The 288,358-nt window shown below is 43.4% G+C and overlaps 7 protein-coding genes across 16 annotated transcripts; 5 read left to right on the forward strand and 2 right to left on the reverse strand.

Annotated features, from left to right (window-relative positions):
- Positions 1-21,223: 21,223 nt before the first annotated feature.
- ptch1 (patched 1) lies at positions 21,224-69,276 on the forward strand. Its single transcript, XM_062384844.1, has 24 exons — positions 21,224-21,796; positions 23,254-23,446; positions 37,730-37,919; positions 38,327-38,396; positions 38,496-38,587; positions 39,961-40,159; positions 40,293-40,414; positions 42,570-42,717; positions 44,196-44,327; positions 44,479-44,634; positions 44,978-45,076; positions 46,032-46,157; positions 48,948-49,066; positions 49,639-50,302; positions 51,003-51,312; positions 52,802-52,944; positions 56,713-56,896; positions 58,515-58,795; positions 61,167-61,304; positions 61,426-61,568; positions 65,045-65,144; positions 65,388-65,738; positions 65,844-66,393; positions 66,503-69,276. Exons 1-23 carry the CDS (start codon positions 21,626-21,628, stop codon positions 66,390-66,392), a joined length of 4,680 nt encoding a protein of 1,559 aa, XP_062240828.1. The 5' UTR covers positions 21,224-21,625; the 3' UTR covers position 66,393; positions 66,503-69,276.
- Positions 69,277-83,560: 14,284 nt separating this feature from the next.
- Positions 83,561-109,395, forward strand: fancc (FA complementation group C). Of its 2 annotated transcripts, none has more exons than XM_062384866.1 (15): positions 83,561-83,708; positions 86,458-86,703; positions 90,665-90,752; positions 90,917-91,011; positions 95,582-95,689; positions 96,436-96,500; positions 96,906-97,070; positions 97,586-97,742; positions 101,022-101,077; positions 101,196-101,295; positions 102,386-102,461; positions 104,135-104,237; positions 105,881-106,055; positions 107,374-107,586; positions 108,299-109,395. In XM_062384866.1, exons 2-15 carry the CDS (start codon positions 86,503-86,505, stop codon positions 108,494-108,496), a joined length of 1,800 nt encoding a protein of 599 aa, XP_062240850.1. In that variant the 5' UTR covers positions 83,561-83,708; positions 86,458-86,502; the 3' UTR covers positions 108,497-109,395. The 2 variants fall into 2 exon arrangements, with proteins under 2 accessions (XP_062240850.1, XP_062240851.1); XM_062384867.1 differs by having other exon boundaries at positions 102,389-102,461.
- A 455-nt stretch (positions 109,396-109,850) lies between these two features.
- Positions 109,851-179,448, reverse strand: aopep (aminopeptidase O (putative)). Of its 6 annotated transcripts, XM_062381749.1 has the most exons (18): positions 179,418-179,448; positions 177,261-178,144; positions 176,746-176,915; positions 175,191-175,443; positions 174,166-174,379; positions 173,584-173,708; positions 158,188-158,401; positions 156,913-157,019; positions 152,085-152,187; positions 151,739-151,846; positions 150,622-150,665; positions 147,889-147,949; positions 143,968-144,030; positions 142,812-142,898; positions 123,864-123,980; positions 118,256-118,342; positions 118,021-118,171; positions 109,851-110,567 (listed from the first exon to the last, which is right to left on the reverse strand). In XM_062381749.1, exons 2-17 carry the CDS (start codon positions 178,100-178,102, stop codon positions 118,031-118,033), a joined length of 2,736 nt encoding a protein of 911 aa, XP_062237733.1. In that variant the 5' UTR covers positions 178,103-178,144; positions 179,418-179,448; the 3' UTR covers positions 109,851-110,567; positions 118,021-118,030. The 6 variants fall into 6 exon arrangements, 1 of the variants encoding a protein (XP_062237733.1); XR_009915779.1 differs by lacking the exons at positions 109,851-110,567; positions 118,021-118,171; positions 118,256-118,342; positions 123,864-123,980; positions 142,812-142,898 and adding an exon at positions 146,129-146,219 and having other exon boundaries at positions 143,982-144,030; XR_009915778.1 differs by lacking the exons at positions 109,851-110,567; positions 118,021-118,171; positions 118,256-118,342; ... (1 more) ...; positions 142,812-142,898; positions 143,968-144,030 and adding exons at positions 145,279-145,929; positions 146,129-146,219.
- A 410-nt stretch (positions 179,449-179,858) lies between these two features.
- Positions 179,859-234,919, reverse strand: dock8 (dedicator of cytokinesis 8). 3 transcript variants are annotated; one of them, XM_062381753.1, is made up of 48 exons: positions 234,704-234,919; positions 225,964-226,060; positions 220,846-221,021; positions 220,434-220,505; positions 219,820-219,928; positions 215,722-215,931; positions 214,846-214,931; positions 214,037-214,103; positions 209,928-210,077; positions 209,279-209,359; positions 208,859-209,018; positions 208,562-208,698; positions 208,110-208,203; positions 207,626-207,788; positions 206,350-206,467; positions 205,984-206,054; positions 205,690-205,834; positions 205,343-205,444; positions 204,647-204,742; positions 204,217-204,451; positions 203,494-203,658; positions 203,225-203,403; positions 202,696-202,788; positions 202,149-202,241; positions 201,478-201,627; positions 201,153-201,266; positions 200,797-200,952; positions 200,320-200,459; positions 200,048-200,211; positions 199,296-199,447; positions 197,914-198,096; positions 197,684-197,810; positions 197,145-197,232; positions 196,922-197,018; positions 196,219-196,353; positions 195,599-195,751; positions 192,246-192,404; positions 191,826-191,926; positions 189,983-190,175; positions 189,222-189,365; positions 188,715-188,846; positions 188,233-188,367; positions 187,944-188,033; positions 186,897-187,133; positions 186,657-186,800; positions 185,433-185,539; positions 182,264-182,434; positions 179,859-181,621 (listed from the first exon to the last, which is right to left on the reverse strand). In XM_062381753.1, the coding sequence occupies exons 1-48, from the start codon at positions 234,754-234,756 to the stop codon at positions 181,570-181,572; spliced, it is 6,276 nt and encodes a 2,091-aa protein (XP_062237737.1). In that variant the 5' UTR covers positions 234,757-234,919; the 3' UTR covers positions 179,859-181,569. The 3 variants fall into 3 exon arrangements, with proteins under 3 accessions (XP_062237737.1, XP_062237736.1, XP_062237738.1); XM_062381752.1 differs by having other exon boundaries at positions 202,149-202,244; XM_062381754.1 differs by lacking the exons at positions 225,964-226,060; positions 234,704-234,919 and adding an exon at positions 223,205-223,490 and having other exon boundaries at positions 202,149-202,244.
- An 8,943-nt stretch (positions 234,920-243,862) lies between these two features.
- On the forward strand, positions 243,863-258,260 carry cbwd (COBW domain containing). 2 transcript variants are annotated; one of them, XM_062381815.1, is made up of 16 exons: positions 243,863-243,975; positions 245,072-245,191; positions 245,383-245,469; positions 245,948-246,044; positions 246,296-246,387; positions 248,043-248,102; positions 248,984-249,021; positions 250,440-250,486; positions 251,023-251,109; positions 251,577-251,621; positions 252,366-252,422; positions 254,988-255,039; positions 256,779-256,847; positions 256,928-256,993; positions 257,134-257,260; positions 257,684-258,260. In XM_062381815.1, the coding sequence occupies exons 2-16, from the start codon at positions 245,092-245,094 to the stop codon at positions 257,746-257,748; spliced, it is 1,089 nt and encodes a 362-aa protein (XP_062237799.1). In that variant the 5' UTR covers positions 243,863-243,975; positions 245,072-245,091; the 3' UTR covers positions 257,749-258,260. The 2 variants fall into 2 exon arrangements, with proteins under 2 accessions (XP_062237799.1, XP_062237800.1); XM_062381816.1 differs by having other exon boundaries at positions 243,870-243,975; positions 245,042-245,191.
- A 1,719-nt stretch (positions 258,261-259,979) lies between these two features.
- foxd5 (forkhead box D5) lies at positions 259,980-261,141 on the forward strand. Its single transcript, XM_062384774.1, has one exon. It carries the CDS (start codon positions 259,980-259,982, stop codon positions 261,030-261,032), a length of 1,053 nt encoding a protein of 350 aa, XP_062240758.1. The 3' UTR covers positions 261,033-261,141.
- Positions 261,142-262,225: 1,084 nt separating this feature from the next.
- On the forward strand, positions 262,226-285,884 carry pgm5 (phosphoglucomutase 5). Its single transcript, XM_062384901.1, has 11 exons — positions 262,226-262,788; positions 264,788-264,950; positions 265,038-265,184; positions 265,260-265,385; positions 265,468-265,658; positions 266,589-266,743; positions 274,488-274,603; positions 278,064-278,199; positions 278,725-278,908; positions 282,925-283,062; positions 284,949-285,884. Exons 1-11 carry the CDS (start codon positions 262,531-262,533, stop codon positions 285,036-285,038), a joined length of 1,704 nt encoding a protein of 567 aa, XP_062240885.1. The 5' UTR covers positions 262,226-262,530; the 3' UTR covers positions 285,039-285,884.
- The last annotated feature ends 2,474 nt before the right edge of the window (positions 285,885-288,358 follow it).

Here is a 288,358-nt window from a genome sequence, read left to right on the forward strand (position 1 = left end):
GGCTTGTGATATTGTGACAGCTTTTTGCTCTGTTAGTTTCCCACCTAACTTGAATGGAGTAGATGGGAAATCATTATCAGAAGTGGCAAAATGACACACATTCTTTACTCAAGTATAGGTACAGATACTTGTGTTGAAAGCAACTCAAGTGAAGGTATAAGTACTGATACAGCCTCCTTACTCAAGTAATAGTATAAAAGGTACATGCTTTCAAATGTACTCAAAGTATAACAGGCCATTTCTACCTGTTGTATCTGTGCAGAGCAAGCTGAGACTCATCTCATATCAACATAGTTTAAAGTCAGCTTATACCACTTATACACACTCTACTTCAAATAAAATGAAACAAATAAATTAATGCTAAAAACGGATTAAAGCTAGAGGATGAAAAATTGTCCTGGAGGAAGTTGGCTGATCCTTCACTTTGTTCCATGTTTTCAATCCTTGTCATGGCTCCAACATCTTTTTAAATCTGTTTTGCGTGATATGCACTGAGGGATAAACAGCAAGGAATCAGCTATTCTGTGTTATTGTCTCGTCAATTTAGGTGGAAAGCTGTCCCCTCAAATGCATTGTGAAGATATTTGTGATAAAATGTAGCAAGCAAAAGTCTTCAGGAAAATGTGTATAATTTAAGCAAGTAAAGTACAGATACATGAAAACTTAATTACAAAGTATTTCTGCTACTTCCCAGCTCTGATCGTTATACTAAATACTGATGGCTAAGATTATATCATAAAATCTGAACTAAGTTGCTGATTCTACGTTATTGTACAAACAAATAATAAGGAGGTCCTTAATATAAGAAACCACCCGTTTGTTTGCCTCCCTCTTCATCTCTGTCATGCCATGCCACCAGCGACCACCTGCGATCGGGGAATCCTGCTGCCGCTGAAGAACACTTTTAGGCCACAGACGACCGCAATGACATAACCGATTCTGCTCAGTGAGCTGATTTACAACGTAGAGGCATCTGATGACCCGTATTTGATGGCTCGCTCCTTTTGTCCTGCAGTGAGATGGAAAAAAACTCTGCAGAGCAACATATTTACGATCAAACTCGCCTCTCATTACACTGCAGCCCCATAGAGGAGCCTTTTGTTTGTCCACATGGGTCACACTAAGCACATCAACCAGAGAGTATAACCGACTGTGGCGTCCATATGTGTGTGCATGTGTGTAGGATGTGTGCCTGTGTGGTTTGAGTCTTACCCTCACAGGAACTTTACAACATTAAATGGCCGACAACAACAGTGTTAGGTCATGGAGCAGACAGAGAGGAGAGCTTCTGATTTCTTTCACTGATTTTACTCAATTCTGGTCACAGCCTCCCTCCTCCTGCCAGGCACGGTGAACAGGCACAAAGTGCTTGGTCTTGGAATGAAATATCTGGCCACTAAACAACATTTCCCCCTCTTCCGCTGGTCTGAACCACCCCTAACCCAACATGAGCACCGACAGGGACTCAAAGAGCTGCATGACTGCACGTCCCAACAATGAGGCCACACAAAAAGCACCAGCTCAGCAGAACTGGACGTCCGTTTCTCATCCGTTTAAGCATGCAATTATGTTCCCCTCCACTCCCCGCTTCACAATCAGGATCGGGGGAGTACAACGTGGTGTCTGTAGTATCGCAGCTCCTGCAAGGGGAGATGGAGACAAGGGTGCTTGATTGGAAGGAGTTTTTTGTTTTGCAGGAGTTGTTGTGTGTGAAGGGAGATAGTGGTTGAATGGGGCACTTGTGTGCACGGGTGAAGTATATGTGTGGAAGAAAGCAAGACGTTTCTGTGGTTGGGAGATTTTACTTGAATGAGACTTTACAATTTCATTTATAGGTGTCTTGTTTATTTGCATGAGAACAGCATAAGCCAGAAAGGCACCCACAAATGATACTGAAATGTATTTGAACTTTTTGAACACTGGGATCCACAAAGCCCTCATATGTGTGTGTCTGTGTGTGTTTGCGTATGTGTGTCAGTGTTTTATGGGATGTTATCCGGTGGGGAGCAGTCATGCTGAGGGCCAGGCCATGCATCCATGCATGTAGCACACACACACATTCACCATATGGGGTCCAGAGGGGCTTGCAGGGCCGGGCCAAGCCACGCTTATGGACCATTTAGCACACATTGCTTTCTCCTTCACGGCTACACTGCACTCCCCCTAACACACAAGTCAGAGATGGAAAACTATACAGTGAATCACAGACAGAGGCCTCACAAGCATCAGACAAATCTGTGTTCATTGGCATATTTGTCTATATATTTTTCCATGTTCCCTAATGTTGTTACTCTGATACTGATGTGTGGCCCGTTATAGCAGGCTATTGTGAAATTAGACCAAAATCACCAAATTTAGAGAAATCTGGTGATAGTGATGCAGCAGAACCCTTTTACTCCACACTGGAAACATGTAGACTATTCTCTTATTGCTCATGTGCTCATACAAGTTAAGTAGTTCACGTGTTTTATGTCAACATGATGTGTTGAGATAAAAGGAAATGTAAGGCTGTAACTTTTTATTTGAAATTGGTATTACTGACACGGTATTATCCTTCTCTCAATGTGTGATGGGGCAATGGGAGGGTGCTGATTAGCCACTTTGTCACCATGTCGTAAACATGGACTGAATCCGTGGGATCATCTGATCGCCAGATTCTCTTGAGAAACTCCACAACATGTTGATAGAATGCTTCGTCTCCAAACGGTAAAGAAAAGTGTAAAAGTTAAGGCTCTTTTTTTACTTTTTCATGGAAAAACAACAATCGTATAAACTGTTGATCTTAGCATAAATGTTGTCTTTTCTCTAGAAAGTCTGTATAATAGATAGATAAAGCTGACATGCCTTTGGTTACAAACACCCATACTGTAAATACAGTGTATGTAGTGACATTAGTCCTAATCTTAAAAACATGTTTTCACCTCAAGATGATATATATTATGGAGACTTTTTGGGTGTTGTCCCCATAAGTTTGACAAATGACCACAACGTCAGTAACACCTCCACCACACACACACGCACACACACACACACACGCAAGATCATCTAAGGGACTGAGTACAGTCACCATGCTTCGTGCCCACAGTGAGTCAATATCAGCACTTACCCGTAACTCACCCATCTTTCTCTCCTGCCACGTATCTCCTCCTTTGCTTCTTCTCCACATCCTCCCTCTCCCTCCATCCATCCCTCCCTCTCCCGATCTGTCTCCTTTGTCTGTGTGTGGTCTGGAGACACTGTAAATCCCCAGCTCACACATGGTGCCACCCAACGCGACGCTCAGGCCTCCTTGTCCACGGTATCAGCTGGCACGTAAGAGCAACTGGGTCAAGGCCATGTATGTCTCTGTGCCTCCTCCTAGAGGCCTTAATGAACTCTCCTCACTTACGTAAAGTAAGATCTCACCACTTTGATATGCAATAACTGCTGTGTGTAAATCTGGTTGTCTATTTTCAAGTGGTTTGTGGCTCCACTTGTGTGAGAGTAATTGACTGTGAACTGCAGGAGTCTCGGGGATTGAAAACATGGAATCCCTCACAGCAGCTGGTATCGTCTAACCCTCCCAGTGATGTCACATGAGCTCGTAACGCTCCATCAAAACACAAGTCTGATTCATGGAATGGACTTTGGATTTTATTCAATACTAATAGTGAAGGTGAGAAGCCCCCCCCACCCCCCCTTGAGTACATAGACCCCTCTTTGAGAGTCACCACCCTCCACTGCTGAAATTCTTGAGCAGCTTAGGTTTCTTTACCTTGACTTTTCATCCACAGCCACTAGAGGGAATCGCTCGAACAAATCCTGTGTCATGTGACTCCCACTTCTCTTTCTTCCTCGCGGCTTAATCGATAAAGTCGCCCCCCTGTTTGCACATCCTGTCTCTCACCTGGACACCACCACAGCTGACTACAATCCAAGTTGTGTCACAGGCTCACAAACTGGTGACAGAGAGGGATTAAACTCATTCAACTCCCGGGCCCGGCATGGGAACGGCGGAGGCGTTGAAAAATAAAGCCCAAAACTCCACCGTGTCTTCACCCCGGCCAGCTGGGTGGTCCTCGCAGGCACGAATATCATACTAAGTGACCGTCCGCGCTACAGTTCCCAGCAGCATTTGCAAACACACAGAAACACAGGGGGAAGAGCACGCTGCTGCATGGGGTGGAGACATAGACATGCAACAGCGGGCACACAACCAGTACTTAGGCCCGGTCAGGCTGGGCCGAGAGGTGGTGAGATGTGGAAAAAAAGAAGGAGAGATCTCAGACGACGTGAGAGTGATAGAGAAAGAGTGACCACATGAAACGGTGTGATAGGAGGTGGGGTGGGATGAAAGGAAGGAAGGAGAGAAAGAAAAGAGAGAAAGTCAGGGCGAGATCCTTTCGCCGCTCCGTGTGTGTGGTCCGGAGACCTCCAGGCTTGTTCCGGGGTGAGTGTGTGAGTGCACGCTTCCTGGGCTCGGAGAGGAAAACGGGGGTAAAATGAAAGAGGGAGAAAAAGGGACGTCTGCACAATAAAGGGAATGTTTGCCTTTGCTTGTGTATGGGAGTGAATGAGCGAGCTGTTCTTCTTTGTTGAGTAAGCAAGCAAACACTGCTTGTTTGGCCCGTCATGGGAGATCACCGGTGTTATTTGCAAATATATGAGCTGGGCCAGAAAAGAGGGTGAGCCAGGCCATCGCCCAGGGGAAATAAAAGCTCTTCTCTTTGACCCGTGGGATTTTGAATAACCCTATGATGTATATATAAAATGTCATGTATATATACAGTATGTATATAGATATTGTTTTCAATAGTAACATATAAACATATTGTTTACAATGGTAAACTTTGTTGTTCTTACCACTTTCCAAATTTATGGACCGCAGAGTATGACTGTAAATAAAGATGGACGATGCATCTTTACTTCCAGCGACGATCAACGAATAAAGCAAAAATATCTGAGATATGAACGTTTGTCATTTTCTGCATTTAAAGCCAGTCTGCGTAATAGGGATCGGAGGACGGAGCCTTGCTAGCGAGTTACCGCAGATACACGCGCTTAACCAATCACGAGTCAGTCTCAGCTGTCAATCATGACGTTTCTTCACATTTTCACAGCATCAAATAACAAACACAGATGCACAAATACACTGCAGATGTGTTTGTGTGGTGCATTAGACAATACATTTTGTTCTAAAAATGCTTACACAAACATTTTGTAACACAATGTCCTGCACAACCTAATAATTGCTTAAGCAAACATAGTCGTATGAGCCTATTTGTAGAAATGAAGACCCATGTTCAATGTCGTACCTACAACCCCAACAGAGCGCACACGCACCGACATACATCAAATGCACATACTTGTGCTCAATTAAAATCAACATTCACTGAGGCCTCAGACCCTGAAACTACTTCCAGAGGCATTTTGTGCCCCTCCAGTGAAATGTGGACTGGGTCTCAGTCGAGGGGACCCTGCACAGACCTGGAAAATGATGAGGTCTGGTGCTGAATGGGCAGGGTTACACATGAGAGCGCTGCAGCGTGCCCTGTATACCTTTCTTCAAATAAAGATTCTGATTGGACTCCATCACTCATCTGTTGGGGTTGGAACAGAGGTCTTTCCACCTTCAACCTAGACGGAAACAGATGTCAGTATATACGCAATACAGACACACACACAAACACACACATACACCAGACACAGTCAATTGATTGGCATAATGTGTCTCTGCTTTCAAAAATGATATGTTGAGAGTTGTTTGTGAAAGGAGGTAAATGGAGCTTTTAAGTACTTGTTGTACATTTGTGAATATTACTTGTTATACCATAGATTGTCTATAAATTAGACGACATTTATCCACTTCCTCCAACACTCCAGAAATTAAGCTTAAATATCCCTGATGCAAACGCTGCCATCTTGCATTGGAGCCAGAGTCTGTGTTGTAGCGATCAGGGACTGAAGCTGCAGTGGCGAGGCCTCGCTGTTGCTTGACCAATCACGAGTCAGTCTGTTAACAATGCCGTTTATATATTATTACTTATAGCCTACCATGTAAATTTCAGCTTAGTATTGATTTATTATGTCAATCAAAACTACTTTCCACTGCTCCCTCTGTGGCATTTTGTTCAACTGTGTATCATATGTGAGTAATTGAAAATAAAAGTTGACCTTATATGTGTCACTTGTTTTTAACCAATCAAAGCCAAACTTACCAGAAAAATGAACATTTAGACACAAATGTTATAAGAACTATCTAAAATCATCGACTCCTTCTGCAAAAAAAAATGTAACGTGCACTTTAGCTCTTTAGTGTGGTTCATGTCCCATGCAGTAACATGGAGGAGGCGGAGTTTATATATTTACATATGAACGATACTGCAGTGAGCCTCCTGGTGGCGAAAAAGATGCTTTGGCTTCACATTTGGGGAGCCTTCATGTCTATGGGCACTACACAGAAGGTAAAGAACTAAGAAAATAATGGTAATTTATGCTTGTTTCCCCAAAAAGTGTCAAATTCTGTGTGATTATTCGTGTAGTTTTTAAATATTATCAGAAGAATTTTCTTTTTTTTTCAAATATGCTTTGTCCTTTCAAAGTGATTGAAGATAGCTGTTGATATTTTTCTGGTTTAATTTATGATGTCAGTCTGTTAAATGGTGGAAATAACTCCTGCTGTAATGGTTTCACATCTGGATGATTTGTTATTTGGCAGCTGAACATTGATGTATTCACAGAGTGTTTATTAAGTCAGGATTCTTTTTCCTCAGAGTCGCAGCATGTGTTGAGGTCGTCAGCCGCGGCTCCACATGGCCCTCAGTGAGCAGGATGTCCTGTCTGACAGCTAGAAATAATCAGCGTCATTAGTCACTTTGCAAAGACAGACAACATCATACACACTCGTCACAGGCAAAGACACCAGATCCATGTATGGCTGCACATATGTAAACTTACACATGTATGCACAGATGGATACACACTCACACGCACACACACACACACACACACACACACACACACACACACACATACCCTTGTACCAACACTCTGCAGCCAATACCCATCCATTTCCTCTGCCCTGCAGACAAAGCTGACTCTCTGTACCGCACACATTCTATTTATTTTTCCATCCAGAACCAGGCTTCCAGCCTTCCCTCCAGTCCTGCAGGCCTGCAGACCTGATGAGGAGGCTTTGTTTACAGGAGCTGCTCACAAAGTGTGTTTCAAACAATGATTTCACTTTTGTGACTTTGTTTGATCGGTTTGAAGCCCTTGTTTGCTGTAAGAGGAATACAGCAATGGGTAGAAGGGCATAGAGATCTGTAAATGGGTCGTTAATAGTCTCATTGATACCCCGTTCTGTGACACACACTGACACACATGCACACTAACATCCACACACACTAATTTAAAACACAGTTACAATCATAGACACAGAGGCATGTGGTCGTCCATGCCTCTGAGTTGTTGTTCACTCAACTCCGTCTTAAAAATCTCACTAGCAGGCAGCTCAGTGCTCACTGTTACCAGTTTATTAGGTACACCTGTATAGACCAATAGAATTCCATATAAGAGCCAAAGAGGATTTGATTCAAGTCAATTCTCGGCTACTGGTTTGTGGCGGTGTTACATTATCAAAGGAGAAGACCTTTTTACTGTAAGCTGTTGTTAGGATTGGAGCTGATGTAGCCTGTCAAATTGGAGGAATGCTTTTTTGGAGGAATGCTTTTTCTGAAATGTCCAAATGTCTTAAAGAGTAGTTGTATGCAATACTATTATTTCATTTTGAAAAGTCAGGTATGTAAGGGTTTCCTTTTAGGACAATATAATACAACATTTCTCTATAGTTTTACGATTTACAACCTGACCCACTATGTAAAATAGATTTCATGTTTAACTGCACATAAACCTTCACACACACAACTGCCTGAGAAATAATAATAATAATAATAATTATATATTTAATGATGCCTTCTCAGATCTTGACTCATTCGGCCAGTTGTTATACCAAGTTAGCTTGAAGCCCAAGATGTCTCCCCTCTATGTCTATGAATCATGCAGGTGTGCTGGGATGCGCCTGAGTCAGTGTGGGAGTTGCAAGGTCACGTCCCCCGTGTTTACCCACCCGTCCATCTAACCAGACACATTCACCGTTTACCATCCAGCATGCAGGAATGTTTATGATACTCTGTTAAATATAATGATGGCTCAGTTTGTCTCCATGAGTTAAGGCCTTTCCTATAAAGAGAAGAAAAGGAGGCCTGCCCCTGGGGCGTGTTTGGGGGCTCGCTGCTCGCGGCACAATGGCTCAGTCGAGCTATAACTGTGCTCTGTGTATATGCTGCGACTTCACGCTGTCTGCTGAATACAAGCCAGAAACACTATCTGACATTGTTTGGGTTTTTATCGTCACATGTTTAAATTGAAGCTTTGTTCTGTATCACATCTTCTGAAAGGAAGTTGTGCTCTTTAATGTTGCCGCGATACGTCTGAAAATAACAGAAGCCAAGACCAGTTAAGACACAAACATGTCAATGTAGAAATATGCAACCTCCTCAACAGAAACTATCCCCCCCCCCCCCTTCTTTATCAGTCCCACAAGGGCTCGTTTCACACAAATGGGTTTGCAAACATAAAAACACACATTTCATTCAAACTCATAAAAACAACTCTAAGCCACAGAATATCATTGTTATTAAAAAATTAAGGTTTAATGGCATGGGTGGTCAATGTGGCCTTATGTCGAGAAACAAAAAAAGCTAAATGTTTAAGAAATTATACACAGTGGAAACTTTGGTCTCTGTCGCTCAGAAATATTATGACTGTTGGAATAAAACAACATTTTCATGTTTGTTTTAGAGAAAGTACAGGAAATGCTACACCAGTGTTCCGCTCTTCTATCTCTCTATCTATCTCTATCTATCTATCTATCTATCTATTTATCTATCTATCTATCTATCTATCTATCTATCTATCTATCTATCTATCTATCTATCTATCTATCTATCTATCCATCCATCCATCTATCTATCTATCTATCTATCTATCTATCTATCTATCTATCTATCTATCTATCTATCTATCTATCTATCTATCTATCTATCTATCTATGACATGAGCATACAAGGAAAACATGAACTTAATACAAATATTCACAACTGCAAGGAATTAAAAACTACCTCTGCCTCTTCACCCGTGGCCACAGACCCTTGATAGCAAAATAAAAACATGGCACACTGACAGGTGATGATACTTTTCAGTGTTTACGTGTTTGTTCCAGAGACCGGCTGTGTTTTACATACCATCCATTTGATTTTTCTCCGGTGACATGCTACAGAACAACAGTGTGGAAACAATGCAGCCTGCCGGGCCTCTCAATCAGAGTCCCGGCTGAGCTCGACCAGAGCCAGATGTGGCTCTCGAGATGCTGATTATGTTTGTCTTGTTTACAAACACAGCTCAGAGCAGATTCCAAATTTTCTGGCCGCCCCCCCCCCCTCCCCTCTCACGTCTCCCTCTGATCTATATACACACAGGTTCTCCGTCTGACATAAACTGCAAACAAAGAGAGTTTTGGTTCTGTCATATTTGAAAGACTGTGTTTGTTGGAACATGTCGCTCGGGGCGCGGGGGGGGGTTTATGGCATTAGAGCAGCGGCGGCGATGCTTGTGTGAGTCGCTTGTTTACTCTGGAGAAATAGTACAACGGAAAGCTGTGAGTGGCAGGTAAAAGTAAAGAGATGACATGATTTCCCATCATATCGTTTTGAGGACGGTGGAAAAATGTTTCTGTTTTGTTGGCAAAATCAAGCTCAACTTGAACTTCTTTGAGTTTACACAGTACATCTACACGCTCCTACAAAGTGAACTAATACCTACCTGCCTTTCTATGTAGTGTAAGAGGATTGGCTTCATGAATAGGCTGAGAGGAATTTGATTGAATACATATGATACATACATTGCGTATTTCTTAAGAAATATTGCATTGTCCCTCCGGGTTGTGTCGCTCGTCATCGGGCCCCCCCGCTGTGCCCCCATCTGATGTCAACCAGTGCAGCCTCTATTGGCCCCTTCGCAGTCACTCCTGCAGGAAATGACCTCACGCGCGGAGAATGAACCCACATCATCAGACAACAACCCCCTTCACCTCAGGTCAAAGGTCAGCGGAGTCATGGGGAAGTCAGGGTGTGTGTGTTGGGAACGTGTGTGAGGGCAGTCTCTGATCAGTTGTCATCGGTGGACAGTTTGAGTTACTCATGTACTTGTGTGAGCGATTCTGTGGTATGTCAGGCATGTGTGACTGTGTGTGTGTGTGTGTGTGTATGCAGCGTATGTGTATGCGTGTGCACCTATAGCAGGTGGGGACACAAGTACACTTTTGATCGTTGATGTTTGTCGTATGTGTGTGTGGGGGGTGTATCTGAGTTTTCTTTAAAGTCACGCATGACCTCTTGTGGAATGGCCACTCAAAACAATGAGTGAGGCCACTTGCTTCATCCTGATGTCATAATAGTTACTGGAAGCGCTCTTCCTCGGAGCAGATGTGCCCCCTCTCCCTCTCTTTAGGATGCACATGTATATGTCTGTTTACAGATGTGTAACTTTCTCCAACGGACTTCGCGTTGAGACGTGTCGAGCGTTGGAAATTAAAGAGACGTTTCCTTTAATTAAAATTAACCTGTTGCATCTTGTTACAAATTGCCATCCGAGCATTTCCTCCAGGTTCATTGAGCAGCTGTGTAGACACCGTGATGCAAAGCAGAAGAAGAAGCAGGTTAAACGGATTTGGCTCTGACCCACTTCACAACTTGGGAGCAGATCACAACCGAAACCTGGTATCGACTCATTGTTAAGTTCCACTTGTGTTGACTGGGTGCAATTTGTAAATGATATCGGTCAATTGCTGCATAAATGGTTATTATCACACAAATCTACATCCAAAAATTCAGCAATTTGAGGAGTTTGGGATTTCGCAAGACCTGTTGGAATCATTGGTTTTATCCTTTTAATTCAACAATAAAACTTCACAAATTTACTTGCAAAGAAACTACAAAGTTCTTTACATGGACCTTGAACTTAAGCTTTTAGCCAACACAGATGAGACGTCCATTTGGAATTGTCATCTACAACATGAACAAATACGTCATTTGTACATGAAGATCAAGTGATGTGATTGAAAGTTCTAGAAAAGGTAAGTTAACCTTGTTGTTTTTCAACACCTCATTCCTTCACTTTCCTTTGACCCTTTGACAAAACCCACAGATTTTCTCAAGTGTACACACATACAGGAATGTACTACAGACACACACACACACATACACACCTATTTATCTTTACTATACAGCTCAATACAGACCCTGTGTATCACAATCTTTTTCTTTTTTGGTAAACCCACACATCATTTTTGTTTTTTTCAAAATAACTTGTGGACAAGTTCAACTCACCCTCGACAGTTTTATTCTATTTCTGACCACAAAATAATTTGTTGGTTTGGCTGAAGAGATATAATATCTTAATGTCTGAACCTCTCAATACCATAGATTGTTTACATAGATGGACGACATGACAGCTCCGCAAAAACAAAGACAAAGCATCTTGATCGCCATGTCAGTGGAAGGGACATTTACCAAAATAAGAAGTCAAAGTGCACGTTAGTTACATTATTCTCAGGGCTCCATCCCCAGATGGCTCCTGCACAGACTGTGGCTCCAAATGCTTATGATTTCATCCGTGTCAGGGATTTTTGGCTTAATGTGGATACTGGGAGGAAGTGGAAGTTCGCTGTCCATCTTTATCTACAGTCTACGGTTTATACTCATTCACCGTATGTCGGCACCAGGGCGGCTCTTAAATCTGCTGGGTTTTCTAATCCAACGTTATCATGTGAGGACTGAGACGGATGAAGTAACTTAAGTTTATTTAACTGTACTTCTGACATGTTGTGGTGCACGCTCTCTGTCGTCCTCTCCCTCACTTCAGATAAAACCAGGAACAGCTTTCAATCCGCCATTCTCCCCTGAACTAGGAGATTTGTACTGAAAAGGGTTTATCTATATTAGCTCATGTTGATTCTGTTGTGGACATTGTTTGACATGTCTGTTGTACACAACGGCCCCGTGGTAAGAGGGCAGATGAATGTGTGTTTACTGTATCTGAAATTCTGAAACTCAAACCTACAATCAATGTAGCGACTGCAGCTAGGAAACTGATTTTTATCCAATCAGCTTTTATTCAATGAACTTGATTTTTAACCATTTGTCCTTCTTCTTGTATTCATTCTGGACAGACATGCACAGAGCACAAATTACATCAGACTTGACTTCTCCGAGTGAACAACTTCTCTGCTAAAACACCAGGCTGGATTTGAGATAAGCTGTCAAGCGCACACTCTGTGTATACACAACAGTCGCAGTCAGTCTATAGAAAGTCAAAGCAATAATTAAAATGCAGCCAGTGGACGCTCTTCCATGGCACGCAGCTGTGTTTACATTCAACCGCCACGTTGAGAAATGTTCCGTCAGTCACCGTCTCCCTCTGAACACCTGACTCTTTCGCTTTCACCGCTTCTATCTTCTGTTTACACGTTGGTGCTCACCTGGCCCGGAGACTGTCGCCCCTTGTTGACGAACGGAGAAACGCTGCTGCACCTCACCCAGTGGGTTTTGTGTGGGACTGTTTAAAAGATCTCCCTGGATGTTATGGTTGGATGTTTGCCGCCAGCAATTTTGACCAGACTGTTGAGAGAGTTGAGAGGAGAGAGCGCCCACATCTTGAACAGTCAACCTACAAATTCTGCAAAAAATTGAATTTGGTGCGATTTGGACTCACAACACGATCAATACTAATACAAATTTGTGAATAATTAGGTAAACAGCGCTCTGTAGCAGTCAGAAGGGCCGGGGCTGTATTCATTCTGAGGGCGACTTGAACATGCGTCTTCTTCTACATCCTGAACTACAGCAGTGGTCGGAAACTGGGTCAAACCGCAGGTCAACCATCACCATCATTTCAATGATTGGATTTTTTCAATATAATTTCACCATATCGGTCTTAAACAGACTCTGCTGGATTGTAGATATGTAATGTATGAAAAACCTTACAGCAGTTACGTAAAAATCTTTCAGTGATAAAGAAATTTCAGTTTCATTTTAGCAAAAACACATAGATCATAAAAACCTTCACTGCAGATAAACCAGGTAGGATCAACACAAAGTTTCTAACTTCACTCTGCAGGATACTCTGCTCATAACATCCAGCAGACAAACAATAAAACATAACAGTCTCATGTGCATCTTTTTGAGGGTTCACTAATGAGAGGGAATACTTCTGAAGTAGCTCCAGAGCATCAACACAGGCCACGCAAACAGCCCAGGTTAGAGCAGGCACTGCCTCTAATGCATGAATTAGGTATGGAGATTGTTAGCAGACGGTTATTGGGAAACACAGTCAGGCGTGGGTATAATTATGACAACTATTTCCCCCTTTTACCCAAGTCAGACCTCACAGTGAGCCCATTGGACATTTAGCCAAAACAGCACAGATCGTCAAAAGACAAATTCACACAGACACAGAAAAGCAGGTGTGACAATAATACTCGAGTCATATAATAGACAGGTTTCATAATCCTCCATTCGCAGATGTCCTGAGAGGTAACCTTAAATTCCCTCGCTGTATCTCTCGAGACGCTCCACGCTGAACTGTGTTTGGGCTAATTGGCCACTTCAGCTATGAGCTCATGGTTCTGTGGGGAAAACAAACAGATGAGGGCTGTGACAGTGCATTGATGAGCCAGATGAGAGTTGATGCAGAGGCTGCGGTTTGGCTGCAGGTGCTATCGACTCGTATCCGCCGCACACAGCACATCTCGAGCTGTCATATTGCAATGAATGAGAGCTATTATTTCCCAGCTCTTTAACTGTCTCTCTTCCGCTTATTAATTCCCCTCTGTTTCCCATAAAAGTGTGAACAGTTGTTTAAACGAGGCTCAGACGAGGCCTGGAGAAGAGCTGTGTCTGTGATAATGAACATTCCCCTGCTGCATCTACATTTTTCAACAAATTAGAGGAGCGGAGACAAGTTCCGACGTTTCACGGCCAACGTGTCCTCGTTTCTTTTTTCTTCTTGTCGTGGATCAGTCAAAACAATCCCCAAATCCAGAATCCACCGTGGCTGCACCAAAGGGCTGAAATATTGTCATTTTGACAGAAAGCCAAAATTCCAACACAACTGACGCATCGTAATTAAAAGTTTTCAGAACATCCCCGTCGCTGTAATGAGGGGGTTTATGTCAGAGGAGCTCTCAGTCACAGGCTGTCAGATTTAGTCCAAGGTGCATTCCCTGGTTTCACACCTGAAAGTCTGCACGTACCTTTATGTCTTTGTTGTATTGTTACCATTTGATCTGGGTGGTTTTGGAAATGGAATTTAGGGACTGGACTGAAGACTTTTGTGTGACATACATCCTGTTCTCATCACCTGCATGGACCGAGTCGACTAATACACTGCTATTGATTAGTTTTGTTGTCAATTCGGCTTTGAAAAAAAGTGCGTGGCACCATGGTTCTGTTCTGACCTCGTCTTCTGGTCTGACTACATTTTGGTCTGGACTGTGGACCGAGGCATCTTCCACACCTGATATTTTGTTTGGGGCTACACTGAAAAAGGTCGGGACCAAACGAGGTGGGAAGTCCCGTAAGTATAAATATATAAAAAAAATAATCTCACTCTTCCCAGGATTTTTTATTGCAAAACAGAAAAAAAACTAATTTTACTCACTCTGATAAGATATTATCATTATAAAGAATTTGTCGTTATGTATATTGTAGAAATGTATAATGTCACTTTAAGTCAATCAAATTGTCACTGTAAAAATGATATTTATTACTGGTTATGCTCTTTAGATGTACGACTTTAAGTCTCATCTCACAACAATAAGACAGTGTTTGCTTCAAAAGGCACGAAGAGAAGCAGACACTGGCTCACCACAAACAAAATGTGTACATTTCATTTGGAACGTATAACATTAAGCAATGGATATGTGGTGGATTCATTACGACTCATAAAAGTCGCCATCCAAGCTCTGCACTGTTGGAACAATGTCTCCTAATGAAGGTTGATGCTGCTTGTTTATGGGCTTGAATTCCGTGGAGGAATGTAAAGGTTCTTGCTGCTGTGAAGACTGAACAGGAGGTCCGGGTGAGTAAACACAGCTCTGGAGAGCTTATGAGGTTCTTACCTTTGAATGTGTCACTTTTTCCAGTGGGCCTCCCAAAGAGACCCTCCTCGGGTCGAATGGAAGCAAACCTGAGCTGAATGTGTGCACGGAGTCAAAAATGTACGAGACTGCACATGTTAGAATTATAACAAATATGTTTGTTTGTGTGTGTGAGTCAAATTTTCCTTTGTTTCTTTTACACAATTTATGAAAATGAATTTGCTGAGAGGCCGTGCTCCATCTGTTTGACTGTTTTCAGTTCTGTCCTCTTCACCCCCACCACCATCGTTCTGTGGAGCCACAGCATCGATATTGTACTATGGTGCTTATTTGTTGAGGCCATGTGTATACATTCAGAGCAGCACACGTTTCCTGTTAACACTGGAGGCTGAATTCACTTCCAAAAATTACAGCTTCTCAGGCCAGTTCTGCAGACCAGACCTCTGCCTCCTCTAAACATCAGCCAGCTCCAGCATTGTTTATCCCAGATCTCAAAGTGAATGTCGTCCAATCAGAGAAGTGTCCGGCTGCACGTCTGAAAGAGACGAATTGAACTAAAAAGAAGTTGATTGTCCTAGAATCAAAAGCAAGGATTGTCTGAAATTTACCGTTTTGTGGGGCATAGTTTGTGTCAGGAGCACTTTTCGGAACATATTTCCATTTTTCTTTTGCCTGCCAACTTACTTTTTAAGTAACTTACAGCTGTAAAGTGTGGATATCAATAAAGTTACATTTTATAGTATCAAACATGCACACTATCTGAATACCTGAAAAATCAAATCCATTAACTCTCAGAATAAAGCTTATTATATTGTACACTCACTTTAAGTAAACCTTAAATCCTTTGTCATATCAGTGTTATTGCACAGTCCACATTTTTTACCTATTCTGATTGAATCAGTCACACGTGAGCTTTCTCTTCAGGCCGTCATGATGCTTTCGGTCCACGTCTCTGCAGCTGCTGCTGGATGAAGAGCGATGGAGCTGCCCTCTCGGTTCCTCTCTGAGCCGCTCTGATTGTGCACACAAAGCCGGTCGGAAATTGGGAGCGGTAAACAGAGGCCAGGCCAGTGCTGCACGCTGCCAAACAGCTCCGTGTATGATTGAAGACAACCTTGAGCTGGAATATAAACATCCCAGCAGGCTCTCATTCGTGCACTCAGCCCCTACAGCTTCACGGCCAGCCACGATGGATCAGAGAGGGAGCCGGCAGCTCGGTCAAGATGGAGGAGATGGGGATAGCTTCATGACTTGGCCCAAATATTGGGAGTAGTACCTGAGTGGGGCTTCCAAAGGGGAGAGGATGTGGATGTGCAACAACAAGAAGATTTTCTACTGAATGTAAATGTGAAGCCTCAGAGTTAGAAACAAACACCTGAAAGGATAATCCCAGTTTAATGACACTTGGGTCTCATTTTCATATCTTTGGCCTCATTTACTGTATGTCAAGTACAAGTTGATATCTCATGACAATGGTGACAGAATTAACTAGATGACATGTCTGACCTTCTTTCATCAAGATCCATGAATCATTACATTTTACAATGTAAAAAAAAAAAATCATTGGTCCGCCCCCCCGGTCTGCAGCTGCACCCAAATCTGCAGCAATCCAGGTTCTTCAAGAGGTTCACGAGCCACCCCTCCACAGGATTTCATGGAAATTGGTAGAGTAGGTTTTGTGTAATTCTGCTATCACAAAGAAAACATTAACTTCTTGGAGGAGGTAATAAATAGCAGTAAAAAGTCATCCAGGATGAAGTGTGTCAAAGCTGGAACCAAACTCAGAGATCTATGTTTTTTTTTTCGTGTTTGTCGATTTATTTTGGAAGTTAACTCACAGGCAGAGGGAAACTCTCACTCACTTTATGAGGATCCTGAGTTCATTTGTTTTCAATATAGAGGTGTGCTTTGTTGCACCACTCCACCATTTGGGCTTATGAAGCGTTGCTGCAAACACAAACTGCTCCATTATTTGTATCCATAACTACTCAAGTAAGAAGTTTGCAGATTTTGGGAAGCATCCTTCTTGGACATGAGATGTTTAAGTTTTCTGTTCAGTTCAACTTCGGATGCCACTCAGGAGAGAGAGAAGTCGACCTCTGCCAAGGCCCAGCACTCCCCTCAGATTCAGTCAAGCTGCACCAATTGCACACAATCATAGATAACAGTCCCTCAATATATCAGATGTATTTCTTTAAGATCCATGAATTATTCTCATATAATCGAATGGGCATTAGAAATCGATCATCTCTCCGGGTAATGGCCAAAAAAGGGATTAGCAAACTTGACAGGTCCCGCGAGTCTCCTCTTAGATTTCTAAAAGGAGTCTCTGCTTTTCACTAAAGGATATCAATATGTTGGCACACTGCTGTTTTCAACTGTAGTCCACCTGCAAATCATAAATAAGTGCATGTACTAAACAAGGTTTTCCCTCTTTTTTCCCATGGCTGCTAGCCAGCCACCCGCCTTGAGGGGTGTGAAGGGCCCTGCCAGGGGTCAAAGAAGGTGATTGGCTGATGAAGTCATTCTGGGATTGATGCCCAACTCCTCCAGCCCCTAAATGAAAACTTCATCTCCTTAGCTCATTAAGGAATCCACGTAAATCTGGAGGAGGACTGAGATAAATATAAACGACCACAGAAAAGACAAACATTAGTCATCGGGGATCCTCGGATCCACAACACAGTCCCTATGGAGTCTGATTCCAACAGCTGACATAACAAATCATCCCTAACCTTTACAGAGCAGCTCAACAGCCGGCTGAAGAGAATCAGTGTGAGCTCAGAACCTGTTTCAAGTACCTGATCAATTATTGGAGGGTAGATTATTTTGATAAGAATAAGGTGATCACTGTTTGGATGTTTTTGACACTGTCCTTATTGTTCATACTTATTGTACGATGTGCGTTGATGACTGAATAAAAAAAATCATTCAAAAAAATCCATCAATCAATCAAAATATCAGACAAAGCACAAATATTAACAATTTGTTGCGATGGTGACACAACATGGTTTGTTCAAGGTTTGAACATCACCGGGAAGTGTTTAAACTCCTGGAAGTAATGTATATACTGTAGCTACGACATTATCCTGTACTGTATTAAATAGCAATGTATCGTATCATAACATATTGTAATATAGTGTTTTGCATCATATCGTATCGTGCAATGAAAATAAAAAAAGTATTTTCAACTGAGGCTGGAACTAGGGAACAAAAGCACTAATCGTCTAATCGTCTCGGCTCTACAGCGAATTTTAGCATTTTCTTTTCATTTCATTACATGTATTTATAAGGACAACACACATTAATCAACATTATTGTCAATGTGCTCTTCAACTGATGGCAAGATGTAAAGGTTTAAAAAGGGAGACATGGCTGATAAGAGAACCTTATGCTGCTGTACTTAAAAAAAAAAAAATTAGGAAATGTCTTGTGTCTTCTGTTGTGCCTGTGCACTTTATATGTCTCACTGTGGGAGAGTGTATCGATTCCTTGTATGTTCTGAACATGTAAGAAATTGACAATAAAGCTACTTTTACTTACTTTACTGAATAGATTTCCTACAATAAACACTGTCACAAAAATCACAAAATGAAAAGAAGCTGATTTGAAATATACATCTCCCTGCTCAGTAAAACTCCTTAAATGAACAATTAGCCCATCTGATCCATATTAGCACATGACGGTTAATGAAAAACTAGGAAATATGCTCATACTTGGTCAAAGGTGTTTTGGCATCTTATCTGCATATGTATTTCATTAGTTCAAACAGATGCTTGCAATATAATCTCCCAGAGCCTTTTTACTGGCATAACTTTACAGCCTCCACACTACAGTATTTCGGAGGGGGGGGCCGTTTTCCCCACAATGACCTATGGCTCCTCTGATGGAGTCCTACAGCGTTACCGTCAACACAGCAGCCTGGATATGTCTCGCGCAGATATTGTGCAGCGGTTGTGACTCCTGCTCGCTTTAAGGACACATTCCACAGAGACAGGCCTGCTTCTAGTCAGGGGCATTAGGGGGCATCGCATGCTCACTTTGTTTTGCCTCGGATGCCTCCTTTCCTCCGGCTGAGACGCCACACCAGAGATACCTGATGCCGGTGAAATGATATCATTGTTGCACCCGGTGTTGGGGTCCACCTCCAAATCCAAACTTCCCATACTCACCCCAAAGAAACAACAAAATGTGGATTGGACTGAAAAGATGACACTTGATTAGATTTTTTTTTAAACATGGCATCAGAGCTTTTCTTGAGGGAAAAGACTTTTTAAAAGGGGTCCAGTCGATCCAACTGAGAAATACTGTTAAAGGTCCAGTGCTTAAGATTTAGATGAAAGGGATCTATTGGCAAAAATTGAATATAAAATATGATTGTTTTCACTAGTGTGTTTCATCTAAATTGTACTAATTGTTGTTTTCTCAAGCCTAGAATGGTTATATTTAAATTTCTTATTTACATCAGGAGCGGGTCCTTTTGTGGAGGCCGCCATGTTTTTTTTTTAACTAAACACCTTCTGAATTTTTATGACAACTGAAAGTTTCCACAGGTTCTCTCTCATGTTTGGAAGACGAGGCTGAGGTGACTTCCCCTCTAGACGTCACCAACTTCTACACACTGAACCTTTAAATCTAGTGATTTAAACCAGACAAAAAGACAGACCATTTGAGGAAAATGTCTATTTTTCACCAAGTATCTAATCTGTTAAGTGTGTATGTGTGATTGTGTGCATTTGCATTATCCATGCGTCTATTCTCCGTATCTGAGCTTGTGTCCATGCATCTAAAACCATACACATGCTATTACATATCTTTGCATGTATGCCTTCACACACACTCATTTCTACACTGATGCATTTGGATGTGCACCTGTGTGATTGTGTAGCATGCAATTGTGTGTTCTGTTTTCCTACCTATGTGTTTATATCACTGACAGGATGCTGCCCTGCCTGAGTTGGTACTGTTTACAATTTTTGTCTTATCACGTGACAGTCAATGGGTCTGTTAATCCAGTGATGCTCTGGTCCAACAAGTGGTTACACTGGTTAATAACCACTATTGTTATTACTGTTTTGTTATATTCATTTACTTTTTACTTTAAATTATGAGTTTCAGTCTTATATTAATAAGTCCTGATTTATAGTATGTTTTATTTATTTTTCCTAATCAGGAAGATTTTTACGTTTATTATAATGTGGAATAATTAATCAGACCTTCTTACGCTTAAATCTGTTTGTGCCTTTACATCCTACTGCAACATTAGCATGACCATGCGTAATTTACAGATGTAATTATAACGTGGCTTTAAAAAGGTACCAAACATATTACTTATATGTGTATATTATGTGAATTTTTGTAACAAAAGTAATTGTTGAATGAATTTTCCACAAACAACTTATTGAATGTGACATTAACTATGTTTTAACTATAAGCGCCAATGTAGCCCTTAGGTTAAAGTAGGGCTGACGAGGACAGGGTACTTATACTGTGGCACCTCCCTTTTGACCGCTGTAATCTGAGGCTCGACCACCACCACCATCATGGAGGTGGTAGAAAGAAGAAAAAAAAAAGTCTTTAAAGAATCTCAGCTCTGACATTCCTCGGCCTCCTTCCGACGCACGGACCTCTGCCCCGCTCCTCTCCGGGTAACGCTTCCTCCGGGCGACAGGGCAACATGTGTGGAAAAGAAAAACCTCCACAAGAATAAAAACATCAAAACCAAACGCACCGGACTGGTTTGGCTCTCTGTGCACGAGCGCCCCCCCCCCCCCCCCCCCCCGTGAGGTCCGCGCGCCTGGGTGGTCCCCTACTTTAGTGAGCTGTTGCTAAGCAGCTAATAATAGTCGTGTTTGCTGAGTAATTCTTGCTCCTCTGGAACCAATCAGATGCGAGGAAGTCCTGCGCTCTGACAGCCCCAGAGGCGGGACCTCGACTCTTTCTCTTTTTTTACCCCCGTCCTCTTCTCCTCCTTTTTTTCACCCCTCCTCCTCCTCCTCCTCTGCCTCCAAATGGAGAGAGGTCTTTTCTCCTCTTCTATTGAATCTCAGAGTTGGCCGTGACGCGCGGCCCAGGGGAAGACCACATCGATCTCAGCAGAATGCCACGACCGTCGAGTGCGCTCACCCTCCTTCCACTCGTGCACGGGGATCACTTTACCCACGGCGCTTTCTGAGAGAAACTTCACAACTTTTTGGGTTTTTCCTCCAGAGGCTCGGCGAGTGCGGTGGAAGCGGCGGAGACCTCCGGATCACGAAATGTTGGGATGGAAGGCGCAGACTTTGACTCGCCGTCTCCGACCGGAGTATGAAGCCCTACTTCACGGGATCTCCGAGAGTGAAACCCTGCCGCCGCCGCGGGATATCGCTGCACGCTTTCGGGGAGCTACTCTAACGTGGGAATCGGTGACCACCGCGCAGTCCCCGCAACATGGCCTCGGCTGCTAATGCGCCCTCCGAGCAGGAAAACAGAGACCCCGACCTGCCGAGAGTAACGCGGAGGAGCAGGGGGGACTATACCCGCGGCACACCGCTGGATTTGGAGTATTTGCAGCGGCCGAGCTACTGCGATGCCGGCTTCGCTTTGCAGCAAATAACAGAGGTGCTTTCTCTCCCATCTTCACCCGGGCAGCAGCTTTACGCTCCCGGTTTCATTTAATTGTGTTAGCGTGTAAAAAAAAAAGTGTCCAAAGTGTGTCCAGTGGCTGCTGTGGTTATCGGGACGGGGCTGGGCGCGGGGGACCAGGGGTACGGGGAGGTTGTAGCGAGCCATGAAGGGGTTCGATTCCGTGCAACAGCTCGATCCTTCCCCTGCAGCGCAGTGTTGGGATGCAGGGTTCTCCACATGACTTAACCGCGACTGTTCCTCCTGCAACATGCCGACCTGTAACGGTCTGAGACGGGGCAAAACATGCAGCTCTCGCCCGCAGTCACTTCTCCCAGCGCCTGTTTCATAACATCCAAACCTTTTCTGCACGCGGGCGGCTTTTTAAAAGTGTCGATGGCTAAGTTACTGGTTTCTACGGTGGCGTCTAAACTCTGGCGACTTCGTGCGTAAAAGAAAATCCATGTGGCTGCCCTCTCTCGTTCACAAAATCCAGCGAGTCCCCCTTCGAGGGCTCCTCCACTCCTCCGCTACCACCACCTCAGGCCGGAACACACGGGGAGTGGAGTCGGTGTGTGGCGCTTACTTGTGGGGGGGTTCATATCAGTGTGGTGTGTGGGTGTTGATGTAAGCTAAACACACCACTAGCAAAACATTAATTGCTATAGTGTGGTGTAGTTACACTTTACACTATGTTACAGTTACTTTACTATGTTATTTTGGAGGAGTAACATGTATTATGGAGGATTTTAGGACAGATGAACCTGTATTCTTCCATCTCAGAGTGAAGTAGAGACACAGTGGATGCATATGATCACAATACCCCCCTACTGTATAATTGCATCCCCTCTTATTAACCTTCCATCCACTCCGGAGGTCCTGCTGCAACCTTATTTTGGAGCAGAGCCCCGCAGACCTGCTCCTCCACTGTCAGTTGTTCCTGTCTTAATGAACTCATCACTGTAGCAGTGAACTGACAGATATGCCCCGGCCTGAATACATCTCTTCCTTTTGCACGTATCCTGCTAAGGTTACAGTTTAGACATGTCACTGATACGACAGAACCGGTGTCTCTCGCTCCGGGGAGTCTCTCCAGCGGTTTCCGGGCGGTCTCCCCCCCCCACCCCACCCCCCACACACGACAGATGTGTGTGTTTCAGTTACCAAAGGTCAGCCGAGCGAGACAGCGAGCGACTGTGTTTCCGTATATTTGTTGATCACGTATCCCCGTTAAATCCTCCGTTCTAGAATCACAACAACCACAGGCTCCTGGGGGCCGAAACTGGTGCCTGTAGTTGAAATGTTTTGACGTGAACACATTGTGGGGCCACCTGCCGGGGGTCATCTCTCTGTCGCTGTGACCCCCAAACCACCGCACATTCACCTGTCTGAGCAAGTACATTGTTTTTGTATTTCGTGTGACACTAACAGTGGGACTCTTGTCTTGATTGCAGGGGAAGGCGACCGGGAGGAAAGCCCCTCTATGGCTGAGAGCGAAGTTCCAGAGACTCTTATTTAGGCTGGGCTGCTACATCCAAAAGAACTGCGGAAAGTTCTTGGTGGTGGGCCTCATGATTTTCGGAGCTTTCGCCGTGGGCTTGAGGGCCGCTAATTTGGAGACGGACGTGGAGAAACTCTGGGTGGAAGGTAAGACACCTCGATTGCCTATTGGCTGATTTGGACATGTTGTGTGTGTTTGAATGCGAGCTGCTTGAACTCTTGTTAATGGGTACAACTTGATGTTGCATGTTGGGAATGCGTCAGATTGGAGGAGGAAAGTGTTGCTGCCTAACAAGCCTCAGGATATTGTTTATTGTTTGGTCCCTGGCAAGTGGCCAGTTGAAACTTTTCAAATCCTGGTATCGGTCCTCCACACGTTCAGCTCCTCCGAGCACATGCACACACAAGACGTGCGAGGGGTGGCAGTAAACGCACTCAGCAGTAAGGTTGTAATTAAGTTCATAAGCAGCTTTTGGGGTAGAGGGAATTTTTGTCAAAGCCGCCATTTTGTGAGAGTGTGTGAGTGAGTGTGTGTGAGTGAGTGTGTGTCTGTCTGCCCCCAGCAGTTGAATGCTCAGAGGCTGTGTGTGGTCCCATTCTGGACAGCTCTCAACTTTCCAAAAAGATTTGTCTCCGGCTGCAGGGAAAAAGTGGAGCGACGGGCAGGACTCAGTGTTTGTGCAGCGGACGGGGACGACTCACTTCTTGTTATTTCTGTCTCTTTTAAAAAAAAAAACAACTTATGAAGTATGATTTTTTTTAAGTAGTTGGGAACTGTGCGTATGGGTGGTGCTCGGGGGGGTGTAAGGGGAAGGGGCTGCGCTTTCCCCCCCTTTGCTTTGATCTGCATTCCTGCACTTAGGACTAGAGTGTGCTGTGGGAGTCATGAATGGAGGCGAGGATTTCGCTGCTGGGAAACTGAATACGTATTTTTGCGCCATTAAAAACAGAAATAAAACATTGTAAATGTACAGATGTTGATGTTCCTGTTTTCTCTCCATCTTAACAACCCTCCTTCCAATACAAAGCACAAATAACTGGTGAGATCCGACATGAAAGCAGACGGTTCCTGACCAGATCAGACACCCCACCTCCTCCTCGGGTTGGCTGTTCTCTCCATTCGTGCTGCTGCAGGGGGCTGACAGACAGCATGCTCTTCTAATGTGCGGTGCAGGCGCAGTGGGCAGCGGTTTAAGCCAGGGGGACCTTCTTTTGGAGTAGGACTCCTGAGCTTAGTGAGGGGAACACACTTGTTTTCACACCCTGCTTCACATGGGCCGGCCAAGATCATGTGTGCTACAGTGAGGGGCGCCATATTAAACCCAAAGGTACAGACTTGACAATGCAGCCTTAAGTCGTCCACTAAGGATCATGATTGAAATCAGATAATCATTTTTCTGATTAAATCATCAAACATTTGCCAGGACAAACCTCTATAATGTGAGGATTTGCAGCATTCCCTGCTCCTCATCACTATAGACTGTGTTTGATTAACTCTTTTAATTAACACATTTGTCTTTAGCTACTCTTCCTTATTAGCTTTTCCAGAAGCTTTTCTGGAAGGAGTGTAGTTAGCCATAACTTTTCTAACCTATGAAGTGTCTATGGATGTGTAGTGTAGATACCTTTTACCTCCACCAAGGTGGCACACACAAGTTGTTGCAGCTACTCATTATGTTGGATTAGCTATCTATCTCTGTTCTATGTCTTCTGATTGGGCCCCATAACTTGTGATGTTTGTCACTATTAGAAACCTTTGGATTAATATTTGTTTGAGGCATCAAATTGGACCTTATCTGGTGATGAAGCAGTAATAGAACAGTTGCTAACGCTCCGGCCTCAGTCACAGCTTCTCTCTTTCAGAGAAGTTAAACCATTAATTGACAGTAGAGATTGGCTGTGTGTTGAACCTGACAGACAGCTGAGCCGCGTCTGGCGACCTCTGGTAGACGTCTCCAGCATGGACTCACACTGACTCGCACCGACACACACAGAGATCCGCTCGTCCGCACACCCAGACACTGACAAAGAGACTTGGGCTGCGGTGGTTTTCCTAGGTCCCGGGACGTGAGGGGTTCCAGATGTTGGTAGGGAGAGATCTGTTTGTTTAGATTAGACTGCACAGCTGAGGGATAGATTAGCTCTGCCTGGACCGTGGAACGCTGTGCTGGGCCGTGCTGGGGGACTGGCCCATCGTCCGAGAGGAAAAAGAGGAGAGAGGAGGAGAGGACAGAGCGGCTGTTTATGTTTAATTTGGAACTGCCCTCCGCTGGCGACCCGCGGACGACCCCGCCTGGAAGCTGTGTGGCCTTCAGACGCACGCACTCAGCCACACACACAGACACACTACACCCATCTCAAATTCAATCTCTCAGTTCCTTCGCAATGGAAACGGAGCCGCATTTTTACATTGGCGATCTCACCTCGTGTCTGTCGTCACCTTCCCTCTGGGGGTGCGGAGGCGGTCGGGGTCTGCGGCGGACCACCATTAACTGCGTCCTGGAGCCGGCCGGTGTGTTTATCCTACGCTCAATCACGTGCTGCAGCTTTCGCGGGATTGTCTCTTCTCACACGGTGCTCACTCAGCACTGTTTATAAACACTCAGACACAGGAAGTTCTGTTTATTAGACAAAGCGACAGAGACCAATTGGGAGAGAGATGCGCGCCTGCACAAAGTCTAACCTCAGAGGACGACTCTGTTTTTTTTGTGTTCTGTTAAACATGTCGTGAAATACAGTTTTATTTTGAAAGTTGTTTATTTTTGCCAGCGTGGATCACACGATAAGTGTATTTAGGGCAGATTGCATCCACAGTTATGTTTATATCCGGTATGACAGGAAATGATTAGCACAAACAGGAAGTTGTAGTATTGTGTTTCTCCTATTTCCCTCTCCACACACACAGATGTGACTCGCCGCCCTCTCGATACGTTCCCGAGTGTCGGAGCTCGTGCCCATTGACCTCTGCTCGACTTCAGATACATCCCCAGTTTCGGATTGCAGATGATTCTAGATGATCTTACGTTGATTAGCGATTTAGCCGCGTTCGGGGCAGCGGAGACGCAGACGAGAGGAATAAGACCCCATTCGAGTTCCTTCTGGCTACAAATGGAAAAACGGAGCCATCCCTTGGCATTCTGAGTTCAGGCAAACACAGGCCAAATTGTAAAGAAAATAGCAGCACCGCCTGCCTCTAATTAAAACAGTATCGCGTAAACATTGGCCTTCCTGTAGGAATGGACCCCTCGCTCCTTCGCTCTGTTTCTCTGCTGCTAGGAGAGCGAGCTGGAGATGTGGCCGTGTGGTGTGTTTTTTTTCCAGGGCTGTGTTGACGGGTGAGAACGGGTACATGGAGGAGAACGTTTGGAAACGGGGGCTTTTGAAGCTTGAGCTCTGGTGCAAGGGTTGAAGTTGAAGCTGGGGGTGAAGCAGGGAGCTTGAGCTTCACTGTAATCTGGGCTGAGTTGCGGTACGCCTGAGGACTAAAGAAAGAGACGGGGGCCTGTAAGTGTTAAGAAGACGCCTTTTGTGTTCACCGTACACTGACTGAAGATACCCAGAGATATGTGTGAGTGATTAGCTCAAATGATTTTTATGGTTCCTCTGATTTACGGCCTGGACTAAGGGGGCACAGGCCTGTTGGTTGTAGTCCCAGGGCTACAGACGGAGGGGAGGCCCACGGTCCCGGAGCACTTTCTTGGGGTGGGTCAGGGGGAGCATAAGTGTAGAGGCCAGGGGCCACGGGGGTAGACCCCTGGGACCCTGAGGTCATCTCGTTGGGGCCCCGCTATTTAAAACCTCACCTGATACTCACCCTGTGGCCTGGGTGCAGAGTGAGGACTCACAGCAGAGGGGAGGGGGGAGGGCGGCAGTGGGAAGAGCGCAGCAGAGGTCGCAGCTGTCACTGATCCTTGTTTGCGTCCTGTATACGTCCGGGCGTGCGTGGGTTCGATCCCATGCACGTCCATGAGTGGGAATCACATAAGCCCGATGCTGCAGGAGGAATACGTTATTTACTGTAGAAGTATTTTCCTATTGATTATGAATTTGTGATTTGATCATTTGACATGTGTCCTCCAGCAGAGGGCAGTGAATTGGATATAAGATTTTCCTTTAATCACCGGTTTAAAGCCCACCTCTGACCCCTAACCCTAAGTATTAAGACCATCTGAAATACATATCCAAATTCTACATTAGTGCAAGTCATCATTGTTGCTTTAATGACAGCATTTGTTGAGGAATGCAACAAACAACAGGAAATCCAAACTCATGCCCTTCTAAATGTTAATGTGCCTTCATCTTATTCCTGATATCAATGTGCTAACAGTTCCATTCTTATCTGCATCCTGAGTCAGATTTAATGTTTCAGAATCCAGTGTTTCTCTACAGCGACTCCCCCCCTGCCCTGCATGTCTGTTTTGTATCTAGTGTGATTAAGAGCTGAGTTGACAGAGTTGGTGGTTGTTTTGTTGTTTTGCTGGTAATGGCAGCAAAGAGAAGGGAGCGGTATAATGTTGAGTGCATGCGGAAGAAGTCTTGACATCCTTTCTTGTGGACGAAGATGAGGAGGAGGAGGAGTGCCCTGAATGCGGTGTCTCCACTGAAGGGATTGTGGTTTGCATGATTGAATTATCCAGCTTTTGATGTGTATGGGAGCACTGATACATGCATGAATGCACAGGCGCGTGCACGTACACACACACACACACACACGCACATTTGCACATGCAGAGAGGCTTTGGAGCCTGTGAATGAGGAGGTGGTTGACGCGGGCTGGCATGGCAGGCTATTTTGATGGGCCTCGCGTTGCTATTTTCTCTTTTTATTCATCTGTTTCCCTCGTTTTCTTTTTCTTCTCCTTTTCCTCTCCACTATCATCCTCCTGCTGTATCTCCGGCCACTTTCACTCAGCAGCCGCAAGCAATCAGACACACAAATGCACCCACACCCAGTCCTTTTCCCCTCGGCTCGCACAGCATCGTCTGTCTTTCTGTCACCATCTGTTCCGCTCTCTTCCAGAGGCCGGCGCACATCCACACTTTTGAACGTTTTCCAAACCGGACTCAATTAAGTTTTGTGTTTATCAGTTCACTACAAACAGGATTAAACCTCTGAGGAAGGAATAACATTCCAGCATGTTGTGTTAAACTTTACGAGTTGATGAAAAGTGTAGGCTAGCCGGTGAGGGATTTAGTGTGGGGCAACATTGCGCCTCCGGTACTGTACACAGACTTTCTGCGCTGTTTTCCCAGGCTGGCTCTGCATACTTTTGAAAGCAGTTGTATATATACATATATTTATATGTATATATATATATGAGATCTAACTGCACCGATGCAGATGCAAAGTAACTTTTGGGGAAATTTGCTTGTTAGCCTTTTGTCCGTGTGCGACGGTCGTGTGTGTGAACGCGCGCTCCCATTCACAAACACACATCCTGAGATGCCTCCAAGCTCTCTGTTTACATTTTGCATTCTTTCAGGCGCTCTTATTCAAAAACCAGAGCCCTGCGAATGACCAACCACAGGAGACTTCAGAGAGAGTTACCCCCACCTCTCTCTCTCGCTCTCTCTCTCTCTCTCTCTCTTTCTCTCTCCTATCCCTCTCTTTTCCTCTCTGCCAGAAAGGTCTCTCTCTTTTACCCGAGCCTCCTCTCCCCTCCTGCCTCCCCTCTCACCATCACCACTCCCCCCTCCCGTCCCCCCCGTCCCTGGCTGGAGAGAGTGGCCTCAGAATGCCAGATGTATTACAGAGTGAGGCACGGCAATGTAAACACTCAGCCCTGCCATGAGAGCAGGGTGGTCTGGCCTCCCTCCTTCTCCTTCCCTTCCCCTCGCCTCCCTCCCTCTTCCCCTTTCCTCTCTTCCCTCCCTCACAGTGCTGACTGCCAGAGGGGTGGAGAAAGTACAAAACAGCAGAGGGTGGGTGTGTGTGTGTGTGAGTGTGTGTGTGTGCGCTGGAGGGGGAGACTGAGCGAGGGAAGGAGCAGGAGTATAGTAGCGGCAGTGTGTTTGTGTTTTGGCTGCGGTGCTTACCCTGCACCAGGAGAGAGACCAGGGGTGTGGATTGATGCTTCTCAGACGAAAGCGTCGAGAATTTTTCATGCAAACTCACTATAAACATCTCCTGCAAGCTGCGTCTGTGCTGCTGGCTGGTGTGCGTGTGTGTTTTTTTTGTTTCATAGCCCCTCTGGCTCACACGGGTTACGTGCGGAGCCGTATAGTTCATTGCAATTCTTGCAGCACAACGTCATAGAATCTGGAAGTAACAGCAATTATCCGAGTATCACACATGCACACACAAGGAGGCATAAAGATACAGAGACATAAAACATTTCCTCTCTCGGATGATTGAGAGGTTTGAAGCTCCGGATTGAGTCAGTATGTGTCGGAGTGAGCTGAGGCCGCCAGAGAGGAGTCCAGCTGAGGAGTCGGGACAAGAGAAACACTTGTGACCTGACACCACAGGCTGATGTGCTGTTAAGCGCAGAGAGGCCTGATGTCACTGTCTCCCCGGTTTTCTGTTTCGACATTTACATCCAGCATCTCTGTCCAGGGTTGAAAAAAAAGTTGATGTGTCTCAACGCTTTGAAATCGTTTTGATCGTTCGAAAAATAGACTGAGCTTCCGGTTCAAGCTGGGACAGGAAATATCAATTTGTTAGTTTCAAAAGCGAGCATCACATCACAGATTCTTTGTTTGTTTACTCAATCAGGGATCAAACTTTCATCTTTTCTTTTCTGTTCATTTCTATTACAAACTCAGAAAACCGTGTGTGTTTTAGCCTATTTGACTTCTTCCTAAACTCATTTTGGGTCATTCTCACTTTTCCCATCAGCTTCATTTTGGGCTGTAGCAGGCACATGTTTTCCACTAACAAGCTCAGTGTGCTTGGCTATATGTCTAACACCAAACAGCAGACAGGGTTAGTGGAGAGTGAACAAAGTGCAGAAGTTATCGCTTAAAGAACCAGGAGGGGGGTGAATGCAATGTACCGTCATCCGACAAGGAGCTTCATCGGTCAATGCATGCATGCGATTTCACATTCCTTGTAACGTGAACTCCATTTGAACTGGTGTGCAGTGTTTTGGCATCTGAGAAGCCTTTAAATCCATAGATCTATTGCTCACACTGAACTCTTATGTCTCACCGATACTTGAAGCAACACAGCTCCTCGCCAACTTTGGTCAGGTCAAGTCTCTTTTTCCCTGGCGAGCCTAAAGTTGAAGTGAAAAGTGAATCATTAAAACTTCTCTTCGTGAAGTCGGACCTTCAGGAGCCTTTCAAAGAACTTCAATGTGTTTTTGTATTTCTCGCCTTCGGTCTTCTGTTCCACACTCAGGACTGTGTGATTCTGGCATAACCTGAAATCACGGGCCATCACACCAGGAAATGACAGAGATGGCTGCTTGAGATTGGCTGCTCAGGCTCATGTCACGCTCTGTTATGGCTGTGGGCTTATCACAGGGCCATACATGTGGCAGGACAGTGACAGTAGATACAGGATGAGTTTTTAATAAAAAAGTAGTTTTTCACTTATTTTGCTTGATAAAAATGAGAGTGCTATCTCTGGACATTTGGGAACACCTTACCATCGCTTCAAACGACGGCAGCATTTTCTTGGTCACCTACAACAATTAACACATCACTCGCCTGACACCTTGGGTTTTTAGAAATAATCCCCGACCACTGCACACATGCACGCACATGCTTCAAACAGAGTTTAGCGTTTTCTTTTCCTACCGGTCTTGCTCCGTGAATCCATTGGTGTTGAAAAGGATTTTGTTTTTTCCAGGGTGGGGGTGTGGGTGTTGAGTGGGACCTGAATGAAGGCAGCAACGTGGAAGAATCTGCCCATTGAGGAGTGTGTGAATGTACACCTCGGGCCCAGGGGAAGCTGCATTGGGAGCCAGCCGACTGCTAAATACACCCATTTTAGGGGCTGCAGGGACCGGACAGGTGATTAGCATAATCAGGGGCGAGGGGAGCCATACATATGGTAATGCTGGAGCTGGGGGGCTGAGGGTTGGTGGTATGGGTGTGAGGTTGGCTGAAGAGGAAGGGTGGGGGTGGGGTCACATTTGTGTCAGGGGTCGGAGTGCGACAACCGGCTACACAGCGACAGACAGCCACAGAGCAATTATGCTCTCTGCTTCTTCTGATTTCTTTCGCGCTCTTTCCTGTAGTTCTTTCGCTTTTTTCCCCCTCTCCTTCCGCAGTCGCTCACTATCTACCTTTCTTGTTTTACCCTTTGCCTGTGTGGCAGCCCCCTCCTCTCTGAGAGCTGAAAGGAGAGAGAGCGAGGGGGAGACAGAGCCAGAGAGTGAAGGGGGCTCGCCGTGGGTCAGAGAGGGTCTCGGCTCTCAGTGAGGCCTTTCATCACATATTTGGGGCTGTGTGCACACCTGCATCTCAGAGCCCGCGTTCAAAAACCACCCTTACTGCGCCATGAACTGAAGTGCACGCGGCTCCCACAACCGCTTCAATTGCTGGGACTCTTTCCACTTCCGCTACGACAGAGAAACTACATATTGAAAGAATAATAAGGTGGAATCAAGGTGCACTTGTGGAAGGTGGATCTGACAAACGAGCAGTGACTGACCCTTAACTTTAAAAAGTTAAATGGGAGAACAGTCTTTGCAGTGTCCTACAAGAGTTTGTGGTTTTGAGTGAGCGCAAGAGAGGAATACTGGATTTGGATGGTGAAGTCACACATTTGTTAACGTTATCGAATCACTGTGGAGTTCCCAATATCTGACTTCCTGTCTTGTGATAGGTAGTTGGGCGACAGGGGGGTAATATACCTCAGATCTTTCCCTGACTCGATGTCTGGTCAACTCGCCCTGCACTCTGATTGTAGCGGTAGACAATTTGTCCTGATATTTAGCTCTTCTAGAAAATCTTTGAAGAGTTCATATATAGTGATTGGCGACTGCTGATCAAATGCCCCCTAGGCTCTGATCTGGTGCTTTTGTCGGCAGGTTTCCAAATTTGTTTGGCTTAAACATTTATACGGTTTAGAGTCTTAAGATATTAACCTGAATCTGGAAAATGTTCTGCTCATGGGTGAATAAAACTGCCACAGGACAACTGTGTTTATTTTGAAAGTGGTTGGTTTGTGTTACCTAGTTGTTATTGAACCCTCACGATCACAGTTACAGGTGATATGCACTTCGTATCCTCACTCGATCAGTTCTCAAGAATCGTTGACAGTTCCTCCGAGTTTTGAGTGGGTCTATAAAGACATAGTAGCAACAGTGTGGAACAGCAGATATTTAACTTGGCAGGAAAATCCCACAGATAAAGATCGAGTGAGGGACAGACGCAGAGTGACGGCAGATGGTAGGAGGCAGAAGCAGATGAGCGGCGGAGGGAGAGGAGGCAACAGGTGGGTGTTTCTCAGTGATCAAAGCGCTCTCAGGTGATTGGCGGTGGCAGCTGAGAAGTAAATGACGAAGAAGACGAGGGACAAAAGAAAGGGTGTTAACGGCGAGGTGGGGTAATCTCTACCTTAGTAGATGAACAGAGTTACCAACCGAGATGAAACAAAGTCAAATTAAAGACCTCTGAGGAAATAGAACATAAAAACACATCTATAGTATGATAGTAATTGAGTTTAAGCAGCTGTATGCTGAAGACAAACAGTACCCGGCTGAATGAGAGAAGATTCAAATGCAGCACACACGTTTTCACCCCTGTTCGATTGTTTGTTGGTTGGTTTGTTTGTTTGTAAGCAAGATTACACAAAAAAAAAGTTATCCGATTTTTTACCAAACCTCTAGGGAGGATGCGGTATCAGTTATCAGTATCAACATAGCAATGTTGGTCGTATTTAGGGAGTTGGTGAAGCTTGATTAAATTTAGGATGACTGTTGGGCCTTGATGGATGTATGCGCTCTACTGAGCTCTAGTCAAGTTTCTGATGAATTAAGATGACACCACCACTTTATGATGAAAATGAACTAATGCAGCAGTTGTCACCAATATTAAGTCTCTTTACATTCAAATCATAATCTGTAAATTTGACAGATTTCTTGTCCATAATGTGTGATACATGTATCTCACATGCAAAACAAATCTCCCTCTCTTCAGCTCGCTCCACATCATATCCTCATGTAGATGTTACGCATTCTTCTTCAGGTATGGGGGGGGGGGTATAGGCTACAGGCAGTCGCTGTAAACCTTGGTGGCAGAACGATGACCTGGTTTTTGGGGGGCTTCCTCCTCACCACAGGGGTTCCAGCTGAGAGGGGGCCTAATCCAACTAATCCATTTGTCTGCGAGTACACGCACACACACACACACACACACACACACACACACACACACACACACACACACACAATCACACACACACTCCGAGAGTGAAGGTTTTGTGTAGCCACATGCACCTTTGAACAGTATATTCACATATGCTTTCACAAGGTCCCCACGGATGAATCAACAGTTCCTTTAACTGCTTAATGTCGAAATATAAGTCAGGCTAGTGTTATCAGTGGTGAAAGTCACATGGGCCTCCAATTGATTCTCGGAATGCTTAAGGGAGGGAAGTCATTTTTAATATCTATTCATCAATTCATATGTTGTGCTAAATATTATCCGACAGAGAAACACATACAAAGAGGAGGTGTGTGTTTGTGTATACGTTACGAGCAAGGTGTGTGTGTGTGTGTTTTCACTCAGGGGTTGTTGGCCACCGGTGGATCTGTGTTTTCCTTGAAAGTGCGAGAAGCTTCCGTCGTCAGGCGTAAGAGATGTGCAGGGGGGTGGGCCCGCGCTGTTATGTATCGCATGGAAAAGAGAAGAGAGAGTTGGGGGGGGGCAGGCTGGCTTTGACAGAGAGGCCGGGCTGATTGCCATCATGATCTGGCCAATCACAGAGGAGAGCTGAATAGACCAAAGAGAGAAAGTGAGAGTATAAAGGGGAGGGGGGAGTTCAGAATTGAAAGGAGGGAAGGGGGTGATGTCAGTTCCTTAGAAACCTACTTTCTCTCCCTGGGTCCCCGCCGCCTCCCGCTCCCTCGCTCTGAGAATAGGGGGGACCAGGGGTTAATGTTATGCAACATGCTGAATACCCACACTGAGGGCTCCAATACAGTGACACACATTGGCCTTCTTCTGCAAGCCCACTTCAATGTCTTCTTGGACTATTTCTACTTCTATTCCTTCTTTTTATACATTTTCTTCATCCTCTTCTACGTCTTTGTCATCTACTTCTACTTCTACTTCTACGCCTTTATTAACTCATTCTCCTTCTTACACCTCTGTGACTTGTCATTATACCTCAACTCTAACCCGTCTTCTGCTCCGTCTTCTACTTGTTATACTTCTTCCATTACTTTCTCTCCTTCGTCCTCAGCTTCTACTTCTACATCTCCCTCAGATGCTTCTGCTTTTCTTCTTTACTTAAAACTTTTCTTCCTCCGCTTCAACTCCTTCATCTTGTTCTCCTACTTCTGCTCCCTCTTCAACTTTTTCTTCTTCTTCAACTTTTACTCCTCTTCTAAATACTTCTACTTCTACAGCTTCTTCTACTCCTACCTCTGCTCCTCCTTCTTCTCCCTCTTGTACTTGTTCTTCTTTCAATAATTCTACTCATCTTCTATCATACTTCTACTCTTCCTTCTTGTACTTCTTCATCATCTTACACTTGTCTTCGGTGCTTGTACCATCCACAAATCATTGAAAAAGGTTGAGCTTGCATTTACACATAGATACATATAAATAAAGAACATTGAGTATGGTAAAAGTCCTCTGAAGTGTAAAGCATGTGTTATAAAGTTTAATGATAGCAGGCCGAGTCTTTCTACACAATCGTTTAAATAACTGATTCAGGGCTTCATATATGAACACATCTATTTGGATTAACCTGCAGATTATTGTCCCAATGAACCGATAATTCAGTTTGTCTATGATGCATCAGAAAATAATCTGAAAATCCACCTCCACAGTATCCACGGCCCCCAAAAAAATAAAAGATTCAGCTTGTTTTGTGAAACTCTGAAATGTTTGGCCTTTGATCGGAGTAATTTCCTCCCTGAGCTCAGGTATCATCACACCGGCTTTGTCTAAAATAATCTGTTGAATGGGGCGACTGCGGTGCAGGTTGGAGCGGGACACCTCGAGATATCAACATGCCGGGGTCAGCCAGTTTTCTTAGGAGAAGGAATATGGGAATATGTGTCATTGAAGAAACACAGCTGTGTGTACACACACACTCACGCACATGCTCGCGAGTACGCCCCGCTCACACACACGCACACACTCGCGTATATTTTCTCGGTCCAGCTGGGGTGTTAATTTCGCCCCGAGGCTGTGTGAGTGTTGACCCCAAAACGCTGTAACCTCGTGAAGTGTGGAATTCTCCAGGCCTGACGCCGTAATGTGCTGTTTCCTGTAGAGGGAGAGTGCATTCCTTTGACTTGTCCCATTCCTGGCTGCTCGCTGTACACTTCAGGTCTTTGGGTGGCAGCCCGCAGCTCGGAGAGAAAACACAAGCACGGCCCTCCCGCGTTTTTTCAATCAGTCCTCTTCCTCATCTCCTCGCACGTGTGCTGGAAAAAATGGACGCGCCTCTTTCTCTCCACCTGTGATCCCATGTTTCTACTACGGCACTGCGATTACACTGAGCCCCGGGGCGAGCTTTGCCTCCGAGCGTTGAGTGTGCCAGACGAGCCGGCTTGTTAGTGCACTGTCAGCGTGCGTCGGATCTAAATCAGTTCCATGCGTGCTCCTTTCTGAAGCCAGTGCTGGTGTAATGTAGCTGTGTATCTGGCCCTGGCAGCAGAAAGCATGTCGCTCCAGTTAGCCCGGGCCTGCTATTAATGATGAGTATTATAAACATGCCTTCAGACAGGATCAGATGGTAATGCTGTTTGGGTCCAGAAAAAAAGAAATCAAGTGTGTTTTCCTAATGCCCCGAGACATGGCCCCCCTCCCATGCCGTTCCAATGGTCTGCCTGGGTGGTCCAGCCCAGCAGAACAGCCATGCTTATGTTCAAGTTTAATGCCATTACAATGGGCTCAAAAATATACAATCTATGCCTGCTGTTGCATGAATCGAACAGAATCGTTAAATTGGATTAGGGCGTGATAAAATGTTACAGATTTTTCACACAGTTAGCCATCGCGCTGGGCATTTTAGAGCTGGTAAAGGAAGAAGACGAAGAAGAAGAAGGTGCAGGCGCTGGTGATAGAAGGGTGCAGACACACACACACCCACACACATGCAAAAGATAAAACAGATCACACACTTCTATAAAAGATTTGTATACACTTTGTTGTCGTTAATTTGTCAGAATGTTTTTAGGCATTGCTCATGCTATCTTGAGTGTAGTGTGTGTGTGTGTGTGTGTGTGTGTGTGTGTGTGTCAGAGACTTTGCCAGACTTGCCTTCCCTGTGCTGGGGTGGAGCAGGGCAGCTAAAGGGCCTGAAAGGCTGCTTTTGTAGCTCAGACTAGCTGAGAGCTTAGAGCGCACGCACAGGGCTTAGTCCCACCACGATACTGGGAGCGAAGCCTGGAAGAGAGCCTCTCTCTCTTTATCACACACACAGTCACACACACATGCAGTCCATGTGGTCTGGAGCTGCGGCCTTGTTAGCAAATTTGAGTCGAACCGTTGAGCTGATTCTGTGAAATGTGGATTTGTTGAAGTGATGTTGCATGTCTGGATTCAGAGGGGTTGGGATGTTTGGCATCGCACTGGTACGAGCTCCCTGTGAGCAACGTGCCTTTGTGTCAGATACACGTCCGATAGTGTGGCCAGGCTGAGACGTCTTTAGGTTTGGATCCAGAGGATCACGTCTTGAGTCACAGATGTTTTAGCACATAAAGCTGCTTGTGTGTGTGTGTGTGTATGTGTGTGCGCGTGCGCATGTGTGTGTGTGTGGTACGGCTATCTATTCTTCTGTCAGTGTGTGAAAGATATGTGTGGGTGCATTATAATGTGTTTATTTCTCATTATATATATACAAATTTGTTAAGAAAGGTTAAGTACTTTTCATTTGTTATTTTCTGTAAGTGTGATTCTGCCTCGACAACTAAACTCCTGCGTCAGTGCTGTCTTTACGTTGAGGACCAACATTAAAGCCTGTGTAGCCCCGGCTTCTGTTAACATCCCTAAATATATGAAATAAACTAAACAATAAAAAAATTGTAATAATGTTCTGATCTTACTTAAATCCTTAGACAGACTTTGGGGCATGTTTTTCCCAATTACCTCTGGCAGTTCAATCCAGATTGTGGTCGTCAGATTCTTCTTTCAGTGGAATCAACTTTTGGATGCAGAGGGACACGGATGTTAAAATGTGTTTCCGTCATTTTGAAAATATATATGTGAAAAGCCGTAAAATTGATCCACAACATACAATATGATTGTGTTTGAATATGTGCACAGAGGGTTCAAATGTGCAAATGTTTTCTTTGTCCAGTTGGCGGACGTGTGAACCAGGAACTGAGGTACACGCGGCAGAAGATCGGCGAAGAGTCCATGTTTAACCCTCAGTTGATGATCCAGACGCCGCGGGAGGAGGGAGCCAGCGTCCTAACGGTGGAGGCGCTCCTGCAGCACCTGGAGTCAGCCTTGCGAGCCAGCAGAGTTCATGTTTACCTTTACAGCAGGTGACATGAGTTTAAGATTTCTTGTTTATCTGCAATTAAGCTTCATGTTTTCCTGCTCTGGACAGTTCAAGTCTGAAATCACCGATTTGTCTCAAATGCAAATAAGCGGGCAGCAAATGTCTCAAGCTTGTAATAAGGAGTTTCTGTTTCTGTTGATACTGTGTCAGAGAGACCACAGTGGTTAGCTTATATTATTATTTATATTTCATTCCATTCTATTATATTATCAGCTGTTTTTTTATATATTGTCCATCTCACTCGCTGCATGTCCTATCAGGTGTGTTGGCATGTTCAGAACTTCATGATGACAGATTTATTAAAAAAAATTGAAATTATGTTGTGATGGGCTCTGAGTCTTAAAGTAGACGGAACAAAAACTAAACAGAATCTCTTGTTCTCCTTTTCAGACAATGGAAATTAGAAAATTTATGCTACAAATCAGGAGATCTTGTCACGGAAATTCCTTTTATGGATCTGGTAAGATGCATTTCGATTCAGGATTTTTACTCCCTGCACTATTCAAACTTCTCCTTTTTTCCCCCATATCCATTAATGTGTGTCTCTTTTGTTGATCAGTTCATAGAAAAGCTACATCCCTGCCTCATCATCACCCCTCTGGACTGTTTCTGGGAGGGAGCCAAGCTCCACTCTGGAATGCTCTACCTCCAGTAAGTCGGCAAAACAGCTCTACTATATAAAATCTTTATTTTATGATATGTCGGCGCTATCACAACATACATACACAGCATATCATTCAATTGACTAATTTCTTTCAAGCATTAAGTCAAATGACCAACATTTAAAAAGGTCTTTCCTCATCAAGAGTTTGGGGCCAACAAGATGTTAAACACTGAGCTCTCGTGTGCTGGTTATGGAAGAGACTGTTTATGGTAACAGTCTCGGTATGTCCACATTTTACCCCTTTAGTAGAGGCTGCCCAAAAACGCTCAACCCATCCAAAGAGACACCACAGAGGAACAAGTTTGTGTGTGTGTGTGTGTGTGTGTCCTGAACTCGTCCCCTCTGAAGGCCCTATTGTAGTGGTTGCTGGCATGCGTATCGCTGGCGATAGTTCCTCTCCAGCCCTGGGCCTCACATCATTGTCTGACCCTTCTGTTGCTAATGGCCTGCTGCTACAGTAATACTCAGCAGACCTGTACCTCTGCATGTGTGTGTGTGTGTGTGTGTGTGTTTGTGACATCGCCATCACTGCACACTCATGTTATTTTGATGTTTAAAATGCATCAGCTCGGGTTACTGTCGTTAGAGTATGTGGATATACGTGTGAGTATTGCCCCTGTTGGTCTCGGATGGAAGATAAGGTTTTTACTATGTTCTGGTTGGGAGGCTGGGAATAATAACCCAAGCCTGGTTAAGCACATACAATGTAGTCTGAATGACACAGAGAGAGAGAGATTCAGAGAAAGAGAGATTGGAATGTGTGAGGCAGAGAGAGCATAGAGGGACAACGACCAGTTTAGGGCTGGAATTCAGCCCTGATGCCATATTGCATGATGGGAATTGGTCTCCGTTTATTGCTTTTTGTCACCTTGCATGAAAGAGATTATTTTCTGCGCTCCAAAATTGGACTGGAGGGAAAATCGGTAAATGTGGGTTGATGCAACCGACACTTCAACACATTACGGCCTCTCACTGTCTGTCTCTGCTTATAAAACCATTATCATTTGAAACATGTGGGTAACAAACAACACAGAAACAAAACAAAACAATCTATGAAACGCATCAAAGTAACATCAACTTAACAAACCAGTTTAACTAAAGTAGTAGTGAAATGGTGTGAAAATGTCATTTCTATTATAAGCTGAATGATGTAATTGTTGCGTAATCAGCGATACATGTTTCAAATTGACATCTTGAGCAATAGTTTGATCAGTTCAGCTTGATTTTCTCTTCAAAAATAGATGAAGTAACTGTGTGAGTACAATATTGTTACCAGTAGGATGAGTGGTAGCTAAAAGTACAAATACACATCCTTGGAGAAATGGTTACACTTTCCTCCTGTTGACTTTGACCTGTGCAGAGGTAAAGACCCTCTTCAGTGGACCAACTTGGACCCTAAAGACTTCCTTGAGGAACTGCGAGGGACCGATATCGCCGTGGAAGCCTTTGAGGACATGTTGGAAAAGGCAGACGTTGGACACGGCTACATGGATAGACCCTGTCTGAACCCTGCTGACCCCGACTGCCCCCTCACCGCGCCCAACAAGAACTCAACTAAGGTAGGGGCACATGCACGCTCAAGCTTTTCGCTGGGAATCTGTGTGTGTGAATATAAAACATTAATGTGTAAGTGAAACAAAACATCGCCGGCTACTGACAGTATTTTCTCGCACGCTGTGTTTATTGCTCCAGCCGTTCGATGTGGCGCGGGCCCTGAACGGCGGCTGCCATGGTCTGTCCAGGAAGTACATGCACTGGCAGGAGGAACTGATCGTGGGAGGGACCACCAAGAACGGCAGTGGACCCCTGCTCAGGTAACATACCCACGCTTTCACGTGTGTGTCTGTGTGTGTGTGTTTTTTTTTTATTCTTTCATGCTCTCCGAAACTGCACATGCATGCATGCGTGTGCGCCGTGTGCTGTAAATCTTGTAGTCATTAGCAGATTCCAGTGAAATCTTAGAGCTCCAGCTGTTCCTGCTCAGCTTTGGCTGCTCTGCTTGGACAGTGCCCACTCATACACACACACACACACACACACACACACACACACACACACACACACACACACACACACACACATGCCCAGAGTGATCTATTGCCTGCCTAGTTGTCCAAATATACAGTGATTGTGGTACATGATCTTAATTCTAGCATAAGCACAAAGACAAAGCTTTAAGATTGTAGGTTTACCTATGGTCATGTAGTATACTCAGGTTTACGTGTGCAGTTACCTCTATATCCTCCATTCATAACACCTTCATTCAGTCAGTTAATGTATTTTACGTGTTTTTTATGTACATTTATAAATATACACGTTATTAAGTAATAGGAGGCTTCCTTTAACGCAGGAAAGCTGCTCAAATTATTCATTATTTTGGACGGACCATTTATTTTCATGTTAAAATGCAGTTTGGATGGTGCAAACACACACATACATGTGCACACACACACACATAATTACACACACACAGAGTACAGTGGGGTGCGTTGTTTGTTTTGTGGTCGTGTTTTTTCCTGGCAAGGTTGGGTCATTAGGGTGTCTGTGCGTGCCTGCCTGCCTGCATGTGTGTGTGTGTGTGTGTGTGTGTGTGTGGTTTAGTGGCTCCGTCCACCGGGCTGTTACTGCTGGCACTAAATTTCTACATCTTGTTTACTAACTGCCAACATTACCGTGATTATCACAATATTACAGAGATTACATTCATAAAGAGAACGAGCAGCTAACGTCTGCTCCTGTGGTTCGTAAAATTTGATGATTGGAAAATAGGTAGACTGACTTAACCCCTGTTCTTCAGCTGCCCTCACTGTCCAGAGGCATTAGTTAATGACTTATCAGTTGCGTTGCTTTAATGCCGTCCTAATTGGCACACGGAGGCTGTGAATTCCTCACTGCACTCAATAACCATGACCCTCGGAAAAAAATTGTCGGGACCCAATCTGGAACCTCACGGATCAGAATAGGATTCTTATTATAGGCTCATATACTGGCTCATTCCTATGTTGCTATCCATTTCAGTCAGTAATCTTCTGGATAATATAGGTGAGTAAGGAGGAGTAAGCTCCACGTCTCTGTGCAATTTACTCTGGATAATATCCCTAATATTATTAATAACGGACAAGAAAGCTTCTTTCAGATATGAAATGAAGTTCAGACATTAGCCCAAAATTAGCTGGAGGGGCTGAACCTTTTCTTGAGCTACAACTAGAACCAGGTCCCTTTTAGAATGGACCAAAAATGTGCCCCTGTGAGAATACAGCAGGACAATGTCAGGGAAATCCACAGCGGGGAACAGTGGGCCAAACTGGCAAAATACAAATATATATCAAGATAAAAAAAGCACATGTACAGTACAGCAAATATGTAATCGTAGAAAGGCATGTGATATTGCCTCTGCATTGGTTTTTCGATTATTGGTTGTATAAAACAAGAATTTGAAAAAAAAAAATGAATACAATCAGAAAAAGTCACAACAAGGCTTATTATTTGTTGCCTTATTATGAATATTTTAAATCTATTTCACATGTGGATATTTCTGCTGCGCAGTGTCTGGCAAATGGAGCACGTTTCACCGCTATGGGCAAATTTATCCAGGGCCCAACATTCAAATCAGATGGAACAATATTATGCTTAAGCAGCAGGTGGTCTTAACACACCACTGTTTATGATGACTGTCCTCCAATGGGCTCCAGATGCTGTGGTTTTGATGAATTTCGTTTTCCCTTCTTGGTTAAATTAGAGCCCTCTCTGTTCTGGGACCTCTGGTTTCGAAATTAAACTCCATTTTTAGTTTCTGGTCTTCGTGGAAGATTAATATTCTGGTGTTATTCCATTCCTCTCTGCTTCTCTCATCCCCCTGTTGGTTTGGTGGACGCTCCCAAGTAAAGTTGATGTTGTCCTGCACCCCTTCTTATACTCTTTTTTTTGTTTGTTCTCCCTCTTTTTCCTCCCTTTTTCCCGCCTTCCCAGTGCCCAGGCCTTGCAGACCATGTTCCAGCTGATGACTCCCAAGCAGATGTTCGAGCACTTTCGCGGCTACGATGATGTTTCCCACATCAACTGGAACGAGGAGAAGGCAGCAGCCATATTGGAAGCCTGGCAGCGAAGATACTCTGAGGTGAGGGGGCCAACAAAGAAAGAGAAAGGAAAGGGGGGGGATTTACAGTGCTGTAAATCACTGGCCGGATACAGGTGAACATGTAAAGGCCCCATCCAAAGCCTGGGCCCCTGATAGATACTAGAACCACTGCTGGTGCGTGGTAAAGGGCTGAAGCCTCTCTCTCACTGCTCGGTAGAGAGGAGCGTCAGAGCAACATGGAGAGCATGTCTGGAATACATTAACGGAGAGCTGGATATCCCTCTCTCTCTCCTCTCTCTCTCTCTCTTTCTCGTACTCGCATACAGACGCACATGCAAACACGCTCAAAAGTTCACACACAATCGCTTTCCCAGCTGTGGCCCCATTGGTGGCTCACGTGTGACATCATCTGGTCTTTGTTTGAGGGCCCAACCTCTGTTCGACATGGTGTGACCTTGTGTGTGTGTGTGTGTGTGTAAACCTATATGTGTGTGTGAATACAAATGCGTGTGTGTGCACCATTTATCTTGGGGCCCTTGAGTCGCTGATAGAAAAGAGTCGTGATGGTTCAGATACAGTTTTTTTTATCAATGGCAGTAGAGGTAAAGAAGTAAAAGATGTCAGAGTGTGTGTGTGTGTGTGTTATGAAAGATTTGGCGTGTCTGCAATATTATCTGCTTGGATATCTGTGATTGACACATGCTTACATGGGTGTGTGTGTGTGTGTGTGTTTGTGATGTAGCGTGTGTTTTCTAATGTGTGTCAGCCAGCTTTGCTCCCCACTGTGCAGTTACTACAGTTCAATGTGGAAGCCATCTGTCCGACCCCAGATAGTGCAAGAGAGAGAGAGAGAGAGAAGATGGGCCATGGTTCTGTGTAGATAAACCGCCCACAACATATCAACTCAACAGATTCAACGCACTATACCAGAAATCAGATAGTTTACAAGGCAGAGTGTTAGGGCCCTGTTGAATTTTTGTTGGGGTGGAATTACAAAATAAAGTTGTAATATCAGCAGAATAAAGTCATAATACTTCGAGATAAAGTTGTAATTTTAGGCTACGTGTCATGTTAGAGTGGGAATATCAGGAGATCATCCTGTCGCCTGTGTTAAAACGCAGAATGTGTATCTTTGAAGTCACAAATAATAATAATACATCATATTTAGACAGTCTCTCATATTTAGACAGTCTCTTATATTTAGACAGTCTCTTATACGTTGTATAGGTTTCACACATAACGTAATAGTTTGACTCATTAATATCACATGATCAAAGTATCAGGACTTTGAAAAGATTGTGTACGATTGTGTGTTGGTAACATACAACTGTTAAACACGTCAAAGAAGTCCAGGCATCAGAATCGATATCAGAACATCTTTAATATTTAAGACTGGGAATACGGAATTTGGACTTTCACCCGAGCTGCTGCTGAGTAAAGGCACTCTCAAGACAAATCTTTGTTCTCTTATTGCATAAGGTTTTCTCATCCCTGTTTCTGTTTGTCTCCGTCTCCAGGCGGTGCTGCAGAGTGTGGCAGCAAATTCGTCTCAGAAGGTCTTGTCCTTCACCTCAACCACTCTGGAAGATATTCTCAAGTCCTTCTCTGACATTAGTGTCATCCGCGTGGCCAGTGGATACCTGCTGATGGTGAGAATGGAGAAAAATGTTGTTTATCTCCGTTATATCTGAGAAATGCAAACAAAGTCATCAAATGAAAGATGGAAGGAAGGTGCTTTATACATGATCTAAACACTCATGTTGATTAACAAACGATTCTACATTTGCTGTTGGTGTTCAGCTGGCCTATGCGTGTCTGACCATGCTGCGGTGGGACTGTGCCAAGTCTCAGGGCGCCGTGGGGCTGGCGGGCGTCCTGCTGGTGACACTGTCGGTGGCAGCGGGCCTGGGCCTCTGCTCTCTCCTCGGCATCTCCTTCAATGCTGCGACCACGCAGGTAAATCACAAGCACGCCACTGGACAGGGAGTTCGCCTGAGTCAAGACCGACTGATGATCACAGTGAAATAAAAATGCTGAATTCCTTTTATTTGTATAGAAGTTTTCAAAGTGTTTTACAAGTGCAGATAAAAGAGAGTAGAAATCAAAGCCAGCCGAGTTGTTTTTCCAACGTTCACGTGAATTTTCAAAGTCAAGTTTTTTTTTTCCGATGACAACGACATCACATGAACGCACAAATTCCCATTTTTCAGTGGTGATTTGTAGTGTTATAATCCAAAACTAAGTTACCCTTTGCGGCGTGCTCATGCAGTTTGTGTGTGTTTGTGCGTGTGCGCTACAGGTGCTGCCCTTCTTGGCTCTGGGAGTAGGAGTGGACGACGTCTTCCTCCTCGCTCACGCCTTCAGTGAGACCGGACAGAACAAGAGGATCCCGTTCGAGGTGAGACCAACACCCACACACACTCGCCCTCTCCTACTCATCATGTTCCTGCCCCTCTGCTATCTTATCTCCTCCATAGAGGAATGTGTGAAAGCCTGTCTGTGCCTGTGATGTAGCATCTAACAACTCACGCGCGCCACACACACACACAAACACTTCTATCATCTAATCTCCGAAATGTATTCCCTTTTCTGAAAACTGAACAGCAACCATTCCAGTTATTCAAGTATTTTGGAATTTTTGTTGAGTTAAACACAACTAATTAAAATGACACAATAACGCAAATAAAGTGCAACCGTGTGCGTGCGTGTGTGTGTTGTGCGGGGTTAACATTTCATCTCCAGAGGGGGAAAACACAGGCATGTATTTGCTTGTTTTTGTTTTTCCCCAGCTTCCCTCCCCCCTTCCTGCCCTCGTCTCCCTCATCCCCCCAGCTTTCTTTGTGTGGCTGAGATGAAAACTAAACAGAGCTGAACCTGATCTCTCCTGTCTGACGCACACTCGCACACACACACACACACACACACACACTAAGATGCACACCCCTGCAAACACTTCCTGTGTGGTCCTGCACGTCCTAAATCTTCATACAGTCACCGCCAAACCTTTCAGGGGTGTGTGCACATCTATCGCTACTATTTATCGTCAGAAATAGATAAAACGACTTGTTCAGTCACTATTAGTTCACCAAAATTGATTTATCTTCAGAGGCGGCAGGTCATTTTACTGTCTCTCCCTTTTCCTCCCCTCTTCACACCCTTGTAGACAGGCGCAGGAAGATAATCCAAGTCCTTCAGGGCGTCAAGAAACATTGCAATCACTGTCAGTCATATCAGTACTATGATAATTGGACATAATGTCAAGTGCTACATGTTTTGCCCTCGGCGGAACTCTGATCAAAAGAGCAGAGTTTATTGGATTTGCTTTCATGTGTCTCCCTCTGTGTCTCCTGCAGGACCGTACGGGGGAGTGTCTGAAGAGGACCGGGGCCAGCGTGGCCCTCACCTCCATCAGTAACGTCACAGCATTCTTCATGGCAGCCCTCATCCCCATCCCGGCGCTCCGAGCCTTTTCTCTGCAGGTATATGCCCGGTAGTCAGCTAGCATGTGTGTGTGTGTTTGAAGTGTGTGTACATGTATGTGAGAGTGGGTTCAGCTGTGTGGGGCCTCTCTTCCTCACACTAATAGTCCTGTTCCAGTCCTCATTGGCTCCAGATTTCTCCAGACCGTAGTTTTATTGATTTCATTCATCAAACTGTAAGTGTGCGTTTGTGTGTGTGTGCATGTGTGTGTGGGGAGGAGTGTGTGTTTTGTTAAATCCTTCCAGCCCTCTCCCTCCCTCTCCGTTTTTTGGAGGCTATTTAGTGGTGGGCCCGGTGTCTGTCCAGATTGTGGCTGAGGTCCATGTAACTGAATCCCTCTGTGTGTGTGTGTGTGTGTGTGTGTGTGTGTGTGTCTGTGTGTGTGTGTTTGTGTGTGTGTGCGTGTGTACTTCCATATCCTCACGCGAATATATGTATGTGTGAGTTTGGAGAGTTGTAGTATCTGTGTGGGAGGTTTGAAAAGCAATGGTCAAACTTGTGTGTGTGCGTTTGTGTGTGTGTGTTTTGTGTATGCGTGTGTGTGCGTGTGCGTTTATGTGTGTGTGCTTGCATGTGTGTGCTTGCATGTGTGCGTGTATGTGTGTGTATGTGAAGGTGGGGGGGATCCAGAGGGTAGCTCTGACTTTGCTCACATCTGTCAGTAATTATAGACGTCACCAGAACAGTGAAAACTGGGACAGAGTGAGACGTCTGTCAGTCTGACACAATGCCTCCAACATTAACCCATTTGTTTGCATTCAAACGCTCACTCAGTCCCACTGATTCACACTGTACAGAGATATTAAAAATCAATATAAAGGATAAACGCTGGATGAGCAATTAGCGTGCTGATTGGGTCTGTGTTGGATTTATATGGTTGGGTTTAGGCCAATCAGGATATGTCTGTAGATTCTTTACTCAGGGAAGGGGTTGTCATTACATTGAAGGAAGGTATGGAAATAAATACTTATTAATACTTTAAATTCTTTGCTGTTGCCTAAGTGATTGGTTTTACTAAAAGTGCTGTATATACTTTGGTAGATGTGCAAAATGATATCACTCTATCCTCTCACACGCACACACACACACACACACACACAAACAGCGTGGCAAGATGACGCCTCACTGAGTACAATATTAGCATGTGTGGATAGATGGCTTTAGTACCGCAAGTCTGTCAAACATGATCCATTTACCCCATGGGTCTAATCCACGCAGCCTCGTTTTACACAGACACACACACACACACACACACACACGCATGCACAACACACACGCATAGCATGCATACTTTGCACTTGTGGTTTTGTGACTGGTGGAGGGAGGGCAGACTCGCGGTGAGGTAGACGATCATGCTGATACCCTTCTTTTATTATGGAACACAAACACACACACACACACACACATCAACCAGCGGTGTTCATCGGTCAGCCTTGTATCTACGCTGAGATGTGTGTTAGTGTGTGTGTGTGTCTATTTATCACCATTAAAAACTTCCTGTTGTCGACTCTCTCTCTCTCTCTCTCTCTCTCTCTCTCTCTCTCTCTCCCTCCCTACCCCTCTCTCTCTCCTGCCTCAGTCATGTCCCTCGTTTTCTTCCTTCCATCAGCAAGAGAGAAAAAAAGGAATCTTGTCCAGATAACAACACGAAAAACACACACAGGAACACACACATTCATGCGTGGAGGACAGATGTGATGATAAATCTCCTGCTCTGGGGTCAGCTAGTGGTCGCACTGTGTGTGTGTGTGAGTGTGTGAGTGAGTGGAGTCATACTGTATCTGTCTGGACGTTAGTGGGCCAATTGAGAATTAATTGTTCTCCTCTACTTACAAAGCTTTTTTCCAACTTCACCTCTTTTCTCTCACATTATTTCTCTTGGTGACTGAATAGCGAGCTGTGGAATGAGGGAGGGCGAGGATGTGTGTGTGAGTGTGTGTGTCTGGTTGGCGTTTAGGTGTGGTTTAAGTAGGAGACTGTACCGTTTTTTGTAAAGTTGGCAGCAGATACTTTTGTGTGTGTGTGTGTGTACGTAAGGGGTGTGTGTTGTCTGTACAGCCACAACGCCTGCTCATCACCTCAGGCCCCGCGGGCCTCTGGCTCCTTGGGTGGTCTGGCACGAATGTGTGTGTGTCTGTGAATGAATGTGTGCGTGTGTGTGTGTGTGTAGTGGTCTGGCAACCACGCAAGATCCAGATTGTACTCTGGGAAGAGCCCCAACCTAACCCCAACCCCCATCCCCTGCTCCACTGCACCACCTTCAAATACTTAACCACAACACTGTACTGGCTTCTATTACACACACACACACACACACTCACACAGATGCCTTGCTTTTCCCTACTCACTCCGTTTTTGCCTCGAAAGGAATTGAAAATGTGTTGAAAGGCATTTTTTCCTTGAAGCCAGTTTATTCAGATTGTGTTGTTTTGAGGTACTTTTAAGCGTTTTCAAGTGTTCACATTAAAAGGACAACAACGTTCACATTGACAGAGATGCAGAAACATTACATTACATTCGATTTTTACACCATTATTTGAGGTTTTGTGTAGAAAAACACAAGTTTACCTATTGGCTCTTAGTGTGTTTAATTCTAATATAGCCACCTTTTTAAAGCCCCCACCTTCTTTAGTCTTTGTCCCACCAGACTTTTCTCGTGTCACCTCCTCTGTCTCCTCCATCATTTTTCCATCATATAAAGACGCCTACATCAACAGCCCAATCCCTCTCTTTGCTATTAGCAGGTTTTTCCATCAAAGAGCCTGATTTCCCTTCTGTTTTTCTCGCAGGCTGCAGTGGTTGTGGTGTTTAACTTTGCCATGGTGCTGCTCATCTTTCCCGCCATCCTCAGCATGGACCTCTACCGTCGAGAGGAGCGACGTTTCGACATCTTCTGCTGCTTCTACAGGTGTGCACACACACCAACACGTCTTCTTCTTTTCATTCCTAATGAAAGTTATTGCGTTCTCTGCTCATTCAATCACCCGTCTCATGTTTCTCTTCTGATCTCTGATCTAACATCGGATAACACGGTTATCTGTGCGATATATTCACCTTAATCCGTCTCAGTCAAACCCTAATTACTGCTTAAGTTGTCTGTTTCTGTCTGGCTGCTCTGAAACGAACTTGTCCGTCTATCTGTCACAGTCTTTATTAAACTCCACCAGTCTGCCTGCCAGTCCGGGCTTGCTCGCTGGCACAGCGGCTGTACAGATGTGCACACACACTATTAAATTCCCTTGTCGGGTCTCTGCTCTATATTTCATGCTGCTGGCAGAGAGAAGAAGAGTCACAATAGCAGAGATTTTTCAAAAACAGATTTAACATCTTTGAACTTCTCTAGAATACTGTAAGATTGAGAGTTCTGAAGAATTTCACAAAATCTGAGCTCCTATGTGCTTTATGTCCCGCCTGTTTAGTCTCCTTATAAGTTCTGACAGTCCACGCTCTGACACTTCTCCCCTGTCTTTATCTCTTCAGCCCAGGTGCCAATCGTGTGATCCAGATCGAGCCTCAGGCCTACCTGGATGGGGCGGACGGGAGTCGTTACAGCCCTCCCCCGTCCTATCGCACCCCACCTCCCACATATCGCACTCCTCCCCCGAGCTACAGTAGCCCTCCTCCCTCCTACAGCAGCCATGGCTTTGCCCAGCAGACTGAAATCACCATGCAGTCCACAGTGCAGCTCAGGACAGAGTATGACCCCCGAACTCAGGTCTTCTACACCACAGCCGAGCCCACTTCCCAGATCTCTGTTCAGCCCATCAATACGGCTCAGACCAGGAGCAACCCAAGTGACTATTACTGCAGCAATGCCAACGCCAACAGGAGCAGCAGCAGCAATCTAAACAACAACAATAGCGGGAGCCGGAGCAATGGTGGGTCCAGAGGTCCCGCCACCTTTCCCCACCATCACCCCGCACCTCCTCCTGCAGCCCCGCCGGCTAGCTCGCTTCCTCAGTTTGATGCGGCCTCGTCGGCGGCTCAGAGCCCGGAGAACAACAGCTCCACACGGAACCTGTTGTCCCAGTTTGGAGAAGCCTCGCTGGGCCTGCGCTGCCTGGAGCCTCGCTGCTCCCGCTGGACCCTGGCTTCTTTTGCTGAGAAGCACTATGCCCCGTTTCTCCTGCAGCCCACCACCAAGGTGAGCTCAGTGTCCGTGTGTGTGAGTAGAATAGAGACGTGGAGAACGAGCTCCTGTGTGAGTGGGTTCGTGCTGACTCACTGTGGGGATAATGTGAACAGGAGGGTTTGTCAGCAGAGCAGGAGTAAATCTGTGCTTGAAGTTGTGGTCATGTCCTATCTGAGTCACGGAAACACACACACACACTGACCTCAGTTTAGTGGGTGGCCAGTCCTCTCAAAGTCTTCCAGAACTGAAGTCATGTGGTGGCCTGTGCTTGACTTTATTAAAAAACCTTGGTTCTTTTCATCTCACTGTCATGTGTTTCTCCATTTTTCCAAATTGCTTCCTGCACTCCTCTGATGCCTTAATCCAATACGCCCCATTACTGTGGATGAGTTAAGGAAAAAATTGTCTTTTTACAGCCTGGATCTTATTTTCTTATTTTTTTGGGGGGGTGCTGCTATCATGGTGATCACGTGAGGCAACAAACAGAAGTGTTCATCAGACAGTTTATAAACAAATAGACAGAATAAGTGAAAAAAAATATTTCAAATGTGCACCTCCTTCGTTTGGCCAGGTTTTGTGAGAAATTCCTCCTGTGCATCTTTTGGAATCGCTTGCTCAAAGAGAGAATGCATCCATGTCTTTGCGTGGTTCAAAGTTTGCAAGATGCCCTGCCATCATCGGTCAATCCTCACTCTCATCCCTCTTTCTCCAGGTGGTGGTGATCGTGCTCTTTCTCTGCCTGCTGGTCGTCAGTTTGTACGGGACCACCCAGGTGAAGGACGGCCTGGAGCTGACGGACATCGTGCCCAGGGAGACCAGCGAGTACGACTTCATCGGCGCCCAGTTCAAGTTCTTCTCCTTCTACAACATGTACGTGGTGACGCAGCGGGCCGAATACGCCAAGATCCAGCCGCTGATGCACCAGCTCCACCGGAGGTTCCTCACCGTCCGCTACGTGCTGAAGGAGGACGACGGGCAGCTGCCGCGCATGTGGCTTCACTACTTCAGGGACTGGCTGCAAGGTGAAATTCAACTTGATGTATGATGACCAGGCACAGACTTAAATTGGAATTGATCACAAAACTCATTGTTTGTTATCGACGACAAAGTGAGTCAGATGCAGCAACAGGATCCAGTCACTGTGTTAGATCATTTGAATGTTTTCCCAGATTCTGACGTCAGAGGTGGTTTTGTTATTAATACCTCGTTCGGTGCCGCTATTCAGGATCGTTCAGGCATGGAAATAATTTACTTTAACTTATCCTCGTGAAAACGTTTTGAGATCATAATTTCCTTCAGTGTTTTGACATGAATCTGCAAGAAACAAGATGTTGGGCAGTGGTTCAAAAGTAGGTGGGATTGCAAAATGGACACTGACAGTAGCTGATTAAAATCACTTGTGTCTTCCATGAGAGGGCTTGATGGAGGAGGACAGATTTGGAGGCCATGTTTTTATACTTAGGGTTTGGCAATATGGAGTGTGTGAGGGCCTTTGGCAGCAGAGATGGTTGCAGTTGATGCTGGGATTGCACGCTGGCACTGAAATACACAAGATACTACTGTTTGTGCTGGCTACCTTCAACAAGGAGGACATGTTTTTCCGTGTGTTAGTTTGCAGGATTACACAAAAACTACCAAACTTTTTCCCATGACATTTTGTGGAGTGATGCGGCCTGAGCTAAGGATGAATCAATTAAATTTTGAAGTGGATCTGAATAGGAATTTCTTGGCAAGATAAGGTGTTAGCCCCGGTAGTGGGGTGTGCTCTCTGAGGTGTTAAATATTTTTTGGGCACGTCACCTAACCAAACTTTTAATTTAAGGGGGTCCGACATTACTTTGTCTGACCTTACATTTGCATGATGTCAGGATTCACTGTGGGATGGGTTCCTTGTTCTATACCCAGCACTGACGGTGCCTGAGAATTGTGACGACTCCACTTACTTACTGACATGCCCCTAATGATTGAGCAGATTTTGTGTGTGTGTGTGTGTGTGTCTGTCTGTCTGTGTGTGTGGGTGGGTGTGCGTGCCTGCTGGGAACCACACAGAGCTTGTGTGGGTGAGAGACCGAGGTAGAGAAGGAACTGTGTCTGATATTGCTCTCTGCAATGGTGGGACAAATTGGAGCCAGACAGGCCAAGCAATAGACCCATAACAAGATCTCCCAAAGACGTACCACAGCGTGGGCCTTGGGGGAAAGCCAAGGCCCACATATGGATTAGAGAGCAGTATAGAAAAAGGAGACATGTGTTACTCATATATTCACTAATGATTGCTTTGAATCAAAGGCAGCCTATTTTAGGCGGTTGAAGACCGGTTTGTTGGTGAAGAATTGAACTGCGTTATCATATTCATCAATCAGGAATACCACAGGGTCGGTGTTAGTCGGTTGCAGTGTTGTGTTGTGTTCTCTTGCACTGTGCTGGGTTTCTATGTGTTGTGTTTTTGCTTTGAACCTTTTTTTTAAACATCCACATCTAACCGATCTGTCTGGTTGTGGTTTCGTGCAGGTCTTCAGCAGGCGTTTGACAAGGACTGGGAGGCCGGCCGCATCACCCTCAACAGCTACAAGAACGCCTCTGACGATGGCGTCCTGGCGTACAAGCTCTTGGTGCAGACGGGACGCAGAGAGAAGCCCATCAACTTCAACCTGGTACGTTCACGCCCGTGTCAGTTTTTCCCATGTGATTCAATGTCCAGATATGTGAAAGTGGACATGCACCATGGACGTCTGAGGGTAGAATTCAGCGAGTCTGAAACGGTAATGTCAGATATAAGATTTCTGTGTTGGTACATCGTCTGTGTAGCAGCTTCCTATTCTTTCAATTCTTTGATTACCATGGGATTTCTAAGGTACTGGCCCCTGCTACCAAATTCCTGGTATTGTGACATCCAGTGTATCTGTTTTGTTATGTGTGATCGGGGCCGAACAAGCCAGCTCCAGCTTAAAAAACTCTCTCTTTGTATTCCACTTCTTAGTCCTTCTTTCTCTCTATGTCTGTCTGTCTTCATCTTCTCTCGGTGATGTCTTTACCGAGCCCAGGAATTTAAAGCTCTCACCGGGGCTGCAGTCTGCCTCTGAAAAACCTATTAACTCTTCATTTAAACCATTTATCCTCTGTGCGTGTGATGTGCATGTGTGCGGGGGCCTTGCAGTGGCCCTCTCTCTTTTAGCGTCAAACCTCTAAGTCTGACACTTTGTGAAGTTGGGAGGTTGAAATAAATAGAGACACCGCAGTGAAATTCCTATAGCCCCCAATGGGTACGTAAATAATAAGCTCGGATTCTGCAGCCCCGTGGGAAAGAATAATTAAAATCGTTAAAAATATAAAAAAATATTGCAATATATTCACATTTTTGTTGCATATTTTGGATAAAGTTAGATTCATTGATGTGCGCCCTGTCTCCAGTGTTGCATTGGAGCTGTGTTTGACATCCAACAATGACACAAGCCACCAGGTGATGGAAGCTCTGAAAGGAATTTAGTGGAAGATCAAATCAAGTCTCTTCCATGTTCAGTGAAAGATGCAAAAACATAGATAATGACAAAAAGCAAAGTGGAAACGGAGAAAAACAAATCATTTGTCCATATGAAGCTGAGGAAAGGAACTGATATGATGCTGTTTTTAGTTTGATACCACCACCGAAAAAAGCCACATACATGAATGCATGGCTGCATTCTCTGGCAGGAAACAGCGAAAACAGAAGATAAGGTGCTGGAGAAGAATGAAAATAAAATTCTTGGATGGGATTTCTACACGAAACACAAAACAAATCACGTTCCATTAAACAATGAGATTATTTTCCACAAAGATAATGAACTTTAACATTGCTCCACTGGGTCCTGCGTTTAATGATATTCATCATATGTTGTTGTGTGTTGCGTTTGCATGTTGTCTTATTCATTGAGCTCCATTGCAGTAGCACACAGACTCTTCCAATCCCCTTCCACTGGCCTAACAGGAAGCAGAGTTAGACCTGGTGTGCGGCCCCGTGACATCACTTCCTGTGCATGTGAGGGAAGTGTATATGCCGTGAGGCGTGGGGGCCGCCAGCAGAGCTGCCTGGGCTTCCCGTGACAGCTTGAAGACATACAGTTGTTGCTGCTGTTAAATTCAATCCAGATCCTCTGGAATCCAGCTCTCTCTCGTGCTATCTCTCTCTCTCTCTCTCTCTCTCTCTCTCTGTCTCTTCCTCTCTCCCTCGCCCTCCCTATGTGCTCCACTGCTGTGTCCTCTCTGAATGAGGGGAGCTCAAACACGTGGTTCCTTTTGAGGAAGCTCTGTGTGTGCATGTGCATGTTTTGAGTGTGCGTTCGGCTTTTTGTCGGTTGTGTGTGCACTTACAGCAGTAGCTGTTTTGCTTTGTGCCTCGAAATGAGGACCAGATCTTTTCCAGCCCTGGCAAATTGCAAAGCTAGATGTTTTATTATGATATGCCACTCCACGGATCCATGCAGAGGTGTTCTGCCTTTTGATCTGTCGCTGCTGACATTTCTCCCTGTGCCGGGTGACCATTCGTTCCTTATGGCCCAGGGCCTGGGTCTCATGTGGAAGCTGGTTCTCCTTGTTAGTGCGAGCATGTGTGCATGGGTATGTGCTTTGGAAATAAGGCAACAGAGAGATAAAGACTCAGAGTGAACGCAGGGAAAGGAGGAGCTGGAAAGTCTGTAAAGTTCTAAGGAGGACCGCACTGACACTATCAAGGGCTCTTTTCTTCTCAGGATTCAGGTCGGTCTGTGGCGCCTGGCATTCTGGGTACTCGTAGGGGTCAGGAGAAGCAAGTGTGAGCAACATTTGTACAGATGTTGTGTTATTTTTATAGCTCTACTCCATTTGCTGGGTGGCATTTCCTTCAGTGTTAACAACCAGGTTAACTGCACACAGACGGGCTCAGGGACTCCAGCCAATTTTTTTATTGTTACGCTAACTGAAGCAATTTTTTTCCCCCTGCCCCCTACCCCTCCTCGTCGAAACCCCCACCCCTACTCCTTCCTTCATCTACCTAGCCCCATGAGTCCAGCTTCACCCCCAAAACTCTCCCTGCCTCCGTGAAGAAGGGATTTATGGTTCCTGGAAGGGAGAGTGACAGAGCGGTGTGCTGTAATGGTTTTACCTCTCAGGAGGTAGCGATGCTAAGCTACGCTCCTCTGCCTCCGCACGGGAGGTTGGAAGTAACGGCCCCGAGCAGGAGAAGCCATTCTTAGTCTACACGGGGAGCACAGCCATCACAGCAAATGACTGAAACAGAGCTCAGGAACAATCTGCACATAGACAGACACATGGGTTGACAGGGAAAACAGCTTTGACAAAAGTAACTTCCTTTTTTGGGTGTCTACAGTCTACAGCCATGCATCTATGAAGTTAGGCATTTATTTACAGCTAGCAAAGATGGTTGTGTTGTGTGTGTGACGCATGAATTCTGGATTGTTGACAGTCCGAGGAGGTCTGGGACGCAAGATGTATGCAAACGCATCCTGGGCCACATTGGAGGCTAATAAACAATAAATGTTTTTAGAATTATCATATTTTCCATAGACCTCCACAATTTGTATATATATTTTGATTATACTACTTCAAATTCATTCTCAGATTGGCTAAACATATAGCAAACGGCAGTAACAGCCTTTTTGGGAAGAGCCACGTTCTAATGCCGGGGTATGAACTGACGTACTCCGAACTGCCTAATCGGGATCAGTTCACCCAAAAATAATGTTAATGCCAGGAAGGAGCAGAGAGCATGCGTCACATAACAAATATTAATATATTACCATGTTCAGAACTTGGTAACACATTCAACTGCGGCAGCTGCAACTCCTCTGTCAGAAATATATTCACAGTGGTCAAGACATTGGGCCTGAGGTTGGCCAGCCAATATCTACTGTATGTAAAGGGAGAAGCTGATCCTGCATTTTCCATGTTTTAATGTGGCATGATAATTCTGGGAAGCCGCGATGAGAAGTACGGGAAATTCTCAAAAAGAAACCAGTGTTTGACTTGTTGATTTTTCTTTGGTTGGAAAGAGAGAGGGACTAATATTTGACTCTTATTTTGAAAGCTGCTCCGTTCTCTTGCACTGATGCGTGTGTATAAATAAGCACGTCTGTGGTCAGCTCACCTGTAGAATGTTTTGGTTCAAAATGTCTTATTTCTATAATAGCTTTTCGTGTCCAATGCACACTTGACGCCCGCATTATGATTTCATATGAAAGCTCCACCTCCTTCTTTGACCTCGGCGGCACTTTTTTCCAGTCACTAATTAGTTCCTTTACGAAAAGGTCAACGGTCTAAACTCCATCCAGGGGTGTGTGTCTGAAAGTTGTGTTTTGAGAAAATACCACAGAGCAGCTTCAAATCTGTGTACTTCAATTATTACATTATCATCATTCATTCATCCCCTCTCTCTCCTATTCTTTTCGTAGTTGACTCGTCAAAGGCTTGTGGACGCAGATGGGATCATCAACCCCGGGGCTTTCTACATCTATCTGACCGCCTGGGTCAGCAACGACCCCGTGGCGTACGCCGCCTCGCAGGCCAACATCCGCCCACACCCTCCAGAGTGGCCCCACGACCGCACCGACTCCATGCCCGAGACACGCCTCAGCAGTAAGTTCACGAGATATGGTACAACTGCAAACAGGTCGCATTAAGAGTGTAAAGGAAGTGTTTCTCTTTCACGCAAGGAAGAAAATTAAGCATTGCATTAATTTGAAATGCTGCGGTTTATAACTGCTACGTGTCGCAGCTCAAATAAATTACATTTACTAGGTTCTGTCTGAAACTTTAAGCTGAGCTCCTTGTCTGCCTATTAGCTTTCAGACGGGGTGGTAGACTCTACCGTAGCACTCCGTTGTGTGTGTGCGCCTGTGTGTGTGTGTGTGTGTGTGTGTGCGTGGGCGTGTGCGTGTGTGTGTGTGTGTGTGTGTGTGTGTGTGTGTGAGCTCAGGTTGCAGGGTCGACGACCAAGACGTGGCTCAATGTGGTCCTTCTAATGGTGCCTGTGGTGACTGCTATAATCCTGGCTACCATGGGGCCCTAGTATAACACACACACACACACACACACAGACACAGGGATACACACACAAACATTATTAAATCCCAGTGACCCCAAACACTACACACACCCTGTTCTAATTTCCCTACCACACACACGGTCTGTAATTCACATTAAAAAAAGTACATTCATGTTGTTGTTTGATTCCAGCCTGTGATTTGGTACAAGTCAGGAAGTGCTCCACGGGGGAGGAAAATGATTGGATAACAAGGAGAGGGACCGGGTTTTGGTGGGAGGTACAATTGGATAACAAGCAGGAAGTCCTTTACAGGGGAGGTAGGTGGGTGGGGGTATGATTGGATAAGCAGCGTGAAGTGCTCGGCTGTATGGGAGCTCCCCGAAGCGGATTGGTGTTGGCCCGAAGCCAACGTGTGTCCCTAAAATGTATAGTTGAGACGAGAACAGACCAAGCCATGTTAGCAAGTTCTCCAGTCTGACCCTGTCGGCACTGCAAAATACACACACGCGGGCGCACACCAGCACAAGGCGGCAAAAAAAAGTGTATTTCTATAACGAAATAGGATAGTTAGTAGAGCGATTGATAGATGCAGAGTTTCCGAGTATGCAGCAATGTGTTATTACAAAATCTGAACGAATACACTGTTTTGTCCGCGCCAAAGATGACCTCATCGCTGCATGACGGTCAGGTACGTGTGGTTATGCATCCGTGTTATGCTTTATGTGGCTGTGCTAAGTTTAGGGTGTGGTAATGGCGGTGGTTCTGACATTGTAATTACGGTGAATCAACGTTAGCCCTGACACGCTGCTGTGTCTGGAACTGATAGGCCCTCATTAGCCAAGCTGGCCCACAGACCGGCTGGGGTTGGAGTCAATGGAGCTCTGTTTCACACCGTTCCGCCCACCCCCGCCACACACACACACACACACACACACGCACACACGCACACTTGCCCACAGATGTAGCTACTCTTGGAGCGTGGTTGGATTTGGGGGGGAAAACCTTGATATTGGTGGTTTGGCTCAAGAGATTAAATTATTTCTGCAGATTCCTAATGTCTTTCAATCCGAACAGATGTGCAGATGTCATTGTTGCCATTGATTCGATGTCTTATCCTTTTCTTAATGTTTAGCAGTAATCCATTTTTCTGGATCAAAATGTCATCAACTTGCAAGGTTGACCTTTCCTTTCACTTTCCGTTCCATCCAGTCCCGGCTGCCGAGCCCATCGAATACGCACAGTTTCCCTTCTACCTCAACGGGCTCCGCGAGACGCCGCAGTTTGTGGAGGCCATCGAGAGCGTGCGAGCCATTTGCAGCAACTACAGCCGACAGGGCCTGCCCTCCTACCCCAACGGCTACCCCTTCCTGTTCTGGGAACAGTACATTAGTCTGCGCCACTGGCTCCTGCTGTCCATCAGCGTCGTGCTTGCCTGCACCTTTCTGGTCTGCGCGCTCTTCCTGCTCAACCCGTGGACCGCCGGCATCATCGTGAGTGTGACAGCAGACACAATATTATACAGCACAAGGCAGAGAAACATGCATGAAACCATAGGCTGCAGCAGACGTTGATAAAGATTTACATTTAGCTGCTTATTTGATTATCTACTAGTTTGATAGACCATGCCAAAATACATTTACCCAAGAATTGTGCTTAAGTACAATCTTGCAAGTTACAATTGTTATTCCACTTTCTAAATCCATTGGGCTGTTTCGGAGGAAAATATCTTGTGTTTTACAAATTTTAACTGAAACTTTGAATTATACAAATGTTGCATATGAATACAGAGCATTCGCATTTCACCGGCTTGGTAGCTAGTGACTGGAGCCTCCTTCCAGGGATGACTCGTGCTTTTAATGTTTATCTGCGACTGCTGTTGTTTGTAGTTTTCTTATTCTACTGTTATATTTCCAGTGGTCTGTGATAGTTTGGATTTCAAACTGCTACAGAGAAAAAAAACTCAACGTGTTTTTCTTTCATGACTTTTTATGTGTGGTCCTGAAGGCATCTCTAGGCGAGTCAGAAAGGATACAGGGCTGCTGTGTTATTGTAGCCCCAGTCAACAGTGTTTATCTTGTGCTGTTTTGTTAGGGCCAGTGTGTTTAGTCTAGTCCAACACTCCCAGACACAGATTCTGAAATGAATCGGGAAAGGACACAAAGTCGCTCGAGCAACTTGCTCCCACTCTAAACCTATAAAAAGTTTGATTTTATTTCCATCCTCCACACTTCTCCTCTGCCCAGTCTTTTCGCAAGTTTCCAAGGATACACATAAACACACATTCGCATACACAGGCACACACACTTAAAGCAGACACACAGACGTGTATACACTTGCACACATGCAATATGAACATGTAAACACACAGGTACATAATTCACACAGAAACACATACACAGATCACTCTGGTTTTTCTCTCTGGTGGGTTGGATTTTACGACAGGCAGTGGCCAGGCCACCTGAGCCCTTAAACAGAGGAGGAGGGGTGGGCCTCATGTTCATCCTTCAGGCTTTACTAGCAAGATCAAAAGGCAAGTTATGGAGAGGCGTCAAGTTTAACCATTTGGTCTGTCCGGGACCAGACCACCGCCAGCCCTGCAACGTCAAACCCTCAACCCTAAGCCCCCTCAAACCCTCTTAGCTATTTGCCCTGAAATCCATCTCACCCACACAGACACAGAGTCCTTGTTTAAACCTTGTATCTCGTGTTTAGATTTATACAGGTTGTTTCTAATCCCCTTGATATTGATTGCTGCTCGCACTTGGAACCAGAATGGATTTAGAAGCATCACTTGGGATCTGGTTTTGCTTTCATCTGTTGTAAAACAACAGATGCACCCTTGTCAACCTCAAGTTGTGTCAGAGTCGTTCTAAATCTAAAGAGCAGAAAAGGTGAAGTCTAGTTTAATTCCCTGAACATTTCTGGACGTGACCAACACCAAATGTTTTTCTCTGTCAGTGTCCACTTGTCTTCAGATCATCCAAAATGCACTTTAGCAGAGAGTCTAACTGGAGTCAGATGCTGCTCACAAACACTGCACACAAATACCCCCTCGTGGACAAGCAATGCGGATACTTACATGCATTATTCACCCACACCCACACATACATATATAAACACACACACACACACCGCTCCCTCCCCTGCCCACCTCAACCTTCTTCAAAGGGTTTGGGCCCCATGTAACCTGACACCTGTCAGCTGATAATGGCATTTACTCCCAGCTCCTGTCCTGCTCTACTGAAACCACCAAACACACACATATGTACACACACATACACACACATCCATAAACACACACATGCGGTTTGTACTTAACACTTCTCTAAGGCAGAATATCACATCATCCTCTTTTCGTAATGCACTCCATCTGTCTTGTGTACGTTCAGAGTCTACGTCAGCTGTAGATTCAAATGCTGTGAATTACTGTCTGTTTATCACAGAACAATAACACAGAAGATTCTCTCCCACTATGCTGACATGTGTTTCATGTGTTCCAGCCCTGGGAACTGTGGATAGAAGTTGTAATTATTATTATCCACACAGACAAAGAGCAGAGAAACATTTGACATAAACAAATTGGTGAAAACCAGTTTATTCTCTCCAAAAGAAGATGCTTGTAAAGAACGGTTCATGCAGATCCATGTCTTGTGAGAATTATGGGAATTTATCCTCAGAAACATGGTTCAAGCTGAACTACAAGTGCACAAACATAAAGTTAAACTTTCTATCCTACTTGTGGCCACGTTCAGCCAGAATATTGTGGGTTTTATCCTGTGTTTCATTAAACGTTTAGAATCACTTTTCATATCAATTTATCAACCACTTTTACTTTTTTAACTGAAACGCCTCCTTTTTCAGGTGTTGGTGCTGTCCCTCATGACTGTGGAGCTGTTTGGCTTCATGGGGCTGATGGGAATCAAGCTGAGCGCCGTGCCGGTGGTGATCCTCATCGCCTCCGTGGGCATCGGAGTGGAGTTCACCGTCCATGTGGCCCTGGTAAGCGCAAACACGCACAGTGACACAAACAACTAAGAATAAAATAACCTGCATCAATCAAAGTTAAGAAAGGGTTCATATAAGTCCTTGATATATGTGTTGGGTATCTTGTGTTTCGTAGGCATTCCTGACCGCCATAGGGGATCGTCACAGGCGGGCCGTGCTGGCATTGGAGCACATGTTCGCTCCGGTGCTCGACGGAGCCTTCTCTACCTTATTAGGGGTCCTGATGCTCGCAGGCTCCGAGTTCGACTTTATCGTCAGGTGAGCACAAATTGAACCTCGTGAGAAAATGCTGCTTTAATTCTGCCAACACAGGATTGATCTCTCACAAAGGTTATTGTGTGGCGCCTGTGTGGCGTTAGTAGACCGTTGAGACCATGCCTCAACCTGCATGTCACACAGGAATCTACCTGAGACACAAATCATGCATGAAGGCCGCACTCTTCCTCCCTACCCTCCCTCCATCTCTCTCTTGTCTTCCACCCGCATCTCAGTTTCATGCCCCCTCTCTGTAGACCTCCTCCTACCTGTTTTTTGTAAACTTCTCGGGGCTCAATCTCCGAGAAAACTTCATAAACAAGGCCTTTATCTTTCCCCACCTTCCTCTCCCCTGTGTATTTCCCCCCCCCCCCCCCCTTAATGCCTCTCATGCCTGACATTTTAGGGGAAATCAGGGGAAGGATGGAGAGTTGAAGGTCAGGAGGAGCAGGGAGGAGGAGGGCCTGGGGGGAGTAGATGACGAAGAAGAGGGGAGCAAAGAGTGCAGTGAAAGGGAGTGATAGGGGAGACAGAGCGGGAGAGGGGGTAGAGAAAGAGAACAGGAAGGTCCCTCTGGCTTTTGTAATCTTCTTCAGCTAGTTTAACTGCCCTCGCCAGACATTTATAAGTATGGGAAGGGGTAACAGGGTGGGGGGGCAGTCGTGGAAAGACAGGAGAAGTGGAAATTAAAGCCGACACACTTTGGGGGCTCTGCGGCGGTGGCTACTTTTGTGTGTAAGACAAGGGCAGAAAGGTAACAACCAGCTGCCGGTCACGGGAGGAAAATGAATGATAGTGTACATTCTGGAGGGTTATGAGAAGTTTCCACTGAGCGCAGTGGATAATTTAAAGTCTCTCATGGTCTTACGTGGCAGCACATGCACACATTGTTGTTGGAGGCTATACTAGGTAGCTATATAATTTGTTTGACCTGCTCCTTTAAGAACAGGGTGCACTGAGGTCCATGTGATTTTTAAGAGCACAAACTCTGTCATGTATATGGGCCTCTTATATACACACACAGACACACACACACCAACGTGCTTCCTGACCTTGTAATCATGAGGGTCAATGATGCTGTGCCTGCCAGTTAGAGCACGAGAGAGAGAGAGAGAGAGAGAGAGAGAGAGAGAGAGAGAGAGAGAGAGAGCTCATACACACACAAACACAGGGAGGCCTATAGAGCATCTCTCCTCACCTCCAGTGGTGAGCTCTGGTTCCTGGCTCGGTCCCGGGCCTCCATTTAGAGGTTCTGCTGTTGTCTGAGCAAACAAAGCAGCGCCCCAAGACGGTGCAATAACAACAGGCCCGGCTCGTATTTTTCTGCTTGCGCCGAAAGAAATGTTTCCCTGACTTTCCCCCGTCAGCGCTGTGAATGTTTTCACTCCAAACAGCCTAGCGGGAGCACTCGGCCCGATATGTGGGCTGCGCGCGTGCGTAGCGACATGCATGTGCATATTCACGCCCAAAGTTGATGTGGCAATTACCCATCCTGTTGTGAATGGAAATCATAACCCCCATCCCACCCGATTGCATCAGTTCCATTTAAAGACAGTAACAATTCTTCATTAAAATATCTAGACCTATGTTAAATATAAATGTATGTGTGAACTTACATTATCCAAAATGTTTCCAACAATGTTCAGAGAAATCCCTAATTTGATTCAGGACAATAGGGCGTTTTATTTTGGTGGACTTCTTCATGCACATCCTCTTTACCTGTGACCTTGACCGTTTCTGTAACGTCCCGGATACACGACGTACGACAGAGGAAAAACACGCTGCTCGCCATTCGACTGTTTTTCTTTTCCTTCCTTGGACTGTTATTCTTTGACGTTTGCTGCGTAACGTGAATAAAACTTTCACACATTACCATAGCCGTGAAGTTGATTTGCATCTGAGTCGTGTCAGGAACATTTTCATTGGCAATGGTTTTGAGGACAATAACTCCCATGATCCCAGACAGTGTGTGTGTGTGTGTGTGAACCTCTTCATGAACCTAATGATTTGCTCTAGATTTGTTTATTGTTTTTATTTAGTGAAGAGTTCATTGAAGGATGAATTCTCTTACAAGAACCCTGGGATTGATTCACACCCGCTCACAGCATGACATCCTGTACTCTGTTCACATGAATGTCCCAGCAGCAGTAGCACTGAGCAAGAATAAGTCGAGCTGGTGATCTCGTTGTTGGTTCCCAATGGGAAGTGAGGCCACCCATGCTGGGCAGACAAGGACTGGTCCTCACCTGTAGATGTTCCTCTGTGAATTGTTTTTCTCCCTGCACATGAATTGAATCTGAGGTCTAGTGTGTCTACACTCTGGTACCACACATACAAACAGCAGCGTCTTGAAGACTCAGGCAAAGGGGTTAGTGGTTCATTAGCACTTCCCTGAAAACCTGAGAGCCTCCACTGGAGACCCATGTCAGGAGGAAAGCCTCTCCATTAAGGGAGGAAGCTGGAGTGGAGCGTGAGGGAGGTTGGGATGGAGGGGTGTGTTTCGGAGTGGGGAGATTGGGGGGTCTTACCTGATACATTGGAGATTTAATTAGACAGAGGGGATTGTGCAGTGGCCGGGAATTTCACAGGGGCTTAGCTTAGAAAGAAGGGAGAGAAAAGAGAGGTGGAGGAGAGAGAGAGGAAAAAGAAATAGAAGAGAGAGGGAGAGAAAGAGAGAGAGAGAGAGAGAGAGAGAGAGAGAGAGGCCGGGGAGGGGGTGGCACTCTGAGGGTCCCCTTCTCTTTTTTCCCTCGACTAAATTGTTTAAATTCTATACCCTTCACTTCATTTGTTTGCTTCGCTCCCTCTCTCTTTTTTAGAGCCCGAGAGAAGAGAGTAGCGAGGGAGGCCCCTGTCCTCTTGCACGACCCCCCCAACCCCACCCTCTCCCCTCACCCCCTCCCACCATTTATTTTTTTTAAACCCCCATTTACCCCTTCCACCCCCTCCACTGACATTCCTCACTGCTTTGTTTTCTCCATGTTTGCTTATACACCACACACCCAAGAGAGAGTACCCTCGGTCCCAATAACCCCCCCCCCCCCCCCCCCTTTCCCTCCTGCGCCTTTGAATTAACAAGCTCCGGCTAATTATGGTTCCCCTTTTCTTTTCTCTCTGCGGCTTCTTTACGACTAACCCTCTTTAAGCGGGACTTAGAAACATGCAAGGTACATCTCTGTGTGTGTGTGTGTGTGTGCATTTGTGTGTGTTTAAGGAGTGGCCTTGCGTCTTTGTAGAGTTATTATTTCGGGCATGTGTGTTATTGTTGGTCTTACACATGTCTCTCCACGTCTAAAGCCCTGTGGTTTGCGCAGGTATTTTATTTGTTTACTTGCTTTCTTTGTTTTTCTTCTTGTGTTTTTCTGTGCTGCTCTGACGGACTCTTGTTTTGCTTGCGGTGTGTTTGGTGCCGACTTGTTACATTTAGTTAAATTAGTCCCCGCATTGATCTGTTTTTTGTCATGCGTCTTTTATTGCAGGTATTTCTTTGCCGTGTTGGCCATTCTCACAGTTCTGGGAGTCCTGAATGGTCTCGTACTTCTCCCAGTGTTACTGTCATACTTTGGCCCCTATCCAGAGGTAAGATTTTTTTTTAATTATAATTGAAAGAAAATGTAATTGTGTGTTTGACTAGAGAAATGCACCAACTCGCCTATGGGGAATCCTCTGGACAATATACTCCAAAGAATGTCCGGAGCGACTGACTGGCACATTGGCATTCTCACATGCAGCCCCTCCAAAGGATTTCAGGAGATTATCCAGAGTTCACTGCTATTTGAAAACATCTCAAGTCTCTTCACCTTCTCCTTTGTCACCTCTCAGGTCACACCTGTGGATGGTCGTAGCCGGTTACCGACCCCGTCCCCAGACGCCCAACCTCACGTGGTCCACTTCTCAGTCCGACCTCACCACACAACCACGGCCACCATCTCCGGTGCAGCCTCAGACTCTTCTGACTCAGAGTACAGCTCCAACACGACGGTGTCCGGCATCAGCCAGGAGGTGCAGAACTACAACCTGCCCTCGCGCAGAGGGGCAACCCGAGCAGAGGAGCAGCAGTACCACCTCCAGACCAGCAGAGGCAGAGCTGTCAGGCCAGAGGAGGACAGGAGAGCAGGATCAGGGCACAGGCGCTCAGCCAGACAGCCCGACCCTCCGGCCAATGTGACTTCGGTAAGGAAATATCCTGCATTGTGCTGCTTGTTTAATGCTTTGCCTGCAGATATGCTCTTGTTTCTCACATTATAGAACTAAACGTCTCACTGTGTACCTCTTCAGTCTGTCTCCTCTCAGGGTTGTGATTCTGGGCCCCGACCAGGAGCCACTCGGCGCAACAGCGGCAGGAACCCCAAGAGCCAGCTGCACTGGCAGGTCCCGCCCCCAGCCCGCCCGCGCATGGACGCTTTTGAAACTCCTACTGAGGCTGGGGGCCATTATGGCTCAAACAGCCATAGAGAACACTCAGCAGGCAACAGAGCCCGCTCTTCCCACAACCCACAACCTAACCACCACCTCCCACACCATCACCCCAACTCTACCCAATATTGCCAACCCATCACTACGGTAACAGCGTCGGCCTCCGTCACCGTTGCCGTTCACCCGGCCCCCTTGTCCAATCAGGGCCCCTCCACTTCCTCTTACCCAGGGTACACTGCAACAGACAGTTACTGCCCCTCAGGGCCAGAGGCGCCCGAGGCTGCTTTCCAGGACCCACACGTGCCGCTGGACACCCAGACAGGGTCCAGGGGAGACACGGTGGAGGCCATGGAGCTCCAAGATTTGGAGTTTGAGGCAGCTGAGAGCAACCACGGCAGACGGGCGAGCTGAGGTGACTTTTCAGCTGCTTGAGTAGATCCATAGAGTATTTAGTACAACGGTCATTTTAGAAAAACCTGCTTTAAAATATACTGACACTCTAACATCCTTTTTGTTTTCAGTTGTGGGGAACGGAAGTACAACGGCCAAAGATGGACTCCTCTCTATTACTAAGCAGCTGACCTGGCCTGGCAAAGCCCGGCTCACCACCCCCCCCCCCCCCCCCCCGACCTTAAAAAGCGAAAAGACTTGCCAGTGTTGCCGTCATGGTCATGGTGCTCATTCTTACTGTAACCCAGTGGACTTCTGTCTTAGATATTAGATTCTATCAATATTTAAAAGATGTATACATATGTAAATATGAACAAAAAGTAGCTATAATTTTAGGAGCCGTACAACTCCTCATGGTAACAGACTGGGGCTGCCATTTTTTATGGTGTGTGTAAGGGTGTCTGCGTGTGTGTGTGTGTGAGTGTTAATGTGTGTGACTGAGTGAGTGAGTGAGAGAAAGAAAGAGAGAGAGAGAGAGAGATAGATTTCTGATTACTGTTCACTCATCTGTGGATCTGTGCCATTAGGAAGCTTCATCCAGACAAATGTACCTGTCAGCACGCAACGCTGATGCTCAAAATATTTTTTTAAATGATATACATTTATAACTCTATGCAAATGTCTTTTTAAACAAAACAAGTGATCTGTCTACTTATGTGTGTGTGTGTGTGTCTGTGCGTATACATGTGTTTTTGTATTTGTGTGAATGTGTGTGTTTGTATACATGTTTGTGTGTGTGTGTGTGTGTGTGTGCAGGGTTCTATGATGTGAAACAGCCCCATTATTTTCTGCCTTCTACATCAGATTCATCCTCAGAACAGACTAACAGTTACACTCATTTAAAACATGAGGGAAATTGTTATAGTCATCAAACAGGGCCATGGTATATATATATATTTGTGTGTGTGTTTGTGTGTCTTTTGTGTGTTCATTATTGTATAAAGGTACGCATCTTAAACTATTAATTTTTTTTATCACAAACCTGTGGTAGTTATGAAACAATTACTGTTTAACTTGACACGCTATGCGTGCTATTTAAGATGAGCAGATATGAAGAATTTTGTTTTGTTTTGTTTTTTGGTTATGGCCTCTGCATTGGAACCTGTTTCTGCTCTCAGCTTTGTATCAGTGTTCGGCTGCTCTCTGGTTTTATTTTTTACTGTAAAGGTTGTTTTGTTTAACCCTAGCAGGCTCAATACAGGTTCTGTCATTTAAACTGACACACAAATATCAAACCCACCTCAGAAACTCGCGGTGCCATTACAGGGACATTCACGTTACTGATTTTCTTCTGGAACAGGGTCAACAACAGGGGGCTCTAACTCTGCTCCCTTAGTGACTGTGTCTAACGGATAAGCTAAAGTTCAAACTGTATACTGTACGACCACGTACAACTTCGCACTCGATTACGTTCAAACGTCATTCTCACCAATATCTCACCTCAAGTTACTTTTTGTGTCTGTTCAACCAATAAGCTAGCCCCTGCAGCCTGCTCAGGGCTAAGCCCTATATGGCCTGACAGTGTGTCTAATGTGTGTCTTAGTTTATAAGTGTGTAAACATTCATGTTTGTGTGTACTAGTTTATCCTCTTAATCTCTCCCAGTTCTCCTTTAGTGACAGTAAAGATAACTGGCCCCAATTTGGCCTCAGCGTCCTCTCTGACCTCAGCTCATAAAAATCCACAACATAACGCCATGACACTAATTGGGACCCCTCACCCCTTCCTCCAAATGCCAAATGGCACAGCCCATAGCCTCAGGGGGGTGAGTTTACACCGCCAGCACCTCGCTTCACTTGCAATGGCCAGTTTCTATCTGTATGTGCGTCTATGTCAGCATGCAAATGTGTGACCCCCCCACCCCACCCTCCCCGACCCCCTGGTTCCAGACTTTTAGGTCCCTCAATCACTGCCTCCACACCTCAGTTTGCCTCTCACTTCCTGTTGAACACATGTAGCTCCTCCCTGAAGTCTTAGCAGTTCTACACTCTCTGTCCACCGTGTTACGTCAGCTGCTTGCATGAAAGAGGTTGTTCTGTATTTTGTTTTATGTTTTTTGTTTTCTCCCGATGTCACATTGGCAGTAGCGGAGAGAATCATCGCTGGCAACTATTTTATTCATTTTTAAATGTTCTTGTTTTCAACGTTGAATTGCGATATTTATATTTTTGTAATATAAAACATGTTTTTGTTCTTTTCTTTCATCAATGTTGTGATGCCAGTGGATAAAAAATGCAGGGATTTTTATGTCTATTGAAAAAAAAACACTATTACAGTTTATTCTGTATAAAGTGATCTGTATAAAGTGCTTACTAATGTTAAATAGGAAAAAAAGAGTATATAACATTTTACACTACAGGTCTCATCATAGCTCTTAGAGGATTTTAAAAGGAAAAAAAAATCAGTGGTTCTTCCAGACTACCATTTTGGTCTTGGTTGGCGTGGATGTATGCTGTTTTCAGTTACAAAGATAAATGTATGCCATATAATTTATTTATATGAAAATTTATTTTTGTAGTGTACATAGTAGTTGTCAAGGTATTTGACAGAAGTATATTTTTAAAGAGTTTATATGTAATGATATACCATAACAGAAAAGGTGCACACTTTCATTGCTAACTGTCTTTTGAGACAACATCAACACCTCCCCCTTCAGTATTATGTTCCAATCCTTGGAGAGAGACAGCTGTTTCTATGGGTTCGTCAAAGGCTAGCCATGAAAGTAGAAAATTGTACTAGCTCTCTAAATATTAATGTTCAAACACTGATAGAATTCTAACAAATAAAAATATTATAACTTATTTGTCTCTTTGTTCATAACTTTAATAAATGGAAACTTAAAAAGATGCTTTGGTCTGACAGTGAATTGATTGTTTCAACATGTTTTTGTCCTTTAAATGTGCAGCTGGACACGATGACAAATACTACTTATAGCTTGCTTTCCTATAGATTATATATAGTCAAACACACTGAGTATACACGGTCAGATATGAATCCATATATTTCTTGCTATGACAAGAAGGCGCCTGTGCTAACTACTGCAACACAGCCCATAGCTTAGTTTTCTTAGGTTTATAGGACACTCTAAGACTCACTTATCAACATGTAGTATCTTGTGTTAAATAATAATAATAAGATGAAGACTATATGAATGTAAAAAACAATTCATTATCACGCATTAGAAAAAAAAAAACACAAAAACATAATCAATTGCATTTCGGTGTTATAGGGTCATGAACTGTACTATAGCTCGACCACTCACTCTTAATGGAAATTATGTTTTAATATTCTTCATTATGAATTTTTGCATTCATCAGAAGTGTTCATTTGTGAGTTGAAGAAGTGCTGATGGCAGATTTTGTTGCCTGAGCGCCTGGTCAGAGGTGTCCCCCTGTTTCAATTCTCTGTACAACACTCAACTAACCAGTTGCTGAAAGGAACTTTCTAATGATCTCAGTTAACGTTGTGCAAAAAGAAAGCAAATACACATAATACCCAAAATGTTACACAATCATTCTATACACTCCAACTCACACTTTTCATCCTTATCTCTGATGAAAATAAATCCCCCTCCCCCCGTGCAAGTCAAAACATTTCTAGTACTCTCTATGAAGAATAGCAACAGGTAAACCCTCCCTCCCTCCCTCCCGCAGTGTAAAACTCTTTGACATCTGGTCTGGAACCCGGCTGCCGTCCTACCCGACAGCCCACCCAGCTCCACCCCTGCAACCCCACCTCCTCTCCCTGTTCCGTATGATTTTGATTGACAGCTTTATAGACTGCAAGGAAATTGGTTGTAGTTACAATACAGCTGGTCTGTTCGCTGTAATGAAAAAGGGCATGTGGCCTTGAGCTTGCAACACTGATGGTGAGGGAGGGAGAACGAGGGAGCGAGGAGAGCGCCCTGTCAGCTTTATGGGTGGCAGCTATTTGCTGCAATCATCTTGTGTGTTGCCACATTCTGCACTTCTGCAGTGTGTCCTTTCTGTTGCTCCTTACCTAAAATAAAAGAATCGGTTTTCCCGAGCCTCAATCTCAACCTGAACCTCAAGCACGAAGAACTCTCTGACCCTGGATCAGCGGTTGGACACAGGCAGTAGGCATGTCATTATCTTTTAAAAGCCAATAAAGGCGCACTACCCTGCTGCATGCTGTCCAACCGGGGCAAAGGGGCAGGCTGACATCTTACAAATGACAGGGTGTGTTTGGAGAGCTGGGTGGCAGGGTGCTTTGTGTCACGTTTTGAACTTTTCTAACCGGACTTGACATTTTTAGCCCATTGCTCAAGAAAACACAGGACAAAGGTAGAGGCCGATGCACGTGTTGCCCGTGATGATCGTAATGGGACTGTTAAAGGGTCTTAGAATTTCAAGAATGTGTCATTGTAGTTTTAGGTAGTTTTCATACCGTAAAACCGTTTTAAAATGATTATGATGGTACACAAACTTATCTTAGGGACATGGTATTGCATGTGTGTATTTACAACCGTGCTCCCAAGACACCTTGAATCTATGGCTGTGTCTCAATGCAGGGGCGGGATCCTTCAGAGGATGCAGCCGCCTCCTTAGTGCGCCATTAGACTTTGTTAACAACTAGGGCCGAACAGAAGTGTGGTGGTCTAGATTACAGCGTCTTTCAGGAATTGGCATCGCCAGCTTGTCCCACTTTATCCCTGTTGCCTATCAACAAAGCTGAAGTTTGACACAACAATAAAGTTGAAATGCTTTGTTTAACATGTTAACTGTTACCGGTCGGTTGAGTCGAAGCGTGATACCCAAGCATCGGACATCTGGTGGCTTGCTGGCACAATTTCCTCTTTGAAAACTGGTTCATTAAAGAAGTGAAATTAATCCTGGTGTAGGTTGGCCCGAGAAGGATCCACCGGTTGGAGCCTTTCTGTCTCTGGTAAGGATGGATGAAGAAAATCAGCCACATTTGAAGGAGCCTGCGAAATAGTGTTTGAAATGTGACACAATGTGTGTTCAAACGCAGCCTCTGAAGGATGCAGCCCCTGAATTGAGACACAGCTTATGTAACCAGTGTACCTTGCTGGAACATTACGGCACGTCACACGCCAACGACCAGAGCGGGAGCTAGCAGTTAGCCATAAGACACAACCCGCTCGCCATTGTAAGGGTGGACATCACGGTAGAGCCGCCAAAGAAACTGAGGAAGAGGTTGTCAGAGGAAAGGAAGAAGAGGATAAGCATAAGTTACATTTGATACACATCATGATCCAACATTGATAACTGCATTGACTTGTCAACAAATACACAAGTCTATAGCTGTGTGCATTGGAAGGCTCAGGATCCCACTCTTGAAAATACTACCTCTGCTGATTCATTCACTCGGTACAGCAGTTTGTTATCTGTGTCCAGCTCATGGTTGTTCGAAGGCGACATGGTTCATTGAGTTCTAATGTTGTTAAGGTCTCTTTCCCCAGGACCTACCTCATCTGCTGGAGGACCCCGGGTCACCAAACCAACACACGCCGCCTTCTCCGACCCTGCCTTACCCTTTCGCTCCCCCTCACCTCCAGCCTTTTCACACACACACACACACATACACACACATACACACACACAGTGTAGCCTTCAGAGGTGCACATACTGTGAAGTGTGCTCCACTACAGCTAATGAACTCTGTCTTGTTAATGAACGAGTGTTTCCTGTACCTGTCCTCTCAGCCAGCAGAAAGGGGGTCGGGGGGGAGAAAGACAGAGGAAGGACAAAAGAAGGAGAGAGAGGAGGTAATTAAGAGGTTCCTTCTCTGCAGGACAAATGGACTGTTCAGCAGTGGCTCAATGCCCAGACTGGGTGACAATGGAGCGGATGGACAACCCACAGAAAAGTTTCTTTGGACTTATACATTGATTTTCTTTTTTTCCACAATTTCTCACCTATAATCTTTGTGAAAGGAATTCTATTATTCTATTGAAGTATTTATTCCTCTGTTCCAGTCCTCTTTTTCCATCCATCTTTGCCTCCCTCTGTCTCTTTCCATCCTGAAAGGCTTGTCCATCATCACCTGCCGGCAGAGCTAAACCCTCTAAGTGTGTAGTCTCCTCTACATGAGTGATTGCTCTGCTGAAATGACTTTACGGGACACTCTCACACACACACACACACACACACACACACACACACACACACACACGCCTGCCAGATCCAGGGACAGATTTACACATTCTTTATAAAAACAAAAAGAAAACAGAGTTTCAGAATAAATCTGCAGGAAGCCTCTCAGGATGTGTTGATAAGATTTCAGATCCAGATGAACGCTGGTTTTACCTTTGAGGCCTCACAGACACCTTGAAAACCATTCAACTCCTACTTGTGTTTACTCCTGTGTGTGTGTGTGTGTGTGTGTGTATGAAAACGGACTCCTTGCCAGATGACTGTACTTCTTATTTTGCTTATATTTGCCTGAATCTATCTATGATGACTTTGCGTATAAGGGTTAGGTGGATGATATTGAGTTTTTGTGATTTCAAAAGAAATATTTAAACCTTTTTAAAATAGAACATAAGTCTATTTATAGACATATCGCATGAATCAAGATATATAGTTTTCATAATAGATGAAAATGTGTTAATTAGTCAAATGGACGCTAAAGATGGACCTTATGTTTAGGTCCCATATTGTACAAAGTGAGATATTTATTGGGGAACCCTTGGGGCCTTATTCACATTCACGATCAGACGAATCGTTCTTATTCTAATGATGACCTCATCTTCTTTCACATTTGGTTCACAAATTAAAGGATTATCCAATGAGTAATAGCGTTATTGCACCAGTGTGATCAGGGGCCTCCTAGAGGAAGATGGGAAGATAGGGAGAAAGTTCAGTTGAAGGCCCAGCTCTAACAATCACAGTTCATCACCGATATTCCTATGTCCTTTTTGTTATAAAACAGGTCTGGGAGATATATATAAATTCTTTAAAAATAGAGAATAAAGCATCACCATTTTCAACCGTGCAGATCTGGACTCACCATCTAACTGTCAGGACAAATCTGTTATATGCTTTATTTTGGTTCCATCTCTATCAAGGACTCTTCTTAGTCTTGGTCTCTGATTGGCCCGGCTGTCCGTCACTCAGAAAACATTCAGCCAATTAGAAAAATAGACTCTGAGCCTCTCCTCGTGCTAAACTAAAGTAATCAGCTACTGGCTTTAGCCTCATTATTACGTACAGCCGTTTATATTGAAGATGACAAATGCTGATTATTTCTGTATGTTTGTCTCGCAGAAAACCCCCAAGCCTTTAATAAAATGTGACACCTTTTTAAGCTTAAATGCCATATCTCTCCTCTCCTCTTTTTTATTCTGTTCTTTTCTGTCAGCGGTCTCAAGGTGGGTGGCTTTGGGTGGGTTTCGGTTCTGGTTTTCAGTCCCACCCCCGGGACCCGTTTGACTTGGCTGGATGTTTTATCTCCCACAGAGGGAGTGCGTTCCTTCTACGAGACGGATCCAGAAGAATGTGAGGTCCAAGTCCCCAGTGGCCGGAATTACATAAGCTCAGCGTTACAGAGCAGTTCTGTGCTAGAGCTGCAGTGGTGAATAACAATAAAATAGCCCTCATGAGAATGATGTCTAAAGCCTGCGTGTCTGCGGACTCGGACTTAGTCTCTGTCCTCATACTGAACACAAAAAGTGTGTCAAATTGAATATTTTGGATTCAGAACTGTTGCTTTTCATGGCCAAGAATTCCCTCATTGACCACAATCATTTCAATGACACGAGCGACTGTGTGCTACACAACTTTCCTCGTACACGACTACAGCTCTCCAGGAATCCTACGACAGAAAGAGGGAGCCAAAAGGAGGGAGGGCCAAGACAGTGAGGGAACCAGATCCAATTCTTAGAAACAGCTGACACGATTCACGGTGCGTTCAGCGGCTTTCAAAGGCTTCCGCCGCAGGAGAGAGGTGCACCTACCGAGCCAAAGATCGTATCCGTCTCATCGTCTGCAGTGAAAACCTCAAGAGATTCGCCAAGATTAGTATTAGTGTTGGCTGTTGTTGCTGCGTTCAGACAAACACGCTAAACGAAACGCTGACGTGCAGCCGGTTTTTCGTAGTATTTTCCCTACTGGCCTTTTTTTTTTTGCGGCCTCGTATTTCTTCTGTGCAGGAGCAGAAGTCAGACCACCCCGCACTCGACCTCGACATGGAAGCCCTGGAAGAAGGAGGTGAATTTTGATACAGGTATAGAAAAGAGAAAGTGCACTTTGCCAACTAGGGATGGAAAGACAAAGTCAATGAGAGAGAGAGAGAGAGAGAGAGAGAGTAAAGAGAAATATGTAATCAAGTCACAGAGAGAGAGAAAAAAAGACGCAGAGTAAAGACAGATGGAAAAGCAGGGAGGAGGAAAAGTGAAGGAAGGGCTGGACGATGGTTGATGGTGGATGGGAGTAGCCGTATGAGAGTAATTATAATGACTGATGTTGTTTACTCCCATTTCCCCTCGCATCATTTATTCTGTGGAGGTGGAAAACCAACCCGCTCTTTCTTTGTGTTACAGACGAGCGCTAAGGAGCCGTGCCAAGCCATGTCACACTCTCTCCTCTTCCGCTTATACTGGAAGCATTTATCCTGCCCTCCGCTTCTCTCCTTCCACCCTCCTTCGCTTTTCGTCTGCTTCATTTGGACTTCCCTCGCTTCGTGTCGTTAGTCTTAACTTTCCGTTCGCCCTGGTTTTTCTATCCATCTCCCTCTTTCCATCCCTTTGTTTTTTCGCGTGATCCGAACTTAGCACATGCAAGATGTTAGCGTGATGTACGAGCGTTTACGCTGAGGATGACAAACTGAGGCTGGATGCTGTCATCCCTTTCTCCCTTTTGTTTAACGTAGTAGGCACACGCGGTCCAGATGAACACACACCACCCACCTCTTTGTTTAAACTGCGCTGTTTGTCTCTGCCAGAAAACATGCAACAATGTATGGAAACAGATGCATCATCTTAAGACACAAGGGGGACAGAAGAGAGACAGACAAAAAAAAAAGAACCACACCACTAAATATTATCATCTGTGTCTGTGAGTGTTGAGCGAAAACACAATTCACCAAAGTTGAACAAATCTGGAGCATCTGATTTCATGTCTCACACATTGTACATTTATATGTGTGTGTGTGTAATGGGTGTGTGTGTGTCATAAAATAAATACACACTACTAAAATACAGTAAAGTTGAGGAGGGTCTTTCCTTGATGATGATAGTAAACACTGGCCTGAGGAGAGGAGACATGTTTTTTTCGTCTTCCATCTTTGCTTATTGATGCTGGCACCATGACAGATGCCTAATGAGGAACAGGGCTGGAGGAGAGCTCCGAGGACCCCGGGGGGAGGCTCAGTCTGAGTCAACACTCAGACACATGTACAGAAAATGTATACACGAGCACACACACACACACACACACACACACACACACACACACACACACACATGCATGTCTGGTGTGAATGCACAGAGATGAGCTTGTACAGTATTTACAGAGAGAATGATAAAATAGATGTCACACATACTCACTCACTCTGAGCTCCAATGTAGAGGCACTGAAACATTTGGTCTTAATGAGGATTCAAGATCCGATACTTCATGGCGACTTGGTTAATGGGAACTCACTTGGGACAGAGAGACTTACAAATGACTTGAGGAGATATAACAAACCCCAGAATAAACACTGAAGCAAGTTAGAAACATTACTAAAGCACATACCGCCACTAAGACCCACTGTCCCCTTCAATCCAATCAAGCAGTACCTAGTTGCACGTGGTCATAGATATCAGTTTCCTCAACGTGCCTGACTTTTTAAAACTAAATATCCAAGAATTATTCTCATAGCAATCAACGGAAATTTGGAAATGTTTTAAAGAAAGTGAATGGTGTGCCCCCCCCCGATCCAGATCCATGCAGAAAGTGAATGGGTTCGTCTCTGACCCATTCCACATCCTCAAAACCAGGTTTCATGGTAATCTGACCGGGGTGAAAACATAACCTCCTCGGCGGAAGTAAGAAACTGCGTCGATAATAACACTGCAGTCAAGTCACTTTATCAAATGTGTTTTAACAGAGACTCCACAGTGGAGCTGTAATCGAGCTGTTGAGAGGTTGAGTCAGAGAAAACAATGAAGTGAGTGGAGTAAAATAAGCAAAACGGACATAGATTCGATTTTAACACATATATACACACACGGTCACACTCACACACACCTAAACACTTCTGAAACAGTTCAAATAGGCAGGAGAGTTATGAGTATATCTCAAATATATCAGCCCCATATCTCCATGATGAACTGATGCAATCTTGTGGGTCTGAAAACCAACCCCGCACACACGCACACACACACACACAAACTTACACACCCTCACCACACACGCACACTCAAACTTAAACAGAGACATGATTGGAGTGGAAGCTGTCGGAGAAGGATTTCAGAGCAGGAAGTGTGTAATTATCGTGGACGGAGGGGCAGATGGATGGATGTGTGTGTGTTTAACACTCCCACTCAATTTCCCTGCAATCTACTGGACTAATAGGAAACAGGTGTACATCTGAGTGTGTGCGAGTGTGTGTGAATGCACGTAGACACTCAAAGCAGTACACTGTATTCATGTGTGTATTTAATGTGTCACGGTAAAAACGGACACAGCTCTGGGATCAGGTTGCTGAACTTGGACGACACATGAGTGACAGGGACAAAGTTTTGTTGAGGGGCCACCTGCATTTCTCAGGGAGTTTTAGATTTTGGAACAGTGTAATCCAATTTTTTGCTCTTTACATTAAACAGTTAAATTGAGAATTATAATTTATACAAAAATGCAATGTATTGCAATTGACCAATAGAGAGACAAAGCCTGGAACCTCTAGTTGCCTAGTCTAATTATTTTGAGAAATTGTTCCATTTTATGTTTATTAATTCGGTTTGGGGTAGTTGAGGGTTTTTGTTTAGGCTTAAAAGATTATTTTTTTTCTGCATTTATTTAATTTGACTTTTTCACTGTACAAGTTTACAATCAGGTGAGACATGGCTGCTGGTTATGATTTTTATTTTTTGTAACTGATTGCAAATGTGGAGTTTCGGACGGTTCTCTTCTTACCTGCTGATTAGCAGGCAGCTGTGTTATATGTAACCATATGTAATCAGAGGGAGTACAGGATTTACCTGAGGAACACACACACACACACACACACACACACAGACACACAGACACACACACTAGCAGCAAGAAAGCCCAGCACAAATCAATTAGTGTAAGATACCTACATAAATACCTGTATGCTCATGTGGACAGTTAGAATTCCTAATTGTGTATGTGGCCCTCTCAGTTCATGCAGTGTGTATGTGTGTGTGTGTGTGTGTGTGTGTGTGTGTGTGTCCGTGTTTATGTGCTGGTGCGTCAGCCTCATGCGTGCAGTGCTGTTTCACATTGGTCACAGAACCTTTCTGTCTTTCTCAGCCAATCCCCAGCTTCCTCTCAAAGCAATAAAAAAGCGAGCTTTAAAATGCCTTGAAATGCCATAAATTGTGGCCTCCCTCAGATTACATGTGTTTATGCATTAAAAAGAAAGCAGCACATATATGTGTGTTTTGTTGTGTTTGAATTACTTTGAGTTATGTATTTTTACCTGAGCAGAGCGATGAGAAAAAAGGGTTGGTGTAAGGTTAAGCCCTGTGTTCCTCTAGGCAGGATTTCATACACATCTTCTGTGACAGCTCAAACCAGACAGTACAAGGAAGTAGAAACTCAGTGAGACTTGATTTCCTTTTAAGCCTCCTCTGCGCAGGATATTTTATTTTCTACTTCTGTGGATTTTTGGTTGAACACGATGGACTCTCAGAAACCGCCACAATGTCTGTTTCATCTCTCGTCAGAGCAGAACCTGCGTAATCCAAGAATGTGGAGAAATGGGCAGAACTTCCATTCTGAAGTATGACTGATAATTGTGATTAATTTTTGTAACATAAACTCAATCTATACAGACTAAAGTGTCACATGTTGCACTTTGCTGAGTTTTATTGTATACAATTATCTTTAACTCCATCATCAGTGTTTGTGTGTTTGTCTGATGGGAGGATTGTGCACTCAGTACTTAACTTATTTCCATGACATTTTTGTGAAGGGGTGAGGCATGACCTAAGGAACAATCTATTAAATCTTCATCTTCATCAAATCTTGGGAGTTTTCCTTTCCCTTAACGTGGCGGTTTGCCTTCATGGAGGTATGCTCCTCCAGTTGTCTACATGTTATCACTGATGATTTAATTGAGTGAAATGCCTCCAAGAGACAGTTGCATGACCTCGATGGTGAGAAACACAAACCTGGATGTTCACTACCACTATACCGGCCACAATAATTTAGAAGAAAGTATAGTTATTTCATGTCTTTTGAATATTTCCTGTTTTTACTGACGTTGTCCAACCTGACCATCAACCTAGATGTAAGAGAAAGAAAAAAAAAGCAAACCACCACACACACAGTTCCAGACACACAGGAACACAGGAAGACCAGAAGGAACAGATCCTTCGACTCCTTGTGAGATATAAATCCATTTATGAGGGAGAGCTGGGCCCTGTCTGGAGACACCCCTGACAGCTCTTCCTTTCACTTTTCAAAAGTGCTCCCCCCCCCTTTCTCTCTGCTAACAGCCAGACATTCAGAGTTAAGCCCGAGCGGATCTGAAGATTTTTAACGGCACATTCCTGTGCTTTGATTCGAACGTCTCCTTCCTTTCTGCCTCCATGGCTTCTTCAACTGTCCTCTGTGCTGCAGTGGCCGAGACAGTTGCATCCAGAGAAAGACCAGAAATTGAAATGTAGACTTGGAGACATGAAGGCACAAAGGTTGACACCGGTTCTGAGTGATGGAGAAGAATGGGATGAGCAAAGATCTTGAAATGCCTAATCCAATGCATCCGTATTCAACATATATGATTGGATAGATGGATGGACGGTGAGAGTTGGAAGTTTAAACCATCAGGCTGAACATATTCCCATTCAAATCTAAATTATTTATGCTTCAATATTGTTGCTCAACCTTCTAAGATAATTTCTGTGTGTCAATTTAAAACAAAGTTCAAGGTTACTGACATTAACATAAAATTAAACACTTACTAGATGTATCTGTGTCTTGTCAATTTTGTTTTATAATACTCTTCATTTTTGGCTGAGGCCTGTGCTGCTTTCGGGGTCATGTTCCTAAAATATCTGCGCTAAATTGTCATAGAAACAAAGGTTTGGACTTCAAATATAGTTATATTGTGTTTGCACGAACACGTTCACACAAACATTTGTTAGACGAGAAAAGGGTTAGGTTTGATGCATTAATTTGCTCTGTAAAAACAATTAATTGGATGCCAAAATGAAAATACACAGCTCAATGCAGCTGACTGCATGGTTCATATTTTCCTCTTGTGGTAACCAGCAGCAGACACCACACAGACTCAGCAGACTGACCATCAGAGCAGCATCAACATGTGGTGCAATGAGACAGACGTCAGGCCACTGGCATGACCAGGTAGGTATAATGGTTTTGGTCTGGACCAGTTGTGGTAATAGGATTGGTCTGGGTCAGAAATGACAAATTTGTCAGCATATATGCTGCCCCTGCTCTGCGAGCTCGCAACCATTTCCAGAGAGTGATACCCAAGCGCTCCTTACCCAACCACAGCTTCCTCAAGGTCAAAAACACAAATACCATATGATTCCCCCCAAAAATCTATTCTATCTATATGCATATTTGCCCTTAGGGTCTGGGCCCAGATGAAAAAGAGATGAATTCACGCTTTACTCTTTATACTGTTCTAAATTATCCAGTTGGACAAAATGAGGAGGAACACCTGAAAGTTAAGATGGCAAACCTAACCCACTTAAAAACAAAATGATTAATATAATATATATTTTTGTCTGACATACATGTGTCTGTGAATGTTCTGTCTTCAGTTTGCTTTGAAATCACACACACACACACACACACACACACACACACACACACACACACGCATACACAGACACACGGCCCAGTGGCTGCCCGTCTCTCAGCTCTGTAATAATCACAGAGTAGCAGTACAGTAAAAACACACGTGGTTTACACTTCATTTCTCCTAGCATCCATATGTGTGCCCATGCAAGCAAAATTAAAAGCAACACACATGCAAGGCCACAAGGACAAACACACACATACATAAACACATTCATACACACACAAAAACATCAGTGTGTAGGTTTCCACTTTGGGCATCAAACCACACTCAAGCTTTTGCCGTGGTTTTTCTTTCCTTCTCTTTCGTTTTTTCGAGTGTTGCCAGGGACCTTAATCCAAACCCATATGCTGATGTTTTTACAAGACACACATACACACACAAACACACACACACACACACACACACACACACACACACCCCACCACCCTATACGTGGGGAGATCTAGCCCTGGTAGACCTAAATGTTGGCAGCGAGGGTGGAGCCGACGGTGGACCTGGACCAGCGCCTTTATGATTTCAACTGCTGCCTTCACTGGACTTTTACTGATGGAGACACCAACATAAATAAGTTATGTGCTGGTACTTTGATCAAACGTCAGAAACAGTTTATGATTCAAATATAGGTAAAGTGTGTGTTTATGTCAGTGTAAGGCAGGGATTTAAAAGTTTTCAATAAAGTTGTATTTGATTCTCAGCAGCGTTGATAACGTTAAAACCTGAATAACTTCACCATAAGATCACATTTAAAAACACGAGCATTTCAAGTTTTAAATCCTTTTGAAATGAACTCTTCTTTTCAAGTGTGACGGACCGGAACTAAAACTAGAAACGACCTCATACACTTTCAAGTAGATGTGTTGAAATATATTTGAACGAAAAACCTTCTGAAAATTTGAGAAGAAAAAACAAGAAAAAAAAGATGCTGCACCTCAAAGACGTTCATACACACAGTTTCCATGTTCTCCTCGGGAAGCAGGCATCGAGTGCCAAGCTACGGGAGGAGAAACACACCAACACACCCATGCACACACACACACCTGTACACACACCACTGCCAACTCATACACACCCACAGGGCCACGTTTTTTTCCCCACTGCAGAAATTGTGATGTCTAATGTGGAGCCACTCGATAACTTTTAACACATTCCCACAGCGAACAGACTGCACCGCATCCCTGTATGTACATGTGCAGGGCCTGTGTTATTTAAGTCTTTATTTGACCACACAAACAAATGGATAAGAACTATGTACTCAGGAGAGACGCTGAATCAATGATAAAGTGTGTGTAGCAGCAAAAAAAACACTTCACTTGCATATCATCTTTTTTGCATCCACGCAGCCATGGACACATTCACACGAGATCACGCATGTTTGAACAACCGTTTCCTGGTTCACCTACAGGCGGCTCTGGGTCAGCCCGGAGCCTCTGGGTGATTTGTCAGCTCAGGCCATACGGGCCGGGAACCCTTCAAAGTTTGCTTTGGATTCCAGAGGGACACCACTCTGGGACCCCCTGAATTCCTGGCCATGGTACGCACTCTGCCTCACCCTCTGGACCCTCACCCCTGGAATGCATGACACACATGCACAACACACTCACATGGTAACATAAGCATATGCAGAGTGTAGGTATTCTTTTTTTTTTTTAAGTAGAAACATTTGCGAACACACACACACATGCACTAAAGGATGCGCCTCAATGCACACAGCAATGTTATTGTTCGATATTTCCAGCTCATTGAAATGTTTACAATTCTGACAACATGACAGTGTGATAACAAGTTCAATCATTCCATTACTTTTCCTTGACTGTTTTGGAAGTTATGTTTTTCTTGAAATCTTTCAGGTGAAATGTTTATTCTGATTTATGAATTTGCTTAAATTCATTTGATTACATTAAACCAGTTTAATCACAATCCAAACAAGTCTCTACCACCTACAGAAAAAAAAGTATCCCCATCGCCTATGTGCTATTAACCCTAACTGCCACCCTACTCCTAATCGTAACCCTAACCCTACCCGCCACCATATCCCTAACCTACACTTACCAGGTAGCACAGACTCGTATATGGTACCAATAGAACGGGCGTGTCCACATTAGTGGAGGTAGAACCTACTCCCCAGTATCTATGACCTTCACTAAAAAACATAGACCAACATTTCTCCACAGACTTTTTCACAGATTGGGATTTTCCACTTCCGGAGGTTGTAGAAGCTCGGAGATGAAACCAATCGATCGGGCATACCAGTATTAGGGTTGACAAAACCAATTTCCAAGTCTCTAACACCTTCAGAAAATAAGTTATTCAAGAATATCTCCTTCGCCCATGTGCTATTAACCCTAACCCTAACCCTGATTGCAACCCTTACTCTAACACTTTGGAAATTGGGTTTTTCCATTCCAAAGGTCATAAAACCTTTGGGATGGAACCAATGGATCAGGAGTGCCCGTATTAGTGGGAGTAAAGCCTATTCGCAAGTCTTTACGAACTTCTTATCCATCACCCTAACCCTAACCCTAATTGCAACCCTTACACTTCGCAAATTGGGTTTTTCCCTTCCGAAGGTTGTAGAAGCTTGGGGATGGACCCTAACCATAACCCTAGCTCACGCCCATTTCAAATTACTCCAGAAGACATTTACTTTTTGGGGTTTTGAATGCCCTGCAAACTTTGGTATGACTTTGAGCATTTCCAGGCCCTGGAAAAAAAACCAAATGAAAAAAACAAAACCTTGTAAACACAACAGGCCCTCCCACATTAGGTGCTCAGGCCCTAAAGAGAGGCGACAAACCCCCTCACATGCATCGGAAACGTTGTGTGTGGTCAAGTTAGAGTTCAGGTGACAACTACAACTATATAAAGAGTCCTTGTAAAGTAAAATTATGCTTATTTTATCAATCTAATAATAAATCATCAAAAGTGATTTTTGTATCCACTGGTATTCTAAGTACACTTTGCTAATAATCCATATTTTTTACTAAAGCAGGTATTTGAATACAGGTTAAGTATTTGTATTTGCACTTCTGCTTAAATCTGTGCCCCTCTGCAGTTTAGTCCGCCCTGTCTTCAGCTTTGTAACTCCATTTCCCAGCAGGCTCCGCCACGATGACGTGTACGCCGCTCTCAGCCAATAGTCTTCCTCGATACACGGAAGTCCGAGAGAAGAGGGAAGTTTGGTTTGTGTACAAATCTGATCGAGCGCCTTGTTTTCTCGTGTGAAGACACGAAGAGTGAACGGATGTAGCTGACTCCTCCTGTGTGGAGGCTGCGGTTTGAGGTCCTGTCCACATGTAAGTCCACGTTTCAGTTCAGCGCAGGGACACGACGCTAGAGTGGCTAACAGGCTAACCAGCTGACGGCTCAGATAACAGCTACAGAGAGATGACAGAGACGGAAGTGAGCAGCCGCGTTGATTCTGTCGTAACGTGGCGCCACAGTTTGATTCTGGGGTTGATTTGTTGTTGTGTTAACACTGAACTCACACACACTTCCTCTCCATGTATCGCTGTGGTAAAGCGGAGGGAACACTGGCATCGTGCGGTGTGGTGGAAATGCTGCACTCAAACGCTTCACCTGTGTGTGTGTGTGTGTGTGTGTGTGTGTGTGTGTGTGTGTGTGTGTGTGTGTGTGTGTGTGTGTGTGTGTGTGTGTGTGTGTGTGTGTGTGTGTGTGTGTGTGTGTGTGTTTGTGTGCGCGTGTGCGCAATCACGTATACACATGCAACCATATATCCAATTATACAACAATCCTCTCATTAGAAATTTATAAATGCTTCATTTAGTCCAATAACACAAACATCTGAGTAATTTCATACATATACATTTATTGATGTGGGTCTTTATTCTATCTATTTTTATCGTATAGTCATTTATTTAATGAATGGACTATTAATTTATATCTGTATTTATTGTGATGCAATATCCGTTTCTATTTCTGCTGGAAGCATTCTCTGTCTTTTTGGCGCTATTATTCATTTATTGCTCCTGTAGAGACTTGGCAAATCAGTCCCTCACCCCCTTATAAAGGGTGTGACCTATGGTTGTGAATGATATTCTGCTATCCATCATTATTCTGTCAAGTGGTTATTAATTTAGGGAAATAATAGCATATGAATCACATCTTTTTCTTAGTCATTACATTTTCAGCAACCCTATTATCCACGTGTTTCTGCTTGCATACAACAGGTATTTGTAATATGTGGCTTCAAGTGAATATGTGATAAATGTTCCACAGTGGGGCAAAAAATAATGGATAATATAGAAATACATTAAGCCTAAATTAGCTGAAAGACAACTGTTCCTTTTCTGTATGTTACTAAGGCAGCCCTGTGATTTAATCCAAGTGACCTTAAATATAATATACTGAAGCATATATACTGAAGTAAAATTGGACCGAGTGATGCTTAAACTGATTTGAATTTACTGAAATAACGTCAACAATCTCATAATTGGAACGGCAAACTGACCCTTACCCAAAGTCCACAAGCTTAGTTTAACAAATCTTCAAAGATAATATTTGACCAGTCACATCTCGTTCCTGCTCCTGAACGTGTTCGGCCAACACCAGAGCTGCTGTCCAGTGTGTTTGTGCGCATGTTCATTTTTTTTCTCTGCCTGTGCGACATGGGTTTGCACAAGTTTGTGTAAGAACAGAACCTGTGTATTTAAAGTATTAAGCCGTACTGTCTGTGTGTGATATTATGGGAGCGGCTGTCTGCTACTTAGGTATTCAGGCTCTTTTCCACTAATGCCTCACTAAAAACTAAGCCCCTGACACAAGTCAACAAGAAGCGTTTGTTCATCATTTGGTTGGGCTTTTTTTCCCTCCCCGAAAATGAGTATTTATATATTCACATCAGCGAGCCATAGGGGCTTTCCAGCAGAGATGATGGCAAGACATTAAACAAATCGTGTGTAACGAGGTGATCATAAAACACAACCCTGTGGTGTCCCACACAGACCTGTCATTATGGCAAAAAAACAACAAGTACACGTACAGCCACACACCATTCTCCGGCTATATACAGACATGAAACACATCCTCACACACACACGCACACTCTTATGATATGCCCCCCCACGATTTTCTCCATATCATCATAAAAGGTGAAGAATGTACTGTTTATTTCTCAGTAAGCCATCATGAATGTGTGTTGGAGAAGGTTCATATCCCGCAGCTTAGAAGTTTCATTGTTAGATCATGGTTATAAGAGCTTAACTTAACCAGATTAACTCACTTTGCTTCAATTTATTTTACGCTTGTTATTAGTTCCACTTTTAATTGCATTCTCTGGCTGTGTTTTCATAGAGAGTGGTGAATGAAGTGGGCCACACATGCACATATTTAATTGGAGCCCCACAATTGCACTGGCAGGCTCATATCGTTAAGTTTTGATGGTTTATCCAGATGTATTTGGCAAAAACAAAATGGTTTTATAGGCTGCACTTATATTTTCTTAATTCAGTGTCTCAAAAATATAAATAAATTAAGTATGTTTCTGTGTACGCTCAGCCCTTGTCATCGAAACCCACTGTGGTCTTGATGTCTAACAAACTTGTTTCAATTAATTTCTCTTCTAATGAAACATTTATAAGGCTGATTAAAATCCTGCATTGTTTTCATCCATGTTGAGGCCATAGCTGACATTTCCTTTGTTCGCACATTATGTACAGACATATCAAACTTAAGAGGACATGCTCTTAGAAACTATTACTCCAGTTAGTAAGGTTAAAAACCTGCTGATATTGTGCATTAAATTTAGGGAAATCAAGTTCACAATGATTTCTTTCAATTATCTAATGACCCCACCCACGTCATCCCTGGATCCAGGCCACCAATCCCCAAAGAGCCTCACTGTCAAACATCCTTGAGGTTAATTTCAACTAAACACCAAGCCCCAGCTGATTCCTTCTCTCCATGGACTTGAGCAAACAATATGAAATGTGTTTGTTTTCACTCTACAGTCACAAGATAAAAATGACAAAGAACAGATGATATCTGCATAATCCTTGCACTTGTCTCATTGTTTATCTCACCTAGGATCTCTCTTTGCCCCTGAGTAAATTCACCTGGACAAGGGGCCCAATGTCTCTGCTGCAACCAGCCATCCAGCTCCAGCACACGACAGGGCCGCTGCCGAGTGTCCAGGGGGAGCTGCAGTTCTGGATGGACAAAGCGGTTGCTTGGGGCCAGGCTGACAGTCCAGACACTCAGAGAGACACCAGCCTGCACTTGAGAAGATTAAGCAGTTACCTCCAGGAACTGCTCTCACATATCAACACTGTGGTGAGCAGACCCCTTGATAAGCTGAGCTCAGGTCTTCACAGGCATTTATTCTGTAACAGTACAAGAGAAGGTTGTGAAGATTTATTCTCTTGGAAATTCCGATAGACTTAGTTCTACACTGTATATCCCAGATACCTGTTTATCTAATGCTCGATATCCAGTATGTTTTACATACCCAATACATTAAAACAGCTAATTACTTACACTGAGCAGGCAAACAGCCATCTGATTAACGAAGCAATAGGTTAAATCAAACACCAGTGCGTATTGGTGAACACACAGAGTCATGCACACGCTCGCTCTCAGAGCCAGAGCTTGAACAGTAAGCCCAGCGTTGGTAGGCTCCTGCTAACAGAGGCTGCTCTGTGCCGTGCAGAGGCTGTGAATGTCTGGCTGGCAGTGTTGCAGTGTTGAGTTAGTCAGGTAATAGCCGCAATGGGACCTTCAGTGCTAACCTAATGTATCCCCATATCAGGTCAGCAAATTTGGGAAGGGGGCAGAGGACAGGAGTGGTGCAGAACTGTGAGATGTCAGTGTTGCTGCAGCCATGTCTCCCTCCTCCCTCCACCTCGTGCTGCTCTGGACTCGCTGTCTCTCGACTGTAAACATGTTCTCCCTCACATTATACACTCTCATGGCATCTTTGCAGCTTTTCATTTGTGACTACACAGTCCATGTGTTTGACTGTTACACAGTCTCAGTGTCTCTGTCTGGTTCAAGTTCTATTTGGCCACTCTTCATTTACTTTTACAGATTGAGGATTGACTGGATGTTTTTTTCTATCTGTCTGTCTCTGTGTCAGTGTGTTTAGGATAAGAATGGTTACCAAATAGAATAAAAGCTATTGCTTTATTGGTTTGTAGTTATTTTTATTAGCAGTGGACTCATGAAACACAAATACATGATACCCTGCTTTGGCTGAGACAGACTGGTTGATACCCAGTTCATTCAGATTTCATTCAGATTTGGGTTGCAAATGGCATCAAACAGGCCAGCACACATAGTGGCTTCATTTGTGTGCATCTGGAGGAAGTGGAGACACAGCATTACACCACTCCTTTAAGGAGCTTTGAGATGGACGGTGAGTTTGGGGAATTCTGAAACACACTTGTGTATATTTATGTTCTCACCATAGTAACTTCACTATTTATTGCTTGGGCTACTCTGATTGTGGTTCAGTGACGTCAGGGACAGAAGTATTTCCTCACGGTTCTCTCTTCATCATTGGCGATAAACGTGTACCATTTGCCTCCGAAGCTAGAACATCAGCAGCCACTTCAGCCTGAGATGTCTGTCCCTAATCAAAACAAGAGACACAGTCCCAAAGCTCATTATAATTAGGGACAATGCTGACAAGGCTTTGATGGTGATTTGGCCTCGGTAGTCAGTGGTAATTGCTTTCTGTTGTGATGGCTCACTCTTATGGGCATTCCTGCAGTCACAGAGCGTTGTACAGTTCCTATTGTAAATGAACATTCCTTTATGTTTGCATCACTAACACACAATTGCACACGTATACTCACACAGACGAAACGTTTACCATGTGTTGCTGGATTGATAGGAAGGCCTAGTTTGAGGGCTGTGATCCAGGCAGCATTGGCGGTGTTGTGGATGGGGTATTTAGAGGAACTGGACTTGGCTCATTATTCTACTCCTCATTAATGGTGATCTCATCCATTTGTATGAATCAAGTTAGAATCACTGTCTGTCTGATCTTCTTTTTTTGAATATATAGGCCTAAAGCTACTTCTCCAATTTCAATAAGTTGTTGCTCTCAAAAGAAACAATAGACTCTGATATGGTGCTAAGGAAAAAGCATTATTGTTACAAATGTTGGTTGTGTGAATAGACTGTATATAAACATGAAGTGCACAATTGTATTTCCTCCCACTATCCAGAAATTAAGCCAAAAATATCCTGGACACAAAACAAATGCTGTTTTCTTATTTCGAAAACTTAATTTGGCGTCAGAGTCTGTGCTGTATCGTTCGGGGGGTAGAGTCGGGGAATCAAGGTCCTTCAGATACACAGGCATGATCAATGGCAAGTCACCCTTTTTTTTATAGTTAAAAGCAAACTTACTGGAAACATATGCCATTAAACGTACATCATCAAAAACTACAGTGAAAAACAGAAACTTTCTTTGAGTGAAATCTATTTGACACATATTTCGATTTTGGCCCATGTGTCATACACTGACATGAAGGAAGCAGGGGTCATTACTTCTAAGGCAGCCAACCACCAGGGAAATTCAGGGTGCTTTGGCTTCACTTATTGGGAGCTGTTGTGTTGCTGTTGCATCTCTATATACAGCAACAGAAGTGAAGGTGTTGATGGGATTATTATCCCAAAGAAAAGACATGAGACAAAGAACCTTATTAAAAGAAGTTATATTTCGACTGCAGTGTCCATATTTTTCTACATCAAATGAAAAGCTGTGACAACTCAACCTCCACAGTGCTTACGTGGCAGAGAAGCCAAATTGTCTCTGGTTTAGCAAAAGCATACTGCTTCAATAATAACCGGCATGTGTCAGATTTCTGTTGGTGTTCTCCGGTTAGCTCACAGGTGAAACGTATGATGTAGTCCGTTAATATGGGTGGACTAATAAGTAATACTGTACAGGCCCGTAAACCTGATGCAAGTGTGCAGACAAATGCTTGTAAATATAAGTAATCCCTCACTTTGATGTGTTCCTGTATATACACCTGTAGTCATCACATTGTAAAATATAATGGGGTCTGGGTTGATTTATCAAAACCAGGACCGCAGTCGGCTGGAACAGAACAATGTTGTGCACGTGTGTTTTTACCGAGTTATCCCTCTTGTATCAAAAATGATTTTTAAAAGTCTTCATTGCAACTCAAGGCCTTTGTCTATGTCTCCAAATTGAATCGAATGATTGTGTTTCTCACTAATATGCTGTGTTTCGTAATATTAAATTAGAAAACAACAAATCAGTTGGTTTGGTGTAAGTGCTTAATGCTTTAATTACCGTTTGTGTCCTTGTCGTCTTTAATTATAAGGGGTTGTGACGCACTCTTGTCTTTTTCACATTAACAAGATCCCTGCTTGGCTGTTTCGGTCATTATTTTATGTGAGCTGTCTCAAGTGATTCTGAGAAAATCTAATAATTAAAAAAGAGGCCTGGATCAAAGGTTAGGGAAGACTTTAAATGCAGTAGCTTGAAAGCTTGTGGATGTTTTTATTTTGCTGTGAGGTGAAATAAATCACAGTGTCTGCTGTTTGAACCTGATGAACAAAAACACACACAGGTATTCTTAAGCCCTTCCAGGTATAGAACCAGAGCCCCGTTCTGTTCACTGAACCTCTCACTACTGACACTATGGTAGGAGTTGGGACATGACCATAACACACCAAACAAAGCGTCCACCAATCAATGTACTAATGTGCTGTACACCTGTGGATTGGCCTGCTAGTCAACTCAGTTCCCTCGTTCATAAACTTGACTTGAGATTATTTTCAACCTCTAATGTTTATACAAATGGACTGTATCCATATAGAACTATTCCAGTCTTATCAACCTCCTGAGCCACCGCTGCCCACTTCAGGTTCTCTAAGATTTTCTACTGCTAAATATATTATATTAAATCAAGAATTACAAAATCAAGAGGGAAAATTAAAAATCCGGAGCTCAGATCATATGAGATAAGGAAGTTTTAAAGCAAGAGCTGGAAATGATACACTGAAAACCGGAGATTCAAAACCAAGAGTCCAGAGTTAGACTCACTAATGTGAGGGCCTGTATTATAACATCTCAGATTGAAATGACTAAATCAAGATCAACTGATAAAAAACACTTTACTGTATTTGCCTTCCTCTCTGATACACTAAAGTGCAAGGTAGCAGGTTCAGAGTTCTAACAATATTCAAGATAAAAAACCTGTAGATGGTTAAATCCATTATCTCATATCTGCGTTTATCTCTGCTCTGTCCTTAGAGATCCACGGCAGAAACCATGAAGCGGCTGCCCCTCCTGGGCCAGCTCCTTGGCCGACTTTGCTGGAACCCTCACGTTACCGCTGATGGTGAGTAATTCTGGGCAGCTTTGACTCAGTGGAGCACAGTGGGTGGATCAGGTCCAGAGAAGCCTCTTAGCTTTTTAAGTCAGGTTTTCAGAACTCCCAGACAAACAGAAGTCATAATGGTGGTAATGATACCGAGATCATGGTGTGTAATGTGTTGTCTTTAGATACGAGCAGAGGGCTGCTGTTCCAGTGTCTGTGGGGACTGTACTCAGAGGATCCCTGTGATGCTGTGGAAAGAAAAGCCAACCAGTGGATACGGGTATGGACTGGATATTGTCTATCCCTATTAATACAGACCCCAAGGTTAAGTGATTAATGAGCAACAGAAACTCGGGGAAAGATACTTTTTTTCTTTCTTAACAGGGGGGAACAAGTTTGAGACTTGACTTCCCATTCTAAGTCACTTCATCTTTGCGCATATAATTTACAGTGAGCATTATCTTTTAAGCATTTTTAATTGCAGTGGTTTAAATTTGAAAGATATGGTGGAGACAAAAACTCAGATATGTATAATGAACATTTAAATCAAGTAATTATAGTTAATGTTTAATCACATGCCTTTTCTCTTACTTTTCCAACTTGATCTTTCTGCTTTTTTTACCCTCATGCCTTCTTGACTGACTCGCCACACAAAATATTTACCAATTACAGATCATCCCTTTCACAATTTCCCTTTGAGTGCCTTCAGGCTGCTGAAGAGATTTTCTGTCTAATTTACCTTTTAATAGTTCTCTCCAATGGGGACATGGATGATGGATGAGGGAGATTGGGTCTCTGTTAGTCTAAAGCCTTTTGTGCCCAAAACTGTTAAACATATTTTTTTAAAGCAAATTAGAAATGTCTGTTTCACCGCCTCCTGGCACTAGAGAAGGATCAGTCTTTATATTGCGGCTGGTTGATCCCACTCGCTGTCTGTTTTCAAGTCAAACACACACACACAAACACGCACACACATATACACACACACCTACATTCACAAAGGAGGGAGAGAGAACACAGGGAAGTAAAGATTCTGCAATTTTCAACTTTGACAGGGTTCACACAGATGGCTTATGATAAACAATGTGGGACCTTCACATTTTTGCCAGATTAACTGTGTGTTTGTATTCTTTTGATTAATTTCTCATCTAATAAAACATCTTGCTAATTAAAACAGTGCCTTGAAAGTAAACCTTGAATTTGCCAGATGGTCTTTGACCCATACGAGGGGAAGTGGAGTGCATGTGTGTGTTGCGGCGTTTGAATCTATGTCTGTGTGCTTTTTATAGGCATGTGTTTTCTCACGCAGTGTTGTATTCCCATATCAGTTTCATGTGCAAAAATGTGGTTCTCGTGGAAGATGGGATGGTGTGAAGATTTACATTAGACGTTTACAAAGCCTTGATTATGATTAATTTAGAGATTAAAATGAAAATAATTGTTGCAGCCTTTGTTGAACATCAGTCTGGGTTTGTGTTGTGTTTCCATCATCGTATAGAAGTCGTTCATTTGACTTCAGATTGCTCTCAGTTGGGTTCACTGGGGCCACTCGTACAAAAATTGCATGCATGTATTATTTTCTTTACTGCAGGGCACCAGTTGAAAGTGTCCAAAGAGTACAAGTACAATAAACTCCAAACCAACTCTGCAGCCTCCCCTCATTCTCCCTCTCTTCTCCTCCCAACAAGCTTCCACTTCCCACAAATGACAGGAATGGCGGGAAGCGCAAAAAAACCTATTCACCACAGCTCAGCCCGTCTGGGGGAGCAGGGCAGATGTATGGTTTTAGGCCAGAGATGGTCTGTCTCTGTGTCTCTCCCTGCGCTGTCCTGGAATGCAGAATGCAGCCTGTTTTCTGTTAGCCCTGTCTGATCTCGCTCCCCAACATTGTTTTCTTGCCGCCGCTATAATAGAGTAAGGGTCTGGTGCTAAGTGGCGTCTAAACACTGTGTTTGTTTGGGTCTGTCCATGCGTTCCCATGTGTTTTTTGAGTATTCGGGCAAATACATGTGTTTTATAGCTACTGTATATAATACTATTAGTACCCACATGTATTTTTCTCCTTAAATTATGAAAGCGCTCAGGGTATTTATCTTTTTCTCCTTCACCCCTCCCAGCTTGCCTCTACTTTCCACATCTGAGTGTTCTCCCTGGGTTTGATGAATGCTGGGTACAGCCGCATTCTGTAGCTGCAGGCGATGTCAGATAGTCATTAGCTCAATCGCTCGACATCCTGTACCAGAAAAAGGGAGGACCACACAGCGCTGCAGTAAAGGGGTATGATCTCTGAGGAGATGACAGATGAGTAGAGCATGAGTGTAATATTAGAGAGCCGGAGGACGGACACTTGATACCTTAATACTTTGACGTGTATCTTGAGTGACTCCATCAGGGTGAGGCACAGGTAGGCCCTGGAGCCGCTGGGGCTGATTTATAGTTTTGAAACATATTTCTAAACCTTTGGCTCAAACTGGCTGTTATATGCTGTGGTTTAATGTGGAGATGAAAGTGTCTGACACAGTTACACTTCCCCTTCATTTTCTTCTTGGGTGTTGTCCCCTGACTGACTATCTTTTATATATTATTTTCATTCACTCCAAAGGAGTAGTTTGACATTTTGTATAAGTTGTTCATTTTTAAATCTGTACACAAACAGAAATGTTGAAACCTGCTGTAACTGCTTGTCGGCTGTTGTCATTGTGGGTGGACATGCTTAGACACAAGGTATCACTCTTGAAAAAATATGAGTTGTTTGCATTTCTGTTTCAAGGCACTGAATTGTTTACTGAGCCAGGCGAGCTTGGGCCCCCTGTTAAACCAAACTAATCTATACTGTCAAACTAACCCTTTAGTTACAGGATTGAATTATGTTTAAGATTAATATAATTGTATATGTAAAGTTCTATTTATCACCATGCCGGTACAGTGGTGGGCTCTGTTCCCTCTCAGCAAGAAGGTTCTAGGCTCAACTGGGATTGGCTCCAGCCCCCCTGGACAAGCAGTATAGAATATAACTGAATGTTAATGAGAGGACAGCTGCATCCAGAATACTTTAGTTGTTTGTAAAACTCGTTGTGTATTCTGATGTCACAACATCCAAATATCTGACTCAGATGATTAAAAACAGGTTTGGAAACTGCTGTCAGTCCCAAATTAGGTTTTATATTTGTTAGGAAAAGGCACATTGACTTCTCATAGTGCACCGAGTTCGAGCAAAATGGATTACAGCTCCATTATTTTGCAAGTTCTTTTCGCTTTCTTCTGCACTCGTTTCCCTCATTTTCTCCTCCCTCATTTTTGTCTCTGCTGTTTTGACCATTTGAGGCTAAACTTAAGTCTTTCATTGGTTTTGAGAGAATTCAATCATGGCCTAGTAATTGTTAACAGGCACACATCAAACCCAACCAAAGTCTTTTGCCTGGCGCATTTTTCTCCATCCTATGTTTTAATTTTAGATTTATGGAGGGATAATTTCCATGGCAGCAGCTCGTCAAAGCCCCCAAAGCCAGCTTGGTTGCTGTTCTCTCCGAGAGAAAGATGACTTTTGACCTAAAGTATTTGCCATCCATCTATCCGTTTGCCCTTAATCCCATTCCTCTGGCGACCACACCCTTCTTTCCTTGCTCCGAATGGAGCCATGGCTGCGACTTCTCGTCTCTCGTCTCTGCCATTTCTTCTAACCAGCCTTTCTTCTCCCTCTCGTCTCTTATCCCCCAGCCACGATGTGCCTCCTTACAAGGGTGGGATAAGTGTGATTGGTTTTGCATGTACTCAATGTGCAGGGTTTGAGGGTGCTCACATGGTAGTGATTGGGGTTGTTTTGTGAGACTATGTGGAGGGTAAGCATCTTAGCGTGCTGTAGGGCCCGGCCAAAGAAACCACACAGCTCCACCAACAGCGCTGCAGCACTGCTCTGCCTGGGATTCTGCTCTCCCTCACTTCTTCTTGGATTGTTTGTCCTCTTTTCCTACATATTCGGCCTCTCTCCATCCTTTTTTCTCCTCATCTCTCTTGTTGATCCCCTTTTATCTGCAGTTTGAAAGGGATTTGTACTTTTTTGATTCTACTCTTAGTGGTGTGGATGTTTTTCAGTTTTTTTGGTTCATCAAAGCTGTAAAAAGAGATGTGTGTTTGCTGAGGATGTGAGGCCCGGGCTGTGTATGTTGGATCACACTTTCAAGCTCGTACTACTAAATCAACTTATTGTAGTCGAATAGAGACGACTGCTTCTACGGTTTGAATAAATCACTAATCTAAAACTCTCAGGTCTTTGGGTTTTCATCAAGCTTCTAAGCGAAAACCAGAGAAGACAAATTCTTATCAAACTAACAGTTTATTTATCTCTAGACCATTAAGTGCTGTGTGGCTGTGTTTTTATTTTTTGTGAAACATTTGTATTTCATCCCTTTTTTATCTTTACCTTTCTTGGAATCGACGACAGTAATGTTAAACCTAACAGTGTGAGTCAGGTGTTCCCCCTCTTCGTCCCTTCCCCAGCGTTTCTCACAGATGAGAGTCAGCTGAGTTTATTAGTGCGGTTTTATCAGTGTGTGATGAGGCCCCTTCTGAAAAATGCTTGTTAAACACCAAGCCCCTCTCCAACAAAGAATGTTTATTCCTGAGTTCGCTCATATGCTGTCCATACATTCTCATTTACTGGAATGCCTTCTCTTCACTCATGTGGTTCAAATGATATGACGCCAGCGGAGTCATCCTATACTCCGGCAACTCATTAGCTTTGATGTTATGGATCCTGGGCTTTGGGCAGATCGTATTAATATCATATCCTCTGTTCTAGACACAAACGGAAAAGTGCTGTTAATCCGTTGCACTGTTTGTTTCTCCCACAGAAAGTGCTGTGTCAGCTTTCTACAGAAGAAGATGATGCTGCGGCGCAGAAATTAATGAAGCGTATGGGTGTACCACCTAAAGAGTACCATCTCAAAGTGCTGACAAAGGTATTCTCTTGGTCTGAATCTCTCCTGCATAGATACTGAATGCAAGTATGATGGCATTGCTCCCGGCCGAGTTCTTGGTGTTATGTGTATTGTTCTGTCATTATGTTGAGTGTCTTCATTGTGGTGGATGGTATTGTGTGTCATTGTTGTCTTGTAGCCAGGGGCGGACTGGCCATCGGGAATACCGGGGACATCCCCGGTGGGCCGATGGCCGAAAATATAAATCCAACGGCCCATCACTATGATGTACCGGCCCACGCCCATCATCGCATCAGCCCTACAATGGTTGAAACAGCGGCACAAGCGTAATTTTCTCCAAGAGCTATACCTATCTATTCGCACTGACTGCTTTTATACTGCTACTCGCAATCGGTCTTCACACTCATGGTGACTATTTTTCGATTTTTTTTTAAGTGTCTTTTAATATGTGTTTTACAGACTTCGGAAGTCCAAAGTAAGAAAAGATCTCCACCTTATTAATAAACACCTCTAAATTGGTTCTTACACAGCCGAAGTGTAGAGAATTTGGATTTGCATACATACACGCAACGCGGCACCCAGTTATACGCATGCGCACCGCCGTGTATTGAGTGGGCCGGTCTGACAGAAACTCCCGGGCCACTTTTTTCCCCCAGTCCGCCCCTGCTTGTAGCTATCTGTCTACTGTATATTTTTTTATTGTAATTTCCGAGAGGGTCAAATTAACATCTATCTCTACTGTGTATGTTATTTTTCCTGCATTTCAGATGGTGGCAGCGCTGCAGGGAAACATTGGAAAGAGCTGTAGTTCTCTGGGAAACATAAATCAGAGGTACAGCACTGGAGAGTCCAGGGCTGCAACTAATGATTATATATCCAACTGATTAATCTGCATATTAGTTTCTTGTCTTTTTCTTTAGTCTAGTAAATGTCAAGAAATTGTGCCCAAAAATTATAGTCTCAAAGATCCCAAGGGTGTTGTCTTCTTATATAACAGGTCAAAACCCAAAAGTTATTCAACAGTGACAAGCAGTGAATCCTCACATTTAAAAAAACTGGAGCTGCGAAAGGAACCCACACAAATATATATCAAAGTATGCAAATATTTGCTGTTTAATTGATAAATTGGTAAATTATTGCAGATCAATGTATATTATACATATTTGAGGATTCCTATATTCTGTATCTTTGATAATATTTTTCCCATGTTCAACATTAAATGAATGACTCCGTCCAGGTGTTCATGTGAAAGCATCCTGGCTACATCTGAGGCCTGTGTCCCTCTGGTCTCTTGTCCGGAGGCCGCCCCTCTCATCGGTGCGCTGCTACAGCGTCCAGCGACTTGTGTCAGAGCAGCTCTGAGTGAAGACTTCCTGGAGGCTCTGAGCTCTGCCTTCTCCAGGTAGAATAACATAAAGAGACTCCGGTCTGGAGCCCATTCAGAGCAGAGCTGTGTCTGAAATCACTTTTCTTCACAGTATCATATAGTGCACTTCATTTTTAGTCCTAGAATTCTGAGTGTAAAACTATGCAACATTTGGCGTCTTGAAACGTTCCCACAATGGAATGAAAAATGGTGTGCACTCTACTTTCTGCTGACAGTCCCACAGTGCAGTGTGTTGTATTTAACAGATGTGAAAACTACAGTTGTGAGACTTTACAGCTGTCAAATTATGCTGCAAGGATTATAACTCATAAACGTCCAGAATCTAAATTTACTGCTCACATTAGAAGTGTTGAGTGTTTAAGAGAGCAGAGAATGAATGATGAGGGGAGGGATCTCAGACACAGCTCATGACTGACGCTATTTTCTAAAAAGTAGTTCCCAAACATTATATCTAATATGTAGATAGAACACATCCAATCATATACGAGGATATATATTTATCAGTGATGTTTTTTTTTTTAATTTTACAGTAAGGTCTTGTCACTGGAGGATCAGGCTGTCGTGTCTCTGTGGATTCACAGCCTGTCCACCCTGGAAGAGGCTGTGCTCAGTCTGCTGGAGTCTGTTCTGAGCAACCCGGGGTCAACACCACAGAGGATGGTGCAGCAAGTGTCACAGTCTCTGCTGGTGGGTAACAGGGGCAACTTCAAGGATTAGGTCATGCATTGGAGTCATGGATGTGTTTATATTCTCCAAAATGTAAATTCTGTCTTTAATTTGTGTTAAATCGGTAGCTAGCGTCTGAGTGTAGTTGTCCCCACCTCTGTTATCAATCAAGCTTTGCTGATTATTGTCACAATCTGCAAAAAAAAACTCATCAAGCTCACATCTTCAATCTTTTATTTTTCAAAGTCCAAAGATATTTAGTTGACATAATAAAATAACAGCAGATTTGAAGACCCATGGAACTCAGGGAAGAAATCTGTGGTTACCTCCATGAACAACTATCTTGGCAGAATCTCTCACACTATTATTGGAAGGATGTATTTCCTAACAGCTAAGTCGAGAGGCTGAAGTGTACGTGTTTGGCTGAGTTCTCCTGATGCATGAGTGTCTAATTTGTCATGTGTGAAGCTGTTGAGATGCTGTGAAATGTTGTGCCATTGTTCTGTGAACGTTTCTGCAATTTTACTGCTGCGTGAACTGGCATCTTTTAAGACCGTTGATAAATTAGGGACATGTTGCTGCTGTTAAAAAGGCTTTTGTTATGTACATAGTTTGACTCATCTGCCCCGAGTTAGAGTCTCACATCAGAACTCACTGCACGCTCCATGTGTGTTCAGCTCCGATGTGAACAGCTTTGTCAACTGTGAAACCGAACAGCTTGAATACGAGGCCTGCTCAGTTCAATGTCCTCTAATATGGACTTGTACAGTATTCATATGCTCCGTTCTTGGAAACGTTCCATCGTTTTTTTCCCGGCGGGTCTTTATTGACTGTCTTTTAGCCTGGCTAACTCGCACCATTTGGCTTTGCTGTGCGTGCCTCGCACATCGTTTGGAGAGCATTAAACCGCCTCTCACATCATTTGGCTCGGGCTACACAGACTCCACTGTGCACGGTTGAGCACTGAACCCTCCGTCACTTGAGTCTAATGCCGCTCCGCACTTCATTTAACTGAAGATCACGGCCAGTTCAAAGTCAGGAGTGACTTTTGATGTAATGATTGTTATGACTGGTTATTGCAGATGATGTCTTTACTACAATGCACAGCAAAGCAATTGGTTGCTGACAAGGGCAGCTTTATATCCCATATTATCCTGGAACATGTTTTACCAATTAGTGCGGGTCCTGCGATTATTAAGAATAACAATAAAATAATTAAATGTGTCGCTGAAACTCAGACTAAACTCTGAAATTAGATACAACAATGTTTACTCAACTCTTTCTCCACAGAAATTATTCACAGAGGAGACGTGACACAAAATCAAAAGTGGATTAATGTACATAGACGGGCTTTCTACAAACCGTTTGTGCCAAATGTCTGTGCCCAGCAATAAAACACCGTTGTGTGCACAGTTATAAATGTCATCCTGTTTACTTAAGTTACTGATTGCAAGGAGGAAACAAGGTATTTGGCCTCACGTTAACTTCGGTCCAGTTTGTCAGTTGTGTCACTCCCGCTTGAGAGAGTGATGGTCCACTGGAGCTGTGTACACAACAGGCCGGCGACGCACGCTGTCTTAGTTTAGGAACTCTTGTCAAAACTGTAAGAGATCGGAACACACTGTTAAATGAATGAGTAACGCTCAGTCTACAGGAATATGCCGGCCTATTGATTGCACTTGATGCCCTCGTCTTGAGCTTGTAAGAGCTACTATGTTGGTAAGACAAGTTCTGTAAGCAATCAAACTAATTATAGAAACTGTTTACTTCTCGGTCCCGTCACGGATCTCCTTGTTTATCCTCTTGTCCTTCTTTGATTGACCTCTGTTTTTATCACCTTTTATCGTTCACACGCACATGTATGCATACAAACCCCCTCCACACACGCAAGGGATACAATACGGTCGCCAACGCTTTTGTTTACGATATCTCATCTGGTGTATTGTATCCTTTGTAAATCGGCTTTCGCTAAAGTTCCACTTAGCCTTCAGGTTTTTGGGATGTCAGATTTGCGTTTTCATGCGGGTCTCTGTTGCAATATGTGTTGAAGAGGGAAAAACAAAACAAGGAACGTCTGCCAGCTCCTCACCTCCCTTTCACTCACTTGTTTAAACTGCAATCAAAAAATGGGAAACGTGAAATTAGGCTCACATTCCTTGTCTTGGCTGGTCCCACCCCTGTGCAATCCAGTGAGAGACGCAGGCCCAATAACAATAAATACCCACTTCCTGGGCCCGACTGCCAAAAACAGGATGTTTGTTGAATGCTGTAATTGACCCTCCTTGAAGTGTTAGTGGTAAGGTGTGGAGGAGGACGCTAAAACTCCCCACATGGTTTTGATTCTTAGGGGGAATCATGACAGTGCACACACACGGTGCTGGCGTGCGACTCACACATGCAGATGCCCACTGACATATGTACATGAACGGTATGCCAACGCATTGCTTATGTCCATCCAAACAGTGACATGATTTGTTTGATTAATTCCACTTTTCTAGCCGGGGAGGAGAAAAAAGAACCAGACACTTCAGAACCGAGTATAAAAGTGTTTGCTTCCTTTGTTGGGACATTGCAATGACAGCATTTAAACACTGGGTGGGGTTGTTTGTTCTTACTGTGACTGTAATTGGTCTAGAACCCTGGCACAAAGTCAGTTGTGAAGAAACATGTGTACGTAAACTAAAGTGAAAACACTCTTTCTTTACATAACCAGGCTGTGGCTTATATATACACCAGGATCGTCCTATTGTAAAATACCACTTTTAACTCGTCAGACCAGTGGTAACTTTTAAATTCACTGTGAGCTAATGAAATAAATAGACAAGCATGCTGACGTCTGATTCTGTCTCCAGACAAAGGGAGAATAATTAGGAAGTCGAAGAAATAAAAAAGAAAGGGAGAGCGAGGCAGACAACAGTACACCTGTTAAATGTTTGCACTTGGGTATTTTAGAATGTGTTAAATCTGAAACACATGATGAGTGTGCATTAGGAGAAGATGAGAGAGTGGGTGTGTGTGGGGCTCTGTTAAGGAAGGACTGACACGGTGGTAAACTGAGTGGCTCACCGGGGGATGTGTGAGAACAGGGACACACTGAGGCACTGGAGGTTTGTGCACGATGCAACAGTGACACCCGGTGGTGGTGCGTGTTTTGAGTAAATTATTTTTCTCTTTAAGTAGCTAAAATGTGATCTGTCTCATCTTATGGTTATTTAGAATCTTTTCCAGATTTTTTTGTGTTTGTATCTGTGCAGTGTCACTTTATGGCGTTTTAATTGTTGTGTTTCTTGTGTGTTTCAGCCTAAAGCCTGTGCACAGCACTGCTCAATATTTTTAGTTGTTAATGACATCTTCAGGTGAGTGTTTGTGTCTCAGTCAGAGGTTGTTGTTTTTCAAAATTTGATGATGGAGTACACCATATTTATTCTTGTATGATTGTGTTTGTGGGTTTCTGGTTGTGTTTGTGCGTGGCAGGTCGACCCTTAAACAATCTGAAGGAAACAACTCTGTTAAATCTCTTATCCAAACATTCACCAGCTGTTTTCTGAGGGAGGTGGCCCTGCTGCAGCCTCAGGTAGGATCCATAAGTGTGAAGCACACGTTTTTAGGAAGACTGCAAATCAATCTGCCCTCTAACTGATTAATCCTTTGGAAATTGAAGTATAAGATAATTAAATAATAGCCACCAGGAAGTGGACACATTGAAATTCATACTTCCCCTCAGTTGATTATCATGAAGACAAACTGAAAACTCAGCTTAAGGGCAGCTAATGTGATGAAACTCAAACCATTGAAGTCTAGTTTACAACCAGCAGATATTTCACCGCATCTTACTTTACTTTTTTTTTTTAACGTTTTTTAATTTGTCACGTAACACTTTTATCCTTAATGTGTCACCGGCTTTGGGGCCCAGGTCATAGCGACTTCCAACTTTCAATTTTAAACCTATTCTTCCTGAGCACTCAGTGTCACAGAAGATAAGACCTCACCTGCTGTAACACATTCTCAAGTTTAAAACCTATAAATGACGGATTCTTATCCACCATGTTCTCTGGAAGTGAGTAAAAAGCGACATTTGTGTTGGAGGCTTTGTTGCACTCACACATGATTCCTCTGCACACTCACTTAACAAACTCCCACATTGTTATCACTTCCTTTCCATCTGAGAGCCCATGCTCACGCTACAGACACACACCATGGTTCACACCTCTGACGAGCAGACAGTTAATGACGATTTGTAATGACTTTGTACGAATAAAACACCTGCGATGACATGTGTGTCCATCAACACCTCCTGTGTAACTGTAGGGAATTATCTAACACACACATGTCAGCCATTGCTGTCAAAAGTCGTGAAAACATATGTGTCACCACGCAGGTTTGATGCTACCTGCTACAGGGCTTTGTGAGTTCAGCTTAACTTCCTATCACCTCTATTACCCAGTAGATGGCAGTGCTGCAGTGCGTTTACAGTGGTCTCGGGTTTAAATGGCTGTAGTCACACTGCACTAAACACTTCCCATTACACGCTACATTACACATTAGCACCTGCTGTATCACCGTTACACAGACTCCCATTCAAAATGTCATTTTTCAGCCTTTCAGAGCTCAGTGATGTGCAAGTGTGATTTACATTTAAAAGATTGTCCTTTGTGTTGTTTCAGAAGTGTGTGTCTCTGAAGGCTTTCTTCCCACAGTCACCTCAGAGTGTGTTGGTTCCTCTGTTGACCCTGCCGTCAGGTCAGTGTGCACATACACTCTTGCTGTGTGTGTGTGTGTGTGTGTGTGTGTGTGCGTGTGCGTGTGCTTGTGCATTTTTCGTGTTCATGTGTACTCTGACATATAACCTTGTATGTTGAGTCAGGATGTATTCAGGTATTCTTTAACAGTGTATAAACAGTTTTCCTGCTGCAGAGTGAATAGACTCCTGTGTGTATTGTTCTCGCTAATCAATAATAGTTAGTTAACAACTTAACTGAGTGTTTTATGTCTTTTCTAAACGGTGACACGATGCAGGAAGGAAGTGGAGGTTACATCTTCTCAAAACGAATTTCTAATCTGACATATTTACAGCCGTTGTATCATTTTAGGTATTTATTGTGAAATAATCATTGATCGTGTTACACAGACACACAATTGCACCTCATTTTTCCCATTAAGAAGAATCCGTGTTCTCCATATTGAATATGTATTACCAGTGTTTACATATGGGAATCTTTTCCACTTAAGACTTGCACAGTAGGTGAGTGCAGGGGCACAGTGGAGCAGTGCTTATCAGTGTGTGCCCAGACTGGCCCCGAGCAGAAATGATTTACATGAATAGAGCCATTTAGGGACACACTGGAACCAAGCCAGAACCAGTTAATTATTACTCTGTCTCTGTGTGTGTGTGTGTGTGTGTGTGTGTGTGTGTGTGCGTGTGTGTCACTGGAGACTGAATGGAAATTGTGCTTTGAAAAGTAGACAATTTGAGCTTTTTATCATGATTCGTGTTCCCGGTGAAAGAGGTTTAAATTTGGACTCAGCATTGCATTGTTAAAGCAGTCGACAGGAACGATCTGGATCGAGATAAGAAGGGTCTGATATGTTTGTTGGTTAGATGGTTACTGAGTTCTGTGTTTTTTTTAGTGCAGAATATGGTTTGTGAAAGGAAAGTCATTTTTTGGCAGAACAATGTGGAATGTGACCATCGCCACTTTGGTCTTTTTAAAGCAGGTAAAAATGACAGCTGGAAAAAACAAACGAGTAAAAGCAGAAACAAGAGTCTATATAAATGATATATGGGAACTTGTCGATTTAAAGTGATTTCAGATGTAAAAGGTTCTTGTGTGTTATAGTCTTCTTCATCTGAGCAGAAGAATTACGAAACATTATTTTAATCTCCACTGAACTACACACACTCATAAATATCAGATCCTTGAAAAATGGATAACTGTTTTCATCAAGATCCATGAATTATTCTCTGAGAAATCAATAAAAAACATGGAAAAACACTCTGGATCGGCCCCTTGATCCAGATCCACACTAAAATGATCATGTCCTTCTTTTACCCCCCCACCCCACCCCCCCACCCCTTCACAAAATTACAAAGAAACTGGTGAAGTGGTTTTTACGTAATCCTGCTAAATGAAACCACAAACGCAGATGAAAACATAAACTCTTTGGCGCAGGTCAATGACCAATAATGAAAAGAATTATTGCCGCTCTTCTGTAAAGAGTTGTTGTGTAATGATGAGTTTCATTCTGGAACTAGCTCTTCACCCAATCCACCCAATCTTCCTCTTGGAAACTAAGCAAGTACATGTATCTCGCATCATTTCGAACTATTCCTTTCTTAAACGGTGACCATTTAGCTTGCTATGAATTGAGTGATTTGACGATCATTGTGTCTGTGTGTGAATCTGCTCTTGCAGAGATGCCTCCGGAGGCTTGGAGACATCACCTGAACTGGCTCAGCAGCTCATTACAGAGACTGACAGAGGAGGAAGAGGAGGGAGACGGCCGCAGCAGCACCAGGTTGGAGTGAGACAAGCTTGTAGAGAGAATGTGTTGATGTGCATCTGCTACCACCACCACCTCAGCAAATGCTTGCGTGGTGTTCTGATTTCCATTAGCTGCTGTTAAGGGGGTGGTTAGTCAGATATTTTCCTCTTGCATCACAGCAGAGAGGTCTTGGTGCACTGCATGGGTCCTCCAAGTACTCATTAGAGGCTGTAAGCTTGGGACTGGGAGCTGTGGTGTGAACAAGTGTTGGAAAGCCCATCGAGAGTGAGAAAAAGGAATGCAGAAGAAGAACCGGAGAAGCAGGGCCAGAGTGGACAGAGGAAAACTAAACCGCGGTGGAGAGAAAATCAAGAGAGTGAGAGTTGGACGGGCTTAGAGAAAAAGAGGAAAGACGATGCGGATGAAAAGCAGACAGGAGTTGATGTCCTCGAGATGGAGACAGCTGACTCGATACCCTCCAGCTGCGGCTTTTAACAGGGCCCATTATCCCCACCACCGCCGCCACTCCTCTCCGGAGCTCCATGAAAATTTCCCAAAACATTGTTCCGAGCCAGCGGTGGGAAAGTAGTCTGTTGTGTTGCTCCGAGCGAGGATGCAGCTGCCAGGGCCCTGCAGAGGGCTGCTGCTGGTCGGGCCTGGGAGCCAAGGGGAAAGAGGGGAGATGAGGTGGAGAGCTCTAATGGTGGTATTAGGGAAATCTGAGAGAGAGAGAGATCTTTATCACTCCTCCAAGTCATAGTGTCACTGTTGCAGCTGTGTAGCTCAGTTTCACCGTCTCTTTCAAATCTTTGTCCATTTTAATCCTAGTTCTTCGTTTAACTTGTGACCAGGGAGGTCGAGATCACAAGGTCAGAGGAAATATTTTGCTTGAAAATCTTGACTCTTCCGTTCTTACATCTCAGCTCACGTCCGTCCTTTTTCTAACCTGCCCCCCCATGTCTATCAGGACTGCAGTCCACATCTTGGAATATTGAATAAATACGCAGTGTATGGTCATAAATTTAAATCTTCATGGATTTTAAAGATATTTTATTCAGAGCAAATCCTTCTGTCAGTTGGGAACTATAAAAGCATGAATCTGAGCATCAGTTTCAATTTTTTTTCTTCACTGAGGAAATATCAACTGTTGAAAGATCCAACTGGGTTCTGCATGATGTCACAACTGGGAAGGAAAAGGGATTTCCATATCTGTCTCTGAATCAGATCTGTTTAACAACAGGCTGTCTGGCGAGAAAGAGAAATGTTTTAAAGGGTATTTTAATGGTTTTATCAAATCTCTGGGGGAAAACGCTTGATTTGTTTCATAGACAAATAAATTTGTCACAATGTAAATCTGTATTAAAATACCTCCCTGACAATTAGCTGCTGTGTTTTACAACTGCAGCCGCTGGAAGAGGGGAAAGTTTTGCTCACTCACGTTTAACTTGGAAAAAGTGAGGATGAGGTGGGTTGAGGCCGTTTAGCAGCTAAAGCAGACCACCCAAATCTCCAGGGTTTATAGATATTAAAACCTGTTTATAGCACCGTGAACCCCGTAAACATGGGCCTGCCCCAGTGTGGGGCTGAGTTGGCAAGCTGTTATTACAATCTGAAGGGGGGGGGGGGATCTGATTAGGTCTTGTACAAGAATATAACATTCTCCTCCTGTCCATTAGGGGGCACCAGAGGGTGTTCGAGGCCTGGTTCCTGCTGGTTCAGTGTGCTCACTGGGTGCAGGTGAGTGTCCAACTCCTGGGGACAAACGGGCTCGAGGACCGTGGCCCCCTCCTGTGGCTGCTGACCTTCTACCACCACCCCACCAACAGGGGGCACCACAGGGATCTACAGCTGGTAAGATTGTGTGAAAAACGAAATTCTCAATTTTTTCCCCTTCTTCTTCTTCTTCTTCTTCTTCTTCTTCTTCTTCTTCTTCTTCTCTGTTTTTTAATCTTTAGTTCTGCTTCCTCAGTGGCTTTTGATATCAGTTGGTCAAGCTGCCATCTTGATCCTGACGAAAATATTCCAGCAAGTATTGATTACCATGAAATTTGGTAAAGACATAGTGTGTGTGCGTGTTGGTCTTGGTGTGTGTGTGTGTGTGTGAAATATCACTATGCACCATAGACTGTATATAAAGAAGGACAACGAGTCTCTACTTCCTCTCGTCGTACAAAAAAGCCCAAATATCCCACACAGGGAAACCAGCATCTTGTGCTGACGAGCATTTAGAGCCAGAGTCTGAACAGAAGGGATCTGGAAGAAGGAGTTGAACCACATAATTTTTATAGCATTAAATAATGAATTAAAACAGACACTTGAACATAAATCAGTGTGATAATAACTACCTGGTGGTGTCATGGCCTCCAATCATATATATTGTACTGTATAAGCAGCCTCACTGAGCAGCTAGCTCAGCTGTCGACTCTCTAATTTGGAAACTGTTCTAAATTTGACTTATTCTCTCACTGAGTCTGCAGCTGTTTGGTTATGAAGACGCTCTCTGTGTGCGTCCTCAGAGAATGAAGCCATGTGGCTGCAGGAAGCCGTCGCTCTGCTCCATGCACTCTGGGATATCGCAGTAGAGCGGCTATCGTAACTCCGCAGAGCAACATTGTGGATGCTCTGTTATTTGCTCACAGTAGGTGTGTCGCCGCTGAAAGCCACACAAGAAAAACAAAGAGAGGAACACATTAAAGAATAAATTATGGATGACCCCTATCTGAGCCGGGGAGGGTGAGACAGTGGTGGAGGGAGACAGGGAGACAGATATGGGGGGGTGGGGATGGGGGGGTGATGTAGTATTGATTTCTCAGTGAGTGTCTGGCCAGCTGGCCTGAGTTTCATCTCTCTGTCTCCTGTTTGTCCTCATGCTCTCATAACCCCGGGAGACTCTCTCTCTCTCTCTCTCTCTCTCTCTCTCTCTCTCTCTCTCTCTCTCTCTCTCTCTCTCTCTCTCTCTCTCTCTCTCTCTCTCTCCGCCGCCATCTCTCCAGTTACGACCTCACGTTCAACTCCCACCGGGTCGTCTCTGTTCATCATTGGCCAATTACTGATCTATTGATTTCCATCTGCAGGAAGGCTACTTAAAGCAATGCTTCTTCATTCCAGCGTGGCCTATAAATAAACATCCGTCGGCCGCCCTGTGATGCATCATGCTGTCTGTTTCCAGGTACAGGCCGGAGAGGCGTGGCACCACCTCCACGCCCTCTTCTCGCCTCCCCCCCATCCACCTCCTGCTTACCGCCAGCAGCTGTTGGCCGGTCTGCTGTCACCAGGACCTCAGCGACCGGCCCTGTGTCCGTCACTGATCTTCAGCCTCTTACTCAACTTTGCTGTTTTTTCCCAGCAGCCGCTGAGCTGCTCGACACAGGTTTTACACACGGTGAGGAAACAACCTGTTGGGTGTTTCAAATGCTAAATTCAAAGTAGAGTGGCCCCGCCCCTTTTACAAACCACATTAAAAAACATGAGATCCCGATTTGTATCTGGATCCGAACCAAATTTGACATAAATCAGTTTCTTAAACATGCCTGATTTTTTTCATCTAGGTCCATAAAATATTCTCTGGGAAATACGAAAATGTTCAGAAATGCCACATCACACAATGTTAAACAAAAGGAAAAACAGTTCCTGGATCTGCCCATTGATCCATCTCAGCACTGAACTTTAATGAGGTCTTTCCTGACACATCACATCTTTTCCCTTTCCTTGCTTACCAACAAACAAGATTCCTAGTGGTTATTATGTGGTCTTTACGTAGTTAGTTTGATTTGATTTTATCCTATATCCGTTTTTCAGTGTTCTCTACATTTCTTGATATCAAACTGACTCTAGTTGTGTAGTTGTATTTTCTGTATATCATGAAATACACAATCATGACATGGAAATTTAATTTACAATACATTATCTAATGCTGTGTTGTGCGCTGTTATATGTAATATATCATAAGTAATCTGTCTCTTTTCTCTTTCAAATGATGCCTTATCACTAATGCTTTGTCTAGTTAAGTGTTTTGGCCCTGTTACATGCAAAATCTTACTGTCTTTGTGTTTGTGTGTTTGTGTCTTCGTGTTTGCGTGTGTGTGTGGGTCCAGGTGGTGCGGCGGTCTGGTCTGGTGGAAGAAGCAGCGTGTGCTCTCCGCTCACTGGAGCTCCGGCTAAACGCAGGAAGCTGCTCATCAAGCGACGCTACCAGAGTTCACCTCAGGATCGAGGCCCTTCAGAACACACTCACACATATGCAGGCAGCATGGAGCCCTGCTGAGAGCCAGGCACACACTCACACACTCTGAAGGAGGTGAGAGTGCATAGCTTCACACACACACACATTAATACAAACAACCAGACAGCAGCGAGTTCCTCCTCAGCTCAGGGGTTTCTTCAGGGCACGTCTGCAGAATGACAAATAGCCTCACTCTTGTGTAGATTTGCTTGGGACAATGACAGGAATGTGTCAGAACACAGCTCAGCAAGGACAGATTACGTGGAGTGTGTAATCATATGCGCACACAAACACACACTACAACTACAAGGCCCACAAGGACATTTGAGGAGTGACAGATCACACTGCAAAGACGCAGCAGCGGGTACAGCGTGTCAGAGTCCTCCCACTCATGTAATTGTCTCACAAAATAAATCCTTCACGCTACACACGCACACACACACACACACACACTTCAAGGCATTCATGTCTGAAGGAATATGACACCAAATGCCACTTACCTTTGTGCCAAAATGTGTTAAATGTGAGACATTACATTGCCGAGTTTAAACTGTTAATAATGAAATGTAAATCCGCTTATTTTTGGATGTACATTCTCTGGTGTTTTCATTTATTATAAAAACTGTGTCCGTGGCATTTAAAATAAATAAATACACATTTAAACTAGTTCTATTGAGGTACACTATTCCTGATTATGCTTCTACATAACTACTTCATAATGTTATTTATACGTCAATAGTTTAGGGCGACCACTGATAATCGTCTCCACTGCTGATGAATCTGTCGATTTGTTCTCCCAGAGCGGAAAGTATTTAATTTACTCAAAGAAGCGCAGTAAATTCTCTCATGTGAGAACCTGCTGATTCTGGTACATGTTGTACTTTGTGATGAGGTCATATGATTTGACTGGTTTTGTAAGATTTGTTCTTGAAATAAAAAAATTGGCTCAAGTTGGGAGTTATTACCAAAGCTCTTCATAAGCTTGGTGACTTTTTTTTGTTTTTTTTTAATTCCTCCACTGTCCTCAATGTTAAGATGTGATAGACTTTGGATCCCCTCAGCGATGGGGTGGACTCCGACAGCGTCAGGGATAAACTCATGAATCCAAAGTGATCCCATCATCCGTGTAGAACAGAAAGATGTAGATCTGCTCTATGAATGATTATTGTTTTAGTCAAATTTGAAACGGATTCCATTCTAGTGGTCAAAAGTGAAGGTAAACCCGACCTCACTCAAACACTTGGTACCTTTTATTACATTTCTTTATAAAACCTTCATGACATGAGGTGTTGATAGTAGTTTGTAAAAGCATTGAACAGCCAGTGATAAGCATGAGAATCTAGATATTTGAACCTTTGCAAATAAAATCAGAAATCTTCAACTCTTACTTCTTCACACACGGACTGAGCTTAAAAAGTCACAGGTTCAAGAAAACTATTTTTTATTTCAACCCGGTTGTAAAAAAAAACTCACTTGACATCACGCAGGGAAAACATCTTGTCATTATTATATTTACACAGCAGTTACAGATCCGTCACGTGGACGTATAGAAAACGTCCTGATCCTTGTCAAGTGTATATTTTCCAGTGTCGTTAGAGCCCAGAGAGAAGTGAGGTCATTTGTTATGTATGAAAACATTATTCACCTGGAAGGTTTTCCAGTCTAAACTCCAGAACCAGATCGTGGCTGTAGACTAAACAGACATGAATTCACACCTACACACAGACTCACACACGCACACGCACACACACACACACACAGAAAAACTAGCTGAGACGCAGCTGCTGAGGTCGGAGGTGCAGTATCTTTATGAAAAATCTCTTCTCACATGTTCAGTCGTTCGGAGCAGATTGAAATGTGGAGCTTCTCTTTTGACGCAGCAACAACAGTGAATCTCACTACACACAGGCTGTCCCGTCCCTGGTCCACACACACCATCCCTTTAGACTTGAATGAACAGAACTGCTGTTCTCTAAACATCGCCAGTTGGCCTCGGGCCGCGGCGTAAGAGCCTTCTGGTGTTCACGCTGCTCGGCGACTCTGCGGCCTCTCCTCTCCTGCCGGGGAGAAGGAGGTGAGTCCTGGACCCTCGTCCGCCCTCGTGAGCCAGACTCCCGTCATCTCCGTCTGTGGTCGGCAACCTGGAAGAGAAAGATAAAGATTGGAGAATTGCATTCGGTACAATCCTCTGGCTGCTTGTTCGTTTTCAACCTGATGTAAAGAAAACACGGATAAGAGTGAGTTCAATCCAAAAAGATGTCGAAGGACCAAAGACACACAAGTCAACAAATACTGGATTACTGAGGAGGATGTGAATACTACTAACTTCTACTGATTATTGATTGTAGTCAATAATTATTTTCCTTGATCTTTGAAAGTTTCCTGAAACTGTTCTGCAAATGAATAAAAAAAGTTACATTTTGAAAGGAGGTAAAGTTGTTGTTCTCTGGAAAAACATCACAATGTCACCCTGTAAAGATTAGTGTGTGGTCTAGTTCTGTTGGACCCGGGCCAGTGTTGTCTGTGGTTCTGACGGACCCGGGCCAGTGTTGTCTGTGGTTTGCTGGTGATGGGACTGGACTCCTGTTCCTGCTGAACTGAGCCAGTGGTTGTAGGACTGATAATCAGCTCAGTAGGCACAGGAGGCCGAGTCCAGAGCCTTCTCATTGGTCAACCCGTTGTCTTCTTTTTCCTTCAGTGTTTATAATGAAGTGCCATCGTGAGGCAGCTCAACACTGTGGCTTCACTGAGACTCAGGCTGGAGAACGGGGGAGCCATCAAAATGATTCTTACATTTTTGGAATAAAAACAGTATTTTAAGGTTTTGATCCTAAAAATCTAGATATAAATCCATCAGCATCACATTCCACAACCTTCTTAACAACACACCCCCACACACTGCACGAGTTTACATAGAGAAAGCTGCATGGCCAATGGAGTCTCATACAGCAGCTTCACATGGTCAAAGTGTGGCTGCGTGTCGAGAGCGAGGGATGGAGAGAGGAGGGATGGAGGGAGCTCAATAGGTTTATTTTTGGTGTCTTTCTCCATGTTGCCTGGTGCTTTGATGTGCCGAGCACCATTTCCCTCCCATTAGAGTGTAATAAATCACCTTTCAGATATTGGCCCTGATCGCTATTCCTCCCTTCTACAGGCCTTTGATGGTCATTACTCTTTTAACAGGCCCTAAATATAGGTCTAAAAATGGCAGGCTCCACATGGCCCTCATTTCTAATTTACACATCTGTCCCCGTTTAGCCGCCATTTTGTCGTGGTGAATATAAAGTGTAATAATACGTCCTCGGGGCTCCGGTGCTGATCGGCCCAAAAAAAGACAGTTTAAAAATACATTAACAGGCATCTGTCTCTGTTTTGATATGTATTACAATCAGGTGGACAGAAGATGGACGCCCACGTTCAAGAGACATTTGTTTGTTCAGTTGCTTCGTGTCAATACTGGAAACTTTCAGTCGTAATGATTAATTGTTGAATTTGTTTTTCTGAGACTTTGTAGGAGGTTTACACAATAACGAAATGTAATGATGTTTATATGGCAGATGGAGTAGATGTAAATAAGCAATATGATAAACATGCACATATTGCTAAGGACCTTTTCCTTTGCATTGTTTTTTATTAATGAAGCTTATCGACTGATTCCAGAACGCTCCCTCACTATCACTGTAATACTGGAAACCACGCATCTGGTTTGACCCTTTTCCAAATTCTGGCTTTTTTCCGGGATCCCAGTTTGTTCTCTCTCTGATCGGAGACGACACAGTAGAAGCATTTATCGCAAAGTAAATCTATTTTCAAAACACTTCAATTCACCCAGAAAATGACACCGACAGACCCGAGTGATGGAAGGCTCAGAAATCATCGAAAAGATTTCCATCGGTGGCGCCTCAGTCTTGTTTTCATGCACAGTGTGAGAATCCATCTGCTTTCTGTCTGGATCCCTCCTTTCCTCGAGCTGAGATTAGATCAGAAATCAATACACGTCAGCCGGGGACGTGCAGGCGCTACTTCTCACTGCCAGGCTGATCTACAGTTCAAAAACTGAAACGCTAGGAGGAGGATTTTAAGAACAGATTTCATGATCATCCTGTCCGGCCTTCTTTAACTCTGCTGTGTCTGGAATCTCTTCAAATCTGGTTCACTTAAAATGTACAATATGTATCTTCAGCCGCTTAAAGTCTCTCAGCCAAAAGAATAACAGAAGAGCTAGTGTGATGACATCATGAAACCGTGGGGGATTGTGGGAGTTGTTGCCATTGCCGATGAAGATGGCAACTACAAATCGTGTTCACGTGAGAGGTCCTGTGTTTCAGTCACGTTACACATTAAACAGCCGTGAATAATGCTGATCCAGCACGAGTCACCAACACAACCAGAGAAAGGAAAAAACAGCCGACTGGCAAACAGGCCACCAGGAAGTTCTAGACGAGGCCAAGAGTTCCATCCAGCATGACCCAATCAAAAGACGAGCACAATGAAACGTTGCCTTGAATCAAAGAGAGGATAATTCTGGGTTTGAACATTGTTGGAAGAAAATTAAAGTTCACAAGTCAACAAAATATAACAGTTTTTTAGACATTGTCACATATTATTTCCTAAACTGAACTGATGATGCTGGCGTGTGACCGCCTTCTCCAAACATGCAAACAGAACCTACTAGCCGAACCAGATAAAACCTTTTATCAGGGATTGGGCGACGCGTTTGAAAAATGGTTTTATAAGCGACTGGTCCCTGATTGATGAAACGTCTGTGGGCAGCATTAAGTCTCCTCAGGCCTCATTAGCACTGGAAGTACAGTCTCTCTCACCTTCACCATAGAGCTGCAGAGCGTGCAAACCGGCGTCATCTGCAAACATTACGCTACTTCACTGAAACCAGACCGAGGCGGAGCGGGGCGAGTGCAAGAGGAAGGAGGGAAGATGAAAGACGCAGAAAGAACAACAGACACAAAGTGCAGCTCATTAGTAACGTGGCCCCGCGGTTCTGCGTATGCCAGGAGGGGTTTGATTCGTCTGGGTGAGATGAGGTCTGGGGCGGAAGGGTTTTTAACACTTGAGCAAGAGTTGAAGGAAAAAGGGGGATGAGGAGAAAGGATGGGGGGGGGGGGGGGGGGGGGGTGGTGGATGAGATAAGAGAATGAAGGGAAAGGTGAAAGAGGATGCGGGACAATCAAGGAAGGAGCGAGAAAAAGCGGAGGACAAAGGGGAAGGAGCTCTGAGACTGAAATGTATGAGCGCACATTAGGTAATTAAAGTTTGAAAAAACACCACACACGGACCGACACACACAAACACACACATACACACAGCCACTGAGATCTCCCTTTCTTTCACACCCGTTCATTGTCTTCACTTGTCTGCTTGTCTGGGTCATGCTCTCCTCAGGTGCAGAACTTAGCCACTGTGAACAAAGAGGAAATCAATCACTGTTCACCAATCAGCTAAGCTCTGTGCCTGGCTGGAGAGAGGATACAAACACTGTCTGTCTGACTGACACGTACACACACACACACACACACACGTACACACACAGACCCACACACACACACTCCTACACTCCTTTCAAACACCCACATCTGGCCCTCTGGCTCCCTCATCATCCTTTTTTTTCTTTTCCGCACTTCAAAATCATCAGCTCCTCAAACACAATCACACTCTGAGATAATCACGTCTTTTTAAAGTTTTGGGGGGAATGAGTGTGTGTGTGTGTGTGTGTGTGTGTGTGTGTGTGTGTGTGTGTGTGTGTGTGTGTGTGTGTGTGTGTGTGTGTGTGTGTGTGTTTAGTGGGGGCTCTGGTTCCCATAGCAGCCGGCTGTGTCAGGGTTGTGTGGTAATCCCTGGCAATGTGATTTTATCATAAGTCACAAATCAGCACGCCAGGAACCCTCACAGCTCAGACATGAAAGAACACGATCTCCTCTCTCTCTCTCTATATCTCTCTCTCTCTTTCTTTTTCCTGGTACGTCCTCAGGTCCAGTCCACCGTTAAACCTGCCACCACTCACACATGGAAAAACCTCTTCTTCTTCTTTTTTTTTGTTCTTTCCTTCTCCCTCTCTTTCCCTCCCTCGTGTCTGCCATCAGGGCTCCGGGTCACGGAGGACCAGACCTGTGGGTCCTCCTCGCTCCCTCTCCTCGCCCACTCGCTCCTTGGTTACCCCTCTCCTCCTCTCCCATTCGCCACGCTCGGCTAACCCGGCGATATGCCCCTCATTAAGCGGATCAAGAGGGATTCCAAAGGCATGTACCAGGGGAAGAAAAGAACGAGAGAGAACAGGGAGGGGGGAAAAGAAAGAAAGAAAGGGAGGGAGGAGGGGGGGACGAGAGGGAGAGACCACCCTTCTCTTTTTAAAAGGTTGTGCTTTTAGGTCTAAGAACACAGAGGAGGGAGTGTGCCTTGAGAGACATGTTGTTTTCAATTAAACCCTCTCAGGCCGCCTCAGCTTGATCCCACTGTTCTGTGGTCTGTCTGTGTGTGTGTCTGTGTGTGTGGGAGTGGGCCGGGGGGGGGCAGTAAAACGTAAATCCATCTCCCCACAGTGTAATATGCAACAGCAGCGAGGAGATCTGTTCATCCATCATTTTAATTGGAGGGAGATTTGGACCCGAGCTCAGCTGACCACCGTGATCCATCGATGTTTACAGAGGCTTGTGTGCGTCGGCCCGATGGGAGGCAAAAGTAAAAGATAGGATATTCTTCTCTTGTGTTCTGTTTCTTTCTTTCTGTTTTTCGGTCTTTGCTGCCCCATCTCATTCCTCCTGAAGTCGTGGGGCGGCTCCACAGGGGGGTGCAGCGAGGGGGTGAAGGATGATGACAAGAGATCTGCAGGCACAGACAGATAGGCGCTACGAAAGTGTGTGTGTGTGTGTGTGTGTGTGTGTGTGTGTGTGTGTGTGTGTGTGTGTGTGTGTGTGTGTGTGTGTGTGTGTGTGTGTGTGTGTGTGTGTGTGTGTGTGTGTGTGTGTGTGTGTGTGTGTGTGTGTGTGTGTGTGTGTGTGTGTGTGTGTGTGTGTGTGTGTAAGAGAGAGATTTATCAGGACTGAGCCAGATGCTGAGCACTTGTCTAGAAAGCCTTTAACATCCTGTGCAAATGTCTGTGTGTGTTTGCGTTTGTGTGTTTGTGTGTGTGTGTGTGTGTGTGTGTGTGTCTGAAGATAAAACACCGTCATGTGGTGACTCGGCCTCTGTCTAAAAAAGGAATCAGAAGGTGTAAGTCTCAGGTTGATGTGGACGTAGCCTGTGTGGACCGAGGTGTCACCTCACGCTCACTGGACTGGGGGACGTGCTGGATGATAATGCAGCAAATAGATATTGAGTGAACTGGTGGGAGGGTAAGAAATCAGAGATCATTGAGCAATATATACAATTAGTCAAAATCATACTTAAAATGTTCGTTAAAGCTCAGGTTGGTAATCCTGCTAGCGACAGCAGGTTACACTCCCATCCTTATAACACAGGAACATGTGCCACTGGCAGAAGCCGACTTCTCTGTGACTCACTCGCTAACTTCTGGTCATGTGCAGTGAGAGCAGGGGGGAGGGGGGGTTGGTTAGTGACAGACAGGTACGCCGACTCATCATTTAATCATGTCCCAATGAAATGATTGGTTGTGTTTATCACAGTCCTGCGAGGGCCACAGACACCGGCTTCTGTTCTTTCAGGCTTTTGTTCAGATGACTTTATTTATCATGCATAGAACAATTTCTTTTCTAATTTACTATTCTGTCTGAAATCTCTCCCTTGTCTTTGGAGAAGGCAGGGAGGAGATATGAAAGGTTCCCAGTACCACCACCGCGTACGTTTCCGGGAGGACGTTCCAGACCAAATCAGGTTAAATCAACCGAACCCGGAACTGTGACGATCTTTAAAGTCTGTTAATAACTTCATTCCAAATGTTTGCTGTTTCTTCCAGCTTCTCAAATGAGGATCAACTGCCTTCCTCTAAAGTCACAATGATGTCAAATAGTTTCTGGTCTGTTGGGCCGACCACAAAATGTGATGATTAGTTTTGGAGTGTGAAATTCTGCAGAGAAAAAAAATACTAGATGATTCAAAATCTAAATGTAATTTCCCTTCCATATATATCCACAGTGTTTTGTGTGTAACACTGTGTTTTACCGCCTTGAGGAATAGCCGGGGTTACTGTACTGGTAATGTTGAGACGAGAGCCATGTAATTGCCTGCTCCCATTATTCACAGGTTGGTGTCAGTGGTTCCAGGTCTGTTATAAAAAAGATCAGCGGCTTCAAAGAAACCTGTCTCCGCTCAGGTCCTCCCTTCCGCTCCCTCTTCCTCCCTCTTCCTCCCTCTTCCTCCCGTCTGTCTGTCCAAACCATAAATTTCTCTCTTCCTTTCATTTCGTGTGAGACCAATAAACCCCTCACTGTTCACTCGTGAGAAAGGCCCACTGGTTGACAGTTGTGGTTCCGCATAGACCCTCACACACACACACACACACACGGGAGGAATTTCAAGGTCAGGAGGATAAAAATCACCCCACATCGAGCAGAGTCCGTCTCCAGCCCCTCAGAAACTGCTCGCTGACCCGCTCTCTCTCTCTTTCTCTCTCTTCGCTCCCTCGTTTGTTTGAGGAGCACATTCCCGAATTCCTTCTCTGACAAACACATCCTGACGGCGCTGCTGTGAAACCACGGAAAAGGCCCCATTCTGAGTGTACAAACACGCACACACACACACACACACACTCGCACACACACTCAGTGGGCTCAGGAAGGAATGTGCTGTATAGGTAGCCAAGTGACTCAAGTGTGGACTGTCCGCTGGGGCAGATGGAATCAGGATCAGTCCAACACAAAGCTTTCTTTGCACAGAAGCCATTTCAGATTAAAAGGTCAGATGTGAGATCAAATATTGACTTTAAAATGTAGAAATACGTCAAGACAGGAGAAGGAAAACAAGACGATGTGAAACGATCACATGCTGCAGATCATTGTTTCCCATCGGACGCTCATCCAAGCTTTATTATAGTGATGTGACTGATTCTTATCACCACAGATGGTTCTAGTTTAAAAGCACCAGCCAATTAAAAGACATCTGGTTTCACACTATGTTTCGTGGAGAGACAAACTATTAGAATTCTGATGAAATATGTCGAGCCCGACCAATTTATCTGTTGGCTGATGTAAATCGATATATGAGCCTGTCACCTACACATCAGTGAGAGTGTTCATCTTTGCAGATATGCACAGTTATGAAAACTTTTCTTTTTACAGAATAATCATTGCAGAAAATACGTAAAAAAGGTTATTTTCTTAATTCAAGTTCCATATCATTGGTTGAATTTGTGCTTTTTCAATAATTTTATAGTAATTCATAATAAAGTTCATGGTTAAACTGTAAACAATGAATAATATGTCTTAGTCATAAAGGTTGAATAACAACATCTAAGGAACTAATGCCATTTTTATATATGTAATAGGAAATGATTTACTCCCTAATATCAGTATCAAGAACAAGGCCCCATGATGAACAGAGGCTTGGTTTTAGAAATACGGAGAAAAAAACGAGGAACAGCACGTTTGACACCCAGTGAATAAAAAGCTGAAGATGAGACTTCACCTCCAAAAGGTCATAAGATCATCTCCTGCACCACTCTACGTGCCGATTGGTCCATCTCCTCCTGGACCAATGAGAGGCAGCGACCAGCCAGAGCCTGCTGCTCGGGGTCCTCGTGAACCATCAGCTCCCCGTACAGATACACACCCATGGCCTGGAACACACAGCTCATGGTTATTTTTCTTACTATCTCATACAATGACTCAGCGTTTTTAAAAGTGAAGATGTGTGTATTTACTTGGTCATGAACCAGGAAGTGTTCCACGTCTCCGTAAGCCTGAGTGTGTCCGTGTTTGACCACCAGCTCACACCAGCGATGTCGGACCTGGAGGCAAATAACATATTCATGAAAAACAAATATTGATATCAAGTCTGAAATCGAAAGAGCAGCATATTATTAACATGGACCAACACAGAACTTATAAAATAAAGAGTCCATGAAAATATATTAAAGTTTTCCCTTTCGTTGATGTTATGCAGGTACAAGAAATTAATCAGAAAGTGATTTGCAAATCCCAGTGTCTCATTTCAAACTGAAGCATGACATCCAAATAAAAACTGCTCATCAGTCTATACAGGGGCTCTGATGAGGTTATATAAGGTCTGAGTTTCTGTTGCTCCTTCAAACTCCATGAAACCTTTACCAAATTCAATAAACCCTTGTGTCAGGGTATACATTACTACTAAACACAGTTCAAATCCACTTGCAGCATACTTCCAAACGTTCCTCCAAACGTCGCCATGTGGGAAGACATTTCCCTCGTACGCTCTTTTGGTCTGTGCACTACTAGAACACGAATGTGAGCAGATCAAATCAAAGCCGGGAACAAAAGACGAACAGCTCGTCTGACAAAGCTGCAGGATCCACTGACAATGACGAGGCTGATCCAGAATCAGAGGATTAGCTGACGTGAACTCTGCTTTGGAAACGGAGCCATCTCAATCCAAAGTTCACGTGTAGAACTTCTTTTTAAAATCTACGACAAGGTGTTTTTTCTGTAAGTGTGCATGCGTGTATATTTGTGTGTGTGTGTGTTTGTGTGTGTGTGTGTGTGTGTGTGAAAGCTAATGCCTGGCCTTTCTCCCGGCGGATCAATAGGAGCTCTGTTGCCGCAGTTACAGGAGAGATCAGAGACTGGCTCTGTCCCTGCCTCAGCCACCACCCATCATCATCTGCTGCGAGCGTGCACGTGACCATCGGTGCACGTGCGCAGGCGTGTGCACGGCTGTAGTTTAGGGGCGCAGACACACTGATGATAAAAGGGACAGAAGGACGACGGAGAAAAAAATAAATAAAAGAGTCCAGATGAGAAACCTGTTAAAGCACCGTCACTACGTTACAGCCTGACAGTTTCCCTCCAATGGTTTCTTTTGTGGCTGTTTCAATCTCCTCCATAACCATCTCCTCCACACTCAGGGTAATAAACAAGTCCTTTGGAGAGGACAGTGACCAAGCGTGGGATTTTCAGTGATTGATTCTGTTTCAGCGGCTCAAGCTTTGGGCTTCTCGACAGCGCTTGTACAGAGATTCATTTTAAGCTTTCTACAGAGGAGCCAAATGATCCACCTGAGATCTGTGTCAACTCTTAATAGGAGTTTTTTTTTAAAGTTTCAATTGTCTGTGCTGGAAGTGTTGCGCTGCCCTCCACCTGTTTATGCAGCAGGATGAAGGCCAACCGAGCGACGCTCCACTCAGCAGACGCACTTAGATCCTCATATTAACTCTGAACAATACTAAATAAACATGAGCTTAATTGGTCTCTGCAGGGATTTCTACTTCCTCTTTCCATCCAACTTTAAAAGTCTCTCTCCTGCTGTTTATGCTCGCCGTCTGTTTGCACAGCAGACCTGACAAAAGACGAAAAGTGCAAGTCAAGTGTATCTTCTACCTTCTGCCCACAAGGGAACACTGATATATGTGTGCGTTTTGCTTTCATGAATGTTGGGGTTGTGCAGAAGCAAGTATAGTGTGTGTGTGTGTGTGTGTGTGCCCTCTGGTGCCATCCCTGCCCTTTTGGCCTGTGAAGCCCCAGCAGCTGTTGCCTATGCTGGGTTACAATCCTGGGGAGAGCCCTGGGGCAGAGCAGCTGCCTGGTGCACCTCTCCTCACCCCCTTATTTTTTTATTTGATCCGTTTTCCTCTGGCCTGGGCCCCTCTCTCTGACAGCACATGCAATTACACAGTGACATTCCTTCATTTATTACTGCACCCACACCCCTGCTTCACCCTACACTTCCACCAGTCCACATACACACACACACACTCGCTACGTACTTTGTGCTCGCTCGCGTGACAAGTAATCTTGCAATCAGACACATGACAGACACGCAAAACCCTGCATGGAGTGAAGCGACAAAACGCAGTGTGATAGTTGTCTTGTTGGTGCACATACTGCACCCCCGCACGGGCTTTATTCCCTTTATCGGCAAAAAAGCTATTGAAAATGTTGAACTATCCTTTCTAGTCTTTATCCTTCTTCTGCATTCGCGCTCCACAATTATCCAATTGCAGCCAGTCTCGTTTTCCTATCAAGTCATTTGCCCAATGGCACCTATTAGGCCTGGAAGGGATTTCTTCCTCTATAATCCCTCGCAAGGTTTTTAAGTTTTTCCCATTACAGTGTTTTTTTTTGCTCACTTGAGGAACTGTTTTTGTTTCCAGTCTTCTATGAGCCTGTGAATCCCCTTTGAGCCGTTTTGATTCAAGGTTGTATAAATAAACGCGAGGTGACTTTTTCTGTAGTATTTCTCCTTTCTGAATAGCTTGTTCCCCTCGTTCATCCTCCTCTCCTCTCCTCCGCTCCACATGTTGCGGCCGGTTGTCCCAGACGCCTCTTGATGTGGTCTCGTGAAGTCTCCAGTCACTGGAGGAGGAAACGTAACCTGTGCACCACAAACACACAATATGCCCAGTGTGCTTGACCAACAGATGGCCTTCAACACACTCCCACAAAACCAGAAATGCACTCAAGAAACCACACACACACACAGACACACACACACACACACACACACACACCCACACACAGATGCATGTGCGCATGTAGGGGTCACACAGCATCTTGCATCACATGAGGCTCTTATGAAAGGCAGTCACGCACACATTTCTCATACATGCAAACACATGCTCGGGCTCACACAGAGTCTCACACACGTATTCATGGTCACTCACACCGCTCACAAAGCAGCTCGCTGCACGCACACCGGTGGTCAGCCACATATTTCCTTTCACTATTGTGTCGGTGACCATGCAGATCACATACTGGGAAACTTAAGCTTGCACGCCAGTCATCACAGCTTCACTCCTTTTATCAAACTTTATTCAGCTTTTTAGACAACAGAGGTCAGCTCGCTTGGATGCTATATAAGAAATGTAGAAAGCAATCAATAAATTAAGTTATAACAACAAAATGTCATCAAATGTGTTAATTAAAATGACTAAATATCAAATTTCTTGTCATTTACTTGGCATCGATTCCTCATTAGATGAGTTACTGATCACTACTGGGCCCTTTAACAAAGTTCTATTTTCAGGTGATCCATCAATCAGCTCACAATGCATTCTTACAAACCGCCTTTCAGAAACCATCACCATCATTCCCATAATTCAATATTCATCCACTCTGAAAAGCTCTCACTCTCTCCCAGGCAAACAGTGAAGGGGCTCCAGAGGCTGAGCAGCACTCAGTCTGGTATTTCTCCAGGAATTTGAAACAGATCAATCATCAATCTTCTGAAGAGGATGTTGTCTCAGGCAAAGAGAGGCTGAGCGAGAAGTGGAGACAGGAAAGAAAAGGCAAGAAACAGAGTGACAGACAGAAAGAGAGGAGAACAAATGGCCACGTTTATAAGAAGAGATGGAGGTGATTAACCTCTTCTGAACGAGATCACTAACATTAGGACTGGACCATTGCCTTCAGACAGGTGTGTGCTGCTGTGTGTCAGTGTAAATGTTTTTTTTTCCCCCATGCATGACTATGTGCATAATGGCCCTGTGTATTTTTAGAAAAACCCTGAAAGTTGTTTCCTGGAAATTGCGGAGGCGAATCTGCTTTCATCTGCCAGGAAGTGGGACTAAAGAGGCCGAGAACCTAAAGCTGGACCCGCGGGGCGAACGCAGGGTGACCAGGAGGTCCATCATGAAAACTGAAGAGCATTATGATAACCTGCGGAAGTCCAAGTTAAGTCTCTGAAACAAATCATGCTTTCAGATTCACAGGATGCTTTTGAAACATAGATTTAGATGAAGAGGTTTTCTTTCTTTTTTTTTTATGTGGGAACTTGAACACGAGGCTTGTGAGGAATGTTAATAATAAAAGATGGTCATTAAATGCATCTTTAGATAATCTGGATCAGTGTCGGCTGGCTCCACACTGTAGAACATCTGAGCCCCATTTATATACATCAGTGCCCCAACAAAACAGCTCATATAACTAATGAGAACTTGTAAAGAACTGAATATGTATCGAATGTTTCTCTTCCAGAAAACCCATGTGTTAATGATGGGGGTTAGTGCGGACAGTTTACGGGCTCGGCCACAGCTGTACAGTGAGGAACGTGTGATCTGTCCTCACACACACACACACACACACACACACACACACACACAGAGAAGAGCACAAACAGAAATGGACACACTCAAGCTGACTCCCAAACTCTTTTTAATAGTACCATTAAGGAACTTTGGGCTAGAACATGAAGCGAATACTTGTGGGCTTCAGCCGTAGAGAAGAGAGCTGCTATTACACACATTACCGAGCGCTGCGTCGTGGGATGGGAAGGGAGACTTGTTATTACCAGAGGAGATGCAGAGAGTTTGGAGCCGTACAGACAGGCGACAAAGGAAAAAAAACAAAGCGTCATATTAAGGTGTTGGGCCAGGAACAGCTGGAAGATCAGCTTCAGTGTTTCTTGATGTTTATTCACTTGCACCAAGGAGGTTGTGATTTAATTTATTTCTTGCCTGTTAGAAGGATTATGCAAAAACTACTTTTGGAGGAATAGTAGGAGATGAGATAGGAGATATCTGCCTCATGTTAACACTAACTTGGGGAAGGCAGCTTTCTGTTATAAGGCACCCTACATCTGGAATGAGGTCCAAAAATCTTTAACGTTATTTCATTAAAGGAGTTCTCGAGTCTTGTTTCATGTAGGGCTGGCTTCTCCTGCAGTGATTGTAATTGTTAGTTGGGTTAAGCTTAACCATAATATTTTGTAGTATTTATTGAATCGTCAGGGTCTATTTGTGACCTTTTACTTTGTATTGCTGTATGTTTATATGCATATTTATTTTATTCTTATATATTTATTTTTCAATGTTTTACTCTTTATTGTACCCTCGGCACCATTGTAAAGGAGGGTCTTATTCCTCAATGTGTTTTCCGAGGCTTAAATAAATAATCAATCAATCAATCAATGAGTCTGGAAAGAAGTGATGGCTGATCCAGAATTTATTTTTAAACTTTCTTTAACACTGTGAGATAGGAGGAATTTCTCTAATAATTAATGGTTCTTGATAAAAAACAATCCGTCATATTCAGGGGACTGGTATTTATGAGTGTGTGGAATTTGACTATTGGGCCTTGGTGGAGGTTCTGGAACGTTTACTGATGGGATGAACATTTTCTAAAAAGAAATAGCACTATAAAACACATTTGTCAAAAATGCCCCATCGCTGTTGAACTGCAGATCTGGTGAATGTTGAAGCCTCAACATTCCCTTCACATCATTTCCCCTGTGACCCCTCATACCCTATGGATGAAGGATGGTCCTCCATCTGTACACTCACTTGTGTATGGGTCCATTCTATAGGTGCATGTGTGTTGTGTGTCTGTGTGTGGACTCACCTCAGCGTCTTGCTTGTGCGGGTTGTAGGTCTTCTGCAGAGTGCGGATCGTCGCCACGCTCAGCTCCGGTTCCTCCAATAGAAGCTCCAGGAGCATCACGAGCTGGTCCGACGTCAACTGAGGAGACAAAACCATATACGATGTTAATAGTGCTGACTAATACAAGCTCCTTCATTAACTTTATTGAAATTGTAACAAATATTATGCAAAGAAAAAAAAAATCCAGCACCCGCACCTCTAAACCACTAAACTGCCAAAATAATACAGACCAGCAAAATTATTCACGTATCGCAGACTGTGCACCCACCCACAAACACATTTACATTATTTTCCATAAATGTCATTATCCTCGCTGTACTGGGAAAGGTTTGATGAAAGGAGAAAGAACATTAGTTAATTAATACAGAGGAAAGTGAGGAAACATAATAACACCGAGCTGAAGCGGTGATTAAATAAACATGGTAAACCAAGCAAATCCTGTACAACTGGGAAATACTACAAAAAAAAAGCAAAAGAGGACAAACGAAGGGAAAAACAGGATTTGGACCGAGGACATGAAGAGAAGTGAAACCAAGAACTGAAAAGGTATTTTTTATCTATTGTTGTATTGAAGAGAAACAAACACTGTTCAGGGACACAAACTGCCAAAATAAGACATCTTTTATAAACCGTGAGTCTTTGTAGACTGCAGTGAAACCCCCCCCCCCCCCCCCCCCCGATTGAGATTAAAAACATAGGAATCGCTTTGCTGTTGCCTGTTACTAGCGAACGCACTCTTCTGCTGAGTTGGAACCTCAAGGAAACAACCTATTTTCTTCTGATGACTAACATCATCAGGGACGGCAGCAACTCCGCGGTGACTTTAGGTGATTTTTCCGCGGATGGATGTGGGCAGCGATACTGCAGAGCGACTTCCTCCTCGGGGGGGAACATGCTGTGCCCAGCCTTGCCTCGCCTCGCCTGCCTCTCTCCCTGTTATACCCAGCACTCCCAGCTGCACTTTCTCTCTGGTCCCAGTCTGGGACACAATTAATGGCTGAAGGCTCAGTGGAGGCGAATTTGAAAATAGGTATTTGTGCGTGTGTGTGACTGAGCGAAGCAGAGCACAAAGGGGGAGGAAAACACAAAATGACAGAGAAGGAGGCAGATGAAACTCTTCTCTTCATGTAAACACAGGCAGTGAGATTACGGTCAATAGCTGCTTTCGTGTAATATTTATTTTAGAAAGAGCCTCTCCACTTAAATCGCTTTTTGGTAAACAACCTCCCAAGCGCTGCTGGGAAACAACTTGATCCAAAAAACCAAGACGTATTTCAGCATGTAGCTGTTAGAGCTGAGGGAGTAACACCTAGAATCTAGCTGGCAAACGCTCAAATCAAACACGACTGCCACTCCTGCTACACCCACACACATACATCGACAGACACACACAGACACACACGCACACCCACGCTGATGATCATATAACTCTGGAAAATCTGGTATCCAGTCTTTCCCTTCACCCTCTATTGACTCTCCTCCCTCCGTCCCTCCTCCTCCATGTTGTGAGGGCTGCGTGTTGTCTGAAGTGGCGTCTCCATTTCTAAAGGGTCTCATTGGGGCCCATCCATGATCCTCCTGACTCCCTCTCCCACTCTTTGAAAAGAGAGGAGGGTCCACGGCAATAAAACGCTGCTTTACACACACACACACACACACACACACACACACACACACACACACACACACACACACACACACACACACACACACACACACACACACACACACACACACACACACACACACACACACACACACACACACACACACACACACACACACACACACACACACCTGTCCTGTCATGCCTGTATGTGCTTATGGTGGTAATCAATACGTCTGTACCAGTGTCTCAAAAAACGAATTCCTGGTCAATGACGGTACATTAAAAATCCTTTTATATTGTCATGATGATCCTGCCACTGTCTCTCTCTCTCTCTAAACATACACACACACGCACACAGACACACACAGACACACACACAGATAAAGATTCCTGAAAACAAATAATTTCTGATCAAACTGACCGTGGAACTTGAGTCATGTTATGGATCATATGGAAATGTAAATAACGATAAATGTGAACTGAAAAGCTAAACAATATTTATTCATACAAGTTAGATCTGGTGTGAAAATAAAGAATTGTGAATTAAAGTAAAAGCTGAATATCCAGCCATCACTGCCTAAAACCAAAATTTGATTTGTGTTATATTACTGAATTGATTGTCAACTGCCAGAAGGCTTCATGTCACTTTGGGTGTGTGGGTGTGTGGGTGTGTGGTGGGGGAGGAATAGATGAGGGGGAGACAGGGGAAGAGATCAGGGGGTCGAGAGACAAACAATTATAGGGGAAAAGGTGAACTCCATGGCTGAGTACTCCTTATTAATGGGTAGAGTCTGAAGAACACTTGGCACATGAACACTTGCAAACAGTGCAGACAACGACACACACAAACACACACACACACACACAAACACACACACAGTCCAGAGCCTTGATCATGTCAAGGTTAACAATAGCCCTCAACAGTACAGTGCTTTCAGCACTTTACCACTGAAGGGGGAAACATATTCCCCTCATCTCAACGATCCATGAGGAAATATCTCATTTCTGTATTGTCCATCAAAGCAGAGGAATGCTAATGATAGGAAAGACAGAACATACAGTCTCTATCTGACTGACACACACGCGCACACACACACACACACACAAACAGGCCTATAAATATGCTCACATGGACATTACATATATATAAAAGAATGTACAAACCAACATAGACACTCAGCTCACATGCAAACCGCTGACATGTGTTGGTTGCATAAAGTCTATATTGAGTCGAGCTTTGCAAGGACCTCTGGGAAATATGCTGCTGAAAATGTCCCCTTCAGACACTGACCTCTAAACCTCGGCAGAACAATGACACACATGCACGTACACACACACACACACACACACACACACACACACACACACACACGTGTACATTGACAAATATAGACTGTTCACCAAGGTGATTGACAGCTCAAGGAGCAACGGCTATAGGGGAAAAAAACAGGATACGATTTCCACCGCAATCTATAAATGACAAAGTATACGGAGTGTGAGTGTGTGTGTGTGTGTGTGTGTGTGTGTGTGTGTGTGTGTGTGTGTGTGTGTGCACATACATATACCGTATGTGAGTATGGGTCTAAGCCACAGTCGTCATGCATGTTTGTACAGAATAAATCAAAGCTTTAAAGCTGTTGTTCGACAGAGAATACAAAAACTCTCTCACTGCATCATTTCATACTTAATTGTGATATTTCCAAATCTATCAGGCTGCACTAAAAGACTGTTTAACAGTTAAATGAGATTATTATTTCTGTGCTGCACCTCCTTCTCTTGTGGAAAGAATGAAAAATCCTTAATTTTTTATATATTCTCTTACATCATTTCTCTTCGCCCCTTCCAACAATCCATCACTTGTTCAGTATTTCCATAGCAACGGCACCGAGCGCCACTCTCTGCGTTCTGCACGGTACACGGGCGAGCGAGACGGGCGAGCGAGCCTGTGTTCCTCCTCAGGAGCCTGACAACACTGATTCTGAATATTTTCATTTTTTCCCCGCCTATTCCTTGCCTCCTCTGCGACATACAGGGTCGCGGCCTCCTCCTGTTTTCATCGCTCGCCGTCCTAAGTGGTCAATCGGCATTTACCGTCACATCGCTGCCAGAGGCTCCTCAGATAACCCCGGCTGACTGACTCATCGCTGCCTTCTCCTGCTTCTGGTTTGCAGGCAACAACCACCGGTCTTGGTTTTACTCCTGTTTTTAGTCATTTGTCAAGTCATTTTACTTCTCCCCTCTGATTGCTTGTAAGTTCATTGCAAGTTATTGATAATAAGGAAAATAGAAAAGGGAAGTAGCAGAAAGATGTGGACAAGTTAAGAGAGATACTAAAAAGAAAGAACAGGCACCAAAGGGACTGTGTGAAAAGTCGACTATTGGACAAACTGACCATAAAATCTGCATTTCGCCTCCTAAGAACAGAAGAGAACCTCTTTCCCTTCCCTTGGTGCCAATAGATAGAACCCAGAGCTGCTCCTGATGCTTCTCATCCCTTACCTCCTCTCTCACTCCCTGCCTCTGTCTCAACTGGGGGAGAGGCCGCCGCTTGTTCAGTCACACTGCATTATGGGGGCTGGAGACATCGAATAAGTGTGACATTATAAAACCAAACCGGGATTTCTGAGAGGGCATTGAACCGTGTGTGTGTGTGTGTGCGTGCGTGTGATGCCATTCAACCGCTCGGCCGCCTTTTATTTCTGTCAGACCGCAGGCTCGTAAAAACACATTCTGGCACCAGCAGCTAAAGGCCTCAGCCCACGCCGCCTCAGGTACTAAGGTTTCACTCATTCTTCCCCTCAAATCCCTCCCTCTCTCTCTCTCGGTCTCTGTCGGCATGGTCGCCATACCAACTCCACTCGTCCTTTCACTGGTCCAAACTGTGCGTCTGGCGCCTCCAATTAAAATCCCCTCCTCGCCTCCTTTATCTCTCTTTGTCCATCTTTATTTTACACTTGATTTAAGGGCCCTCTCACATCCATCTCCTCAAACACCACCGGCCGCCTTACGTCTCTGGGAGAAACGCTGCTCCGGGCAGCTGTTAGGATCCTCTCGACAGCCATGACAGCATAAATAGCATCGCAAATATGTACACTTTTAATTAGCCTGTAACTGCTCACTACAGCTGCACAGAATTAAAATGCAAAGCAAAAAAAAAAACTGGGCAGGTGGTCACCAATAAAAACGGCGAGCTGGAGACTAAAGAGTGGAAAGGAAACCAAGTGATGTAAAGAAACTGGTGTTTTTTTCTGGACCATTAAATGTTGGCCCTTTCCACAATTCTTATTAGAGTTCTATAGCACTCAGTAGAGCGCATACCTCCGCCAAGGAACAAGAGTCCCCTTAAATTCAGTCGAGCTGAAACTGCACACACACACCTATAGAAATCAGTTCCCTAAATATGGCTGATCATCCGTGAATTAGTTCCAACGACAACTGATGCCCCCCCCTCTCCCTCAAAGTGCCATGTCTCCATCACTGCCCACCAGAGCCGGACCAGATTAAAACCTGGGTCTTCTGCATGACCTGAGATGCCCAACGTATCCATTCCCAATGCAGACAAAAGCCAGATGTTAGCAGGTGTTGGTGGTTTTTTTGACCCGTGGAATAAGGGCCCATCAAAAACAAACACATCAACCAACTTACAAACAGACAGGGGTGTTACTACCTTCCCCAAAAAGAAAACAGATGACTTCCTTCCATCCTCACAACGCATATAGCAGGTGGCCCCTTCGATACAGTAACACAGTATGTAGCATCTGTTTGCCACTGTGTGGGAGAGTTAAGTAGTAGCGAGGGGAGCCGTGTAAATATAAAATCACATAAATATGATGAGTAGCTGCTGAAAAACAAATTCATACACTGTGGGGACATGATACTGCAATCTTGTGTTTTCACGTGGCCTTAAAAGACATTAGCAAACTGCATGCTGACATCAGAGGTTTTGTAAACCAATTTCGGGCAATGGTCTGGAGAAAACACACACACACACACACACAAACACACACATACACACACACACTGAAAGGTTATCTGCGAGTCACGTGTTACCCTTTCAACTTGGGAAATGGAGCCGTCTCCTGCGTTATCATCTCCCAAAATGAAGTCACACCTGCTGCTGCTGTGGTGCCGGTCTCACAGATCGTGTGGGTCACAGACAGATGACCTCAGCGAGGACTATCTGCTCATTAACAGCGTCCAGTCTTTGTTCTCCACCCTGAAACCGTCTGTAATCAACATCCACAGGCGTCTGTCTCCAGGGAGCGAGAGCGGGACGAGGGTGCATGTTGTGATGTGTGTATGTTTGTGTGTGCGGAGCCGGCTGCTGCAATCAGTCGTGAGCCCAATCATCATCATCATCATCATCATCATCTCGAATCACAACATACAGCAAGCCTTTCAGAGAGTCACACACACAAGGACCCGAAAGAAAATAACAGAAGAGAAAGAGAGAGGATGGGTTTTGAAGTCTTGACCTTGACATCAGGCTGATTGTCGGGACCGGTTGTGTCATCGATGTAAAGATCTGACACAAACACATGCACTGACGACAGGTGAGGCGTCAGGATGTTAGCCGGTATGAGAGCGGGTGTAATGGGAGGGAAATATTCACAGCACGTACAACACACTGTACAACACACTGCCAATCAAATGTGCCCCTTTGGCAAACAAACAGGTCTATGTGCCTCAGTTATTCGGCGTAACTCGAGTGTGCTGGATACATTTTTCAGCTCGAGTGCGGAGACCGACGACTGTCTGCGCTCTGCATGAAAGCTCCATGTGTTCTTCTGCATGAGGAGCCCATGTTTAACCCCCCTGGCTTTCCCTCTCACCCTTCAGGTTCACAGCCTCGGCAGAGAGGGGACATCGCGGGGTTGTAAACCAGGGGTTAAGCTGGAAAAGCATACCCGGTTGACCCGGCATTCGGGGGGGGGTTAGGGTTAGGGGGGGGGGGCACACACACACACATACATACAAAGTAACAGGACTACACGAGAGTGGGCAAGTACACACTTTCAGTGGGCAAGAGGCTCCGCAGCTCATCAAGTAGCCTGCCTTGATTTCCTCAACACGTTTTATTCTTTCTATGTGCAGCCACAGAAGGTTGTGTGTTTGTTCAGGAAAATTTGGCGATGATCATAGAGGCAATTAACATGTGTCCTCCTCATTACCGCTCTGACTCACACTCATTCACACACCTCCAAAACAGGGTTAGTTTAATTAATCTCTGGCACTTCATGATTTGACGCCAGCCACAGATCTAGCCGTCTCCAGTGGATGCCTCCCTCGCCTCCCTCGTACCGCCCCCCCCCCCCCCCCACCATCTATTGTTTCATTCCTGACGGAGCCACAGAAAACTCCTCAAGTGCAGAATATTTCTGTAGGACCTTTTTTTTTTTTCCTCTCTCAATCTTCTAACCTTTTTCTTCCCAATTTTGAAAAGCACAATTTCCCTGTAGCGCAGCGCTGGTCTCCTCTGGTCCTGGGGAGGCGGAAACAGACTTTGGCCTCCTCCTCATTGTGTCAACCCGCAGTGTCTTCACATGCCCCTTTCACTGGAAGGGTATAACAAGCCCCCTTAGATCCAACTACGCTCCACGCAGGTGCTACAACCAATCAGGAGGAGTCACAAGCAGGAGCTGGACCGATGTCTCAGCAGAGGCTGTGTTTTGCCCTCGCAGCACCCGGACGCCGTTCAGAAGACAGTGGCCTTTGAAACACAACTGGAACAAAAGGACAGCTGTGTGTGTGCGAGAGAGAAAAATCTGCAGCAGTGGCGCTCCAGTGACACGTCCAAACAGCTGGATGCCAGCGCAGACAAAGAGAGAGAACAGGAGGAAGGGATGGTGGAGGACAGAGATGTACAGACCTCTTGGGTCACGAAGAACAAACTGATATAAGCGCTTTTCTAAAAGTTATCACGATGGTTAAGTCTGGTGATTTTCTCCTTTTATCTCACTGCAAACAAATTCTGAATCATGTCAAAAGTTATTAATCATACAAACAAGTACTATGTGTTGTATCCAAAGGCTGTAATAGATCATAAATCTGTACCGTAGACCTTGAAGTATTAAAAACAAATCATGCTCTCGCCGTGAATCTTAAAATTACCCCGACAAAAACATCATCTACCCAGAGACGACTAAGTCCCATTGACAGGACCCTCAGTAATAATAGTTTGGGATTGAGGCTTTTTATCCTGAGCTTCTCCCACCAGACGAGTGTGTGCAGAATTTATTGCTTTTATTCTCCGACTCTCTTTTCAACTCTTTTTGGATTATTCATGTCTTCCTTTTTATTAGGTCAATTTGGCACCAGTTGCCGAAGCTGGAACAGCGACCTTTCCTGTAGGATTTTATTTAGAAGTCTAGTTTTCTCTCACTATCACTTGATTTACATTATTCTGGAAGGTTATTATAAAATTACCGCTCAATAAAGCCAGATATATGTCACCCACCACAGCTTTAACGAGTTTAAACAATGTTTTAAACGTTCAAACTCTGACAAAAATTGTTCATATATATTTGTTTTTGCTCAAGTTAAGCATAACTTTCCTTTGATGTACACATTGAATGCTCCCTTCGATTAGTTAACTTAAATTAAAGTAACATCCTGACAGAATTACTCAAATCATTGCTTTGTTCTTATTGGTGTTTCTGTTTCCTCTTTTCCACTGGAGAGTTTCAGAGTCCTGTGATTTGCCTACATCCCGCTTCAGGGGAAGTTTATTCCTGCCAGGAACACAATTCTGAGGCAAATGCTGACGTCTTTATCCCAAATTATCCCCATATTGGAATCCACACATATGGCTATCTCACGGATCCTCAGCCGCTCCTTTCCTGAACACATAAGGAACGGAAGTCTGAAATGTGACTAAGGCTGAAAATAGCAGAGCGCCCAGGTTTAATTTCCTCATGTCATTTGTTCAGGACTAATCCTGGGAGGGTGAGAGCGCGGCCCGGGGGCTGCTGGTTAAATATTATCCCTGAGGAGGATAACAAAAACAGCAGTGGCTACCATCCACACAGCAGTTTCCTTTACAGGGATTTGGGTAAATATTATCGCTGGAGTCTTCTGCTCTTGATTATAATTACAAGGGTGAAAAGGGCACAGAGACACAAAGGTGCACACAGTGAAGAGTTAAAAAAAGGAAACGTTGGTCAGCTCCGGCGATTGACTGTTGGCAATTCCGTTGCCGTGCCATTCTGAAACGGTTAAGCTTCTAAATGTCAGCGCGCACACACTGAAGGAAAAAAAAAAAAAAAGACAATGCATACAGCTCAGATTTGTCCATTCAAGTCAGGCCTAGCCAGATGACAACAATAATATGGGTGAAACACAAACATGGACCGGTGATGACCTCGACTGCGGAACGATAACATCGACTGCTGCTGAAAGACACACAGAGAAAGAGAGATACAGGGCCACAGAGGGAGAAGAAGAGGGGAAACAGGGACGAGGGACCGGCGGAGGAAGAGGAGGATGAAATCGGCACAGCCTTCAAAATGAAAGGTCACAGTCAGGAGGAGCCTCCATGGAGCCTCCTGTGGTCCTGAGTTAAAGACGGAGTTTGTCTTTCTGCAGGCGTCTGAGCTCAGTTAACAAGTAAGACGCATCCTTGTTGCTCTTTGTGCGTTTGTGTGTGCAGTATAAATATATGCTGCACACAGACACACAAACACACACACAGAAGTATGGAGTCATGCACACACATTCACAGATATACGACAGATGACACCATAGAAAGTATTTCAGAAAGAGCATCACGGAGACACACACGGAAAAAAAGATGGAAAGAAATTCAAAACCTGTTGTTGTCTTTGCATTTGAACCACAGGAAGATAATCCTTTGTGGGGTTTTTTTCCTCCTCCATGATAAGACCACTTCCAGCTTGGCAACTCATTATTTCCCAGACTGGGGGGGTTTGGAGCTGAAGCTGTCGCCTGCAGTACGGCTGTTGGCAACAAGTGAATTGATTTCTACATGCGTCTGTCTGACTGTCTCGATGCTCCATTACACCAGACCTTTGGAAAGATTAAGAGAGTCTTTCTGTGTTGTCATTCCTTGGCAGTCATTTTATCATTGTTTCACAATACCTTATATTTGTCTAACTAGCTTCAAATTATGCTTTTTCTACACTCATGATGAAATTTTGTGAAACAAACATTTTCCCACTACCTTTGAGTCCCTTGTTTTAACGCTTTCAAAGAGCAGACTTTGAAAAACTCTGATTTCTGTGTATCCTTGTAAAACGGGGTGCTTGGGATGGGAAACTATATTCAGTTTCTCTACATTTGTTTAGCTCGGTCAAGTTTGCAGGTAAATTTAGCATCACTGCGCCACATTGCCTGCATCACCAGTCGTCTGCCTGGTGGGTTTGACTTAGTTGAATCGCAATTGCTCAATTTTGATAAAATCACTTTGGGATTTTCACTTGTGATGAGTATTTTTCACCCTTTATTTGACATTGAAAAGACCAAATGATCAATCAAGGAGAGTATTAGCAGTTTAATCAATAATAACAATAACCGCTACACATCTGGAGGCTTGAGGCCGCAGGTTCAGTTCCAAGTCGGCCCCTCTGGTGCGGGTCTTCCCCCGTTCTCTCTCCCCAACGCTTTCACTGTTCTCTCAGTAAAAGGCAAAAGACCCCAAAAAATTACCAAAGGTTTAATTGTAAACAATAAACTATGGTTTCAGAGAATGATGGAAATATTTCAGTTTAGGAGTGGTGTTGCTTTCAAGTCTCTCCTCACTTCTAGGAACAGAAATGCTGTTTCTGGAACCAAAAAAGGAGCATGGTATAAATTCCCAGCGAGAGGAAAGTGAAGACAAGCCCCCCCGCCAGTCACAGCTTCAGACGCTTTCTTGTGGTTTCACGAGCAGCAATTTCTATTATGCTTAGCGTCTACGAGTGGTATGGCTGACATGACTTTGTGTGGGAACGTGTCTGTGTGTGGGTGTTGTTGGACAGGGCTAATTGCGTTGGGGTCGTCTGAGGGCGACGCTGGCTCCCCGGTCATTACCGGGAAAGACAGATGTTTTAGCACTCAGCGCCGCGATACGTCCCCGCACAGACAGACACACAAAACATAACATTACGTACTACACCTATGAAAGCCATGACGTGATGCCTAAATCAGGTTTTATGTGAGAGGCATTGATTCATTTCCCACCACTAAAACGCCAAGCTCGGTTTTTACAGCCCGGCCCAATATTGAACATGACTCCACACTAAATATCCTGCCGAGGCCTCGCTGGGTTTAACACCGTGACCTCCGCGCTCCACTGTGTTTTTATAGAAACGCATTATACCTACTGTCTGAATTAGTGTTTGAATAGACCCTAAAATGAACAATGCGTAGCTGTGTGTGTGACAAAGTGCAGCGTTTGTTTTTTGTACATCGTGCGGCGGCCATATTCAGCAGGCTGTGTTCTCGCGCTCGCTCTCTCCCTGATGCATTTTCCATGTGTGCTGGAAAGACAAACACAGCTGCAGCTTTAATGCCACTCAAATGATTCTGGGATTCAAAATGTGTGTGTGTGTTTGTGTATGTGTGTGTGTGTGTGTGTGAGTTCCTGTGTGTGTGTTTGCGTATGCAAGTTCTTTTTGACCACTACAGTGATAACCCTGTTGCAGTTAGTCTCTGTGTAACTACCCCTCAGAACTCCCCCCTGCAACTGCCTCACTTTGTAAGTGCGTGTGCATGTGCGTGTGCATGTGCGTGTGCATGTGCGTGTGCGTGTGCATGTGCGTGTGCATGTGAGCGTTTCCTCAGAGAATCATGAAGGCCTAAGTGGTATTTCTGGGCACCTATATGGCTGCCATTAAATAGCTTGTCAGCACCGTCAAACCTGACTGTTGATCTCTTATCACCCCTCTTAATTTTTTACTATATACCTCCCGTTCACAGAACACACGCACACGCACACACAAGCAGACAACAGGGAGTCCCCGGACGAGACGAGACAGGCTGTGAGCTTCAAATGACCCCGAAAACAGAACTGCTGCTGAGTGATAAATGAGACAAATACACGCTGGCACTCACTCCCTCTCACTTTCTTTTTGTCTTGCTCTCCCTCATTACCGCAGCGCAAATGGAGCCGTCGCCTCTCTCTCCTCTCTTACCGTCCCTGCACATAAATCTTCCCATGGCTAAAACTTGCGGATTGATTCAATTTTTCTTCTGAAGCAGCCTTTTCCTCGAGTTTTCTTTTACAACATATAAAAAGGGGGAACAGTCCACAGTCGGTAACTACGGATGTGCATGCGTGAAGAAAGATTTTGCAATGAGATTAAAGTAGCCTTCACTGGACAACGTGAGAAATGTGTTAACAGTTTTGTATTGGCGGACAAGTTTTGTGACAAACAAAATAGGTACAAACTCAAGCAGTAATTCAAACACCAACACGAGTGCACTGAAAAGTGTTATCGGCAGGTACCGCTGGATCCACGGCGTATCGATGCAGAGCCAGTGTGAGAGAAGGCTGAATCAAACAAGCAGTTGTTTGCCACACCGATCCCTTGATTTCCTCTTTCCTCCTGCTCAGCACTTTTCACAACAGATACTGCAGAAAATGACAAAGCCAGTACGATACTTTCATCGATCTGTTTTTCTTTTGTTTGTGCTCCAGCTCAGCTGTTTCCTCACTTCTCCTGGATTCACCTTCTATCGCTCCCTTCTCGCTCTCTGATTGGTCTCCTATAAGAGCTCGAGCCTTGAGGAATCCTCTTTCTAATGTACTCGAAGGAAGCGATCTGTTCTTCTGTACCTCTGGGTTCGTGTTGTAGGTCAGTGCCCTGCCACATAATAAAGAAGCGATCGGGCTCGGCACTGCTGTCAACCTCATCACAACTGTTTCTAAAGCTGAGGTGCACTTGTTCACGCCCGGGAGAGAAAACTACATCCACCTATCTGTAAATGGTTCCATCTCTACATCCAGCCTTTAATTCTTCAGTTTTCGGAGAGAGTACCAAGAATCTACCATCCTCCTTTGAGTGCTACACAAACGCATGGTTGGAAATAAGATTTGAGAATTGGAAACGGTCGCTGATGCAGGCAGGATATTTATATGAAGGGAAACACAAACAAATAAGGAGGAGCGTGACCGTGACATAGATCAAGGTAACTGAACAGGAGAAGGGCTCTGGCTAAAACAAGACTAAACAAGGAGCTCACGGTTTTGGCATGGACCAGAAAAAAGGATTTTGAAAATGTTCTAACCAAACAGTGCATCTAACAGACCTTCGCAGCACCGGCCTCTTTTAACCAGCTGTGGGAGAATTGTGTCAAACAGTGCAGAGAGAGATGAGGGCTACAAAAGAGCAATAGAGAGCTCCAAACAAACTCCAAACTCAGATGTTACAAGAGGCTTTCGCCTGCAACGCACCAAACGGTGGAATCACAAAGGTGGAAGCAAATAATAGCTACCATAGCAACTTAGCACCACTTTATATTGCTGAGAAAAGCTATGAGAAACAAGTAATGATGTGTGTTGTTCTCTGGATATAAAAGGACCTCTATGGGGATAATAGACTCTGCTCTTACTGCACAGCCCTATACGGCAGTCCATGTTCCAGTGAACACCACCTCAGCCTTCAGCTTCTCACACTACGAGTGGAGCTCAGAGAACCAATGCATCACTCTTCTCCTGACAGCAGTCTGCCATGGAGGTGCCTCTACTGGAGCTGGAGAGCTTCAGACAGCACAGTTTGACGAGCGCTAAGAATCCGTCATGATACACTGAAGATGCTTCGACAAAGTGACGACAGCTTGACAATGAGCTGGACCCATAAAAAGAGCATAAACTACAAAGCAACACAAAATAAAATCCCTGCGACAACCTTGGTTATTTTATTCTGTGGCGAGTCAAACTACAGTGTAAATATTTCATTACAGCGATAGGAAGGATTTTATTTCATGAATGCAAAGCCCCATTTATTTACAATTAAAGGGTTGTGGCTCACAGAGCTGGACTCAACCCAAGCAGCCTTCAGCTGATCCCCAGTTGGTCTAATGATGGAGAAGCATGCACGCATACGCACACACAAACACACTCAAACACACACACACACATTGCTTCTCTCCCAACCATTTCCCATCCTGATGTGATGAAGTCTGGCCGGAAACAGCCATTTCCCTGAATGTTCCCATCCCTCCTCCGGCATACTCCCTCATCCCTGATTCATTGCCAATAAATCACAGAGGGGAAAAGGCACAGAAAGAGAGAGAGAGAGAGAGAGAGAGAGAGAGAGAGAGAGAGAGAGAGAGAGAGAGAGAGAGAGAGAGAGAGAGAGAGAGAGAGAGAGAGAGAGAGAGAGAGAGAGAGAGAGAGAGAGAATGACAAAGTAGAGGAGAGGGAAGGAGAGATGGCTGCGTGAACCAGGAGGAGACAGTTCCCTGGAAGCAGGAAAACAGATATGAATCGCCAAATATGGCTGCGTGTACTTTGTGGTGGTGACGTCTGATCGAGAAAACAAGAACAACACAGATGTTACAAAAACACCATTACTAAGCGGGCATGCTTTATTTCATGGGTACTGGTCAAACTCTAAACAAGCCGAGAGGACGAGGTTGTTTGTGAGAGACACACAGACTGCTGCGTAATCTTCAACTCAAGCTTTCGTATCTATGACACATGTGGACTTAAACCGCTGAAGTCTATGATTGCAAAACGCATGATTAAAGTCAGGCTGTCCTTTGCTGTATGTCTCACGGATAAACAGTCTCCCACCTACTTCAGCTTCATTTACAGTAATCAAAGTGCCACACACACTATAAGGCTTTCCACATCGCTCGCCTTGTTTTTCTCCCCATCCTCCACTCACAAAAGCCCACTATGGCAGAGTAATATACGCCACCGGCAAACCCCACCCAACCGAAAAAGGCTTTTGATCAGGCCTTCCCGACTATTTACTCTCCCACAGGGACTCCGGTTACCACTTCCCTCCTCCCCTTCCCATCAACATCGCACCTCAGCCCAACACAAGGGATTTCAGTCACCACTTAAACTTCGCGTCATCTCTCTGTAGGTTTACATTATGTCCAAAAATAGAATTTGGCATCTGTGTCCTTACTCTCTAATGCTCTGAGGCCTCTATTGCTTCAGAGGAGTAGAGTTTATTATCAGTTAAACAGAGTAGCTGACAAGCAGAGGTAGGAATAACAACACCCGGCATAGAGGGGATGTGCAGCAGCGACAGGAGACTGGGAAACCCGTTGAGTGAAAACATCAAACTCTAAAACATCTGATTTGTTCTTAGCTGGTTGAATCAGTTCCCCACTGTTAAACCAAAGGGCAACACATGATAACCAATCTCATGCCTGTTCTGCATCAGTCGATCTGAGCACTACACTCACAAAAATGGGAAAATAGAAGTTTGTACAATATCATAACAACAAGGTGAACTTCATCTGATGAGGAAGATCATGGGATTACAGATGAAAGCTCCAGAACAGCCACTCAATGGACCTTGTGGTGACATTGTTCATATCTTTGACAATAATATCTGCCTTATGCAAAGGTTTATTTACTGACTCCATTAAGGTGCATTTTAATCTCCAAACTTGGTTTTATATAAGTTTTTAAACAAAAGCCTTTGTCTAATAAACCACAGTAATCAACTGACACTGCTTAATAATGTTGTATGCATTTGAAAGTTTGCCTCCTGATCACCACAAATCTCAAGTTAACTGAACCCTGTCTGTTTACACCAGATGGCACGCAACAGTTTGAAGTGCAGCTTTGAGACAGTCTGTTCTTCTAACCCTAATGTTGTTGACGTTCTCTCAGCCACCAGCATAAACCTGATGGTACATGTTTTTACACTAGCAGAGTGCACGGACCATGAGGGTGCAAATGAGGTGTCAGAGTGACTCATGGTCCGACACTTCTAGATGTGTGGAGTTGCTTATGGAAGGTGTCCCTTTTCTAAGATACATTGCCACACTCAGCTTAGGCCTCCTTGCACAATCTGTGCAGATAGAGTGTGTATAATCATATGATTTAGCCAGTGAAATGAATAATGCAAAATGACACAAGATGAGCGACAGTGAATGTATACAGAGCTTATTTACAACTTGAAATCAACAGTTTTAAATTGACCATATGAGAGAGAGTAAAAAATAATGTTTATTGGCTTTTGCTATATATGCCAGCCATTAAACCCATTTCACTAATTAGTTGAAGCCTGGCTGTATTGACCTGCTCTCTTCAGGTATGAAAGGTTCAGGTATATTATGATACCTATTCATCATGTTGATATTTTCTTTGGAGTGGAGTGGAGTCGATCAATATAAGATCAAAGTCCATTACAACTCACAAACTGCATCTTAAAGAACAAAGTGAAAACAAAAAAAATTGTTGACCAAGGCTACTTACAGAGCTATATCCCCTACAGGGTTTCCTGTCCTGATCAGCAGGGGCAGACGGACCCTCTCATTACCGAGACCGCAGATGAAAATGAGAGCAAAATGAGGCCCATTACCACACGGGCGTGACTAATATCCCTCCGCAGACCTCTCCACACACACTGGACACACGCACACTCATCTCACATGCACATTCAAGTTACATGTATTTAGGAAAAAAAGTAATACGCACACGCCAAGCTGCTCGTGAATCAATAACGCTACACAGAAACAAAGACGAGAGGAAGTTGGTAATAAACTTTGGCTCTATTAAATCGACCAGATCTCGGACTGCTCTGTGGGGGGTGTCTGGCTCCTAACTGTGTGTGCCTATATAGGTGTGTGTGTGTGTGTGTGTGTGTGTGTGTGTGTGTATTCCCTAATCATCCATGATGTCATTAGTGCTTAATGGAACCCCGGCTCAGCCTAATTCCTGCCCACTAAATGTCTTTGCCTTTTCTATTCCCTCCCTCACTCGCTCCTCTCTCCCTAACCACTCCAACCAGTGCTGTGATACCTCATCTCTCGTGTGCTTCCCTCATCTTTCCAAATATCCAGTCTGCTCGCCATGTCCTCAAATGTCCACAGCACATTCATTACCTCAGCGGAATTCACAATCATCAACCTCTAACCCACCACTAGTCTCGCTCTCGTTTCAATCCACAGCTCCTGCAAATTTGCATTACCGATTTCGGTGGGACTTCTCTGCCTTGAATTTTTTCCACTTCATCTCTTTCCATAGAGTCGTTCCATCACCTATTTCCACCTTTTTCCCTGAAACACCATCTGCTATTCTCTATCCACATGGGCTTTTTCCATCCAAGCCCGGGATTTTGTGGCTTAGCTTTTTATTATGACTCCAATTTAATCAAAAGTCCGTTAACAGTTTATTTTTTACGGGGATAAATTTGACAGGAATAACAAATGGGGAGGGTGACCTTTGAAAAATATAAATTCTCTGTGGGGACCTGGAGAGTCTCAAAACTATTGGACATTGCATGGACACAGACTTATATCATGATGTAAAGTAAAATCACAGAATATCACATGAATTTGTAGATGTTGTTGACAGAGGAAGTGAAAACGATAAAATCTTTGAAGTTGCGGTTTTAAAATCTGCATTTAAGATATCAACGTTTTGATTTCAGGTTGTGATTTGTTCAAATTGCTTGGAATTCACTTGTTGATCGGATTGGCTGATGTGTTTTTCATATGTCAATCATGTCACATGCACATTTCTCTCATTCAATGCTCCAGTTGTACATTCACCTGTGGTTCATCTAAACTTTTACCTCGCTGTCAACCTTTTAACTGCCTTCTCAATGTTTTTTCTTTCTTTCCCCTCCTTTGCCCATCGGGCCTGCAGAGTGATTTATAGCTTTGCAATGGGCTGGTAGATGGAGGGAAGAGAAAGGGAGGAGAGGTGGATCAGGGGAGGAGGGGCTGAGTAGAAATTGGGCGGTTTGGCGTTTGAAGTACATGAAGGAGTAATATAAAATACACCTGGTCCATCCACGGGGCACTCTCTGTTAAGAGAAACAAAGGTAGGGGGTGGGAGACGGAGGAGGAGGAGCAGAGGGCCGGGCCGTGGGGAAGAGAGGGGAGCGAAAGGGAGGGGAGGGGGGTCACTTCGTGTTTCCTTTCAGGATGGCTTTTATGGTGTAACTTCAAACGGTGACCTCCCTCAACCCACCCACCCCTCCCCGCCCCTACATCCCCCTGCTCCCTCACTCCATCCGTTCCACCGTTCGTCCCTCCCGCTCTCTCACTATTGTGTATGGCCAAGTGGACAGTAATTGGCTATTCTTTCATGAGGCTGATTTCAGCACTCTCTTCCCCCCACAGGAAGTGGGGCCTTTTGCTGCCCCCTTAGAAGTACATGTGTATGTGTGTGTGTGTATACGTTGTAAATACGCCAGACATTAGGTATCAGGTGGTTGAAGGGAGCTGCACTGGCTGCGGACTCTACAGGCATTTCATTCACTGTGTGCTCCACGGCACAGGAATTGGATGGAGGTAATCTGATACGACGAAATCAAGTTGAGGGTTTGGTGAAAATATGCTCTGGATTTTTAGTACCGCTTAAAAATGTTCATTACATAAAGTTTACAATACATGTGTGGAAAGGTGCAATCACAACCACTAAAAGCACATTTAAAACCCTCAAAAGATATTGGATTTATACAGTTCTTGGCAATGAAAAAGTATTTTATTTTTCTATTCATGCCTTTAAATGTACTGTACGAAAAGATAAGAGGCTTTGAAAATGTTTCTTACAGTCTACAATATCCGAGCATACTGCAAATGATATATAAAAGCCGCTCTACTCTCACTAATGACTTCTGGCCCTCTGTGGCTTATAGATCAGTGTGCGTTCATTAATGATGCAGGCTTGTGTGCAAGTGTGTGCGTCAATTAGTGTGTGGAGAGGATTAGGTGTCCCAAGAGAGGCCTAATTAACACTACACACAGGCAAAACCAGCGCTTTCCCTTTTCCTTTTTGGGGTTGTAGAAAGTGAAAAGTTACAGAAGTATATGACAACAAGTCGGGATCTATAAAAAGTATAAAGGCCTCATTCAAACCAGTTATGTCCTCCAGACAAACAAGACACATTCTCATATATGCATTGACCCTGCACCCACACACGTGATATATATGTGATGTATACAAGCTCTTAAAAGGTTAAATACTTGGGCAGAGGACACAACATAAACACAGACTTAAATACAGGGTTGTCTGTCTCCGCAGACACAACACATCAACAGACTTTGGGATTATTGTGTTGTAACACTGTTCCACTCGGAGTGAATCACTGAAACTTTACGAAAGCAGTAAACACAGGAAAACAGAAGTTTCCAAAAAGAGAGTACAGAAGAGTGCCTCCTACCTCTTTGTAGTTCACCTTGGGCTCTATTCTCCTCCGCTTTCTGCCCTTCCCCTGATGACTCCGACTGAGGAGAATCCATTTTACAACCTGCAGGAGGGAGGACGGTGGGGTGAGGTGGTGAAGGCGGGAAATAAAGTAGAGGTAGAGAGAGGGAGAGACCAGAAAGAGAAGAGGTTTTGAGTAACAGGGATGAGACAGTACACGGAGGAAAATACAGTAAAGGATGACAGAGGACAACAGAAAGGGAATAAGAGAAATAAATTAGTTTTTTTTTATCTTATAGCAGGAAGTGAATCAGACTTACAGCACAATTTCTATCTCTCAATTGGAAAAGCACCCAGGAATACACACATGCACACACTAACATGCCCCCCCCCCCCCCCACTCACATAAAATTTGAACCTTTCAGGGCTCACTCGTGCTCCATTTGTAACCGACGCAGCTGTCGGCTAAGACAAAAGAATAATAGTTAAAGTATGTTTCTGTGACGGAGCCTGGAGCGCAGCAAATCCAAACACCACAGATCTCCATTAAACAGCCAATCACTATCAGTGCCAAACTCAATCTACTCCTCTCATCCACATGTTTTTTTCCTAACATGTGGACAACATATAAAGTCTATAAATAATTTCTTTCCCCATAAATATTCTTCTCAGATCTGTTTCAGTTTTATCTTAATGGAAAGATTAACGTGAGAGTGGGAAAATATAGGCAAAGCAATTTCAAACAACACAGGACCTTTATGGGAAATCTGATAGGGAGGCACAGAAAGACACGCAACAGATGTACAGCCCTGTGTGAGCCACTCTTCACTCAGAGACGGACAGAGGGAGAGACTGGAACGAGAGAGTGAAGGAGCAGAGGAGAGGTGGATGGAGAGCAGGAGAGGTATAGAGATAAGAGATGGTATCAAACCGTGCGGAACAGAGAGTGTGAAGGTGGGAAAAGAGAGGAAAGCAGAAACCGTGGGAAATAAACCAGAGACATGAAAAAGCGATTGATGGGAATCAGATCGAGCAGTCTAAGGTGCAATATTTCAAAATCTGAGAGATGCCACCCAAGTCTGTATGGCACTCCCTGAGGACGAGAAGAAGAGACAGGAGAGGACAGAAGAGGAGGAGAGAGAGAAGGAGAGACAGAGAGAGAGTGTGCTTACCTCAGCTTTGACTTCTTCTACCAGCCTCGCCTGTGACCACACGGAGCTCCTTTCATACAGCCACTGAACGACAGAGGAGAAGGGAAATCAGTGAGCCGGGGGCAAGTGATCGGACAGAGAGGAATGCTTTGCAGAGACAGAGAGAGAGAGAGAAGGAGAGAGAGATAGAGAGGGAGGGGGCGAGAGAGAGAGAGACAGAGAGAGAGAGAGAGAGAGAGAGAGAGAGAGAGAGAGAGAGAGAGAGAGAGAGAGAGAGGCAAAGCAGGAAGGGGAGGGAGAAAGGAGGAGAGGTGGGAGGAGAGGAAGGAGGAGGTGGGAGCGCGATCACTTGGTTCTCAGACGGAAACTCGCGACTTGACTCCGGAGGATGAGAGACAAGAGGAAGAGTGGAGGAGTAGAAGAGAAGGGAGAAAGAAAAAAACAGGAGGAGGAGATTAAGGACAGACGGTCTCTCACACACACACACACACACAGAGAGCAATACACAACCTACGCACAGACAGTGGGCACAAACATACAGCACTTACTCTCTAACCTTATTAAGCTTTTGGCAGAGCTGCTGCTTGAGTGATGTGAATCACACAACAGAGTGATGACGCTGAGGGCTGTGTGTGTTTGTGACCGTGTGTGTGTGCATGTCTATCTATAGTCATGAGGGCCAATTTTGGTTTAATACCATCATTGTGAGGACATTTTGACGTTGTGATGACTTTTTGGGCGGTCCTCAAAAAGTAGGGTTTAAGACTTGGTTTAGGATAGGGTTAGGCCTTTAGTTATCATGGTAAGATTAAGGTAAGGGGATAGGGAATACACTATGTCAATGAGTGTCCTAAAAAATAGAGACAAGTGTGTGTGAGTGATCAAAAGACCGAGACACACTGGTGTACAGGAAAACAAGGTCTATATAAGCACATCGCACACGCAAACAGACGAGATGCAGCAGCGCCACATCACACTCCTACTGTACAATCCATGATACACACTCCACAGACATCCCGAGGTGCACACGATGCTCCTGCTATTAACGTTGCCATAGCCACACACGCAAAGTTCAATACTATAACTGCATGCCTGAGTAGTTCTCTCTGTGTATTACACAGTAGTACTCCAGCAGAGAGAGCATGAAGGTGTGTGCAGAAGCAGAGGACATAGACGGAGGGAGAGTGGGCTGTATAGAATGTGGTATTGAAAGAGTAAATCGTCATTGTGTAACACGATACCACACACAGCTCTTTTTGCTGCCTGGATCCCCACCACCATCCCATGAGTATAGCAAGGCTTTTGTCTTCCTCAACCTCTCTCTTGCCCCCCCCCCCCGTCTTTGCAGTGTCTGGTGGATCAATAGGTTCAGAAGCTACACTGAGAAGCAAATAAATCGCATCCCTTCTCACATAAAAGCACCTTATAGCGATTTGTGTTAGTTTTGTCAATCGACAGTATTTTAACTAATTCAATTGGAATCATTCCACACAGGTTGAGAACGGGAAGTGCACTATTCTTTATAAATAAGCCAAACCGATCACATGCAGTAGTTTTTAATCGTGAAACAAATAACTGTGTTTAAAGTTTCCTAAATATAAACACACACCATGATGTGAGTCTGACTAAGTCGCTCTATTCAAAAAGTTTTCAGGTCTGACAGCCAGCGTTAACTTTTAAAGGGAGAACATTTAAGCTCCAGGTTTTTTGCAACTCTTATATCAAATTTTTTTATATGGAAAAAAGGTAAATATTAAGTCAGCTGTATGAAAAGCTTTGGTCAATAAAGGGTCATCTTTATTTAAAAAAGGTATCTCAGCCTAGATCCATCATCCCATTGGGAGTGCTTACTCATCTTAACTGTGCAGTTTAAAATAGGCCGGCACTGGCCTTTCCATTCCACATCTCTTACCCCGGGATCGGTGAATGTCATTGTTTATTATTAGGCCAAACCATTTCCTGCCTTTCTCCAGCTCAAGCACACTGTCGAGCGATGGATGGGAGAGCGATAGAGAGAAATACAGAGAGAGAGAGATTTTAAAAATGTGTTTGTGGCTAGTGTACACAATACACAAGTACTTGCATTTGTAAAAGGTTTCGATCGATCTGGCTGATCTTATTAGCCGCTGACTCGCACATCAAACGCACAGAAAGGCCTCTGAGAGAACACTCTAGCCCTCACCCAATCAGGTGTGAGAAAACCGCAGTCCCTCCAAGCTGTCCTTTCCACCCTCAGAGGCCCCTGGAAGGCTCCAGTTACATCATCACATAATCTAGAAGGTGAAGGTTCCCAGACAGCAACACAAGCACAGACACAGACACACAAAAAAGCCCATACACACAGTTACAATTAAGATCAGTTACCATGGAGATAGGAGGATTGAAGAAGCTGATAAAGTGGATTGACGGGTGTGTGTGTGTGTGTGTGTGTGTGTGTGTGTGTGTGTGTGTGTGTCTAGCATTGAATTCCTGGTATCTTCGACCATGGGTCTCTCAGGATCAGAGCGGGCAGATGCAGAGAGGCTCCGCTCACCTTCGAGTTACAATACCACTTAAGTGAAGTACCGCATTCAAGCACTACAGCAGCTCACCATCACTGAGAATCATCTTTTCAAATAGTGACGTGGAAAATTAAAAAACGTCTTCAAGTAGAAATGGTTTGCTCTGATCAGGAACGCCCTTGTCAGCGCCCAGCAGTTTCTAAATGCCTACAGGTTATAGTCACACATCATTCAAGCTGAGGTATTTCTGTTTTGACAGCTATATACCTCTAACCTGAGAGATAATTTTCATTATGGCAGCGTTATTACAGTTCTTTATAGCTGCTCTGTACTATGACACATGTGATGCTGCTCTTGTCAACTCAGGGTAAGTTTTAAAGGAGACTCCTCCCACAAACAATAAATAAACATCTATTTTGGAATAATCTTAAAATGACTGACTTTATATTGGATCCCCACAAAAAACGTAGAAGTTAAGAAATCAGGAAATGCAATTGATGAAACAACTCGAACCACATTGATTATTTATTCAGCCATTTAGGTGATAGTTTGTTTCGTGAAGCCAACATGGCACCAACTGTTTTGCAGTTGTCAGTTAGAAGAAAAGCCGCAGAGATAACTAAGAAAAACAACAAGTAAACTAAAGTATAAATTAAGACATGTTCCATTTGAAATAAAAGGAAAGGATAAAAACAGCTCGAGTATGGGAGTGTGTCTTAATGTGCAACAGGTCAAACAAACAAACGTCATCGCTCAGTTGGAAAGAATGGAAACCACTAATCTCTTGTCCAACCAGAAACTAGTTTGACTAAACGATGCTCCAGCCTCACGACCCTCAAAACAACAGCAGTGTTCTAATCTGTGATTATTACAGATGTATAGAGCATGAACATAACTCAAGTAGTTACTTATTTGAAAGTTATGACACAAAACCTGTGGCAGAGATAACTTCATACAAATAATGGAAGTGCTAGACTCTAAGCACAAACTGTACTATCAATACTACTATTAGTAGTACTCATTTATAATCATGTATTTGACACAGACAAACAAGTTTCTTTTCAGTCTAGCTAGATTAAATAATTAAGTGTTAGATATTTATCGTAATATATAATATTATTTCAATACAATTATATCTATATATTTTCATAAAAAAATATATTTAAATCTAATTTATTTAACACAGAATCAATGTCGTTTCAGTCTAACTGAGTCAAGGAAGTAGTTTCTTTAACTAGGACAATATAGTAAAAATACATTTCAAATGAAACATTAAATACAAATGTCACTTACATTTTAAAATGCATAAGCTGTATTATAATGTATACTATATAAATAAAGTATTTACCCTCTGGTAGTTTATATATATAAATATTTAAAGACATTTTAAAAGAAGACAGGAACAATAAATAGAGAAAGAGAAAGACTCCACATACTGTACCTTTGGAATTCCCGGACGATCGAGCCACTCGGCATAAATAGCACTGAGGGTGAGGCCTTTTCTGGAACACAATGGCACAAGTGTTAGTATTATTCCTATTATTATAGCGATGACTGTTATTGCCCAAGACACCCTACGAAAACATGGCTCTGGGAAAAAGCTGTTAGGGTCATGGCGGACTTGAGGTCTTGGCCAACACCTTAAACAAAACGAGGGGCACACCCACTTTCCCATACAAGGACAAGCAAACAGGCATGTACAGACAATGATTGGACCTCTATGTTTGCATGTATGAAAGTATGTATATGAACAAGTGTGTGTGTGCAGCTTTGGAGGGACTGGTGCTTTACTAAAGTCATGCAGTAGACAATGCACAGAACACACAAAGCGAGAAAGCTTTCAGAAACAAAAGGGAATGCAGACAAAATTCCAGATGCAGTCTGTATAGTTTGTTGTATAAATATAAAGTAAACAAACTACACAGTACACAGCATTCTCCCTCCATCGTCATTCCTGCCGCCTGCGCTTCAGATTCCACATTTGACTATTACTGTAAGTTAATCAGTGATGATCAGCCAACTTGAGGTTATTTCGTAATTTACATTGTTGTTCACTCATTTTATCTCGATCACACTCCACTTACTGAAGCTTGATACGTTTTTTTCTGCATTTACCAGATCAACTTCTGAATGAACTTGTTGCATTCAGGACAAACAGAAAATTAATCCTTAAGTGAACCTTCCTTTCTTTTCATTCTATTTTCAAACTAAGCAAACAGGGAGGGGCAACTGGGTGAATAAGATAATACCCCGAGATCAGCAGGACTCTTTTAGCAGTCAATTACACAACATAACATAAGTGATGTCTTAATTGGAGTTTTGGCATAATCCGACTATGCTCTGTAACATGTACATGGGAATCTGAATGGACTATTCTATTCGTAACTCATGTAAATAATTGAAATAATGACTTATTCAGAATGAGGTTAATAGTCTGATTATTGCTCTCCATTTGAACAAAGTCAATGTGATGGCCAAAGATTTGTGTCACCTTTTCCAGTATTTACAGTGCTGTGCTTCAGTGCTGCAGGTTGATGTTAGCATGCTAGCACGCAGAGGGTTGATCTTGTGCAGACTTTGAATGTCTAAGCTGAATTTAAAAGGCAGTCCATCCAATAGCTGTTGAGGTATTTCATAAAATTATGGAGCAGCACACCAACAAACCAGTTTATAGACTTCTGAACATGTGGTTAGCACTTTGCTGCAAGGTCAAACCAGTGCTCCTTCGCTCCCACACTCTAAAGTCTAAATCCTACAGCGTCATTTCTTATTGTATATTTGCTAAAAAACTTTGGCAGATGGAGAGTGGACTTTCAGTAAATGGAAGCTCATAAAAATCTCTTTTACTCCGCAGTATACTGGGGTAGGTAATATTTCCAATAAAGCACAGATTTGCCTAGAAACCGGACATTAAAAAACGTCAATGGGGCCTTTACCACATGGAAAACTCTACTTTTGGCATGTGGACTGGAACCATAGACGGTACATGAGGACTAAACATCTGTCACATCAACAGAGACACCATAAAGCAGGATTACATGGGATATCAGAGGATTGTTCTTTTCTGCAGCAAACAGAAGGTTGATACCGTTAATCCACGACATGACGGGTCATATTGTGTTTAATAATAGGCTTAGATAAAAAATATGTGACATGTGTGGACTAGTTTCTTCATGATGGGATTGGAAACTTTAATTAATTTGAATAGTATTACACAGGGGAACATACCAGCTTTTAGAAAAGGTATTCATAGAGAGAAGTAGCTTCTTATTGACAGTAATAAATAGAAATACAGATGTTCTTTATGTATGCTGTCATTTTAAAGTTAAGTCATATAATTATTATGGTTGGATGATTTAGTGTGGGGAATGGGCAGGATATTTGACCCCCCTCCCCCACTCTTTCTAGAGCGCCTAATCTAATCCAAAACCTTGCTTTTCTAGTGGTCTGTTTTGTGAAAGAGGCATCACATCCAAATATTGACTGTCCCCAGCTCCGTTTGTTTAAATCTGTCAATGTCTGCCAGCTCGGCGGCACACTCCACATAACAGAAAAGAGCATAAAAACAACAACATTCAGAGCAGACCCCAAAAAAAAGGAGAGCTCAGGAAGAGAAGTGTTAGAAAAGTAAGGTTGAGGGGGAAATAAATAATGTGAAAGACAGACAGGGGAGAAAAGAGGAATGGCGAGACGGGCAGAAGAAGAGGTTAATGAGGCAATCAGGAGAAATAGGGAGCTGAATGATTAAACGAGTGCAGGGAGGGAGAGAGAAAATTAGCGAGGAAGCGAGCGGGAGGAGCAGTTATCCTTTTACACTTCAATTAATATGAGAGCGGATGAGACTGCTCTCTAAACAGGATTGGTGTTGGGAGCCGTCTCTGGCCGTGTTTCCACAGCAGCACCACGTTAGTCAAAGGGCAGCGGCCAAATCAACACATGCTCAATTACTTGACATAAAAAAAAAATCTATTCACAAATCCCATCTGTTGCCGAAATAAAAGTTCTGGGGCTAAGTTAAAACAGAGATTTAATGAATAACATAGCTTTAATTACAGTGGAAGTAGAAAACAGGCGACCGCAACCCAAGGCCAAACCAAAGTCGCTTACATGCATCAGGTCATTTTTCATTATTCATGAATTATACTGTGAGCTTGATTCACAGCCACTTACATACCTCTCCATGTCGGGAAAGGTAATCAGCAGCATTTGCAGGAAATCCTGTTCCAAAAAGAAAGAAAGCAAAGACAGGGAGAGATGGAGGCATTGAGGGAGGTGTGGGAGAAAGGGAAAAAGAGAAAAGAGAAAGGCATACCTGATCTTAAGTCAGGAGTACAAGGTCAAGCAGTGTTTATGTAACATCCATTATTTAGCAGGAAGACTCAACCTGCCACTGAGGAAACAGAAGCCAGGTGGAACTCATCACATATCACACACAGACAGAACACACACATGCACACACACGTGCACACTGACCTCCAGGTTTGATCCCTCCGCCTCATGCAGAATAAATATCTGAGCTGATGGATCGTCACCAATCTGAAAAGCTGCTGGAGCATTTATAACTGTTGTGACACATGGGGTCAGACTCACGTCAGCCTCCAATTAATGAATGTATGTGAATACCATTGTGCCTCAGAGACAGGTCGGAGTGAATCAAGCACAAATCTGAGCTCAGATTGTATTAACAGCCACTGAAGTAGCAGCGAGTCTGAGAATCTGCATTTAAGATATAAAAACAATGGGAATCATTGTTTTGTGTGAGTTGATTGTTTTTTCTTTGGCAGTGTGTGAACAGTTTGTAACAACTTGAAAAGTGTGATCATCCCTGATTCTTTCCAGGTGCCTATAACAGCCAGTGGACTAGTTTGTGTGTAAAATGGCTCAGGAAGAATTGTCCTAGAAAATCCAAACGATGTGACGTTTAAGCTCGATCCCAACGACCTCGCCCCTTTTCACAGACAACCCCAACAGTGTGCAACATTAGTTAATGTTACACACGGAGGCTGCTCACGTCTAAAAACAACCTTAACAACATAATGACAGTCAAACTGTACACACAATACTCACATACCCAGACCTATCTTTACATAATATTTTAGCACTGTGCCAGCAAAGGAGTCAAAAACTTGTTTGTCAAACTATAATTACATGCAACGTTTATTACATTCCCTGTGACTGTGATCATGGCTGTTCCCATTCATTTCCATGCATGCCGCAATTTGGAGCGCAAGCTGCTTGCAGTTCACTTAACAGCCACTAGGGTCAATAATAAGAGTTTTCTACAGCCTCACCTGTGACAAAACCAGCTGCCCGTGGTATTTCTTCACAAACAATCTAAAGAAGTCCATGAATTGTTCGTCTCCCACTTGACTGGCCAAGAACCTGAGGAGGAAGTAGCCCTGAACAAAGGACCAGACGAAAAAAGAAAACAACATCCATCCATCATCCATCACAGATAATACAGAGAAACTGTGCAGCAACATCTGTACCCATTACACGTCCTGCTTCAAACACACAAAATAGAGTGTGACACCTATAAAGACATAATAGACTTTTACTTTTAAACTCTTTTTGATTCTCTCCCTTTTCTCCTTCCCCCTTTCTTTCCTTGCTGATTTTACCACAGACGTCTCTCACCTTGAGGTAGTGCACTTGCATGAAAGTCTTGTCAGGGTTGAGGGCATGTTTCACTGTGGAGGAGCCAGACTCGCTAACATGACCAGTGTTTTCCATGTTGGGCCTGCAGAAGGAAGAAACGGAGCAGATACACAATGGATAAGATATAAAGATAAGACAGGTGGGACGAGAGGCATTTAGTACACGAAGGGAGATATTTAGCACACAAAGTAAAGTGGAGGGTTTACAGAAAATGACCCGGGCAGGCTGAAAGAAAGAAAAGCGAAAACACAGTGAAATGAGAGAGAACCTGAGCACAGTGTTTTTATTTTATCCCCTTTTTACAGATATTTTAGTTGCAGGAAACCACATTTTCTACACAGCAAGAATACACCGTCAGCAGCACTAAATCCAGCCACTCAGCCGAACCTTTCAATGGCGCACACATTGCCAACTTGCCTTACATCGCCTGAGGCAGGCTGGAAATCAAGCTGCAGATTTATAATTGCATGCTATAGTGTTTATATGACCTCACAGCGCTGGGCTCCGACTTTAGTGCCCATGACTCACTGAGCGAATATATAACGCTTCCACAGAAAAAGCAAGCCGGTCTGCGGGGCGCAGAAAGAGCCGTGCTCCAGGTTTCGCTATCACACAGACACAAATCATGTCTTCAACCTCCGTAGACACACAAACAAACACACATAAAACCAATGAAAGCCAAACAAACAGGGCGCTGACGTGGGAGCGCTGTGCAATGATAGTTTCAGTTAGCCGGTATCGATCACGCTGAGCAGATTAACTCGGTGTGCCAATAGGAAGGCCTTGAAGGATCACCCTCCTGTCAAGTCGATACGAGAGGCGCCTGGCCCACCAATCAATACACCCTTCATCACTGGCTAGCACTTTTTTCACCGGACCACTTCATGATCAGACACGCACACGATCGGGGAGACCGCACATCCACATTCTTATTCACACAGATTCATACGTGTGATGTAAGAACTCAATGATTCCTCTTTTTCGAGTTAGGCTTCACAATTTGGACAAATATTGGATCTATTTGAGTCGCTGGTAAAGAGAGCTGAGGAGCTAGATAAGGGCACAGGACAAGCGGAGGAGGAGATGTGGGAGAAATCGAGGACAAGAGATAGAAGGGAATGTTTGGTTGGCCCAGCGGACTGAGAGATAGAGAGAGAGAGAGCGTGAGCTAGAGAGAGACAGAGAGAGTGAGAGAGAGAGAGAGAGAGGGGAAGTCATCAGCATCCTGGAATTTCTAAATTTGACTGGACACTCTTACAAGGACTTTCATCATGCATATGAGGGTGTGTTCCCACTTGTGTGCGTGTGCGCATGTGTTGTGTGTGAGAGAAATCACGAAAATGACCTGGTTAGAGGAAAATCCATTTCGGAACATTTTAGTAATGAGCCTCTGTGTCTGTACATCAAAAGCTGCCAATATTCTCAGCGTGTCAGAGGACATATGGATTAACAATAAAGCACATTTGTAAAACACTTACATGTTGGATTTTCTTTATATCTCATCTTGGCAATTACATTTTCCCCTTTTATTGATATCTTTTTTTTTACTTGCTCTCTGTCCAGTCTCCTGCCCGTAGTGCCCACATTCGTCTGTTGCTGCTGATAAGATGAAATAGATTCTTTCTACAACAGCAGGACGTGCGTTATCCCTGGGAAATATTCTGTGTTCCTGTCAGACAGAAAAAATACAGAGGGAAAAAAGAGAGGGATTGGGGCAAGAAACAAAAACAGTGACAGAACATGTATTTCCAGAAGAAGAAAAAAAGTGTGCGTCAGAGACACCAGTGGCGGAGCAGGGAGAGAAGGAAAATGTTGATCCATCACTGCTGTGTTAGACAAAGGAACTCCACCCTTCCCACTGTCCAGCCCTGGGATATATGGATGTGAAAATCCCTGTCTTTTGCAGTTTCTCTTTGTCAGAGATGATTTAGTACAGCTTTAAGCGGGCTCGCTGCTCGCTGCCTTGGAGAATCGCACAATAGCTCAATGTATTTCAGAATAAATGGTGCTCTTATCTGACTCGTGGGCCATGTGGGTGAGAGGGAGGGTGTCTGTGTGTGTGTGTGTGTGTCTGTGGTGTGTGAGTAGCCATGCATACACCTGGGTGTGTCAGAGATTGAGAGAGAAAGAGAGAGAGAAAAAAAAAGCAGGAGGATATCAGGAGCTATTACTGACAGAACTTAATGTCAAACGCACACGCACGCCCACAAAACACACACATGCACAAACACACACAGGCAAAGGTTTATAGCTCCGCAAGCCATATCCTGACAAATTACACTGGGTTGACTGTGGAAACCGGATAAGGTAGAGCAGCACTCCCAGCAGCCCAGTAAATCAGCAGGGAGAATGGCGTCTGGCCCAGGCTGCCCTAAATATAACTCATCTGAAATGGACTGATAAACACTGGCCACTGGGGCCCCGGCTGGATCACGGGGTGTCGATGTGACCCACTGAACTTGGAAAACACAACGTTTGTGTAGCGAGGCGGTTGTGTGTATCTCTCTAGGTTTCTTTTCCTTTACATCCTTATCCCCTCTAATTTTGTTTATAATATGCTTCCACTCTGGTGTAATGCTAAAAGCCAGGAGATGTGGCTTTTTACAATGTTAATATGACGTTTTTTCAAATATCAATATTGATCACAATTTGGCAAATAGGTCGAATATATCAAAAATAAGAGACTAAGATGGAAGAGAGAAAAAGGGGGACTGAATGAATGCTGGACGTAGTCGGCATCAGGTGTCTCTGAACACCAGCCTGGTCAAAGGATCAACTAGGGAGGGGTCAAAGGTCGGTGATTAGGTCAGTGTCAGCGGATTATCCAGGAAGTTATTCACATCTGGAACTAAAGAGCGTCACTGAACTGATGCTGGGATTTAAAATCTCCTGAAACCTTAGAAATGTCTGCAGTCAATGATAAAACTCCATCCAATGATGAAAACTGTAGGATACAGTCAAAGCCAAGATAAAGACAGTAAACCTGAGGGCTGAGTTTATTTTTGGTCGAGGATACTCTTTCCAAAGAAAAGGAGGATCTTCCGATTATCATGACGGTTGTGCCTTTGTAAAACAAAAAATTTTTAAAATTAATTTGTTAGCTTTTAATTTAATTCAGAAAACATTTCTTATGTACGGTGAAGTATTACCCACGATTTTGAACATTATTTTGATGTCAAAATGTGATCATAACCTATCATCACGATATAAGTAGATTAGAAGCTGCTCAACAATAATACTGACAGATAAAACTGATACTGAAAGGCAGAGAAGGACATAAACAGAGGAATACTGATGGTGACTTAAAATGTAATTTCAATTGCAAGTAAAAGCTGAAATTGACAATAATGTGTGAGCAGGTTTCCTTTATGACTCGACATGCTCAATAATAACCCAACGCTTAAAGAGATATGAGGATTTAGAAACCCCACCTTCATTACTAGTATGTTTCCATGTAGCACAATCAGTTATAATGTATGCATATGAGCCTGTTTGTCTGTTTGTATGAGAGGATGTATTGTTTGCATTTTTATCATGTTGGTTTTATGTTGTTGATTTAACCTCGTGCATAGAAACCTAATCCTGATAATCACCTGTGTGTCTGCCTCATGGGGAAACACCCGGATCCACGGCAGGACAGACACAGACAGCTCTCTGGTGCATGTTTAACCCTTTCACTTACACAATGTTTGCAATGTACAGATGGATTATTTGTCACAGACTTCCAAAGGTTTAAGCCAGCCAAAAATGTGTACAAATAATAAATTGAAATTAAATATATGTACAAAAATGTATATATATTCTAAAAAAGTGTGAGCATCGTCACCATTAAAGGGTTAACTTCTGGCTGATGTTTACGCCTATGATTACCTGATGACACTGGGTTTCCACCCTGGATACAACAAACAGGGTGTTGGTCCCACATTGTCAGGGTGATGTGAAAGGTTGTGTGCATTAGGCGCCGTTCTCATTAGCAGAGGTTTTCTAAGACATGAAAGTACAGTACACCTGATCTACTCTGCTACCACACCTGCCACACCTGTACCCCTGGAATGCATAAACCTCACGCTCACGTGTGTGTCTGCACGTGTGTGTCTGCACGTGCAGACACTTAACAAAACACTGGACTCGATAAGACATGCTATAACATAGGTAGGTAAACTATGTGAAATTTATTACAGGGCTTAGTCTTAGAGAAATGCAACTCATTTCACATTGATCTCTCTTTCCTCAAACTATCTTGCACTATACTAATGTGTTCTGTGGTTTAGTGTTGGCTTATTCAAAGTGCTATTAGTCATTCAACTTGGTGGATTAGCGTTTTGTATAAAAATGTACAACGTGCAGCACTGCTGACTGAAACTGTGAAAAATTATGAGCAACTGCCTTGAACCATCCATCCATCCATCCAAACCTCATTTCCTCTGAGTGTCACAGGGGAAATGGAGTCTAGTACACACTGGACAGGTTGCCGGCTCATCACAGGGCCAATATACAGAGACTAAAAAAAAAATGACTCTCACATTCACAAGTACAAGAATCTCTGATAAACCTAAACCCAGTCGGCATGTCTTTGGACTGCGAGAGGAGGCTTGAGTAGCTGCAGAAAACCCACACAAACCCTGGGAGAACACAACACTCCACACAGCTTTGACGTTAAACGATCCTCTACGGATATTTCCAATTTAAAGTAAGGCAGACGGTCTGGATTCAAGCTCATGTCAGTGATTAGTAGTGCGTCCTGTTTTGACCACGCTCAGCTAAAGGGGGCCATTTCCCTCCGGCTGAATCAATGCGAGACACACACCTGAGGATCTGAAGTTCCTCCTGAGAGTTCTGCAGCTCATCAGAGAGTCGTCTCCACCTCAGCAGGGCTTTCAGGTCAGAGTGCTCTGCTGTCTCATGGAAGGAGAGCTGGAGGGAGAGATATGCTCCATTAACAGGGATGTAGAGGAGAGGATTGATGGAGAATAGATATGGTTGATTTCATCAGCAGAAACAGAATGATTCAGATTAAATTAAAGGTAAAAAGCGTCCTAATATGATAACAAAAGTGCTAACCAGATGTACTGTGACCGTGTCTTATTGATTTTGGCAGCTCTGCCCTGTCTGCTTCTTCAGAGCCGAGCTCATATCATAAAGGTGACATGATTCAACAGCCCAGACACAAGAAAAACATTTGCGTAACTTTACACGGTGTGGGAAAGCGAGTAGGAGGATTAGATCTGTGGCGTACGTCAACTCCTGGATTAGAGCTGAAGTTAGTGTTAGCAAAGAAAAAAGAAAAAAGGATTGGTACAGATGCTGCACCCTCTTCCTTTGTGCTGTTGATTATCTCTTTTTCTCAGGTATCATTAATTACTAAGCTGATTCCTGCCCCAGGCATTAGAACATCTTAAGCAAAGTTATATACACAGGCTCCAAACAGGCAAACTTTTTATATTTTGCTCTACGATACGATCTGTAAAAGTTCAAGTTAGGTGGCAGAAGTTGCTTTTCTCGACTCTTATGTTTGCCTCAGCTTAGTCCTCTTTAATTTTAAGTAGCTTAGAAAGGTTTGGGGTGGAAAGCTTATTTTGCGGTTGGCTCCGGAACTCCTTACCCTTTCATTTATTTTTGGCCAATAACTTCCATGACCTTTTCAGACTTAGTTTTTGTTTCTTGATTGTGCCTTTTTCTGCAATGGGACTTGGACTGGTGTTTTTGTAAAGTGTTTCCTCCTGTGCTCGATGTTTGCTTTTACTACAATAATGTCATGTCCAACTCGACTTGACATGCAGTCCACCCTCAACAGTAACATTTGGAAGTCTTGGCTCAAAAGATGTGGAAATGGAAGGTTGGAACGTCAACCTGCGTTTCCCCTCGCTGTTGTTGTATGAAGGCGCTGGATCACATTATAAAGCAGCACGTTTATATAATGACAGGGGGAAAAGTGAACGTGCATTAACAAATATCTTAACGTTTCCTGGGGTAGTTTTTCATTGACAGGATTTGCTATGAGAAAACGTTGCTTTCTCATTTAACTGGGCTGTCAAACTGAAGTAGCCTTAAATAGCTGTATATGGCAGCAGTTGTACTGTACCTGTTGTGCTTGGGCCCAGATAGTGTCCTCGAGGTAAGTGGCAAAGCCCTCGCTGATCCATTCCTCAGTCCAGTCTCTTGCTCCAATCACCAGGCCGAACCAGGAGTGGGCAATCTCATGGCACAGCCTGGACCCACACAGAGACAGGCAGCTCTCTCCTGAACCAGGACTCCCATCAGACAACACACTCTGGGACAGGAACATTATGTGGGGGCTGCATGAAGAGGACACAGAAAAGGGATAAAGAAGAAGGATCAAGTTAGCTATAATTTATATAAGGAATGGGATGATGTGAGAATAAAGATTAGATGACGGCAGAATAAAAGTGTTTTTTGAGAATCAATGAGATTTAGGCAGTAAGAGTCAAAACAGAGCACAAACAAGAGGGAGGTATTGGTTAAGAGGAAAGAAAAACAAAAGCGAGATGAAGACATGCCCTACAGACAGATCAAAGTATTAGCAAGCTAATATTCCACACCTAGGATTAAAGAACATTACGCCTGAACATGCCAAGTAAGACGAACCGACCCGCGAGTGCAGCAACGAAGCCTCTCTCCATCTTCTACATTGAGTTTATCTAAGGGCAGCTCAGTCATCAAGCCAAACCAAACTACTCGGTTAAAATATAAAACCACATGTTCCGTGGAACTAAATTGTCCGACAATAGGCAAAATAAATTACATAATATTTGCAGTTTTGAGTGGTTTTATGCAACTGCTAATCTCTGCCGTTAATCATGGCCGGGTGACTGTGTAACTCCCTCTCCTGGTCTTTTCACTTTATGACTTCAGGGCAATGCTGTAAATTTTTGTTTTAACAAGGGTTTGGAAAATGTCATGATGTTCTACAAAGAAAGATAATGAAATACCGGAGAATGGAACTAAAGGAACATTACAGAGTGTTTCATAAAGAGATCTTAAGTGTCTGACATTATTATACATTCCTGACTAATTTATTGGGCAAGTAAGTACATTTGCACAAGGAAATTAAATGTATGGGGTTGTATCATACACTTTTAGATTATGTGCATGTGCAGTGTGTATAAATGTGGTAACAGCTGTACTCTAGGCTCTCTTGGGACACCATTTAAATACACAAAAAGGCTTAAAGTGCTCTCAGTGATACCAAAGATAAGATGCTATTTCTGTAACTGAGAGTTGGAAACATCAATTCAAGAGTCTCATTAAGCCTTTTGGATAATAAGAACACTATCAAAGCTCTGATTCAACACAACTGGACAGGAAATGCTTTGCAAATGTGAGCTGCCAAATACTATTTATGTGAATAATAGCTTCCAATAATAGTCTATTTTTTTAATGTGACATCGAAAAAGTCTAAAGTAGAACTTTAGTTATTTTCCTTCAACTTCGCCTTTCTTCTTAATTAAGGTCGTAAAATATAAGTTTTGAAAAAAAAATGTTGGACTCTACAACATTTGCCAGCAGAAAATACCTACACTAGAGGAAAAGTTAAGAGAATCACCTGTATAATGCATCATCTGGGAACCATGACTGAACGCAGAACTTAATGACAATAAACAAAATACTTGACACATGTCAGTGTGGACTGTGTAAGGAACAGACCAACACTGCTATCTGCTAAACCAGATCTTGTAGTTTCAAAAATGTCCACGTCCACATTACTGAGCACAGGAACACGTGGACACAGCACATGTGACTTTTCACCATGAGACAGCATCGTGGTAAAGCACAGCGCCAAATGGGAGCGCTCTGTCAAAGCCAAGGTCAAGGCTGAAGACTTTTCTGGAGCATTCTTTACTTTGTTCTTATGTAACAGGCTCTCGTTGCCCTGGGTGGCTTAGGGCCAACTCTGTGTAAGAGGCAACAGGAGAATGGGAGAGGGGTCACAGAGGTGCAAATGAATGGCTGCTCTCTCTCTCTCTCCCCTGGCCAATACAACAACACCGGACTGTCTTGAGATCCTTTCACACTTTCGAGATCTTAAGTGTCTCAACCTCCATTGTCCATAAATGGGAGGCAGGATTTATGGTGAAATGCAGGTCCCTACCGAAAAGTCATCCCCCCACCCCCAACCAACCATTTGACTGCGCCTAAAATAGTGAGGTCCATAAATCTGAGGCCACTTACATTGTCTCTGACTTTTAGAAGTATTTATCCCTGTGGTCTCCTTTCTAATGTATGTTACAGTAAGCATCATGCTGTGATAAACTACAAAATACAGAGATTCCCCCAAAATAAATACCATTGTCCTAATTTAAGCTGCTGACACATAGCAAGTAGAATTACTTCACCTGTTGGATTCACAGTTTCCTCCCACATCTACCATCAGCCCACACAGCGGGGCCATTCACGAATTATAGGGAGCTGTAAAATGAGCTGCTCTCATTGAGCCCAGATTAGCATCTTAAAATACCAGATGACATGTAGAGTTATTCTCTGTCCGTGCTATAACCTAATTATGGTGGCAAACTAAGTCAATTATAAAGGAAAACAGTGAGTATAGACATAGGTAAGGCCGGGTCTGCCAGACAGTCTATTTTGGAGGAAAAGAAAATTGGATATCTGAGCAACACAACTACTCTTTATTTCCCTGAGGATTGTTCAATCAGATAGGAGGCAGAGCATCGCCCTCTGCTACTCAGGAACATGTCGACATCATACAGTGTGGTCTTATGGGCATCATTTCCGAGACAGCGTTTCAAATTTAATCCCGTGTTTTTCCTGATTACACAAACAAAGGCTCTCACTGGAGCAGGAGATGCTAACATTAGCCTTATGAGTTTTTTCTGTAGCCTAATCTTATTCCCCCCACAATTGGATAAACTCGCCTTTGTTGTCAGTTCCAGCAGTGCGTTTGTGTGTGTCTGTGTGTGTGTGGGAAACACAAAGACAGCCTTTCAGAGACGGCACTTGCACATGCTCCTCTGAGGGAGGCGGAATCCGTCACTACAGTGACAAATAGTGTCATCCCACCATGGTGGGGATGAATAACAACAGCATCTTTCACATTCACTGATACACTGACTGACATTAGTTGACATCAGGGACCTGTCAGGGATGCAGGGAAGTGTTCCACACACACCCATGCATGTGTAGCACCTGCACATGAGTATAAAGTACACCTTCATCTCCACTGTAGATGTGAATGTAAGGTATGCGGAGAGAACGACTGGTTGTATGTATTCTACATGTATCTGAAAATACTGTCCTATCTGCACAATAAAGTTCGTCAGAATTCTGTATTTTTGGAAATAAGCAAAGTTGACTCAACAAGTAGAATAAAGTTCAGAGACCACGTACCTAGGCGAGGCTAATGCCTTATATCTCGCCATGTTATAGAAGAAGCGCAAAAAAAGATCCTACATCAGCCTGTTTATCCAAAGCTACTCCAAAATGCCATGTTCCTTTGGTCATGCCTCGACCCTCGACCCTCCACAAAACTCAACACGGAAAATTGGTTGAGTATACTTTTTGTATAATCCTTCTAACTTACAAACAAACAAACAAACAAACAAACAAATGCAGCTGAAACATAACCTCCTTTGTGAAGGTAATTACTATCACTTGCAAAACATTAGGTGACAATACGACAACAACGTCAGGTTGTTGAATTTAGATGATCAAAACATTCACAAAATCAACATTCTCTGATTTATTTACTAACCAACTTGTTCCTACTTATCACTGATTGACTTCAAGTCTTTGGGTTTTGATTGGGCCAAAAGGTCCTTGGTGATCACATTAAAACCTCATTTCAAGAAGATTTTTAGTTTCAGTTGGTACAAAAAATAATCTATTACAGGAAGTCTAGAAGATGTGCTGCATTTTATAGGAACTTGCTAGAGGGAGTCATTCGCTAACCAGAAAGTCACGGTTCAATCCCATGTCTCCCCCAATTGTGTGTCCAAAGAGTCCTTGGGCAAGATAATAAACCTCAAATTGACACTGACGGCTGTGCCTACAGTGTGTGAGTGATTTTTGGTAAAGTCCTGCACATAGAGGCTCTGGATGAATGAACAGTATGTGACTGGGTGAATGGAAAAACCTGCACTGTAAGCATTTCGACAAGAAAAGAAAAGAAATGCAAACCGTTCATCATAGAGGCATTTTCATTTTGGTTTCTTATCATTTTCTGATGCTGCACATTGTGTGTAAATCTGGGATGTTTGATCTAAACTTGGTCAAAACCCTCAAGCCATGTTAATTGATTCATAATGGTTGGCCCAGTGTGTCATGTTTGTTTGTGATTTCTGTTTGATCTTTAATTGACTGCCTCAGTGACTGTGCAACAAATTGCCCTTCTGATGTTATAGAAAAGAACTCTGCTCTCTACTCTTCTCCACAGCGACATATTCTTTTATGAACTATATTAAAGAAATGCAATTCAAACTTCAAAAATTAATTGGATACCAATTGGATGAATTTCAGTCTCTTGGTTCTTGATTACCTTCATGTGGTGCCTGGAGGCCTCAAGAGAACTATGCATAAACACTTGGACAGACTTCAGGGCAAACACTACATTTTTACATTAGACGGCATATAAAGAGTCCTTTGACTTCACATCCAACAAAACAGATCACGATGAGAGACTCTTTGCATATAGAATAACAAACATAAGACCATAGGTGACCTTTCTGGTGGGAACACCCACTGGGACGGAATCACGCAAAAATGAAAAACTGATTAAAGCCCTCCTGTGCTTTCTCACGCGACAACCTGCCGACACGGACTCACCCGGGGTGACTTGGCCTTGAGTTTCAGAGGTGTGAGCCAGGGCAAATCTTCCATTTGGTGGGACACAGATTGCAATAGTGATTAGCTCCTCCATCTCTCCATCCATTATTCATCCCTCCATCCCTCCATCCATTGTTCATGGCTGGAGGCCATTTTTTCCCCAGCGGGACACTTCCATGCATAATGCAGCAGGAGCCCTATCATAGTCCTGTAATTGACATCCCCAGCCCAGCTCAGCTCATAGCCGAGACACCAGTAAAACAGCCCCACGAGACAGAGGGATGGGGAAAAAGATGATGGGAGCTGAGTGAGTGTGTACTGTAAGCGTAAATGAGAGAGTGGGAGCGAGAAGCTAATTAAAGCTGGAGATAAAATTCAACAACACAGAGAGACAGATTGGAGAAAATATAAGGACAGAGAGAAAAGGGAACTTGAATCAGTAAATGAAAGATTATGTGACAGCTATGGAAGCTGAGAGAGAGAGAGAAAGACACAAGAGAAGAGAAAGACAGACAACATCCTCTTGTCTGTCATTGTGTGTGATGAGTTTTGCTCTTTCCCTGAGAGCACTGTCAATTCCGTGGTGCGTGAATGGTTGAACTGCTGGACCATTATGACACAAGATGCTGTTACAGCAGCATTTTTACAAGTTTTACACATTACTACATACCAGCCCAGAGACATGTGGACTTACACTTTTAAGACACAATGACAGACAGGTAGGGAGATGGACAAAAGCCACGTGAAAAACACGCAAGGAACAATTCTTCTCTTCTTGTCTATGCCAGCAAAGGGTGGAGGGCCGGCCTTTCTAATGTCAGCTTACGGGAAGAAGCTTTGTCTCCCTTCCCTCCCTCTCGAGCAGAGTCTGTGGGCTATTTTAGACACAGGGGCCTATTTGACCAAACTCCTACCACCCTTCGTTCTTTTTTAACAAGTCTGACTTCAAATGTCTGGCATTCCAGGCTGGCTGCAGATCAGCGCCCTGCTCCCAGACGGGGGCCCCACAGGGCCGGGCCAAATGCCACTCCATGTAGGGCCTGATCACATGAGCGAGGGCCGGGCCGGGGCCCCCAGAGAGCCGCCCCACCCACATACACGGGATCGCATCAGAGCCCGAAAATAAATAGCAGCAACGATATCAGAGGTCATCAGGAACAGGGAGGGAACTGTGCTGCTTGGGTCGGGAGAGAATGAGGCTTTGTAGTGCCGACACATGAGAGTGATGTGGGGTCTTTCAAAGTTACACTGTTGTTGTGTAGTCGCTGTTGAATTCTTACACCTAAAAAACATTCATGCTTTTATAAGTGTCTAGAGCATGAAAACTCAACGACATAAACCAGCAGAAATTCAAAGGCATGGAAAGACACACACACACACACACACACACACACACACACACACACACACACACACACACACACACACACACACACACACACACACACACACACACACACACACACACACACACACACACACACACACACACACACACACACACACACACACACACACACACACACACACACACGTTCGCCAAATCCACTTTCAATCCGTATCAGCTGGGAAGTGATAACAGATGTCTTATCCATCCTCTCCAAACAGTACAACAATATCCACAGAGCAGTTTGTTCCTTGTTTAGTACCGCTTCCAAAAAGTGATGTCATGCAAGAGGAATGTTCTTGAGGGGGTGTGTGTTTGTGTGTTTGTGTGTTTGTGTGTTGTAAGATTCTGGAGCAAAGACTTAATCAGCATGGACACTTATTTGTCTGTAATAGTGAGCTATTGTTCTGCGGCTGAATGCTGGTTTGCTGAAATCTGAAATCTCTGAATGACTCCACGGGCAAAACATACACACCTGAATGACTAATGGATGGCAACACACACATACAGGTAGGTACACATGTCAATATTTACCTTCACAAAGACAAAATATCACAATGTCTCAGTTTGTCTAAGTTTCACAGTGCTTTACTGTCTTAACACAGTACAGTTTAATGGAATTACAAAATAGGGCCGATGCAGTATTTTATGAGCAGTAAAGAATCACAGCAGGACTCTGTCAATCAGCCAATGGGAAGTGTCAACATGTCATAACCCACATTCCTGTACTATTGCACCTATTTACACAAACATCCCATCAGTCACTACCCTGCACTCAGAGCCTTCTTCTTGACTTCTGCTACAGCCTCAGTGAGAAAGACACGGCAAATCCATTTCACAGGATGATCATTTAAGACGTTTCCTTTTCTGCAGGATAATAAGTCTACTATTTTTCTCTCTCTCTTATGTAACCTGAGAGAACGAGACAAAGAGGAGATGGAAAGTGAGACCGCTCACTACTGCTGGGCAATTTTGAAAAGTGTTCGGCAGAATGGAAAAGATGGATGGAGGCGAGATCGATGTGAAATTAGCCAGCGAGCGGGCGGAGCTGTCTTCTCCACAGAGGTTTCAGACACAACCCCGGCAGTTGATGGATGTGAATGTGGGTTAGAGGTGTTTGATGTGAATGCCTCCGCAGCAACCCACTTACACAACACCACAGCAGTCAAACACAAGAAAGAATGTACAAGGTGATTATCACTTTGACAAGTGCTCTAACGAGGTATGATAACGATCGTCGAGAGGAGGAGCCACAGTACAAACAAGGTGACAAGTAACGCACTATATTTTTCTTATTGTCAAAACATGTGGTTACTGGACCTGGTTTCTCTGTGGTACAGAGAGGCTTTAGCAACACAGACAACAATCATTCATCGCCTTTTGGTCTTTCCTGGGATTTGCTGGAGACTATAGAATATTACCAGACATATCCTTTAAGATGGCGTATATAATGGGAGATGCATACTGGAAACTAAATGCAGTTAAGGGAACACCAAAGTGTGGGCCATGAACGTGTCATGTCATGGCAATCCATCCAATAGTTGCTTTCACTCAAAGCCACAAATGTGAACCTCATGCTGGCAGGATAGGGGATCACAAACGGGATTTATTATATGGGAACCATGCCTTAAATCTTTGTGCCAACCCATCTCACATATGTTGAGATATTTCACAGGATAAATAAGAAACTTTGGCCTGCTCATGTGCTACCGGAAAAAAATCACGAGATGAGTATTTTCAGAAGGATTCACCAACAATTTGGTGGATTGACCAATCAGCAAACTGACTCCATAAGAGCCACGTCACGAACACGACTTAAAACAGCCTCTTGTAGGAGCAACTGGTCGAGACCAGCTCGGAGCAGGGCTCTCTCACCCCGAGGCTAAAATCAAACACAGACATTGGAAGCATTACCAAAAAAGCATTTCACAGCACTTTGTTTCAAATGTCTCATTTTGGCCGGTTCAGCACAGCGGTCCCACAGAGATTAAGTCTTCTGGCTTTGCACAGAGAAATTAAATTACCCCCTAGCCTCTAGGCTGCAATACAACACACACATGCATGCACACACACACACACACACACACACATGCCCCAGGATGCACACATACAGAAGCAACAGCAGTAGTGTCCCCTACAGCGTGCAATGGACCAATCCATCTCTCCACTGAATGGGTCCTATGGACTCATCCATTAGTTGCTAGAATGTGTTGCACAGTGACAGGCCTGTTTTACCACAGCCTCTAATCCAGAGTTATGGCACAGTGTGTCTGTGTTACTGTTAAATGTAGTACCATATACCAACTGTTGCTAGCAGGTTCACATCTGAGAGCACTTCACATTGGCACACCATCACTCACCAACCACTGATTATTATTATAGCCTATATGGCACCTGGGACCACACAGCAAATACAACAGTGGTTATAAATTTGACCGATGCTGCAAATACATCCTAACAACGCGTGATTAATATAGAATTCAAAAAACATCATGCATGAATTGCTTTGTGATTATTCCTGTGGATAAAATCATTGCATGTCTACAGCTAGATATATAACCCTGTCATCTTGTAAAGCAGGGGAATAGTTAATAGATGGCTGCTTCTTTCGTGAGAGTGTACAGGGGAGCAGGTAAACCTATACTGCAGATAGAGCAGGAAAGCTGAGAGGCCCCAGATAACTAGGAATGTCCCTGCAACAACAAAACACTAGCTAAACTTGACCCTGCTATCTTCATTAAGAGCACAGAGAAAGGTCTGACCAAAAAAAAAGAGACAAGGAAGCAAGAAAAAGATGGATGGCAGCAGCCGGTGCTTGTGGGGGTTCCCGTGGGGTGTCCCGTGTCTGCTCACAGATGGGGAGAAAAGGAACAAGGGGGAAACTGTGGAGAAAAATAAATAAAGTTCACCTTAAAAACTCTTAACTACTTGCAATCACTCTCGCTGTCCCCGTGACACTCCCTCTCCCTCTATCCAGGTGCAGGCATGCAGAGCTGTCTTTTCAACCCGCCAGGCTCCTTTGTGTGGCCACAGAAGAGAGACAAATCCACTCAAGGTGGTAAGAAAGAAACACCTCATCCTTGACTATTTGATTAACAGCTGTCTCCTGAGCCTAAAAACAAAAAAAGAATCTGTCCCCCCCATATCCCGGCCTCCTCTCCCCCGCAGTCTCTCTAACCGCCTCCTGAAAGAGCAGAGTCTGTGTCGCACACTTCTAGGGTTACTCCGCAAGATCAAACTGGAGAGGAGAGCAGAAAGGCAAGAAATCCACTGAGACGTCAGAGGGAAGCGGGGAGGACAAGCAGTGGGAGGACGGGGAGGAAAGAAATGGAGAAAGGAGGAACAGAGAAGAAGGGAGAGGCACAGGTCAACAAGGAGGCAGGAGGTGCAATTCAGTAATGGTGCAAAGTGATGGGGACTCAGGGCCAATGAGGCGAGAGACTGATGTTGGAAACTGGGGCATTTTAAGATCTAATCTTTTTAATTGGCCAGTTGTTGTATAGAGTTATACTTTATATACTTACAATATAAGATGCTAACAAGCAGTAATGCTTCCTTTTAAAAGTTAATGATCTCCCAGTTTTATCTTTTAAATGCTGATGTTTTTGAAGCAGGCGTCACTTTATCGCAGACCACTTTTTCAAAGTTTTCCAATTTATTTTCCTAGATTTAGTTTCCACTCATTTTGGTGCACCATTAAAATCAACTTGCAGGAATTTAGAACTTTTAATTTATTACTGTGAACATCTCATTGCAAATTAATGCTATTAATGTGTGGTTTGGAGCTGAGAGTCGGCTGCAATGAAATTCATGTGCTTCCTTGTGTGAAAAACAAGATGAAAGTTGGAACAATTGAAAAACAGAGACACGGTGGAGAGAAATTCGTTGTTTCCTACTTTCATAAAGCTGCTGAAAGGAAGCAAATCTGAAATAAATATTCTACCTTGCAGCTGTATAACCAAGTAGTAAAACAAAAATTCAACCCTACTGAAGTTAATGAAACCCAGTGTCTCCTTAGGAGGAAGTAAATCAATCTAAAAACCTGCAGAGTGCTTTAGGAAATGGTCCGCAGTAATGTGGAGAGTGTGTGATTTCTACTTAATGGTTGAAAACATGCAAAACCACTGGTCTGGTCCTATAAAAAAGAGCTTAGCTGGTTACGTTAAAGAGCCCCAGGGCAGCGGGGGATTATCCTGCAGGGCAGCAACTCCCCCCGGCGCCGCAGCTCGCCACTTCCTCCCAACAGGGACCAATGGCCAATGCAACTTCCTGCTAGCCCATAAACAAACAATGCAGTCAACTGAAGTCAGGCTGAAAATCCTCCAGTGCCACTTAGAGAGGTCAAGAGGTACACACCAGTCATGTTTTCCTCCTTGTGCTAGTGACAGTTCTATGGTCGTCTAGTTTAGGCTGTACTGCAAGTGGAACTACGAGTTTAACCACATATTTAGTTTTTTCTTTCCATTTCTTGTGCGACGACAGCAGCTACTACTAAGATGTAGTATCTTGGAAAACGATGTGAAGTTGGAAGAGTATGAAAAACATTTTTTTCCAATAACAAGATGCCAAGTGTTTGTGTTATTCTGCTTGAATAGAAACAGCGCTAATCACGAGAGCTGGCGATACAAGTGCAATGAGACGTGCTGAGAGATATTTTCTACGTCTGTGTTTGTGGGTTTTATCAGAACCCGCCATCAAGTGGTGTGGGGCGGCACTCCCTTCCCGTCCCGTCCCCAAAAAACCCCAACGGCAATAACAAATAATTGCACGTTGAACTTGCTCAATTGACTTAAAAGTGACCGAAATGGGAAAAAGCATGGAGCCTTAAACACTCACCACCTGAGGGAAAAAGTGGACGACAGGCAATGACAAATGATCTGTGCAGCATTCCTCTGACGTCACCCCACTGAACTGAACACACATCCTTACACCATTATTTGAACAATACAAGCATTCATACGAAAACAAGCACAGGAATCTGCCTGTCTACAGAGAAGCAAAACAAAGCCCACATCACCCACACGACTAAAAGGCCTGTTTCAACACTTGTGTCATGTCTCAAGTAATGCGCAGGGAAAACACCTCTCTCTCTCTCTCTCCCTTTCTCTCTCTCTCTGGGCCGACAGACATGTCTTCATTTGGCCATGCAGCAAACATGCCGATCTCTGATAAAGTTCAGCCGAGGCTTCGGGACCCCGTAGACCTCAGCTTCAAAGAGCGTGAGGAAATGCCGTGCCCTTCCTGTCACTCCCAGTCGGAAGCAAATGACGTGGTTGAGATGCGATTGCGAGATTGCGCATCCAAATAAAAACAATTAAAAGCACAGTGTGAGCTCAGGCAAAAAACACAAAGGTACACACAAACACACACACACGCACATTCATAATTGCATATGTACGGTAGATCGTGAGCAGTCCAACCGTGACAACTCGGAGCAGATTCATCAGGATTTGCGGCCTCATTCCCATGTCCATCAATCTCTCGGGACAATGAGCTTTTTAATACCAACTGGAAACCTTGTAACTTGAAGGGATTCCCCTCTGTGCTCACTGATTCCAACTCTTTCACACACTCGCTTCCTCCGCATCTCCGGCGTGACATCAAACCTCGTCCATGCTCCTCTATCAATGTTTAACCATGTCGCATTTTTCTTCGTCTGCCTTATCGGCTCCTCGGGGGCCTTACAAGTTGTACTAATAGCAGGGGGAGAGGTTCACGCAGCAGTGCTTCTATATTCCACTCTCTGAGCCGGGTTTGCCAGAGGAGCGGAGTGAATGACAATAAGAAAATGTACAGACAGACATATAAAGAGGATATTTGCAGGATAATATGCATCTGTTGACAACTTGAACTGCTTACGAATTCTTGGAGCTAAAGCAGAAGAGGATTATGTTGAAGGTTAACAGATTGATGCTCTTGTTGTTCCATAAAATAAACTAATTTTGGTGATGTAAAATCCTACGAACTGCTGACTGGCTTCATGCCCTGGAAGCTACATCTGCGTAAAGCCTTGTACCCCTTGAGTCGCTGCATGTGGCAGAAAGCCTCACGGGAGCAATCAATGTACAGGCCTTGAATGCAGACCTGCCCTTACTTGACTTCTTAATCTTCGTTTTCCTGCCCTCCCTCCTCCGTATCTCGGTGTAAAAACTTCACGGCGCTGCGATTCCTCCCCTCGCTTTGCCTCGGCCCTCCCTTCTCTGTATCACACTACAACAGTTTCATGTCCCCTCGCTGCCGCCTATTGGCCTATAGCCCCTATGCTCCTGCTGTTTCCACTGGGGCACTGCACAAAAACCTTTGCTTGGCTTGGTCCCAATAACTGGGGCCCACATACCTCCCAATCCCTAGATTAAATAGCGCCAGTCTCTGAAGTTCTTCCAGAGGCTAATGGCTTTTGTTGCTGGGAATAATCCACACATCCTCTCCCACATCCTGGGGGTCCGCTGACCTATCATGAACCCCGCTTTTACCCTCCTCATTTCTCTCTCATCTCCATCTCAATCTAGGCCTCCATTTCGGAGACCTCCCCGACTTCCTTATGTCGCAACCCTGCGGTTAAGTGTAAAGGCGTGCAGGACATGAAGGGGAGGATGCAAGGAGTTGACACTGGGTTGAGAACCATGCAGGGTTTTATAGGGAGTCAGTGCAGGTGCTGTCTGAAGCCTAATGAAGGCCCTAAATCTCCTCTTGGTCGTCTGCAGCTAACTGGAGTGTAAGCAGCCGGGGTGAAAGCCATCAGTGCCTGGGAGTGCCTGCCCGTGTAATTTAATGTGTGTTCTGTATAAATACAGCAGGGAGACTTATTTTTTTACTAGATGAGGGAAAGACTATTAACTATTAAGAATAAATATGCAAAGTTGTGAACTAGAACCCGACTGAAACTATCTTGTCTTCCTCTATGCTTCAAAACCCTTTCTGATTGAGAACAGTCTTGGATGCAATGTCAGAATATTATGCAGAATACATATTCAGGCATGAGCTCATATCCTGTCTGGGGGGCTTTTCTCCAGGGAGGCCATCGGGGGGGAGGAGGAAGACAGACTGAGACTGCAGAGCTACGTTCACCGGCCACCCTAATCATTTCACTTCATCAACACAATCTTTAAAAAGGCCAGACATTTATGGTCCATATTTTTCTTCAATTTCCAATTTGAACCTCATTCATATGGCCACCGGCTGGATTTCAATCATATCTCCAGGCGAAGCATACGCCAGCTGAGAGACATACACTGCAGAGAGAATATAAAACTTGATTTCCAGAGGCACCATCGCCATTGAAGAATGCTGGAGGCCAGACTGAAGAGGGATCGGCCATACGGCGAGGTGGAGAGGACAGAGTAAGGACGACAAACACAAGGGGGCTCGAAGATTGAAGGATATTATGAGGGCGAAAGAGCTGTGAGATGAGGAGAAGAATAAGAGACGTGCAGCGCGAAAAGGAAGAAGTGACAGAAGCAGAAAATGGCTGATTTACAGGATGAAGAGACGACAGACAGCAAGGGATAGTAACGTTATAAAAGAGGCAACACATGGAAACAGAGTAGAGGGAAATAAGTTAAAGAGGAGGACATGTGTGGGTGAAGAACACAAATAAATAAATAGAGGAGAATTATCTGGAGTGCCTGGTACAGTAAATCTGTCATCCTGTGGCTTCGTGCCCACTAATCAGCACCCAGACCACCACTGCAACTGCACACAAACATGCATACATAAATACACACAGGTCCAGTGTTCAGCACAGCGCCTGCAGACCACCTGAAGCCTATTGACTCACTCGCTGAGTCAATGAAGCTGGGCCCAGAGTGTGTAGGTTAGCCACCTCTCTCTCCAAGAGGGTCAGGGTTTTGGGGGTTAGGGATTAGGTGTATTTTAAAGGTAGGAAAAGTGAATTAATGAAGACGGAATAACCGCGTTATGTTGTTTGAAGGAAGAGATGGAGAAATTCAAATACAGTGTAAACATGACTAGGAGTGCTAACTTAATGGCAACAAAAAAAAAAAAGTGTCAACAGGTTAAGAGATGTGGCGGGAGGGAAATGTTGGGAGAGGATGACAGAGGAGAGCTGTTTGGGATGAAAGAAGGGATGGAATGGAATAAGGGAAGCTGTGAAGGACGAAGGAAGAGGTGGTGAGTTTTGGAAGCAGGGTGAGGGAAGTGGTGAAGAAAAGAGTGGAGGGTTAATGATGGGACAATGAAAGAAGACATGGACAGCGTATGGAAAAAGGGTTTGAATTGAGATCTGGTGAGGACGCTAAAGATTCCTCTGTCCGCCAACTTTTATGCATTTACATTTTTGTCTGGCTTGCAACTCGTGCAGCCTGAGCACTTTACTGGTACTTTTCTTGCTGGAAAAAAAAAAAAATTGGCAGCATCACAACCTTTTACGAGCACCGTGGTTATTCCAAAAGTCCGACCGTAAGTCCCCACAGGCCGGTGTTGAAAGCAGGTTATGTTGGTTGGAAAAGCAGAGTTGACAAGTGATTGAGTTGATAGATTGAGTTTCGAGGGGAGTTATAGTCGGACTCTTTAATTCAGTGAAGAATTCCAACGTGAAAGATCTCAACAAGAGAAGATTGAGACAGAGTGAGGGGGTTTGGAACTGTGACGCATGTCATTAATCACTCAAGCCAGAAAATTTCACTTTATAAGAAAAACACACCAGAAGCAGCGGGAGAGAGAATGAAAAATAACAAGCTGTGATGTGGCGAAACCTTGATGTTCTGTTGCTCAACAACCTGTCAATAGTTGTATGCATTGTCCGACTTTAAATGACTGCAGAAGACAGAAGAAAACACTTGTTACGACTGGAGAATTTCAAACCTGCTGTATTCAATATTTGAAATGGGCAGTGGAGCAGTTTGAGTATAGCCGCTTTCAGACATGCATCCCAAAAATAATTCTCAGGATGAAAAAGAGGAGCATACACGTAGAAGACAAAGATGAAGATGTCAACTTGGAAAGATACGATTCTAAAGCGTTTGCTGATTTGGGCCGTGTCTTTCAACAGCAGGAAATTGTTTTTGCTACCTGTTCTTTTTAAAAAGGTTATAATATAACAGGGTTTTTTGTACCCCTTGTTTCTGCTGCTTTTGTCGATTTAAAATCTGAATTATAAATATTGACTGTTGATTCCCTAATTTTCAAAAAACGTGAAGTTATGAACCTAACATTCATTTTAAACAGTTGATCTTGCTTACAACTTGATTTTTTAGTCCCTCTAATGTCCCTTTCCTTCTCTCTTTCCAGAATAGTGACCAATCTGAACCTTCCACTGTTCTACCAGAGATTTACCTGGCCATGCCCAGACTGGAGAACCCTGCTGGAACAATGAGAACGTCAAGGCGGGGAAAGGGATGGACCCCCAGAACGGCATGGGCTGCAGCCAAGCATCGAGGCAACAGCTGAAGGACTCCCATCTACAAAAGGAACAGCAGAAGAGCTTTTACTTGAATCAGATGTGTGCATGGGTAAGATTTACACGTACAATAGTTGGAGAGTTAATGTATCTGCTGAGAGTTTGTGTATTTGCTGCATGTCTATGATGGCTCTATGGTCCAGATCAATTCCAAGTCGACTGCACTTTCTGTTTTTATGCTACACTGTGTTGCCACTCATCTTTGAGGCCCCATAAAATCCAAATTAACTAAATGTGCAGAAGCTTTTGACTTCATATGATCAATGTTATTCCAGTCAGAATTTCACATGTGCGTGTATGAGCGTGTGAAGTGGCTCTCGTGAGAATTCTGTCACATGCTCTCATCATGCTGACGAGAGAGGATGGTGACACAAACATCAGCTGGTGCCACCTTTCTCCTCTAGTCGTATAAAATATAATTAGCTCAGGTCTCAGTGGCTCCTCTGGTAAAACTCCACCTGGGCCTGCTGCAGCAAGCCGACGGGGCCAAACACACGGTGCGGAATCACCCGCTGGGACCAAGCCGACCGCTCTGCAAATCGGCAAGGGTAGTCATCATGGGAACAAGAGACGCCTCCATCCACCATGCCTGAATAATCAGTTACAGAGAGCGCCTGGTCCTCAAGGTGAGCGTAAGGGAATGTTGAGTCTGAGCAGGTGGTCCGGTCTCCACTGTAGCAGATTAAAACGGGGAAGAAAAGTTTAATCCAAGGTTAATAACAATGATTTAATGAATTTTTCTTACTGAAAGAAATACACAGTTCTGGAACTGTGAACCAAAAGTGGCACGTCCCGTCTCTCTGTGCTAAGCGTGGAAAGGAAAGCAATGGAAATAGGAAATATATAAACGTCAAAAAGGCAAACCACAGTGATCCCCAAAATATCTATGTGTTGACATGTAGCCTCATTCGCTCTTAAATGCAATATCCAGCACCGACTCTGTCCTGAGCGTCAGAGTCGTTCCAAAGGTTTCTAGCGACGTCCAACTTTCCTTCCACTCATTCAATGAAAATAAAGGCCTGCCTTGTAGTGGGAGATTACTGGGGCCTGCTACAGGCTACGGCTGGGCTGCCGCTGGAGGAAAACCATACGGGGAGGGGGATGATTACTGGAAACCACTGGCAGTCCTTCCAACCCTCTGGCCAGTGAAGAGGAAGACCCCAGACCAACCCCGCCCTGCCCACAGTAAACCAACTCTCACAAAATGTTGCAGTCTGGGTTTTATATCCTGGACCTCTATAAAATGAGCTTCTTTTTATTCTTGGGTTCAATTGCCATTCCGTTGGCAATTGAACCCAATGTACTATGGTGCAAGCTTTACTGTACTCATAAAGAGCTGATTGATCACCCTAACTTCACTTGCACCTTTTTCACATGGCAAAAAGGAAAGTTTCACCCTGGAGTGTGGAAAGGGCAGACTTGCATTCATAGAGCAGACTCGGAGAGAGGAGGTATTACAGGAAGAAAAGAACCCATAATATACCTGCCAGTCTGGCGCGGAGAGCCTTTCACTACTTTACTGGAGGAGCTTCCAAGTCCAGACACAAGCCCGGCCTCAGTCCGTTCCCCAGACGCATCCCCAGGTTTGGCAGTCCTGCCGCAGTCTGTCCTGTTCCTCACCTCTCCTTCCAACGCTGGGGGAATATCTGCTGTGACTTGGCGCCAGTGGCCAACCGCCAAGGTAAAGGTGGAGGCGGGCATGGGCATAGTGACGTAGTAGCTCCACGTTGAAAAGCCTGCAGAGGGCAGAGGAGGGGCAGAATGTTGAAGGAAGGGAAGTAGAGAGCAGTTTGGTTGCGGCATGAAGACAGAAATGAAAGAAAGATTTGTTATGAATTGCAAATTCTTCTCATTTCATTATTCAGTCAGATGTTCTGTTCTTCTGAGACATTTGTGATTTTCATCCCCCAACAAATCAGTCGAGTGTGACACGTCCCTCGTGCCAACATTCTAGATGACAGAGAAGCTGCGGTAGCGGTCACGAGAAGCAGTTCACATCCTTCATGTCAAAGGAAAAATACGACCAATCAATTAAAAGCGGTTAATTCTGTAAAGTCATCTTACAAACACTCAGTACAGCTGCAGTAATTTATCCACATTTATCCACATGCCGCTTTGCAGCAGGTCTGTCATTACATTTCTTGGCTTTGATACAGAGACATGATGCTGTAATTCTTAATCCCATCTACAAAGCTCCGGTTGTTTCGGGAGAAATGGAGCACAACACTACATCTAATTGAAGCACTGAAGAAATCTCAGATGTGGAACCAGGATAAAAAAAAACATTTCTTTCAAAAGGAAATAAAATAAAAGTTTGTTTCAACACCAGTGTCGATAAAATACCCAAGTTATTTTTCAGTCTATTGCATGTTTCTCTAGAATCCCCTTTTGTAATTGAACAAAATAAGCTGAACGTCCCAAACACATCAACAGAAGCAGCTTTTCAACAACTTGAATTTTAAAGCAAAGCATTTGTTGGCAGGTTCCAGCTGAGCCATTTTAATAATTTATACAGAATCATTGGAGGTTATGTTCTGGAGTTCAGATCCGATTCAAGGTGCAGGTCCGGGAGTATTCTTCCGCTTTCTTGAACATCGCAGGATCAGGGTTTTTTCAACATTTCCATGATTTTCCAATATAATAATTAATTTATAATTTATGGATCTTGATGAAAAAGAATCAAGCTCATCTGGGGGACTGATATCTATGAGTGTGTGAAACTTAATGCAGCCTGATTGAATGTAAGTGGACTGATACTGAGTGCCACTCTAGTTTACTAATGTAGTTAGTATTAATGCCAACCGCCAACCTCTACTTAGAGTTCACTAAACTTAACCCGAAGTGTACTGGTTTGTACTGGTTTACCAATAAGGAGCCACATTTACCAACAGGTTTTATAAAGTCTAAAGATAGACAGTGCCATGTGCTGTTACAGAACAAAACCCCCCTGAGGCAGATTTGTGATTTCGGGTTGTATTAATAAAACTTGACTCGACTGTTACTGGTTGTCACCAAAGGTTTGTGAAATAACAGCTTACGTGTGTCTCCGTCCTCAGCGGGCAGGGCCTGCTCCTCCCCGCTCATTAAAACCAAACACTCACTGGGGGCCCTTACTGTGGCCTGCCAGGTTGACATGGCAACAGGCGGCTCCTGGCAGGGGAAGAGGGCTCGGTTGTTGATGGGAGAGCCGGCCGTGTAAACACACACCCTGGAAAGTGGGTACACAATGGCAAACAATAAACAACCCTCATTTAAATGCTCAAAGGATCCAACACACACACACACACACACACACACAGAAGAGAATACAACAGCCTCAGGTGGGTGAGTTTATGAATCAGTATTATTCTGTTGCAACATGGCAGCCTCATAATATTGGCTTTAAGAGGGAGTCTCTGCTCTTATATTAGTGATGTATTGTTATGAGCGACTGGATACTGGAATTTCCCCAATGGGAGGACTAAAGTTGAATCTCATCTTATCTTATCAGACTATAAACTGTAAAACCCACTGGTGTAATGTAGTGTGTTATGCTTTGGCTCCGGAGACCAACCTGTCGTCCTGGTCTTTGGTCCACCTCACAGATCGGCCCGTTGGCCTGGTCTCGTAGCAGATCCTGACAGCACGAGGGAACTCCTGAGGGGACGCTGCCCCCTTCTTCCTCACCTGCAGACTCCATTGTTCTATCTGAAAAGGCAGCGAGCCTCCATCCTGAGCACCGGGGGTTTGGCTACACAGCAGAAAGAGCTGGTGCTTCTGCCTCCATCGGTTAGAGGGCCAGGACACAAGTTTCTGAATAAAGGCTGCTTGTGGGTTCGCTGAACTGACGCCTGACCTCTCAGAGGCCACCTCTGATGGGAAGCTAGCCATGGCCGACACAGAGGTGACGTCCACCTCTTCCACCTTTGACACGTCCAGGTCACAGCAGTCCAGCACTAAGGTGAAATCATCGTCACTGGTTGTTTCCCACAAATGTGAAGAATGTATATTTTCTGCCTGCACTGCAGTCTTTGACTCAATCCCAGACACGGCCTGTAATTCACCTCCTTGTGTTTGCCCAGCACCAGACATCTTCTCCATCCTCCTCTTCCCAAGTGCTTTTGTTCCATCCTCTGTTGTATCCACGTCACGAAATCTGCACACAGACCCATCCTGGCTCCCTCCAGCCTCCGCAGTGCTCGCCCCACTACCAGCTCCAGGTCCACTGTCATCCTCCTCAGCATTACCTCTCCCCCCAGAGCAAGGCTCCAGGAAGAGCACAACACTGCCACCAATGACCCTCCGCTCTGGATGAACCGTCAGGTCGAGCACATAATGTTTGACGAGCATGTGGTTCGTGTTGGCTCGGAGCGGGAGGTCATCCGTGTCGGGCGTCAGGTCCTCCTGTGGCTCCATGTCACAGGAACTGGGTCAGAGTTGAGCAGAGGATGGAGCTGCCTAAGAGGACAAATATAACTTTATCTGTTTTGTTTTATTCATCATAAGGGGATGGAATTATCTTGATCAATGTTAATGAGTCAGTTATATCAAAACAGCTTGGCCCATAGCCTCTATCCTGCTATATATGAGTGTTTTTTCTTTTCTCTTCACCTGCCCGGGGCGTGAGGCTGGTTTGGCAAGACAGAGGTGCAATTACCATTTACAGCAGAATATCCTCACAGGGTTTTCAGTGCAGGAATATGCTCGTAAATTTAGGAGCCCAGAGAAACAAGGGATGATATATACAGCGACAGGAGAGGAAAAAAAGATCACAGAAGCCATCAAATTTTAGAGGTTTGCTTCAAAAACATTCATCTCTGACCACTCAGTTTATTTTTTAAATGAAATATTCATTTGGTGTTCAAAACGACGTATTCTGCTGCACCTGCATCACCAAACAGCTTTGTGCAGCTTTGTTCAGATCAAAACGATCCCAGCTTCAAGGTCAACTGTTGAATCCATAAAAGAAGCTCTGCCTCTCCACAATCAGCCTTTTCATTTGATGCCAGTAAGGAATTAAACAACGTCCTGGATTCATTAAAAAAACGTGTGTACTTTTAATGCTGTGTTTTTTGATCACAGCCTCAACATGAATTGAACACGTAGACAATATCTGTAATTATTTATATATAATGTATAGATCGGAGACCCCAATCCCAGTTACTTGTCTTTACCCAGTAGGTGTGGTCTCGCCATCTTTCACCTGGGCACGGTGGTCCCAGTATATAAGAGCACAATCCGCTTGCTATGCTGGGAATCTAGGACTGATTTGAATATCTTTTGGAAAATGTATTTAACGATGTTGTATCAATGTGTGGGTCCACATGTGCAGGTGCTACAGACAGAAACACGTCATCTGATCTGTGCTTTGTAATGGTTTTGGTTTGGTGACGGTCACACTCTCTCACGCACGGGTCCACAGATACATTGTGAATAGACGCGTGACAGCTCGGTGACACGTTGTGAGTCATGACAAACAAGACAGGGACGAGTTATCCTTCGAGTTTTGAACTTCAGAGTCCGGGTTAAGTTCACATCAACTGTCAGTTCCCGGTCGTTCCAAGAGTCCGGAAGCGAAACGAGAGAAACGGCGACACAAGGAAAAACACAGCAGACGACCGTGTATTTAATAAAAGAGATGACAACACGAACACGAGCACCGCAGCGACACTCTCTGATATAAAGCCTGTGGCTACACGACTGTGTTGATGTGAGTGAGGCGCACACAAACCTGCATTCGTCCATGTGGGAGTCGCTGGGTGATGACGTCTGAAGGACGCGACGGCAGCAGAGTTGTAGTTCTTTCTCCAGGATGCTTCCCGCTTTCTGAAGTCGGTTTGTAGTTTAAATAATGTCACATGTATAAGATTTATAGGAAGAGAAAATAACATTTAATCTGTCATAAAGAGTCACACTTATGATTGTACTTGATGTTTTTAATTAATAAACGTTATCATTTTGTATTATTTAGTAAGTCTTATTATTTAGTACGGCTTATCTTTTATATTATTTAACTAAATAAACCTTTCAAAAACTTATACAATTTAGGAAATAAATGAATGATTAAAATGTATTAATTAAGATCCCATAAGGAGAACAAGGTCCATGTCCATATCTCAGGTGTGCATATAACTAACCTGAAAATATTTATGAATAGTTCACATCATGACACTTATGTTTATATATTAAGTTTTATTCCGTTGCTTCAACAGCATTGTATGAATGACAAGTTTAAATTCCACATTTAATAAAACAGAACAGATATTAACAAATAACTCAAAGAAACATAAATGAAGTCTCGTGTGGCTGAATACCACCAAAATATGTTCATAAAACCAGGGCTCAGCAATATCCTGCACGTTTCAAAAATAGGTATACATTTGGATTAATACATTTTTCATATTATTTAACGATTCTAAAAAAAAAAAAATCATTTGACGGTTCATAAATAAGATGTAACTAGAAACAGAGCAAAGATGTTTTCAAAAGAGTATTCATAATTTATAGGAATTAAAATGTATACCCACTTTTGAAAGCACATGTGCACTTCTGAAAAGCAGTAATGAGCTGCAACATAACACGGATGAAATGAGCCGTTTCATGGTTGTCAAATAAAATCAGGTTGTCACTTTTTTTTAATACTCCGAAGCAGTAGTATACATTTCTCTTCTGGAATGTATTCAGACACAGAGTTAACACGATTCACATTGCCAAGAGGATGAGTGACTTTTTCAAATTATTGCACTCCTGGCTTAAGAATCTCAGTTCCTAAGTAAATAAGAAAATAATTTGATATGGCACTGCTTGTATCGTTGGAAGTGGTCTATCTACAAACAGGTACTAAAACTATAGGTACATACACTGAGGTTGTAAAAGTCCACTCACCGAGTCCTACGTACTGAATACTATTTCCAAGTAGTATCATTATTGCTGCTATTTATCTAAAAAATACATATTCCATCAAATAAAATGCAAAATAGTTTTTCATACCTTTGTAAACATCTCATGGAATAATACCTCTACTATATACAAAATGTGGATTTTAAAGAGAAGGTATGAGTAAATAAGAGCCTCTGTTTGCGTCCTGTGAAGTTACATCACATCACTCTTCATAAGTTAAGCTACATGATCAGGTTCTGTATGTCCGACAACAGGACCAGAATGGCCTCGAGAGCTACCACAGGCAATCGTATCGATTTTTTCTATTGTGCAGAAATCCATCCATACCCTTGCTACTCTAACCTTGCACAGAGTGGGATTTCAGAGGCCCTTTAGCACATGACAATATCATTTATAATCACTGAGTACAAAGTGACTTCAGTATGGCACTAAAATCTCCTACTCCAAACATGATCTAAACAAACACACGTCCATCCATCCATACATTTACATACACATACAAACACAGGACAGGATCATTACTGGCACACATACAGGCCCTGGGCCAGCAAGGACCTCGGTGAGGAACTCCAGTCTGCGTCTCTACTAGAGGAAATGTTTGCAGCATTATTAGGACTTGCAGTTATCTTTATATATATTTATATATATATATAAAAAAGGAAATCAACAGAGCGAAAGTGTCTGAGGATTTTACAGTGAGTGCTCAATAAGCTACACTTTGCTTGAGAGTCCAACCAACCTGTTTTTCTTTTCTGTGTGCTCACTCTCCTTTAACCTCTCGTAACAAACAGCCATGAAATCATAAACGTGGACGTGCAGCACACAAACACACACACTGCTGGATCGTTGTTGGACACAATGTGCTGCTCCCACGCAAAAGGAGTGCTACGGTATCACCGGCAGTTCCTTTCATCTCGTCTTCTCTTTTCCTCTCTGGGCTGTGTGACAGTCTCACCCTCCGCTCCCAGATGAGCCACAGCGTCTCAGGAGTTCTCTTCCGGATTTCTGCGAAAACTTAGACGTTTGAAGGAATCCCTTTGAGAGGACAGAGGATGGGAGTAGAGGGTGGAAAGGGAGAAGCAAAAGATGAAGTATGATGATGATACGGAGGAGGAGGACAGGGCAGTAGAGTCATGGGGTGAATGCACAAAAATAGGATTTTAATTTCAGATACTAACTTGTTGCAACTGGAATGTTAAATTGCTGTTTTCTCCTCTGTTCATCAACTGTATTACGCAACAATAACAGACTTTATATCCAAGAAACTTGGGGGGAGGATAGGACATGGGCCAAGAAAGAACCCATTATATCCTGGAATTTCATTTCACTTTCTTAAACAGTGAGATAAGAAAATATGAGACAATTCATGGATGCTGATGAAAATGATGATCAGGCATGTTTAGGGGACTGGTATCTAAGAGTGTGTAGCTTGATGAATTTAACAGAAATGCTGGACCTTGTTATAGTTATGTGTATAATATTATTATTATTACATGAGAGCAATCTGAATATGGTATTGGGTTAAACTCTCTGTTCTCTTTGGCTATAGTTCAACTATCAATATTTGTAAAGGTGACACGGACACTGTGAAAGGACCTCTGCTAAAATCCATTTGCCATTTCCACTTTGTTGTCTTGTCACAACAGTATCGACTGTTGACCCAGTGCCTTTGTTTACCTGTTCTCCAGCCGAGGCCTGATGATGGGCTTGTAGAGCTCTGGGATCTTCCTCTCCAGCATCGGCCTCAGGTTCTCTCTCAGGCGGTTGTAGTTCTTCTTCAGCTCCTGCTGGTATTCCTTCTGGTCAAACGTGATCAGGTGCTTATTCTTCTCCACTGCCTCGCCACACCTACAAGGTGGGGGAGCATAGCAAGTTGGCCTCAGTTTTAAACCACATGAACAAGGCCTTGTTCATTCTAGTGGGCAGTTTAAATCTGTTGTTAGTCTACAGATGGGTCTAATGACAATGTGTGTGTGTGTGTGTGTGTGTGGTGTCACGAGAGAGAGAGAGAGAGAGAGAGAGAGAGAGAGAGAGAGAGAGAGAGAGAGAGAGAGAGAGAGAGAGAGAGAGAGAGAGAGAGAGAGAGAGAGAGAGAGAGAGAGAGAGAGAGAGAGAGAGAGAGAGAGTCCTCAGCAGTGACAACTTGTGATCACTCAGGACGGATGTTGATGCCAGGTCTGAACAGGGTCTACATGACACTACACAAGATGGAAAAAGAGCAGAGTGTCCTCCTTGACCTTTCTAACCTCAATTTAATGATACTATGCAAACAAATCTTGCAGTAATTGCCTCTCCATCCTCAAACCTTCAGAAATGCACTGTACAGTTTCCTGTCAACAATGCCCTCTAACTACTTGACATAAATGGGACCCCTTAGCTAAAATGCTAAATGAAGGTCCAATGCACTCCTATATGCCCATTAGAGCTTCCCAAGTCCCTCTGCTGGAACGTAAACTGTAAATAATCCAAAGAGCTGTTTCGACTGCAGAGGGAAAATGACAAATGACTGAAAAAAAAACGCAACTCATGATAGACCACCACAAGTCTGAGCTGGACCGGGAGAAAACGGAGGTATAGGCTCTCCCATGTATATTGGCCAACATGCATGGACTCTGCAGGAAACCCGAGAGACGGAGGATGATTGCAAACACATGTCTGAGTTTATCTCTTAGCTTTTAATGAGGGTGATATGGAAACTGCAATGTTGTGTAACAGTATACAGTAAATATGCAGTGCTACAAAAAAACATGGAAAGTTCACTTAAGTTAAGGATTTTCCAAACCCATAAAAAACTGAATGTACTAATATGTAGCTCTCTATCTGACTGTTGAACTTGGTTAGATTATTTTTCACGATGCAAATCTACAATATCCAAGGTTGTTAATTCACAGATTCACTAAGTAGGATTTCTTTCATCAGTCGTATACTTGTGTTTTCTGAGCTGCCTTTAAAAAAATATATTGTGATCTTTGTCAGTTACTGGAGGTAAACAATCCAGATATGGGCATAGGAGAGGTGAGACTAGAAATATAGCAACTTGTGAAGGAACACTGTTAAATGACCACAAGGGGATTTCAACATGTTCTAAATGCTCTTACACCATCCGCCCTGCTTGGATCATTAAAATAGAGCCCACTGACTTCAACAGTGAGCCTGACCACACCTCATTTTAAGACCCACACACCCATTTGAGCTAAGATGAACACAAGTGCATTTGCTATTTTAACACTGGCAATGGACGGGAAAATGACAACTGCGATAATATACATGCCTGACTTAACTCTGCGCTGCTGTAAGATACGGACATTCATCTCTATGTAAATATGTTTTAGAAATGCTGCCATGCACAACTTTGAAAAAAGTTGCGATGGCATCTTAGACCTCTTCTGCAGAACGGTACCCACTACTTACCTAGTACTACTAATCCACTACTTACTTTCCTCCTTTATTTTAGCTTCCTTTTCTTTTACAAATGTTAATGATTTTCTTTTACATTTTAACTGAATCCATCGAAATTCAAAATTGTGTTTTAACAACTAAATAAAAATGAATTAATAAAAAACAATTGGGGCTTATCTGCTCTGAACAATATATCATCGCAACTGCACATTGGTGAAATTGTATGTCATGACAATATACGATTATTTCCTCGTTTAATAAAATCTAATTGTCCTGATATATAATTCCAAGCTAATCATAAATAAAAGTCTACTAAATAAGTTCTTGGGTTTGGATTTTACATGAGGTTTAACTTATTATGCAGGTAATTAACTTGTTGAATTGTATTATATATACATTTATTTTACAGAAAAGCAGATGTCCTGCTCTAATGTGATACAATGAAAACATTCTTGTTGATGTTGATGTAGCTCACAAGAACCTTGCCTGGCACCCACAGTGCAGTTAAAAAGCATTGTTTACAGTAATGAGCAGAACAGCAGGTTACATGTAACACGTGATGCCGGATCCCGCTATGTGAAGAGAGAGATTCACTTCAGTGGGCGAACAGATGACCAACATTGACCAAATATTTTGAAGAACGCCACCGTCAATGACATTGGCATAAAAAGGGGTCCGTTACAGCCTGCCTGGATTTAGCAGAGGAAATAAACCTTTCTGAAACTACAGTAAATATTTGCCATTCCGGTTGTAGCAATCAAGGCAGCTGGAATGTGACATGAGGGCTAGAAAATGAAAAACACCTTTTGGAGGCAAACATGCCCAGAGGAAGGAAACACACACCGATACACAAATGCACACAAACACGACACACATCCTTCTGCACAGAATCAGCATATCCTCAGACACGATGGTTTAAATTATGTTCTGAATATTCAAAATGCAATGAAACCTTTGGGAACAATAAACGTTTGCAACTCCAGTCCTCCTTTGTCATTGTGGGACATGTAAACAATATTTCCCCTGCCACAATGGGTTATATAAATTCACAACCCCACTGCCTGTATAATTCCTTTAAGTACTATCAGGTTTACAATTATCACTTCCCTCTCTGCATTGTGACTGACACTCGGCTTCAACAGCGGCAACTCACAGCTATCTGCCCTGCTCTTTTATCTTCCTGTGTAATTAGGAGCAGGAGAAGGAGACTTTCACTCCAAGTCAAGCCTCACAAAGATAATGCATTTTAATTTCTTTGAAGTATTGTTCCACGCCTCCACCTACTGAGCCAGGGCCAGCCACCGGTAACAATGAAGAGAAGGAGAAATGCAAATGCAAGTAAAATAGTTGAGGAAAAGTCTTCTTTACATTTTTGTGGTGTTTTTCTTGCATAACTCTGGCACACTGCGCCGCCACTATAGGTGGTGCTTCTTTGATCGCATCTTACCTCATTATAAACTCTTTGAAACACAGGCGCAGTTTATTGTGGTGACGGAAGAGCTTGGGGTCCGCTGGGATCTCATTCAGGAAGACCTGGGCCACCTCCAGCGGGCCCTAGAAGGTGGGGAGGAGAGAGAGGAGGGGAAGGGAACACACAAAGAGACAAGAGTTAGAGAGACAAAGACGGAGAAAGCAAAACAAAAAAGTGGAGCAAGGAAGGAGAGGAGTTGGGAGAGGAAGTGTTTGAGAGCGAATGAACAAAAGGAGGGATGAGGGTGCCCCTCATTCAGACAGGGGGGAAATAACTTTCTAACTAAATGCCTTTATGCAGCAATGAGGGCCAAGATGCCGAACTAGAACATGAGGAAGAAATCAAATTCGAGAAGGAGCCATGATTAGCCTCCCGCATGGCTAACGTCACAGCTAACCCTAGGCACAGCCACCATTTGGTTCCCATTTGCCAACAATGAGATCTTGTTATCTTAACTCATATTCATCATGAAACCACAGCGAGCTCGCACAGCACCCGCATCATGACAGGCGCAGTTAAACAGCTCTGATTAGCATCATAAACGCATGAACCCCCCCCACACACACACACACACACAGAGACCCTGCAGCCTCCTGTACTGAGTTATATGTTTACAGAGTTAACCGAGCATTAGTGTTATGTATACAACCATCAGGTCAGCGCGAGGGACCTGTCAGATTAGACACAGGATGATAAAGGGCGCTCGGGGGGGACTGGTGGGGGAGTGGAGACGCTGCACTGAGCTCCATCATTACTCCCTGTGTTCAGCGCGCTGGCCGGACCTGGAAGCGATCAGATGAAAGAGACCTCCGGTTCAGCGCGTCGCCCAGCGCACACATGAAAGCAAGCGGGGCCATGAATTGACGTTTTAACTAAATCAGGGGGAAAAGCAAAGGGAGGATTAGGGCTGTGGGCCGCGGTGAAGGCTTTGATGTGCCATCACTGTCATGTCGTCCACCTGCGCTCTGGGATTACAATGGCGCTGTAAATGTGATAAGATAAATAGAGGTAAAATTATTCTGGTTTATTTCCCCCCCAGCACATGAAGAGGCAACACTCGAGGGACAAAGGAGCCATGTAGAATGAAGAGTGTGATCATTTCCGGGGAGAATTGGTTAAACGTGAAGTACGACATGATCACGGCAGACAGACGGGAGAGGGAAACAGAGGCTTCATTCACAAAGTCTCCCTCCACATTACCTGGTTGACAGTGGCTCCCACCGAGCCTTGCAGCAGCATCTGCAGCATCTTCGCGTCAGGCTGCTCCCTGTGTGTGGCGACCGCCAGCTCTCTCGTCTTCTTCTGCATGTCCTCTATGGCCACCTCGATCGGAGTCAGGTCAAACTGGAAGCAAAGGTCAGGCAAAGTTGTACACGTGTGTTGCCGCCATGCGGAGAATCCGTCCCTATGATGCTCTACGCCGTGAGTGTCCCCACTTACCTCCTCTTTCTGGATGACGTTGATGCGAGTCTTGACGTAAGGGAAGGCGTGCATGGTGGTGAGGAGGGTCTTCCTCTTGTACTGCTCGTTCAGCTCGCCCCGCGGCCTCCCGCTCTTGGTGAAGGGCGTGGTGTACATGAAGCGCCGCAGGTTGAAGTTCTTCTCGAAGTTTGTCAGCCGGTCTTTCATCTCGTAGTCATCAAAGTAGGGCTCCACGTAAGTGATCTGGATGTACGCCTGGAGAGGAGTGGTGGTTTAGCTTCTCTTTTTTTTTGGGGGGGGGGGGGGGGTCATAAATTCAGGCTGTCACCGTGATAATAAAGCTTTTTAAAGTTTTTTTAATGTATTTATTTATTTTGCCAACAGCTATCAGAGGGCTGAGCGGAGTTTTGAATTCCTACCCCCTGGACTAATATTCATTCAGAGTGTTGATTTTCACTTGGCGTGCATTCTTTCAAATCTCCTCCTGTTCTCATTCTCTGAAAGTTTTGCAACATGTGCACTTTGCATATACTTAGCTTTTGTGATGTATTAAACATGTTTCTTATGTATGTGTACGTTTCATTGTTCACAGCTTGGCTTGATGTGTCTTCTATGTCTGAATGCAGACTTCAGGTCCTGCTTAGTGTTTCACTCAGATAATTTGAGTTAAATGCCGAACAACCAGACATGCTTTTACCCTTATCTTTATCATCTTCAAAAAATTGTTAGCACTAAACCTGGCATTCCAGCGGCTGAGTGAATTCTGACAGATTTTTTACGAGGACAAAAAAATCCACGGGTAGAAGAGAAATCTGAGAGCAGATGTGTAACGTCTGAGGATGACTGTGCTCTAATTGGATGGTTTCGACAGTGTGACATGTTGGAGAGTGCGTCTGTTCTAAAGCTTCAATTTTGGGGCAAATTTTAATGCATTTCACTTTGCAAAAATAAATTATTTCATGTCAATATTAGAGGAAATACAGTAATTTGGTTGTGTGTTGAAAATTCTATATTTAATGACAGATATATAGCCACTTTCAGTGATGTGACATAACAGTCTCCTACCTTGCAGGGGTTCAGTTGTTTTCTGTCCACTGGCGTCGAGTCCTTGATCATCTGCAACGTCTCTTCTCCGAAACACTGACTGTAGAAGTTCTAGGAGTTGGGGGGGAAATGTACAGATTTCATTTTCATTCAAAGCAATAAGTTGGTTTAAGGGTGAGGCTGACTCTTCATGACTTTGTTTCAGCAGCACCATTTTCCCCTTTTCCTCTGCGATCAGACATCAATTCACACGATGCACATTAGCTCACACACACACACACACACACACACACACTTCCCTCCTTCGTACCTCCAGCCGGTGGGATATCTCAGGCAGATGTGTGATCGCTGGCTCCTTGTAAATGAATTCTCGCTCGTCCAGGTCACCAAACTTGGCCCCATAAAAACCCACCCGGAAATAGGTTCCAAACATCCTCTTATGGCCCTGGAGGGAATCAGAGCACACTTCCTTTTAGAGTCTCATCAGTGTAGCATCAGTCACATATTCTGTCCCATTATGGTGGCAGCTTTTTGGGGATCTATATTGTGAAGAACCCTAGTGTGTGATTCAGGTAATTCAAAGTCATTTTGAAGTGATACGATGTATGAACAGCACATTAAAACAAAATATAGAAATTTAACTATGCATTTGAATTTCAAATTGCTTTTATTCTAATTCCTGTAAAAGATCTTTCAAGGTGATCTACTGAAGTGTTTTACTGTTTTTCTAATATCAACCTTGACATTAATTATTAATTCAAAAAAGCCATTTCAGTCTCTTATAGTTATTACCTTTTTAATGATGTTGTCAAAGGCTCTCTGTAGTTTGTCATGAGTGGAGGCCAGTTTCCTGAAATCTCTGTGAGCCTCTAAGACCGGTAGGATGACCTTGTAGACTTCATTCACAGCCTCGTAGAGACCGCCCTGAGAAAACAGCCATTACTGAAGGTTAGTATGATCACACACAAGACTCAAATTAAAAACCCAATGTTTTATGTGTGTATGAATATGCACAAAATAATTAATTATTTACTGTCCTATATTAGCAGGAAATGTGTTGATATATTCATAATTAGATAAATTTCAACCACTTGTGAGAAACTGCTCTATTTCATTATAGTATGAGAGGATAGTGCCACCTCATCTATAATGTAGTAACACTATCATGAGTAAAGGCTACTTTTCCAGTGTTAAACACAATATAGATTACAATTAGTCTATAGTACAGATTTGAGACACAGCTGCAGGCTTCTATATTAAAGCTAAACATGAACACCATGTGAAGCGTCATTGTCTCACATTGCTGAAGAGCTCGGCCGCCTGCTCCAGCAATCCCACCAGGCCGCTCTCGGTGAAGTAGCGTCCCGAACACACGCCATCCTCATCCGGGGACAGGATGTCATCCGACACCGCCGACTCCTCCAGCACATTGGGGGAGATGTTCTGAGGGAAGAAAAATCAGTCAGCTGATCAATCAATTAGCCCCCTTAATCAGATAATCAATCACGGGGCTGGCTCTGAAAGGAGACGTCCTACAGTGGGAAACGGAACTAATTTGATGAGCCTCCGATCAATGACCTGCTGACTGCTGGGGCTTGGAGTGTCCCGTACCAGAGCGCCACAGAGGTCTGTGGCACGGCTCATCGATAACATCATCGTGGTTACTGCTCTAACTGTTTGTTTTTACGTCTAGGGAACAGACTGTTCACTTGTTCCCACAGGAGCACATTTGCCTCCCCCCCCCCTTCATCTTCACAGACATTGTATAAAGCAGAGCTACCAGGGGACAGGATTTATACGTTGACGGTGTGTGTGTACAGCTCCCCCCTCTGGACACTTAACACTAAATGTGGAAGTAGTCCGTGGGGGGAAACGTGTGATGTGGTGTGCTATGCCAGGGAGGGGGTTTGCCTCCTTCCAACAAAACAACCATCAGCCACAACAAACAGTAACAGATGATGGAGGGTTATTTGGACTAGCTGTATTTTTCTTTTGCAATGAGTCTGAACATGTGTTTATTATTTAATTATATAGTGTGTATCTGTATTTGCGTCGAATACCTGGAAGGTGACACTCCCAACAGGCAGGTACTTGTGATCCTCCAGCATGCTCAGGTACTCGGCCACCAGGGCGGCAGCGTGCACCAGACACATGGCCGACTCGGTGTAACACTTCCTGTTGTTGTGCTTCTCTGCCATGTTCTGCAGCCAGGTCAGACGCAGGTCAGGAGATGTCTGATAGCCCTTCGCTATCCTGGGGAGGGGAGGAGGAGAAGAAAGGGGGGAATTTGTCTGAGTTGTTTTTGCCTTCATTTTTTCCTTGTCCTTTATTGAACCAGCCTTAACATGTAAAATCAATTTTTTAAGAATGAATAGGTCAAGAAAGACGCTTTAAGTTAAAACAATAAATACAAATCAGAGAACATATGCAGGCTATGGAAACTGTCACACACTTAATATAACAGCATAAGCATGAATTAGAAATAAGCTAGTGCAGGTGGTGCAGTGGTTTCACGGATTTTGTGTGTTTATACTTCAAATGTTTTGGCAAGTCTCAACTACAAAACAGCTTAATACATAAATACAACTTATGACAGTAAGGAGAGTGGATACCTCCACCAAGGCCCAACAGTCTTAAATCGAGCTTCACACAAACTGAACACACAAACATATCATCAGGGTCGATAACTTTTTAAGACCTTTTGAATGAATACCTATGTCAAGTACAATAGATATGAAGGAATATCAGAGCCCCAGGACTACCTACAATTCCAGACCCTACAGAAACCCAGTATCCTTAATTATTAACTGGTAAATAAATAAAACTTTTAAAAACACCTAATCCCACAATGTCAATGAAAAATATATATTCTCCAAAATGTAATGGGCTCTTTCTGGCAGTTTTAGGGAAATCCGTTGGGTATTTTTTGTGTTGTCATCCCACCAACAAACCAATAGAGTGAAAACATAACCTCCTTGGTGGAGGTGCAAAAGTTCGGTCTCAACTAGTCTCCAATACAAAAAAAGCTTTCTGTATAAAAGGAATAATAAAACCCGATGACTTGATATTCTGAACGAAACTGAAGCAAATGAGTCGATCTAGTTACAGTCTAGACACAAATATACAGTAAGTCTACAATTGGACAGATAATATCTCAAGTGGTTAGTTGGTTTTATGAGCAACAGAAAATATGGATATGTCCATGGAATCCATGAACAGTCACGAGAATATCAACAGTGGGATGAATCTAAAACACTGAGACAAAAAAAACAATTAGTCACTGTACTTCACTTATAAATGAACTCGAGCATCTGGAGACCAAATGTCTTGTTGTGCCAATGACCCGAGTGTGTTGGAGGGATCGGAGGTAGACGTGGAGGTGGGTGTAGGAAAATGTGTAAAGTCATTTTGCACAGCTGTCACACACTCCCCAGGTCACTGCGACCAAATCCATAACAGAAAGAAGCATGAGAAACGGTACGTGGAGGTGACATTAGAACATGTGGACGTGAAGTGCCTGAATCAATATACAGCACATGTATGCTCCCTATGTCTCAGTGTTTCCACTTGGTGTTTGCACACACACACACACACACAAACACACACACACTCCAGCACACACACCGTTTGCATCTGCATATACACACAGCCAGATCAGAAGACTAAACTGCTAGCACATGGTTGCCATAGAGAGGGCAGCAAATAGAGGCAAAACAGCGCCGACCACAGAGAAATAGGAACCAGCAGCACAACATAGAGAGAAATCACACTGATGAGAGAGAGAGAGAGAGAGAGAGAGAGAGAGAGAGAGAGAGAGAGAGATTAAGCGACAAGATGCTGACGACAGATTTTTCTGTGCGTCAAGGGAACAGGCGTTTGTGGAGGACGCTTTTGGCTCCTCACCTGTACATGAGGTCCATGAGCATCTCCGGGTCCTCCTGGAACTCCCTCATTTTCACTGTGTCTGATAAAATACTGTTAAGGTTCCTGAGCAGCTCGTCTACCTGAGAACACAGAGAAACACGGGCAGGCATGAGGAATAGATTAAACATTTTCTCATTTTATGACTGGACACTGGGATTAACTCCACGTTATCTTATATATTCTTCCTGATGTTAAAAAACAAATCAATTCAAAATTATAGAAATTAATTACACAATTAAAATGGCGTAAAAACTAACAGAATATATAGAGACACATGGACTTAATTGTTGTTTTCAGTCATCTTCTTCCTCCTCCTCCTTAACCTTCTTTGATATTATCAATAACAGTAATGTAATACAGTGTGTGTGTGTGTGTGTGTGTGTGCGTGTAATTTCATACCTGTGAGGGTAACTGAGTGTTCTGCATCTCCGTGTCCTCCTCTGCGTAGGCCAGGATGGTGCGGAGCGAGCGTCGTAAGTTTTCCTCCTGGAAGTCTGAGGACTTGCCCACCAGCGAGGCCAGAGACATGGTGACCTGCATCTTCACTCTTGAGAAGTTCTGAGAGACAAAGGGGACCGAGGTTAATGTCAGTGTTTCACAGTTTCGCAGTGTTAGAGACCAGTTTCTGCGGCTCCTCAAGGCTGAATTTCATGTGACTATATATTCTCCAAAACTCTCATGTGAAAACCTTTCTTCTTCTTTTTTTCATGTGCTGGGAGCCAAAGAAGGAAATGTAATATTTGCAATGGTGAGACCAGGCACATAAAGTGCAAGAGGCAAGAGCAACTGTGCATGATAGGACAATTCCTTCTTCTGCCCCTATTTCACCATTTCACTTTGCCTCTAAAGTATTAGTTACCATAAAACTTCCAATAATAAACAATGCATGCATTTATGCAACAACAAAGAAGACATAATCCATAGTTAAGTCCAAGGGACATTGTGTGATTCACCTTTCATAACAGTCTTTAAAATGTCCTGTTATATACATTATACAATTTACTTTTATAATGATGGTCTAATAATGCATAGATCTGACCTAAAGACGGACGACTTGACAGCCTCCCAAAAATAAAAGCCAAATCATCTGGATCGCCCCCTGATGGCTGACTGCAGTCTAAGTCATAAATCCTCCCTCCTCCATGTTAGTGGATGGACCAAAAAGTTAAAGCACCTGTCAAGTAATTCATCTCAAAGACTGTTTTCTGTCTTTTTAGGTCGTTCCTATCACACTGTCATTTGAAGCTGTAGTAATGTGTTGAAATGTCCTCATTGACAGATCCGACTTGAGATTTATCGAGCATGTGTATTGGCAGGAACTCGACACCACGGCTCCACAAAACGATCACTCCTCTGTGGACTCCGAGTGATGTCAACAGACGATAGCTCACGATCCTCATATGTGGGATATTCTAGCTTCAATGTTTGTTCAACGGGAGGAAGTGGAGACCTTTTATCCATTTATACAAACAGTCTATGTATCACTGGTAGAGGAAAGAGAAATGAAAAATAAATATAACTGTAGTAACATTACTATTAAGTCTATGAGCTGTAGTTTTGTCCTTATTTTAAACATTGTGAAGAACTAACTATTGTATATAATGAAATAGTTCCTGAAATTCCTGCTCTATACTCGATACTCAAGCATTTCAGGATAAAGGTACCAGAATATACTTAAATACTGCACACTAAAATAAACTGAACATCCACCTGCTCACACTCTGTACCTTATGGGTGCAATGGTTTGATGCATCTTTTTGCATCAGCAGTGAAAATGTGTCCAAGGTTTCTAAATCTTCTCCAATTCAGGATTAGCTGTTTTTTTTTTAGCCCTCCTCAGTTTCTGTCCCTTCTCTTTCCTCCTCTCTTCATTTTTCTCACTACCTGTCCAAAACAACAGGCCTGGCAAACAGCCCTCCATCTCCGGCACGGAGGACGAGTGTGCGTATGTGCGCGAGAGAGAGAGTGAAGTCCCATCTATCTCCAGCATGACCAGCTAAGCGGGAAATGATCTCCCATTAGCAGAGACATAATCACCCATGGATCATCTCTACGGCCCCATTCTGTTCAACTGAGCATGGAGCCAGAGCCTAACCACCCATCACTGCCCTCTAACTCAGTGTGTGTGTGTGTGTGTGTGTGTGTGTGTGTTGCTAAATGATAGTCTGAGTCAACACATAACCCTCTTCGTCTTTCTCCGTCTTTTTTGTCACTTGCTCCTTTTCCTTTAGTTTTCTTTTCAATCGACAAGTTTTGATATCGCGTTTCTTTTTCCTTCTGGATTTAAATTTTAAAAATTTAAATCCAGAAGCAATTTAAATTCCTTCTGGACAGTTTGGAGAGACAGACGAGGGCGGATGAGGGATGAAAAAATAAACAAAGGAAAGGTAGGAACTTCTGTATGAATGAGTCATAGCGCTACAATGCTAATTCAGATCACAGCTCCCTTTGTATACACCACATAAACAAACATGCGCTGGACACGCAGAGGGGTGATACTCTGTAGAAGTTCTGTGTGTGTGTGTGTGTGTGTGTGTGTGTGTGTGTGTGTGTGTGTGTGTGTGTGTGTGTGTGTGTGTGTGTGTGTGTGTGTGTGTGTGCATGTCTTCGCTGCTGCAGGCTGGTGTCTGACTTTCATTACAGTGTACTGACTGTAAACACAGGAAATATCGAAGGGCTATCGAACCAGCAGAGAAATGAAAAAGGATACTCTGTCCTAAAACCTCCCTTCCTTCAGATCTGTGTCTTCTCAATTTTCTTCTTTTTGTTTTCTTTTGTTTCCGTCCATCACTGCTTCACCTCTGGCAAAACACTGCACTATCTCCATTATGATTTCCTCCTTTCCGCCCCTTTCACCTTCTCTTACTCCATGCCCCAGACTCCCAGAGGAACATATACTCACACATTCACACATGCATATGTACTGAAACATACACACGTCCGGCTGTCATTAGTTAAAGAGGGGTAGGAACATGGGGAGGCAGACAGTGACATATCTCCCTGCTCTCCACTCAGAGACACATCCTTCAGCAGAAACTTTCTGCGGCGCGCTCAAAATAGACCTGGAAAAGACATTAAAGCTGAGGAGGACAGGAAAAGCCGGGGAGATGGGTGCGACTCCCCGCTTCTTCGCGAGAACATGTATCATGAGCACATCTGAACTCTTGTGCGAACCTAAATAGAATTTAATCCCACATAAACGCATTTTCTTCTGTTGAGCACAGATGTTAGTTAAGGCTTTATCAGACAGGAAGGTAACACACTATGCCTGATATTTGCCTTGAGTGTGTGTGTCTCTATACACTTGCATCCTTACAACCCATTGGAAAACTAGTGTGGCGCTCAGAAGAGCTCGTTCCACCGCCAATGCTGAACAGTCCCTTTAAGTTCAAGCAAGCTGCACCACATTCCACACATTTATAGATATCTTCACCAAGATCCATGAATTCTTCTCTGGGGAAACTGTGAAAATGTCACAAAAAAACACTCTGTCTCACTATGTTAAAAGACATTGATAACCAAACCCAGATCATTACCAAAATGTCTTCCCTGACCTCTTCAATGTGCTACCACGTTTGTTGTAATCCGTCCGGCAGTTTAAGTCAAATCTTGCTCACAAACATGCAAACCCACCCACAAACAAATGGACAGGTTTGAAAACCGAACCTCCTTTGCAGGGGTAAGAAAACTCAATCTTCTTTTGCATGTGATTTCGTGTTTATGTGTGTGTGTGTGTGTGTGTTTGTGCTTACACTGGCATTGCTGTAGCTGTATCTCATGATGAGATAGAGCGTGGCACAGGCCTGGCTCCTGTTCTCATCAACAGGGCTGCTGCAGTACTGAAGCACCTTCTGGCACAAGTCTGCACACTGCTCCGCCTCCTCCTCAAACAACAGGTCCCCGAACTGCACACAAACACACACACAAAAATAATATCAGACATACATGGTATACACAAAGATACACATGCATATATAAATAAATAATCGTGCTTGTATCAGCAGTTTTCCACAAATAAGAATATTTCATTTAGACACAGATAGTGCTCGTGTAAACACAACTACACACACAGCTACACCCCAATTTTCACAAAGTACAACAGAGACGCAGGCATGCACAAACACACAAACAGTGTCTTTATAATTGTGAGAACATTCATTGTTAAATGCATTCCCTTGCCCCTTATCCTAACCATTACAATTTGCCTACCCTGACCCTGGTCCAAAAACCAAGTCCCTCAAAACACCCTTAGAATTTGTGAGGACCAACGAAAATGTCCTCACAATCATGGTATTGAACCAAAATTGTCCCTCATAACTATAGAAAGACATGCACACACACATCTGCACCCTGCACACAATGATGATAGTACCTTGACAACGAGCCCTCTGAGCGTGCTGAACGTGTGAGAGAGGAAAGTGGAGCTCTGGTTGCACGTCAGAGAGTGAAGTAACACTTTCAACACTCCGCCGACCACGCTGTCCTTACAGTCAGCCAATGGCACCGCCTGGACAAGAGACACTGGGAAGGATTAGCCAATCATACGCAACAAATGATAACACCTGCAGATGCACTGGGGTCCCATTTAAATGGGAAAGTAGGTAGACGAGTAAACAGAAAATGATTAATACAGTCAATGAGTGCTTCAAGCTAAGACTGCAGGTGTAGACGACATATCGAGCCCTCTTTGTGCTTTATGTATTTAATATTACAAGCATTCAGTGTCAGCAGTTAGAAATATTAAGCTTAGCATTCGATAAATTTTTGCATTATTGCAACTCACTGAGCGATATCTCAATACCAGAGTCTCCAATTACTCGGGCTCAGCTTAGTGCTTTCAAACCTTCTAAAGAAAGCTGAGCCCGGCTTCTTTCAATAGCCAGTGAGGAACTTTATTAGTTTATCAATTATGCAAGTTCATGAATTGATTTTTTGTAACATGGGCGCTAATGGAAGATAATTTCTTGTTGACTTTCATTTCCCTATGCAGATGCAAAATATTACAATTAATATGAAGTGACATCATAACGTCACAATCTTGAGAAACACTAGTATTAATAATATTTATTTCCGACCTGTACGATGGTCTCCAGCAGGTCCAGTACGATGAGGTTTGTCTCTGTGGCCAAGTTCCCGCTGATCAGAGCCTCCTGGTCCAACTCTGCTTTGGTCCTGATGGAAGGTGATCGGACAGATATTAAGCGAGAAGAGAAACACAGCAAAAACATGGGGTTTCAAAAATTGACGAAACCCTCACAGGCAAAGCAAACGTCTGAAAACGGGGAAGCAGACACATACTTGTCCTGTTTGTCGTTGGTCTGTCTCCACTGGGTGAGGTCTTTCCTCCAGCGCAGGTTCTCTCTCTGACCCATGGTCCTGTCCATTCCTGTCAGGGGTTACAAAGGAATCAGCTCGTGAGGAAACAACAACGCACACTAGCGTACAGATTATGTGCAAAGTTGTATCACTGGAATCAATGCAACTTAATAGATAGATAGATACATTCATATTATGCTTTATGAGCAGATTAGATCATTTATTGGAGAAATTGATGAGAATTCAAACAAACTATTCCCAGTTATAACAGTCACTTTTTCCTTCCTTCTGTACTTACTACTATACTGTCATATTTAATATGCCACATATCACAAGTATGGAATTGCAAGCCCATGTAAAGATTAACCTGAGAACAGTTCTTTCCATAACTTGCTGACTGCACATTTAATAGATACTGATACTGAGCGCTCACTCGATTTCGTGTGCAAATCTTGAAAAATTGCAATTATAAATGTGACAGAAAAGCAATTTCCAAGTTTTAACTCTTAAAGCGCAGGTACCTCCAACTCGTTTCATCATTTCCCCTCGGGCTCCCATTCCTCTCAGCAGGGCTTCTTCCAGCTGCAGCTTGGCCTGCTGGGACTTCTGTAAGGCCTGGGTGCTCACTTTGTCAGTGCTCTGCTTCCCCTGCACACACACATTAACACACAGTCACAACATGCAAGCAAACAAGTGGCACATCAATGACAGTTACAACTGACACTGAAGTAAACAAAGGAGGTACACTGACCCTGTACTCAAAGCAGGACACACAGATGGTGAGGAGCTCCAGCAGCTTGTTGAGCTGTGACGGGGGCATGTCCACAGTCCAGCGCTGAATTAGACTCCGGTCTGCGTTCTTTATCACCCACAGGAAACACACCAACAGGTGGCGACTGGTGTCCGCCGCCAGGGTGGCTACGGATTTACCTTGCTGGGAAGGGGAGAGGAGAGAGGCAGATATGTAGTTCGATGGGGTACTCAGGAGAGAGGGAACATCTGCATTCACACAAAGGCCTGTGTGCTGTATGTGCAGCCACACTGAGAAATGACTGTGGTAATCAGAAACTAAATCAGTGACGTACACAGAAGAGGATTTGTTGCCATTCACACACACAGACATCCATACATCCATACAGTGCATCTATGGTAGCACTTCTTTTCTATGCGGGACAGTTCTAACATCTTAAGAACACCCACATATGAGTGGACATTTCTTTGACCCTGGCTTTAGTTTGGTGTTGTTCTCTTCTTCTTCTTAATAGGCGTCAAATCTACTGCAGATTAATTTACCTTCATTTTGTGAGATGATGAATCGGTTGCTGCTATAGAGGGCTACTGCTGCCTCGCTGTGTGGCAGCTTTGATAAATGTAGTCATTAACCTCCTTGTGCTCGGGGTCTCCCACCTGGAACCCGGTTTCCAGGTATCTGTTCCACAGCGGGGCTGAGTGAGGTGCACCAGAACCAACATCGACTATGTGTAGCACGTAATCCAAAACATGACTGGGCTATTTAAAAAAAATAAAATAAAAAAAAAAAGTTTCTTGTACCACTTCTTTTGAGAAGAATGAAAGATTCAGATATTGTTTGTTTGCGGGGGAGCAGCCTGAAGACGAGGAGCGGTCTGGCTGCCAGGTTTGGATTTGTGATGGATACCAGGCCGATGGCACAAATGTAGTTTTTCCACAACAGAATTTTCACGTTACAACAAAGAAAGAACTGATTCATCACCTGGAATGAGGCCGAGAGCTGAAGAGAGTGGCAGTGTTCAGTTTAAGTGCCTGTGTTGTTGCTGTAGCTACATATGATGGATGTGTTTGTCAGGGAGGACGACCCTGTTCACTTATGATGCCAATGCCTGCCCATAAACCATCTCCTGCAGACATGTGTGTGTACGTGTGTGTACTGTACGTCCATGTATGTGTGATTTTTCAGGATGGATGACGTGTGTGTGCAGCTCTGACAGCTAATCAATCTACTTCAGCGCAGCTCACCTGTCGGGAGGCTGAAGACTTACCAACACCATCACACAAACACGCACACAGACGCACTTTTGAACTTCTAAAACACAATGAAAACCACACCATCATTTGTTATCGTCTTCAGATTACGACATCATTTCAGAATTTTACCATGGACGCCATGGAGACGAGAACATTCCGGCCCAGCGTGTTGAACGGGTTCCCAGCGATCGCCATGGCAACAGACTGATTGATGGGTGGCACGTTTTCAAGGTCATCGTCAGATATGCCCATCTTGTTTTTCCCGCCTCGAGTCTCAGAAACTACGGAGACACACAGGGGTCAAACACTGCGTTAAACTGGAGGAGGGGACGGAGGTGCAGACGATGAACTTGGAGTCTTAACTGTGCGAAAGTTTTGACACCACTTGTGTCTATATTCAGTGAAGGAGACAACCATCAACACATCTTCTATAGATGAAGATGTTTAACTGCCACTGTGTAACTGGTAACAAAGAAATACAGTCAAAACACTGGTAGATTAACAAAGGTTAATGTGACACGGTTACATTAACAGTTAATAGAGTTATTCAGTGGAAGCAAAGGAACAATTCCACTAATGTCCATCATGAAAACACAGCAGGCTGCTCCATAAGGCATGAATGGGCATATCACCGACTCATAAGGATGAGCAAACTTCAAAAACTCCACAAAGCTGCAGAACATATTTAAGATAAGACAGATCTCTCACATTGTATTGAAATGGTCAAATGCAATTTCTGTGTAACAAAATATACTTCAGAATTTATGTGCAAAAATTACAGCAGACATATAGTTAATTGATCAACGAGTGCAAAGACGTTACATTTAATTGAATGTTTATGTCTGTGTGTGTGTGTGTGTGTGTGTGTGCGTGTGTTTTACCAGTGAAGTCCAGGTAATTGGTGGAGTCGATGATAATCCCCACCAGGGGGAGGTAGAGAGCGGCCACCTTGGCTCTGACCTCAGGTTTAATACAACGATGGTCGAGATCATGAGAACACAGCAGACTATAGATGGCATTGATGGCTTTTCTCTGGACCTTTCCCCTGTAAACACACACACACGGTAAGTGTTAAATTAATAAAAAGGTAATAAAAAGTTAATAAGGAGGTCAATATCTTGGGTATAATGTCTCTGTGTTTGTGTTTCCCTACCCCTCTGACTCCATGTCTAAGGCGGCACTGAGCTCCGTCAGCAGCAGACCTGTGAGGTAATGCTGCTGCTTGAAATCCTGAGAAAGCTCAAACAGCCCCAAGATCCTCTGCTGCTCCTGGAAGCTACACGAGCCGGAACTCTGAGGGGGGGAAACGGAGACAAGAGAGCGGCAGGAAGAGAATTAGGGTAAGATTTTAGGTTAACACAAAGCAGACTGCTTAACAGTCCATCAGAAGCTGTGTCACGCTTTCCTGGCTGAATCCAGTCTCATCTCCTCTGTCTGATAACTCCCTCAGCTCCACTTTTCAATTCTCCTTATAGCGGATTTTATTTCCTTTCCGAGAAATCTTCCTCTCCTGGAAGGCATGGAAGCCTAGACATTTGTGAATCGTTTTCTCTTCTTTACCCTCGCCGATGTAGTAGCGCGGCGATAAAACTGAAATATATGTCAAATGAAAGTGCACGTTTTGACTGACCTGTGAGGAGATGGATGGACATGGTGAAGCGGGGGCAGAGGTCGGGCTGCTGAAGAAGAGGCTCAGGTTGAGGTAGTGCTCGTGGCTGCACAGGATTCGCAGGAACTCCAGACGCATGGTGATCAAGGTCGGCATTGAAACACTTTTAGCCGACATCTAGAAGAGAAAGCGAGAAAGAAAAACATCCGTTAATTCATGCTTTTATACGACAGAAATTATGCTAATGTTCAGAAATATCTCTGAAGCTGTTTGAAAACAAAGACGGACAAGTACACGTGCTCTTATAAAATGGAGAGGACAATAAATAAAGTATTTGAAGAAACGTGAAAAGGTAGTTTTAGTTAGTGTTATTTTACCTGGTTGCAGTAGTTTTTAACCAGCTGGAAAACAAATCCTCGGTCCATGAGGGACAGGAGGTCGTAGAGGAAGAAGGCCAGGCTGATGTTGACTTTCTCCGCTTGCTCTACCTCCTAAAACAACAAACAACAAACAGTTATCTGTACCGAGCGGATCTTGTCGATCATTGAGCTGTGCAAGCTGAGTTGTCAGATACTGCAGCGACCTGCGGTTTGGAGGACACCGACAACCGAGGCTGCCTCCGACCCAACACCAGAGAACATAAGGAGGCTAAAGTTACACTGCCTCGGTCGAGATGAGCTTCAAATCTTCTTCTCTCCTCACCTTCTGCTGTTTGACGAGGATGGTGCCAATCTCAGCTGTGACCACGGAGGCGATGGTGGTGATGTCATCTTTAAATCGGTCGGAGAAGCGATTTCTTCGAGGGACGTTCTGCTTGTCCAGCTGAGACACGTGCTGGGCCATGCTTTTCACCTGTTTACATCAATCACAAACACAACATATAGGAATCAGTAATACGAATCGTCAATTCACAACATGGAAAATACAAGTGATGCGCGTCAAGTGATATGACAAAGAAAGGCATGTTAATAAAGTATTTATCAATAAATGTACAATAGTGTCCTTTGTTTAAGTTATTGAACTTAGATACTTGAATAAACGAGACTATCTGAAGGGATGAAAGAGAATGTGAGTCACGATTCACTTCCAAAATTCCTTAAGTGTGAGAAAATGTCAAGCGACCTGATAAAGCGCTGACCACAGCACTTTCAAAACGTCCTTTTTCTTCCTCACGCTATAAAACTATCGTTTATCTTTTAAGGTTTGTGGCCACAAGGTCACGCATTGTTTGGTGTGAATCATTTTTACAACTCATTCATTTATCACTAACATCGTCAGCAAGTCTGTTCCACCGCTACTGTAAGACTCAATCAAACATTCTTTTTTTAAAGGGAAAAACACAGACACACACACTCAAACACACACACACTGACCAGCAGCTCGAAGAAGAACCAGGCATATTTGTACGCGTTCTCTCTGCAGACGCCCGTGCTGACGACCATCTGCAGGGCGAGCTCCTCATGAAACTGCTGCAAGAGAAAACGAATACACAGACCACAGTGAGACCGGCTTCTGAGAGAGCTGATGGAGTAAATATTACAGTCACAGTAGATATGACACCAAATGTTAAACTGTGTATCTCTATGAAAACATACTAGGTCACCGCACTCCTCAGTGTCACACTGCCCCCATGTGGCCACAAGTGGAAACTAGTGCTCATTGTTGAAACTCTGAATATGAAAATTGTTCAATGAATGGATAATCCTTTCAGTAAGAAGAAAGATGAATCACACAACCTGAATTATGAATGGTATAATTATTGAACTTCATCTACATTTGCTCAACAACATGTTTCTTTGTCTTTGCGGTGTCACCACATTTGATATAGATGTTATTGATATAAATCACATTTCTACAATGAATAACATGATCTTAAATCAGATCTCTGTGGTGTTTAGAGCAAACGTTAGAGTTGGTCACCTTCCTGTTGGAGGGCCTGGTGCCGCCTGCTGTGTTCACGTGGTTGTTTACATCCGAGTAGGTGGACATACGGCAGCCTGGGTTGTTGCTACCCTGGAGGCAGACACACACGCACACACACACACACGCACACACACAGGTTCCGTCACAGTGAACGTGATAGATGCTTTCATTAGTGCGGGTGTCTAGCGGCCTATTACAATATCTAATGTACTGTGGGAATGAATAGCAAATGACTGCAATGTGTGTATTAGGACTTGTGCTGAGATCTATTAACATACAGCTGTGAGTGTGTATGGAGTTCATCAAATATGTGAAACCATATGGTAGATTGGTGATTAATGGGCTTTCAGGTAAAATACAGGCAGACGCAGGAAAGGTGTATTACATAATGGTTTAAATCAATGACAATTACCCTCTAAGAGTGCATGAATATTATTTAAGAGTTTTTTTTTGGAAGCAAAAATAAGTTTCTAACACTGAACTGAATGAATTGCAGGGAGACTTGGTTGGATGAAACTCTCTGTACCTTGGCAGAGAAGATGCTTTTGATCTCAGCATCTTCAGCAGACATGTGCGGAGCCGGGATGTCGGGGTTGCTGCTGCTGCGGATTCTGGACTGGAGAAGCATATTCCCCACTGTGACTGCTGTGGCCCGACCCATGGTGCTGTAACGGCTCTCTGCAGGAGCCATCGTACTCCCTGTAACTGGACACACACAAAAAAAGGAATAATTAAAAGAATCATAATCACAGGAAATATGACAGAAGAAATATTTAGAAACCAATATGCCCGTACCTGTATTCTGCACTTCTCGAGGGGGATCAGGCAGACAAAACACCCAGTAAAGGTAGGTCGCCAAGAGGCTGTTCCTGCCCTGCTGGTCCCGGATCAGCTCCTGGCTGTTATGAAGACTGTTGACGATGGAAACCACTGATTCGAAGGCTATCTGGGCCAGATTGGCTGTAGAACACAGACATAAACATGCACAAGATAATCATTCATCAGAATATCATCAACAGCATCATCGGGGTAAATCACTTTTTCTCTCCTTGGTTTTATAAACTGTATTCACATAAACTCGTGTTTTTTGTGACACATTCAAGTAGTTATTATTAAAATTATAATCAGTGATTAATAATAACAATTTAAGTAGTAGTTTGAATAAAGCCAAACGCTGAATCAATGTTTTTATCGAATTAAAAGATTATTCATTAACCAAATAATTGTCTTCTGATTTTAAAGTACAATGCATTGCATATTTGTATTTTGTTCAACTTCATTTTTCATTATTGATTTTTGTATTGAATATATCAGTATATATCGTTTAATAGTTAAGTCTGTAAAATGTCTAAATCCTGGTGGTTCTAAGCCAATAGATATTCAATATACAAAAACAGATGAAAACAGTAAATCCTCACACTGCAGGGGACGGGGGAGTTTAGACATTTTTTGTAAAAACTAAAAACTTCCAAAATGTTGCTTTGTTGTTAATTCGCTGCAGCCACAGTGACTCCTCACCAGTCTGGCCTGCGATGACCATGGGCTGCATGATGAGCGTGAAGAGTTTATCCAGCACCAGGTGGAGAAAGAGGACCAGCGGCTCTAGTCTGGAGGAGGACAGGGAGATGATGCTGAGCTTCAGCTCATGCTCCAGCTTGTTCTCTGGAATTTTCTCCTCCCTGACCCGCAGAGGGAATGTAGCTCCACCCTCCAGGGCGTGGCAGAGGGTGAAGAAACGCTCCAGATGGTTGTCCTGGGACAGAAAACGAAGGATTTCTTACATGGTGATGAGAGGAACAGGCTGGGAGACCAATGCAAAAAGACAGTGTGCATGTAATCCTTCAGGGTGGATGTCTCAGCACAGCAGAGTGGGTTGAATGTTGAGTCTACTGGAGTGTGTGAAAGACAGCAAATGTGCACTGTGTTTGTGTGCTCAACCATAACTCACCTGTGTGTGTACAGACGACACGGCCTGGATCTCCAGGTTGAAAAGCCCTTTGTGACTTTCCATCCACTTGACTGGAGGAGCCTGAGGAGGAAGTTTCTACACAACAGAGAAGCAGGAAATAGAACTGGTTGTCAGTTTAGGCATTAAAATGTCTGCAGCCTTTATAAGAAATAATACATTTCCCCCTTTAAATTGTATGATATGGACACAACAAATGTTTTTTATTTCTTTTTTAATATGTAGATGATGATTGATCGATTTGTTAAATTATTAAATGGTGAATTGATCAAATCCTTCATTGGTTGATTTGTTGATTGGTTGATCGATCTAACCCATTTGTACTGGGACCAGACTCTGAACAGAGCCGTGAAACTCGGGCTGACCCTCACCCCCCCTCCCTTGTTCTGTATGTGTAAGCGGTTTCTGTCTGACCACAGTTTCAGTTTGTCTATACACTGGACAAACGGATACAGACACTCATTTGTCTCAGCTGCCACTGGCTTTCTAAATCATTTATTGTGATTTTTATTTATTGAGACCCTGCAGTTTCTTGTGTTATATTAGTTTTAACACTTTTTTGTTATTTGAAGTCTTTCACATTGTGTTTATTGTCCATCTCTTTGACTCAGCTCGAGGTTTGTGTGGATAATTGCTGCAGGAACTACAAATTGCCCTTGATCCTTGAGATGCACATACCTCAGGCGTGTGCAGAGAGTAGTTGACAGGTAGTCGTTCCAAGACGATGGGCAGACAGAACTGACCGTTCTGCAGCCGGTCATTGTTCAGTATGGGCAGCCACTGGATCAGAGACAAACAGCAAAGTCAGTGTGTGTGTCAACTATGAGCATTTTAACAAAAGACTATACTGACATTTTGAAAAATAAAATGAACTTCACTCATGCACAAATATAGAAACATAGAGCGCATACACTGACACTTATTTAGGATAAAGAAGCTGCTGTGAAACACATTACACAGGTTTCAAACTACTGTACAATACTATGGCATGTTTTCTGTGACTATGTTAAGATAAAGAAACTTACAGAGTATCCAATGAGGGTCTCACAGCTGCCGCTCTGGTTCTGTTTCTGCTGGCAGCTGATGTGGTAAAAGGTGAACAGCAGGTGATGTCTCTGCGTCAGACGTGCTGGAAGAACCAGCTTCACTTCCTCATAGAAGTCGGGGGACCTGAGAAAGAAATGGGACAGGGACAGCGGAGAAGAGTGATGGATGAGGAGGAGGAGAGTGGCAGAGGGGGAGAGATGAAATGAGAGTTACCCAGGCTGCTTATATGACGCAAAGAGGCAGGAAAGTGTAACTCAATGAGCTGGACTTGCTTGTTATGGTAGGTGACAGGGGTGTAGACTTCCTCCAAGAATTCAGGGCCAGTTGATTTGCCAAAAATCACCTGAGAATAAAGGATATAACAGATCAAATAAGTCTACATAATCATCTCAACTTTAAATAAAGATTAAATAAAAAAGAATATATCGATAACTGTCTGATTAGTCTACCAGTCTCTGAGATTTTTTGATATCAAATCATTTTCTGTTAACCAAAATAATATTTCTCATCATTGCTCCCTCACTTTGGTGCAAGTATTTGTCTGTGTTACATTTTTTGTTCAAGCAGTTTCGTGAGCACATGGAATGAAACTAGGTCAGAATAATGCTGATGACTGATCCCAAACAAGCAGCACTCACTGGCAGAGAGGAGGCCGGGTCCTCTTCGCTCATGAACTGGATTTTGACAGTGATGTTCCTGGCTGATGTCAGTCTGTTGACAAAGTTGAGCCTCTGCGGGTAGACAAAGAGCAGGTTCCTACAGAGACACAGGGAGAGAAGGAGACTTTTAGTTAGACATTTATCTATTTATTTTTAATAAAAATAAATCCTTAATCTGCCCGCTTATCCAAATATTCACCAAAATATAATGTTTATTATCCCCTCGACATTTAAATAACATTTATCATTTTTTGTCTAATCCTGCTTTAACAGACAAGCAGCAGTGGAAACTCATTGGCCAAAGTAATAACCCTTCTGAATGAAATATAAAGCAGTTGCAATGCACATCACTAGGTGGCACTGTCTCTTCATCAAACCTCTGAGGCATGTACTGGTGAGGTGACAGCGATGTCACAGAAAAATCAAAACAACCATTTACTGCATCTCTTTGTGGTTTTTATACAACACTATAATCTGCCCTGGAACCTTGAGTACAGGGGGATTACCACAACCTCCGCTGAACAAACGCTCAGAGAACAGCAGCGTGTAATTACCGTGCAGAGGACTTGTTCACACATGAAGTTACAACTGTTTTTGTTGCGAGCAAAACCGTTTTAGGATTGAACTTTGAGTCGAGTTAAACCGCTGGTCACACAGGACGGCTCATTACGGCTGAACCATGAGGCAACTTTACAGGTTGCACGGGTGGAAATACCTAAAAGCAGGGACTAAACTGAAAAGGAGCAAAGCCTCAAAGCTATGTCGGCTTCTGAGTGACGAGTGCAGCGTGACTGTTCTTGTTGCCTCTGGCCTTTCAGGGAAGTAAAGCCTCTGGAAGAGCAAACCAACCTGTTTGCACCTCAAGCTACGAAACTTGTGTTTTCCTTTCCCCCTGACAGTCTGACAGTTTCATAGGGTCGTAAACATTTAGAAAAAAACTACTACAGAGCCTGTTCCAAACTACTTTTCAAAATAAAAGCTCTGTAATTGAGCTGGATATAAACCTTTGTAGCAACAAACAGATGTTGTCCTCTTTACTTAGAGGACAAATTGCTTTGAAGTGGTTCGATGAATGTTGCTTGCAGATGGAGATCAGTCTGTGTCAATATGAGGAAATTAATCGAAACTGATCTAATTATCTAAATCATCTGGCAGCGACTTTAACCCACAGTTTGACCCAGTTTCCGACTGCTTCTGTTTGTTCATTTTAGAAAGTGTGTGTTAATTCAGTGATATGTTTTGTCCACCATCCTACCTGTAAATGTTGTGCGGGACATAAACCTCGCTGGATGGGAACTCCAGCACCTCCTTGACTGGACGAATGTTTTTCTCAGACACGGGAATGAGAGGGATGAGCTCGGTGGACAAACATGCAAGAGGCGTCTCGAGCACTGGAGACATGTCCAGTTTTATGGAACCTAGAAGACACACGGGATAAGACAGATACACATATTAGTCACATGCATGCACACGTGATCAGCAGCAAGTGCTTTTAATGCCATGGCTGATTGGTGTGTGTGAAAACAAATGATGTGTCAGGCTATTTATTTTTCATCGACTTCCTGGAGTCTCTGCAGGTTGTCTGGCAACATCATAGTGACAACAAGTCTCCAGGAAGTTACCGCATTAAGCCAAGAAGTAACAAAAGGGTGGCAACTCAGATCTATAAAATTAAATAGAATAAGATAAAATAAAATTGAATCCAAATTTCGGTGTGTTGAGATGTGTTGAGACTTGACCTGGAATCGTCTTGATTCTTCTCTGTGAAGTGGAGTTCTTCTTGATATCAGACAAGAACTTGAGCAAGTCCTCATCACCCAAGCGATCCCCCTCCTGACACCCACACACACAAACACACAAACACATTGAGACAGTTACCTAATGAGGATTTATTTTGCAGAAAGTTGATAGAATATGATGTTAAAGTGGAAAAACACATGACATAGCTGCACAATTGGCTTCAAATACAAATAACACATGTGTTTTATGTCAATGATTTTATCCAAAGTATTTGCGTCATGGTAGAAACATGACAAGAACCCTTTGGAATGTATAAAATAGCATGTTTGATAAAAGAACGAGACAAGGCCAGACTGTAGCCATAGTTACGTGTGCTGTTTAATATATCTCAAGGAAATAACACATTCTTCACTGATCTGTCAGCCTCATTGTGTCTGGGTGGGGGTCGGACCTGTTTGAAGATGGTGCTGATAGTGATGGTCACGGGTTTGAAGGCAGAAACATTGCAGGATTGATCCTCGATGGTGCTGTAGCGCTCAGAGTTCCTCCTGGGAAGCTGCCCTTTCCGGTCGAAGCTGCTGGACTTGACTGGGGGGGGAGAAAGACACAAAAGGTCACAGGGTAAAATGAAATTCAGCTAGACACAATCTGAGGAAATGCACATAAATGCAAAGTCATCACAAGTTGTTCCCATCATGCAAAAGGAACTCACTAGGTCAAACACACACAAGGACACAGTAACACAAACCTCTCAGGCTATCGGAGTCTGTGACGTCGCGGTCTAAGGCGTTAGTGGAGATATGGTCCATGACATTCACGGTCGCCCAAGCAAAAGGCATCCGGTAGCGGCCCAGCTTCTGGCAGAAAGACTCCGAGTGGCCTCGCAGCTTCTCAAGCTTGTCCTTGTTCTAAAAAAAAATATAAGAAAAGATCCCAAAAAATTGTAATTGTGGAAAATGATTAACATCAAATCAGCTTTAAGTCAATCAAATAACTCAATTTCTCATTTCACAGTTCATGTGCATTGTCATCACCTCAATTTTATTGCTATTGTTTGTTACCGCCACCCCTCATATGAAAAGTTTTGAGGAGGATCACAGACATTGCTAAATATCTTTTTTGTGATTTACATTTATTGACAGAAACGGTGATTGCTCTGTCCCGTTACCTTTGCAGAGTCACACTCCTTCAATGTCGTGTACGGGTCGGCACACTGGCTGATCTCTCCCTGCTGCAGAACCTTCTCGATCTAAAAACACAAACAGGAAGTACATGAGTCATCAGAACAGTTCAGCGTAATGAAACCTCCAAAAAAAGAATCTATAGAGTGTTGGCAGAGGAACCGTGTGAGAAGCAAGCGATGCACAGACAGCACTGAATTGCAGGGTTCACAAAACCTGTAAGGGGTTGGTTAATTAAGGGCAGGAGGAAAACATTGGTTTGGCCTGTTGCTTCTGCTATAAAAGGTGATATGTGTGTTTTATTTTTTATTAATAATTGATTTAAATCAGTAAGGTCCCACTGAGATCCAAAACAAACTGAACAAAGAAAGACAGAGTACAAATGCTGATTATTGTATATTTTAGAAAAACTAGTGTAAGTCTCAGATAAATAACATTATAGTTAAACTGTTCCACCTGTTATCTTCATGATTTTATATTTAATCAAATTATTCATAAAGAAAAAGATGGGCAGCAATGAAGTAAGTTTAAGCAGTGAGAAATAACAGAATAAAAAAGGAATCCACAGGAAATAATGGTAAGAAGAGATAGTGGGAAATAAATAGCACTTGTTAAAAGGAATGCTTTCATTGTTACCTTGATGACCAGGTAGATATCTGGGGTGGGGTAGGTGATGGAGAAGATGGCAGATCTGGCCAGGGTGGAGTGATCCACATGTGGCGTGTGAAGTTTCAAGAAGTTCTTCAAATGTTCTGAGTTCAGGTCACAGTAGAAGTTCTCTGATATCTGGAGGAAGACAGAGATGAAGAGTTTTAACTTCAGTTGATAGAAATTTTGGACAAAAAAAAAAGCTGGAAAAAGTGAGGGAATGGGTTTGGAAAAGGCTCCAGGAAGCTTTTTAATGTAAACCAAACACTGATCCTGGAATATCATCTGTTCAGTCCACTCTGCCGTTTCTCCACTCAGCCCCCCGATGACCTCAGGCCACGAACACAGCCATATGTCCTGGTCTGGCTCGGCCTGGTGTGTGTGTCATGGGATACCGTTCACTGTAAAGCCATTAACCGCTCGCTTTCAATCTGCTTATCCCATAGGAGCTCCATCACACTGACCACACCAAAGCAGACATCTGCTTATTCAAAACAGCCCGATATGTTAACTGGAATCATCAGTATCTGTGATCAGATTCTTATTAGCCTGAAGTGTAGTTTAATCACAGTCGGTTTGTTGACAGACAAATTCCTGCATCGACCTCTTGACGGAAATGACCCCGTTCACTCCAACAAGAGTGAGAGTTTTCAAACGGCTGCAGCAGAGGAGTCCACCGCTTACTGACAAATAACTCCTTGGACCGGCAGAGGACACGTCTCACTAACTGAGTCCAGCTGACGTCAATAGCACATGATGCCTCACATTTCTCATTATACCATTAAAATGATTTCCTAAGTGAAAGTTCATATGTTATTATAATAAAATTTACGATTAAGAGTCAAAGCATTTGATTCTGTGAGATGAATAATTCCCTTTTGACATAACATAGTTGGAGCTCACTCTCCGGAGCCCCTCCCACCAGAGTTTTTGACACAAGGGACGTGCGCTCAAGGCTAAACAAACTAATTGGAGTGACCTCTCTCCACACTGCCCTGGGATTGGTCAAAGTCTCCCTCCACAGGCCAGATTTCTTGGAGGTTGGAGACAGAGCCAATGAAGGAAGTAGAGAAGTTTATATGTAACCTACCCATGCAGCTACGTTTCGACATGTTCTAGTGAGGAGCACTTGAAATCAGGTCGAAGAACAAAGATCTCCTAATGTATTATAGGACCTAACGTACTCTGAGGAAGAGCCTTGTGAACATTAGGACAAATAAAATCCTTCAACAGGAACTTTCAGGTGTGTGGTTCTTATCCCATTTGAAATGTCTGTAATAGTTTTCTGATCCATAAAACCAACTTATTCAAAATACTCTAAACTCTGTCTTTTAAAAAACCCTTCCAACGACATATGTGTATAATTCATCAAATGACTCATCTTAAGTAAATCTTTAGTTATAGACATGCACTACTCTCTGTTGGTAAGATTCTGAATTAAACATCTAATAATCTGAAATCAACTCTGGGTTGACAATGTTTTCAATGAGGAAGAGATCATTTCTCAACTTAACAGCAGACAGGCTGAGGCACTGGCAGAGAATCCTCTACACATGTGACGGTGCTGTAGTTTATTTGATCTCATCACATCTTCAGGACAAACAGCCTTTCCCTGTTATGTCTCCACTAAAACCTGTTTACATGCATGAATCTGATATCATAAGTAGGCCCCTCGTTGGCTCAAATCCGGTGTCTGCACCTTGGCTGATGCACCAGAGAGACATGATTAATAACTCCGGTATTATATGGAGTTATTGCAACATCTGCTGCAGATTTCACAGATGTGAAACAACAAAAACAGATTCGAGCAATAAGCCAAACACAAGTAACAAGAAACAAGACATAGCTGGTGACGCAGGGAACAGAAAATCTGTTCAGAGAAAGACAAAGATATGAAACAACACTCTTAGGTTGGACACAAATACAATGAGGTCGTAGAGTCCTACTAAAGTAAAAAACATTCTAGAAAAAGCTCCATTCGGAGAAGCAGGTGGTAATTGAGAAAAAAGTTGTATTATTACAAGAATAGTCTTAATTTCATGACAATAAAGTTGTACTTTTATGAGAGTACGGTCGTAATTGAGAATCATTGTTTCTAGAGAAACTAAGAAACCTCTTTGAATATCACGCAGAGGTAACAGATGATCATTACCAAACATTTCCTCCACCATAAAGGAGGCCATTTTCTCCGGATCAGAGTTGTTCTTTTTTAGGTATAGAATCAGTTTATAGCTGAGCAACTGAACAAGATGCTCCACATTCCTCATTTTAACACAGGCAATAGGCTGATGTTTACTCAAAAATGGCAAGTAGCCTAAAATTACCACTTATTCTAAGTGAGAATCAGTATATTTTTCCCCTGATACTCTGTCATAAAAGGAAGCGAAAGGGTGAAGGGTAAACGAGTCAGTAGAACATGCTTTACGCTTCCACGAAAATGAACTCTCACAGCCAAACCAAGCTTGACAGTTTCTTCTTCACTCACACAAAGACGCGTTTCATAGCTTCTCGGTGCAACAAGCAGGAAGTTGTATTAGCCTCTAGAAGGACGCACTTCGTGTCAGCAGCACATATTAAAATTAGTCACCTTTAGCTAAATACACTGTTACACTTTAGCAGCCGGCTAGCACTGCAGAAGAGGGCAAGTCTGCTGGCTACAACCCTCGTCTCATCTGGGAGATCCATGAGCACTTAAGTACAAACTAAATCCTTCCGGCCCCTTCACCCCAAAAAACTATCCAGCTGTGTAAATCCACAGACAACATGCAAACAGCCATGGCTCAGAATGGTTGAGTGGGAAAATGTTGCGCGGCATTAGTAGCTGTAGATCCAAAACACGACCACCCCCGGGGGTGAGGGATGATGAGATATGAGAGATTGTACTGATCTCTCACTACCACACAGGATGCCAAACGGTGAAACTGTGGGACCCCCCTCATTAACAGGAGGTACATTACAAAGCAGCTACACGGAAACAAGGCTGGAGAAAACTTACAATATCTAAGACTTGCAGTGAATTCAATTTTGACATATTTTAGATGTGATGTCTTTTTACTAAACTCTACAATGTTTAAGACTGTAATTTGTTGTGAACGTCACTTGAGTTCTCTCAGGAGGCTTGACTGATTTTCAGATGCTTCCTTTTACTATATTATCACAAATAGTCTCTGACCCATATGAACTTTGGGGGCCAATACCGCTAACGATATCAGGGAACTAAAAAAATACAATACTGGCATAGCTATTATATATACAATATATATTAAAAAAAATAATTGTAAATTATTCTTAAGATGTCATTATCAAACCCCTATGATAAAGATAGTCTTGATATTTTACAGTGTAACAATAAACTTTACGATTAATAGTAAAAAAAACTAAGAAAACTAATATATGGAAAATAACAGTACTGTATTTTATTGTCTTCATTAAAATCAATGAAGATTTTTGTTAAAATATATAGCCTTTATTTATTGCATTGATACATGTATTATAAAAGTATTAGTGTTATATTTAACCAATGATTTATATAGCCCTTATCGATATTCCTGGGCAACTTGATCGCAGCCATTCATAAACACACACTCAGACACAGTCGGTAGTAACATACCATGCAAGGCACTGATGACATTACCATCAGGAACAATTTGTGGTTATATGTGAACCTTATTTAAGTAGCCAGCAACTGCGGGGGTTTCCTCCTACACTCAAAATAATTGCTGCCCCTGGTTCAGGATCAGGGCAGACGCATGAATCCGGTATCCTTGTGCCGTGCTGCATTACCCTGCAGCACATCCTCCCTCCTCACTCCCCCTCTGACCTGCGCTCACTTGACACGTTAACAATAAACATCATCACTAATCAGAAGTTATGAGGACCTGTCACGCAAACATCAAACGAACAAGACATGCGATCACAAGCAGACCCGACATCAATTGAGTAACCAACAGACAGTCTCCACAACAAACACACATAATGGGCTTCACCAAACTGGTCTTTACAGAAGGGCAATCGTAATGACCTGTTACACGTCGCACACGTTTCCAGGTCATTAAGTCCCAACAACTAAAATGAATCTGGACTAAATGTTTTCTCACCTTTCTCTTCTCTTTCAGGTCATACAAGGCCATTGTGGCAAATACAGGCTCAATGTCGATCTCGAACCTGAGAAGCAGAGACCAAAAAGGAAATGAGTGATTCAATGATAGCAAGAGAGGCAAATTCCAAACATACTCAACATCAACACTAAAATTCCTAAGTGCTGCTGTCCTCAGATTCTATTCTATTTCTTTATATTCTATTCTATTCCTGTAGATTATTGTTATGATGGGAAGCAGAAAAGATAGAGTGAAGTAAGTGATGACATGTTGGAGCTGAGGGTAAAAGGATTTGGGGGTGAAGCTTCCAAACCACTGCAAGCTGAGAAACGTGTTCAACTCAAGCATTTGGGTTTCTAGAAGGACGCGAGATCAAGAGTGAAAGGCAGAGAGCCTGTGTGTCTGCGTGTGTGTGCGTGCGCGTGTGCGTTTGTGTGTGTGCGCGTGTGTGTGTGTGTGTGTGTGTGTGTGTGTGTGTGTGGGTGGGTGTGTGTGAATTAAAGAGAGAAAATGAAACAGAGGCTAAATCCCACAGAGAGAGGGAGGAACAGCGAGAACAACAATCACTGCACAGCACTCCTCCACACTCCTACACAGCTCTGTCCGTCACACATTTTTATTTATGAGCAGCTGTGACCTACAACAAGTTACTCTATGTTAAATGCTAAGTTCATTTTCAAAAAACAAGTGGGGGATTCGATTAATTTCCATTCAACACAACAAACTGATGCTTTCTGGGACAAAACAGTGGGCAGTTGTTAAAAACACCTACTCTCATTTCTACAAGATAAGGAATATGTGTGACATACTTGATGGCGTGGCATCGAACCAGGATGCGGTCTCCAGTGTGTTCCTTGGGGCAGTCAGGAATGGGCCGGATCTCCACTGCATCTTCCTGGAACACAGTAACATAAAGGCTATTAAACTATGTAAAAAGAAAAAGAGGAGATGTCAAATTGGGATGACACTCTAGATCTGAAAGAAAACAAGGGTGTAACAGATTGGGAGGAACTAAAGCTACAGAATGGAAAGATATACTTATAGGCTGTACATCCATTCACAGGTAATAAAAGTGCCATGTTGTTATGCTGATTTCATAGAATCAAAGGATGACATAATGTGAACTATTACACTCAACACATTTTGCAAACACAACAATAAACCATGGCAAGGTTTCAGATTGTATTTTTGAAATATTACTTTAAAACATGAAATGAATAAAAATCATTTTAAAATAGTTCCAGTTATCATATTGTAAAGATGTATGTAAAGTAATACATCGTAAAGAAAATAACTTTTCTCATGTAAATTGATTGATTCACTACAGCTGTGGCTCAGGAGATAGAGATGGTCGTCCACTAACCAGTATGTCAGTGGTTCGAGACACTGAATCCCTAATTGCCCCTGACAGCTTTGCTTACAGCGTATGGAAAAAGTGCTGTGTATAGAAGTGCTGAGCGAATGTGTGAATGGATGAATGCTACTTCTACTGTAACCAGCTTTGAGTGGTAGATAAGACAGGATAGGTTGTATATAAACTCAGTCCTTACTTGATATTTATTAACCAGTTTTTTACTGAAGCTCACATTATTCTTAATGATGGCTTCTTTAAAACCCTTACCCACATGCTGTCCTGTAATCACTTGTAAATCTGAGCATGTGAGAACCCGCTCTCTGTGTCTCACCTCATCAGCTGGCGGGTACAGGGCAAACAGTTCAGGGTGTCTGTTCCCCTGCCGCGCCTCCTGGTTGAAGCGGTCCAGCTCCTCGTGGCTGCTGTAGGCCAGCAGACCCTCCACCCTCTGGTCGGGAGTCAAACACCGCAGGTTGAAGTCCGAGGAGGTCAGCGTCCGGCCAGAGTCATCACTCAGCCCGGCCAGAGTCAGAGACTTGACCTTGGGCAAAGACAGAAAGAGAAGGGTAAGGGGTAAGGGTGGTTCGGGGGTAGGAGAGGACAGAAAGAAAAGGGTGAGTAATGAAATATGTGAGTGGGGGAGATTGAGCAATAGAGGAAAAACAAAGGATAAAGATAAGATAAAAAATAATGAGGAATTAAGACAGAATAGCCAAGGGGGGAGTCATTAAGATAGAGAACAAATGGACATGGGCAGAGTAAAAAAAACATATGAGTGGATATTTGTCAAAGCCTGCTCTTCATCTGTTTAAATAGTATTAATATGCTCATGTTAAGGTTCACAATTTTAATTTCTGTTTACTTGACTGTCCATTGCTGCAGCTCCTCTTTTCAGTCTCTGCCTGAAACTTTGTTTTAGTTCCTGTCTCTTTAAGATAAAGCCCAGTCTGCTCTGATTGGTCAGCTGGCCCACTTTGTTGGGATTAGTCAACTGCCTCAACTTCCCTTTTCCTGGCTTTGTTAGAGGGCGTGGCAGACCAGCCACAAGAATCATACGTCGGACTCTTGTCCCTTGGAGTAGGTCTGCGTTCTAGTTCCTGCCATTCTAGTTCCTCAATGGTTTTAAATCTCCCAGCACGTGTCTTCCATTGTTTGATCACATTCCAAAATCTACCTTAACTAAGGTGCATTAGAAACAGTCAACAATCAGATCTAAACTGGCAGAGAAACGCTCAACAACATACTGTACATCCAAAGTGCTGACAGCACAGCAGCTCACAGGCATTTCTGAACAGTCTCTGCAGACAGTGAGTGTTTTGTATTTTTACTGATCAAAGCTTACCCGCTGTAGAGATCACAGCATATGTTCATGTTATTGTTCAATGTATGCTACAGAGAGTGAGGAGATTAGAGTCTTTAAATAATAATGTTTGACATCTGCTCAGATCTGGCACATGACTAGTGTCAGACGGTTGTCTGCATTTTCCATTGAATTTCCTTCCTTCTTTTCTTTATTATGAGGAAATAAGGCTGCTGAATTTTGACATGGAGCAGGGAGGCATGAGGTCTGAGTGCCAGGTAGGAGTTAGCCGTCACAAGCGATGGACACATGGTGCATCAACTGATCGAATTCTGTAAGCGGAGATGTCCCAGTAGGCCGGTGGTTTGCCAGATAAAAATCATAGCTGCGTGAAGCGCAAGGCTGACTCCCTGACCCTTAGCCGTAATGGCCCTGGAAAACTAGCTGCATATTTTGAATATCCAGAGGCCTTCCAACAAACACAATGGGCTGTTGGACTAAACTGAGCAGCAGCATGAACTAGCAGATCTAAAGCTAAATTATTCATGTGATATTTCAAATGTGCTCAAACGTCTGTCAGATGCCATGAGAGGACACATTTCTGAGAAGTAAATAAAGCATCAGAAACACATTAAAGATGTCATTGTTGCACCTACGTCTGTTGTTACCTGCCGTTTTCATAGAAATACTAAAATGAAGCAAAAGTTCAGTAAGGAAGACGGTCGTCTTGGCCATGCCTCCAAAGTCACATGCACAGTTCCTACTATTTCTGGGCTCCACCAGCTGATTCTCTCAAATCACAACCTGATATGCTCGTCTTCAGCCAATCACCTGTGAGCTGTCAGAGCTTAAAATGTTCTCTCTCCCTTTAAATCGTCCAATCAGAAACCCTTCATCAAACGTCTTAATTCTGTGGTCAATGAGTCATTACAACCATGCAGGAGGAGCAAAAGCAACAGTGTTGTCTTGTCTATACAGAGAATAACCAGTTAATCGATTTATGTTTTAATCAAATAATCTTTACTTTGGCTGGTCCCAGCTTCTAAAATATGTGAAATAGCTGCTGTTCTCTTTATATCATTAAAAACTGAATATGCCAGTTTTATACAAATAGAGGAGTCTCCTGAGGCATGAGTAAATTATGATGGATATTTCTGACCTCTGACCTCCTATGGTTTTATATATAAAAGAATAAATCCCTCCCCCCAAAAAAATTGCAGATTCACTGATAAGGAACTTGGAGGATAACCTGTTAGAAACAGAACCAATTGTGTTATTAACAACTATTATAATAGTGTGAACAAACAGGAGCATCATGTGTCTGTCATTAAGACGTCTCTGTCTGTCTGTCCGTGGGACCATATGAAATTACTCAGACTGAGCCACAGGGTAGGACATAACCCTGCTGCTCCCATCCCTCTCTCCTTGTCTCTTTCACTCCAATCATCTATCACCCCCGCTCGGAAACCCCAGGCAAGCACTGACCAAGCCTCCACCACAGTGAATCTTCCCCCTGTCGCAGCTCCACAAGACCATCACACCATGATCCCAGGGCTATTTCTAAAGCATGAGGCTGGACCATAGAAGCAAACCCTATTAAGTGCTGAAGAACAATAGTGCTGTTCTTCTTCCCTGCTCCGTAACGCGCTCCCTGGCATGTTGATGATGGGAAGCCCACGGTGGCGGTAATAAGGGCCTTTTTGGTTTGAATGATTAACCAGAACTGGCAAGGATGCCGCAACGGGACAGGGGGGAGGAGGGGCTGGCTGGTGATGAGAGATGGTTGGGTAACTAGCCCGAGGCTGGGAGTGGGACTGACAGACATTTGGATTGGCTGGGACTGCCTGACGCTGGCAGCTTCGGGATTTGGCTGCTGAAAGACAAAAGAACTGAGCGAGAGGGCAGTGAGAGAGGACTGGGAACTTGGCTCCAAATAGTGTCGGTGCAGGACTGGGGCAGGAATTCCTAATGAAAGCTGATCTATTGATTCATAAATATGTGCATAGCAGAAGAGAGAAGACTTGACATGCCATATGTTTAACCACAACTTTCCTCTTACTAGCAAAGGTGAGCACATGCAAGTGATTAGGATTGCATATATTCAGCTTAATTTTTGTGCAAGCCATGCTGCATCGGGCCACTGCCACACTGGAGCGAGTGATAGGAATAACAAAACTCTGTTGTGTTCACTGTGTTTAAAGCCCCCCCCCCCCTCATCCAGCTCTCACACCCCACCCTCACATTTCACATTCAGTAGCGTCGCCATTGATCAGTATGGAAGACAATACTGCTTTCACAAGTGTCTTCCCCTTGCAAAAGAAATGCAAAAACATGCCTACCCCCCATCTAAATAACCCTCTTAAGAAGCACACTTTAAACAATAGAAATAAACAACAAACAACAACAAAATAATAACAAAATATTAACCACAACAACAATAATAATAATAATGCATATTTTATGCAACAGCTTTTTGTCAACTCAAATTTACAAAACAGAGAAACAGGGAGGTGGTTCCCAATATTTCAGACTCTGCATTACAAGTGGGAAACTGATATGAATGGATTTGTACACTCAACGTCTTACACTAAGGGTTTAAATAATTGTCTGCAGGTTGGAGCTTCACTAAAGAGTATATAATTAAAAGCAGTAGTATTAAATCTAAAACTTGTGAAATTGAAAGAACTCTGTATATCAAAGTATTTTCTGCTGTTTGTTCTAACAAAAATGGAACCTAACCAAAGTTTGTAACTTCTCTGATCTAGGTAAACAGTTCTGATACACAATAGCAGTGGCATAAAGGCAATACCGGTCTGAACAGTTGTATGAGAATTACTAAAGAAGAAGAAAAGTTCAAACAGACACAGCTCTAACTGGAGAGGCCTAGTTTTTGAAAAGAGTTTACTGAAGCAGCCAAATACTCCTTTATTGAGTAAGAGCCATTGTTGCTATACGACACAGGCTCAGAGGAACCTCAATGTATAACGGGAAACTTTCTGTCCTCATGTAAAGAGATTCAGGTTTGAATGAGGATATTAGGAGGGTTTTCTTTTGTGGTTCAGTTAAGTTTCTTTCTTGTTTGAAAGTGGCTGATAAAAAAGCATGATCATCTTTCTTGGTTTTTCTTACCGGTGTCTGTTGGTCTTCAGGCTGCACATCAGACTCAAAGGTCTGTTTCCGAAGGAGTTTGTGAAGGCCAGCTCGCTCCGAGTACGCGCCCCAGCCATCCCCCTGGCACCTGCACACACACACACACACACACACACATACAAAACCAGAAAAGACATGCATGGTCACAACTGATACACATCTGCACTCTAATCAATCTACAGCCCAAACAGTGTCTTACGCAACAGGTCAGTGTGTGTGTGTAACATATGTGAGTGTAGGTGGGAGAAGAGACAGATAAACCAGGCACTACAATGCATCAGACAGATGATGCCGGCGTAACGTTTATCAGGCGCTCTCAGGCCTTTTGTTTCCTGTTTCACAGACACCAGCCACATGCAACTTCTCAGACAGTTGGCACCCGTTACACACTGTAACAGCTAAAACAGCTCCCACAACACGTGGGGCGTTATTGTCTCTGATTTTGGATCTTGGGTTATAACAGTGCAGATGTTAACAAGACATAGATAAACACTGTACATCAGAGGATATCTAAGGTACAGAAAATCAGTTTTTGTATTTTAAGGAAGATCCTGGTATCTGAATGGTGCTGTTGCTGCAGGGGGAAGCTTCACCTTCGAGAGACCACAAGCCACGGCTGGATGTAACTCTTCACACAGTCTCTGACGTGGGGCTCCAACTCCACTCTACAAGGACAAGGACAAGGATTAGAGGAGTTTACAGACGTGCAAGGAAACATTCACAGACAGCCGACAACAGAACATTTCTCTCCCTCCGTAATCTGTGCTTCATGGTCAAGGTGTGGTACAAGTTAATGTTATGAATAGGAACAGAGTGATATTGCCTTGGAGTTCATGCAGCTACATGGGAGAATTATCCTGTACACATAACAGGTGATGTGAAAGAATAGAGCTTTGTGTATTTGTATGGGGGGGGGGGCTGCGTCTCAGAGCAAGTCTGCACAGGTTTGAACAATGTTTGCACTATTTTACACCACAGTCCAGTTTATTAGGATCTGCAACGCACCCATCTTCAGGAACAGAGTATCTGACGGTGCGACACTCCTTCTCCACCTGCTCCACTTTCAGGTCATCCTCGGGGAAGTCTCCAAGTTCCTGCATCAGGTCAGAGTCTCCACTTCGTAGCTGTGACATCAGGAACTCCTCCAGGTCCAGGGGCTCCACCGCGTCATACGACTGGGGCTGAAGGATGAACGAGAGACGGCAAGAAGTGTTAGAAAACAGAGTAAAGAATAAAGAAGAGTTTTACGATTGGAGTGACATGAGCTAAAGTAAAAGTTGAAGTAACACAATAAAGTTATCATGTAGGAAAAGCGGATGCATTTGTCATATCCACATAATGCAGAGAAGGACTGAGGAAAGAGAAAACATGAGGTATGACATTGGCTGAAACCTGATGAATCATGATTATTTTCTAACACCTCACACCTTTCAAGGAACAAACGATTTGAGCACATGCATAAATAGAAACTGGAACAAACTGGCCTGTATCAGAGAGCCAGGCTTTTTATTATTTCCCTCTGTGAACCTATTTTTAGACGGCCCACACTCCAGAGCCAAAGCATCAAAGACTGAGGATGTAACCACTTTGATGTGCAGTACAAAATGGGTTGAAATTTTCATATGTGGGCCTTTAAATGAGAACAAATTGTTAAAATCACACTACAGAAAAATGATTTCCAAACAAATTTCCACTTGAGCCTAAAGAGGAGAAGATTCTTTTTGTGATTGGAGGGAAGAAAATAAAAAAACATAACTGATGAGATAACACACATCTCTTTGTGGTTTTGTGAGGGTGAGGGGGACCCGCAGGGAGCAGGTGTCTCTGTGACAAGCGGCAACAAACACGGCAGAGCTCCAACCTGATCACAGTCTGCAGGCAGATGCATGCTGGCAAATCTCGAGAACGTTCATCTTATTGGCTTAAAGGGGCCGAAGAAGTGGAGAGCTGAATTTGGTTCGATTTGGAAACACGATATATTCAATATGAATCAACTTTGAAAACACAGGCGAGATCACGACGGCTTGATTCTCCAGGTCAGACTTCTGCGTACTGAATTAACAGCTGTCTGTGCAGCAGCAGCGGCAGGAACAGCCTCGGGGCTCAGTGGACTGACTCCTGCAGCCTGTCTTTACAGTTTCAGAGAGAAAGCTGCAACCAGCATTACCACAGGCCAAGACAACAGCCCATTCCAAACAGGCAGGTTTAGAACTGCCACTGCACTAGTTGTTTGGAAATAAATGGATAAAAAAGTGTTGCAACATGTGAAACGCACAGTGTTCTGCACTATCCAGACAGAATATTTAAGCCTTTAATGCTGCTCACTTTTGCACATGCAGGTAATTTGCACGACAATCAGGTAAAGTGTGAAAGAGTGATAGAGAGTTTATATGTGTGTACACAGGAGAGAAAGAAGAACACAGAGGCACGCTCATCTGATAATATGTACACACACAAAAGAGGTAACTGCAGCAACGACATGAGTCACTGCTCAACTCAACATTTGAGAGCGGAGCAAATTCCATTTGCCTTCAGACATGTTTTTGCACATCGATCCACCCCAAAGGATTTTTCTTCTCTCTGTGGAGCCCTCAAGAGTAAATTCTACCATATGGGTTCGTATGAAATGCTTTTGGATGCAACCCAAGCAGGAAGAAGCATCGGCAGCCAGACAGACGGAACAACTGAATCATTACTATTTGAAATGACAGGTCTTTTGATGAAACCTTCAGCTCCTCTGTTTCCGAAGAGGAGGCGTGAACCTCGACAGTGTCTCTACAGTTGCCTCATGCGAATCTCTGCCTCCAAGTTCAAGCAATCACTGTCGCATGGCCTCTTTTTCTAGTTTAGTATGGAGGCTAACAAATACAAATGAATGCAAATCTATGCATGCCTCTGATCAGCACCTGCTGCTCTGTGGAGTCCTGAGACGAGCTCGCAATAAACTACAGCTCTCATTGAAAAAACAGCATAACTGATTATAGTGATTATAAAGATAACGCTTCAGCTTGTGAGAATGAACATTGTTTTTGAAAGTAAAGACAAAACTTTCCCGTCATTTAAAAAAAATTCCATTTTGTATTTACATATATTATTTTTAAAGCCATGCATTAGATACTACTGGAGGTTTTCTTTATTTAAAAACCACGTTTCTGAACTGTCACTGTTTTCAATGTGTATCACCAAAAACAAGCAGGGAGAGAAGACAGACATCAAGCACCAATGACCAACAATGTTCAGACACAACAAACAGCCACATAAGAGATGAATAATGCGATTTAAAACCTATATAAAGCATTCAAATAATCCCATTCTATAGTTTCAGAAAATGTCAGCTGCGCTCGTATGAAAGTTGTTCACTTACCCGGCTGAAAACGGAAAAACTAAAACAAAACTAAAAAAAGGAAGTGCACAAAATGGCGCACTCCGGATACGGGGACCCTACGGTGTGTATCTCCTGACTCTGAATTTTTTGTGTTGAAACTAAGCTACGATGCAGTGAACAGATCCTCTTTAGATTGATCCTCATATTCCTCCAAGCTGACAACTCTCGGTAGATGTGGGAAGCATTGCAAAAAGTGGAAGAGATGTTCGTATCCAGTCAAAATGAATATCGAAGTTGAGCCCGACTGCTTGAACCCGCAAACGTGTTGTGACAGCGCTTTGGAGGGTTCAGGCAAAGCGCTTCGCGGCTTTAGAGTCGACAGCGATAAGGCATCAGAAGGAAGTGACACTAGCAAGGCGTCCCTCCATCAAATGTGTTTCAACAGACAGGAAGAGAAACTACAGACGCACACACACACACACACACGTGCATGCTGCTTATACACACACAGGCACTGCACACATTCATAAAAACACAAGCAGCTCTTCTCCTAATCTCGCAATTTGTGCATGAACCCTACAACAAACAACACTGATCAGCCAACGTTCAACATTTCAGGCATCAAAAACAGCAGCCGGGTAAGACCGGGTGAATTGTGACACAACCGACCGAAGTGAAGCACATCACAACTGCAACAACAAACATCCATCCCTCCTCTCAACAAACATCCCCACCCTCCTCCCAGTGCTAGACTCCACTGCTGAATAATGGGAAACTATCATCCCGGAGATTATAGTATTAAAACCCCTCTCCCGCATCCCAAATCCGGCCATATTAAAGATTTGCCCGTGTAAGCTGCAAGGTACGCGGGCCCCATTCAGTGGCTGTCAGTGGCCAAGGAACTGACCCATTTCCCAAGCGAGCGTGTTGCATGCTGAACACTGGTGTGGGCCCCATGTAAACCCAGTCATCTGATGGGTTCAAGGATCATCACAGGGAAAGTATCAAAGGGTTTCAGCTCAGTCCCTCGTGCACACAGATATTGTCAGGAGACATAGCGCCGACACGACTTTTAGAAAAGAAAACTCCAGAGATGTCGGGTGGAGGACTTAGGAGAAACGTGAGGAAAAGACAGAAACAGAAAGAGAAAGCAGGAGGAGTGCAAGAGGGATATCTGAATCTGAGCGGCAGCGGTTCAGAGGCTATCACAGAGTCTGAACAAATCCCTGCAAAGGATTACTGGGCATCATCCTGCCTGCTTGCTTGAGAGAGCAGGAATCACTCGGGCTTCCTGCTCGGCTTCAACTAACGTGACAAGAAAACAACCTGTCATGGTGTCGTTCAGTCCTCTGTAGAAACCTAATGGATACTGGGTTTTCAAAGCAGGCGGTGTGTCAGCCTGGTTTCAACACAGGCACGTTAAGCCGTGAGTTCTCGTCTCATTTATTGTAGGAGGAAGAACGACTCTTCCTGAAAATACTCGGCTCTTTTGCAGAAATGCAGACAGATGTCGTTTATTTTATTTTTTGCCCAAGCAGAACTTACACTGAAACGGAATTATTCAAATTCTAATCTTCATGACTGGACGCTAAACTGAGTCAGACCTCTCAGTGCTAATGACAGTAAAGAGGATGTCAGGAAGATGCGATTATAGGTCGGTGTGTCGGTGCAAGCACACACACTCCAGATGTGTGTGAGCAGCATTAGAGGAAACTCCTGAGCTGCTGGCCACAGGAATTCTCCTTAACCCGCATGACATCACAAGTATCAAGGGCAGTCACATTATAGGTACAGAATTAATTTTCAGTCGGCTGATCTTTTTAAATACACTTTTGTCAGACTTTTTGATTCCAGGATGCAGAGCTATGAGGTATATTTTTGTTGCTGTACGATTTTTGAATGTAATAAGACAATATAACATTTTGTTCTAGTACCGTTAATACACTGACCTTGCCGGAAATCTTTTGGTCTAACCCCCCATGTGGTCCGACCTGACTACAGACATTGAGAATACTTTAAAGAAAAAGCTCTCTCCCTTAATTCCTTTTTTGCTCTTGTAGGTCATATAGAGGCAGCAATATTAAATATACATACATTTACTTTTCTGATTTTCCTTTCTGAGACCTTGACCAAAATGTTGGCACATTACATTTAACCACTTTTCTCTATCAAAGATATCTATCTAATCTATCTAATATTGATCTAGATATTCTAGAAATCTCTGTTTGTCTGTATGCATGACATGTGAAACGCATTTGTAAAAAAAAAACGCTCATCTTATTTGGTTCATACTTATAAACGCTTGAGTGTTAACAGCCCAAGGAACTGCAGTATTGAATTTGAATATATTTATATTAATAAACTTTCAATAAATAGGCACCTAGCGCTCTGTAGCAGCTGCAGGGACTCAGCAGCGAAACAACATGTTTATGACGATGTCCACGTACACCAGCAACAACAACTGATTCCCTCGTCCTTGGTTCTGGGTACTGAGTCGAGCGTCGCTGAACTTTGTATAAACAGGTGCACAGCTCTTTGTGCAGCATCAGCAGCAGCAGCGGTGGTGGTGGTGGTGCAGCTTCCCTGTTCTGTGAAATGAGTCCAGCAACTCGTCTTCGCCACAGCTCAACTCTTAGAGGTCACTTTTACAGTTTCAGAAAGAAAGGGACAACCAGCATCACCACAGGCCAAGTAATCAGCCCCTTCCAAACAGGCAGGTTGAGTGTGATGGATGATGTGATAAACACCCGCTGGAGGAAAACAAAGATTATTTTTTATTTTAATAAAAGATAGCTTACCACAGTGAGGCAAACTGAGGCCGAAGCGTTGGAGTTGGACCGGCTGTGATGAGCGCCTTGGTTCCCATACTGTCTCCTGATCTCTGCAGAGGTGTGCCTGCAAACATGGAAACATACACAATCAGGATTTTAAAAAGTCTGGAAATAATAGACTCCACAGGTTAAGCATAAAAACTATAAAACAAACGTATACAACCTCACGTAAAAGCCATAACAACTGCTCAATTCCACCAACATTCACTGTGTATCTAAACAAGAGATGCAACAGCAAATTTCACCATTGTCCGTACTTGCATTAGCATGGATTGGTCAGCCATGATGATTCCATTCATGCTATTGTTCAGTCTATACAGAAGCACATCTCTGCTGGCTGTGTAAAGGCTTTGTCATGATGGCAGCGATACAGGCAGCAGAATAAATATGGTGTCCTGATTTAAGGGTCAGACCGAGCAGGAAATCAACATGACATAGGAATGGAGTTGTATTCAAATATGTTGGGTGTATACTCTGTGTGTGTGTGTGTGTGTGTGTGTGTGTGTGTGTGTGTGTGTGTGTGTGTGTGTGTGTGTGTGTGTCCAAAAAGAAGGGAGTTTTGCATAAATTGCATCGCCATGAGACATAGGGCTAATTTGTAATTAATCCCCCGTATCATTGGAGCCCAACCACCAATCCAGGCACAATTACTGCTTTATTCTATGCAGCCCAATAATAAAAGGCCAGTTTTGATACATAGGGAGAATTTTGTGTTTAGTAGTTGCGTGATTCTATTTTTTCTTTAGAGTTTTGTCAAACTGTCTTGTTTTCGGATGTATTTTTGAGTGACAGACAGAGTCTATTGCAACACTGCCACTCATGGAGTTATAGGGCAAAGGCTTCAGCAAATGGGTCACATTCCCCTCTTCTTCCCTGTGGTCACTCTCATGGGTCCATTAAGTCCCCTCGGCCATTGTTGTAACAGCCCTGTTACTAATTACCACAGCAAAGCCATAAACACCAATGAAATGGAGGAATGCAGCATGTCAGAGCCACTGAGGCTGCAGAGTCACAGAGCATGTCAAATCTTTGAGACAGCTCCATGCAAACAAATGAAAACTAATATCGATAATATTCTACATCAGCGTGCCAGGTCATTTTGCAAGAATCAAAAAGAAAAGCTGCACCCACACGTGCATTTCTGACAATTAACTTTTAAAGGCTCTAATAAAAACAACATATTCCAATTACACTGTTTATAACACGTTCCCCTCCCTCCCTCCTGTCAGTCATGCAACATGCTGAATCAATACAATAACTTTATGCCAGGGAGGGTTAAGGCATTGGTGTGAAGACAGTTTGCAAATTTACACAAAGAGCAATGTACAGCTTTGCAGCATTATATTTAAACTCAGCAAAAGAAGATGAAGAATATTGCAAAAGATTAAACAACTATGGCACTCGGGACGTATACCTCCGCCACATGGAAACACATTTATACACTACTAGATCTGGATCATTATTTTGGATCTGCGCCAAATGGCACACCCTCGTAAATACCAGCCCTCTAAACATGCCTGATTGTATTTAATCAAGATTCGTGAATTTTTGTCTAAGAAGAAATCTGTCGAAAAATTCTCTATATAGCCCAAAAAAATTCCTCTGCCATGGCTCAATGGTCACCTAATGAAACAAGATTGAGATTCTTATTCGGATCTGCATCAAATTGCACAATATCATAAATATCTCTCCTCCAAACATGCCTGATAATTCTGCATCAAGACCCATGAAGACAAGACACTGAAAACTTTTAAAACACCTTATCCCGCAATGTTAAAGAAAATTCCTGGATCATTTCAACTTTCATAGTAATCTGACCAGTAGTTTTTGCATAATCCTGACAAACAAACAAGCAGATAGACAAAAACATAACGTCCTTGGCCGAGGGAACCATTCAAAGATGCATATTATACCTCACATACTGATTATCCACAATCATACACACACACACACACACACACACACACACACTATCAACTTCTACTCTTTTATCGTCAGCGACAACTGGGGCATTGTGCAATTCACACTTGTGTGAACGTCACATTTATCAGAGTGGTCAGAGTTATTTTTATCCTCTATTCAAGTCCGAAGTCGGCCTAAACCTAAAAGTATACAAAGGTGCAAACACACACAGATAGTATCTTACACATATTCACACCTCAAAGCTGCTCAGCAGAACCACAAACCTGTCTCGACTTCGAAGCAGGTTTATAAAAGCAGCAGTGTGTTTGTCCCTTGCACCAACAGCCCAGCGGACAGTGGGGGTTGAGGGATCTCGTAGACACGTCACACCTTGGACACTTAAGTCTCCTCGACCACTTTTTTACACAACTGATGTGTGAAAGAAATGTGCAGTGAGTTACTCGTCTTGCTGTGGCGTGTGTCAGTGGAGCGGTAGGTAAGAAACTGAAGCTTCAAGTCAACACAAGGAGTGACACACCTCACCGATCCACCTACACAAGTATGTGGGGGGGGGGGGGGGGCAGAGTTATGACTTCTGGATCAGACGTCTCCTCTTCAGTCAGATCGGTAACTGCTGAGATTTATGTATATTACTACTTTAAGCCCAGTAAGTAGCCAGTACCAAAGAAACAAATCCGGGTCATTAAAAGATAAGTCTCTGCAAGAAAACAAAAGAAAGGAAAACATTTCTGAGCAAACAAGAATGCCATATTTGGCCCAGGGGCAGATTGTCTGGTGGGTGTATTAAACGTCTACCCAGGGCAATTAAAACCCTGTAAAACCTTCTCATAACTTGACTTCTGAAGAGACGTGCATTTCCCTGTGTGCACAATGAGCCCTCCCTCTATATCTCTCACTAATAGAGACAAAGGTTACGCAGGCCAACTCATACTACTACAGAGCATTCACTGTATAGAAAGAATGATTTACATACATGCATTGTCATGAGCATGCACACTAGGGATCGCTTGCTCACGTACAGCGACACACATTCAGGGGCTGTCTATAAAAAGACAGAGCGAGTAAAACAGCAATCAGCTCCTGCCAGCAGAGCAAGCGGGGCATTATTTCACCACTAGTAGACAAACAGCTTGTCATGGCAGACAGCATCTGTCATTATCTTTAACGGGCCTGTGTCTTGGCTTCCTTTTGTTGCATAAATCCAAAGCTGCTCTCGTCAGGAGGACCGAAAGCGGGGATTTGGATTTTTTGGTCATTTAGGGCGAAATTATACGAAAAGCTGCTTGTGTCATAAGCTCGACAGAAACTGATGTCTTGATTTCTATTTTACTGAAACCACAGAGACAAGAGTGCTGAAAGTGATGAATTGGTGTAATGGGTCAACCCACAGACACAAGAGGGACCAAACCTTGTCTGTCAACAACACCTGCGATGCTTGTATTTGTCAGGTCACAGCATTGGTGTTAAAAGAGGGAGTTCATAGGTTTTGGAGATCCATCAGGAATCTGGGCTTCAGGTCTGATATTAACCATCATGGCATTTCCCCAAAAATGATCCACAACAGGAGGTATTTCCTATACCAATATGTTGGCCAATATATATATATTTTAAAGACTGGCATGATTCCTAAGATGTTATCATTCCTTCATGACAAACATTTGTATTGAGGTTTGATAGAAGAAGGAGAAGAATGTTTTATTCTGTCAAATAAAAGCTATATTGCCCAAGACCAGCAAACATAAAACACAGATCTCATATCGGCCGATTTTTATCAGCCAACCAATAATTGGTCAGACTCACAACGTTAACACACTCAGGATGTCAGACAGTACATAAATAGAGTGTGGTTCCAAGCAGAGTAAGGGAAATAGATACTGTGGCAAACTGCAGCACAGAGATCAAGATACAATCTCACCTTGATAATATCTAGTTATGTCAGAGAGAACCAGTCATCTCCAGCACAGCCTCTGTAATCACAAGATCCCCTCAGTCATGTCGAGGATCCGTCTTCATCACAACTTGCACTAGTGACGTTCGCAGATAAACAACTTATCCTCACTATGCACTAAACATTTGTATGACATTGACACAATACAAAAATCACTTGAATACACTTTAAGTTACTGATCCATGGTGAAGTTGGAGGGAGAATCAGAATCAGTCCACTGTCATGCTACAAGCCAAATCAACCACTTTGACAATACACAGTGCATGTAGGTCCCCGATTGTCTATGTAACCCGAGATTTCTCAGTAACATTTCGAGTGTGCATGTAAACCTACTGAGTGTCACTTGGTTACAGGCTTCAAGGCCTTGAGATCAGGCTCAAACACAGAAATTCTCAATATTCCCTAGTCAGGATGGAACATTTGAATTGTTGATAAAAAAAAACACAAAGCCTGTGACGTTAATTACCAGTTTCCTTTCGTGAGATATAATAAGTATGTATAATCAGTACTGATGAGGAAGGCACTGTGGCACAGCTGCTCCCCGGAGAGTTACCACTGAAATGATAACACAGAGCAAAGCTGTTTTGAGAGTAACACCTTAGATCAACCAACATTTATCGTTACAAGTTGTTCAACACTGGAATATTAATGTATCTGAGACGTCAGATATTTTTCTAGCATGATAACTACATTGGATTGTTTCAGGGAGAAGTATTTCTCAAAACTTCTTAAGGCTTCACGAAAGATGTCCCTTTTTCTGAGACGTCTCGGGACTCACACCCAAGTTCAGAAATCTCACTTTTGGTTCCAGAGTGAAAAAGTCTTTATCTTTCCCCTCCCTATAGAAAGCGTTGGTCGCTTTCTGTCACGTCATGCTGTCTGCAGCAGGCCTGCACTTGCTGTGTGTGCATATGGTGTGTTCCTGTCAGCAATTCTGGAATCATTAGCCAAGCATTCCTCAAAGAGTCCGGCTCTTAAACTATGCTATAGCTTCTTCTTGTGGATACAGATCTGATTATTCGGCCAAATCTGTACTTCTACTCGTGACTTTCTGCAAGATATAACTCCCTCCAGGCGTGCTGCTCAGCAAGTCAGTCCACAATTATCCCCTTTATCATCATCATTATCAAGTCAATCCACTACACATGTGGGTGGCTCCTCCAGCTTGTATTAAACCCTTCTCCCTCATGCCGGGTTGTCTTCTCCTTCATCTGAGCCTAAGAGGAAACGCAGGAAAACAGAGAGTGGTGTGGTGTGCACACGACAAGAGGGGGAAAGCAGACCAAAGGGATGCCCCCGCTGTTTGTCTCATCCTATCATACGTCTCCAGACTTAATGGGTCTCAGCGCTATCTGCACCATCACAGCTCGGCTTCCTGTCAGGGGCCGGCACGCACAAACACAGCAGAGGTTTGGCACGACTCGGGTCCCGGACGGCTCATGGGCGAGAGACAGTGACCAAGGAGAAAACTTTGAATTGAGTTTGAATGACTTAAACACCATCATCCATCATAAGTCTTTTTAGGTGGGTGTGCGTCTGCCTGACACCCCGCCTGACGGCCCACCAACGGCCATGAGGGTTAACAGATGTCATGAGCAAGAGCCGAGAGGAAATCGGATGCAACCCAATCCGGATCCCCCCCCCCCCCCACCCACCCGCTTAAGAGCATTGAACAACAGAGGCCCCACATCCACAGCTGTCCCCACACCTGTTCCCATATGCCAGCAAAAGAAACTTCACTTTCAGGGGATGATTAATAAGTGGTACACTATGAAGAAACACACATTTCCTGCTTTAAAACTGCCACGGGTGAAAAAAAAGTGAAGTGAAACCAGAGGCAAAGCGTCCAGAGGGTGCAGGATTTCCTCCTCACGCCATCCTGATAGAGCGATGGAGAGGAACCACATGAGAACATATAGGATTTTTATGGGTGAACAAATAAACGTTACTTCTTCAACAAATACCTGCAAGCAACTATACAAATAATCGTTGTATTGGTCTGTGAGGCAATGAACAGGTTTTTTTCAGCCTGCTACAGAGCGTACTGCATACATGAGTTTTAACATGTGACCAGTGTTCCTCTTTGTCCATTGATATTGATAGTTGTTCCTCTTGACATTTGACATGATTTTTGTTCCCAATGCATCCACGACTTTGATCACATGTAGTGTCTTGTATGGATATGCATGGAGGTCTAATCGGGGCCCACGGGTCTAAGACACTGATGCAAGTACTCAGAGTATCAGTGCGTCCGATCAGAGACTTCTGTTGCAGGTCACTCTCGTTGTCTCTTGCATCATTTCCTGTCACCTCCCTGCTGTCGGCTTTCGTAATAATGGACAAAATGCTTCATTCATTCAAAATCTCACATATAAAAGTACTGATTGTCTGCCCGACCCAAAACAACCCACCTCTGAGTAAATGGACTGCATTTATATAGCGCTTTAACGGTTTTATTGACGCAGAACAGTACAAGTCACATTCACCCATTCACACACACATTTGCTCCCTCTATTAACAAATGCAAGAGCCATGAATCGAACCACTGACCTTCTGGTTAGTGGATGACCCGCTCTACCTCCCGAGCTCAGAACCTTCCCTTTGTGTTCACATTATTAACAGTCTGGAATTGTGTTACTTTCAAGTAGCTCTATATTATATAATACTCATTAATGTTACTAAGTAAAATACATCGATTACATATTTGGTAACTAACAGATTCTTCTCACTGGAACCCATTAAAGAGTTTCTAAAAAGATCCTTGTCAGTGAGTGTGACTGTTTCTCCTGCATCATTACAGACAGGCTGTGTTGTTCGACACCATGAAACTACTCATTCCACAACACAATGTTTTGCTACATTACAGTGTCGTCCTTCTGCCTCATCACAGGATTCAGGCTCTGACCCAAGATCAGCTCAGCAGCTGAGATCAGCTCCGCACAGCTCAGCAAGTTGTGCTGAGCTGCGATTTCCCCTTACCTCTTAAAAACCAGAGCATGTTACTTCTACTGCGGAAGATTCCCATTTGTAAACTTGTTTAGATGGGACAATAGACATTAAATAGAAGTATAGAAATAAATATAGATAGATAGATAGTGCTAGATAGACAGACAGACAGACAGACAGACAGACAGACAGACAGACAGACAGATAGATAGATAGATAGATAGATAGATAGATAGATAGATAGATAGATAGATAGATAGATAGATAGATAGATAGTGCTAGACAGACAGACAGACAGACAGACAGTCAGACAGACAGACAAATAGTGCTAGACAGACAGACAGACAGACAGACAGACAGACAGACAGACAGACAGACAGACAGATAGACAGATAGATAGATAGATAGATAGATAGATAGATAGATAGATAGTGCTAGACAGACAGACAGACAGACAGACAGTCAGACAGACAGACAGACAAATAGTGCTAGACAGACAGACAGACAGACAGACAGACAGACAGACAGACAGACAGATAGATAGATAGATAGATAGATAGATAGATAGATAGATAGATAGATAGATAGATAGATAGATAGATAGATAGATAGATAGATAGATGGATATACAGACAGACAGACAGACAGACAGACAAATAGTGCTAGACAGACAGACAGATAAATAGAATATGGAAGGTGTTAACTACTTTCCTCCTCATGATCCTCATGATCCAATGTCCTCAGTTTAATCAAAACAAATCACCACATCTGCCCTCCTGCAGTTCAGTGTGAATGAACTCCAATGCACTGTTCTCTCACTCTCTGCAACAGACACTGAGTTTGATCTGCTGTTGCACGAGCCGCTCTGCAGACACTTCTATATGCCCATGTGCCGCATGAGGTCAAATAAGTGTATTTGTAGTAATGAGTCGCACTATACAAGGAGGCATGGTGCACACAATAGACTTCCATGTGCACACTTCCTCCACACCTGGCCCATGTCACAGCAGGAACTATGACCACATCTCTCCCTCTCCTTTCATAGCAGCTCTATATGGACTTGTCAGACCTTACACATCACAGGAAAGGATTATATTAGAAACACTAGATATAGAATCAGCATCCTCACGAGGAGGAAATGGAACAGTTGGCTCCGTTCTGTCAGCTTTGTGTGGGAAGTTCGGGTTGTTTCTCCACTTCAGAGGTTTGGTTAATGAAACTAATGTGGGCCTCCGATTGTAAAGCAGGGAATGCAGAATCCAGATTTACTTTGGTACTTTGTCATATTCGCTTCTTTCGTAAAAAAGATAGATTTAAAGTGATGTCAATGTCAAAGGTAAATATGAATTCAATATTTAAATCTAAATGTTGAATCTAAATGCAACCATTGATTCTAAATCTAAATTTCCAATATTAAATCTAAATCCATTTTGATCCAAATGTAAATGTTAAACATAAGGTGCAGCTTTATTATCGGTGACCCATAAAATAATGAGCCAACCAGGGAGAAACTGACATATAGATGATTCACCACATGGACATAAGTACTGTAATGTACATAAGTACTGTTATAGTGCATAAGTACTATAACAGTACTCAAAGTTGACTGCTCTTTGTTTTCCTCGGTGAAGTAACCTGCAGCATTAACATTCACAACATGTGGCTGCCTGCTCCAACTCAGGAATCCCCTGAACTGTCAGGACCGAGCCAAACCTCCAGGGAGGAAGCAGGAGTTCACCTCCTCAGAGAAACACGAGTAGGAGTTCAACTCCTCAGAGAAACACGAGCAGGAGTCAACTCCTCAACCGAACACCAGCAGGAGGTCACCTCCTCGGCCGAACAGCAGCAGGAGTTCCCCGCTGTCAGTATTATGATGGTGTCGGTGGTTACCTGTTGATTTTGAGGGCGAAGGCTCGTCTCTCCGCGCTGCCCAGTGAAGCCATGTGACAGTCTGAAGTCCAGTTCAGTGGAGCGGTGCGGCTGGTTGGATCCCCCCCTCGTGTGCTCTCTCTCTCACCGCCTCTCTGTCACTGACGCTCCGCTTCTCCTCCTCCTCCGCCTCCTCTCCGCTGCTGCTCCTCCGTCATGATCGAGTCTGTGGCGACAGGTTCGATGCTGCTGGGTGGAGACTTCCGCGTTCGACTGTGGTCATCCTCGTGTGTGGAGAGAGAGAGAGGGAGAGAGAGAGAGAGTGGGAGGGGATGTGAGCGCGGGATGAGTCTCGCGCGCTCCCTCGCTGGCTAAATGAGCTCTTGCACTTGTTTTGGTCTCAGAGACTTTCTGTGTTCTACATGTCGGGGGCGGCTCCGGGTACAGGCGACATAGCCTACATAGCCTAGGGCTCAAAATGCCGAGAGGGCAGCACAAGACTCTGATTTATCATGACGTAACACATGCAATGTAAAACAATACATGAACGTCCCCCCATCATCCTCTAACCCCGGGACGCACCGGAGGTAGAAGTTGTCCGCCTCCTTTCCTCGCCCATGTTAAATACTTGGGCTGTTCGCACCCGCAGCGTAGTGCCGGGAAGAACCTGGAAGCGCCGCGGCCACACACACAAGCACATAATCTCCTGTGTCGAAACAACTGTTTCACCAGTTGTGTCCTTAACATTTCAAAAGAGAGATTCGCCCTCTCGACTGTATTCAGAGAATCTTTTCAACTTGAGTAGTTATTAAACTGTATATTAATATTTAACTGTATATATAATTTTTTCAATATATATATATGTTTTTTCAAATATATATATTTTTTCGTTTTTTATTAAAATATTGAATTAAATTGAATTAAGTTAAATTAAATATTTTAAAAATTTAATTAAATTAAAGGGAAAAAAAAAAACTGCGCGCGCACATGCTGCGCAGAAGACCATTGCGCACATTCTGCGCAGAAGCCTACTGCGCACATTCTGCGCAGAAGACCATTGCGCACATTCTGCGCAGAAGCCTACTGCGCACATTCTGCGCAGAAGCCTACTGCGCACATTCTGCGCAGAAGACCATTGCGCACATTCTGCGCAGAAGCCTACTGCGCACATTCTGCGCAGAAGACCATTGCGCACATTCTGCGCAGGAGACCATTGCGCACCTTCTGCGCAGAAGCCTACTGCGCACATTCTGCGCAGGAGACCATTGCGCACATCCTGCGCAGAAGACCATTGCGCACCTTCTGCGCAGAAGACCATTGCGCACATTCTGCGCAGAAGCCTACTGCGCACATTCTGCGCAGAAGACCATTGCGCACATTCTGCGCAGGAGACCATTGCGCACCTTCTGCGCAGAAGCCTACTGCGCACATTCTGCGCAGGAGACCATTGCGCACATCCTGCGCAGAAGACCATTGCGCACCTTCTGCGCAGAAGACCAATGCGCACATCCTGCGCAGAAGCCTACTGCGCACATTCTGCGCAGGAGACCATTGCGCACCTTCTGCGCAGAAGACCATTGCGCAGGAACTGCGCGCGCAGTTTTTTTTTTTTTTTTTAATTAATTTAATTAAAGTTATTTTCTATTATTATATATACTTATATTTAAACAGTGTAATATATTTTGGAATTATTGGGTAATTGAATGTTGTCAATCTTATGAGTTCAATATATTGCCGGCATAAAGACTGTAACGTGAAGGATTCGAACCCGGGTCTTCTCAATGGAAGACGGGCGCTCTACCGACTTTGCCAACCCCCAGGCTTGTAACCGAGAGGAACTATTAACATTAAGAAGATGGTGTGTATGTTTGTGTGTGTGGTGACTTTGTGCTGCTTCTGATACACACTTCATAGAAAATATTATCTACTGTACAACATAAATTTGACAGCCTTACTTAAAAGTTACTTTTATGTTTTGGGATTTTAGATACTGGATGATTTAAAATGCTTTAAAAACCTATTGTTAGAGAGTAGTTTCCAAACATACACGAATCACTGTCTGCTGCTGCTTGTTTCCATGTGATGTCCTGAGGCTGCCCCCTGCTGGCCTTATGCAGTTTGTGATTAACTAAAGTTGTCAATAAAAGAAAATCTTTATGGTGTTTATCGACTTCCGGTTTGCACCTGACATGGAGTAGCCGCAAGTCTGACACGCTCCGTATATTTTAACTTATTACTTTGAGTAGGACACACATTTTAAAATGTTGGAGACATAACTCTGCAGCGCATATTTTGTAGAACCACCTGTGCGGATTATGGCGAGTAAAACTCAGAAGAAATCGGCCAAGCCTTCGACGCAAAAATGTAGCTAGCCCCTCACTCAAGCAAACGCTCATGGCTAATGCTAGCGCTACCACCACCCACCTCACGGGTCCCCCATCCCCGACGCAACAACCCGAGGAGAGCGCTCTTTTCAAGCTACTTAAAGCGGAGATGGTGACGTCTCGTCAACTATTGGGCGAAACAATTAAACAAGAGATGGTGATTTTTCGTGCTGAAATCAAACAAGACCTCGAGGCTCTCCGACAGGACACAAGAGCTGACATCGCCTCTCTGAAAACTGAGTTCAGAGCTGAAATGTCATCTTTGCGCTCCGCACAGACGGAGACGGCGACCACTGTCCGGGAGGTGGAAGGCGCGCTGAACCGCCATAGAGGACGTCATGTCGGAGCTCAAGCGGGAGATCGGGAAACTAAAGGACCGCGGCTTCTGTTCAGAAGCCGCCGTCAGAATCTGAGAATTATCGGGATCCCCGAGGGCGCAGAAAACGGCAAACCCACGGCATTCATGGCCTCATTTTTTACCGAGGTGTTGGGCGAGGAGATACCGAACCCTTTGGTGCTCGACTGCGCTCACAGAACTTTGGCTCAGAAACCCAAACCCGGCGACCGCCCCAGACCCATGATTGTACGGCTGCACTACTACTCGGATAAGGAAAAGATCCTGCAGTTATCCAGAAACAAGGGCGAACTTTAATTCAGAGAGGCGAGGATCCACATATTCCCGGATATGAGCGCCGAGCTCAGCCGCCGCAGAGCGGCTTTTAACCCGGTCAAGGCGAAGCTCAGACAGGCGGGCATCAAGTATGGCATGTTCCACCCAGCCGACCTGCGTCTCACGTGTGACGGCGTCTCACACTCCTTCAAAGTACCCGCAGAGGTGGAAGATTTTCTCGCCAAACGGAGCCATCCCTCCTCGGAGACATAGGTAAACTTTACCGGTGTCTCGTGCTATAAGCGGATCACTCCCACCGGTACTGTAAACTTTCTTCATGTATATTTTTGGTGCCCTTTGGTGGATTTAAGTTGATCCTAGGCTCAGCTGAGGTACAGTACCGGTAATATATTCATTTGTTTACATTTTGATATACAGCTCATAAACTCATAATATCCTCATTTCCAGGAGACCACAATATTTTATTTGTGTAACCTATATATTTAGTTCCCTTTATTATGATGAGTGGTTCTCCATGTTTATATCTGGATATTGAAGGCAGAGATTTTTGTTTTTGTTTAGTTGTGACTACTATATATAAGACTCTAAGGAGCAGTGTGTTTTTTCTCTGCGTATGAAAGCACAATGGAAGAGTACCAAAGTGTATGGGGCTTCTTACCTCTCGTTTGGGGAGAGGTAATTTGGGGAAGGGGGCATAACGTTTTTTCTGTCTGTGTGTTTAACTTATTATTTTGTATTATGAATGTGTGGCAGTGTCAGCGATATCCTGTGGGTGCTTTAAAAGCAGTCAAATTCTTGTCTACCTCTGATTATGGTTAATTCAGTGCTGACCAGGAGTAATGATGATATTACTGTGAACTATATTAGTTGGAACACCAAGGGAGTTAATCACATTATCAAACGTAATAGAGTTTTATCCCATTGAGAAGTCTTGATGTTAATATCGCTTTCCTTCAAAAAACCCATCTCACGTCCTCTGATCATAACAGATTATGCAAAGGATGGGTGGGGCAATTATATCACTCAAATTATCAAAGCAAGTTTAGGGGAGCTGCAATTCTTGTTAATAAGAATACTCCTTTTATTGTACAGACTGTCACTGCAGTCCACAGAGGGAGATATGTTGTGGTCACAGGTACCCTGCGCCAAACGGAGATGATGCACAATTTCTGAAGACTTTTTTGTCCTCATTACCCAACTTAAACACACACAGGCTTATTATAGGGGGTGACTTTAATTGTATATTACATCAAGTTTTAGACCGCTCCTCTAGCTCTCCCTACAATATAACTAGATCAGCGAAGATTATTACTTCCTTCCTTCAAGTATACAATATGATTGATCCGTGGCGTTTCCTGTACCCTGATCTAAGACGTTATTCATTTTTCTCCCCTGTGCATCATTCCTACTCGCGCATTGATTATTTTTTAATTGATAGCCAGTTGCTGACCTCAGTCAGAGATTGCAGGTATGAAAGTATAGTGGTTTCTGATCATGGGCCTGTAGTTTTGCAAATATCCTTCCCTAAGAAAGTAACTCGGCGCCCGTGGCGCTTTAGCAATGCTTCACTCACTAATGAAGGGTTCGTTAACCATATAAACACACAAATAGATTTTTTCTTATCCATGAATGATACACCAGATATTAGTAGGTCCACTCTTTGGGAATCGCTTAAAGCTTTTTTGAGAGGAGAGATTATTTCATTCACCTCCTGGGAGGGCAGGAATAGAAAACAGCGCCTTAAAGATCTTACAGACCAAATTCATCAGCTGGACTGTACATATTCAACTGCTCCCACCCCTGAACTTTTAAAGGAGAGGTCAGCTCTGCAGACAGAGTTCGACTTGATGACCACTCATTATACAGAGCAACTACTGCTTCAATCTCGCTCTAATCTGTATGAACAATCGGATAAGGCAGGCAGGACTCTTGCTCAACAGAACGTCCTGAACGTGGACTGCAAATTGTTGGCCAAGGTCTTGGCTCACCGCCTAGAAGCTACCCTACCTTCGATTATCTCTCCAGATCAAACTGGCTTTATAAAAAAAAACCTCTCTTTTTTTAATATTCGTCGGCTTTTAAATATCATGCAGAACGCGGATCCCAATCAGCCATTACCCGAAGTAATTGTCTCTCTGGATGCTGAAAAGGCGTTCGATAGGGTTGAATGGGGCTACATTTTCACTGTCTAGAGAGATTTAAATTTGGTCCAAAATTCATATCATGGTTAAAATTGTTATATAAATCCCCAATGTCGTCAGTACGCACTAATAATATGGACTCCCAATATTTTCCGTTGCAACGTGGCACGAGACAAGGATGCCCATTATCCCCCCTCTTATTCGCGATAGCTATCGAGCCTCTCGCAGCATCACTGCGCTCCTCACCGGAGATTCGCGGCATATTAAGGAGTGGAAAAGAACATAAGCTATAATTATATGCTGATGATTTATTGTTATATATTAGCGAACCCCAGAGTACTTTATCGCACATTATGACTACACTGGATCGTTTTACCGAGCTTTCTGGGTATAAGATTAATGCTTCAAAAAGCGAGCTTTTTCCTGTCAACTCTGCTGCACAATCACTCTCTTTTAATTCCTATCCTTTTAAGGTAACTACTGACAAATGCACATACTTGGGTATAGTTGTAACTCGGAAAATCTCAGATCTCTTTAAACTTAATTTTACTCTTCTCTTCCTATCTCACTAGCTGGCAGAATTAACCTAATAAAAATGAACATATTACCCAAATTCTTATACCTGTTCCAAACTATACCAATCTTTATCAACAAATCTTTTTTTTCACACCTCAGTAAGATCATATCTGACTTCATTTGGAATAAGAAACCACCTCGTATCCGTAAGGAATTTTTACAAAGACCCAAATCGATGGGTGGGATGGCTTTACCACATTTCCAATTATACTATTGGGCAAGTAACCTGAGAGCCTTGGCTTACTGGCTTCAAACCTATGCTAACAACGAAGCCCCTGCCTGGGTCCAAATGGAGGCTAATGCGAGCCTCCCATTGTCCCTCCCTGCCTTGTTGTATTCAGCAATGCCTATCACACCACGCCGTGCTTCTACTGCCCCCCTTGTCTATCATTCTCTGCGTATATGGGCTCAGCTGGGAAAACACTTCGGTTGGCAGGCTGGCTCGCTTTGTGCCCCAATTGTGGCAAATCATCAGTTTCCCCCCTCACTTGAGCATGACTCTTTTCTAGTCTGGCGTGGGAAAGGTATTGTCTCATTTAAAGATCTGTATATAGCAGGTATTTTTGCTTCATTTGACCAGCTCAGAGCTAAATTTGATTTACCAAAATCACATTTTTTAAGATTTCTACAGGTCCGAGATTGGATTCGTAACCAGACTAGATCATTTCCCGCAATCCCTGAACATCAGCCCATGGATACTCTGTTCCCAGCAGCTCCATCTAATAAAGGTACAATATCCATTATGTATATGAAACTCTCATCTTTACAGACGGCATCTCTTGATGCATTGAGAGAAGCATGGCAGGCTGATCTGAATTTACAAATCACAGATACTGAATGGTCAGATATATTTACAAGGATACACTCCTCATCAATCTGTGCCAGACATGGCCTAATTCAATTCAAAGTAGCACACAGACTGCACTTGTCTAAAGCTAGAATCGCGAAGATGTATCCAACAATTGATGATTCATGTAATAGATGCAATTTTTCACCTGCAACATTAGCTCATACGTTCTGATCTTGTCCGAAACTCTCGGGTTACTGGTCCTCTATATTTGATGCCCTATCCAAGATATTTAAAAGACCAATAAAGCCGAACCCGCTCACGGCTATATTTGGTATCCAATGTGAGGATGACCATCTTCCTAGGGCCCAATCTGATTGCATTGCTTTTGTCACCCTCTTAGCGAGAAGACTAATTTTACTTAATTGGAAACAGGCTGCCCCGCCCTCGTATAAACATTGGGTTAGAGATACGCTGCAACTCTTGAAGCTAGAAAAGATCAGACTGGCTCTGCGACCTCCTAATGATAACTTCAGCAGGATATGGCAACCTTTTATTACATACCTGCTTGAACAAGTGTGAAGCTTTGTCCTATATGTCATGTACAGTATATATTGTCATTTATCATTACTGAAAACCACATGAATGTTCTGTCACACACACCTTATGTTTTGTCTGTTTTTTTTTGGTGTTTTGTTTGCTTTGTTCTATTGAGGACATAATGTCTATATGTGTATGTATGTATGTATGTATGTATGTATGTATGTATGTATATATACATTTTTTTAAATTATTATTTAATTTTTCTTTTCTTTTTGTCCCCTGGGGTGGGGGGGGGGATTTGTTCAAATGCATCTGTATGTATGAGATTTCATGCTCAATTGTGAAAACCAATAAATAAAGTGGAAAAAAAAAAAAAAAGAAAAGAAAATCTTTATTATCCTTCAAGGGCAATGTACAACCAGCAACCAGTGCCCTACAAAAATGAATCAATATATACAATGTAAACAAAACATAATATAAAGACCATATAGACTAAGAGCATGGGAAAATGAGCATTTCATTTCATTCTACTTTTAAGTTCCTGTTGTGTTTCTAATTATTATTAATGTTGGTGACATTTCCTTGATAAATGGGTGGAGGTTTTATTACCTCTGCTAAGGAGGTTATGTTTTCATCTCTGATTTGTCAGTCAACAGTTTTAATATGTAATAAACTAACCTGAGAAACAAGAATACATAACACATCAGTATCATTACTTAGGTTTCCATGGCTGTGACCAAACAGCTGCACTCCAGCTTTTGTCCTGAATGAGCTTTGCTAATAAAAGAATACTGCATGCAGTATGCGTTGAGAGCACAGCATCCTGGTTTAAATGTTACTATCAACACATCTCCTTTGGCACTCTGTGTGCACTAAGCATACTGGTCAGGGTGAACATTTTAATTAATTACACTGCATACAATACAAGTGACACAAACGTTTTGTACTAACAGGAGAAAACTTCCGTCAAAGTCATACACAACACAATATGATGATGGGTACACAGTTGTAGCGTTGGTGAATACTTGTGTATTCAAAACAAATGAGCTGTTAAAAGACCTACCTCTTGCATAAATAACAGTCAAGTAGATAAACTACAGGTCTATTAGAAGGATTTAGATAAACCATTAATATTAGAAGAGAATTTCCTTCTCAAACAGAGAAACTGTCTCTGTTTACTCCTTAATCCTAATATAGCTTAAAAACCCAAAGCAAAGAATTAAATAATTTCAACATGCATCAGTAGACATTCAAATATCTGAAATACTTTTAATAAAACACCCACTTGTCAAAGTGTAGGTGTGCTATGTCTTGAAAAACAGCCACAGATTCCTATCACCTGCACATGTACCAGCTTTCTGGAGGCCAAGTATGAATTAGAAATGTCAGATCATTCCTCTCAGCTCGACACAAGGTGTCGGGGTCATTACTCTTTGTTTTTTTTTGTCTAACAGATACAAGATGACATCACATAAGACCTCAAGCCTGCTAAACCTTTCCTTTTTCCTTTCACCTCTCATGTTGTAACAAGTTGACTCTGCGCTGAATTGCACAGCACAGGGAAATATTAACTGAGTTTAGACATCATTGGCTACATGACAATAAGGTCACACCCATCAGCATGGGCAGTAAATCTGGTAACCTCTCCCTAAAGTGACATTTTAATGTGCAACCTGAACAACTTGCAGGTGATCTGTACTTAATTTAGTAGTTTCTGTGAATTTTTGAGACAATTATATTTCTATAAAGTCCAACTTTAAAACTGTTGGTCATCATTTTGGAGGGATGTGATGTTTCGAATAGTTGTTTTGTTCTTTTGTTTATTAACTTCTAAACTATTCAAGTTATTTTGTGGGGAAAGTAGATTGAAGCAGGGACTACTTTCTGCCTCCCCCTTATGGTGAAAGCGTGTCATCACACTGAATCTCGTCGACAAACCTGCCTATGAGAATGAGGAAAATTTTAAATATTTATGAATATATTATCAAGAAATGTTTTACTTATCTATAATCTCTTCAGTGTCCAACTCTGTGATGTTTATAACCATGTTGTTTCCTTTCTGCGGACTGACCGTGAACTAACATGAGGCGGAACTACTATCTCTGCGTCAGGGTTTCCGGCGGAGCGTCAACAGTGTCGCACATTGTCAGATCGCTTGGTGTCCACGGTGAATCCTCTGCAGCTTTCAGGGAAACAGGGTTTGTGCTGAAAACCTTTAACACCGACAGCAGGTAATTTCTCTCCAGCCTCTGTGAAACCACGAATGTTGCTTCTGTTGTGCTGTCGTGTCGCATTCTGAGGGAGGAAGGATGTGAAATCCACGTTTTCTATGCGATGCTCCTGCACTGTTTATTTACTGAGAACTAGACTAGAGTCCTTTATGTTCTTCTTCTATGATTTCTGAAATGTTATGATTTCTTATGAGGGATGGCTGAAGACTGACAGGTCATTGAATGTGACTGTGATTGTCCCACGTGATACAGGCTGTAAATAATCTCTATGTTGCCTTTTATACAACAATCATAGAAGTATTACTCTTATTTAATTCCTAAAAACTTTCCCCTGAACGAAAATGTCATGCCCAGAATGATAAGAAGAAAAATAAGAATAAAGGTGTTATCATGCAATAATTCTGAGTTTCCTGTACAGGTGCAAGCATAAGCCAAGTTATTCAATATAAATAAAGTTGCAGCATAAATGAATGATTTCATTTCTGCTTTAGAAGATTACAATTTTAGAGTAAATATCCTATATGAAATCATGCAGATTATAACAGTGATAATAATACTTCAGGTGTATAGAGCTTTTTTAAAACACACAAGATAAGGTTCACACTAATAACTATATCCATCTATACATACATATAAAGCTAACTGCAGATTCAGCAGATCTGGTGGATGGGAGCTTCAACTGTAAACTATGGGTCACCTCTTGATTTCAAATAAGTACAGGGAACAGACAAATCCACAGCACAACATCTGAACATGTGCCAAGTTTCATAAAAGTAAAGTGAAGCAGAGCAAAGTTAGAGGTAGAACATTAAAACCAATTATGTGTTATACCTTTTCCCAATGCTCGCACAATGCTCAAGCAATATATTGATATATTTTGAGCTATTTATTTATTGCAATTGATAAACATTATATGTTGATAATAAGATTTGTATAGTCTAACCTTTTGGGCATCTACTAGTTTAACACATGACTCAATTGTCAGTGACTACATCAAATTCTATTCCCAGTTTTCTTATTTACACTTGAATGTGTCACTGGCTGTTTATAATGTGTCTCTGTACAGATTCATCTCATCCATCTTGTGGCCCTGCAGGACAAGCTGGGTTTCTGGTGATGGAAGAGGACGATGACTGCCCAGAGCTGGTTCCCATCGCCGCCCAGGCCGGCGGCACTGCAGAGCAGATCCCTGTCACCATCATCACAGGCTACCTCGGTGAGAGACTGTCTGTGTTACAAACGGCTTTAGTACGATTATCAACTGGATTATAATATCACAGTCTATCCTCCTCACAAACAATAGCAGCTCTGATCCTAGACCAGGCTATTGTTCACTCTCGTAATGATAAGAATGTATTCTGTTGTAAGTGTTGCTCACAAATCCCTTGGTTCCCTGTTTGTCTGTAGGTGCTGGAAAGACCACGCTCCTGAACTACATATTAACAGAGCAGCACAACAAGCGGATCGCCGTCATACTCAATGAATTTGGAGAGGGTAAACTCATCGTGTCTTTTGGAGAACAACAAATTAATATTCACAACTTTCTTTTTTAGTCAGAAGATGCCCTACACACATATAACACATTATATTACAAAAGTGTTGTGTGGTGATCGTTGTATTCTCAGAGATTTCCACAAGAGGACAGCAGAGTAACATTTTGCCTTGAACCCAGAGCAGCTCGTAAAATTAGTTTTTCACCATGTATCACAGATTGTCAGATATTATACTTTATACTCACATTGACCCTAGTACAATTTCACACTTTTTTTCTTACTGTATCCGTGTTGTGCAGTTTTTCTGGTTAGAATCGCTGGCATTTTTTCATTGAACTGATTATAAAATCCAGTTTCCCTTTAAATCCTGTGTCTTTACTTTTTCAAAGTTGTGGATTTCCCCATTAATTGTTGTTTATATCTCTTGACAGCAGTCGGACATCTTTCTGTATCAGTGACTGTAATTCCTCCCTCTGCAGGCAGTGCCCTGGAGAAGTCCCTCGCAGTGAGCCAAGGGGGGGAGCTGTACGAGGAGTGGCTGGAGCTGAGAAACGGCTGCCTCTGCTGCTCGGTCAAGTATGAAGATTAACCGTCTCTTATTGTTTTCAATTAACAGAATCCAAGGTTGCTTCTAACTTGATATGTGGTTTTTGTCACATGTTCAATACATATAAGAATTGATGTGTTAATGAGGCGCTAATAACCACTGTCTTGCTTTGTTTTACTTTTTGTATAATGTCACTTTAGAAATGTTCTGGGTATTTTGTATAAGAGATTTGCATTTGCCCTTTGGAAACAATTTCTGGCTTTTATTTCGATGTTTTCAGGGACAATGGTCTCAAAGCCATTGAGAACCTGATGGAGAAGAAAGGAAAGTTTGACTACATCCTGTTAGAAACCACTGGACTCGCTGATCCAGGTACGATTTTTGCAAGAGTAGTTATTGGAAAAAAAAATGTTAATAGACCACATTTTCAAATATTACAACTAAAATTAAACAGGTTAAGACTGCATTCAACAGATATTCTTAAATGTGGAACTGGTACTGACAGTACAGACAGAAATTAAGTGAGTGAGGTCTTCAAATCCTTGTGTCAAATAGTTAAGTAATGTAACTAAATTGGATTGAAGCAGTACATTATTTCTATGTACTTAAAGAATATCTGTTTTATTGTTGCATGTTAGAGTTGCCCTGTTGAATGTTCACTATTATTGCCACCATCCTGCACTCTGATCCTCCTGAGTCTGTTCTGTCTTTTTTATTTGACATAAAACAGCTTAGTGTTCCTGGCACAACATATAAGGAATGACCTATAGATCAATTCCATTAGTCTAAATATTTATGGAGATTTCTTTGTAAAACCCACATCAGAAGTGAAATGTTTTGTGACTCCAGAATTGTGCCTCTGTGAATCCAAGGAGCCTATTTGCATCTGGACAGTCAAAACAGAAACCTATATGTCCATTCAGCTCTGAGGTTTGAATCAGGAAATCAATATTAGGCTATTAGAGGGCTGTGGCGATCGGTGTGTGTCGCTAACTGACAGGTGTCAGGAGGTGGGAGACACGGGCAGACACACACCACTTGGCCTCACAGACGGAACCAACGGAGCAAGGCTCAGACTCAAGACTGTCCTCACATCTCTGCCACGTCATTGGCTGAGACAGGCTTGTTATCGGCTAGGACAGGTCTGTCATTGGCTCCGGCGGCACTGTCAATCACCAGGGCTCCCGAGGGATTCTCCCCTTCCGTTCAGGAGGAGGTTGGATGGGTTATGTGAAACATGCCACTCAAAAACTGTGTTTTCATTAGGCATCCATCAAATATTTACAATGCTTTCCTATTCTCTCTCGGCAGCTTGACGAAAAGGAATTATGTGAACAAGCTGTGGCTGGCACGGAAACATCGGGTCTTATAATAACCGCCTTCAAAGGAAAATCGAAAAACAAACCAAATGTACGAGCAGGAGATAAACAATTGAAAGCCTCTGATATTGGTCTTATCTGCTCCACAAAGCTCAGCAAGAAAAAAACATGCAGGCTTCCAGAAAGTACTGACATTAAACACAAAAAATACTGAGGATGAGGATTTCGCTAATATATAAATTATGATAGTAGTAATCAATCAACCAGACATCTCTTAGGAATTAAAAATGCTGAATGTTCTGGTTCCAGGTTTTCAAATGTGAGTATTTGCTGCTGATGAGTACTCAATACTTGATATTTGGGAGAGCGTGGCCTAGGGGATAGAGCGTGTGTTCTGCATCAAGAAGGTTGCCGGTTCGAATCCCACTCTTTCCCATCTGCATGCCTAAGTGTCCTTGGCAAGATACTGAACCCCTAAATGGCCCCTCATAAATGTTGAGTGTTCTAAAAATGTAAGTCGCTTTGGACAAAAGCGTCAGCTAAATGACATGTAATGTAATGTATATTTGCTACTTTATTGTTTCATTAATAGCTGAATGAATTTTTACATGGTCAATATTTACAATTACAATTTTCTGATCAATGCATATGTACCCTATCATTATGTCAGTCGTTTAATCTAAGACAACATTTCTGATCCTCTGGCAGGCGCTGTGGCCTCCATGTTCTGGGTCGACGCAGAGCTGGGCAGTGACATCTATCTGGACGGTGAGATATTTGTCCCTGATGCTCTTTGTCCCTGATGCTCTGTCTCACTTTGTTTTCTGCACTAAACATGATCTCTCACTTATCGTTGGTCTGTCAAATGTAACATTAAATGAGCTATGTAATTTAATGCTTCCATTTAAATCATTACGCAGGTTACTGGTGGTGTTTAAATGGCTTTATAAGACTGATCAACTTGAAAATGCAGCACAAATCAAGCATTTCCTTGCAAATAACACAATCGAGCCTTTTTCAGACGGGAACTCTTTAAAATATCTGGAAAATAGACCTTCACATATTAAGAACAATTCAGATGAGGGCTGGTGCCTGGGTAAAACATGACATCTAAATTCGGCTGCAGAAAACACCTTATCACCAAAAGCTCTCAAATCTCATTGTCTTTCCAAGTTGACATCTTTTTCCGGCGTCTTCTACGTTTATGGCTTCTCTTTTTCATGCTCAGCGTTATTGGTTAGGATTGGAGTAACTGACTAAAACGTTTGCGTTCCCACATGCAGCCCCAAAAAATGTCTTGATTTTCGTTCATGTCTGAAAGCAGCTTCATCTGTCGTTGAAAGGTCAACAGTACAATTTGTAAGAGACATTTTTGTGACCTGTCCAAATGGTACCTGGCCTGCAACACAGTTTATTTACCTGCTCTGTGTGTGTTTGCATGAACGGTGTCCTGCTCCTCACACCACATACGCAGCTGTCGGCTCTGTTGTGACAGGCTGCCGGAGCAAAAGTCTCCCTCACATAGCTGAGGAGGTGGCAGCGGTCAGCAGACAAAACTAAACACCAAAAGGCGACGGCGGGTCACAACAGAATTCACACAAGTTGTCGTTTTACTGATTCTAATAACTTGTACATCTCGTTCATCGCAGGCATAGTCACCGTCATCGATGCCAAGTATGGACTGAAGGTATGTATGAAGTGGAAGTTCACATATGAGATGGTGTATCTGGTTTAGAAATTAAACAGTTGGACAAATTGATATTTTAATATGCAGAAAGTAAAATGTCAACAATTATGATAGTTGATTAATCAACTACCAAAGTCATTAATTAACAACATTTTCTTATTAGAACATTTTATATATTGCCTGGTCTGCCTGTTTGTAAATTCAATATCTTTGGGTTTTGGACTGTTGGTTTCTTACAATGTGTATATATAGAGCCAAATCTATGCAGATTTTTGGGGGTAGATGCTAATACAAATATTAGCAAGTAAAATATTTCAGATACAGATGCAATCATTCCTGAGATGCTGTTATGAAGAAGACGTTTCATTTTTACATAAATTGTGACCATAAATGCTAATTTTATATGTATTATTTATTCTGTGAAATCAAAGTTTTCAGCAAACATAACAAGAGAATGATATTTCTTCGAAAGGTTCATATCGGCTTCTTTTATCGACAAACTTATATATCTGTATGTGCTTTATGACTTGTATCAGTGTATGAGCACCAACACAAAAAAATTACGTCGCTCAAAAATGATTTAAAAGTCAAAATAAGTAATGACGCCTGTGAGAGTGACTGTTTCCCACCAGCACAAACACACACACACACACTCTCTCACTCACACCCTGCCCTCCCTGTGGTATTTAAAAGGAACAGGATAAGTGACACCGAGATAATGGGCTCTAATTTGAAGGTGTCACAGGCAGTGAGGTGACACATCTCATGGCCTCGGCGCTGATCTGTCCTCCAAGTGGAGAAAGAGAGGGAAGGAAGGAAACGATGACAGAAAGAAGGAGCGGGTAACTCGTAGTGAAGGAGTAATTGATAACAGAGATGTTAACTTTTTAATAGGACTGTCACATCCACTCCCCTTCCTCTCCCCTCATCTGTCTGTATGAGAGGCTTCAGATTCACCTGCGTCTTAACCCCTCACACCCTCTGAAGGGCCTTTGTCTCTCCATGCAGAGGTCATGGAATACAAAGCAGAAGTCGGTTAATCTATTGTTTTTGTCATTTCTTCAGTCAGAGTTGAAGCTATGGTGATTGGGGGCAGTGACAGGATCGTGTCAGATTGACGCTCAGGGGTCAGGATCCAGGTTAACACCTCCTGCTCGCTCTGTTATCAGATATTAAACTGTCGGATGAAACTGCTGCAAAAGGGATCTCCTGAGGTTTCATGTGCTCAGAGAGTCACTCAGTTCACCAGGATGAAACGCAGGCCTTTCTTAAATCAATCTATCTGCCACTTTTTATGTTGGCTACGTTCACTGAGATGTTAATGTTTTTCAAAAATGGTCGGCTAGAGCACTTTCTTACTTTTTGTTAGTTTTGTGGATGCATGTGTAATTTGAGTTCACTATCTTTTCTCTCTGTAGCAACTGGCCGAAGAAAAATCAGATGGACTTGTGAATGAAGCAGTCAGGTATGTTCCATGGAGTTTTAAAAAAAAGAACCTTGTCTGTTCTTTCACTTGTTTAAAGTTGTTTGCCAAGTTGACATGAGCAAGGTTCTCTTTGGAAAGAACATGAATATGTGCATTTCCCCAAAATGGCCAAAATATTCCATAAAGAGGGTCTAAATAGGTCTCCCCTCTGTCTGTCTCCCTGGACGTCTCTCTCTCTGTCTCCTCCAGCAGCTGAATGCTGGAGGAGACACAGAGAGAGAGAGAGGGACGAGTTTGTTGACTAAATACACTAATGAAGAAAGAGCAGTCGGACGACCCTTCACATTCTTTGTCTCTGTTTGTGTTTTCACCTCCAAACTGAACAAACTCAGCTCCCATTTGAGTTTGGCATGTGACAAACACACACACACACACACACACACAATGGACAAACAATGTGACCAGGCAGTGACGTCCTGATTTAAGTCCTGGAGATCTATGACTGCTGTTAGTGGTAAATGTTGAGAATCATGATGCCTAATAAACTGTATCTGTTGTATTTCATTTCTTTTCAGACAGATTGCTCTCGCCGACCTGACTGTTATCAACAAGACAGACCTGGTGACTGAGGACGAGCTAAACCGAGTTCGAGACACTGTCAGGTCATAACCTTATAATTGATGCTGCTTATTATCCTCTTTCATCGACCATTACATTTCTTTAAACCCCCCCACCTAAGCCAAGGAGGTCATGTTTTCATTGCTGTTTGCTGGTCTGTTAGGATTGTGCAAAAATTGCTGAACTGATTTCTTGAAACTTGGTGGGAAAAGAGTGGTTTTGGGCTAAGGAAGAACAGATTAACTTTTGGAGCTCACTGGATTAAGGAGGTGGATCTAGAAATAGTTTTTTGGGGTCATTTTGTGAATGATGTGGATAATTATACAAATCAGGCATATCAAGGGGACTGATATCTGTGTACGTGCAATTTGTTGCATCTTGATTGAATTGAACGGGACAGTTGGGCTCTGGGTGCCATTTATCAGGGTTTTAGTTATAAAAATATATATTTACATTTAAGAGATGTTTACATTACAAATAGCTTTACTTCATGCTTTTTCTTTCACTTCAGGTCGATAAATGGTCTCGTCAAGATTCTAGAATGCCAGAGATCGAGGTAAGTGTTCTGTGTTTTTTTTTACGTGCATGTGTGTGCCTGTGCGTTTGTGTGTGTGTATGTGTGTGTGTGCGTGTGTGTTAAGGTCATGTAGTTCCTCTGTGGCCAGTTTCCCTCTATGAACTCCACGTGCTGCTGCTGCTCCTCAGATCTTCGTATCAAAGATGAAGCAGTTCAGGCATAACATTGCTCGTGAGAACCCCCCAACACTCACACGCGTATAAATACACAAACTGGCGCACCCTGAGTAAACACCAAACCTTCAAATGGTTTCCAGTTACCCACAACTCTTTGCTCCTTGACCCCGGGTCTTCAAGCCACCATGGTTGCGTGTGTGTCAGCCTGCACGTGTGCAAGTATGTGTGTTTATGTGCTTTAAGTTGGCATGTTGTGTGTTGTTGCACCCAAGTAGCATCTGGCTAGCACAAGCAGTGTGTGAAAGGTTGGGGTGTGTTTCGGATCGGCTTCGCTCCCCCCCCCCCCCCCCCCCCCCCCCCCACAGGGAGTTCAGACCAGGGTGGCGACATGAAAGACACCGTGCAGCGAGGGGTTAATCGGAAAAACATTCCCACAACTTCTCGCTTAAGTCACTTCACTCAGTTATCCTGAATGTTATTTTTAGCAAATTTGCATGTGTTGGAATTTCTTGCTTAATTTTTTTTTTTACCCACAGATATAAAGTCATAGTCACACTTTAAATTGAAATAGAAAAAAGGCTGAATAAGCGGTGATCTTCTTTCACAGGGTGGATCTCTCTGAAGTTCTGGATCTACATTGTTTCGACAGTAAGGACGGAGCAAAGTGAGTCGGTTTCCTCCCATTCTCATGTACTCCCAATGTTTTTATTGAGAACAAATTGTCTTTAAGTTTCAAGAAATGGAATCAAAATCAACCTTTTATTTTAAAGCCTAGTTTCAGCGTTTCCAACCGATGAAGACAACATATTTTGAGGATGCCTAAAATTGACTGAGACTAAGACGAACATGTGCTGAGAGGGGCATTATGAAGTCATTGCTCTCTGGTGGATAAATGATGATGATGATGTTCAACCTTTGTCATGTAGTTTGTTTATACTTGCGCTGCTCAGAACATCCTTCGGTCCAGGGAAGGACTCCTGTGCCAGAGCCCTGCCCATGTTCTAGGCTTCACTACATTTTTAATCGCAGTATTTTGGCAAAGTTTCCAAATGTTGAATTAGAATTTATAAACAAGATAACTCTTCAATCTACCCTGGGTAAGACAGGAACGAAATTGGCCAGAGTTAAGCTGAACTAGGTGGGGGACCATTGATCTTTCTTTATACAGACTGTCGAGTTAGTCACAGAGCCGGATCAGTTTCAGTGTATAAGGCAGAGCCAGCATGGTGGGGCAGATGATGTTACATGTGACACCTCTCATTCTAGAATACCGTCGCACCACGTTCCCATTCTCCACGGATGGGGGAATCGAGAAGAAAATAAATCTCAAAGATGTTGCACTACTCAGACCCCTGACCCCTATATTACCCCTGATTTTCAATGTAAAGGTTTATTTTTGAACATTTAAATGAAATCAATTGAGTTCAGTAAAGGAGATAAAATCAACATAGGACTCTGTGTCTTATAGTCGAGGCTGAATATCCTGAGCTGAGACCAGAATCGATATTAAAATAGATATTGAGTGAAACACTGTTTGAAATAAACATTTCTCATGTGGACAACCACAAATTCCACACATAGGAAAACGTATCAGCTGTGACACAATCTTCCTCCAGTGGTCTGTGTGTCTGCTGATGATATCCACTGTCCTCCTGTACGGTGTCTATTCTAAAACTCGCCGTGAAGGATCAAGAACTTATTTGGCTGCATCGACGGCCTTTGTTGCTCCCCTGTCTGAACTGTGTACCCGACGGTCTTTGATACTATTGCTCACCGTGTTTCTCTCTAATTAACAGACTCCTTTATTGAGCGTCCCCCTGTTACACCACAGGGTGGTCATCATATTGTATCCCCTGTAGAATGTCTTTCTCATGAATAGCATCAGTGTTCATCTCTTCATGTGAATGGAGCGGGCCGCGGTGTTAAAACTCTCTTACATGCCCTCGGTCAGTGTCTCTGTGACCAGCTGCAGAGGATTAGAGCTGTGTGTGTCCACTGACTCCCGAGGAGTCCCCCATGTCCCAACACACAGCTCGTCTTCCCCCTGCCTTTGAGAGTCCGGGCCCCTCCTCCCCTCGATCCCATGCTGGCTGTTTGAAGCGGCCCCCCGCCGCTCTGCCTGTGTGGCACTAACAGCACACAGGGCTCGAGCTGCTGGACACAACATTTAGCCTCCTTGTGAGGTCTGATGGGGAGAACAAGGGCTGTGGTTTATTTGGGGGTGGTGGTGAGTGTTTTGTAGGGTTTAATTGCCATTTCTAAAGTTTTCACAAGTCCATTCAGAGCTGTGTCATTAAGCACTGATACAGAACACTTTGTGCTGTACTGTGAGAAACACACACAGGGGAAATGGTACAGTCCAAAATGGTATAATCCACACATCTTCTGCAGAAAAGACCTAGGACTCAAATACAAGTAGTAAAAAAAACATTCTTTGTTTTTAATTATATTGTACACTGTTCTTTAGACACTCATTTTCTTTTGCCTTTATTTAAGCATGAAAACTTCATTGATAATAAAACTGTCTTTTACAGCAGGCAAATAAACAATGTACAATAGGAACACTAAATGTGACAAAATTAGGGTTAAACAAGTAATTTGATCATGACATTAAAAATACAGTTACTAAAACTATCATGAAAAGATTATCTGAGAAACAACCTAAATGGAAACTATAGATGTGATTCTAATGAAGACTACGAAATAGCACAACATGCGGTAGAAATGCTGATTAATATTATTTAATTTGTCTTACAATCCATTTTGGGGAGGGGGGGGGGGTCCTTAATCAACCTAAGAGCTGTGTACAATCCTACAGTCATCGTTCACCAAACCAGAACAATAACTTCTAATGTCAGCAACTAGAACAGAGAGGAAACGGAACCACATTATTGACGTGTTTCTCACAGGGGAATACAAAGTGTTCTGTATCACTGCTTAATGACGCAACCCTAAATGGACTTGTGAAAACTTTAGAGATGGAAAATAAGATCCTACAAAACTCAAACTGTGACTCGGTGTAAAATACGCCACTGGGCAGCTGACAGATACAAACAAAAGCAGAATATTTAAAAGTCTTATTTGAGTATTTAAGAATAAATGTTGGATGAATGTGATAAATGCAGCATTTTCATCTCTTGAGCTTTTTAAAGTGAAAAAATGACTCTGATATATTGGATGAAACTGCAGAAAACTTTCATGGCTTTTCATTTCTCCTCTCCTCTGAAAGTCTGGCCGAGAAGCTCCGGCTTGTGAAACCGACGAGCCCCCATCTCGACAAGGTATTGTCTGTCTGCTCGGAGCTGTTTCACACTTACTCGCTCCCTGCACTCACTCTCTTCAAGTTTTCCTTGTTTTGTTTGCTAATTTATTTCAACACATCATTTCCTACCGACTGCAAAAAAAAGGGGGGATGCATTCTCCTGGGGCTAAATCTGTGCCTTGCATTCCCCCAGGCTGTGACACCGCAGTGAAAACTCCCTCCCTGCTTTGGGTTTTGTGTTCGAGATCCACTTGAGGCTTTTGATGTTTCCCTGTCGCACTACAAATAGATGCAGTCCCGGGTCATACGTGGCGGCACAGACATTGAATTTCTCTAGACGTCACTGTATTGGCTAGACTGGCCAGAGTCCTGGCTACATATTATGGCTCTGCAGCTGGTTGACTTAGATCCACATGTCATAAAATGGGGTATAAAGGCTGCATTTCACCAGGTTATCAACAGCTGTTTGTCAGATATGAACGGGAAACGTCAAGTTTTCCATTTTAGAAGAGAGATACAACTTATTCCCAGAACCAAACATCATTTAAGAGAGGTTCTTTTCCACGAAGATGTGAATTATGAGTGAAACGTTTTCTCCATTTAATCTCGTTCCATTTCTTTCTTTCATCTGCGCTGTAGAGCAAATGACCGCTTCCAGCAATTAGGCCTCATCTTGCTGCTGCTTTTATAACCGTGAACTTTTATCACAGGATGAGGAGAGGGCTGAGGGGTTGTTTGTGTGGGCAAATAACGCCATTGTTGTCTGTTTTCTCCGGGTCCCCCTTTCCCGCATGAAGCTCAGCGTCCCTCAGACCCCCCGCCCCCTCCTTCCCCCATGTTGCTCTTTTCATGTAAATGAGAATGCTGTTTTTCTGTTGTTATACCAAATGACAAGGAAGTGTGTAACCTTAACACTTCAACACAACAACCCCCCCCCCACCACCGCCACCACCACCCCCCAAATATCTGCAAAGTGCCCTTTTAATGCTGTAAGGAAGTATTGGGGAGCTTGTGTGTGTGTGAGTGTGAGAAGTAGAGCGAGGTGCCATTGCTGGGAGTCGTGGGATTTGACACAGTCATTGACAAAGTCATCAGCCGGGGCGTAAAAAACACGTCTTTTGTTTAATGTTTCATTATGACTATGCTAATTCCTCAAACCCCGAAAAATATATGTTAAAAGAAGTGCCATCCGTGTGTCCTACTCAGTGTAACTAAGTAGACTCGAACAAGCAGTGAACTTACAGTATAACTCAAGGTACTTAAATTAACTTGAATACTTTGATTTCATGACTTCTACTTATATTACTGGTTTTTCGACAGCTACTTGTTACCTTGTTAGTTACTTATTTCTTCTACTAGATTTTAAAGATCAGTTTGTAAATGATTTCCTGTAGATTAAACTTTAGCCAACAGTTTATTTAATCCATAAACTTAGCTCTTCCTTTGCAACATTGAAGTAAAATAATCTTTTCAAAAACATATAGTGTAAATGAGAAAATATTACACTTTGGATTGGACATTTGCCAAGTTCTTATTTTCGTTTGATACTTTATTATCTTTCAAGCCTTAGTGCTTATAGAAGATTCTTGTAACAAAGTATTTTCTACTTGTAATGAATTACTTTGAGGTAGTTTCGCTACTTTGACATCACATTCACACATTTAGCCGATTCTTTCACTATTGCCTTGAAAAACGATTTAATTATTTTTCGAAATTCTTCCATGAATTCCAGTAAAATAGTGTCTGTGTGATTTTCAGAGTATTTTAACGGTGACGTTTGAGGTGGCTGGAGATCTCTCTGAGGACGCCTTGAATATTTTCATCCAGGTACACACACTCTGCATCATCCGGCTCACCCGCTGTCTTTATTGCTTTGCAAAGTAAACACCCACTTTCCTGTGTTTCAGGAGCTCTTATGGGAAAAGATGTTCAAAAACAAAGAGGGGCAACCCATGACCGTCATCCGGTTAAAGGTACATTAGAGAACAGTATGCACCCCGGTGTTTGCAGTGATCAATAACAGCCGCTGTATTACCCGTATTAAGCGGCTCCAGAGTCTTCATTCAGCGCGGGTTAATGTGTCACTCGTGACTTGTGACTTGTGTGTTTTCAGGGCATAGTATCATTTGCAGCTAACGCCCACCAAGTGATGCTGCAGGGGGTCCACGAGCTGTACGAGCTGAATGACACTCCACAGCTTTGGGAGGAGAACCTGCGGATCAACCGACTGGTCTTCATAGGTGAAGACACACACACTTCTTTCACATGTTTATCTTGACATAATTATTAAACCACCTCTGTAAATGTCGCCCATTCAATGAGTTTCATCATACTGGCAGAAACTTGACATTAACGTTTTCAATCCTAATGTTCACCCATGTTTGTTGTTCATTAACATTGATTCATATCTTTAAAGTTTAGTAGTTCTTGTATGAATTGTCATCTGAAGTTCTCTGCTGTAATTGTCCATTAGAGTTTTGAGACTCTTTAACTTATGGATTTATTATTTCCTTCAATAAAAGTCTGCAGAAAATGCAAAAATATGAGTTTTATCCTCAACCACCATTTCTGTGTTTTTGCCATACTTAATGGTCACTCCAAGATTCAAAAACTTTATTGTCATCTTACTCTGGTACAGTGAAATTGTAAATTCTCATTTGCAGGTAGGAACCTGGACAAGGAGGTTCTGCTGGAACAGTTCATTTCCAGAGTGATGCAGGAGTCATAGAGAAAATCGCTTGAAGATCTTTTCTCCTCTTCACGTCAAAAACTGCTGAGTCGTGAGCAGAAGCTGTGTCTCTGGTCGTCCATGGATCTGGGGCCGTGTGTTTCAGATGTTAATTCCTTTCCTTCATGAGGGTGAGGTACGCCAGAGGATGGCTGTGCTGTAGTGATCGAGACGCTAGTTTTACCAGGTTTAAAAGCTACAGTGTGTGTTTTGCTTTGGTTCCTGAGTTAAATAATGTGATGTATCCCCCGCCCCCTTCAAAAAATATATAAATAATCAACAATGTGTGTATTGACAAAAGATACCATAAAAATCAAGATATGTAATCAATATGCTGCATTTTAATTATGACAGCCTAGTAAAATCTGCAGTGTTTGAAGGGTAGAGCCCCAGTAGTGATGCACTTACTGTTTCAAATCTGGGACTGCATTTTGTAAATGCGACTCGCTCGTGTTTCTGGCCTTTATCATCCTGTATTTTTAAATTATTCAAAATAAATCTTTTTTTCTGAAGATGGTTCTCTGTCATTTTTCTGATATATGTTAACGTTTTACTTTTACATTTTTAACATGGTGAGAATGTGCACGTAGTTCACAATAGCAAACTATTAATATAACAACTAGGTGCTGAAGTGGGGAAGTCACAAGATACTCAACAAAGTGTGAAATGGGCATTAACATCTTAGCTTTCAGTGTTTTGAAATGCATACAAAGACTTTTCAAAGTTTGCATTCAGTGAACAGACTATGATTAGAACAGTGAGTTTGTAAAACAATGTTTTTCCACTAAAGTTTTCTTAATAACATATTACAATTTGTCAGCACCTCACAAACGTGTATAGTTCTGAGGTCTAATATAAGTGTTTGCCTTTTATTTATTCAGCTTTCTACAGTGGAACAGTTCTGTTTTTACTGGTTTGATTGAATCTTAAATTAAAAACTCTATTTTTACTTAACCCAGATGCAAAGGGAATATTTTCTTTTTTTAAATTGTTTTTATTTTCTTTATCAGCCCTTTGAAAAATAAAATTACTCCACACATCAGTTGCATTGACTAACTGTGTGGAGCAGTCTGCAGCTTTGTTTAAAATGTGCTTTTTCGACAAATTAAAACAATTATATCTTCTTGGATTTGCTGTAATGCTTTCAAAGGCACAGTCAAAAGAGAACCATGTCACACACAAACACACACACTCACACAAACGCACACACACACAGTAGGCCCGGTCAGGTGAGGAAATAGGTGGAGTTTTCCCAACTCGGTAATTTGCAATGGAGATGGTTTAGCACACGGCTTTGGCACATATCCGCTGTTGAACCGGTTTGCTTTGAGGATGACTCCGCTGCTTATTCACGCCGGTCGTAAAGCGGAGCTGAGCCCTGTGGCCCTGAACGCACCGAGCAGCTGAGCCGTTTCCTTCTCGATTCTGATGCTGATGGTCTCGTTAAGACGACCATTGCCTCCTTTCTTCTCGAGCCGCGGGGAGCCCCACCACGGCCATTTTCATGGTCACATCACCCGCGGGCATCCAGAGGTGGCAAACTAAACGAACCCGCGGGGGTTCCGAGGGGGGCCACCTGGTTTCTTATCACGGGTTAGGCGTGGTGTTAAAAATCCCAAGAGCATCCCACCTCCGACTGTGCTGCTGTGGGATTTGTAATATCAAATGATTAGAGAGGACAGACACAGAAGTGTCCTCACAACTTCCCAAAACCCAGAGAGCACAAACCGAACTCAATGCAAAAAGTGATTATCCAAAGTATATGAACGTGCGTAAAGCGCGTATAGAGTTTTACAGGCTGTGAAGTTGCTGTGATTATCATCCTTTAAAATTGGATATATATTGTCTGCTCTTAAGTATCAGCTCATAATTCAAATAAATCCCATAATGAGTTTGTTATATAACAAGATAGATCACTACTGAAACTGGTCTTCCTCTGCATGAATGGGCCCTGCGCACTTCAGCTCCCTCCCCACCTGTATTCTTGTTTCCTGCTCCCCGCTGTGAGGGGCCACTCTGATAGGTCCACAGGGTTAAAGGGACTGGCCTGCTGGGCTGCAGCCTCTCAACATATAAAGCCAACAGCTCTCACTATCAGAGTAAACAGCCGCCACACGAGGCTTAAGGGGAACCACACAGTAGATGCGCTTTTACGCATGACTAGGTGCTTTTGATTTTACGCACGGCGAGCCATTTGTGCCTCACTTGGCACAGCAGAGTTTTTCGTGACCATGACTCTCTCCAGTGAATTTGAGGCCTCGCAACACGCCGCTTTGCCCACAGAGGACGATGAGATTGACATAGTGGGCGAGGATAAGCCTACCCACGGACGTTTATATGGAAACGAGTGCTCCACGGACGCGGGCTCCTCCGCAGAATCTGGTGCTGAATGTGACTCCTCAGAGCCGGACTCGTCGGGGGAGAGTGAGAACAGTTTCTACCCAGACGCACAGCCTTCCAGGAAAGCCCAGAGCAGCTCGGTGAAGCCTCCCTACTCCTACATCGCCCTCATCACCATGGCCATCCTGCAGAGCCCGCTGAAGAAGCTGACGCTGAGTGGCATCTGCGACTTCATCAGCAACAAGTTCCCCTACTACCGAGACAAGTTCCCCGCGTGGCAGAACTCCATCCGGCACAACCTCTCCCTCAACGACTGTTTCATCAAGATCCCGAGGGAGCCTGGGAACCCGGGTAAAGGCAACTACTGGTCCCTGGACCCAGCTTCGGAGGACATGTTCGACAACGGCAGCTTCCTGCGGCGAAGGAAGCGCTTCAAGAGAAACCAGCCCGAGTTTGGAAAAGATGGACTAATGTTTTACTCCAGCATGAACTTCCAGCGACCGTATGGGCAGCCGTACTATGTGCAGGGCCAGGTGAGCCCCCCACCCACCACTTCTCTCCGGTACATGCCCCTGCAGGAGGGCATCATGATGCCTCCCTCCAACTATCACCTTCTACCACAAACTCTGAACAACCAAGGGAAGTGCAGTGGTGCCAAAGACTTCAGAGTGTGCCCAACAGAGCTCAGTGAGCCAAAGTCGGGCCCGCAAGCCAAGTGCTCCTTCAGCATCGACAGCATCATCAGCAAACCCTCTCCCTTCGTCTCTCAGAACCCGAACCCACAGCAGGGCCCGCACAGCGTGTACGGTCACCTCATGTCGGGCCCCTCATGTTTGGTCCCGACGCTTCTGCAGGCCCCCAGGACTCCTTTCTGCCCTCCTGCCATGCTGAGCACCGCCGCGTTAATAAACGAGCAGCTCAGACTCTCCTACCCTCGCTGCTGAAGACTGAACTGGGCCTTTGTGTTGGAGTCTGCGTGGAGACGTGTTTCTTAAAGAAATGTTTTAATTGCATGATATTTATGTGAGTTGACATTCAAAGTTATGTCTTAAAAAGAAGAAGTGAGTGTAAATAAGATGAGTGGTAATATATTTGTGAATCTCGCTCCAGTGGAAATCCTTGTCTATGAACGTGTTTTTTTATTTGTTATTAAGGTGTCAAAATAAATGTCTTGAAAAATACGTACAACGCTTTCTGTTTTAATGTCTCTCACAAAAGTGTGCAGTTTGGGTGCATGTATGACAAAAACAACAATAACAATAATAATCCTGTCGATTTAGATCTAATAACTGAGACAACAAAACCTAATTAAAAACTACTTTTCCCAACCAATAACTGCACATGTGATCTCTTAATATAAAGGTGCAAACTTTCTTATTGAAATTGATGTAGTCATTTAGTCAGTTATAAGATTGCTCCCTTTTCAAAATAAAGCATTTAAACATTTTTTCTTTTTAACATGAACAAAATCTGGATGTGTAAAAGAAGAAAATAAATATGTGCCATGTTTCAGTTTCTAAACGTTATTAATTTGAAATAAGTCTCCAAAACGTTCATTTACTACACGCCATGATTAAAAAGAGAGAAATATTTTTCTTAAAGCTAAATTTTGAGTTTCATGTTATTTCAATATTTCAGAAAAAATGTTTACACATGTTGTCATTTATTATTTAGGATCTATTTTTCGAAGAATAAAACATTGAGGCTTTTCGTGATTCTTCCCCAAAAAAGTTCAGTTCTGTCTTTCGGCCTCAAGGTTGCGCTGTTCACCAGAAGACTGGAGCAGACGTGATGCTGATCTGATGCTGACCTCGTCTTCTTCATTCTGTGAGATAATAAACTACAAACTGCAGTGTCATTGTTTCAAATCTTTTACAATTTATCAAATAAATCAAATATATAGTTTGTGCAGGAGAGGATGAGTCTGAGAAACGATCCAGGCTGAACTCTCTCTCTGTGTCGTTCCTCACTTTTACACTCCAGTGACTGGCTCTCTACCCAGTCATGGCGCATGGCTCCACATACTGGGCAGTGAGGACGGCCCAGATAGAGGCAGTGTCCGGTTGCAGACTGAAACAATTCCCCTCGACCATCAGTCAGAGGTCTATTTCTGTCCCGAGGCTCAGCTGATTGTGGGCCTTGAAGATTCTGACCCTCCCTGATTTTTTCCCCTCACTCAGTTGTTCAGGCTTATTAGGAAAAGAGGGAGTTGTCCATGAGCAGAGGAGAGGGCTGGCTGTGCGTAAAGTTTGGCACTGAGGGATGCAGCTCTCCGGGTTGTCGAAGTGAGAACATTTGACTTTCTTGAACGCCTTTCCATCCCTTTAAGGAGCTGCTGTCACTTCGCTCTCTCTCTCTCTCTCTCTCCACAACTTTGAGTCTCCAGTCCCAACTTCAGCTTCTTTTTGATCGGCGTCCTCCCGCGGGCTCCCGACGAGGAGGATGGAGACGAGCCCCATCCCGGTGCTGACGGTCCAAACCGCCCCCTTCGACGACCAGCGGCCCGGCACCAGCGGGCTGCGGCGGAAGACGGCGGTGTTCGAGGGGAAGAAGAACTACCTGCAGAACTACGTCCAGAGCCTGCTTTCCGCCATCGACCTGCGGGACCGACAGGGATGCACCATGGTGGTGGGCAGCGACGGCCGATACTTCAGCCGAGCTGCCATCGAGGTGATCGTGCAGATGGCAGCTGCTAATGGGGTAAGAGGGGAGGGGGGTCTGCAATCGGAGGGGCTGTCACAGGCCTTCATTTGTGTCAGTATATCCCTCATCAACTCCTGCTCACTACCAGACAACACACTCCTCTGTTATTCTATTCTACTCTATTCAAATAACGTTTTCTATCCATTAGGAACTTAAAAGCCTACAGATATACCACAACAAAATATACACCATCCAGGGCAATCAGTGATACAAACTTTCAACTGTAAGAGTTATAGATAAACAATAAATTGTGAGAAAATCAATATATGGTGTTAAAATCAATAGATCACCTGTTTTTGTTGGATGGGAATAAAGGCTTAGTTTCTATACATGCCAAAAGAACCTTTTATCCGGATGAATAAAAGTCACCATGTGGGCCATGACAATAATTTGTCGTGGAAACCCAATTATCAAACTCCAGGAAAGTGATGAAGCAAAGTTAGTTGGGTCATTGCTTAAATGATCCTGCCACAAGGATATTTATCAAAGTTGCATCAATGGAAGTATCACAGTTTGGTTTCAGGATGTCCTGTATTTGCTCTGCTGCAGCTCACCATGGGAGGACACCTATTGCAAGTTGAATCTAAAGGGAGGCAAGATGAATACCAGGGTCTCCCCACAAACTTTACCTTTTAAGGGCAGTTTTTAAATTTGTCAGATGAAACATAGAGAAGTGAAGAAATCCCTCTTGGAATTAAATGATCACATTTTATTGACCTTGTTCAGAACTGGGGATTAACACCCAGTATGAGGTGGACAATTCAAACAAATTGTAAATGGTCTTTATTTGCATTATGCTTTACACTAGAGTTTTGCTGCTCACCCTTTCATTCAGTGCATCTATCACACATCACTCACACTCTGCCAGGACAGAGGTTCAGGGTTTCGTACACTTTGGCATGCACCCTGTGATCGAACCACACAACCCTCTTACTGGTGCTGGACCATCAGCTCTATCTCCAGAGCCACAGCCGGGCTACAAGTGTGAATGCACCAAAGATGCCGGCACCTTGTGAAGAAATGTCACAAGAGGACCTTGCTCTGTATTCAGGGCCCACAAGCCAAACTAGGTAGAGTGATTGTGAGACTGGTTTATGTAGATGTCTCCACTCCGTCCTATTAGAACTTGTCACCCATCCAAAAAGTGAGTGAAGTCAAAGTGTCAGCAGCAGATAAATGAAAATAGGAAGTCGGGAGTGAGAGACACAGAGAGGAGGAAAAATCCCCGCAGCTCATTTAAAACGCTTGCTCCGAGATCTCTGTGATTGGTTTGGACAGGTTCCAAAGGAAAATCTGAAGGGGATATAATTTGTTTTTGAGATCGCTCCGCTTTTCTGCCGGCCCAGCTAAACGTCTCTTGACGTGGGTCTTATCGGCAGTTCCATCCATCCGGCTCTATTTTCCTGCCGACGTGTGCCCCCTCCCCTCCCTGTTCCATCTGTCCTGGGCCAAACTGCCTGCTCTGGGGATCCCCTGTTTCATGGCACTGAACCAAAAGCCAGAACAGGGGGGAAACGGTGCAGATAACCTCTCCCAGTATCTGATTTATTCTTCTTCCAGTCCTGCAACATGCGTAAAGGATAATACGCTGACGTAACTAGAATGCATTCCTCTCCTGTGAGCCACACTTTCATTTAATATAGCTGATATCCAAGGGCATTATGGGATGCCGGTGGTGTTACCACTTTAAAAGTAGCATATAGTTTATAAATGGAGAGTGCAGCTCTGTTAGTGGGGCACCCTCGAGGGGCAGGCGATTAGCTTTTTAAAGCAGGACGTCAATTAGTCACCTGCAGAGTGACAAGGTGCTTTGGGCTGGGGATGCTTAGGGATACAATTTTTACACATTTTTCCATTTACATCATTTGACACATCCAACCTCTGAAGATAGTGGAGCCTTAAACTTTCAACTCATAAGACAGTTTGAGCACCTCTGATAACATTGTTACAACGCCCTGGGATGATGTGTAAGCTCCCTGATGTCTGTGCCGTGCAGATTGGTCGTCTGGTGATCGGCCACAACGGCCTCCTGTCCACCCCCGCTGTTTCCTGCATCATCAGGAAGATCAAGGCCATTGGTGGGATCATCCTCACAGCCAGTCACAACCCCGGAGGCCCCGCTGGAGACTTTGGCATCAAGTTCAATGTAGCAAACGGAGGTGAGATAGAGTTTTACTTTCTCCATTTGGTTAAAAAAAATCATTATATGTCTGTAGAGTTTACAAATATCTCTACTTTGCTGGCAGGTCCGTCCCCGGATACGGTGATGGACAGGATCCACCAGGTGAGCCGGACACTGGAGGAGTACGCCATCTGCCCCGATCTGCGCATTGACCTCTCCAGGCTGGGGAGGCAAGAGTTTGACCTGGAGAACAAGTTCAAACCTTTCAGAGGTAGCTTACTCACTTGTTCAGTTACACGAACAAACCCATTGGCTTCCGGCTCTAAGCTCTTCTCTGTGTTTCCAGTGGAGATTGTGGACTCGGTCGAGGTGTATCTACAGCTGCTGAGGAACATCTTCGACTTCACGGCCATTAAAAGTCTCCTCACTGGACCAGAGCAGCTGAAGATACACATAGATGCAATGAATGGAGGTGAGATAGTTAACCGTCCCATTATTTAACCCCTGGTCTGTTGTCATTTGTTAGTTGGTCAACGCCTCCTCTCGTGTTGCAGTGATGGGCCCCTATGTGCGTAGGATCCTGTGTGATGAGCTGGGGGCCCCTGCTAACTCAGCGGTGAACTGTGTCCCTCTGGAGGACTTTGGAGGCTGCCCCCCCGAGCCCAACCTGACGTACGCCACCACTCTGGTCGATGCCATGAAAGGAGGCGAGGTCGGCTTCGGGGCTGCGTTCGATGCCGATGGGGTGAGACACCTGCCCTTCATCTGTGTGATGCTCACAAGGGATTTGAGCGGTGACTGTTGCACTTCCACCCACAGAAATTGAACTGCTATTTTAGTTTGAAGTTTTTAGTTTGAATGTATTGTCTTTCCATTTGTTTGTCTGATTTTATGTCGTACGGGTGAACTAAAGGCAATTTACGGCCCATGGTGGACAATAACGTTCTCTTCATTCATTCATTCATTCATTCATTGTCATCTCACCCATCACCTCTAGTGGTATTGCTGTCACTTTAAAGTCTTTCTACAAATCCCATCGCGTCCCATCAGAAAGGTCCCTTATGTTGTCAAAGCTATGAAGACTAAATCCAAGTTATTTAGAAGCCGCCCACAGAGAGAGATCTATTTATTTTTTATCGTTTTTTTTTTGTTCATTGATAACAGGAAGAAAAGCAATGAGAGCTGAATAATACTTTAACCATGGTGATCAAACAGGCAGTTCACTTTTTCCACACTGTCATCCAATAGTCATTTTGACTGCTCACACACACACACACACACACACACACACACCCTTTGCTAAGTAAATTAGCACAGCATCAGGAGACTTATGTCATTTCTGCTCTGTTTCTCCCACAAGGATCAGTATCCTCTCTGTCATTAGGGCCAGTGGTTATAATCGTACAGGGCGAATGTGTCTGTTACATTATACTGTCACTGAGGCTCATACTGTCCCATGTTTAACCACTGATAGTGACATGGAAGAGACTTGCAGTCATAATGTATTGATATGATTCATTTAATCTACATTATACATGTATTAAGTTACAACTTTTTTGTATTTGCTAACCGTTATATTTTCCCTTAAAGGATATGAATGGTGTTATTTTATATCGGTCCTACTGTCAACTACTATTTAGTCTTAAAGTCTCTGTTCATATTATTCCATGTTAAGGACCGGTACATGATCCTCGGAGAGAACGGCTTCTTCGTGAACCCAGCTGATTCAGTGGCCGTCATGGCTGCCAACCTCGCTGCCATCCCCTACTTCAGACAGCATGGCGTCAAAGGCTTTGCCAGGAGTATGGCCACCAGCACCGCCCTTGATAGGTACAACACACAGACACACACTATTAGACTATGAGATCACATGCACGGACACACATGCACACATTTACTCACCGCCTATAAATATTGTGTGTTATGTAAAACCAGAGCCGAGCGGAGGGTGCTGAGTGAGAGGATGTGTGCACAGCTAAAGTTATCCTCACTGACATTGTTCCAGACGGAGGGATCCCTTGCACTGCTCCCCCGCTGTGGCTTCAACAGAATGCTCCTCGAGGGTAGCAGACGTTAGACACAACGAGGGAACCAGAGATCCACTAGTTCAGACTATAGTATTTGTATTTATAGAATATGTAGCAAGTTGAGTTAGATCCAAGGAATTCAGATATTTAGTTTCCTCCATAAAATATCTCTATATCAAAATCCGTTGCATTCAATTATTCTCCATTTAAGTAAATAGAAGTAGACTTCATAGAGCGTATCACCTGCAGACTAATATAACTATTCAAACCAACTCCTTTGGACCTCTTTATCAGCATTTAAATACTTTTATCCCTTTTGTACAGACTGAATAATGGAGACAATTCTGTGCAAACAACAACATCCCATAAGCATTGGATTGTAACTGTTTGACTTAATCAAAGTTAATTTTGAGGGGAAATATGAATTGTTTTCTTCATCAACACATTCCCTTGTCTATGGAGGACCATACATGACATAAGTAAAAATAAATAAATGTATAAATAAATACAGAAATAAATAAATAAATGAATAAATAAAAATGGAAATAAATAAATAAATACAGAAATAAATAAATAAATATGTTAATACCAAAAGAAATGTCAAAAGAAATGTCTTAAATATATTTTAACATTTATTTTTTCCCTGATACATTTCCTTTGCATTTGCAGTGTCCTTATGCTAATGAGAAAGGCGGGCCTAACCGCAGTCTCATGCAGGATTGGTCACAGGAGTGTAATGATCCAGCCCTACTACTTCTGCCTCTCAATGCTGGTGTCCAGTAGCTGTTTGCAGCGTTGAGCCAGTTCACACTTAAAATGAACTAGTTCAAGTTCAGAGGGTTAGTTAAGGTTATTTTTTATTGGGATGATTTAGCTGTCAGTAGTCCTGACTGTGAGCGTCACGTCTCGTGTTGTACTGAGCACAATGAGCGAGCCGAGAGGAGGAGGAGGAAACAGAAACTCCAGCTCGGTACAAACCACCTGCAGCTTCTGCTCTGATCATGAAGCCGCTGATCTCTCAGCAGATGTGACCAGAGAAACTCTGTGTTTCCACTGTTTCCACTGTTCCACAGAGTCACTAACTGGCTGTTTCACGGTGAAGTGCTCAGGTCTCAGTCACTGCCCGTGTCTCTGAGCGAGTGTGTGACGGGGCGCAGGGGCTGTGTGTGTGTGTGTGTGTAGCTCAGTTGACCAATCCTGCTCGAGACTGAGGTTAGGCCCGCCTTTCTCATTAGCATAAGGACACTGAAATGTGGAAATAAATAAATGTGGAAATAAATAAAAGTTGCAATAAAAGTGGAAATAAATAAATAAATATGGAAATAAGTTTAAGACATTGATTTATTTAATACTGCATTTATTTCCATATTTATTTATTTATTTCCACATTTATTCCAACTTTTATTTTTCGATTTCAGTGTCCTTATGCTAATGAGAAAGGCGGGCCTAACCTCAGTCTCGAGCAGGATTGGTCAACTGAGCCACACACACACACACACAGCCCCTGCGCTCCGTCACACACTCGCTCAGAGGACACGGGCAGTGACTGAGACCTGAGCTCTTCACCGCGAAACAGCCAGTTAGTGACTCTGTGGAACAGTGGAAACAGTGGAAAACACAGAGTTTCTCTGGTCACATCTGCTGAGAGATCAGCTGCTTCATGATCAGAGAAGAAGCTGCAGGTGGTTTGTACCGAGCTGGAGTTTCTGTTTCCTCCTCCTCCTCTCGGCTCGCTCATTGTGCTCAGTAGAACACGAGACGTAACGCTCACAGTCAGGACTACTGACAGCTAAATCATCCCAATAAAAAATAACCTTAACTAACCCTCTGAACTTGAACTAGTTCATTTTAAGTGTGAACTGGCTCAACGCTGCAAACAGCTACTGGACACCAGCATTGAAAGGCAGAAGTAGTAGGGATGGATCATTACACTCCTGTGACCAATCCTGCATGAGACTGCGGTTAGGCCCGCCTTTCTCATTAGCATAAGGACACTGCAAATGCAAAGGAAATGTATCAGGGAAAAAATAAATGTTAAAATATATTTAAGACATTTCTTTTGACATTTCTTTGGTATTACATATTTATTTATTTATTTCTGTATTTATTTATTTATTTCCATTTTTATTTATTCATTTATTTATTTATTTCTGTATTTATTTATACATTTATTTATTTATTTATTTTTTACTTATGTCATGTATGGTCCTCCATACTTGTCTACCCCCCCCTCATTCTAACTCTCTGCTGTTGTAACGAGATCATTTACTGCCATTGGATTAATTTCAAGTTTAATCAAGTTTGTGATTCGGAAACTAAGACTGCAGTTGTATGTCACTGATCCAGAATAGCTAAGTGTAAATGTATGTATGACCGTCTGTCTCTGTGTGCACATGCTTGAATGTGTTTGTGTGTGACTGTTAGTGTGTGTTAACGCTGGAGGATAATAAGGAAGTGACCTCACTAATCGTGGTTTTTCTCTGGGCGTCTCAGTTTCAAGGAAAAAATTAGGCCTAGGAGTGAGATGTTACATCACAGTTATTGGTCATCTCTGTCAGTGTTGAGACACTCCCTCACTCAGGCATACACACACACACGCACACACACACTGAGACACACATCGATTGGACACTGTGTGTTGTTGAGCTGCTCGTTGCCTAAAGCTGCATCTTATGATGTTGAACTCACCCCCATAACTGCCGCACCTACCTGAGTACACACACACACACACACACACACACACACACACACACGCACACAAAGGCCTTTTCATCAGTTCCTACTAAACTAAGTGCCTCCTTCATCTCTCTGTCTATTTTCTAAGCTTTTTTCCTTTCAGTATTGACAACAGCATCAATTTCCAGGAAGCTCTCACTTGTAATCTGCCGACGACTAGAATAACCCATTTTGATGTCTGTTTCAGATAACACCTGAAACACAGATAGTACTGTGCTCTAATAAAAAATAAGTTTTTCCTGTTAACCCAATTTGACCAGCGTACCCTCGGGTCAGCACATGGATGAAAGCTCACTGATAATGACTGACGCTGCAGGACGAGTTCGCTTTGTTCAACACGACATGTCCGTGTCTGCAGGCGTAACATCCAGAGCTGCATGTGTTAGCACGGTTTCAAGGAAGCCTTGAAGTACTCAGTCGTGTGGCGTTGGACCCTGGAGTCCGCCCAAGTGTCGGCCTTTTTTAGTAGAGTGAGTTGTTAGAGTGTGTGTGTGTGTGTGTGTGTGCTCAGTGTTTAGACTGAGCAGTCCTCCCAACTGTGTGTTTATGCATAGTGATGCAATCTGTGTTATAAAAGCCTTGATGAATGTAGTGGTGTGTGTACTGTATGTAGCTGCGTATCCAGGAGGAATAAGAGGAAAGTGAATTTGTCCTCAGATGTGCACTGGGAGGTTTGCTTGTGATTTGGATTGAGACGGATAGGAGGCCGGAGATCTGCTGTACCTGTGCAATGTCTCATTCTGGAGTGGACTGGGGATTTCTGTGTCTGTGCACCGGTTGCTTGTGTGAACACAGCATTGGAAGAGTGTGTGTGTGTGTGGGGGGGGGGGGGGGGGGGGGGGGGGGTCAGAGGAAGAGAAAGTGGGAGGGAAAGTTTGGTAAAGGAAACATCTGCCGAGGAGTGAGCCACCGCTGTGTTACCCCGATGAAGTCAGATTTTTAATAGTTAATCATTGATAAGTGCTGCGAGAGGGATCAAATGTCTATCCAGTTGAAATATTTATATATATTGTTATTAACTCCAGTTTCATAATGAACCCAAAACGTTTATATTTACACTTCTGTGTCCATATGCATGATTTGATACACCACAGCAACACTTCTAAGCAATTCCTTTTTTCCCCCAAATGGGTGATTAGATTTTTAACACACTTTGCCCAATCAGAAAATAAGAAATGATTAAAATGAGTTTGCATTCATACTTCAACCAATTTCAATCAGTTATCCTTTATTTTAAAGTATTTATTTAATCACCTCACATTACAACATAACACATACAGTGACTGCAGTAATGCCTCCTGTGGTTCGTGTATCCCTGTTTGGGATTCTTATAGAGCAGCAATGGAACCATACCGGATTTGTTCTTCAGTTCACGTCTAAAATATTTTAAAAATAAGATACATTTAAAAAACTGCAAAGTGCTGTCACCAGGCTGAAATACTTTGTTATCTGCCAGTATGTTGACAGGAGGCAAGACACAGGAGGTGGCCAAGTTAAACACTGACCTTACAGGCACACTTTTCCACTTCATATAATATTATTACACAATAAATATTTTCTTGAAGCAGCTTTGGAAACTGTTTTGAACCGATGTCAGCCTTGATACCGATTCTACAAAACACAATACAGCTATGACCATTTACAGAAATCAAGTATTTTGAGCGTTGGCCGCTAAAGCAACTCCTTCAATCTATTCAATTTGTGTTGTCCAGTGGGCGTTTGTGGCTCAGGTCGAGTGGAACTCACATTTCAATCCTAAGTAAAGATCCAGCAGTGCTGCGCTTTCTGTCTGGATGCCAGTGTAAAGCTCCTCAAGTCCAGGCTGCGCTCAGAGGGGGTGAGGAGTGAGGGCACTGGATGCTATGTTTGGTCAAATATCAAGTCAAGGCCAAAAGTGAGAAGTATACAGCTCCGCAGACAAAGAAAAACTGAGAGAGACAGAAGGGAGATATTTGATGAGTATAGGCGTGTGTGTGATGAGGATGATGGAAGGGAGACAAGTCACAAAATCTCCGTCTTCACTTTATGGGGGCAAAGCATCCAAATCGTTTCTAAGACAAACCCCAACTATCGTCACATGATCTTACAGTGTTGTATAAAACCTGTTTCACACAGTGGCCTCAGTCTCTGGTCGAGTTTTGTTCGATCCGTGAAAATACATGATTGTCTGAGATTGTGTTTGACAAATGAGATCAACTCAATACATCAGGTATTTTAAACGATGATATGTGTAAGTAGAAGCCTGATTGTAAAGTTAAATAAACATTTCGATGGACTGAAAAGCTGTTAATATTTTTTATTTTTTTATTTTCTGAACCTCACCTAGTAGTTGTTTCTACTCAAAGTGTTCAGGATAATCTCATATGTCAAAAAATGCAATAGCCTTACACCGGCGTAAGTGTAAGATTGTTTTAAAATTCTTTCATTCTTAAATTTAAAGGTACATTATTAAACTAAACATTCTTTTCACATTTCTTCTTTTTTGGCCTTATGACGATGAGTTAAGAATATCTGTGTTACATCAAATGTCTGCTCATTTCGATTGCCTTCGATTCTAAAATCTCAGGATGGTTTATTTGTTTAGTTTTGTTCTTGCTGCTTCTCTTTTTTTGTATCTTTTCTTTTTTAAATACTGGTGTCTTACAAGCCTGTTTTGCATAGTCTGCATGAGGCGATAATAAAAACCAATCAAATCCTTCAAAGACTGGATATTGAAGAGGGATCATTAACTTGCCCATTTAATGACAGTATTGAGGGACTGATTAGTAACAATTTTAAAAAGTCCATGTTTTCTCTGATGGCACATGTACATAATAAAAAAAGATGTCATTTTATTGTCTTCAGCTCTCTTTAGCCAAATTCTGTCTTTAACAAGCGTGAGAAAATCGACATCTTCAGAGTGGAGCTATGTAGCTTAGAGGTCACACCTACACACAAGGGGATTACAGCCCTAAATAGAAATCCTCCAAGTCCATCCCTCGTGTCTTTAGTGATATTCATGTGCCAAAATATTTCTGTTGAGAGCAAGGCCTGTGTGGAGGGAGGCAGCATCCACTGAGTCTCTCTGGCCTCAGACAGCGCAACAGGATTTAAATATGCATGTGTTTGAAAAGCCTAAATACTCTGTGAATGAAACTAATTCTTATCTTTGCATCTTTTCTATCTTTCTATTCCAACAACTCTTTAGTCTTCGGTTGTCTGTATTTCAAACTGTTGTTTTGTTTGACAAAGGTCCATATCGTTTATCCAAGTGTAGAAAAGTCTCCGCTGAACTTGCCCGTTGGCTTGTGCTTCGGTCAGCTGCAGAGTTCGAGCCGAGCTGGTGCAATCTCACAATCTCAATATTGTCCCAGTGTTAACAACAATTCAATCCTGACGCTTTTCGGCACATTGTCTGAACGTGGAGCGCTGGCAGGGTCAGGTTCCCTGCTTGTGTTGGCTGCGGACGTGCCATCGAAAACGTCAAACGCTCGTCAGAGGGCCAGAGTTCCTTTTTCTTTTTTTTTTTTGTTTGAGGAATTCCAGGCTTTCTGTTCCAGCTCTCGTTTCCCCCCAGGAGAACGAAGCGGGTTTACTCTTATTTGGTAATTTATCCCGTCCTCATGTAAACAACTGCACTGGGCACTGTGTGGGATTTATTTATGTGCATGATGACTGTGTGGACGTGTGCACCACCAGTTAAAAAACCTATATTGTGCTCTGAATTCCCATTGCATTCCACAGTAAAGGCGTTTGAGATTGATGTTCCCACATCTCTTGTTTCAGCTTTGTTGGGTTGATAATTTTGTCGACACTTTCCGAGTGGTGTCCTGGCAATTGTGTTTTTTTCCCATTTTGTGGTGTTTACTGGGGATTGTGGGTGATGTGGTGGAGGAGTGATCAGTGGGGAATGATAAGAGTTGTGCGTAACTGAACATCTCATTGATACAAAGTCCCTGCACTCCCTCCTCCTGTATCATCTGCTACACAAGATCCATGGATTTTCTCATATCATAATATTTCATCATTTGTAACCTAATACAAAATATACGTTTCTATGATTCTAATAAAGATCATGTTTTAAACAACTCCCCCCTGAAATATTGGTTATGAGTTGGTTGGCTCTGGAGGAAGAGCGAGGCTTCTTAATCGCTCTGTTCCCCCAGCCACTAAATTTGACTGTAAGTGAACCGCCGCTAAAAACGGTTCTATTAGATCATTGAACCATAACAGTAAAGTTATTTCATAATTAAAACCTGTGACGTCGTCAATAACTGTAGATTGCCTGGTCATATATGTAACGTTGAGCTGATAACGAGATTCCAAATCTTTTTTTTTTACCCTATTTCCATTTAAGTCCAGATGTGCCGACCCTCTTCTAAATATACACCCTCTTCTAATGATATTACGGTAATTCCATTATATCCAGTCGTATTTCTCTGTAAAGTTTGACACAAAGTTCTTTCTGCACCTTTTCACCCTCACCGGGATCTCAACACACACACGTGCGCACTCACACGTGCACTCCTCCTCCCCCCCATGGGCCGAGGTTCAAAGCAAACATCAGCTAAAAGGTTAACTCACTTTGTTCTCACTGCCTTCACCTTATTAAATTATGGGATGAGCTGTTGGCAGATCTCGCTCGTCACACAGCATTTGGTTTGCTTTATTTCAAAAGGTCAGGGGATTGTTTGTGAGCTTGTATCAGAACTGGGGAAAGGACATTAAAGTGGGATAAATACAGTGTGTGTTTTGGGAGCAAAAAAAAGTCAACAGCCCCTTTCAGCAGCTTCGTCTTTTGTCTCTCTCTTTCTCCCTGCCTGTTTTTTCAGGGTAGCCAAGGCCATGAAACTGGCGCTCTACGAAACTCCGACAGGCTGGAGGTACTTCGGGAACCTGATGGACTCTGGGCGTTGTTCCCTCTGTGGGGAGGAGAGCTTCGGGACAGGTATGATGTAGCACGCTCGCTCACAGCCCTGCACCCATTGAGACCGATTTGTGAATGTCATTAATACAAGATGGAAATATCCAGTGAATACAGAGACAGGGCAGCAGTAGTCTGTTTGCATGTGGTTAGAAGGTCACTGATTCAAACCCCTGGACCCCGGTTGGAAAATGTGAGTAGATGTATGTGACTGAGAAATCCCCCCCCCCCCCCCCCCCCCCCCCCCTGGCAGCAACTGTTGTTGAGGTGCCTGCAAACAGAGCCGTCACTGGAGGAGCGTGCTCGCCAGCAGCTGCTTCCTGAACTCGCAGCAGGGACTCAATGAAGCTCTCAAACAGCAAATGTGTCCAGTAAATGTTTCCTTGAAGTTAAAGGGAAATTGCTGTTTATTGCAATTCCAGTTTAATTTCGTTTGTACTGCTTTCAAACTCCTGACTTGTTCCTGAATTTACCTGGAGGGGCTGTATGGGAGAACATGGATGTCAACCTTCCAGTTAAATTAGTGAGTGAGCCCAGGTGAGAACACAGCAGGAAACGCAAAAAGTGAAGAAATATGAAAGAATAGAAATATCTCAGGAATAAACAAATTTAAACTCTAGTTATTAAGGTGAAATTCCTCGGAATGAGCGCCTGCATTATGCGGTTTGATGATCACAGTTCATTTCCTGATTCTGTTTCATTGAGCAGCAACAAAGTTGAGCCAGATTCACCTTTTAAATTAGTTTCAGGCTAATATATCTGAACAAAGAGTAAAAACAGTTAAATCAGATTTTCTAAATCACTTTCGTCCTCTATCCCCTTACTATACTAAAAAATAAATGTAAAGCCAACTCGTCTCAATTACCCCCTGGTGGCTGGCTGCAGTATCAATCATGAATCCTGCCTTCTCCATATTAATTGACAGGACATGGACCAATCTAAAAACTCAGAGTACCTGTTAAAATTGTTTAATTATGGGAATTTCTTATCATAATGATTTATGTTCGAGTTTTGTCCAGTGCTTTTGAATTGAATTAGTTATTTGTTATTAGTTATGATTGACAGCTAAGAGTCTTTGGTCCAGCGTGTGTATCAGTGGGACGGTGCTACCACAGCTCCTCCCCCCTGATTGTTACTGTGCAGACTCAGAGTAGCTGGCACAAGATGGCAGTGTTTGTATCCAGGATATTTTGGCTTCATTACTGGATAGTGGGAAGAAATAGTCATACATCTTTATATGTATATTAAATATCAATATTAAAATTGATGAACGGGTTTGTCGGCATATTATTATATGCCGATGATGATTCTCCTGCTGCTTTACTCTCAAAATGAAAACTAAAATGTTGGCTACCCTGGCATTTGTTTGAAATCATCTTCCCTGGTGAGTGAAATGTTGCTATAACAGAAAGTTTGACGTCCAAAACCACAAAAATATCATCTAAGTCATTATGAAATCCTAATTTTCCTTTAAAGGGGAAAAAAGTTCCCAGAATGTCTCTGTTCCCGTCTCGTTTGCACACTCGCCAGCCTGTTCCATTTGTAGAGTTGTGAGCAGTGCATCCCTGTAGCTGCAGTCAGAGTCATGTAATAGATGTGAGGGCTGTGACCCTGACTGCATGTGTAAATAATCCCCATTCTTCTGCTATAAAAGGAGACAGGAGCTCCATGAATCACCGCAACATGCGAACAGGCCTCCAGTGGTTTCTATGAATGCAAACGCTGCCACATATACACATACACAGAAAATATAAACTGCGCATTCACAAAGGAATCATACACATTCGCTCCTGCCCTCCCTCCACACCTGTTTATCCTTACCATACTCCTCCCACTGAGGAGAAGTGGGGGAAAAAGCTCAGCGTGAGAAGAGAACATTTTAAAATGGATGTGAACGGGACAGTAGTCAAGAGAAGCTTGTAGGAAAGTGAGGAGAGGGAGTCGGGAGAGTCCAAACATGAGCGGTATCGACGAGGAGGAGAGAAATGGAGGAGGCAGAGACGCAGGGAGCACGGAGGACTATGGGAGCTCACTCGTTGTCAGGCCATGTAAGGCCAAAAGCTCAGAGGGAGCCCGGAGCAGTAAATCATCAGAGCTGCTCCCCACTCCTGCTCCTCACTAACTCCTGTACGCTAATTCAAACGCACAGCAGGGATTATTGAAAATGGTAATGTGGCTACTTCTGTCAAACTTTGCTATGCGAGGGGTAACAGTACTCGGATAACGACATCTCTAGAATTTAAAAGTCACGCACACAGGTAACAGTCCAAGTAATCTGCACATGCACATTTCAAATATTTGAACAATGAGAAAAACCGAAGTAAGAAAAAACAGTTAGAATCCCAGTTTAAACCAGAAACCCTGATCTCAGTGCTATTGTAATGGTAGAGGAAGTTATGCTAGTGCTAACTGGGTCCTTCATGTCCAGGACCAGTCGCAACATAGTCAGACTGACCATCAGGGTTATGGCAACAAATGTGCCCTATGTCAATGGAGACAGTGGTCTGTAAAAACATCTAGAAGTTTTTACTTACCTCATGAAAGTCTTAACTGGTCTTCTTTGTGGGCCTATGTTGAGCTTTTTCTTTTGCCAGGCGGTTTCTCAGAGATTCATATGCTGATTGTGAATTCTATTTTAATTACCGTTTGACTTGATAATGATAATATAAAAACAAAAAAAATGTCTTATGCTACTCTGAAAAGATGGACAACATTGTTTTCTAGAGGGGTAATAATTTGATTTGTAGTTCATCCTCTGTTTCTGTATCAGACAAGGGGGAAACTGACAGTTTCCTAACAGCTGTATAATCCTGCAGCCAGACACAGACCTCTGAAGAGCACTTATTTTTTTACAGAATATCTCTGCATCCTATAAAAAACAGACATTATAATCTTTATGGTTTTCGTTGACATCTCAAACTCCGGTGATATAAAAGAGCTCAGTCGTTTTTTTCCACTTCAGGCTGATGCAGGGAAACACTGTGAACATTTTCATTTAATTCAAATGTCAGAGTGTCCCTCGACAGATATACCTTTACTGTGCAGCTGTCTTTGAGAACAGACTGATAGCTCCCCAATGAAGGAGACCGATAAAGGGTGTGATCAACCCCTCTGTTTGTGTGTATGAGTGTGTCTGTGTTTTCGGATAGGGATTGGAAGCAAACATTTCCAAGCCCAAGCATTCCTCCTAAACCTCTAAGACAATAAGTTTAATATCACTGTCATATCTGTGCATGAGCCAGGAGATGGTTAGAGCCAATCTGTCCAACGATAAGAAATATAAACCCATTTCACTATAGCCACCACATAACGTCTTATGTGTTTTAGGTGTTTTTATGCTAAGCTAAAATCAAAAGCTAGAGGGCTGCCTACCGCCAGTCATTTCTAAAACTATAATTTTTGTATATTGCACTAAAGTTAAAATGAGCACACAGCACAGTCATGGTTAAGAGTTTGTTTTTTTGTATATTTCTTCCACGTGCAGGTTCAGACCACATTCGTGAGAAAGACGGTTTGTGGTCGGTGCTGGTGTGGCTCTCCATCATGGCGGCCAGGAAACAGGGAGTGGAGCAGATAGTCAGAGAGCACTGGGCCAAGTTCGGACGCAACTACTTCTGCAGGTAAGCAGCTAAAGAACATCTTGCCTCTTCATTGGTTTAGATCCTTGCATATCTTAAATGCACGTAAACCTACAAGGCCCGTGATTGGCTTCATCAACAATCCTTTTCCCAGTAGTATCGATCCCATTTATTCCTACTGACGCAAAAAAAATATCTTCCAGACTTTCACCTTCACCCATTTCTTGCCACTTGCTCTTATTTGAACCCCTCCCCTGGGAGAGGAGGCCAGTGTTCCCACTGACAGTCGCATCAGCTTTTTCTATTCCCACAGAGGGCTTTTCCAAACTGATGCACATTTCCCACAACACATAGATGGACACAGAGTTCAAGCCAAGCAGCAGATGGTAAAATGTAAAGTGCCTGATTCTGGAGAAGAGAAGCTGCTTACTCGACCTTGAGAAAACACTTTTTAATTTATAACAAAGCTTTCCCTGGTCAACAGCAAGGTTTTCCTCACTGGTTTCTAGTGTTGGATATGGTTTTCACTGCCTGTGTGTGTGTGTGCGTTTGCCTTTTGATTATCAGATTTGACTACGAAGGCCTGGATCCTCGTGCAGCCTTTTACTTTATGAGGGATCTGGAAGCAGTAATCTCAGACAAAGCATTCCGCAGCCAGAAGTTTGCTGTAGGAGAGCACATATACAGCGTGGAGAAGGCCGACAACTTCGAGTACATCGACCCCGTGGACGGAACGGTGTCCCGAAACCAGGTCAGTCTGGGAAGAGCTCGGGGAAGGAATGTAAACGCTGCACGTTACATGACAGAGTTAGGCAAGTAGAAATGAGTGGGGAGGACACAAGGTAATACAGTATTTTAGGTTTGTACTGATCAAATATCCCAGATTACTAACTGCAAGAAGACTGGGCTTATTAAGCAGATCAGGTATCCACATTAAACACACTTTTAGAGTCACTGTTATTGTTTCTCATTCAGTCATGAATTTTTGCTCTATAACAACCTGTCACTCCTTGTAATTGGATATAAAAATTATTCCAGTGAGTCAAACTCATGAAGTGACGTGCACAGATTTACAACTTGGGCAGAAGCTTGCTTCCCTGCAGTATTTCCAAAATAGTCAAATTGAACTCCAGAGAAGGGAATCGAACAGAAACATGTGTCAATCTGATAGAAAGATATCAGATTTAAGTCGCTGCCTGAATTCTATATGTGAAATGTGTGTTCTTGTACACAGCAAACTACTGCTGGGATATGTGCTACCCCCTGGATGTTACATTCAAGTTGTACTTACCACTAAAAAGGAAACCGTTTCTTACAACTAGGCTGATATGAGCATAAGCCTATTAGAGATAAATCATATCCCCACTCACGTCATGTAGTTTGTTCAAGTTTATTTGTCAGCTGATCGATAAGAGATGGTTAGAATTGTAAAAATGTACATTCTATGTGTTAATGTATTCACTAGAGGTATTCACATTGTTTTAATACTAATAAGTAAAAAGGAACTGATCCAAACCTCAATGGCTCAGTCCCACATTTAATGAGAAAAGAAGCATCCTGATACGTTCTGAGGTGGTTTGCTGTGTTCATATCATATCAAATGAAGAGTATACACTAAGGCCGAGGTCAGTTGAGTTCAACGAGCTCAAAGTAATTCAGCCGTCAGACTCTCAAATCAATCATCCATTTTTCCACAGACCCCAGATCTGTAGTAGTTTGGGTCAAACCAGAAAAAATAAATAGAGTTGGCCTGGAGATCTGGTTCATATCGTGTCTCGTCCGCCCGAGGAGACGTCTTATCACACGGTCTCTCCATCTCGCTCTCGTTTACACACACTCACTCGTTCATCAGCCTCTCGTCAAGCAGACCACCCACGGAGCATCAGAGAGGTTCCATGTTTGGACATGATAGTCTATCTTTCATGTTGCACCATAAACATATTTTTACAAACACACATCACACATACAGCACCGCACCCTACACACAGATACACACACACACACAAACACACACAGACACATGCACTGATAACTCCCCCAGTCTCTATACTCCCTCCCTCCCTCCCTCCCAGTGAAGTTCACCCAGCTGACTCCTTCTGTTCTGCCCACAAATGTGCGGAAACTCATTCCTGGCGTCAACACTTAGCCCGCGCCCCCCCGCCTCATGCCACAGACACAGACACATGCACACATGCTGGACTGGATGTCAGTTGTCCATGTGAATGAGTGTCAACACATGAGCGTCCTCTCAACACCTCCACGAGTTCACACTCTGTGTTCGTCGGCCACTTTGTCAACTTGTCCTGCCACAGCTGACACATCGCTGCTCTTCAGTCCTCATGTCCACTGGTTACCAGCAGCTCCACAGCTAGTTTAGTCAGTCCCCCCCCCGAAATGTGGTTTGACGTCACTGGTAAATCCTCAGTCGGCCCAGTGTGTGTTAGCACAGCGCACATTCCTCCCAGGACAGAATTATATCAGCTGTCGTCTCACTTGCAGTGGCTCCACCGCCAGTGTGTTTGAAGGGGGGGGGGGGGCTCTGGCACATGGACACTAACACATATACACACAAAGACAAAGTATGTGGGTTTTACACAGCAGTGGCATGGCAGCTTTTGCAGTTGGCTACTGAATTATTTCTGTATTGTCTGCATATTGATGGATGGACAGACAGATGGATGGATAGAAAGCCTTGTCAGAGAACCTGTAAGACCTACAGACTATTTATTGATGGTTATTTTGCAACACGTGTTTCAGCTTGGGCTATTTTATTGAAAGATATGAAACTCTAAAGTTATGTTGATCATACAGTTTGTCTACAGTCTGTTTCGTCTACTGTTAACATGGTGAAAGTAAGTCTTCAGTTTGTTGATCAAGTTGAGCAAATCGTCTTTGTCCTCAGATAAACTTCAGCAGTGGTTGTTTGGTCACTGGGTCAAACCGTGGGTTCAAATCACCACCGGATCATTTCGATAATTCGATTTTTTTGTAATTAATTTGTTTAATTTGAGCAGGATTACACAAAAACTACTCAATTTGATTCCCATTACACTTTTTGGAGGGGTGGGGCGAGACCCATCAAATACTGGTGCAGATCAGGGGGTGGACCAATGATTCATAATTTTTTGTGTGTGAGAGAATGTTTTTTCAACTTTATTTGTTGTATTTTCAAAGAATCATACATTGATCTTTATGGAATCAGACATGTGTAGTGGACCGCTCTTTATGATTCTGTGCAATTTGGCGCAGATCCAAATAAAAATCTGGATTATAGTGGATTTAATTGTGGTTTCATTATGGGACTGATCAGGCTTTGGCGGCTTGAATTTTGATTTAAGAAATGCAGTTTTCTTAGTTTTGCCTTTTAGCAGACAGACAGACAGACAGACAGACAGACGGACAGACAGAAGGATGGACAGACAGACAGACAGACAGACAGGCGGATGGACATCTCTCATTATCACTGTGTCTCTCTCCTCGTCCAGACTCAGACATGGAGGAGGAGGAGGACGGCGAGCGGTCCAGAGTCACTTTCCCTTTCAGTGTCATGGTCTGTAAACAATGTGGCTGAGTCCCAGTTTGAAGACGTTAACAGCTTTTACTCTGAGATGAGATCACTGTCTTTTTTTTTATTACTTGTGTTTTGGAAACCTCTTGTTCATGGTCCCCTACTCTTTTCTTTTTCTCAAAACACATCTCTGTCTTCTCCCCTGAGCTCGTCTCTAATGGGACGAGGAAAGAGGCGCTGTGGAATCCAGCACAGATAAGAGTCATCTCACATTCATTAGTCAAAAAGCCTTATCTCCCTTACGTCAGCCGGCGAGAGCTGTGGCTGGTTACCCCCGACGCAACCATATCCTGTTTTTCCTGAAAATATTGAGGTCGGGGTCAAGCACTGAGCAAGTTATCGAGGTTATGGAGGCACAATAATCATGTTTCACTGGTTTGGTGGGAAATCGTCTCGAACTTAATGGAGGTGAAGTAACACTTGGGTCCTGGCAGAGCTGTGACCTTATATAACTTACTAGAAAACTCTGGTCTGGATACAAGGACTCAGGAGTTTACACTGTCAAGGAATCCTTTCTCACCACTGTCCCAGACATACACACAATGTCAGTGACATCTAGTGGATATGTTTGGTTACTGCATATCAAATAAAATGTCCTGTGTGAACGATGCTCCATTAATGGCTCCTGTCTGTTTTTGACATTGTCCCCAATTTGACTAGTTTCCTGTTTAATACGAGTGAATAAATGTTTTTATAATTTCTTATATTCAAAGATTTATTATGTTGGACGAAGCTCATAATTTGGTTGAGTATTAAATTAAATATGGTTTTATATGCATTATTCATGAGATTATTCAGTTGATCCTGTTAGTGACAATATAACAAGTCCATGTACAGAATTTCAGAATCTCTTCATTAATTTAGAAATATGTTATTTTGTTTATTTTCATTTACCTTGATAGGAGTTCCTTTTTGGTTTGTGAATTAGGACATTGCTTGTCTGAAGAATTAAATAGAAATAAAATGAAATAAAACTGGTGTTTTGTATTTTTAAACTATAACTTGGACACTGTGCAGCTGCCTTTACTTGGGATTTGGAAGACTGGGTAAAACTAATACATGTTACTGTATATCCCGGTTTGTGTCATTGTACACTGGTCCAGTGTACAATGACCAGCTCTGGTAACTTGTGATCTGCTCTAGTCATTCATTTATAACATAATAACTGTTGGTGAAATCGTTGCTTTGTGTGTTTCCAGGGTTTAAGGATCGTCTTCACCGATGCCTCGCGCCTGGTGTTCCGGATGAGCGGCAGCGGTGGAGGAACGGGCTCCACAGTGCGCATCTATGCTGAGAGCTTCGAGAGAGACCCTGAGAGACACAGCAGAGAGACACAGGTAGAGAGGGGACGGGACAGTGTGTCTGTCCGCGTGTTCTGTTTGACTTTAAAGTCTATATATATACTGTTATGTGTACATATATATACAGTACATATGTCTTTAGTTGATCAACCTGTAGACTGTTTAGGACATTACCATCAAGTGGTTATGGTTGTCGGGACAGGTTGTGTACATATTTTACCAAAAGACAAAAAGAACAAACAAAGGACAGAAAGTTATTTCTAACCTTGTGTCTTAAATAAATGCTTTACTATCAAAATTGTATTCCAGCACTGTTTATACGTAGTAGATATATTTTTCAACTTAATTTTGGGCAACAATATAAATATTATAACCATCATTTTGACAGTGTTTTTGTGTGTGTAGCTAATGAAAAGCAGGCTTTATTTACTTAGTATTGACTGTGACTGCGTAGCATTCCTCTGGCTTATTTCACCTGCTGCTCCTTGTCTTCTGGTATTTCCCTTGTTCCCCTTGTGTGACCTCCACGGAACCCTTGAGCAATCTATCATTGATATTAGATCATGAATAATAAAATCATAATACATTCATATCATCTGTCCCTTATCCGACGCACATAAATCACCAGGGGACATACATGATTAGCCAACATGCTTATTAGGCGAGATTAAAAAAGCAGTGCGGATACGTTTTTATATATATAGCTCTGCAGTGAGCAGCAGAAATTTCATCCTTGACTTCCAAGTAGTTGTGTTTGTATGTATTCCAGCACATGACCCTATGTGCAACGAAACTAACATCGTGACACAAAACTACTGAGTCACGTCAAATAAATCCTTCTGCAATCCTGCACAGAGCACATAAGCAAAAACTTCCTGTCCTGCAATCTCTATGAACGAGTGATCTGTAACAAGTTACGGGAACTGGTCGACACACGAGGCCAAATCGCCTCTGTAAATTTATCTTTACGTGCCTTGTTACACCGTTTTGATCGCATCAGGATGACACAATTCAAACTAGGTTACCGGCTCTGGAATCTGTTTATCTGCGTCACAAACTCACATGACGGCCACAGAGCACTGCATGTGTTGCTCTGCACAGGAAAACAAAGGTTTACTCAAAGAAGTTCTCAGCAGTAATTGTAATTTAATGAGAGGCTGGATGTAAAAGTTGTGCTGCGGCTGCTTTGAATAAAGTTTCGGAAGTTTACGAACTGTAAGATAATTGTTATAAAATCGATTATATAGAACCGCTGTCGGCCGTGAACTCAAGAAAATGTCTGGAAAATTGGCTCGGGTAGCAGGAGATTCTACAGGTCAGACACGTTCACAACAACAGGAGCATGTCCAGAACATTCAGGCGAGGGGCGGGACACGACAAATGTCATCCTTCCAAGTTGTCATCGTCGTCTTCCACCTTCATTGCTCCTCTTTTTCATCCTGAGATATTCTTCTGCTTTCGTGTTGGTTCCCTTTCAACATGCCCTCTCACTCTCACTTCCTGCACAACATGTAAAGGAACTTCATTAGTCAAAGGTTCAAACAATGCAAATAAAACTCAGGAAAACTGAGGAAAACACAAATCCTCAATATAAAAACAACAGAGACAGACAATTATAACTTGTACATTGTCATTTCTGAGTGCTGTGGTCTTTCAGATTTTTCCTTTAGAGCTTGAATCATGTTCCCGAAACCAACTGCAGGTAGTTTTAAAGAGAGATAGAATAGGCACTAAAGGTGATCACAGCTAAAATCAATGATGATCCAGCAGGGTAAAATTAAAATTGAGTAAACTTTATGATCTTAAAAGAAACACAGCCTAAATCTGTTATATGTATTGATCTTTTTGTAGGTGCTGCACAGCTAAATGCAGTTGAAATAGTAAAAATAGTTGAATAATGACCTGTGCGTCTCTCTGTGCAGGTGGTGCTGGGTCCTCTCATCGCCATCGCCCTGAAGATCTCCAGCATCCACGAGCGGACGGGACGCCGCGGCCCAAACGTCATCACATGAGCGAGCAGCAGAACACGCACACACACATGCACACGCACATTCATCCACCAGCTCACACAGACACCAATCCCCTCAAAGCTTCTCTGTAGCGTCAGTTTTCAGTTTTTTCATTTTTCCTTTAGTGGCGACTCAACGGAGGCTGCAGGAGTTTATCTCTAAAAAAGAAAAGGAATGCTGCACGCTATTATCTCACCTGTGTATTGACCACTAGTGGAAACCAGAGCCTGGTGTCTGCACCAGGGAGGCTATTTAATTATCTCTTGGGATTAATAGTGAAACATGCGTAACCAGCAAACAAGTTTCTGTGCAGACTGAGGATTGATTGTCTGGCCTCGCTTCAATCAAAGAGAAATTGTCCGTTTTGTAACTCACGCTGGTTTTTGTATAACGGTGCAGTGTTCACTTTTCATGTTGCTCCCCCCCCCCCCCCCCCCATATACATTATGTCACAGTGTATTTTTAATTTTTTTTACAACCATTTCATGCAGAAGTAATCATTTTGTCAAAGCGTAAAAATAAAAGCCACATTGCATCACAGCTAATACAACGTAGTGAAGGGACTTACAGTGTTTGAAGTGGAAGCATATCTCGCTGCATGAAGACGGGGAAGGGGTGGGGGGGGGGATTTCACACTCATGTTTACTGCCTGAGGAGCAAATGTAAAATAATGGCGCCTCAGCAAGAAAAGGAACGAAGGAGAGCAAGAAAAATATATTCTAAAATGATTTTACTCTTTTCCTTTAATTTGCCAGTTCAGGCCTTTGGGAATGCCACATAACCATATTTGAATATTTTATTTCTTTTTCTTTAAAAAAAAATCCCAATAAACTTTTTTTTGTGTGTCTAGCGGTTGCCTTTTATTTCTAATTGAATCAAACAGCTCTAATGGGGACAAATAAAAACACAACAGAGTGAGATATGTCGCCCTCGGGCATATTTTGGATTTTAATTAAATAAATTCCTCATAATTAAGAGCCCTGTGTTGTGCGGATACTTTGCGCGGTGATTGAACATCCTTGAGGAGAAGTGCTGGCTTGTGTTTGGCGAGTGCGGCACCTGTGTGGGGCCGAGTGTGGGAACCCGTGGAAGCTGTCGTGCGGCGATAAGGAACGACGAGGCTTTATCTTCATGTGGCCTGAATGAGACGCAGAGAGCAGATCTCATAAACACGCTGATTGCCGTCATTATGAGTTGAGGATGTGCCGGTGGATATCCAAAAGGATGTGTTCACTCAGACATTACCTGTCAGCCATGACGGCTGCTTTGTAATCGGTGGTTCTTTGTAATCGGTGGTTCTTTCTGAGGCTGGACGAGGAGCAACGCCACTTCATTTCCTTTTCAATTTGTTGCTCGGGAGACAGTTTGAGTTTCTGCTGAATTGATCCATGTTTCAGAGATTTGGGTTAAATAGGCAGAAGCAGAATTAGATGAATGTGTTACTTTTAAAGTACTTGGCCAATTTGAACAGTGTCATTTGTCAAAAATGTACAAACGTTGCACAGCAGAGCAAATTAATGCTCCACCAGTGTTTTTATTGCAGGGAACTTTTCAATTAAGCTGTCAGTTGTACTTCAGAGTACACCAGGTGTACTGTCAATTGTACTTCAGAAATTACAATTGACTCTGTAGTGCAATTGACAGTACTTGCAGACTTGCAACATCAGTCAAACACATTATTATATTACTTTTATTATTTTACCTCAGTAAAGACCAGTAGAAATATACAAAAAAGCAAATATTTTATTTAAAAAGAGTAAGACCAATAACCCTGTTTTCATACATCCACTAAAAAGTTAGTTTATCATATTATCTATAAATTATTCTGGCCACACTTTTAATGAGACTAAACTTATTTCACAAAGTCCAGATTGTCATCACCAGCTCAGTAAATCAGATATACTGTATATCTGTTGTTCCAAATACTAAATAGACAGTCTTCATTTCTACTTGACAGATCCTCATTTGGGAGGGGGCACCACTTTCACCTCATACCAAGAAAGGGTCGAGTTATAGATGCATAGTAGTTTGTATAGTTGTAGAATATATGCATATACTTAACTCAAAAGTGTGTGGTTGTTGGGTTGATTTAATTGTAGTAATGTAGTTATGAAGGCTAAATTATGAAGTGATGAATTGTTATTATATAAAAAATATCTTAGAGTGTAAATAGACATTATCCCAAGGTCGGCTAAATATTAGAGAAACATTTTGAGGACTTCTAAACATAAAGGAATGTTTTATTTCAATTGTGCACAAATAGGAACAATACAAGGCAGGTAAAAAAAAATATAAAAGTATTTCACATGTCCATCCATCCACCAGGTAGATACTTTTAAGGAACCACAGATTTAGAGTACATCAACACAGATCCACAGTTTACCTGAACAGACAGTTCTACTTCTATAAACACCTCTGGGCTGAAACAAGCCTGAGCAGTTTGTTCAGTCAATAGAGGTCAGAGGTTAAGAGCTGGACGTGGATCCATGGCACAAAGGTGATGTCAACACGTCTCTGTGGGCCATCGTTGGCAGCCGAGCCATCCATCGACTCGTCTTTTCAATTTTTTTCTGGAAATGGTCGACATCTCATCTCTCAGTCAGTGGGGGGGGGGGGGGGGGGGGACAAGGTTTATCCCTTCTGCTCCTCTGCACCCCCCTGTCCCTGCTGCTCCACCTGGCTGTAACGAGGAGGGTGCTCCCAGCTCCACGTGCAGTCCGGGGCCTTGGAGCTGTCCTGGCTGTACAGAGGAGGAGCGAGGCCCATCTCAACATCCACCTCCCAAGAGGCCCGGCCTGCCTGGGAGTCCTCGTACGACGGAGGGAAGGAGCCTGGTCTGCAGAGGAAGAGACACATGATTCAACCAGATGTTATCATCAGAAAAAGAGAAACAGAACTAATCAGTAAAGATATGCATTATCTGCCGTTCCAGGCCAGATGTTGAAAACTCACCTGAAAAAATAGATCGAGGGTTAAAATGAGATCAGACAGATGATGTGTGAAATATGTTAAAAGTTAAAAGTTTTGATGCGACATTTTTCCTGTGGTTTCCTCCACGAAGCACCGTTCTAACTTTACGTAACTACTTTTCTATTTCAACAGTTTTTTTATTAGAACTTTTATGCTAAATTTAATGAGATTAAACTTAAAAGCCCCATAAGAAATTGTTATTTCATTCGATGTTTTTCATTAAAGTCAAATTACAGTGTTGTCATTCTTATAACAATTACCTGTAAATGGTGTAGATTTGGATCTCCTGCTCAGGTGTTTCCCTCTGGTACATCTTGCTCTTTATGCTGTCATAGACGACCCAGAAGAACCCG

The sequence above is a fragment of the Platichthys flesus genome, chromosome 3 (assembly GCF_949316205.1).
Source record: "Platichthys flesus chromosome 3, fPlaFle2.1, whole genome shotgun sequence".
Classification (NCBI taxonomy): Eukaryota; Metazoa; Chordata; class Actinopteri; order Pleuronectiformes; family Pleuronectidae; genus Platichthys; species Platichthys flesus.

What these genes read in the sequence shown, in the direction of transcription:
- ptch1 (XM_062384844.1), top strand. Translation starts at nt 21,626, where the DNA reads ATGGCCTCGGCTGCTAATGCGCCCTCCGAGCAGGAAAACAGAGACCCC. An exon ending in CCAGTGGATACCTGCTGATG is followed by an intron (nt 44,328 to 44,478) that starts GTGAGAATGGAG and finishes GTTGGTGTTCAG; the next exon opens with CTGGCCTATGCGTGTCTGAC. An exon ending in CTCCGGCCAATGTGACTTCG is followed by an intron (nt 65,739 to 65,843) that starts GTAAGGAAATAT and finishes GTACCTCTTCAG; the next exon opens with TCTGTCTCCTCTCAGGGTTG.
- fancc (XM_062384866.1), top strand. Translation starts at nt 86,503, where the DNA reads ATGTCTCTGCTGCAACCAGCCATCCAGCTCCAGCACACGACAGGGCCG. An exon ending in TCTGTTGACCCTGCCGTCAG is followed by an intron (nt 102,462 to 104,134) that starts GTCAGTGTGCAC and finishes CTGCTCTTGCAG; the next exon opens with AGATGCCTCCGGAGGCTTGG. An exon ending in GACGGCCGCAGCAGCACCAG is followed by an intron (nt 104,238 to 105,880) that starts GTTGGAGTGAGA and finishes CCTGTCCATTAG; the next exon opens with GGGGCACCAGAGGGTGTTCG.
- aopep (XM_062381749.1), bottom strand. Translation starts at nt 178,102, where the DNA reads ATGGAGCCACAGGAGGACCTGACGCCCGACACGGATGACCTCCCGCTC. An exon ending in GAGGAACTTCAGATCCTCAG is followed by an intron (nt 152,188 to 156,912) that starts GTGTGTGTCTCG and finishes TTCCTTCTGCAG; the next exon opens with GCCCAACATGGAAAACACTG. An exon ending in TGCAAGTGCACTACCTCAAG is followed by an intron (nt 151,847 to 152,084) that starts GTGAGAGACGTC and finishes TCCTTTGTTCAG; the next exon opens with GGCTACTTCCTCCTCAGGTT.
- dock8 (XM_062381752.1), bottom strand. Translation starts at nt 234,756, where the DNA reads ATGGCTTCACTGGGCAGCGCGGAGAGACGAGCCTTCGCCCTCAAAATC. An exon ending in ATATCTACCTGGTCATCAAG is followed by an intron (nt 209,360 to 209,927) that starts GTAACAATGAAA and finishes TTGTGTTTTTAG; the next exon opens with ATCGAGAAGGTTCTGCAGCA. An exon ending in ACCAACGACAAACAGGACAA is followed by an intron (nt 197,019 to 197,144) that starts GTATGTGTCTGC and finishes ACCTTCCATCAG; the next exon opens with GACCAAAGCAGAGTTGGACC.
- cbwd (XM_062381815.1), top strand. Translation starts at nt 245,092, where the DNA reads ATGGAAGAGGACGATGACTGCCCAGAGCTGGTTCCCATCGCCGCCCAG. An exon ending in CATCATCACAGGCTACCTCG is followed by an intron (nt 245,192 to 245,382) that starts GTGAGAGACTGT and finishes GTTTGTCTGTAG; the next exon opens with GTGCTGGAAAGACCACGCTC. An exon ending in TGACCGTCATCCGGTTAAAG is followed by an intron (nt 256,994 to 257,133) that starts GTACATTAGAGA and finishes GTGTGTTTTCAG; the next exon opens with GGCATAGTATCATTTGCAGC.
- foxd5 (XM_062384774.1), top strand. Translation starts at nt 259,980, where the DNA reads ATGACTCTCTCCAGTGAATTTGAGGCCTCGCAACACGCCGCTTTGCCC.
- pgm5 (XM_062384901.1), top strand. Translation starts at nt 262,531, where the DNA reads ATGGAGACGAGCCCCATCCCGGTGCTGACGGTCCAAACCGCCCCCTTC. An exon ending in CAAGTTCAAACCTTTCAGAG is followed by an intron (nt 265,185 to 265,259) that starts GTAGCTTACTCA and finishes CTGTGTTTCCAG; the next exon opens with TGGAGATTGTGGACTCGGTC. An exon ending in GGACGCAACTACTTCTGCAG is followed by an intron (nt 278,200 to 278,724) that starts GTAAGCAGCTAA and finishes TTTGATTATCAG; the next exon opens with ATTTGACTACGAAGGCCTGG.